This window comes from Pogoniulus pusillus, chromosome 9 (genome assembly GCF_015220805.1).
Source record: "Pogoniulus pusillus isolate bPogPus1 chromosome 9, bPogPus1.pri, whole genome shotgun sequence".
NCBI lineage: Eukaryota > Metazoa > Chordata > Aves > Piciformes > Lybiidae > Pogoniulus > Pogoniulus pusillus.
Genome location: NC_087272.1, coordinates 20,941,146 through 21,195,477, shown reverse-complemented (window position 1 = coordinate 21,195,477; position 254,332 = coordinate 20,941,146). Strand labels below are relative to the sequence as shown.

General features: G+C 38.5%; 4 protein-coding genes across 28 annotated transcripts; 3 read left to right on the top strand and 1 right to left on the bottom strand.

Moving 5' to 3' along the window:
* The first annotated feature begins 28,167 nt into the window (after window positions 1–28,167).
* Window positions 28,168–34,458, top strand: LOC135178190 (histone PARylation factor 1). The gene is given in 9 exon segments (XM_064148840.1): window positions 28,168–28,441; window positions 28,444–28,523; window positions 29,538–29,697; window positions 30,160–30,346; window positions 30,815–30,913; window positions 31,823–31,973; window positions 32,598–32,685; window positions 33,264–33,436; window positions 34,227–34,458. Coding segments are annotated over 9 exon segments (1,329 nt in total). The 5' UTR covers window positions 28,168–28,182; the 3' UTR covers window positions 34,359–34,458.
* Window positions 34,459–36,184: 1,726 nt separating this feature from the next.
* On the bottom strand, window positions 36,185–158,945 carry CLCN3 (chloride voltage-gated channel 3). Of its 9 annotated transcripts, XM_064148830.1 has the most exons (19): window positions 158,760–158,945; window positions 149,957–150,028; window positions 137,051–137,075; window positions 133,488–133,570; window positions 123,025–123,163; window positions 119,695–119,774; window positions 79,255–79,430; window positions 59,579–59,736; window positions 57,518–57,617; window positions 55,303–55,490; window positions 54,516–54,638; window positions 53,043–53,249; window positions 51,349–51,429; window positions 49,052–49,597; window positions 48,244–48,430; window positions 45,207–45,605; window positions 43,314–43,530; window positions 40,916–40,991; window positions 36,185–39,245 (listed from the first exon to the last, which is right to left on the bottom strand). In XM_064148830.1, exons 7-19 carry the CDS (start codon window positions 79,412–79,414, stop codon window positions 39,087–39,089), a joined length of 2,601 nt encoding a protein of 866 aa, XP_064004900.1. In that variant the 5' UTR covers window positions 79,415–79,430; window positions 119,695–119,774; window positions 123,025–123,163; window positions 133,488–133,570; window positions 137,051–137,075; window positions 149,957–150,028; window positions 158,760–158,945; the 3' UTR covers window positions 36,185–39,086. The 9 variants fall into 9 exon arrangements, with proteins under 9 accessions (XP_064004900.1, XP_064004902.1, XP_064004901.1 ...); XM_064148832.1 differs by lacking the exon at window positions 123,025–123,163; XM_064148831.1 differs by lacking the exon at window positions 133,488–133,570.
* NEK1 (NIMA related kinase 1) lies at window positions 93,568–136,965 on the top strand. 15 transcript variants are annotated; one of them, XM_064148814.1, is made up of 35 exons: window positions 93,568–94,403; window positions 96,902–97,050; window positions 97,126–97,222; window positions 99,244–99,341; window positions 100,832–100,915; window positions 101,334–101,401; window positions 101,521–101,607; window positions 102,631–102,685; window positions 103,970–104,170; window positions 105,487–105,547; window positions 106,550–106,716; window positions 109,513–109,572; window positions 109,819–109,878; window positions 110,021–110,068; window positions 110,161–110,235; window positions 112,615–112,784; window positions 112,867–112,998; window positions 116,152–116,257; window positions 119,601–119,684; window positions 120,200–120,283; window positions 121,047–121,124; window positions 122,121–122,216; window positions 122,674–122,847; window positions 124,068–124,130; window positions 124,221–124,455; window positions 125,488–125,640; window positions 126,283–126,450; window positions 127,568–127,682; window positions 127,876–127,958; window positions 128,950–129,167; window positions 131,055–131,209; window positions 132,046–132,257; window positions 133,772–133,905; window positions 134,179–134,311; window positions 135,620–136,965. In XM_064148814.1, the coding sequence occupies exons 2-35, from the start codon at window positions 96,934–96,936 to the stop codon at window positions 135,631–135,633; spliced, it is 3,885 nt and encodes a 1,294-aa protein (XP_064004884.1). In that variant the 5' UTR covers window positions 93,568–94,403; window positions 96,902–96,933; the 3' UTR covers window positions 135,634–136,965. The 15 variants fall into 15 exon arrangements, with proteins under 15 accessions (XP_064004884.1, XP_064004881.1, XP_064004886.1 ...); XM_064148811.1 differs by lacking the exon at window positions 93,568–94,403 and adding an exon at window positions 94,631–94,701; XM_064148813.1 differs by lacking the exon at window positions 93,568–94,403 and adding an exon at window positions 94,634–94,701 and having other exon boundaries at window positions 96,905–97,050.
* Window positions 158,843–240,743, top strand: SH3RF1 (SH3 domain containing ring finger 1). Of its 3 annotated transcripts, none has more exons than XM_064148827.1 (12): window positions 158,843–159,098; window positions 160,573–161,053; window positions 207,773–208,048; window positions 209,454–209,549; window positions 213,392–213,694; window positions 214,378–214,488; window positions 222,703–222,857; window positions 226,141–226,311; window positions 226,473–226,732; window positions 229,694–230,052; window positions 233,212–233,546; window positions 238,034–240,743. In XM_064148827.1, exons 2-12 carry the CDS (start codon window positions 160,673–160,675, stop codon window positions 238,200–238,202), a joined length of 2,616 nt encoding a protein of 871 aa, XP_064004897.1. In that variant the 5' UTR covers window positions 158,843–159,098; window positions 160,573–160,672; the 3' UTR covers window positions 238,203–240,743. The 3 variants fall into 3 exon arrangements, with proteins under 3 accessions (XP_064004897.1, XP_064004898.1, XP_064004899.1); XM_064148828.1 differs by lacking the exon at window positions 158,843–159,098 and adding an exon at window positions 159,306–159,460; XM_064148829.1 differs by lacking the exon at window positions 158,843–159,098 and adding an exon at window positions 159,638–159,719.
* The last annotated feature ends 13,589 nt before the right edge of the window (window positions 240,744–254,332 follow it).

The following is a 254,332-nucleotide window of genomic DNA, read 5'->3' as shown; positions in this document are numbered from 1 at the left end:
CATCCCTCTGAGATGATCAAACATATTGTATTAAAGACATCTTGTAGCTTACTGCACTGGAAATGTATGCATTACAGTGAAATTTTGCATTGAAAATTAGCAATAAAGTGTGGGGAAATCTTGTAAGACATGTTTATGGACTGATTTGCTCCACATTAGCTTTGTTCAGAAGTTAGCAATACTGTCTGGAAACATTACTAGAATTATTTCAGTAAGAAATTATATAGTACTCTCCAAGCCTTATTGGAAGCTGCCACAACCACAAAGTATAGCAGAAATACACATAATATTCAGAGTCCTGGAGTCATAATCTTACGGATACAACTTGCTGCAAATTCCCAAGACAGCCTAATTTCAGCCAGCTTTCCAATAAAAAAGACAGAGGGCAAGCAGAAGGTGCAGTAACAGACACATGCATAGTTGACATCACTACTGTTACAGTACACAGAGGAATTAGACTGCACGAAATTTCAAGTAGGAGAAGATCCGCACAATATTCTTCTCCTCAAGCCCCGTTAGGAATTAATGATGGCTCAAGAATCATTAACTGGCTAATTTTGTTCAACTGCTGCTGCTACATGACTATGGCAACACCATGGCTTCTGCTCAGCCTGTGTTATTAGAGTAAGGGATCTGCAAAAGAAACATCAATGCCTTGGGGACATTTTATTGATATGCACATCACTCAACTCCATTAACCACGTATCTGGATTTCCCAGACTTTAACATCCCCACATAGTGCTCCATTTTCCCTAAAGCTTTGAGAGGACAGTGGCTGTCAGCTGAGCCTCCCAATTACTCCTGCTTTCTTTCCCTTCCTATGGAATATTGTCTTTCCATGCACCTTTAACCGAGCCTAGATTCATGCTGTCAGCAAAACTTTGGTTTATCAGTATAAGTGGGTGAGAAAACTTTTTAGAAGTTATATTACTGTATTTCTGCATCTCCAGTTCAAATGCATGTCCCTGCTGTGCAGCGCAAACATATACATAATCAAGCATCAGCTCTGTTTCAGAAAGCAAAAAACATGAGGGTTAAACAAACAAGGCAAGTAAAATTTGCAGGAAAAAAATACTTGTAACACCCATTTCACATTGTGCCATTGAGGAACAAGACTATGATCTTAGAGTGGTAAACAGCTGCAATGTTTTGTCACTGACATATGTAGGGATAGGGTTACATTTGCCAGTGTATCCAGAGGGACATGCAATATCCATAGTAGAAGGGAGGATTAAGACTCAATCTGCTGCACAGCATTCAGGGATGCTGATGCTTTGAGTGTTTACCAGCACAAAACACCTTTTTAGTAACATGAACACACACATTGCTTATATATTCTATACATAGCATGGAATATAACATACTGTTAATAACATAGTGTATATATCATTGTGCTGTACAATATACTTAGCTCAAAAAAAGGCTCAGCAACCTCATGGACAGTGTTTTTGATGCCTGCTTGGCATTTATTAGAAAAACAGTATGTGGCTTTGCCTAGTAATTTGCAAGTGTCAATACCTGCTGGCTTACTTTTGAGAAAGAGGCAATTTGATGTGGCTGATTTGTGACAGATGCTGGTAGGCAATGGGTAGGCAGCCACCCCTCAGCTGAACTGACCTAACCTCAGTCCTCAGATCTGGTACTATGAGAAGCATCTGTGGAGTCAAAGGGTTCCAGTTTTACCAGCAGTCATCATCATAGTGGGCAAACTCTTTAGAGTTTTTCCATTTGGCAGCTATTGGAGAAAGATAGCAATTGCGAGTGTACAAAAAAGGACTAAACCCAGATGGAAAAGAGAACTTTACTTTAAAAAAAGGTGACATTTCAAGCTGGGAGGAAGTCATTCAAGTTTTTAAAATTCTACACAAGGAAAAAAAATAAAAGGGAATAAAACAACCTAAATTAATTTCTGCTCCAACAGAATCTTTGGCTTCAATTTTAGTTGTTTGGGGCTTTTAAAATTAAAGCTAAGAAAAGAACTGAAATTGAAACATCATTTCAAATAGCAACCAAAAAAAAAAAAAAACCTGAAAACTTAGTATTCTAAATATCAAACTTAGTCAAATGCTTTTTTTGTTTCTTTGAAAATAAAATTAATATGAGCAAAGCCTATCTTTCAAAGCCAGCATCATCCCTGACGTTTCAATGATCGGCCCTCATAACAATACCAATAGTTGTGCAATTTTTTGAGAATCACAATTAGGAAGTGATACAGACACAGCCAATAATTACCATTGCAGATAATAATTTTGAACTTTTTTGAGGTAAACTATAGATTCATTACCATAAAATGAGAAATCCATCAAAACTAAACCAACCTCTCTTTTCTAACCTGACTGACAGAATGAACTGGTTACACCAAGTCCTGCTAGTCTGAGCCAAGCTCTTTCATAGTACACCTTGAATTTTATCTGTGATTCTTTCTGACTATTTCTGTGGTAAACATTCATGTGTGGTTACATGCAATGCATATATTGCAGCAGCAATTTTAAGAGATATAGACTGAAGTTTCAAATAATATTTTGCAACAACTTGTATAGGCTTACTTTCCTAGAAATCCCAGATTAAAAGTGAAAACATTTCTGGGAAGATATAGAAATTCTCGAAAGGAAATTTGGTAGACAGTGCAGAAATGATTTAAAGATGATCTTTAGTTGCAACATGCACAAACTCAGTTGTCATACCATCTTTTTCTTCATTGATTTTCTCTTTTACTCACCTCTCACAATGGAAATTGTGCTTAAAATTAAAAGAGTGGCATTCTTATTGAAAATTTCTTGGTATTAGGCAGTCAGAATTTAGTTTTGTTGCATCATGAGTAATTCTATTGAGGGCAAACTAACAATGCCACACAGCAATTCTTTGCTGCAAACTTAATCAACTAGCTTTGGCAGCGTCTCTCTATTGTTTATTGGCCAGGCAACATCTAAGCAAGCAAGGTGTTTCCTATTTTGTGCCCTGCAGTAAAAGTCTGATTTGCCTATGTCCTCAAGCTCTGTGTCATGTAAGTGCTTTGTGCTTCACAGCTACTGTCTCTTGCAGCAGCTATGGCTACAAGTATATGCTAACGCTGCTTAGAAAGAAAGGCCATTTGAATTTTTACTATCAGATTAAGCATAAGTGCCTATATCTTCACGGCCAGATACAACCTTTTCAGTGCTACCTGAACACACTAACACTCAACATGAATGTCATAGGTCTATCAGAATGAAGCTGAGTGCACTGAACTGGAATTCAGGAAACCTGAGCTTTGTAACTAGCCCAGCAAATAGATTAGATTTTTTTACATTTGGAGTCTTCATCCATAAAGGATGTCAAGGAAAGTGTCACGTAAAAACAAACATAGGCTTATTATCATAGTTAAGACTGGCATGTTAGAGGTATTGTCCAACCTTAATGACTCTATTATTCTACGATTCTGTAGTTCGTCTAATAACCAGAATCAGGTCTGAAAAACAAACTTGGGACCCTAATGCTCAATTTGCAGGTCACATTTTGTCTGCCTAAAGTCACATCTTAAAATAGCCTGCATGCAGGCTTTACATGTGCAAAGCAAATGCCATACCAATCCTTTCCTTTCAAGGCTGATAACATTTTCTTTTAGGATTAAAACATTAGCTACTGTTCTAGCATTTTTGTTGGATTTGATCTCCAGAAATCACCCATGAGTTCAGAACAAGGGAACTCCAACCCAAAGGAAAAAAGTCTGAGAAGTTAGGCGTTCCTAAAATAGAAGCACAGAAAGACAAGGCTCTTGAATTATTTTCCTTTACTAGTTGGAAGAGCCATAGCAAAATATGAGTAGCACATCACTCTGTGACCTGAGATTATGTGTATAATTCAGTGCTTTTTTCTTCTAGATTTTCTCATATAGCTGAGACATAGAATATTCAGGAATAAAAAAACTTGTCATCTTGTCACACAGAAAGCACCTCAGATATTAACACAGGTTTTGCCTGTATCAGGAGTGAGAAAATTTATCCCAACTTGACATGCTGAAATAAGGAGAAATAGAATGGACAAAGTCTAAAAAAGATCAGCCCATGAAACACAAATTTCATTAAATCCAGAAGGTACAATAGCATTAACACTGGATAGCTCTGTTTCTACCACAGGGAAGAAATGTAGTTTTCCTATATGTCAGTAAAATCTATTTTTATGTACAAAAAAGAATTACTTAAATAAGTGTTATTTATGGTACACTTCTAACATTTCTGCAACTGCAGTCCAGTCCTGAAGAACTTGCTAATGCCAGGAATGACAATTCAGAAGAGAACAAAATGTACTATAGAGAACTAAATGGTAAAAGCAGATGACTTTGTGGTGGAGGGTTTTGGTGACCTTTGAAAATTATATGCCCTACCACTTACAGATGCAGTGAGCCACAGATAAGAACTGAGGAAGGCAGACTCCTCAGAGAGAAAATGACTCACCAGAATCTGCTTAGGCTGAACTCCCTGGTCCTCACTTCCTTATAATAAGAATCAACAGACATGAGGAAGGCATGGGAGTGGTCAAATGAAGAAATATTTGCCTTGGCAAACATTCCTAGCTCTTTTTCACCTGCTTTAGTTGATAACTACTTCTTCATAAGATGGAGAATTTGAATATCACTGAAAGTGCAGGTACTTACAGACGAGGACACCAATGATTTAAATACAAGGAAAGAAAATACAGAGAAAATTATCTGAGTTAACTGACAAAATTAGCCATTACTTGATTGTCTTAGAGATGGTGTAACTTAAGAGTTTCATATGTGGCCAATGTTTGCAATTATCTATATGTGATTCCCTTGTCTTGGAAAGGCCAGAATCCCTCTCCAAGTGCTGCAATCATAGATGGCCAGATTGATTCCATATTTCTGTCCCAAACTTAGCAGAGATTGCACACAAACACTAATTCAGCTTGGAACTATCTTTCCAGAGATGTACTCAGGGACAAAAGTCCTTCAAAGCAGTTACCAAAGCACTGAAACATAAAGAAGGAATTCTTAATGTGGACTTAGAAAAATCACATAGTAGGGCAGCCAATGACATAATATGAAGAGGAGCATCAACATATCCTACTCTGTGAAGCAATGCACACTAATCTTCATAAAAGGAATACCCAAAAACATCTGTTCAAGAAGAAATTCTGGCACTGGGTGGGTGGAGAGCTTGCTGGAGGGATTGATGCTCAGGTGCATCCTAGGCTAGGAATTGCATTGAACATCACCAAGTGGTCCCTGACAAGCCACCTATGACAGGGAAAAAAAAGGTTCGCTCCTTTCTAGAATAACCTCCCAGGGAAAACATGACCATCCCCATCCCAAGTGAATGTACCAGTCACCAGGAACAACGAGTGCAAACTTTTCACTACTTATGCTAAGAATTCTTTTCACAGGTTTTGTAAGGTCTCCACTCTACTCTTTGTAAAGAACTATCTGTTGGATTTGTCTTATTTGAAATAGGACAGGGTAAACACATATGTCACAATGGGACAAAGGCTTTCCTCATCACCTCTTTTATAAAAATAGTGCAATCTCATTCATTCCAAATGCTTCTTTCCAGGGACAGTACCTGTAGGATTATGCTTCCTGACAAGAACAACCTGACAGCAACCAAAATGGAATCAATTATTTCACTTTATAAAAGAGAATCAAAGAAACTTTACCATTTAGTGGCACAATATTAGTGAAGAGCTTGCACTGATCCTGAAATCATGTTCTGCAGTAAAATCTATTCTAATTTAATATGATGCTTGCTATCTTGAGAAATATTGGACGTTTCAATCTGCTACTCAGCCCTAGCTAAAACTCAACACTGGCCATTCGATGCACTTGTTTTTAAATATACTAAATATCTTTGTTTTGGGTGGTCTGGGGATTTTGTGTTTTGTTGTTTGTTCTTTTCCTGAAGCAGTCAAAAATTATTTACATTGCTTGCAGGGTTGATAGGCCATTTATTTCATTATTTGCATCAACAACAGTTTGGGTGCGGGGCAGGGGGGGGAGAGAGAGAGCTAGAGGGAGAGAGAGGGAAAAGAGAACATTCAGTGCCTCTGCAGGAGACTGCCTTCCCGGTGTGAAATTAATGACAAATTTGATGAATCTCAACACATCTCTAAAGAGATTCACACAGACGGCGCCTGACTAGAGCAGAGGTTTGAACTGAAAAAAATATTTCTCATCATTTAGAACATTTCTCCAGTATTTCTCTCCTTGTTTGGAGATCATTTTGCAGAGAGGTCACTTATAATGCTTTTTAAAGTCACAGTTAAAAATTGTGTTATGTCTCAACAGACATTAGAGTAGAAACTGTAAGACAGCTATAAAACTAAAAATCCAATATACATATTTTTTTAATTAGTTATTCCCCAGAAATATATGTGTCTAACCAATCCACAGGTATGTATTGCCATTAAAACGTGGGTAAATATATCAAAGAATGCAGATATGACACGTGGATTATATCAACTTGTTCTCATATATCATTAAGCTATGTATCACATCAGTTCATTCACTACAAACTCTTAACAGCTTTTTTTACATGTAAATTCCAAAGAGATTTGGCAGAAAGCAGTTTCAGGAGATGGTTTGTAATGTTATAACTTCAGTCACTTTCAGCAATGAGCCATAAATTTCTAGTGGACACCATTGTAATTAATATCTACTTCTTATTTGCAGTACCATAGTAACTAGAACTCTGAAAGGGATCAGACCATCTCCTATGCAAAGGAAGGCCTCAAAGAATCAACAACCAAAACAATGAACAAGCTATAACCTATGCCAAAATCAGACACAGCAGACAAATAAATTCACATGGGCAGTATGCATTAAACATACAAAATACAGTTGTCAGAAAGCCAGATACACTTAGAAGAGTAGCACAACTTGAATTGATTTGATACTGAGCAGGGACCTCTCTCTGAACAGGTATTGTCATGACTTTTTTGTTCTCTCAGTCTTCTGAATCTAATGGGTAAAAACACAGACATTCTGCATTGCTGCCATACAAGACATCACAGCAAGCTCGATGTTTTTTTGCCTGCCAAAGTGTATATCATTAATGGAAGGTTAAAAAATATCATCTTGGACTTCTGACAGGAGGATAAGGGCATGTTCAATCAAGCAAAAAGAAAGTATCAACTCCCAACCAATGAACTATATTTTCACACAAAGAAATAAAACTAAGGAACTCATTACCAGATATCTACCAATGTGCAAAAGCTAGACTGGAAATTTGTGTTCCACTGAAGGTATCAAGTGGTAGCGTAAGAGTGATACAGATCTAGGAAAGGACATTAGACTAGCTACTTTACACACTTCTATCTCTGAACTGAGATCAGAAGCTTCAATGCAGGCGGAGTCTGCCAAGCTTTTGCATCTTCTCTTGAAGGACCAGACACTGTGCACTTGTTTGATAACAACCTAACTCAGATAGGGTGTAAATCTAAATGATAACTCCTGTATTCATTAGTGCAAAACTCAACTTGAGCCACTCTGAAATTCCTAATTCTGTCCAGAGGATACATATATGGACTTGCACTTTGACCCAAGTGCAGGAGGATAAAAAAAGATTGTCAGAGAAGAGAAAGAAACAGTCCCCAAGCAAAGTATGCTGGAATTTAGAAGCTTGATCTGAAGAAAGATCTGGTTTAGGTGTACCATCAAACCTAAAGTCTACAGGATGAACTTAAGTAGCATTAAATGCTCTTTACTAAAAACTAAGACAGTTGTCTGGTGACAAGGCTGATCATACATTTTGTCTTAGTATTCTTGCTGAAACCAACACAGTTTTATTCCTTTAAAGATTAAAGGATCAAGACATCCATAATTAGGTACAAATATGAGTGTAAGATCATCTACATCAACAGGAGGGGCTGTGAAGTGTAGGGGATTCTTTTGCTTTGCAGCTGACACAGGGATGTTGGAGAATTTCAGGAGAAGCAGAGCAAATTGAAAAGATATGTGTCTTTTCTTCCTGGAAAAATCCATTCCTGCAGCAATATCACTTGAAGAACTGTCACACTCTGTTCTTCAGATGATTTGTGTTTTGATTTGGGATTACGTAAAGGATTAGAAAGAAGTCCCATGGAAACAAATTCAGAAGCACTGAGATTTAGCACATTAATCTTAGTTCTGTGATGAAACTGATTGTAGCCATCAGTTTAGTGTCTCATCTATTGTGACTATCTCTTTTTCAAAATGAGTAGAGATGGTAAATGGAAGACCCTCATCGCTCAATGAAAAAAAAACCAAAACCATAAGAATGAAATACCACTTCCTTGCCAGCAGCATAGAGCTGGCATCTGTATGCTTGAATAGTAAATGAGCATACGTGTTAGCCTACACTCACACACGACAGAAGGGCAGTCTGTGGTAGTGAGGGGATCTATTCCAGCTTCAAACTCACCAAGTCCTGCTCCAAAGTAAACCCTTCTTTTCAATATTAAAAACTAACTTCTTGATACTATCTTTTGAAATAACAGCACCTTCATCCAGTGCAGTCTGAAAACAGCATGAAACATAGTTTCTACATGAAGAAAGAAAGAGAAAAAATAAAATAAAAAACAAGTTAAAAAACTCTTGGAGTAGACCTGTCAAAAAAGTGTCAGCAGAAAGAGCAGTCAGGGAGAAAAGGAACGAAGGAGCTGATCCACCTAAGGATACTGAGCTCTCATACCACTGTTCAATAATAGTCCTGCAGCTTTTTTAGGACAGTGCTATTAGTCATATCTGAGTCAATCTTGAAATTCAGAGTCTCTGTTACTTAACTGAATTCAGTCTCTCTTACTTGGAAAATTAACTACACTTCTCTACATAATTAGCTGATAGTATTTAATTCTTTATTTCATTCATCACATTTTACTCTTTCCTTTTAATCAGCTTTTCTAAGGGCTAGGATTCTTGAATGTCCTCACATATCCTGCTAGAATCATTGCTCTAGGTATGTGCAGGTTATTAGCTATGTGCATTCCAGCTGCCTATTGCACAGTACGAGGCCCAAAAGGTGTCCTAAATACCAAAAGTCTTGAGTTTTGATAACAGAAGCTTTTACTCTAAGGTGTTTCACATGTCTTTTCCATTGTGTTTCTGATTATTTGCTTCTAGGTAAGATTACCTGTTCTTATCACCAGGGTAGTGGGAAGTATTACTACTTATTTTTGATTTTTCATTCCTCTGGAAACCAGTAAGGGCAAAAAATAATTTCTATTTCCTGTGTAAATACATTAAACTAATAAGTTCAAACTCTAGTTCCCAGCCTAATTTAAGTGGGAGAGAAGGGTAGCTTTTCTGATTGATTAAAGGAAGACGCTTCAGGCAGCTTCACATTCTCCATGTAAATTATCTCAATTCAAGTTAATGGTGACATATGGATGAGAGCTTGAAAGCTATCTTCACTTTCCCCCACTAAGCTGACACACAATCACTAATCAATATGAGAAAAGATCAGAAGAAAAAGAAGCAGCAGGCAGTAAAGCACTTTATGTTGGCTGTATTTGAAAAGAATCCTTCTGACTCAGGTTAATCTCTTGATTACATTTAGGACTGCTCAGTGTAGCTCACAGAAATCACAACAGAAGGCCAGGAATAGACTTATCAGACACAGGAAGCTCCCCTCTTTAGAGACAGTGCCTTTTCATTCCTTTCCATGTTACATCTAGAAAATCAAGCTTTCTCATTGTTGCCTGAGACAGAACGTTCACTTTTTCCTACAGAGTGTTTAATATATGAAGACTAGGAATTTTATACTCTAATATACAAGCAGGGTCAGAATACTCACTGACACGTGATCAACAAATCATCGCCAAAACAATCCTGACAAAGACTGTCTGACAACAATCTACTTCCTCCCTTGCCATCAAAAGTTGAAGCATGATTTTCCCATTCTGGTATGAAGTCCAGTTTTAAAACTTAATTCCTCTTTAAATGTATTCTGATTTTTTTAAAAATACTTCTCAGTATATCAGATACTAAATGCATAGATGTCATTATCTGTTATTTTATTAAGCACATCTTTCATGAGTGGAAGGGAACAGAAAACTGATCGCAGGGCACAGAGATGCACTTGCATAGAAATTGCTTAGTTTGTGTGCTTCATATTCCCACCTCTGCAGGGAAAATCTTTGCAAAAATGTCTGCCATCATACCTCCCATCTGCATACTGCTTTGATCCACTGGAGTCAAGGCTGCCAGTGACTCACAGCCTTTCCAGCAGAGAAAATACTTGTTGCAATATGATCCCACAGTTCCTCATGTTAAGTTTGGTCATTATCATTCAGCTGATGTGCCAGTACCAGGATCAGCAACCAGCTGTCAGCAACCAGCTATCTGGATGAGCTGATCTCATTCAAAATCTTGCAAAGATCAGACTACTAAAAGCTTGTTGAAACTAGAAGTTGTTTAAAATCAAACTCCATTAAAATTGAGAAACTGTACTAACATCTTCCTAGAAAACTGAAATAGAAGAGATTAATTGTAAATATTCATCTATTAGATCTCATATTTATTCTGCATTATTCTAAACATCCACTTTCTGTCTTTGCTGGTTTTGCTACTTTCCTCTACATCTACCAATGACTCATTGTTGCTTACAAATCTGATGCATTTAATTTTAGACAATGTTCGTCTTCTGGGAATCAGTCATAAATGACTATAAAAACTGACAATCTTTTAAGCCAAAAATGTCACCTCCCCACAGAGACACTGAGCCATAATCTCTGCCTTCTTATCTTCCTATTCCATTTATTTCTGCAGAGGTAGTGTCAATTCGCATCAGCTTTGACAAAGAATCAATTCTATAATTTTAATGTTTAGCAAAGAACAGCAGTTAGCTAGGAGCAATGGATTCAAATTAATTTATTTGTGCCATAATGATGTAATGCCAGTGAAGGCTATTTTAAGAGTTTGTACCCCTTGGAGTAGAAATTAGTAAATCTCAAAGACCAAAGAGATAATATAAAGAACAGTATTACTCAGTTTTGCTATTTTAAAACTAGGAGCAAACTACCAAGAATGGGTTAAATGGGTATGGTGACTGCTGCAAACATTTGTGTATTTGTCTTGTACATCAGTGTAAGCCAGTTTTCCATATTGTTTTCATTCCCCTGCTTTGAAATCGAGCCAGTGCTTTCCTGTTTTGCTGTAATGTTCAGCAAAAAACCTGCTGGTATATCACAGCTATTTGGCACTCTGCCAAATGAGTCAGTCCACACAGAATGGCATGGGTCAGTGCTGTCATATGAAATGACCTTGATAGCTTTAAAAAAGGTACATTTTTGTCACAATGCACACGATAATTTACATATGTAGTTTCTTTGACTGCGTATGTGGCAGTCAAGCTGGGTGCATAAATATGTCAAGAAGAAACAGAACTCCAAGAAAAGCAAGCCCAAAGCATACCCCTATTTTAGATCCTATTCATACTAGCAGATCATGCACTATCCTGGCTGATAAAATGCATCCTGGCTTTTCTTAAGAAAACATCAGTGTCTTCACAATCTAACTTAATGACTAAAGTATAACAACAGTCTGAGACTGTAAGAAAATAGGTTTTGTTTCAAGAGAATGACAAGAAGTTAAGCCTTGAGGGCCACAGAAGTAAAAACTTATCGATTTCAAAGGACCTAGAATCAAAGCACATCTGTTTAGGTATGGATCTCCCACTGCTCTAGATAATTGCTGATGTAAAGATACCAAAGTCAAAGTGGAAGACAGGATAAAGGAGGAAGACAAACAGGGAGTTATGTAAGAACAGGGACAAGGGAATAGGGGGAAAAGTAATAATGAGCCTAGGATGGAATGGGTAAACAAGAAAAAAAGCTCAAGGTAGGCAAAATTACACACAACTGAAATGAGATGCAGTTAATGAGGGTTAAAGCAAAATTCAGAGAGAGGAGGCTCTTTAGAAAAGAAAGACAAGGAAAGCAAGGAGAGAGCGGGAATGCACAAAGCTCAGCCTAGGTATGGACATGAACAAGCTGGTAATTTACAGGTTAGGATCAGTGGGCAGGCCATGACGGGTAGCATTGCAGTGGGTGTCTGCTACAGACTTCCTATTCATTAAGTGAGGTGTTATTAATGCCACTGGGTTTTAGCCCATGTCAAAACCTAGGAGCTCTACAGAGGCTCACTTTTTTCTCAGTAGCCAGGTACAGTAAAGGCAAACTCAGATCTGTTCCAAATGTATTTACAGCCTAATGGGAATCTTTTCACTGACTCAAGCAAGAGCTGAATAATAAATACCGCACCAAAGACATGTAAGGCAGGCTCAGTGTGCAGTGTATTCATAACAGTGACATTTTACTGAGCTGCAATGAGCCATGAGTCATGTACTGCTAGATGTAATAGTCTGAAGACAAAAAATGGTATACACACAAGAAGGAGGGGGAGGAGAGATATGAATGTTGTGCAAAATAACAAAAAAGTTAGATTTTTCAAAAAGCCACAGAAATTAAAATATTATCCAGCCACAAGAGCATTCAAGGGCCTAACAGCAGTATGGTAAATCCTTGGTAAATCAGGAATGCAGGAATTGCCCACTCACCCATCTAGGGTGGTTACAGCATTAAATCATTATTTCAGTGACCAGAATCCAACTAAGGCTGACTCTGCCTCAGATTTCTTAATATTTCAGGGACTCATTCAACCCATGATCCCAGCATCCATAAGCAACATGCCTTGGTCAGTCAGAATGGGAGTTGAAGCTTTTCTACCAATTTGAGTATTAGCCAAGCAGAATGGCACTTTTCCAAGCTTGACCAGATGAAGGTGAAGGTGAAGTCAGAGCTTTTGTTTTCCTTTCCTGCAGTTGCTTCCCCCAGCACAGAGGAAGGGGAGCAGGGAAACATGTCTGGACAAGCCAGAGTCCTTAGACTCAGTGGCTCCAGGGTCTCTGTCCTCTTCTCTGCAGTTGCTTTTTCCCACAGCAGAAGGGGGAGGGAGAGCAGAACAACATGCCTGGGCAAGCCAAGACACGTATGAGCCCATTTCTGGCTTATTTAGGCCTACCACGACAACCAGGCACCTTTTACTACACTGATGTCTGGCCCAAGGTTTCATTAAAGTACTGCTAAAATACTAGACAGATGGTTTAAACGAGACCAAACACCGCCCCATATAAATTAACCCTACAAGTATAATGAAAGCCTTCTTTCACACATGCTTCTATATAGCCTTTGTTAACAAGAATTCCTCTTGGATACTCAAAATGAAGTATTGTTCGTTGCCATATGGCTCGTATTAAATACAAGGAGACAAACAAAAACACAGTAAGTCTTTGACATTTTAATGACCATGGATCAGCTATTCCTACCAGAAGCTGCTCTACTGGCTAATTACACTGTCTGGTAAAAACATTAACTTTGTTTTTAACATAATTTCAGCTCCTGCATTTTTCTGCTACTTCTGAGTTCAAATTTTGGTGCTGGAAAAAGTTATATGCATTACCAGTAGACCGTAGAGTCCTCATCTGAGATGAAGATCCCTTTGGTATTGCATAATTAGAATAACTTGAGTATGATTGATTGAACAAGACTGAAAGAAATGGTGAAAGCAAATGGACATCACAGTGCTTCATTTTAGGATAGGGAGTTTCCTCCTATAAGGCAAAAGGTTCTCAAAGGATCTGTGATGGTGGTCTGGCTGTCCTTGAGAACTAGCCAATAAATTTCTCACAAGCACAAGTTATCCCATTAATCTCAGCTTTTAGAATTCAAGTGAGTTACTGAATGGTACCAACTCTTACTGCTACCAAGAACATTTGTAGTGGTTCACAGGCTACTCCATCTCTCTCTGAAAACCACAGATTTTCTATTGAAAAGACAGACAAGATATTTCCACTACAGTAATGTGTTAAATGTAAATGATGTATCCTTTGAGGGAGAGGCACAGTTATCAGACTTAGGAAACATCATCTGATTAAAGAAAAAAATGGTCCACATGGAATGGGAACAGAGCAACTTGCATAAATCATATCAAGTAAGTCAGGTGAAAGATTGATGCATATAGTAAGAACAGAGACATCACCGACTGCTTACCATAACATCAGAGAATAAAAGCTGTCAAATGAGTATAAAACCAGAAAATAATGTTATTATCTAACTGCATACATTCTCCTGAGATCAAGTCAACCACAACTGGCACCTGCACTTGCAGACAGTCCCCTATTATGTGAAGGGAAACTTATAAAATTTTGTGCATGACAGGCTGATGTTGAGTATCAGAGAGTTATCACAGCACATCACAGATAGAAGAAATGGAGTAACATAAAAACACTTTTTTCTCTACAGCCCCATAAAAAGATTTTTTAAGGCTCTAGCTGATCCCACATAAATACTCGGAAGAAACACATATTCCAAGGGAAAAAAAATCCCCATTTTCAATAATTCATAGCTAGACAAACAGAACAACTTTCCTAAATAAAGGTGTTGATCCTGTGTGAATCTGACAGTGATGAAGGCAGCTGCACAAATAAGTCTGGGGCTGCTAAAAACTCAGAGCCCAGGTAACATACCAACAATGCTAACAGGGAAGTCCACCCTCATCATTCTCTGTACCCATGTGTTTACTCTAACAAATACACAGAGAGAGAACAGGATCCATTAGCTGCCTCCCTAGTCTCTACTGGAAGATTATTTTGTCAATATTTTTTCCATTAAAATCTTACATTATTTTAAATAAAACCAAGGGAAATGGAAAAGATTCCATCTGGACTTCAGAAAGGTATTGAAAAGATAAGCATATACTTCCAAAGGAATGCAATTACTTTCAGAGTCTGAGCTGCTCTGCATGGAATACTAGTTAGACGTAATGGAGGAAATTAGCACAAGAAATACGAGCTAGGTAAGAAACAAGCTAAATGGAATGCAGTGATTTGTAATGGAAATTGAACTACTTAGATGAGGGGCGAGTCTTAACAGAGATCTTCAATGATCCATTTTAGGATAAATTCTCATCTTAATCTTTTTTCATTGATGACCTGCACACAAGAATTACATGCATTAACTAAAGTTTGCTCATGTTAAAAACTGGGAAGCAGGACCAGTATGTGTGAGGATCAAAATATCATGTAGAGACCTCTATGTTCTTCAGGACTTGACTTACAGAAACTGGATTAAATTTTAATACTACAAATGACAGTGTTATGCACCTGAGGGTTGCTATGAAATAAAGACAACTGGAAGCAATACAGGAAAAGGATGGCCATCACAGGATACCCAAGACACTCATTTGATGCAGCTTTGGAAAATGCAACCCAAATCCTATGATGCACCAGGAAAACTATTTCCAGATAATTAAAGGAAGTATAAATGCCATTGCATTAAGCACTTTTGATATTGCAGCATGAATGCAATATATACTTCAAATCATCTATGTTCAAACCAGATGAGGTACAGAGAAGTCTACCAGGATGTCAAAGGAACATCTCCTGGGGGAAGAATTACAGAGTGGCCCACTTACTCTGGGACAAAAACTGAATCAAAATGGGCCCTGAGTTATGACCCAAAAAGCAGGAAACCAACCCATCTGTAGCTGACCTTACAGGTACTTTAGACACGCAGTTAGACTATCGGTGATCCCCAGAGAGACAAACACACAGATATGCAAGTCTCTGCTTTCAAAAGACAGCCTGGCTGAGTTTGTGGTTACAGAGTTGCCTTACACCCAACCTTCACACATACAGGTTCTTTCATTAATTGGTCTCCTTCTGCAGAAGAATTATTTAGGGAAGACCCTCTCCCCACTCTTCTCCAAAGCCTTTGCAAAACTCATTCTCCCCTCCAGTACTTTGGTTGCACTTTTTTTTTTTTTTTTTTAAATGAAGTTAGTATCTGCTTACAGGAATTCTATTCAGGCAGTCTCACAGAGTACCAAATACTTTATTACATCCACTCATGTGCCTCACACATGGAAATGCTTGACAAAAATTTTATAATAAGCATTAGCTTTGCAAGCCCAGAGAGGGAGTCCATCCTTTGGAAAGGCTCTATATTTACCTATATTTCTAACATTTTTGCTTCCAGATGGAAGGATAGATTTACCAGGGGGGCACATAATGGAGCTACAGTTCCTGCTCAACCCCATTTGCTGTGCACAGATTGATGTGCTTTCCATGTCATATGACAGAGGATGCATTGCGCTGTTCAATAGCACCCTTATTCACATCCTGACTGCATCCTGCCCTGATGTATAGCAGTACTGTGTGAGCAGATTGCTTTCATGACACCTTTGAAACTCAGAAGGAGACAGTTTGAATTGCAATTTTATTTTTAATCACCCTACAAGTGATGTCTACAATCTAAGACACAGCTATCTCCAACATGGTCCCAGTGTGGACAGTTCTGAATAGGTACCTTATATACATTTAAAGCCATGACCCTAAAGAAATTCAAAATCCTAGTACCCAGCTAGCACGCAATCTTTTTTCTTTTTAGTTCTCATGTACTTTCTCTTGTGACAGCTACATGAGATGAATTTAGGAAATTGTTCCCAAAACTACATCAAGGACTCACGTGCAGCTTGAATTTTAGATTCCTGGATAACCAGAAGAGTATGACTGAGAGGGCTTGATAAGCTTTCCAATCATCTATTTCGCAAAAGTACTTGAAGTTCCTCTTAAACATTTTCAACCACCACTGCACAATTATTTTAGCTTTCTGCATTTAAACTTTGAAATTCTGGAATTAAAGAAGACTAATTACCCATATTCTTTTTGTACAGGATGATATTTATCTCAAGTGGTGTAATTGGCACTTTGGTTCTGTGTCCGCTGTGTAAGGCAGCGTAGTGCAGAGATACCCAGGCTAACAGGAAAAAACACAATCATGATAATTACAGTAAGAGTGTAGACAATGCGGAAGGGAGGAGAACTTGGAACAAAACTATCTTCTGGAATAAAATGTTTTCTAGTTTCCACACTTTGGCTCCTTTTAACAGCTTTAGAATATTTTTATCAGTGAATAAAGTGCCATTCAGTAATTGTCTTTGATAGACAAGAACAACTGTTTATATCTCATTATTGGATCCCACTAGAGCAGCTTTCCTTTAATCAACCAATTCCATACTGTTTTACTAGACAGAAGCCTAAGTCTTCAGGAATAAATGGCCACCTGATTACAGTCTCTGAGGCCTTATTGCTCTGCCCAGAGAGCAATTATCCCATCAAGGTTTCCATGACAACTTTCTTTGCTCACGATGGACCCCAGTAAAGCTGTTCATTTAAAGCGATAAGACACATTCTGGTTCAAACCTAGATGCAATGAACTTTCACCTTCCATCCTACTCTACTCTGACCAGATAGGCACAAGGGATTCCCAGCTTCTTTAGCCACACATTACATTCTCCACAGGATTAATGCTCCTGAAAATCGTCATCCAGTTTTCACTTGTGGAACAGTTCAGTGAAATTCAAAGTGACCGTCTGGACTGAATCACATAGAAACAAGATTAAATGCACTTCCTATATGTATGTAGGAAGTGCCAGATACCATTTAATTTTTCCTCCTTTTTTACAAAAAACATGTGAACTGATTCAACAGTTGTGCTGCATCCCATTAGAGGTAATATCACACAGGCAGAATGGAAAAAACATCTTATGGAAAGATTTCTGAGAAACACAAGTAGTTAGCAATTAGCCACAAATTGCTTACTTAATTAATGAAGAAGAAAATTATGACACTAATTAATCTTGTGATAATAGACTGATTTAAGACTTGCTTATAAGCATTATTATTAGTCAGAAATGCTGCTAGATGGCATGGTATTCCATTTGAGTTAGAAAGGATGAAACTCTAAGAGGTTAAGGCTCTTTATGATTTATAGGAAGTTAATTTCCCATTACAGTCAGCAGCCACATGGTTAAATCACCATGCTTTATTTTAAAGAAAAAAAAAGTTATTTAATGATTTCAACTCTTCATTTCTCTCAAAACAATTTTGTGAACATACTGGGTTTTGTTTTATGCTACAAACCCCACCTGATTACCAATATCATACAATCCGTGCAGTTGCTAATATGAGTGTGCAGTCGACTGCAGGGTGAAAACAGCTGTTTGTTGTTGTGGCTGTTTTACAAAGTATGTACACACCACAATAACTGCATGATAATCCTGTCCCCTTCAAATTAAATTTCTACTAGCTTAGCTGATTCATTCTGGATTTTAAATCTTTTTCTCCCCCCAAATAAAGTAAATTCAAGTTGTACATAGATTGTCAACTTAAATGTTGGGAATATATACATTTGAAGAGGATGGAAAGGATGAAAAAGGTGTTAGTCATATCACAAAGCAAAGCTAATATACTAATAGTGAATATGAGAGAAGACAATAGCAAAGCTAAACAATGGCTTCTTACAAAGTACAGATCAAATTTTACATCATTTTCTTATGCCTCTAGCAGATGGTCAGCTCTCACACAGCTGACTGAGCAAGAAGCCTATATATATATATAAACACACTATACATATATATATATGTTTGTGTGTGTGTTAGTGTGTGTACACATATAGAGAGTTTATCATTCCAGAGGACACCTCTCTCTTTTTTGATCACAGCACTGTTTTGATGACAGTCATGGAAGTAAATTCTCTTTCTCAGGGAAGCAGCAGGAAACATTCTTAGTATTTTTAATCCTGTTAGGAGGCACCATGCTTCAGAAATAAGTTGTTCTGTTCAGACAGGATGAAAAAGTAATGGAAAATAACTGTGTTTCAATGTTACAAAACTTGTAAAAATGTTCTTTGTAAAAGCCTGACTGATTTTAAAATTCGTGTGTATTACATTGCTGGAACTATGGATTGTGCTGCAAAACTTAAAATGCAGTGAGCTTGTTCATAGAGGTCTGGTCCTAAAAGTTGTATTGAACCTACAATTTAGAGTTCCTAGAACCTTGTAGAAGCTGTTAGAGACCCCAAATCTTCTAGAAGAAAGGACTTTGATTTTAGGATATTTGAAGTTTTAGCTTAAATTCTGTGCTGTAGGCTGCATCAGCATACTGAGGGCTTTGCACCCTAACAGACAATAGAAACTGACTACCTAAGAGATACCAATTTGAAAAAAATCAGTAACACTTAAGCAGTGTACTTAGCTGCTTAAATGGGGAGACAAACATGCTGAAGACACTGAGACTTTAAATAGAATTAAAAAGAAAAGGGGGTTAGAATTTATTTTTAATACCCAAGATATATTTATTTACTATTAAGCCACCATGGCCCAAGTTACAGTGAAACCACAACTAGTGGTAGCTCAACAAGAGTCTCCAGAAATCCTTCTTGCAGAAATCCAGCCTGTTTGCTGATTTTCAGTACTTCCCTTTCTTTAATGATCTCCCTCTAGTTACACAAAATTATTTGAATGATAGAATCAATATAAGAAGTATTGCTATTCTTTTAAGCCATGCTTGACACTGTAACAAAAACAAAGACAACTGCCAGGTAATGAGCATATTTTTGATGATGAGGTTCCTGTCTAGCTTATTCCTTTTCTTTTTCAGAGGGAAATCTAAGCTTGCTATCTCTTTTGATAGGAAATGTAAGGGAGAGGGAGCAAGTAAGAAAAAAAATAGAACGAGTGAAAGAAAATATTAGACAGGACAAAAGCAACGATGGTGAATTATACTGTGGATCTGGTGGCACTATAAATTCCTTAAGCTACATCCTCCTAAACAATCAAAAATCTCAAGCCTCCTTTTTCCAGTTATATCTGATGAAAACTCGAACTGAAAGTGCAAGAGTTAAATGGCCAGGGAGCAGGCACAGCTGAGATCCTGCAACTCATCAGCCAATGCTGATGCCTCGATAAGGGCACACCTATATAAGAGAACAAACCTGTTAATAAGAAGCTCTATAGCTTTTTCTATAAAGTCACAGAGTTGTGAGCATTTTGAATTTGTCCTACAATGGTAAGAAGCTTGAATTAAAGTTGCTTGTTTTTTCATGTGTTGAGATGAATAAGAGGTTTTGTTACTTATTTCTGTCTGAAAACAATAGAAGAATAGAGAGCTTGTCTAACAATAGCTGGTGCATTTACTCTTCTGTTGAGAGAGCAACAACTGTATATTGGTAGAGGTGTTAGCTAGGTTATGTTGAGATGAAGTCCTGGTCTAGTTTCCCTGTGAAGTGTGGAAATAAACTTGAGAGAGACAAGTGGTACGAGCTGGATTATTAGTTGACTAAACTGTACCTAATAAATTGTGACTCTCAATATAACATAAAGCTACAGTGCACAAGATATTATTTTATGTATGGTCTTCTTAAGCTAAGAAAATATATAAGAAGAAATAAAATTGTTAAAGATTATAAAATAGTTTTCTTCATACAGAACCAGAAGAAAAGGGACCGCAGAGATAGGGCTCCCCCTAAATTCTTTACTACTGCACCTTAGAGATCATTGTTTTGCCATTTGTCACAAAGGGTTGAGTTGAAGACAAACCTATGACAGTTGTTGGTCTCTAAACTGGAAAACCAAACTCTTTAGCTGTGGAAGCTTGTATATTCAATACCTAGATAAAACCCTTTATGATTTTGGCCTTTTTGTGTGGTAGTGTTAGTTTAGAGTTGGTTTGTAGGTCTGGGTTTTTTTCAGTCAGGAGTTTCTTTCATGCTTTTTCTTGCTGTGGGATTTTGTGAGGTTTTTCTTTGGGGATGGGGAGCTGTACTTGTTCTTTAGAGCAGTCTTGCCTAGTTGGGACTAAAAGCTGTTACCTCAGAGTCCCTAAGAAGGGTGCCGCATGAGCTTTCAAGATAGAGGCAAAGCCTGTGTATCTTTTACTAATCTATTACCAAAAAAAAAGTTTTGAAGTTTGTATTGTGCTGGTAATGAAGTTGATAGTTGATAAAGCTGGTGTATTACTTTGTGTAGGTGATGAAATGTAGTTTCAATATACTTGTGGATACCCTTAATCTCTGATTGCTGTGGCCGTTTCTGGCTTATGACAAGTAACAGGTTCCAACAAAGACAGAACGTAACTACAAAATCTCATCAGAAAACAGTGAGGATATTGAAGGCAAAATTCTATTGTAAAATAAGTACTTGCTATCTTTTGGTGTTATTGACCTGTTTTTGTATTTCCACGTTAATAGTACAGCTCTCTAAACTAGTTACTTTTTACATATGTACAAAACTTTATATATCGCTGTAAAACTTGAAGGCCCTAGGGAGTTGAAGTTACATGAGCTCCACTTCCACACACACCCCTTCCAATTTCCTTCTGAATATGCTATATCCACAGGGGAGGGGTTTAGGCATATTACTCTCCTGTGACACTTGTTTACAGTATCTTATAGTATAAAGAGAGATGAATGGGAAATGGGTTCACAGAGAACAGAGCTGTGTAGTGCAACGGCACAACAGAGCAATCCTAGGTCAGTGTCATCCTTGACTGGTTCCAGAACTGGGAACAAAGCTGTGTTAGCACAGTGCTGCACCTAAATCAATTGGTTTTGCTTATAGATAGAAAGCTAACTCATTTGGGAACAGACTGTGCTAATGCTACGTAGCTCCAGGCACTGAAGCTGTTAGCTGGGAATGGCACAGTGACAATACACCAGGTTCTGTGTTACTAGATACAAGTCTAGAGCAGAAGTCTACAGTACTGTTGCACTACAAGCCAGATGGAGTGGAAACACCCCATCAGGTCTGAGGGAAGAGCCATAAATATGAACACAAGTCCAAAGTAAACGTTATACCTCAGTGCTGCCTCTAAGATTTATGTTAAACTCAGCTTCTGTTCCTTTTAATGTTTTATGGTTGCTAGGGTGCCCAAAAGAAGGTAAGAAAAAATTTCTTAGAGATGCTGCTAAATGTAACTAGATTGTTCACGTGTACCACACACTAAATACTCAGAACTGAGGACTCTCCCAGCAGCAATGACTACAAAAGTTAATATTTGAGAGTAGTTTATCTGAAAATGTAAACTACTGCCTCTCCAGGATGTTAAAATGCAAAAATGAAATGGCCTTATGCTTGAAGTAGTCTTGCCAGTCAGTTTACAGCCAGCAATTCTCTGTCTCCAAAGACCAGATAATAGGACTACAATCAGTTCATCCAACTTGACACTCTGAAGAAAAAGGAGAGAAGGAATTATACTGAGCTGCTTGCTTCCTGACTCACTCTAGCTCAAGTGGAGATGACTCAGAGCCACTATTTTCCACCTCCTCACCCCGTTACCTGTTGGGGTAGGAAAACAAGGCGTGTGTACTAGATGAGATGTTAGTGTCATCAGTCAATACTTAGTGAATACCTACTGTTGCGTTATTTGCACAGATTGTCACTCTAACAACTAGTGACAGTGAATTGCTTTGTATGTTAGGAAATTGCCCCACAAATACAGGGTTCTGAAACTGGAGATTGCAAGGTACTGTGTATAAATATAAGTAAATATGACAAACATGAGTAGTTGTAGAAGTTCCTAGTGCTGAAGCCACGTACACAGGGTTTGTTGTAGGAAGCATGTTTACGAAGTGATTCTTCTTCCACATTAGAAATGGAAAGGCTTACAAGGACATTTCTATTGAGAAACCACTTAGTAAAATAACTTGTTGTTTGACTACTTCTATGTATCAGAGACTTTTTTCTAAATTTAGCCCAGTGGCACGCATTTGACTTTATGCATTTTATCCTCCTTACCTGTATGATGTGTTTTGTATGTAAGCAGGGAAGGGTTTAAGGTGAAAATTGACAGATTAGGAGAAGCATAATACCCATAAATGACAAAGGAACATAACAGAAAAATTAACCTTGTACTTACGCTGCCTGGCTCGGGAAAAACGACCTTGCTAGAAACAAAATTGGATTAGACCTGCGAACTCGAGGGCTCTACTTTTGTTGGGGGAAACTTTTTGACAGATGGTTATGTTAGCAGCCTCTTATAGGAACTGTAAATTGTGACAGAAAGACCATTACCTTCTTGGGATAACACATTCAGCTGAACTGTGCCTCGTTGCTGCTCTGAATGTGCTTCCAAGTGAACTAGGCAACTTGTAGTACTAGGTCTATGGCTACTTGTGAAAACCCAACTGGTAGGTATGACAAAAGGTGCTACCAAAATTGCAGTTCTATACAATCACAGGGCTACATTAAATATGACTAGCATAGGTATAGGGATCAGTGGTCCAAGTACTGATTAAAATGGTTTCCCTGTATTCAAAACAAAGCTCAAGTAAAGACTTCAGCTTGCAGTAAAATATTGCTGTCACCTTAAAGTCATAGCCTACTACTAGCGACCAGATCCATATACACAGTGGATCAAAATGCAATACCAAGATGTGAGTTCACATTTCCACCATGGAGCAGCTATGGCAAGGCTCATTGAAGTGATGCCAAAACAATACTAATCACTGTAGTAAAATGTACATCTAACTTCAGGTCCTTCACAGTGAGGCTACTGTGTTGCATTTACCCATATTTTGTTTTAAATATTCACAGTACAAAGCAACATGAAACCTCCAGGATTTCTCAAGAACCATATGTCCTATGTATCCTGCTAGAATTTAATCCAGCAACATGACTTTTTTATTTCCTCCTCCTCTCACTGTATTCTTTTATTCATCCTACTATTCATCATATAGCCTGCTTAAGAGAACTGGCAGTGATTCAGGACAACCTGTCAGTACAGGTAGCAGTGAGGTGGTGACTCAGCAGATGCACTGTACGTCGTTGCAGTCTAGTGCAGCACTACTTGGTCACAACCTTCCTGGAGGCAAATTTTCTCTTTGACATTGAATATGTTCACAGTTCCTGCTCATCCTTATTTTGATGGAAGGGCGGACGTGTCCTCCTCTCAACCTGAAAACATCAAGCTGTCCTGCAGAAGCTAATACCTCAAGGAACAGGTTCTGTGTGATCTGAGGATTATTTGAAGATTAACTTGAGCAAGCAGCTGACAACTTTGTAAAGCAGTTCGTTAAGAATCGGACCTTCTTTTAAACCACAGAGTTAAAACTATTTTTAGATGGTGGCGTTCCACTGCATGCTATACAACACCAATACAATAGCTGACATGAACAAAAATCTAACATTTTCTACATGTGATGGGGCTATTTAGCACAAGATTAAATTATCTTGGTATTCACAAACAAGCTGTCTAGTTTTAAAGGAGTTCTAATGAATGACACAAAAGGTCACCAATGTGGCAAATGGTAGGTGAAAATGCATATTTGTTGTCTTTTCTCTTTGAACGCCTTGTTCAATAACATGAATTTCACTGGCTCCCTCTTGTGGCAAGAAGAATGAAGTACCGTATCCTTTACCAAAAATCAGTATGTGTATATATATATACACCACATAGTCTAGTTCTATGGTGTGGTGCCTGATGACGCTGCACACCCTTACCCCTTGCTGCTTAAGTACTCTTGAAACTACCTTTAAAAGCACTTCAGTATGACTTAAACCATTACCTTTCAGCCGCATATGTAGAATGGCAGGAAAAAGTAAGACTGAACCACCTGTAATGCATCCCATCTAACTTCCTAATGCAGACTGGATTGCCTTATGAAGGTCCTTGCAGTACCCTGTAAATAAATAGGAGAATATTAGATAACACTAAGTTAATTTGGGGGGGTGGTTTTTGTACAGAAATACTGTAATATAAAGCAAAGCTCTGATCAACCCTTTTGTCTGGGGGCAAGGGAGGAAAATCTGGAAAAACCCTTACTATCACCTTACTGTATGACTGTCTCACAGAGATCTCTGTCCTTCAGTACACCTCTCTGGAGCATCTCAGCACATAATATCTGATCAGGACAGCACAGCTCAATTTATTTCTGATGTTTTTTACAAGTGAGCAAATCCAAACACTGTAAGGGCTGGGAGGAAAGCAATCAACCCTGCAGGAAAGCTACGAGCAGAAATGGGTCAGTGAGTGGCTTCGAGAAAGCATAAATTGGTTTTTAACAACCTCGCAGGTTCTACTTCCTTCTTCTAGTACTTACTATCTGATAATGCTTTTGCTTGGGCTTTTAACTTACAAAGGTTTTATCACAATAATTGATAGCTATAAAATTCTGAAGTTAAACTGAGATTTTGCATGGGACATGCTTTGGTGACTTTGATATTGAGCAATAAACTTGGAAATTGCCACAAGACAGGAAAAATATTCCTAAGACACACTAAGGTTTTGGTAACCTCAAGGGGCAAATGTAAATGTATACACAGGAAGTGTCCATCATGGCCTTTGAGAAAGCAGGTCCAAAAACGTTTGCTTAATGAAAAACTCCATTTCTGTGGTGTCTCAATCTATTACTGCAGTTAGGATTTTTTTTTTTTTAAAGAAGTAAAATAAAGCTAGGCTTACTGCAGAACATGACTAATGTAGCTTGATAAAGCTACTCTGCAGATTGATTTCTTGAGATAACCTCCATTTATGCTGATTCAGAACTCCAGTGGTACAGAGAGAGTATGTTTACTAGTTTGAAGGGCAGGTTTTCAAGATAGTATGTTGTAAATTGTGCTTTAGCTGCTTTTTAGCAAAAAAATCTGCTGTGCTACAGCCTTCCAGGTTGTTAACAGAAGGAATGACAATACAACTACTAATATCGAAATTGTGTTTTTCAATTCCAGGGCTTGAGAAGTGAGAATTATTTGGATGTACATACACAGAGATGGAGTTATCTCTTGTTCAGAGTTAAAAATCACTATGGGGCACTAAATAATAATTTGATATTTTGCCAATTCCCTTCTAAGGGTGTGTATCTTTCTACATTTCAGGGAAGAATTGATGAGGACAAATTTCACTGGAGAGTAACTGAAAGAGTTTATCAAACTTAGTGTTCACTCTAGGTCAAAACTACTGTTCCAAAAATATCACTGGAGAGCTGTATCCAGTGAAGTGGTAAAAGCCCTCCAAGCTAGGATTTTGAGACCTGGTGCTAATATTAACAACAGGAGAGTATTTTCCTAGTTAAGGTGTGTGCTTTTAATTCCAGCACAGCTTTGCTTTATAGTATAGTGCCATATCTAAAATGGGGCCACAACAAGTTTAGTTCACATTTCCTTTACTTTTCTCTTGATGGTATAATGAAAAATATCTTAACATGCAGGTCTCGTAGGTTTTCAACATTTTTGTTGTGTGAAAAGATAATTTTTCCTTCCTGACTCAAAAGTAGAACCTTTCATGCTAACTTCATTTACTTGTAGTGGCAGGAATATGTATGTAGGACTTCAAACTAAGATATGAGGCACGGTTGGGTTATCCATGTCACTTTCATATTCACCTTAGATAAACTGAGGTTTCTTTCAGTAAACAGAGAGAACAAGAAGGCATAAGCATCTGCAAAGCAATAGGTTTCAAAAAGGACAAAAGCTTATCCCAAAAAGTAGTAATTAGTGACAAAAGTTAGCATTTCTTAGTGTTAATACTGGAACTGGATGTATTGGTGCCTGTCACTGAATCAGTTTGTTACCTGAGGTAAGCTAAACTAGGATATCTATTTGATACTTGTGATGAGGGTGGGGAAGGTGTGCCTTCACTGTCAAGTCACTTAGCACACTTTGCACTAAGCTACTGAGAAATGTGTCATTCCTTTGGGTGCCATTCTGTCTACCCTTCACTGTGGTTAAGGCTCGGCATACAGGAAATGATACTAACATTAGTGTTACAGGTTTAGGACTAACATAATATTGTAAATACAAGTGCTCCAGAGTATTCCGGAGTACTGGGGGGTTGGACTGGACATCACACAAGATTTATTTATTTATTAATCAATTCCCATTTCCCTGCAAATCTCTATATAATTTGAAGTTACAGCTTATTCTTTCTCTTTATGTACTGCTGTGTTTTGCCCCTGCTTCTCTTTCCTTCCTTGCTTGACTTTGGGTTTGGGAGGTAAGGCCTGGTACAGCAGATGGAGGAATTATGTCTACTGTGCAATGCAGCCTTAAGGCCTCGCCTTGGGGGTCTGGGCTATTGTTGGGTTATATGTATATATTTACCTTTTGCATTTGGTCTACTTTTGTAAACAATTCCGTTTAACTTGCAAATTCTGTGCAAGTGTTGCTATGTACTACTTGTAGGGTAAATTCCACATTCTGTCTGGTGCAAAGCCATCACAATTGGGAAGCATTTCCCAAAGCAATGTTGGGGTAGTACTCTTCACACTTCTCAGGAAGAAAATTACATTTGCGGTTTCTTGGTGAGCTTTTGTGCCTCATTTCTCTATTAGTCATTATGACTGTCCATGTCATAGGTGGCTGACAGGCACTACAGCTTATTCCTAGGCTTAAGATAATAATCATCCATACCACGGCAAGTATTTGCAACTTTAACAGATTGCAAGATAAAAAACCTCTGTTGAATTTATGCATCCTTGCTGATCACATACTTCAAATGAATTCCTGTAGCTAGACCATAATAAGCTTCTTTAAATAAACCCACTGCAATCTTAACTTAGAGGAAAAAAAGGTGAAAGTTGATGTATAACTAGCTTCCCACCACCTCATTCTGTGCTGTTGGTTTTCCAGGCCTCTTTTAAAGTATACAGCTGAAATGCTTTGCCGGAATTAGTGGATCATTGTACAATACAGTTATGTGCTTCTCTTAAACGGGGAAATGTGTCCCAGTTGCTGCATGTTACATGTTGCTGCTTTGATCACACTCACTGCCTTGATATTCCCCCTCCCCAGTCAGAAATGACATGATGACACTAGCATTTGGCAGCTGCCAGGAATACAAAAGCAGAGGCTTAGAGGATATGACTTATTTTTTTCCCTTTTCCTGGGTAGTGAAAAAACTCCTCCATCACTCATCTCTTAGGTATTCATTTCTTACGGGGAAGCTCACATCTGATTCAGGCTTTTTTTCCTCTCATCCCAATATAGAGCTCCAAATTGTGTCAGAGGAATTTGCTCGTCTACGTAATTTGGGTAAAAAATCAGCCTGGGACGCAGATATCGTCGCACGGAGTGCGCTACCCTACCCCTGAGGAAACGCGGCTGCACGCTTTCCGACTTCTCTCTAGCACCTAGCCACAGACTCGCCGGCAAGCAAAGGTTAACTGTGTTCATTCTCATCCCACCTCGTCCCTCAGACGCCGCGATGCCTGCTAACACGGCCTATGCTGTACAGTTGTGCCCCCTCTTCCCGAGGCCCCTAATCCGCCTTCTCTTGACGGGCAGTTTCGGAGGAGGCTGGCAGAGGAGCCGGCGAGAAGATGTACAGCCAGGTATAGCCCTAGAAAAAGTTCTCATTCACCTTGCGGCAAGGTGCCTACATGGGCAGAAACGGGTTTCGTGCCTCTCGCCGCCGTCCCCTCAGCGGGCGAAGGCCTAGCCAGCCGCTGCGCGGGCCCGCCCGCCGCCTTCCCCGGGCCAGCAGCCAAGCTGCCCGCGCCCTGAGGGACGGCCCCTGCGCCACCTGCGCAGCCGCTCCTCCCGCCGCCCCCAGAGCGAGCCTGCCGGAGGGGCTGGCGGACGCGCACCGGCGGCTGCGCATGCGCGGAGGCGCGGAGCACGACCTCGGAAGCGGCGGGGCGGGCGCGATGCGGCCGGCGGGAGCATGCCGGGCGGCGGGAAGCGGAGGCCGCGCGGGGTGGCGGGCCCGGCCGGCGAGCAGGTGCTGCCAGCGGGCTGGCGCGGGGGAGGGGCTGGCGCGGGGGAGGGGCTGGCGCGGGGGGCTGCGCCCGGCGGGACCCGCAACCCGGACAGGCTGGCGGGGGCCGCGCTCATGGGGCGCTCAGCTCCAACAGGCGCGGATGCCCTGTGATGGTGCCTGGCCCTGTCTCCCTGCTTCACGCTCTGGTTTGCTCCGTGGCTCTGAGCAAAGTTCCGGGCGACCCGTTCCCTGGCACGGGAGCGTCGCTTCCCAAACCCAGGCACTGCCACCTTTCAGGTGCGCTGTAAGCAGCAACCGCCGCAGCCTCCCCATCCGCTCGGGGAGACCGGCGGGAAGCTGTACTTGTGCTACAGTACCTGATGGCGGCCCATGTAAGAGGCGAAATGCCTGCCTCCTTGTGCTGCCCTAACAGGAAAAGAAACCTCGCTTTTAAAAAATTAGATAATGACTATTTGTACTACAGAAGGAGGGTAATGATGCCTACCAGTACTAGGAGGTTTATATCGGAATGAGGTGGCTGGCCTTACCACGCCAGGAGTGTGTAGTTCGGGTATGACAGAAGCTGCGTGTTTTAGTTGTCCTTCAAGCAAACCTGACAGAAGAGTATCCCCACTTGGAACTGTCTGTAACGCACATGGGTTTCTTGGATACAAGCTGCTCTCTGATTGGAAATGGGCATTTAGAAATATTGTCAAGTTTAGATGCTGGGATTTCTTAGTCCTTTCCTTGATTAATTAATAATTCTTCTGTTGGTTCTGTTGCCCTATTAATATAGAAATATTGCTTTGCTATTTCACATGCTTAGCACTTATCTCTGAGGTAATGTACTTCTAAGGGATTTTGTCCAGAATAGAAGCTCTAATCAGTATCTATGCAGCTGTGAGTAACAAACATGACTGAATGGTCTTAGTTATTGCTTCTCCATTAACACAGAAATTTTGTCTTTTAATAGAACTGATAGCAACTAAAGGAACTTTGGCATGTTGTTGTTTGGGGTTTTTTTCCAATCTGCAGTGTGACAAAAATGGAGATGTCAAGAAGAGAAGGTCACATCAGGCAGACGTCCCTGACAGTCTTTATCAAGAAGCAGAAACATGCTATCGGCTTAGGCTGCCTGAAGACTTCTATCAGTTTTGGAAGTTTTGTGAGGAGCTAGATCCTGAGAAACCGAGTGGTGAGCTTTTCAATTTATTTTTGCCTTTTCTAACCTTCACTCTCAAAGACAGTGTGAAGCTTGTCCAGGTTCCTCTAGATGACATCCTTTCCCTCTAGCATGTCAGCTGCACCACTTGCCTTGATGCCATCTCTGGTCTTGCTGAGGGTGCAGTCAATCCCACGGTCTGTTTTGTGGATCAAGATATTAAACAGTACTGGTTGCAGTACCGACCACTGAGGGGCATTACTCATTACCAATTTTCATCTGGCCATTGAACAGTAAACCAGTACTTGTTATGAGAGTTGTATTAACCTTACAAATGAAAGATAACAAAAGAAAAGAATGTCTCAGCTTTCATTGTCTGAATAAACTGAGGGTTAGTTTGGATTTATGGAAGCTTTGGATACCTAAGTGACAGGGACTTCTTTGTTTAGATATGTACCCACCAGAAAGTAAAGCAGTTTGTGTGCTGTTTTTCAGATGCACTTGTGTCAAGTGTTGGTCTTCGGCTTGTTGGACCATACGATATCCTTGCTGGAAAACACAAAAAAGCAAAATCAGCAGATCCAAACTTCAATCTTCATTGGAGATTCTTCTATGATCCTCCAGAATTTCAGACTATACTTGTTGGGGATAGCAAAACACAGTATCACATGGGATATTTCAGGTATTTAATATATACTCTTGTAGAACTATAACTATGTGTAGCTTGTTATTGTCTTCTTTGCATAAGACAGGATTTGAGGACTATGTATTATGGCTGAACAGTCTCTTCTGTAGTGGGATATTGTGGTAGTCAGTACCACACATGGGTATCTTTCATTGAAAAAGACCACAGGTACTGAGAATGAAGACCAAATTTAACCTTCCTAAGCACCTTGATATTAATCTTTTAATTTCTGCTGTGACACATTGAAAAAAAATTCAAGCCTTACAAATTAAGGGAGTTTGTGTTCTCTCTGCACCTATTGACAAGCTCCTTTCAAAGCTGTACTATAAGATTTTTAGAGCTTTAGATGTAAGGGTATTTCGTCATAGGCTTCTGAAAGAGATGACAGTGTGGTGCAGAGGCACTTTTACTTGGAAATAGTCAAGCTGTGTGCATTTCTCCTATTTGTACTTTTTTCCTGAACAGGGATGTGCCAGATGAGCTTCCAGTGTGGGTTGGTGCAAATGAAGCTAAGAAAGGCTGTGTGATTTCACAAGTTGGTGATAATGTCTTTGCTGCAGTCAAGTAAGAACCATATTTAAACAGTTAGGAGATGCAATGTGGAATAATGCAGCTAACTTTATCAGAAAATAACTCGCTTTCTCCTGCTGTCAAGATTTTAAGGTTGCCTTAAAAGGCTTTTTGACAGTGTTTTGCTTTTACAAAGAAATCAGAAAAATGTTAATTATATTTCTTAAAATAGAGCAGCAAGGATAGGCTGTAGAGGAAAAAAATGCCCGCTGTCTGTGTTAAAATACTCAATAAGTAAAGTATAGGCATCTGAAACAGTGGTGAAGGAAGTCTGAATATTATAGGAAGTAACTCGTATATAGTTGTTCTTGCCTACCTAAAAATGCTAATGTATTTTTATTTAAAAGGAGTGGCTACAAGAAATATTGCTGGCCAGGGGCAGGATGAACACTTATATAAATCTGTAATTCAGTACGATTCATGAAGCTTTACGTGGCCCTGTATCATGAATGTACACAACAGATTTCCTCACCTGTCACTTAAAAACGGAAAGCTCTCTAAGGACAGGCGTGTCAGTAAATGAAAGCATGCTGAAGAGTAGCTTCTGCAAAAGAAGGCTTTTGTACGGCAGAGTTAAGCGAGGAAACTTGTTTTGAAAGATGTGTATTTATGTGCATGACTTGGATGACAAATAATTGTGGCACTGACGAAACAAATGGAGTTCTTGAGAGACGCGAACAGGAGAATCTTCAACACCTGTATTGTAATGCAAATACGGGAAATGCCACTACTGCCTGTCCTAGACTCTCTTTAAAAAGAGTCTCGCATTCCCAAGTCTATGTGTATAAATAAACACATAACTGCAAATCTTCAGTATAAGATTTGGAGGTTTAGTGATTAGGTGGCTGTTCATTTGTTTGTTTTCTACTAAGTTCTTTTAAAACTCGTTTCTTCTGTTTGCAGATTATTTTTGTCCAAAAAACTTAAGGAAGTGACTGATAAAAAGAAAAAAGCTATTTTGAAAGATATAGATGAAAAAATAGCAAGAACAGCAAAAGAACTGGGCTATTCTCTGGAACAAAAAACCATGAAGATGAAACAGAGAGATAAGAAAGTATGACTTTCCTGATCCACTGGGGAGAACTGATTTCTGTTAAACTTTTTTCATGCACTTGTCTGTTTCCCATTATTTTTCTATTTTTCCTTCCAGTCAGTAAGCATCCTTCATTTACGAATTAGCAGATCTAATCAGCTCCATCTATAAAACTTCAGGAGAGACAAGATAACTATTACTGTGTTTTGGATAAGAGGATTAAATCAAAACACTTTACTCCTGTAAACCATAGCTTTGCATTCAATTATAAGTAGTCTACAAACTAAAACAGATGAAGAGCATGGAGAACTGCTTCAAAGTTTAACAGTTGCATTGAATTTATTAGAAACAGGACGACTAAGGATGATGGTGATTAGTAGTAGAGGCTTTTCATATACCTGTCACAAATGATTAACCACATGTGCTACAGAAGTGACTACAAGCATTCCTAAAGGTCAGAACTTGATTGAAACAGATTTCCCAGTTATTTCAAACCTCAATACCTAAAGGTTCTGCTATATAATTTAAAACTAAGTTGATGTATTGGGCTCCGTCATGAACACCTGACTACTAGTGATGTTTAGTGAGTTTGTGTCACAGTATTGCTTTACAGTGCTATATTCACTTTCCTGTCTCTTTCTTTAGGTGGTGACCAAAGCATTTCATGGAGCAGGCTTGGTTGTTCCTGTAGATAAAAATGATGTTGGATATAGAGAACTTCCTGAAACAAATGGTAAATATCTTGTTTCTATGGTCTTAAGTAAATAACCTTTCGCCATACACGTGTTTATTCTGAAACCAAACTGCATTCCTGTTTCCTACTTACAGAATATAAGGGAGTAGAAGGCAGAAGTCTTAAACTTCACACTTGAGCTCAGGTGTTTTCTGTGAATTAACCAGATGAGAATCAGTAAAACATGTCAAATATAGATTAATAATTCCTGTAGTAGTAATTCAGGTGACCTTTTCTTGTGTTGGCACAACCATGCGGGAAGCAGATTTGAAAAACCGATCTACATTAACAGATTTGAAGACTTACTTCTTAGCCCAGTATTATTCTACCCAGAATGAGTTCCCTGATGCAAGTTCAGCATAGAAATGCTTGTTTCTGTATGGGGAGCTGAAACAGACAAGCATGAGGCAAGAGTGAGCAGCAAAGGGAAGGAGGAATGTTTTTCACCAGCAGCTCAGGTTATGCTCACTTTGCTCAGTTTGCACTCGTGTGAAGACTGTCAAAAGTTACTTCTGTGGAGTAATAAAATTATTTATTTAAACATGCTAATGTTTCTGCTCTGATTTTTTTTTTTTCAGCTAACCTTAAAAAAATTTGTAAGGCCATAGTTGATGCTCCTACAGATGATGAGAGACTGAAGGCCTTTGCCCCTATCCAAGAAATGCTGACCTTTGTTCAGTTCGCTAATGATGAGTGTGACTACGGAATGGGGTATGAACTGGGTATGGACCTGTTTTGCTATGGATCACATGTGAGTACTATAACAGTCTCACTTATGCAGGTAGCAGGAGTTGTTCTGTCATAGACCTTCATTCCACCTCTATTGCTTAATTATCCTTGGGAATTTTGCAAGTCTACAAGAAAATCCTTAATTTTTAAAGACCATGTAAAAAGGTACACTAAAGCTACCCTTCCATGTTGAATTGAAAACTTCTTGTGTAAAAGCACAATCTGGAAGCATTAAGGCAGCATTTGACAGTTTTGATTTGATGTGGATAAGACAATAAGCTGGAAGTTGTTGCTTTAGAGACACTGAACAGCCGTAGTCCCTGCCCCCAAATACCTGTGAGGCTGCAAGCATTCACCTTCGGTAGGCTCACGGAACAGACGGATTGCTGCAGTAACTGCAGCTGAAAGAATTTGAACCGAGATAAGCTGACTCCCTGCTGTGCCTATATGGCTGCACAAAAGGCATCCTATCAGGTGTCTTTTGCTGGGTTTGTTAGTGAATACCATAATTAAGATCACTGCCTTACAAGCACTTAATCACAGGTAAAGATTCCATTCGATTTTTGTTCTGTATTGAGCTCCGCCGTGTGAAAAGACTGAAACTGAGCAGCCGGCTGCTGATGTCTGCCTGCCTTAAAAGTAATTGTTATCCCTTCCACTGCCAAAAATACTTCCCATTTACTGCAGCAGCTCAGGTCACCTAGGGCGGCCCTGCTGCAGGGCCTTAGGGATGGGTGACAGCCGGGGCGCGGGGGCTGCGCTTAAAGCCCCTGACGCCCCAGGGCGACTCTTGTGTTCTCTTTTGCTGGCAGTACTTCCATAAGACCGTGGGCCAGCTGCTGCCCCTGGCGTACACCCTGCTGAAGAGGAACCTCTTTGCCGAGATAATTGAGGTGCACTTGGCCAGCCGCCGGGAGGAGAAGCTGGACCAGCTGTTGCCCTGACGTGCTGGGCGTCCTCGGGCCTGGGATTTCCTTCGCTGTGTGTTTTTCCCCTGTAGCGGGTGGTAGTGTCCCCCACAGGCAGTAAAGCTTTTGTAATGAACCAGACGGCTCCTGTGATGCCTGCGCGCCCCGCGGGTGGGTGCGGGTGCGGAGGAGGGTGGCTGTGGCCGAGCTCCCGCCGAGGCGCGGAGCAAGGCGCGCAGGTGCCGGGGCTGGGGGGGTGTGTGTGGGCAGGCGCCGCGCGGCCGTCTCGCGCGTGCGGGCGGGGTCCCCGCGCTAGGGCCCCGCGCGCTCTGCCGCGGCCGCCTGGCACTGCAGCTCAGCCCGGCGCTCCTGGGCATCCTGCCTGCCGCAACGGAGCGCCCACAGGGCCAACAGCGTTTACGTGCGAGGCAGCAGACACGCCACCACACTTCTCGTGCCTTGTTTCTAAGCGTGTTTTTTACTGACACACATTTCGGCAGCTGTCCCACAAACAGGTATAAATACAAGTTGCAGCAGCTGTCCCTTTTGCATTGCAATAAAGCACTAAATCTGGTCTCAAGCTGCTGGATCTTGCTGAATTAACAGGGAACAAATAGGATTACAATCCATCTGACAGTAGAAGATAGCAACAGGAGTGGAATTGAGATTTATCTACCTTATTAGTCAGATTGAGTCATGCCCTTTTGATTAATCTGGCTGTGGAGAAATAGAATCTAAAAGATTTTGTACAAGATGCAAATCAAGTGTTTTGAAGTCCATGGGCCCACTGCTTTATTTCCTCCTCATCTACTATAGCTGTATTTTTGGCAACTGCTTGGTCCAGAAAGCAACTGAAACCACTTAACTGTCACTCACCAGGACTGTAGTGACTTGATTTCAGTTCACACAACTGCTAATGATGATAGCATTGCTAAGGAACATTATACACCACTACCAGCAAACTCAAATGACACAGTTGTGCCTACTGTTGAACAGCCTCCTCCAGCATAAACCAAAATAATTAACTGTGTAGTTAAGTTGGACTGTGTATGAGTTTTTAAATGAAAAGTTTGTTCCTACAATCACACACCTTACCTCCTGTTAGAAAATGGACAACTCTATCTCCTTCAGTCAGCATATAAACCTTCCCCCTACTGAGCCCAAACCCAGAAATTTTATGCTCCTGTACATTCAAAAGCAGGTACTTACTTGAAAAGTTGGTCTCATTGCCTCTCACTTCTCAAGTTCCAAGCAGAAAAGACCTTTGTATTAATGCCCTGTAAGTTAGTACAAGGAACAAAACAGAACTTATTTTGCACATTGCTATTTATCTATGAACTTAAATGGGTAGAAATGGGGACCTTTGGCTGGATTTTCCAGTCCTACCTCTTAACCTCTAATTGAGAAGGAAAACTATTTCACCAACTGAAAAGAAATTGAAGTCCTGTGTATTATTAGTATACATCATCAACAGATGTCTAACTTACCTTTCTTTCAAACCCAGAGCTAATAATCATGTACACCATAGAAGCTACATCATCCTGGCATTTAGATAATAAAAACATCATTCACTTGCAAAAATTTTATACCAGGAAGCCAACTATCCTGTAACTCAAAACAGTTTCTTAATGCCTTTAAAAAAACCCAACTAACCCCACAAAACTCCTAACACTGCTCTGCTTGACTTGGCTGCTGACTTGTAACCAAATGCTGTGCAATACAAAGACTGACTGCCTCTCCTCCTAAAACTCATTATTTTCTTTACCTTCTTGTTAGATTTGTATGTTAAGCTCTTACTTGTGATTTTTCTCTCAGGGAAATAAATTGTTGCAAACAGCGGGAAAACATGACAGAACAGTAAATGGTCATACAGAAGTTTTTAATGTTTGCTTAAATCATTACAGTAATCTGAATTTTTACTGTAATGATATGCAGCTCTACCACACTACTATAAATAAAAACATTAAGATCAATATTAAATACAGCTCTATGCAACATCACAGATTAACAAAGAATGCATTCTTCATGAACCAGTAACTGAAATGGTCTAAAAATAAAATAATATTTTTAAAAATGCTGACACTTTCCCCTTCCCATCCACCACATTTTGCTTTTTTTCCAAATTAGTAACTTGAGTAAGGCGCTGGAAGTTTTAATGTTAGAAAACTCTTGTTGCACAGCACAGGCACACACACTTCATAATCAGAACCTCCAACATACGCTTGCTTACCTGTGGACATTTTAAATGTCAACAGGGAAAGCTTAGCAGGTAAGAAGAGCAGAGATACACAACTTATATGCAGCACTTCAGATCCATACTGAAATTATAAAACAGCAGGAGTGAGAGATGTATTTTAATTTAGAGAGCAGGGCCTGTAGAATTGGGTGCAAGTTATTACAGCAGATGCAGCAGCATTCAGTGAGAACACTGACAGGGCAGACATTTCAAATGTGTAGCACTTCTATTCTTCCACTGTAGGAAAAATTTAGGCAATAGAAACTGGTATCACAGACAACTTCCAGAGCTGCCTTGTAGCAAAGAGTTTCCTTCAGCTTATGCAATTTAACAAATTTAGAACCGCTGGCACTGACTTCACATTGAAGAGTACAGCCAGTTGGTGCAACACTTCCATTTTAAAACCAAGCCAATTTCCTATTCTATTTCCAAACCCTGTGGGCCAACTAGTATCAGCCCAGAGGCACATTCCACTTCCTGCTGGTTCTAGCTGCTGCAGCAGAGGAGAAGTAGATGGCAGGTTTGTACTCACAAAAAAAAAAATCACAATAAAAAAAACGGTAAGACTTCAGCAGAGCACTTAAGCACAGGCACTATTCTGAAGCTTGCCAAAAGTACCAGAATTTGGTTTGATAAGTTTCTGTATTTCAGACAGTACTTTGCAAATGAAGACATCGGAAGTAACTTTAAGGAATGCCTTAGAGAGACCTATTATTGTAGGCATTTTCAAATGTTGCAGTCTTGTTGGCACAATTTTTAAAAGGATATTTTGTGTAATCCTCAGTAACACAGCATGCTTTTTACCAGGCAGGTTTCTTAATTTTCCTCACTTCTTTAAGCTTACAGCATACTGCCTTTTTCCCTTTGCACATGTTTTGTTTGTGGTGACCTGATACAGAGAATACCAAACAAGGCAGTGATTGGAAAGAAGAAAGTAAAGTAGGTGGGGATCAATCACGTCACCTGCTAGCCTGTGTGTTGCTGCTGAATTTTCAAGTCCTGCCAAAGTTTCAAGTATTTGATTCTACCCTGCTGCTTATCTTCTGTGGCTACATACCATTTACATCCCTCTATACTTGTGGAAAAAGTAGCAAGAAGCCTAATAGTTGCTTTCTTCCTATTATTTTTAAAACCCTGCAGTGTTCTGGTTTTGGTTTTTTGTAATAAAATTTGAGTATTGCTGTTCCAGTTATCTGCTTAGTAAAAGGAAAAGGAAATGTGAAGGTAACGGCAGTGAGAGTTACATTTGAAAATGATCATATATGCATGTTGGAGCACAAAGAAACCATTTTGTTTAACCCTTCATCTAGTTGTAAACATTTGTTAATCCTCCGTTACTTGCAGAGGATTATGAATTATTCTATAAAATCACATTAAAAAGGTAATTAGTTATGTGAGATATTAACTGATTCATATTTAACAGATTTCTTTCAATCCATACAAATATAAATAAAGAATGGTAAAACTCCGAGAAAAATAATATACATTTAGTGCAAGTTATGAGTTACATTTCTTCCTACCATGTCAGCAGTGGAACACCTTTTGTGGACAAGAAAAATTAAGAAATGACCGTTCTCAAGTTTTAGGGGCAGAGTGGGTCAGGAGCAGGGGAAGGATCTCCAGTGTTGTAGCATGCAGTTTTTACCAGATACACGTATACAGAATTATTCCAGCTCTTAACTAGTGGAATAGCAGTACTTTCTTTATACTGCACAACATTGGTATATATCATCATAGTGTTCTCAATAATAAAAAAATTGCATAAGATCAGGTCACGTTACTGATATTCTCTGCAACCAACCCAGTATTTTCCTTTGAAACACTAGTTTCACCTGGTTTTAATTTCTTTCATATCACAACAGCACACAGGGTTGAAAGAAGTTTCACATCATTCTTGCAAGGTACTACCTGTTCAACCTGGTTTTGATGCAGTGGGTCTGTACTGCTCCAACCATTCCATGATGTACAAACTTATGCGTTTAATGGCACAAGAAAAACCTCCCTTCTCGCAATCTGACCTCAGTAACTCACAATACATCTCAATATGAGAAACAACTGCTTCAACAGGGCACACCAATTTTAAAGAGGCTTTGTTACGGCTCAGGAGAGAGAGAAATAAAGCTCTTCTGGAATGTAGAAAGGTGACGTGTAATAATTAACACATTTTCATGAGTTAACACAACAGTTTTCAATGGTAAAAAGGGCAAGACCTTTCAGTCTCCGTAAGATGGCTCAATTCAGAACAATCCCTCCAGAAACAGGGACTAATAACACACCTCTTCAATGCTGAAGTACCAGGCTGGGGCGGGAGAATTGTGCCACCTCGCACGGCTCACCCACTGCACTATCATGGCAGACCTGACGTCTCGGGACGCATCCAGTGCAGGACAGCAGCTCCTCCCTTCCCATGCTCCCATCAGCCTTCCTCCTCGCCACGTATTCCCCCAGACCAACTCCTGATTGATTGCCAGCAGCACTGTTACACAAAAACCCAGCTCTCGTCTCTGATTTTAGAAGTATCCCTCAGACTAAAGTGTTGTGCTATTCAACAAATGAACCTCCTCTTCCGTTTCCTCTCTCTCCTCAGCTATGGGTTTCAGTTGAACATTATTGAGGCGGGGTCTTGGTTTGCCGTCTGGGCCATATGACGGAGGATATCTTTTTTTGTTATAATGCCAAGGAGGCGCCTGAAAAGGATAAATGGAAGATCTGTATTAATCCAAGCAGGAAAACAACAAAGCAGAACAAATCTGTAGCCAAGTACTTTTTGTTGACAGGAATAGAGCAAAAGTAAACAGCCTGATTGTGTTATTTAGACAAAACCATTTTATTAATCAAAATATTGAGTAACCACCGGTTTGCTAAAAGACAGCAATGCTGAGACACCATATCAGATGGTCTCTGACAGCTGTAGTCCATTTTAATGACATACAAGGAATACAAATGGAGCCCATGACAATTTTTAACTTTTTGTTTCTACGAAAATGAAAATTTTGATTAGTGTATGCCAACAAAAAAGTAACCAAGAGGGACAAAGGAAGAAGAGGTATGAAAAAGAAGTGATACTGATCCCATCTCATAGGGGAGGCATGTTCCAACCTAGCCATCACAAGTCACGTACTGCTTGATGGCCCAGAATCCTAAGTGCAAATTGAATTCCCCTTCCCTCTCTTTTCTCATAGTAAGGATCCTCCCAGTCTGATGTACTGGCTCAGGCTGAATGTATTCATAGGAGCACACAGTATTAGCCATGAACCTTTTTCTGAAGCAGGCAACAGTTAACTAGATTTGGACTTTACAGATTCAGAAAATTAATTGTGAATAATAAAAGAGAAATTTCATTTTCCAATGTAGACACTGTGCTCTTATGACAAAGTCTTCATGGCTTTAAAAAAAGGTAACACTGTGAGATATGAAAAAGGGTGAGACCGTCCAAAAGGCTAATATCACAGGAGAAGCAAAGAGCAGAATGAATGAGCTGCTGCCCTTGTTATTCTGGTTAGTACATTTTGTCTTATCAAAGGACGCATGAAATACTTGTGAAATATTAGCATAAAATGAGAACATAATTAGCATGTTTTGCACATAAGCAGCTAAACTTGGTGGGTATGTTTAGTAGAGATGTAACCAGCAACCCATGTCCAAATTAAGACAAAGTCTACCATCTATCTAAGGTTAGTTCACAACATCATGGTTAAAACAGTATCTAGATTCTGAAGTTAATCGTAACATAGTAGCATGCCACTTGGTGGCTTGGAATGTCACTGAACTTTACTATATAAAGGACCATGCTCACTGCTGCTGTAGGTAACAGCAGCAGAATCTCAAGACTTCACATAAAATCACATAATTGCACTAAAAATAGTAGTTAAAAAAAAAAAGTCTTGATAAAGGGAAGATACAATGTTGCAATACATTAACAACGTGCTTGGCTTTGCTTCTCAAAAGATGTGATACTTTGCTACTTAACTATTTAAAAGGTGTCAAGGCCAGGAAATAAAGTCACATATATGAAAATCTTAATTTGCATTAGGCAGGAAAAAGTATTCCTAGCTGCATGCTTTCCCACCTGGGAAAATCAGCACAACTAGATGGATCACTATGATCACAAGAACAAAAATATCAGAAAGTCTGTTGTTTACTTTCCTTTAATGTTGTGACTAACAGGTCATCCATATTAACAGGTTAATTTCCACAAAAGAATTTTGCACCTATTGTTTTATGGTTTTATAACAAATTTTTAGCATGACATTATTTCATTGTTCAGCTGATGTCATAAAAGCCCTGAACAGTTCACAAGTTTCATGCTTCCTGACTTCTAATGTGTCTATTTATGAGATCTGATATATCTAATCACCAAGGGTTCGACGTGCTGCTTTAGTTGCTCGAGATGCTCTAATATGTTCTTCTTTGTGATGATCCCCAAGACAATCCTGAAACAGATCATGTTATGCTAATAACTGTGTGAAATCAAATAAAAAGTTGTAATCATAATGAAAAAGGATTAGAGGAAAACAAAACAGTAACAAAAACTCAAGGAACAAAAAGGGAATGGTTGCAGGAAAGCTAATGAGATAATTAAATGACTAATGAGATAATTAAATGAAAAAATATTTGAAAATCAGCATCCTTTCCCAGATGTTGCCTTTTTTTTCTTCCTCACAAAATTATGAATGCAATCAAATCTTCAAACACCATAGAGCACGTTTCTCCTATCAAGTATACATCAGGGAGGCATACTTCATCCCTTCTCCCCATATTCATGTCTCTTCATGTTTTAGAGACATTGAAACTAACATCTGCTCCACTGCCTTTATTAATAGGTGTTTCTCCTCACACACAGATAATTATTCTCATTTTAAGAAGCCACAGTAGATGAACCAAGCATGAAATGTGTACAGTCATCACAACTGAGGTTTGAAACTGCACTATACAGCATGGTTTTCTGTTGTCCCTAGAAATGGACAAATTCAGAAAGACTTGTCATTCATGACAGAGCATATCACTCATGCCCTTATCAAGAGCAGTGCCCTGGAGTTGTTATTCTGGTACAAATCAGGAAGAGTGAGACTGAGTTTTTACATATTGTTATGCTTGTCATCAATATCAATTTCTGCACAGTTCCTATTCCAATCTGGACTGGAACCCATAAGATGCTATGTTTATTTATATGGGTAGACATTAGACCTTCATGTCCACATGGCTATATGCCATGGCCAAATATCACTGTGAATAGTATTTACTATCTGATCTCTTTGTAGTGGACAGCGTGCTCATGCAACATCATGCAACACGTTTTTAAACTGTCAAATTTGTGAATCGTTGAAGCCATCCTGACTTGCTGATCCTTTATCATACAATAGTTTAAAAATTATAGTACAGTTTGACACAGTTTTGTCAAAGCCTTAAGAGACAATTTTTAATATCCATGTCAATGTTTGAGCACTCAATCACAACAGAAACTAAGAAAGAAAAAAAATCACAGTAAATATCCTTCATTGAAGTTTTTAATCGATTCAAATTTCCCGTCCCAAACCAAGAATTGCATGCTTCCACTGACTTCTAAGTGTCAGGTCACAATGTCCTTTTCCCATCACAGAGGGATTTTACAAGTATTTTGTGCTTCTGAAAATGTCTGCTTGCCATTCAATGCAGACATGCATTGAAGAAAAAGAAAAGCAGAACACGTAAAATTTCTTTGCTTTAAAATACATCTGAAAAAATAAACTCAAAAAATGATGGGATATTTCAATATTTGCCACTTGTAACAGCAGACCTTTTGCCCACAACAAAACAAGAAAGATCCCATCCATATTACATGTTTCTTGGGGTTTGTCGCATGGCCATTGATCCTTAATAATGTGCACTACAGATAATGCTTCACTTCCAGGTGCCTTAAAACACATGCTAAAGAGAAAGCAAGATATTGTGATAGGAGCTGCAATGCTGAGTGTGTTTAACACAAGGAATACAGGAAAGCAGAATGTTAAAGGAACATCTAGACAGGAAACAAAAAAGGTAGTTAAAAAAAAAAGCAGCAGCAATAGTTTAGATAAGATTCAATGATAACGAACATTCCTGTTTCCATGCCTAGGGCTGGTTTGTTTAGTGGGTAATCACATGACAAGTCCCTGTAGTCTCATTTACAAACATTCTAAATCTTAGATTACTTCCTTGAAACATTTTGAAATGCAGAAAGAGATGTTGCAGACTGAAGTTCTATAATTAGTAGAAAACAATTTAGTTGTTAGTATTCCAAAACCAAGAGCTTGGTGGTAATGGCCATCACTAAGCTCCAGAGGAGGAGCTACTGACTGAACCATATTCTCCCTTACTCTTCATGAACTCACACATTTGTAGCTGTTCAATAGGTGATGCACTGCACACTACCCACATGTTTCTAAGAACAAGGAAATACAGGCCTTTGGACTGTGCACCACACAACTAAATTAGTGTGAGTCAAACTGTGTCTGCTCCGTGTAGCCAGTTGCACACACAAACTTGAGAGCTAATTTTGAACAGAACATCTTAAAATTACTGAAATTAGCTGTCTGCTTGAACTACAAGGGAGAAGTAAGATTTTAAGAGGTCCACAGCACAGCACACTCTTAACGAATAACTGGGATCCCTCAGCTGCAGTAACAAACTCGCAGGTTCAAGTAGCATGATGGTGGAATACATCCTGGTTCAAACAGCGATGCTGGAAGTGAAAATTCCTGTAACAGAATGATGAGCACTGGAGCCACTGTACTCACCCATTGTGTGTGACAAGGCACTGCCTCAGACCTAACTTCCGGAAAATATCCACCACGATTTCCATTGGTGTGTGGTCTGTCACGGTGAAAGGGCTCATATCAAGTATGCTTCTAAGCTTCAAAGGTCGAGGGCTTTCTGCTGGAAGCGATGGGGTATGCTGGGCAAAACAGACCCTGGAACTGCCAACAATCCCTTCCTGCTTCTTTCTAGCACTTTCTTTAAGAAAAAGAGGGAAGGGGTTGGAAAAAGAGCAAAGAAGGAAGAATTTAGGAAATGTAGTGCAAACAGATGAAATCAACACTACTAGACCCCAATGTTATTCTCCAGGTGGTGATGCTCTGCTATATGCTGTTTTGATGAGTTTGCACAGCCACCTGCTTATTCCTAAAAATTGTCAGTGCAGACATCACAAACACCGTCTACCATACAGAGTCAGCCATTCTTTGGCTACTGCTTTTCTCACTCCAATAAACAACTTTCATTGCTTTGCAGTAGAAAGACTTCCAAAATAACATGCAGGAAGCACGCAGATGGCTGCTGAAGAAAGAGTCTAGGAGAAAGCCAATCTCCATCTCAGCCATGTTATGATTCCAGCAGCTGTAATTATTGTTTGTTTGACACCAAGAAACTTATTCCTGATCACTTCACAAATGTGATTTCCTTCTTCATAATGAATTTATTTAGCTTTTTGTGAACTGGTTTTTCCTTTTCATGTTTTCATCCCCTTGGTGACAACAGCATCCCCCCTGTACTGAGCTTTTTTGGCTCTTTTAAGCCAGTAAAAATTCAACACTAAGCAACTTGCTCTGTGCAATCCCAGCAGCTGAAACCCATCTTACCTGTGAAAGTCTATTATTAGACATACGTTCTCCCATTTTGCCATTTAAATGCAAATTTAAACTAGTATAATGCCTTTAATAATTCCTAAGTTCTGGTCATTCCTACACATCCCACACAGCAAAACACCATGGTGTCCAGAGTATTAAAACCACAGGCAAATGTTTTACTGAAGTAAACAATATTGTGTTCACAAAACTTTTAAAAAATCTAAGTTTCAGGAGACTTTAGTATCTTTTTTCTCAGGTTTCTTTGTTAATGTACAATCTTACAAGTGTACTTCAGCAACGTGGAGTCTTGTGAATGACAGAAAAAAGAGAAATAAACAGCGTAGGGAACAACTTCCATCACTGATTCAATGCATCAAATATGACAGTTTTGCAACATTTTTGTACATAACTGACTTTTTTTCATCTGGTTATAATTACCCTCAAAACCCACCATTTTTCTCTTGTGACAATGTCACAAGCATTGTCACAAACAGCACATGAGTTCTAACATTCACACAGAGCAAAAGGACCCAAACAGGGTTTTGTGTGCTCATGTACCCAGAGCCAAACTTCCCTTACACATACAAATTGAAAAACCGAAACTTAATCAGTGCTTCACTTCCCTCTCCATAACACAATCTTAGTTGTTGTAACAACAGTAAGTAACATACTGTTAGAGAGAAGTATGATATATGTTTAAATTTAAAAATTACTTGGACACTAACCCTCATGGAATCCTGCTGTTCCAAAAAGTGAAAGAAGAATGTTGGTGTAGTGTCATTTGAGGAAAAGAGATACTAGGAGACACCTTGAAACAAGTTAAATTACCAGACTAGATCATGCTTTGGCCTACTTCAGTATGTCAACTTCTGGTTTTATGACAAAGATTAATATTTTTGCTATTTTAGAGTCTGTTATTGAAGATAATCATATCCTGCAACATAGGAACAGCCAGCCTGTGTGAGGTATCTGAACCTGAAATAAGTTTACAGAATAATCTCTGGTTTAAGTTATAAAACCATTGTAATTGGCATACATGATCACGTAATACTGGAAGATAATTACCTATTGCAATAGTTAGATCTCTTCTTAGAGCAAAGCCCACCAGTCTCTGTGATTCTTTTGACATAATAACAGGAAAACCATTATAGCTGGTTTCGTTGATTAAGTTTTCTATGTCTTCGACTGTCATATTATCCTGTGTCAGAACAGCTAAGGGTGGGTCGCTTCTTCGAGGTCTCATAACATCAGCAGCCAAGGTTGTGTGAGTAAACTCTTCCTTTGCATCCAAGAAAGGATATCCATTCAGTCGGATGTGTGCCTCATAGATGCCTTCCCTACCAAAGGCATCTCCTACCCACTTACTGGTCATGACTGCAGCCATTAGAGGCACAATATATTCCAGCCCTCCTGTCAGCTCAAAGACAATAACTACGAGGGACACAGTCATTCTTGTCACACCACCTGCAAGAAAAACAATAGCCATAATATTCTAGTATCAGATAATAATGAGTTTAGAATTTTCTGCCTTTCTGATGAGAACTACAAACACAACTTCGACATTAAAGGTCATGTGACAAACATCATTCTTTACAATACAAACAGAAGCACATAGGAAAAATAAACACAAGTTGAAAGTTAGAAGTTAAAAGAAGAAAAGGGAACTTTATGTAAAATTCTTAGAGAGTGAGAGAATAAAGGAAATTGAAAAAAGTACATGCAGTTATTTCACATAAACTAGGAACAGAATGATGTATTTCTCCACTTCAAGATTAGAAATACTGTGAAATGCAAGGAAATCCAGCAAGGTATGAATTTAGCAAAATAATGGCATTAAGCCAAGGAATTCACAGGTAGCAATGCAAGAACTAAGTTGTCCAGAGAATCAGGAACTTAATGTCGCTGCTGAGCCATAAAAGCTAAAGAGAATTCTGACTGATTAAAAGAAATGTCTTTCTTGGACAATGGAGATGAGAGTGATTATGTTTCTCTTTTGTTAATATTCAGGATGTGTTTTTCTGCCAAGGTTTATGATGCAACACCTTCATTCAACAAAAGAATATGCATTCAAATGTGATTCACACTAAGCTATTATAAACCAGAACAACTTCTACAGAAACTAAATTTGTACCTCAAGTTTGATTGCTTAAATACACTTAAAGGAAAATGTCTCCTGTTTTGTGGAATCCATACTAAGTGAGATTTTATGTTTAATTTCTAAGGCAATAAAGTTATAAGCTAGGACAAGACAAGGCCTTCAAAAAACCTCTCCTAGTTCTGGTGTCCAACTTAAGCCTCCTTCTATGAAGCTGATTTTCCAGTTTGTAAATTACACTTGTTAAGGATACCTTAAGCTGGACTCAAGTCGTTCAGACACTTCCGAAAGTTTTATTCAGATGATTAATTTCAAACACATCTGCTGCATTTGGCATAGAAATGGCAGCTTATCACATCCCTGCCTTGTATCATATCAACAGTACTTGACTCTGCAAATCCTCTCCTACATTTTAAAAAAATGACTTTTCTGACTAATATAGTAATGACATCTCTTGATACCAGAAGAAGCCCAAAAGTACTACTTAAATTATCATATTTCCCATCAATTTAAGTTTAAACATGTTATTCCTCAGACTACAAGGTTCTGAGAGTCTTATGGAGGGATCACAAAGCACCTACAGGATAGCCAAGGGATCAGGCCCAGCCAGCATGGGTTTAGGAAGGGCAGGTCCTGCCTCACCAACCTGATCTCCTTTTATGATCAGGTTACCCGCCTGGTGAATATGGGGAAGGCTGTGGATGTAGTCTACTTGGACGTCAGCAAAGCCTTTGACACTGTCTGCCACAAAAAGTTCCTGACAAAGCTGGCAGCTCATGGTTTGGACAGATTCAATCTGTGCTGGATCAAGAACTGGCTGGATGGCAGAGCTCAGAGAGTGGTGGTGAATGGTGCCACATCCAGTTGGCAGCCAGTCACTAGTGGTGTTCCCCAAGGATCAGTGCTGGGCCCAGTCCTGTTCAATATCTTTATTGATGATCTGGACGAGGGCATTGAGTCCAGCATCAGTAAGTTTGCAGATGACACCAAGCTAGGAGCAGGTGTTGATCTGTTGGAAGGTAGGAGAGCCCTGCAGAGGGACCTGGACAGGCTGGATGGGTGAGCAGAAGCCACTGGGATGAGATTTAACAAGGCCAAGTGCAGGGTTCTGCACTTCGGCCACAATAACCCCAAGCAGCACTACAGGCTGGGGACAGAGTGGCTGGAGAGCAGCCAGGAGGAAAGGGACCTGGGGGTACTGATAGATAGTAAGCTGAAGATGAGCCAGCAGTGTGCCCAGGTGGCCAAGAGAGCCAATGGCATCCTGGCCTGCATCAGGAACAGTGTGGCCAGTAGGACAAGGGAGGTTATTCTGCCCCTGTACTCAGCACTGCTCAGGCCACACCTTGAGTACTGTGTCCAGTTCTGGGCCCCTCAATTCAAGAAAGATGTTGAGGTGCTGGAACATGTCCAGAGAAGGGCAACAAGGCTGGTGAGGGGCCTGGAACACAAATCCTATGAGGAGAGGTTGAGGGAGCTGGGCCTGTTTAGCCTGGAGAAGAGGAGGCTCAGGGGTGATCTTATTACTGTCTACAACTACCTGAAGGGGCATTGTAGCCAGGTGGGGGTTGGCCTCTTCTCCCAGGCAACCAGCAATAGAACAAGGGGACACAGTCTCAAGTTGTGCCGGGGTAGGTCTAGGCTGGATGTTAGGAAGAAGTTCTTCACAGAGAGAGTGATTTGCCATTGGAATGGGCTGCCCAGGGAGGTGGTGGAGGCACCGTCCCTGGAGATGTTCAAGAAAAGACTGGATGAGGCACTCAGTGCCATGGTCTAGTTGACTGGATAGGGCTGGGTGATAGGTTGGACTGGATGATCTTGGAGGTCTCTTCCAACGTGGTTGATTCTATGATTTTATGATCTGAATGCATTATTTTGAAGAGAGAGAAGTCCATATAAAAATGTGTTCCAAAACTGCACATTTCTGTTTCTTTTAAATTTTAAATCATTATTTTAGCAACATACAAGAAATCAGATACTTACTTACTTTTAAATATTTTTATTTACCTAAGCATGCAGCAGCTCCAACCATGGCATAAAGACCAGGTGTAATACAGTCAGCTCCAACTTCACACCATTCCTTGAAAATGAACCAGTCATGATGGTAGTAAGCCAGCTGCTCCACTGCAATTCCAACAATTCTTCCAGCTATTGCTCCAATTGCCATACTGGGTATGAACAACCCAGATGGAACCTGCAACACCACCAGAAAACCTGCTGTCATGCTGATGGGAACATACATAATGCATTATTCTACAAGTAAATAACTATTCGTTTTCTTGAAAGAGATGCAAATGCTGTCAGTTACCAGAAGTCAGACAGAATGCCTGAGGCTGGATATGACCACTCCAGATTTTCTACCTCTGCCCAAGCAGGGTCAACTACAGGAGATTTCAGAAAATAAGGCTGTGATAAGCAAGAGAAGGGGAGTTTAAAAAATCCTACAATTTGTTCAGGAGGTACAGTCCTTCCTTCTTCCACGTAACAGGACTAGGGAACGTGAGTGCTTGTTTCACTTACCAATTATAGAATTGTCCTTATTGCTGAATTAGGCCCATATAAACAAGCAATCCATCCCCACAGTTACTGTTCTCTATTACAGTTAACATGTTTCTGTTCAGCTGAACAAAGGGCTAGTTTGAATTTAATTCAACTCACTATTGTTTTCTGCAAGACTTGCTTATTAACCAACAGGAAAAAGACTTTTTTTTTTTACAGAACTACACATGAAGAAAAAATCATCTACAAACAAAGCTGCTGTCTTTGAGATTGAAAGTGAGAAAGATAATAAAATAATCACTGCATTCACACTTACCTTGATACCAAAGGTGAAGACTGTCATGATTATTTTAAATACGAGCGCTAAACACAACTGCCATATAGCTGAATAGACTCCAGTGCCTGCTGGACGATCAGGAATATCATCTACTATTTTGCTTGCGTTCATATCATTTCTGTAGTCACAGAGGGAAGAGGATTCTAACGGCCCACAGTCTGTGAAGAGCTCTTTAATAAGCTCACTGGTGTTTAGCCTTGTGTATGGATTAGGGAATGCAATGACAGCTGTTATTGCTGCAACAATAATAACCTCCAGGACAGGGTACTTCCCAAATTTCGTAGATTTGCGTCGACGACACCATGCAATGTTTGCTCGGATGAAAAATGCTCCCCAGAGCCCACCAAATACTCCCAGAAGAATGAAAGGAAGCAGTTCAAAAAGGTACCAAGGAGTGTGGTATTCCACATAAAAAAGAACAAGGCGGCTATTACCAAAAGGATTGATGGACCTTAAAACAAATGCAGCTACTAAAGCAGCAAAAAATGATCTCCATAAAGTTTTCAGTGGGAAATAGTAACTGACCTGCAAAAGGCAACACACGACAATTATTAGTAATTAAACTAAAACCCCTGAGAAGACCATTTTATGTATGTGTTAACAGCACTGCTGTTCACTTGGTTAAGCTGAACATCATCAATACTATTCACCTGCAGCACTGGAGCTCCATACTCCATTTTTTAAATGCTCTACAACAGCTCATACCTCTTATCAGTTTTGAAGTCAATGCACTTTTGAAACTTGCTGTTCTAAGCCTCTTGGAAAACAATACATAGTAATTAATGTTTAAAAGCCTCTCTGTTTGTAAGCATCTCTTTCCAGCATTGACAAGAACCAGGCTGTGTATTAGTCGCACTCTCAAATTTCCTGCAAACACAGTTTCAACTCCATTCAAGATACCTTGAAACATTTCTAGCAGATGTGTTACTTTTATGACGTAAAATTAATACATTGAAAAAAAAACCCTCAAAGGAGAACAAGAAGTTTTATACTAAAGCCCCACATAGCTTGACTTGAATTTCAAAGAAGTTGTCTTCTGAGGTTTTGTGGATTTTTCTTTTTTACAACAAAGGAATCCCTCAAAATCCTCCACTGATACAAAAAAATTATAATTGACAGAATATTTTCCTTACTTTTTTTAATTTGGGGAATTTTTTTTGTTCTTTACAAATGTAATGATCTAATTAACATTCTTATGAAATTTGAAAACTACTTGTGCTCGTTTGAAGCAGGCTAGAATGTTTTGGTGAGAAGAACTACATTACAGGCTGTGAAAGGAAAACAATGGTGACGTCTGCTTCTCTCATAGGCTTGCTGAGATGCATAGAAGCAAGAAATAAAAACATTAGATAACCACTCTCACTTGGGCTGCTGGCTGAGCTGCTGCTTACTCTCTAACCTCACCCTCCATTTTGGACTAATCCACTTTGCTTCCTAACCTCCTGGCCAAACCTCTCTTCTTCCTTGGGACTGGGGTAAGGTTGAGAGGGTTAGGGGGAAGGTCAAAGGGTGGTAGAGAGCCCCTCCTGGGGACTCAGGTTTCTGGGAGGGCTGTTGTGTTTCTGTATTACATTTTATTTTGTATATTTCTGTATATAACTGTATATACTGTAAATATCTGCTTGTATATTGTGCTAGCTGTAAATATAAGCTTCATTCATATTTCCAGAGACAGGTGAGTCTAGTCTGGGTGATTTCTCAAGTGTGGAGGGGCAGGGAACACCCAAACTATCCCACTACTAATGACAACTAATTTAATATGAAACATTTTTGAAGAATTAAGTTTGGTTGCCTAGGAGGTCACTTTTATACCATATTTGCCATTTTAATAATTAACATATTCCACAGTATTTAGCAACTGCAATTTTAAAGAAAACTGTGTTTAAAAATCTTGCCTCACAAAACTGTTGAACAGATTTTTAAAGCCTCTTTCAAAATGAAAAAAAAACAAAACAAAAAACCAAATAACATTAAAAAATCTTTTTAGAATACACTCTCAAAGTAAAATTCTGCTGTATCTCTGGGTGTAGGTAAACTGTAATTTTTGACTGACTCAGCCACTCTCCAGAAAAATATAGCTGAGAACAAAGCAGAGTTGACATTAATCCAAAGGAAAAAAAAATTTGCTAATAAGAGGGTTCTTGACTTGGAAATGTTGGTCCAAACAATGTCCTTCTTAGAAAAGACTCTGTAGCTTAGAGTAGTCTGAAGTTATTCATACCAGAATAGAGGGTTTTTTTTAACTATATATCCTCCGGTGCCATCTCTTGACTCACCTCCTCCAGACTGAAAAGGACTCCACCAATGGGTGCACCGAAGGCTACAGATACCCCTGCTGCTGAGGCAGCTGACAACACCTGGGGAAAAAAAAACCCACACAATAGTGAGTGGTTGTTTTTTCCTAAAGTCTGTGATAGACTTTAAACATAAAGAACAGAATCTCATTACAGTAACCAGTTTTTTTCCATGTTTCTATCACAAGCACACAGACCTGCTACCAGAAAAGCAACAAGTGCATGAGAATGCTCTCAAGACGTGGCCACAGCAGCTACTGGCCAGGTACCAGCCATGAGGACGCCAAGGCTGCTGGTTAAAGCACTCCCAGTGAAGAACTCAAAGGAGTCTATGAAAGTGCTGATACCTCAATTTCAAGAAGCTGTAGTAAGCTTTTTCTGTGATAGAGTAGGCAATTTTTCTGTGTTACAACTCAAGCAAGCAGGGCAGATGACTAGCTTGGCTGCACAGGGAAGTCCTTGTGAAGCTCAAGAGAAAAAAGAAATTGTACCATCTTTGGAAGCAAGGTCAGACTCTGCAGCAAGATTACAGAACTGTGGTTCGTATATGCAGGAAGACAACATGGAAGGCCAAAGCTCTATCAGAGCACAGCATCTGTGAGGAAAGTGAGAGGGAAATAGCCTTGCAGACACCAAGGTCGGCAGTGGAGGAGGATGCACTCCAGGCCCAGGAACAACGATACTCCCTGCAGGCTGTGAAAACAACTACGGTGACATAAACTGTACCCCTGAAGCCTATGGAGGACCACTGTAAAGCAGATCTCCACCCTGCAGCCTGTGGACGATCACACGATGGAGCAGACAGATGCGCCCTGAATGAAGACCCAGCCTGTGGAGAGCCCATGCCAGAGCAGGGTCCTAGCAGAAGCCACAGCATATGAAGAGAAGTCAATGAAGGAACACCTTTTCTGGCAGGAATCACAGCCTGTGGGAGATCCATGCTGGGGCAAGTCCATTTGTAAAAGACTGCACCTTGTGCAAAAGACATATGCTGAATCAGTTTGTGAAGGACTGTCCCATGGGTGAAACCCCACACTGGAGCAGGGGAAAGAGCAGCAGAGAAACTGTAACAAACTGACTGCAACCCCCAAACCCATCCCCTTGTGCTGCTTTGGGATATAAGAGTCACAAGTGGAACCTGGGAAGAAGGGAAAAGGGGTAAGGTGATTTTAGTTTTTTCATTTCTCACTATCCAACTCTGTTATTAATCGGCAGTAAGATAATTTTCCTCAAGTCTAGTCTGTTTGGCTTGTGATAATTGGCAAGTGATCTCCCTGTTTTTATCCTGACCTATGAACTTTTCACCTTATTTTCTCTTGCTGTCTTGAGGCACAGGAGGGGTGAGAGAGCAGCTTGCTGGGCACCGGCACTAACCCACCACATTCTCACTAGCAACAACAAATTGAAACAGAGCAGAAACACTGTTGTCGCCAACCCTTTCCCGGAAGGCATGAAGTAAAATCAAAGGGTCTCTGAGGTGGAAGAAACAGAAACTTACTTTGTCATAAAAACAATTTACCTTGGAGAGGACTAGGGATAATACAATACTCACAACAAATAACTACTGATAGATAATCCAAGCCTGAACAGTGTCATTGGGAACAAATATTTTAAACAAATAATTGTAAATGTATGGATACTTGATACATTTTAGAAATGCTTTTACAAGAACTTACCTCTCTTTTTTTAGCTTCATTTGTGCTGTACTTTGGGAAGAGGTAGGAAAAAATATTCCCACAGCAGCAGGCAACATGTACCAAGGGACCTTCTTTTCCTAAACTCAAACCCGATGCAACAGCCAAGACTAAAGTAATTGTTTTTATCATCAAAGTCCACTTCCCCAAGTAGCCTCTGATGATGAAGCCACTCAAAATAGTTTTTATCTAGAAGAAACAAAAAAACAATCTCTGTATTGTATTCTGCTTTCTTCACAATGTAATTAACTTTACAACTTTTGTTGTGTAACTTCAAGAATAGTTTTTGGACGCGAATAACCTTGTCACACTTTAAAATGTGTATCGTTCAGATTGCTACACTGAGTCCCTTCGGTTGCCAGAGGCTTTACATTTGTAACTCAGTCTAAACCACCGGATGACAACATTATCAACTACACTTAGTAGAAAATTAATCTGCAACAGCTTCTAAGATTGCATTCATTGGTTTATGACGTAAATTATTAAGCGAAAGTCATAAAACTCCTGAAGGAAAAGTACACCTGCAAAAACTATAGCAGCAGTAGTCACCTATTATAGCGATATGGCATTTGAGCAGTTACACTCTGTTTCCTCCTTGCCTTTCACCATTTCTGCATCAAAATGTAACAGCAGATACCTTGACACGAAGGTGGAGAAGATGAGCCTTTTACTACTGGAAAAGATGTGCCACTTGCCCAAGATATTATTTTGCCTAACAGCGTCATATTACTACCCTAGAAAATATGTGCCCGTGTAGGAAATAGATCTCACAGAAAAGGAGGACATGTACGCAAAAGATTGGGCAGTTGTGTCTAGAAAGTAAAGGTTAGCTACATTTGGAAACTAGTTTAGGATGAAGTCTCTTCTGAAATAATGGCAAAAAACTACTCGGGCTTATTCAGAGGCAGTGCTTGCCTTTCAGCTTATACAGTACACACATATAAATAATTATTTACAGAGTGACTGGAAAAGTGAAACTGACCAGGCTCTGACTTCAGATTATCCCCTCCCATTCTGTGCACATCAGAGGACAGCAATTGCAACAACAAAGACTTTCTGACTGTGCTAATTAAGGCACTTGCAGCCAGTGAAACAAAAGATCACTTGCTGTACCAAAGGACCCCTATTCTGTCCATGTACCGCTGCTCTCTCGTCACTGTGGGAAGGGCCTGGAAATTACTCTTCAGAACTCTCTTAAGCTAAGTGCTCCTTAAAGAGCAGTCCAGACACAGGCATGCAGCAGTACCTTCATATTCAGGAGATACTCTGAAATTTGGAGTGTTTCTCTCAGCAACAATTAGCACAACTACATTATTTCACTTTGAATACTTGTATTACTGTATATTCATCAAAGCTATGGGTACCCTCTCTTGCCTTCCCCCCGACCCTGTGAAGCAGCAGGAATTTCCACATTAATGTGAAATACTTATAACGTATATATTAGTTAGACCTCACCTCAGGTATTCCTGAGCCACAGGCATAGGGAGCAAACACCTTCACCAGAGAAACTGCTAAGAAGGCAAAGCTCAAAGCCCAGAAAATGTACATTATATAGTTCATTATGTACGAACCTGGGCCCTAGAAACAAACAAAAAATAATTATCAGAATATAGATTAGAGGTAGGAGCAAAATTGCCATTTAAAATAACCTAGAAGTCTTCTTGCTGTGCAAGTACACTCATGTACACATTTTGAAGGACAGCAAGAAAGAGTAGAGTTTTGTTTGAAAAGCATAAACTGGGTTATACAAGGTAGGAAGTGTTCTAACACTTTATCTTAAAAAAGGAAAACCAAACACAACATAACTATTTTTAATAGCTAATAACTGCTAAAATCTACCTAATACCGAACAAATCACCTTTATTTAAAAACTTTGTGGTAAAACAAATAAAACAAATCTATTCTTCATTACCAAAGGATACCAGGGGGTTTATTTTCTTTTCTTTTAATGTATAGCTGTGATTATTAGTAACACAAGAGATTCTTGTGTTACTAATAATTCTATGTTGTCATAAAACATACACTTTACACCTACAATAGCCCAAACCTCGCCCAAGTGCATGAAATGCACATTTACTATTATATAACCTATTAATAAATTCAAATTCTGAAAAAGTGGTGTAACTGTACAACCCAAATATCTATTTAGTAACCTAAACTTAAGACTACTGGTCATTTTACATGTTTGGATGGGCTGCTGTTCAGTTGACCAAGACTATCAGAAAAATGGGTATATACTTACTTCTGCTTGCCCAATTATTAGTTCTGCCCATGTTTTCCACTGGGGACATTTATCCCTCTCTTCAAATGTTGTCTCATTTGAACCCCAACAACACTGCTCATGGTTAAACCACAAAGCACTAAGGCAAATGCCTTCCTTTAAGTCAGTCATCCAGTCAGCAGCAATGTCAATTAATCCTGCCAATGCCCCTGTTGTAGAAACAGTGATAATATCCCATTAAACAGGAACACAAGCAGCTAAAATGAAGCAATGTGTACTATTAATTGAAAGAAACTGAAATGACAAAAAAAACATGGAAAAATTGACATGTAAATTATTAGTAATTTCCAGTAATAGGACCTATTGTCAATACAGTAAGATCAGTATTTGACAAAGAATTTAGTACCTTGTATATTTCCCAATTTTTTTTTACTAAGCTGCAGTTCTCCCACAGCCCAGTGACACTAAGCATTAAGAAGCAGAAGAGGACTGACACATTTTGTGATGAAAAGGATGATAGACCTTCTGTCAAAGCTACCTGCCAACAATAGTTTTAAAACATTAATAACCCCACCAAATAAACTCTGATGACGGTTATGTGATTCATCATTCTGCAACATGGTGATCACATAAAATTCCTACTGTTGGTAACAAATACTATAGATACTGAGCAGTTCACAGACTCAAAGCTTAAGAGGCAATCCATGTTGTAACTATTTGCTTAATGGTCTTCAAGAAATAGGCATTACTTAGGAAACGGTTTCAAAGGTTTGTCAAGAAAGTTAAACCCATTTTATTTTAAAATAGCAAAATAGTTTTTCACAGTAGCATTATACTGAAAAACTATGTCCAAAGTCAGTATTTATGAACAGGTACATCTGTTAGTTATAATTTGTTAAGAGCTGTCTAGAAACATCTAGAATTTACTACAGTAAATTGGTAGCAGAGAATTACTTCTCATTTACTAATTTACATTTACTGATCTTGGCAGATCCTCCATTTGAGAACCAGGATCAAAGTGAAAGGCAGTAGCTCAGCAGAACAAAACTTCAATGAAATTAGTTGAAATGCATAAACATAAGAGCTGCCCATGACTAAAATGGAGGTTGTACCATTTAAGAAGCACTGGACAGACACAAGGAAGCAACTGAAATGAAAAAAAACTGCAAATGTTCACAGACTGAATTTGCTCACTTTGCTGCTCAGAAATACAGTAAAGGAATTCCAATATACATAGCAGCTTGGGGTGGTGTGTGTAGAAACACACTTAAATTACTACAAGCAATTTCCAGTAATTATATACTCCCAGTTTGTACATTCAGAAGTATATAAACAGGTTACAAACTCTGCATATACATTACTTTAAATGTGATTTGTCAAAGTGGTTAAGTAGCAATTACATAGGTACCATGCCTTCTTAATAGCTATACTCTGAACCTAAACCAATTTTCCTAGCATTCAATCCAAGACCTGTTTGAAATACTTTTGGAAAAACTGCACAAAGTTTGTGATTTGTCACTCCTGCACATTTTGGGCACTCCAGACTATGCTGATTGAAAGCAGCACTGCATGACAGTGGGGCCACAAACTATCAGATGATTTTAGCTATAAAACCCATTCTAAAACACCTTAAAAACAAAAGAGCTGAAACACAATCCAAAGTACTCCAAGTTAGCATTTGTGTAACAACCTCTAGGAAGGTATGATATCAACATATAGCTAGGCAATGCTCATGTATAACACACGTTTTACAATGAACTGTATTTACACATACATCAGAGATTTTTGGGTACATACAGAATAAGCTAAAGAGTTCGGTAAAATTCCTAGCAGAAACCAAACCAAACAACAGCAACCAAACAAAATCCCTCTCAAACCAAATTCATAGAACTGATCCAATTAATACACTTTCACCAGAAATTCTACAGGGTAAACCCAGCATTTAATAGAAATAGAAAATGCCAATCTCAATCACAACACTAAAGACTAGTTCAGTAGGTGGAAGCCCAGTAACCTCGGGAAACTCACACTAAATTCTGTGTGGACTTGGTTATTCCATTTAATTAGCAAAACCTCCCCTCAAAGTGCTAAAGCCTGTAAACTGAGGTTGTCAATCTATTCCTTCCATCGTGGAATCATGGCAGTAACCTGAACCAGCTCTTGTCCAGGTTAGTGGATAACACACCAACAAAAAGCACAGTAACTACACTTGCTGACAAACGGAAGAAAGATTTACCTGATGCCAAACCGGTTAGTGTGACTACTAGCCATCCTGACCATGCATCATACAAACTTTTTGTCATCTCCCATGCTGATTCTTTCTTCTTGCTGTTAATCTGCAAAGAGAAATTGTTATGTGCACTTGTATGTTTCTGCAATATAAAGAAGAGGGGGAAAGAAGTATGGCACACAAACTGTACGATGCAAGGTGCAGGCAAACATAATCTCTCTTTAACCTGCAAATATTCTCCTTGTATTTAGTCATTCACATAAATTAGTTTGGTTATTCAGACATTAAACTGACAGAGAAAAGTAAATTTGTTTAATTTAAAGAACTAAAACTCAGGAAATGTATTTTTAAGATAAATGGATATTGTCTGTGATACACATATAAAACATGTAATTGCAAAATTATCTCCTAATTATTAATATTTTTTAACTCTCAAATAAGCTGTTAGTGTGCTATTAATAAGCTATTCCTTGTAGAAGTTTAAGAATTTTGGCTATTTCCAATGCAAACATCTTCATTTTTAGACAAAACCCCACATGACAATAAAACAAAACCAGAAACTGCTTGACTGCCCTGAAACACTTACAGACAACGACTACTAATGACATCTAAAGTTACTGTACTGAAAAAGAAAGTAAATGTTTATTTTAGCTTTATGTCACTTTGCTCCCTGATCCGAAATTTACTTTTGTTTTATGATTCATTATGTAACAGGATCCTATTAGAATTTTTTCATTCTGTAAAAGAAGGCAGAACCTATGTGCGACAAACAGAAAGAAAAAACCCAAACAAACCTGAAACCAAGAAAGCACAATACTACAGACAGAAATCTAGAGAAACTATCACTCCTGAAGCAAATAAATACACAGAATGGACTGGGAAGGACCTCTGAATACAATCTAGTCCAGCTGCTCTGCTACAGCAAGATCACATATAGTTTCCCCTCTACAGCTTTTATTTTAACAAGTCATTTCTACAGGAGCATGCCTTTCAAAAACACCATGTGAACTGGCATTGTTTCCTTCTTCTTTCCACATCTTTGATTACATGGACAAACAGACTCAGAACATATCTATAGATTTTGCAGTAGTGCTATGACTGTTAACTGTCTTGTCTGACTCTTCCAGTCTCAGACATTAAAATGAGTTAGAGCTGGGAGACTTCACTCCAGATAACATACTTCCAAATGTCACCTCTTTAGCCAGAATAGTCAGACTCAGAGTTCTATCCAACAGTATATCCACTAGATACTAACCTACACATTTGCACTGTAAAGATGGCATTGTGTTAATTACTGCTTAGACATCTAACTATGAAATACTATATGGAAAACTCCTTACTTTCAATTAAAAACATTCAAACAAGGTGTGTGTTCTCAGATCTTCTGTACAAGGACATATTTTCTTTTAAAAAAGCACTAGATAGTACAATTCTGAATGTTTTTGTTTTTAAACTAGTGCAAAACTGATAAAAATGAATAGCCTGAAATTTGAAGATCTAAAGAGACCAATAGAGAGGCAAAAAGCAAGTTCTGTGATGGGAGATTGGAAAGGACATTTACCATACATATTTAGATTACTGTTTTGTTAAACAATTATGTGTTTTCAATGAGAGAATTTTCACTTTGCATAATCCAAACAAACACAACATTACAAGGCAGCAGCACAAACACATGTGTGTCAGGGTAAAAGCACTACACATTGGTTCTCGCTTCTTTGTTTAACTACCACCATAAGCACTACTGTGCTAGTACAAATATATCTACAGTGGAAGACAGCCTTAAATGTACTAGCATGCAAAAAAAAAGAAAACAAAGCAGTACTGTAAATATGTCACCTAGATGATGGGGAACTATGCCCACTCTCTTCAATTCCTATTTCCTCTCCAAGTTCTAATACTGTTGCAGGACTGCAGGTATCAGTGAAATAAGTGCTTTTCAACATATTCAAGTAATTTTAGCTGATGTAGCCACTTACAATTTAAAGTAAGCATATATTTGTATATATTACTAAATCAGACCAACATGCAACAAAAAGTATTTTCAAGTACTGTTATTATCTCAAGTACCCGTCTGTGCCTTTCTCTGTCTTTGCACTTCTCTCGAACCCAGTCAATGGTATGGAAGTCATCATATGTTCCTACTCCAGGAATTGGTTCATCCAGAAGATCCAGTAAATGTGTTGAACTGTTGATACTTCCTCCATTTGTCATTGTATAATGAGTTCCTATGGCAGAGGACAGACAGGAACCAATCAATTCTGCAATAGACAGGTATTGTAATATTCAGAGCACTAATACATATAAAATTCCCAAACAGAGATCGGCATGCTTCCCATAGTATGTGTATTTTACTCCATTTAGGTCTCTCAGTGCTGCATGTCTTTTTTTTTGTCATTCATCTGCAGATCAAATTTGCACATTAGTGACTCTATTTCCATTGGTTAAACATGAGTGTCCTTGTCAATCGTTGTTCTGCTTTGTATGCAGACTACAGAGAAACTTCAACAGAACTAAGCGGAAAAAGAGAGCAGCTTCAACACACATTTAAACTCGAGGTTTACTGCAGTTCATGAACTACCAGAGGAAAATCTGACTGCACAAAACCAAAACCAGATGATTAGATATAAAGTTCAGAGCACTTCCATAAGCTGATACTTATGTTAAAATATACATACCATTGGTTACTTACCTCTTACATTTCTAAACCAAACCTAAGAATACATTATCAACAGATTATCAGTACAGCTAAAAATACCAAAAAGACAAGCAAATACTTTTTTTTTCTCCTTTTAAATTTATATATCTCAGGTAGTTCACAGAACAGTCCTCAGTCTTGAAAAGTTTTTAAAGACTATATAAAGAAAATGTTTTCTATTAATTCATCATCACTAGCTAGTTCATTTACAAGGAGCTTGCAGAGCAACATTCCCAACAGTATTTCTTTCAGTGACCAGAGTAAGAACAAGAGGGGTACCGAGAATTTTTCCCTAGTCATGAGTGATCAAGAGAGTTGTTTGTTGTTCTCTTTTTAAGCTTTCAACCACTATCGATTTGGCAGTATCTTGGATTTTTTGAGTTCCTGTGGAATATTTACAGACTCCAAGTATAATGAATGGTTGGCTGCTATATACATTATGGTTCCCATTTGCGCACCCAACACAACTGTTTCCGCACAGTAATCACTGTAAAGAGAATGTTTATAATGAGATTCACATAGACAGTACCTTAAAGAGTGATTACTCCCGCTTCTTTGACTAAGAACAAAATTTGTCTAACAGCATGTGACATACAACAATAATCTCTATTCTTAAGGATGTAGGCCCAAGTTGGCCAGGACTTCTCTCAGTACAGACAGACATTACAACTCATTTCACTAGACTAACACTCAGTTGGTTAGGCAGGTGTGCTTTTTCTGAGTTTGCTACACATGTTTGGGGTTTTGAGGTTTTTCTTTTTAGTTTTCTTAGTGTTATCAGCAGAAGTTTCCAACTTATGAAAGTCTTCAAAGGGCCTATTTAAACTTTCAGATGCTACAAATGCTGAGTTCACTAGACCCATCTCTCACCTACAGCTGACAATCAGACACAGGTAAAATGTGCCTTTTCCCTTGAAATTTGTCAAGTCTGAGATCTAGCAGAAGCAGTGTGACACCTGGCATTATACCCAGAGTCAAAGGTGTGCCTCAGTCATCTATTGCTTGAGAGGTCTCCTTTATGCTTGCTACAAAATTTTATAGAAAGACCACTTAAAAAAAAATCTTCAAATAATAGAGAATGCAAACACAAGAGGTAATTCCAACAACGCCAATACCATTCTCCTGCATTTATTCCCTAGAGCTAGGCTCTGTAAATCTCTTCCCCAAGTTGCTGCTAGTCTCTCTGAGCAAATGTAGAGAGGCACTACCTGTGCTTCCATTAATAAAAGACTAACAACAACCAATTAAATCACCTTTGCTAATAACATTGTAACCTTCAAACAGGAAATCATCATTACCTTAATACATTTTAAGATTTAGCAAATGTAGCCTTGTCAACACTCTCAGTGTTCACAAAGTTCTTCCTTCTCCTTTTCCTCCAGTCTTCAAATTCCAAGATGCTTTCTCAGGCTACAACTCATTGCAAGTGCTTTTCATCAAAGTACAAGCAACCTTAGTCTTAAAAACCACAAGCACTTAGCACACAAGGCATAGAGGCACAGCCTCTAGCTATGGTAAGAGAATACCTCCATGTTCTGTATGGACACACTTGAGCCATTCTGCAAAAGTAAAGAAGTTAAAGCCTATTTTTTGCTACATATGAGTTTGATTAAGGTTTTATTACCATCTGCTTCCCAGTCCAAAAGTGGCAGACAGAACTCTTATTACTACCGTTACTCTAACCCTTGGTACCCCAGGGAGGCAAACAGCAATCCACTGATCCTCTTCGAGGCTCAATACAACTCACAGGAAACCCTACAAAGCAAATTCAATATAATTCTTCCCTACTTTACAAAAATTAAGTTTCTGGCATCCCTTTACTAGCGCAATCATCTCAATAGCTTATTTAACAATCCAGTGTTTTCAACGTTTAACTAGCAAGCTGCTCCAATCACAGACTGCAAGCTTGCAGATAGTTAAGCTTCTAGATAATGAAAGCAACATGCTTCTTCAGAGAAAATATATTTTCCCTTTTAGCTGATCTTCAGTCACTGTATGCCTTGAACTACCTTCTAGGAAGGCAGCTATTGTTAACCATCCACATATGTAACTCCAGGCCTTCAGCACAATTCTTTCTCAGCAATCAGCTCTAGTAGTACTGAAGAACTGCTTCAATTAAAGTTAAAAAAAAATATAACAACAACCAACAAAAAAATAAGAGTATTGTATCATGCTGGGAGAAGAAACTTGTAATATGCACTAAAGTTAACAGTACTTCAGGACACCTGATCAGAAAGAAGCAAAATCAAACCAAATTGCTACACAGACATAACAGGAATAGAAGAATTAGATTTCAACACCATTTCTTCTTTCTCTGAAGAAATAGGGTGGTTATTCATTTTTTTAAAAAGGAGAAGCAAAAACCAGGTACAATCCGAAAATCACTTGAGAGGACATCATGCCTGATAGAAAAAGCAGTCCTTTCCATATTGCTCTCCTTCAATTCCCTCTGATATCTCAACAGATAAACAATATCAATATTGAAGTCAATGGCAAAGCAGTAATAGTACAATATATGTAACTGCTGTTACAGCAAGAATACACTCATTTAATGCTGCTCACACATCCCTTTTTCTAGATGGAGCACAGCCACACATTCTTTCCCTCAGCAACCCTTCTTCTGGCTGACAGAAGTGCCACATTTGTGTATGACAGAAGTAGCACGTTTGTATTACTTCAGAGTGCATGTGTGGGAGGTGTTTAAAAAAAGGCAAAAAAAAAACCAAAAACCACCTCTACAAGTGAAATTGAAGCTAATCGGTTTACTCCAAAGGCTGGAATAAGCTCTCCCTGACCATCCAAACCTACTGAGCATTAAAATCAGCCAGGGCTGTAGCTTTCAGGGTGCCAGATACTAATCCAAGGCTTTGCTTCACCCGTGTGTCCTTGGGTATTAGGTGGCAAGGGGATTGAAGGTGGGGAAGCACACTGAATGCAGTGCAGACCATAAGGATCATTTACACTTGTACACACAAAGAATGTGTTGCTAGTGCCTCAGCTTCTCTCTGCCTCTATATTCAGATCCCAAAATGTGAGGCTTTCAATTAAAAACCAAGACAGCAAAGAATGATGATTTATTTAAATGTGTCTGATGGCACTCCAGAAGAGTCTTTAAGCACTATCATCTTTTCTTGGTCAGAAGTATTTTTAAATTTCAGAGCCATCATCATAGCATGCCATGCCACAGTGCTATCAATCGCTATTACTGAGGAGAAATTATCTCTAAGTCTTTGTAATCAAGTAATACATTGCCCTTGGGTACCACTGAATTTTCAGCCTGTGTCTTCAGACAGCTCTTTAAACTGCATCCAAGGCTTACAAGCACAAATTGATCTCTGCATTACAATCAAAATGCATCTAAAATGACAAATTCTATATGTACACAAAGTTAAAAAAAAAATCAGCTGGAAAAATCTTGGTAAGAAGAGAACAGAAAGACACAGAACATGGAAAAGAAATAAAATGTTTCACCAAAGTGCTGAGTGATAACTGCCCTACTCTCCATTTGTGTGTCAAAAAATAATAAATAAATTTGTGTTCCAAAAACCTTTAAAAAGTAGGAGTTAAATGAAATTTCAATAGCAGAGTTAAATGAAGACTTTTGAAGACTTGCATCTACTGCAAACGCACTGCAAAATGGAGGTTAAGTACTGCTCAGTGTGAGTAGCAAGATTAGAAAAATAAGATAAATGGCTTTGGCTTTTTACTTTAGATGGAATTAAGACTTCTGTTTCTATGATGCAGCAAAAAAAAAAAAAAAAGGCTTTACTGTTACAAATTTATTTTCTTGCAGTATTAAAGGCAGAATGGATTATATTTACTTAGTTATGTCTGCAATGAGACTTCAGATATACAAGTGCAATTTTGGGGATCCCCACACTACTAAATTTACAGCTTAAATGAGATGAACAGTGCAGAAAGGAGAAAAAAAAGGTATAAAGTTAGGTAAGGTAAACACTACAAAAGGAAAGTAATCTAACAGTGGCCAAGGCACTGTGAGTCATAACAATAAAAACTTAGGTAATCAGATTTCTAAGCACTACTGCTGCTGCATGGATGCAAGAGCTACTTACTGATTCCTTGTTTTGGAAGGTAAAGGCAGGATACAGTAATAATAATGTCTGATAATATGATTGTCTCAATGAAGCCACATCTAGGCCCAAGGATGGCTTAACTTTGGTTTGTTCATTAGGGTTTCTAATACCTCAGATAACAATACATCTCAAAATTCTTTCCAAAACTGAAACACATGCATAACAGAGAACTTTCCGGTAAACAGATAACTTGTAACAACCTACAAAGAACTCTAGTTGTATCTCATAGTATTTCCTGTTCATCACTGAAGTCAAATACACTAAACCTGGAATTGAAAAATCTTTATCCCCTTTTTATACTAGGAAACATAAATCAAAGTGCAGCAGAAACTCAGTGTTGCAATCACGCCGAGTTTCTCCAAGTAATGCTTTTTCTCAAAGAGCTCTGTGTTAGAACACTGTAATCAACTTGATCACATTTTCTGTCACAAATCGGTAATTAGTCTAAAAATTAGTTTTGTTACTCCTCTGCTAGCACTAAAATTCCAGGGTGAAACTCTAGCTCCGAGCATGTGTACACAACTTTCACATCCATTTACTTCAAAAGTCACACTAAGAATTTCAGTCTCTAGTGGCTTTTGATCTATTACTAATTCTTAACAACATGAGAAGCCCATATGCAGAAAATACAGCCTAAAATACAAAAGTCTAAGTTCTACCATTTAGAGGATCTCAATTGGCTCAGCAGGCATGTGACTCAAACACTTCCTAGTATATCACAAAATATCCTCTGCCCCATAGCTTATAATAATAGGTGAAGTGCAGAGGATGAGGAAAGGAGGAGAGGTTTGCCCAGTTTGAGCACAGTCTAAGCAACAAGAGTTGCACCTACATGCAGTGATGACTGGTGTGCAATAAATCATGAGTTATTTTGTCTCTCAAAAGAAAAAACAAAAAAGGTTTACTTAAATTAAGTCATCAGTAAATTTAGTGTGCTCTTCAGATATGTAAATTTCACATCTGGCTACTGACTGAACAGAAGATTATTAGTGGAACAGCATTTCATTAATTTCACTTGTAGACTTCCAAAGCCTAAAACACAAATTGTGCTTATGCATATGTAACAAATAAAAGAGAGTTAACTATCCCCAAGCTTTCCTACCAATAGCCTGGCCACTATACAGAGGGGAAAGGGAATCAAAGAGAGTGAGCATGTCTGTGAAAGGCTGTAGAACAAGCAAGATACTGATAATTTGGAACTTTCAAAAACACTCAGCTAGCAATAATGGTCCAGAAAACAATCCAATGGCAAAGAACTAAGCAACACGATCTGTTTACACCATGTATATTCCAGTATAGGGTTTATTATATTAACATTCTTAGGAAGAAGTGTATGTGTCAGTTACTTATGATATGTGCAATTCCAACTAAAGATAATAAAATCCTTTCTGAGGAAAGACTAATACGTTTAACTGTTTTAGTTACCAGGGAGAGAATTGAACTGTGAATTGTGTTCCTCAAGTATTATTTTAATGTATCGGGGAGGTCAAGGGGGTCAGGAACAGTGCATTTAGTACTACATAAACAGAAGTTTCAGGGCAGAGAAAGTAAGAGAAACTCCTGTTAAGAAGTATTCAATAATACATGCATTTTTTTCAAAGAGATAACAGTGAGTAATCATCACACCATAAACACAGATTTTAAAAATTACATTTGATGTTCTACAGTGTACCAGCACTAAAAAAAAAAACCAAACCCACAAACATCATCCTATTGCAAACCAACAGGTCAGGCTTTTAATAATAATGAATGATAACAACTGAATTAAGTAAAGGTTAACTGTATCTCAAAGACCTCTAATGATTTAAACACTCATTTCATGATTGCTGAGGTACACACACTTTGGGTGAGCCACAGCACTCAATTAGTGCTACAAATGCTTTGATGTTACAAAGCAGTTTTGTGTGACATGAACATTACTCTGTGGGACAGAAGAGCTATCAGTGAGTAAGGGGAAAAAATCCACCACCTTTACCAACTAAGCTTGTTTTCCTCAAGATATCTATCTATTTTCTCTTAGTTTGTTATTACAAAGCCTTGAGGTCTACACAATAGGAAAGAAAATGCAAGGTGGTTTTTTAGACTCACAAATAATAAAGAAATGTCAAGAATTTACTTGAAATGTCTGATTTTATCTTGGTATTATAAGCCTTCGTTTAATGGCAAGATGACAATAACAGATTACTGTGGTGTTGTAAATCAGCAGGAAACACAAATTTTGATTAAATCTATGGAACAAACTAGTGTGGTGCCTCAATTTTGTAACGAGTCGTATGCGAAGATTTGTAAGAGGTAACACTGTTGGGGTCTTAGTACTGCTCGTTGCCTTTTTTTGTTGTTTGGGGCTTTTTGGGAGGGGAGGATGCTTGTTTTGGGTTTTTTGTTTTCTTGTTTAATTGTTTGTTTTTAAATTATTATTAAATCTAAACTCACTCCTAGAAAACCCAAGCAGTAACCAGCAATACCAGTTTTGAAATTCAGTATTAGAGCAGAGGAAGTACAAACCTAATGGAATTCAATGAAACTGCAAAAAGTGACAAGTCAAAACTGTGAATCCTTGCACTGGCTCCTGGGTATGCCACCACAGAGGGAACACCTACTCGAACCTTCGAATGTTTTCATTGCCATATTTATCATTTGTATGGTTAATAGCAATATTCCAAGGCCCCACACACTATTTTGCATGCAAACACCTACTTTTGTATTGTAAAATCAACTAAAGCCTGGTAATTTAGAGGAATATACACCTCATCACATTTCAGTAGCTAAGTGTAATTTGAAGATTTTGAAAGTGTAATATTAAGGCCACTTTGCAGTTTTCATCTTAAAAATCCGTCTACAGATCTAAACTCACAGAACAGTTCAGGTTGGAAGGAATTTCTGTAGGTTACCTGGTCCAAACCCCGGCTCAGATGGCATCTCAGGACCATGTCCAGACATCTGCTGAATACCTTCAAGGAAGGAGATCTCACAACCCCTCGGGGCAACCTGTTGCACCAGTCCCACTCAAAAACTGCTTCCTGATGTTTACAGAGAACCTCCCATGTTTCAGCTTGTGCCTGCTGCCGCTGGTCCTGCTACTGGGCACCACTGAAAAGGGCCTGGCATCGTCTTCTTTACACCTTTCCTTCAGTGATTAGAGCACAAATTCACAAATTTGTTCTAAGAAAATAACATCCCTGATATTTCGGAAATTATTCTAAAATCTGACTGAGAGAACTATCCAGCAGTTGCTGTGTAATACTGACGTGGGCAGAGTAAAATATGCTTCTGTTAAGGTGCATTTGAACTTGTTGATACTTTTAGCATATGCTGAAAAACGTTCTAAGAATCTCAAGAAGATAACAAAAAGCCTTTTATATAAACTACTAAAAGACAGGGAAAAAAGACTAGATGAAACGTTAAAAGAAGAAGTTGTGAACTAATTTATAGAACCAAGTATACAGAAAGGTGAATCAATGAACTAATATGGCCGGAAAAAAAATCTTAGCAGTATGTAAATCAGATCTTTATTCTCAGCCCTACCTCCTCCCTAATGCCATCACCAGCAACCACACATGCTGATAGCTTTCTAATTTTAGATTAATTTCAATAAAAATAAAGTAAGAATATATTACATTTACTGGTTTTAAATATCAAAGTGTAGCTATCAAATCCAAATAGGAAAAAAAACCACACTTAGATCTTCTGCATCTGAAGGTTTAGCTTTACTTCTTGCTGCAACTTTTCTCAGTACAAACCCCAATCTATACAGAACATATTCTGCCTTAAATTTGCAGTAAGAAACAGAAGGCAAGCTCAAATGAGAATTTTTTTCATCGGAATACTGATGGCAATGTTTTCTTTTTAAATCTGCTTCCTTGCAAGCAACAGTGTAAACAACCTACCACAAAGCTCCAGTTTCTCAAGAGCTCATCAATATTGGTTTAACTGAGGTATTACAATTGTAATACATCAGGTACCAAAGGCGTCAAAAAGGAGCCCAGGCTAAAAGCACGAACGGTAACTTAAAAACTAGACAAACACTGTTCCTATTCAAGTTAGTCAAATGCATGTAAATAGCCAATTTAATAAACTCTTGCCAATTCGGTCACAGTCAGTCACAAATGTAATCTGGGGGTTACTTCAATGCGTCAGATAGTTCTACTGATTTAAAATCAAGGGGCGGGGGAGGGGTGGAAGGAGGGTGAGAGACACGAATGCCACATATCGAAGATGGAGTCACAAGCCGATGAGACGTGAAGCAGGACTAATCTGCCCACAGAGAAAACAAGCGCTGACAGCACGGGAACGAGCCAGCACCGAATTCTCCTCCCTCCAAAGGCTGGCGAAACAAAGCAAGGCGATGAGTAGCAAGCCTTTCCACCTCTGCTTCATATCTGAACAGCAGCCTCGCACATCCCGACATGCGAACAAGCCACTCAAACGTAAATTCGGCATACCTCGCTTATGCAACTCCCTCAGCGGAATGCCATCTCCTCCCCCGCCATCGTAGGGCAGGTACGGATCGGAAGAGACATCCATGGACATGCCGGACCCGAAGCCCGTCTGCCGGCTCCGAGGTGCCGCGGCACTTTCACACAAGGGCGGCCGCGGGGGACGCTGCCATCTTTGCCCGGGATCCGGCCTGCGCGCCGCCGCAGGAGCCGGGCTCTGCCCCACTGCTGATGTCAGCGCGGGGCGGCCGCCGCCGCTGCCAGCGCCTGCCAGTGCGGGCCGCGCCCGCCGCCCGCAGACGAGCACCGGCAGCGGCCTCGCTACCTGCGCCTCCCGCCCCGGCCGCAGCGCTCGTTGCTGCGGGTTGTTGCATCCGCACGGGAAAAGAAAGCCACGCGCTGGACTGGTGGCGGGGAGAGGAACGCAATAAAGAGCACTTTGCAACTTAGGCGAGCGGCACACCCTGCCCCGTCTTGCGGCTCCGGTGTCAAAGAACAGCGCCACGGGGCCAGACACACCGGCGTTCGCATGCCAGAGTGCAGCTGCCCGGCCAGGCCGCCCTTTCAGCAAGCGAACGGCGGTGGTTAAAAAAGCAATCCCGCAAAAATAGGTATTTGCACTCGTTGTGTTTAGCGCGCTGGAGTCACACCAAGCAGAGGCTTCCAGCAGTTACAATCGCATTTAAAAGGCAAAATTCATGTATTACCGCCGGTGGAGAGGAAGCCCGCCTCCCACTCATTTGTACTTACTCTTCAAACACCAAAATTGTTAGCCCCAAGGAAGAACAGTGCAACCTGCTAAAAGCCAAGCATCCCGCTCCACTGGCTTAGCTCACCTTTCACTGCCCCCATTTCCTCCCCCACCCGCCCACATTATAGAATTCTCACTTTTGCAGCAGTGAGCGTCAGATTTGAACCGATATAACCAAAACCTTAATTGCCTATTTAACCAAATGGTTTGGTCTCTCCAGTTTTTTTAGTGATGATTACAACTGCACAACACTCACACGTATGGGAAAAAAAAGGGGGAGTAGGGGAGCCCAATTTACTAAAACGCAACTCCACACTTCAGCTTGCAGGAATGTACACAGACAAAAATGGTCCAAGTGCCTTAAAAGTCAAAGACTCGAAATAGGCAACAACCCACGTCAATGCTAACCGGGGCATTCAGGGGGATATACTATCAAACAGCAACTGTTACAGTTTTGGGAAAAGCCAAGCACCGCAAGTAACCAGTATCTAAAGACAGGAAATCCTCAATTGACTACATAATTGCTTGCATTTGAAACAGAAGTTACTATATTACCCATATGGTACTTTATGTTTACTGTATGATCTCGTACTGGTCCTGTTTTTTAAGTACTGATAAGAAAACTATTTTACAAGAAATTTCCACTGTTTGGCTCAAATGAAATACATATCTAAGACATGCATATTGATTTTCCTTTTCTTCCCTTCCAGCAAGTCATACAAAATTACTGTTTCCTGATCTGTTACCCTCAGTTGTTTTTAAGTATTCCTCTTCAGAAAAATGTGTCATGCACTAACTAAATTATCACTTAAGTTGAAGAGATTTTTTTTTTGTTAAACTGCATAAAAGAGGGGGGAAAAAAGCTCTCAAGAGCTGAAAATGGATATGCTAGTCATCAGCCATAGTGCCTTAGTCTAACACTAACACATCTTGTACATGTGCATACACACCAATGCACAGGAATTCTGCAACTGAGGGGTCCCAGTGACTTTACTGACACTATCCCAGCTTAGCAAAGCTGACAGTTCTACACATCTCCAGTACCGCAGCCCAGCTGCAGTTTCACCCATACAGGAATTGATTTTATTATGTGTGCTTCCCCAACTCTGAAAGCATGACAGACAACCAACCACTTGAGTTTTCAAATGCATTTGTTTCTTAAATAATTTTCCATAACTGTTCTTAAGGAAGTTGTATCTTTTATAAGTCAATGCTACAATGTTTTAGAACTGATGATAAAAATTAGTCACAGCAAAGCTAACTGGTTGGCTTAAACTTTTTCATTCAACATATGCAAAATGTCTACAGAAGTCTAAAACAGAGTTGTAAAAGATAGAGTATAACTAGTTGGAGGGCATATCTGATAAATTTAGATACAAGGAAGGAAAATGCATTCTAAAATAGATACAACTTCTATTTGCTACATAAAATTTCAAGAGTCCACTCAATTGAAAATTGCACCAGCTCTTCCAACATCACTGCTTATAGACTGGCTGCTGAAGACAGTCCTTTGTCTACTCTTAAAAAACAGAACAGTCATTTTCCCTTCTCAGTTACCGAAGATTTGTGTTCTCTTTGCTCATAACCACTACCACTGTGTCTACTCCCTTTCCAACAGTCAGGTACTAAGCATGCTAACCTAACCTACTTAGGCCAGCCTTTTAAAAAGTATCTAAATGTCTACATCATTTAATATTGCTAAGTTATTCTTTTGCTACCTGGTCTGAAATGGTGTGTGTCTTCAACTGACAGTTTATATTCAAAAAGAGTATGTCACAGTTATTTCTGTGGACTTCAATTCTAGAGCTCTATTCCATAATCTCATATTAAAAAGTAAGCAAAGTTTAAGGAAGACAGTGAAGCACCTTGCTACATATAAACACAACGCATTCTCTCAATTGTTTGGTATATTTCAGTAACAGAATATGCAATTCTATTGCATCAGTTAATGAAAATTAAAGTAAGTCTTTCATGGAATTCCAAATGTAAGCCTTAGGATATTAAATCATTTCACTGAAGTAACAAGAGATGCCAAAAATGTGTCTGATAATTACCTATGTTGGTGTGACTGATGGAAAAGATTTTGGCAACTCTTACTTGTCATTTTCTTTCTTGTTATCACTCAGAACCAAGGCTTTTCCTCCAGCAGATCTAGAAATGTTCTCTTGAAAAAATGCTACGTAATACAGCTACCATCTCCCACCATTCTGAAAAGAATTTAACTTATATGCACACTCAGTTAAAGGTTGGACATTAATGCATCTACTTCCAACAGCATGTAAATTATACACAAAAGCTCTCAAAACATACTATGTTCCATTTCTCTTCCACTCCTTTTCTTTCCAGCTTTACTACCTTGTGGGTTTTTTTCTATTTTCTTTTTTTATTTACCCTTTTCTTGTTCTATGTGATGTAATTAAGCCCATCTAACCCCTCCACCACCTTGACTTCTCCACTTAGCTTACTGAACTTGTAGTGCCTTCAGTCTGACTTGGTTCATTCTGCATAGAATCACACAACTTTCTCATCTGGGTTACAGAGGGTCAGCACTGGGAACACTAAAGATGCCCTTCTCCCAGCTTTGATACCAACATGGTCCAGGATGAAATAACGCAAAGATGCAATCACAGAAGAAGAAAATCAGGAAAAAAGTTTAGTTATATACAGCTTCAAATTATTACAGTGAAAAAAAAGCATTAATTTTTAAATCTTAAATTATGGAGTCCCAAACTTTATTCTTTTATCAGCATTATATAGAGCTCTGTGCTTGATCACAGTGGTGTTAGTAGCAAAAGCTACTCTCACAGCTCTGTATCAGGCTACAAACAGACTCCATTAAGCCGTTTCCATTGCCATCTCATCAAAAGCCTCAATGAGGCAGATAGGCAATGACATGAAAAATGGCAGACTAAATATAAAAGCAGAAGGAAACAAATTTGTGACATATGCTGTTGATTAGTTCAAGGCCTTGAGGAGTCAAAAAACCCCAAAGGAATGTGTTTAGCAGTAATAAATACAAGGGTTTTTTTTCTATTTGCATTTTATTACAGAGAAAAAAAAAAGAAGCTTCTAATCAGTTTCATCTTTTTCACAATAGTTTGTTTCCCACAAATTAGTTAATTCTGTTCACAACCATTTCGCCCAGCAGAGAACACTTTATTCTAGGGAATTAGCCCAATAAGCTTGCCTCTTCACCAGCTAACCACAGGTTCACGAATTGTGCTTCTGTAATTTTGTATAACTTCCAATGGTGCTTTTACTTGCTGTCCAGAGATAGAAAATGGTAATTGAAGTAAAACCCAACCAGCAAACGGAATGCAGCAGAACAGGTCATATAGCCACAAGCATGTTGTGTAATCAGTTCTGAGGCTGACTTCCTCCAGGCTAGATGAACCTTCATTGTGAATCAGGCAAATAAAAGTAAAGGCTTCCCACTGCCATGCAAAATCTTAGAGCAGAAGAAAGAAATTTACAGAAAAAAGGGAGAAAATGAAATGATGATACAGCATAAAACACTGAAGTCCAAAAATAAACTAAAAAAACCAAAACCCAAACCACAAGCTCAAAATATTTGCTTCTGAAAGACTACTTCGACATCTAGGCCTAGAACACTGAAGACATGACTACCCTCTTGAGTTTTCTTCCCACTTCTTTCTAGTGCTGTCCATCACAACGTTCTTGATCTACAACCCAACCATGCTGGAAGAAAATCCTTGATACCAGACTACGTATAACTAACAGCTGTGAGAGGATGGGTTTTTCTTTGATATTCTTTTTTTTTTTTTTAATTGGTCAGATTGACATTAAAAATGACTTTTACTATACCAATCATGAGAAGAGGACTTGGAAAGAAAAGCAGGCTAATTTTCTGCAAGCAAGTTGCTTTGAGTCTTCTAAGAGCTTCTTCACTGATTTCTATCTCTTTTCTTTTTCTTTTCAGGTCCTGCTGCTTTTCCACCTTTGCATATATGACTTTTCCTCACACTCCAATGTGGTAAAACCATAGTTAAAACTCACCAACAAGAACTTTTGGCAACCTTAGTAGGAGAGATCCTAGCAGTTTTCCTAAAGTTTACTTTTTTCCCTTTGTAGGACTAGCCACAATTCTGCTACTGAGATCATTCTCTAGCTAAATAAACATAAGGAAACAGATTTTATCTGCTAGATTGCCCTTACTCTGTTTTAGTGTTGTTTGATTTTGTCCACTATTTCCAACTTATTTTTGCAACTATGCTCGGGGGATAAAAGTACAGCACCAACATGTATTTCTCCTTAGATATGTCATTACATTAAGCTTCCTTTCCATCTGCAAAAACATTGCATCTTCTCCATACAAACATAAGCTCTGTGAACATAGCATCAATAGCAGTTTCGTATGTTACTAATACATAGCACTATACTCTGCCAGGCATATTTGAATTCCATGAAATTATGAGCTCAATATTTAGTAATCGCCAGAATAAGACTATGATATGCTTAACTTCTAAATGCTGTGTTAACTTCTGATCCCTTGCTTAACTTCCATTTATCAGAAAAGGTTCAGAGAGAAGTACTAAAAAGGACGAAAACATGGTGTAGTTGCAAGGTTCAACTGATCAAAGCACAAGTCCTTCACCTGTAAAAGAGACAATTGAGGATGGAAAGAAGAAAGCAGCAATGGAAATAAAATCACCGAATCACAGAATTAGTCAGGGTTGGAAGGGACCACAAAGATCATCTAGTTGCAACCCCCCTGCCATGGGCAGGGACACCCTACCCTAGATCAGCATGGCCAGAGCCTCATCATCCATTTCAATATAAGGGCTCTTAAGATACTTAATCTAGAGGATCGAGAATGCTACAAGTAACAGCTAGGACAAGAAGAAATTTTTGTTAATGTACCTATACACAGTGTGTAGAACAGAAAAGCATAAACTACAAATATTCTGATACCTCTCAGCGGTGATTAACAGATATACATGCTAAGTGATTTGCTATTATTAAACCACTGCTTTGATGCAATTTGTTTTGATGGGAAGTTTGGGATTTTAATCCTGATCCTTTCTCCTCTTACAAGTGGAAAAGGAACTACCATCTTTCATAGTGACAACACTACGTTGCAGGCTTTATCAGAATATATTTATTTGGCAAGACAGTGAAGCCATTCTAGTTTCAGGTCACCCTGTCCTAGTTTCATATGAAATCTTTTTGTATCAACAGCAGTTTAATTTCAATAGCCTGCATGTAACTCAGGAAAGAGATAGGTGATGAAACTGTCATTGTGACTGTGCAGTCAAGTCAGTTTTATGCAATGTGGATAACACATACAATGCCAATGGTACAAAAATACTTGGAAGATATGTCTTCATATCAGCCGTGGACAACAGGAAGTATCTGTTAATGTGATTTCCACACACAGAGAATCTAACAGGAAGTTCTTTATGCAGGAAATAAGTTATTATTTTATTTGCACTTGGTTTTCTTTATAAACTGTGGTAACTAAATAAAACCAAGCATACATATGAAAAAACCTTCTTGTGCCATTTGAAACAATAACTACGTCTAGGTCTTGCTTGAATGACTAACCTCTGATGTGATATGAATTTCTTGATTTTAAAGGACCACCTGCACTTATTGAAAATTTCACTCCATTTTTCAGATGATGCCATTTCAGTCCACACTATCACATATTGAATACCATTATTCAGGGTGCCAAAAATGGATTTGTTTGGTCTCCATTTAGGTAAAAAACTCTAACTCATGGGCAAGGACAGTTAAGGAGTGCTGCAGCATTTTACACCATGAACTCTTCACATATTGTGGGTTTTAGTGGCTTTGTTATCACTGCAAGGAGGCAGTGGCGGCTGTAGCAGCAGTTTTTGAATTACCAGTTTACAGGTTGTCATATTAAGGTTAACTATTGCCAATTTTATGCTAACACCATATGCCAGACTGTAAACTGTCTCCACACTCAAGTCACAATATAAGCAACCAAGCTCCTTCGACTGAAACCGGAATAGCTATTTAGAACACCAAGCAGACTCATATTCCCACAGATAGAGCAAAGTACCTTGAGATGTAAACACTAGTGAGATCACTTGTTTGCAAACCATTTTTACTGCAAATTTCAGTCAGTGCCTTGAAATATTTGTAGTCTGAGATCACAAAAATCCACCTCCTGCTGAGTTTGCCCTACAGTTAAATTAAAAAATACAGTACAAACTGATGCAGTCCTCTCTTATATCATATAAATAGTCCTCAATTCTGAGTGAACTTATAGAGACCTCTCAGTTTTACCTCAATAGCTGGCCAACTCTGGGTCATGACAGCTATCTACCCATGACTCATACAAGGAAAAAGTCTGAATCATTAAATCATAGAATGTCAGGAGTTGGAAGGGACCTCTAGTCCAACCTGCTGTCAAAAGCAGGATTACCTAGGGCAGGCCACACAGCAATGTATTCAAGTGGGTTTTGGAAGTCTCCAAGGAGGAGACTCCACAACCTCTCCAGGCAACCTGTTCTAGTACTCTGGCACCCTCACAGTAACAAAGTTTCTTCTCGTACTGAGGTGGAACTTCCTGAGTTTCACCTTACATCCACTGTTCCTTACTGGGCACCACCAAAAGGAGATTGGCACCTTCATCTTGTCACCCACCCCTCAGATATTTATAGACATGAACAAGATCCCCTCTTGGCCTTCTCAAGATCAAACAGCCTCAGTTCTCTCAGTCTTTATTCATAGTAGAGGTGTTTGAGTCCCTTAACTTCAGTCAGTAGCCAGGAACTGTGTCTCTCTCAGACTTCAGAGACAAACAACACAAGTCTACACTGAGAGAACAATAATGCAATAGACATCTTTTCATTGATATTCCTCCAGTGAAATATTACCTGGACAAGGTAATTCAACTCTGGAGGCTTCACTTCTGTATAAAAAGAATTATTTTTTTCCATTGTTGAAGTCATAGAAAGCAATGACTCATCCTAGGGTTTTGGTTTTTTTTAAATTTTCATTAAAAAAACCAACTAAATTATATTGATTCCTTCCTATAAAAGTTAAAGCAGTAAATATCAGCTTATATGACTTCAACTATTAAAGAACTGATAGCTTCTCAATGTTAAGGATAATGTATTTAAATTGACCTAGCATGAAGTAAAAGCAAAGCCTGGAAACAAAACAAAAGTAAGTCACCATGAAAATGAGCTTCACAGATTGCATCCACGGTAGGACATTCCATGCTCAAGCACTGGCAAGACATCCTCCCTTCGAAAGGATAGATGCCTGTTACCAGTATAACATCACCATACTTCTCATTAGACAGCAGTGCAATGTGGGAGAACACTAACTTCACTTACTATGTAGATACTGTTTTGACCAAGGTCCACAGATAGTATCCGTTTTAGGCAGGGCTTTGGTGCAAGACATCACCACTTCCACATGCACTGTAATTTAATTATTTAGCATGATAAAACACACAACACTCAAAGAATTTACGATTTCATGATACTTGCTTGATATCCATAACGGTGCCACTAGAAGTCTGAAACACATCCAAAAAGAAAACAGCTAGTGGAGAACCTAAGAGACATGTTACATAGGTAATTCTGATACAATCACTATGCCTATGTATTTAGTACATACCTACACATCCACAATTTCTGTAACCTTTCCAGAATGCACAGCCAAGGGCAGGTAATACACATGCTTTCAGATGGTGGTAAGAGAAACAAGACTGTTGTACAGCCTTATTTTTAGCATAATGGTGAAACCCCTAGATGTAACTACACAAAACCATTCAAATCACAAACCAACGATGACAATAAAAAGGCAAATCTCTATCAAATATATCTTAAAGATACCTAGAAGTATAGGTGGTAAGACTTTCTGAAGTCTTTTGAGTTTCAGTCAACAGTCACCTGTTTCGTTTCATACAATATAATCTAAGACAACAGTAGCATACACCATGAGTAGTCTTTTCCAGTATCATCCAATTTCCACATTTTCAACAGAAGGCACATTCACCATTCAATAACAGCCTCAGCAGCTTTGAAATCCTCAGTTAAGTGCTTGGATATACATGGTAATGTGAATGCCTGTACTATGCAGGCTTTACAGAATTTCTGTCCTAACAGCCAAGAGACTACTGAAAGGAGCAGGATTCTGTTAACCTACTGCCCTCTGCATGAGGGAGAAAAACGCTACTTTATAAATTTCATATTGTTTGCTTTTTACATCTGCATAATACACACACAGTTTAATTTTTAAAAAAAAAGGAGAAAAAAATTCTCATTTCTGAATCCTTCATTTTGTCCTCAATGCACAGCCTTGATTTTTAAAAATCTGTAATTCTGTATTTTACAACTTAAACTGTAAAATTATGAGCAGCACACTATTGTACATGGCAACTTATTCAGCTTGGTTAAGTCCATGTCTGCACTCATTTATACCCCAAACTTACATTTTGCAGCTAATCAGCTTTCAATTTAACTACATTATTTGCACAAAGATTTTAAGTACAGAAATATTCCCATTTTATTCATGTTGCTAAGAAACCAAGCTCATAAAATCTTCCAGCCCCATACATTAACACAGGGCTGCTGATTTTGGCAGGGTTCACCAGTTAAAGCACATAGTTAGTTCTAAAGCCTCTGTGTTCACATGCACTGCAGAGCCCACAATGTCTTCCAGTTACTAGGATGATCCTGCCCTTCCTCAGGAGGTGGGACAGATTGCCTACAGGGAATTCATCTGCACTCACAACTCAAGAGAACAAAAATATATTAATCAAGAGATAAGTAAAGGATAAGACTATTTCAATAATAGTGCTAATAATATAAACAAACAGTCAATGCTAGGTGAGTAACACAGGACAAAAAGGGCACATACAGCCCAGTAAGAAAATGTTTGGTCTTGTCAATGATATTTATTGAATTATAAATATGCAATAAAAACTACCTTAAGGAATAAGAAACACAGATATGCACCTCCTATGAGAAATATCATGTTCACCTCCTACATGAACATTTATTTAAAATATTTTTGCAAGTACATTCTTAATACCTTGAAAAGAAAATTCGCATCACATTCTGATCTATGACTGAGATATTTACTACTGTTTACTGTACAAGAAAATATTTCCATTAATAAATACATAAAATCACTGTTCACTTAAATAATATGGCTTATTATTAGTACTGTCTCTCACTGAGTGACCAGAATTTTGGCAAGCAGAGAAATCAGTAATGAAAAGCAAAACTCTAAGGAAAATAAACAAACCAAACACAACAAACCAACAATATCTGTGTTCTAATACATGTTCCAAAACTTGAGCATTACAATAAAGAAGTGGCAGCTGGCATGTGCAGCACTTATTGCTTTTGACAACGTAAACAAAACAACCACTTCTTCTGTTAGAACTCTATTTACAAATCTAATTTCCCAATGAGGGGCAAAACAGTGGCTCTGAAACTATTTCACGGCACACTTACTTCTTCTCCTTAAAGCTTCAAGTGATGAAGAGGATTATACAAACAATAACCAGAATACCATCAGACTTTCGGTTCAAGTGCAAATAGACCAAGTCCTGCACATGGGTCAGTTTTGTTTAAAAAACTCCCCCTCAAAAAGAAACCCCAAAAAACCCCCAACCAACAAAAAATCTAAAATAAAACAAAAACCTTAACACACCAAAACTCAACCCTGAAACACAATTTAAAAACCCTCCAACCCAGAACACCATAAAGATACAACCCAGAAGAATTTTAAAGCTAAACCAAACATTTACTTACCAACTGATGCATCACCATCCAAGAGGTTGTCATCTTCAGAGGTCTGAAAGTCCATAATTACACCTGCTCCATCTAAAAGCTCCTCATCGCTGCTTGCACTAGTTATACTGTTGTAACTGTTTCGATAGTAGCCTCTATGAAACAGCTGCTCAGACTCCATTTAGCTGCTTTAAAACCTATATAAAAGAAAATGAGTTATTTTCTATTTGAATATGAATATGCACAAACAATTGAAGAGTTTATCTGAAACAGAACCAAACAAAACAAGTGTATTTTGTGTTTTGAGGAAGCAAATATTAAGGCAAAACCACTCTAAGTTGCAAAAAATGTAGCAGCAACAGCACATTTCATTCATAAAAAATTTCACACAACTCTTCAGTGAGTTTTAACTAGATGACGCTTCCTCACCCCCTTGAGATGTTATCATTATGAAACTATTTCAGCTTCAAAACAGGTAGCTGGAATGTGCATGCCCCATGTGTATCAATGTGCTCTGCACCACTGAGGTCATACAAAATCCAACCAGTATTAAAGTTGGTATCTTTCTCCTGTGTCTCCTCAGAGTGAAATAGATGGCAGGCTAAAGCTGTAGCTCCCTGAACACAACTGTTGACACACTTTTGCACAGAGAAGTGAATATGTAAGAGTGGAGAACAGTTATAAAAGCTCATATCCAGATAAAGTTTTCAAACCCCTTATGTATAAGCCTTTTTTTGGGCTGGTCTATTTTTAACCGTAGTAAGGTGTCAGCAACACAAGCTTTTGCACATACAGTATACACTAGCACATTACGGTTTCACAGACTCAGGCCAAGTTATCCCTTGCCTTGTGGAGTTAAGAGCACAGAAATTGCTTCATGACTGAGGCAAGGAGGAGGACAAGACATAACCTCTTCTTGATTCCACGTTCTTCTTTAAAAAAAAAACAAACCAAAAAAACAACTCTTGTCCTTGTCATTTCTCAAACATTATCACTCCTTACTAACACACAACTACCCAATGCAGGGAAATCTCTCACTCCCTCCAAGCAAAGGAAATGAGCCCCCGATTCACCTCCAAGTCTTCTCTTAATACTTTTGCCTCTGCTTATCTGAAAATTCTGTAACATTCACTGCAAACATTCAGCCCGATGTCAGCAACAAAAGCAGACAACAGGACTTCCAGTACAGACCCCTCTCCTCTACCCTGCTGTTGAGCCTTGTGAAGTACAGCCAAACTGGTTAGCCAGCGTCAATAGTTAGTAGCAGATGTCAGACAGGTAGCTCTCACATAATGGCAAATGGTCCAGCATTCTCAGTGACTTATCTAGAAGGAAGGGTGAAAAATAAAGCAACAAGGTTTGCTGGGTAGCTGGAACTCTCATTACTGTGCAGCTGGGTGATAACAGAAGGTAAAATTCTGTACAGATCAACATGAACGATGTCAGATGGCAAGGGGACAGCAGAACAATCCCCAGTTTATCCTACAGAGCAATGGGCTCTGACTTAACTGCTACTGTCCACAAATGTACTTAAGAAGTTACAGGAAAGAGCTCAGCACATACTAGCAATCTCCAAATTAACATGATACAAAAAGTATCAGTTAAAAGAGACAATGTAATGAAATTCCTACAGAAAGCCACAATTTGTCTACATCATAAATAATTAACAGTGCCAAAGGTACAAAACGATTCCAGAATAGCTGAAACAGGTTACAGAATAGCACAATGATGATGCAATAGAAAATATCTTTCCTTCCTCAGGGCAACAAAATGCATCACAACTCTCCAGTCTGGAAAAGATGTAATGTAGAAGGCAACACAACTGACATCAGCAGAATCACAAGTGGCACCAAGAAAGAGCATCAGGTGGTTTTCAGCAGTCCATGTCATCATGAAGGAGGCAAGAAGCACAGAAAAAAAGGGCTGATTGCTTGCACGGCATGTAGAGAACTGATGGAATTCATTGCTATCTTACTGACGTGGTTCATAAAGCATCCTGACAAATTTGTAGGGGAAAAAAAAAACACCACCACAACAAATAAATCAAGAAAAGCTCTTAAAGACAACACCTGTGGCAGAAATGCTGGAGGCTAGGAGAACATTCTGGAGATGTGCATATGCTTATGCTGTTCTCATACTCTTTCCTAGAAATATGCTGTTGGGTAAAACGGATCTCTGGCTTTTCTCATTTCCTTAAAATATGACCTTGAACATGTACAACTTAAAAAACACTGTCTTCAAATAATTTTTTATTATTCATCTTTAAGTGAAAATTCTTCTTGTTTTGCTACCATTTTACAGGCACTGAGAAAAGATTCTTAATGGACAGCAAAAAAAAAATTAATGGTGCCGCATTATGAAGCACATTCTATTTGAAAACAGTTAGTTGCTTTTATCTGAAAACAATGGAAACATCTCCATTTTTTCTTCAAATGGATGAAATGATAATTTATCATGTATTCAGAAGCCTTACTTCACACTTCAGCAGATACTAACTTCTCACACAGCACTTCCTAACTAAATGGTACCTACAAAGAATATGTTCCTAAAAATATCAGACCATAAAGAGTTGGACTACTTCCATTATTATGCTCACAAAAAGTCCTGTTAATATTACTCTCACTGCACCAGCTGGGTACTACCATAAATGGCAACCACATAGCATAGCTGAAATGAGAAGTTGGGACTTCTGGAAATGCTTCCAATCACTGTATCATTCATCACCTTTCTCCTCTTGCTTCACTTAGCAAAATTGTATTATAGAAACACATGACAACTGGCCTCTTGGTTGAATTAAATCTTTGTTACTTCTACATACATCTGATGTCTCCTGCATTCTGATGAGGTTTGCAAGAAGACACAAAACTCTCTTGCCCTGTCCACAAAAGTAGCACTAGAAGATGAAAAGTGAAAGAGAGAAACCCCTCCCTTTAAAACCTACTGTGGGCTAGATTGTGTTCTCTTCCTGTTGTATAACTGACCTTTCTTAATACTTTCCCTAATCTTCATTACAAAGGAGAACATAAGCAAGTTAGCAATCACAAAAAGTAAATGTATCAAAATAACAGCAGCAGAAAACCTAGATACCAAAAGTACTACTACTTCTATAGTGAGATTTTTTTTTTCCTTCAGATGTCTCTTTAAAACACTTTAGATGAATGTTAACCATTCAATAAGCTTCACATAGAACTAACATTTTAATTCTTGAGCACGTCAGTCACTAATTTGTCCATTACTACCTGCAATTAATAGGCAGAGGGCAGCTTAGGTCAACATACAACATATTTCTATGTGTGCCTTTATCAAACTGGGATACAAGGTTAAGGATGCAGCATCCTGAGCTATCTTAAGTGTCCAAAAACAACTGGAAAGTGTATCTTCATGTGACTTTTTAGCATGGATCTGCCTGGCTTGAGTGAAGGAAACCGAGTGATGTGGAGTCTACAGGGAGTTGACTGAAATTAATTGCCTACACCTCTCAGGGCCCAGGACTCTTACTGGAGCTATTTGACAAAATGCCTGTTTGCCTCTCTTTCAAGTGGCCCAGCAAAGATTGCTATTAAACAAGTTCAGAAAGTTAAACAATTGAATGGTTTAACATATTGAAGTGACAGATACAACAGATTCAGGATTACTCATGATAAATGCACTGACTGCAAGATGATCTCAAGTTAATAAATCCTGAATAACAGTCAACACTGTTGCAGATGCAAACCTTTGCACTAGCTCAAACATGTAATAGAAATGCAGCAAAAATTAACCTCTATATTGAAGGTTAGAAATGTGTCCCTGTCTTGGATAGAGAAAAAGGATCATATCCCATTGACAGTCTGTGACTATGCTGGTAAAAGTGCTCCTGAACACACCTGCTGCAGCTGCTGTCCCTCTCCTGACAGATATTCCTCTTGTGGATTTTACATCATAGTTCAGGCTGTCCCTGCCTTCTAGGAGAATTGAGTAACATAGTCATGTATGTTTAACACGGAACAGTTTTGCTCATGTTCACAGATGTCAACTTTAATATTAAAACTGCAGTTAATTAGGCATCCTGGCCCTCAAAATCTGTTTAAGTTTGGTATTCATGATATATTGACCTTGCCTCATCAGCCTTAGCCAAAACAGGACTGTCTTATCTTCACATGATTCCCTCCTCCAGCTCTTTGGCAGGCCAGGTCTGTGGATCTTCATTTAACACAAATGCCTGCTGATTGTAAATGACCATGTTCCTGAAGCATGCTGAATCAACTTGCCTTCCTGCCCCACAAGCATTTATCCCACAAGCTATAATAATGAAAAGGAAGAGCCAGGAAAATGTTTGAGGTTTTTTTTCCTATGGCTACAACAGCCAGGTAAGAACAACTATCCTGCCTAACTCAGCCTGGTGCAGATTATTCTCTGTGGATATGGGAAGAGTGCATTCATACAGAAGAGCCTACACAAACGCTAATGGAGTTGTGACAAGAGAACTAACCAATCAACATGCCATTAAATAATCTCAGATGCATTTCACAGATTCCCTGCCCTATCCACATGGGCCTTGGATGCATGTGGGGAAGTGTGGATGTTCTCCAAAAGAAACTGTGAATGGGGAAACATGGTACTGGTTGAATGATTGCCAAAACAAATATATTCAAAAAGCAAACAAAAAATCCTGTAACAGGTTTCCAACAACTAGTAGTTACAGTAAATATCTAAGTAATGAACCATTTTTTTCCCCCAAACCTAGGCAGCTATAAAAATCTGAGACACATTAATGTTCTTATCAATCCTTTGTAAAGATGCTACATTTAACTTATTTCAGTGAAGTATCATAGTTTTGATCCTGAGTCCAGCCCAGATATCTTAGAAAACAAACTCAAAAATGTTTCGGATCCTCTTTGGAAAAAAATCCCCCAAAACAGTGAAGTAACACACTAAGAATTTTTTTTTAAATAAATTCCAAGTGATACTCAGGGAGTTCTTTGAACAGGGAAGGACTCTGACTCAAGTCAAAAAGCGTTGCAAATAACCCATCACACTTCCCTTACTACAGTATTTCCAAAATGTCCTGATCCATCAAAACTCTTAAAAAGCAAGTTAACAGAAAAACCTCTGACTAAATGAATTACGTAAGAAAAAAGTCCATACAAACAAAAAGCTTCCAACAAACCCAAACAGCTCCAAAGACACAGATAAAACATGATGTCTTACCTGTCATGACTAGGAAGAGGAAACAAAGTAGTAAGTACACAGGTATATTGATTTGCCAAAGATATTTGCACAGAGAGAAAAATCAGTCACAAGAAGTAATAAATTCCCAAACATCAGACACTTTCTAGGTTCAGCAGACTGGGTGATGGGTCATTTTGCCTGACTGCACTTCTGCCAAAAAGAGGCTGGAATAGATGATCCGTGAGGCCTTCTCCAAGCTAGCTCTATGATTCTAAGATCTAACTAAACATAGTACAGGCAGGAACTGCATTGTTAGGAAGAGCATCACAGAAACAGCCACATTAATAGGCAAAAAAGCATATGACTATTGCACTTTCCTGCGCAGTCTAGTATACTATCTTGGGCACTTCTCTGCTCTCAAGCATCAGACATCCTGTTTATCTTTCAAGCTCTGTAACTAAAAGTTCAAGCAAAGAAGAGAATGACTTCCAGTGCAATGCAGAGTTTCTGCAGAAGACAGAGTAGGACAAAAGCAGTCTGATTTACAGACATTTATAGTCAGCCATCCTGAGTCATCTCCAAATCTCAGGTATGTTCTCTGTCATTCCATAAAAGCACATAAGAAAACTTTTAGATACCTCAAAGGTGTGACAGAAAACAATGACATCTTGAATTTGTTATTGTCCTGAGAGATGGTTGGAATGAAAATGTAAAAGTAGTGTTCCAGATTACAAATCCAGGTCAAACACTTGAAAGAAAAAAAAGAGAAGGCACAATCTTGAAAGCTGGTGTCGTTACAAAAGAGCCATTTTCCAAACCAAGAAGAATCTTGATAAACCCACAAATCAGTGTAACATTTCATCTTTCTGTTCCATGCTAAGCACTAAAGGGCAGAATCTGTCTTCTAACTCACACATAACCCTGATAAACCCTACACAAGGCCAGTGCTTAAGTGAGAAATACTATGCAGACACAAACCAAAAGCAATGAAATTAAGAACAACATCTTTACACAGAAAAATGTGCTCTACAGTAGAAGAAATGCAACAATAGCAACAGAGGAGTAATTACAAGAAATTACAGCAAATGACAAATCTTAAATGTTTAACTGGTAAGAAACCTCAAAAGTGATTGTTATGAAGTAGTTCTTAAAACATCACCTAATTAAAACAAATTATTCACCTATAAGCTTTAGAAACATTAGGAAATACTGAACTCTGAAATGATGAGCCTTTTACAGCAGTTTTAAAACAAAGGCCACATTATGCCCATTCTTCTATCCTCACAAATGTCAAAATTACATTCCCATCTTCATTGCAGCTCTTCCTAGCCGCTATTTATTTTGCCTGTCATGTGAAGATAGTTAAACAAGATGAGAACACCACTCGTCTGCCAAACTTAAGGTCTGGCAAAGAGGTGAATGAATTGTTAAACATTACATTGAGAAATTCTTCAATCATTAACAGAGTATTTCCTCATTAAAAAGCCTCAAGAAGAAAATAAAATTTCAAAAAAATAACCTTACACTTCAATCCTTAGACCACAAAATAACACTCAGGAAGTCAAACTGCAACAAAATAGGGAATGCATACAATAACTGTACAATAATGAATAGGCAGAAGACCATGCTCTGTATCATTAAACAAAATTAACCTGAAATTAACTCATCTCCACAACAGTACTGTTCCTAGTGTAACCATTTAGTGGGAAAGGATCTTTGTCAATCTTTAAGGCATAAACAGAAACATGAAGCCAAAAAGTAGCACTGCCAGTTAACTGAAGCTACTTGAGTTAAAAAAAAAAAAATATTGAAAATAATTCTGAGTTTATGCAGTAGGCATTCCTGAAATATAAAAAGTCAATTTCTCATGAACACACATATACTGAGTTTAGTTCTATTCACAGCTGCTTGGAAAATAACATTAACATTTAAGGAAGAAAGAGACTCATATTCAGTTATTCTTTCAACAAGAAACAAAATAAGAAGAAACACAGACAAAAATTACATGAAAAGATGATACATAGAAAGCAAGATGGCAATCTTGCATTAGAAACTATTAATGAGACTCGGACTTACTTTCTAGATTGTACTGAATCTCGCTGCTCTTGATTATAAAAGCTTAATGTAACGCAGTAGCAGCCTGAAAAAGTTCTTAATTTTTATGATACATACCAACAGAATATCACTGCTTTATCTAATCTTCATAAAAGCAGAACCAATAGGAAATACTCATTCTTGATGAAACTCCTTCTTAGCTTTAAGAGAAATCAAAACTACCAGCTTAATTACAGGATGAGCGCTCAACTCATGCTTCTAGTCATATGATTTCAAACATTAAGAACATTGACTTCAGTTTGCATCAAGTAATCAAAACCACATCTCTGCCCTCTAGAATGTCTTAACCACTAAGGCTATAACCAGGCCATAGTAATGACAGCCAAAGACTTGTACCACCTGGTACAAAAATATTAGCTGGCCTGATGAAGGGATTGCTTCTTTCACATCCAGCAAGTTACTATGTGTGAATCAATTGCTTCACAACCAACACTGGCTGGATTATCTGAAAAGTCAGATTTAAATTTACTAACCTAACCTCAGGGGCTGATACCTTAGGAACAGCTCTGCTATCAGAGTTGAAGAGTCTTCTTCCACACAGGCCCAATAATAAGCAGCTACATGACCAGCAAGGTCTTTAAGGGCTTTTTAGTCAGCTTTTTTTTCCCCAGTTATTCAGAACATAATCTCTTAGCACAAACCTCAACTAAAAGTAAAAAAGGCTCAGGCTTCACAAGCAAGAACTGATTCTCAGCCAAGCCACAGTAAGCAACTGTGTCCATGGCTGCCACTTCAGTGCAGGCATGAAATCAATGTAATATATAGTATTAGTTTCTAAACTAATGGGTGAGCACCTATAGCTGCAAGTAGTCTGTCTGGGACAGCAAACATGGAGAGTTCTCTTAGAAAAATACATTAAAAAAATTAAGTCTAGTGCTCCTTCTGTGATCATATTCAGGTAACACTGAAGTTCTTTAAGACAACTGGAAAGTAAACCCTACAGTCTTCTTTTGAAGGTCAGGCATTGCAGATAACCTAACTTTTCTTTACTGTGCCTTTGGGCATGATGCTCATTTTCTATTTGATGAAAAGATGGCGTCACAGTATGCAACATTATCTTTACAGCTGTTAAAGGATTTTGCTCCATCTGAATGTGGACTTGTGTTGCAGTATCTGAGTAACATATAAATTGTGGAGAAGATGTTTTACACACCACTAGAATAACCACAAGTCTTTATACTATGCATCTTAAGCTTTTCAGAGAAATGCACAAAATAGTCCCTAGCTCTGTGCACAGATCCATAAGTTCAGGGTCACACCTGAGTTCAGTATCTTTCAGATAATGTGCTGAACTTGAACAAAATTTCTGTTTGAATGATCTGAAAGTAATCAAAGAAGACTACTTTAATAAGAAGGAAATAAGACACCGTCACAGAAAAGAGGCTCTGTGAGTCAAGACAAAGAGCATATGAGAACACTGACTCCATCAGAAAGAGTACAGGGAAAGTATTCATTCTTGACCGGCAAAATTGTAATTCAGGGTTGTCTAACTGGAACCTGAAACAATTATCCCAGGTTAAGCATCTTCTTGATAACAGTTACCACTGATTTTTTTTTTTTTTTAAGTCTTGTATTTTGTACTGAATTCCACTTTCTTCATAAACACAAAATCCCATTCAAATCAAGAAAAAAAATGCTAGTGTTCTCCAAAATATAGCCCAGGCATGTGACCACTGCTTATGAAGTCTTGTGAGGACACCTGGCGGTTCCTGTTTACCTATCCCAATTACTGATTTTCAGACTTCTAAGTGAAGAAATAACCAACTAAAGATTCACTGTACTCTGGTTGGAAATGATAAGTGTTTGGTCCTCAAGAAATTAAAAAGCTGATGTCTCTTCCTGGTATAGTTAACAGACACATAAATTTGCAGGTGCACTATGGAGAACAATTCAAAGGTTAGGAGCCTGATAATAATAGGCTTGCTCTTTCCTTTGCTCTGGAACAACACTAGGGTTGCAAAGTGAAGAAGGACTGAAGTTATCTGCAGTCAACACCAGGATCTGGCTCATGTCTGATATTCTTGGCTCTAACTAGACAGAAGCCACCTAATTTTTTGGTAAGTAAACCACATCCAACCATTAATGATTGTTATTCTGGTCTTCTTTAAATGGTAAAACAAAGAACTACAACTGTTAAGAGATAGCTGTGAATCTCTGACGTTAATTTGTTACCATTGTGAATAGCTTGTTTCCAATTTTTAATGAAAACCATATGCACTAACCAAGGGAGATTAATAATCCCAAGCAAATGAAACCCAAAAGGCCTAGATGCACAAACACCACCAAATGTGTTCACTAGCGAAATGTGTTAGCATTTCCGAATGCTCAGCAAGTTTCCCTCACATGAACGTTATCTCCATCTGTTAAACTTAGGTGGTTAGTTGGCAAGTATAACTTCTAAAATTATCCATACTTTGGCATGGGCTACAAGTCATAGTCAGTTTTGTGGCATAAGAGCCTGAAGAGAAATTATTGCTATTAAATAGTGGTATCAAGTTGAAACAAAGAATTGAAGTGAATATTCTATGAGAAAAGAAGAAAGTAGTTTCATGAGAGCTTTTTACTTTGAAAAATACAGAAAAGAAATAATCAGATAACGGCTTAGGTTGGAAGGGACTTTAGAGATCATCTATTCCAACCTGCCACCCATGGCGAGGGGTTTGGGTAATTTAAAAGAATATTCATGTCTCAGACAAAATAGGAGAAAACAAGTATGCCTGTAAGACTGTTTTAAGTATTTGCTTTTTTTGAGTAGCATTTTATATGAGAACACATGCTTTTTGCAAGACAAGCAAGCAAAGTGTAAAGCAAATAATCTAAATAAATAAGTATTAAGTTTTCTTTCCTAGAGATATCTTCTTTGGAAGATTGTATTTTCATCTTTCAGAATCAAAAAATAAGCATGTGGAAAACTGCCTTTTCCCCTCTTCTAACACAAGAGACAAATTAGCAACAGAAACCTCAGGGGGAAAGCTGCAGTAGATCAAGAACTGCAGATAACAGATCAAAACCAACAAATCTGGCAGAGAACAGTAATTTGGAGATAAGATCAGAAGGAACTCAAACACAGTCTTATCTTTCAGGAAAATGAGCACTTCAATTTTAACTGGCTGAACGTCAAAATACCAAGTCACCTCAGTAGCTCCATATATAATGTAAACATATTACTGAAGTGAAATTACATATTTACTAATTAGATTGAAAAATGTTTCTTCATTATATTGTATTGCACTACACAATACAGGCTGGACGTGAGGAGGAAGTTCTTCACCATGAAAGTGGTGAGACCCTGGAATGGGCTGCCCAGGGAGGTGGTTGAAGCCACATCCCTGGAGTTAAGGCCAAGTTGGATGGGGCTCTGGCCATCCTGATATAGGGTAGGGTGTCCCTGCCCATGGCATGGGGGTTGGAACTAGATGATCCTTGTGGTCCCTTCCAACCCTGATTGATCCTATGATTCTATTCTATGATTCTACGCATACACAAAATGCACATTTGAGTACTTCTCTCATGACCTTGTTAATTTATCAAAATATACCCCCCCAAAAAAAAGGAAACAGTGAAAGTTACTTTTAATAAAGGATCAAAAAACTCACCTACACACACAGAGAAAACCTACAAACAAAACAACTAATGAAAAACCACACTGCTACCAAGTACAAAGCTATAAAGTGTCTTTTTTGCCCTGATTTCCAGTACAGAACCAAGTTGACTCACTACATAATACAAATAAGGATACTCCAGACATAAACAGATTTACAAGTATTTTTACAGATTTGTGTAGAATATTTTCTATTATACATAAAGCCCAGGAACCACTTTGTTGAGTCTCTTCTCTCCAGGTATTAAGTGTAACCACTACCTCAACATTTTGTGTTCTTTTCAAGGTTTCTATTTTCTTAGAGCAGAGCACATGTCCCAGCAAACATTACTTTTACCATCTGTTTGCAATCCTCTCACCAGAACCCATTTAAAGGAGCAGGGTTTTTTTGTCTAAACATTACTTCTTCAGAAGATTTTACAGAAGTTTCCAAATCTCAAAATCAAGTTTCAAGTTAAACAGCTATTAAAAAAAAAATGCAATTACCAGCTGTTTAATACGCCAAGCACCTTCAGTCTGCACAGCCTGGCATACAAACCAAGCACAAAGTACTACAGTAGCAGAGACTGGAAGTCAGACAACACAGCAAGTAGGATGGACATACAAGCAATTTAATGTGCATGATCACTGACACTGCTGACTGCCTTCAGAGATTACTAGGTTACCTTGTTGCCAAGGATGTGCCAAACAAGTTTAGGAACATGCCATCTAGAGTTTGAGAACTAGGAAACGGACTCTTAAAAACAACTTGAACTGGCTACTGCCATTTCTGTCACAAATCTCTTCAACAGTTGAGTTTCTACTCTTTTTTTTAACCATCACGTTAGAAATATATTACAATAATTTAGCACCAATGATATTAGCCAGAAAACACAATCCGCACAGAAACACCTATCCACATACAAATGAAGTCATTTAAATGAGAGGAAAGAATTCTGAATCCTCCTAGAATGTCTTTTGTCTGTGGTAGTGAACTTGAAGCAGTTGCCTCAGCTTTAGTGCTTATACTCAAAGAACACAACCCTGCTCTTCAAATACCAAGGTAAGCCACACACAGAGAGAACCCTCAAAGCAAAGCAGACATCAAAAAAACACACCAAAGTGTCTATTCACCGAACAGGAGAACATATATTACGCAGTTAAATCCATCCACTTCTACAGTACCAGCATACACTGAACTCTCGCTTTTAAGTCACAGAAACATAATTTTGTGACATACACGAGATGTGGAAGACAGCACAGGAAGCACAAATAGCTGCAAAAGAAAAAGCAGGCAAGCACATGAAGTGGCTCAGAGCAGCATAACCACGAAGAGCAAAGACCAACATCTTCAGGTGTCCAGTTGAGGATTTGGACAGGGTTGTTCTTATTACAAGTCACTATTGAGAGAGACAAGAGATAAACCAGAGGATCACTTAAACTTGCAAATATGTATCACAGGAAGAACAATGCTACCGTTAACCATTCTGAGGTAGGATGCTGTAGAGATGTGGGCACAGCCAGTGCTGGGAATAATACACCAAGAAACGTGTATTTCTAAAGATACTGCAATACACATTGTGCCTGACAACAATTACTGTGAGGCAAACAATTCTTTGAATTGTCATAGCAATAGTAAACAAAAGCAGACAAGAAATTACTTCTATTTTTCTGGACACTTAGCTTTTATTCTGACAGATGTTGTAGACAGATGCAATCATTTTGTTTCACACTGAATTTCATGCTAGGTGCAGCTTTCCCACAGCAAAAGTGCTTCCCAATTTGACAACCCAGAGTACTGAGCAGTACGTTTACATCTGCTTGCCAACCAAAAAGACAAGACATCATATTTAAAACAGTTACTCAGTGTCAGATTTTTGGAGTAGAAAATATTAGTGACAGTCAGCAAGTTCTCTAGGGACCTGCTTTACCTCACAAAGGTTTGGTTTTTGTAATGCATGTGTGATTTTAAAAATATTTTACATTACAGCATACTGAAGTCTCCTCAAACAGAGAAATAGTAATGATAACTATCTGATTTCAAATCTGTCATGCCAACACATCCTTCATTCCAGCAACTGTTTTTGAAAAGTATCTATGTTGTCAAGGGATACAGAACATAAAACCCCCCACAGGTCCTCCAAGAAAGGCATATGAAAGCAAAAATCTCTGCACATAAACTTCCGATGTCCTCATCTTAAGATGTCCTTACTGAAGAGCCTCAAGAAATAGGTGCAAGCCCTTAAGCCCAAATGATTGTAATTTGGGGACATTTTCTCAAAAACGCTAAGTATTTATTATAAAACAATTACAATCAGAAACGTTTTTGTTCTCAAGGCCTTCTTTTACCTAGCTCAGTAAAGTGTGACACAGCAAATTTACTATTGAACATAGTTAACAATCAGCACATGATTCTCCATTGTCACACTGCCACTGTTCATTTTCGGCAACAATTGCTACATACTTGCTTTACTGTCAGCTCCACGGTTTTGGCTGGGGAAGTAAATGACTTTAGATAAGTAGAAAATGTAGTATGAAAGAATGCAATCAACCTTGGGTTTTAACCTCGGTCACCTGCACCCTTCTCATTTAATTAAGAGGCTCCAAGACATGCCCATTATCTCCATTCCTTGTGTAATAGTACTTCTAACCAAACCCGTGAGCCAACATAGAGTGAGCAACTCACACTCGGAGTATTTCTACCCTTGTCTCCGAGGGGAGGAAACTCTCGATACACCAAGTTGCACAGCCCCCCAGTTTCCGTACGCGAACCAGAGCTGCCACAGAACACTCTAATCAGGTGACGAGAGATCACACGCTGTGTAAACTCGCTAGGTATTCCCCCTGACTCCGGTCACTACCGTTTCGGGGGAGGAAGGCAGGTAAGCTGCGAGGTCCACGAGGAACCGCTATTCCTGTCCCTTCCCACCTGCTGGCCGCAGGACGAAACGGTGCCGCTGACGAGGACACAGGTGCCGCTCCGCGGACAGGCCGTGCGGTAGAGGCTACCTTCTCCCCTGCTCCTCTCCCCCTTCCCTCGCGGTCAGGTTTAAGTCACTACCTCAGCCACGCTCGCCACGCTGCCAGCGGGCAGGACCGAGCGGCCCTCCCGCAGACGCCTTCAGTCACGTCGCAGTACCTATACCGCGCCGGGGCCCTCCATCGACGGGAGATGAAACGAGCATAGCCCAAGCGAGCCCCGCCCCTACCTGCCCTGGTAGCGCCGCCTGCTGCTCCCCGAGGAGACGCTGGTTCATCCTCCTGCGGCGGCGGGGCGGGGTCGGAAAGACGCCGCGGACACCGCCTCGGCCCCCGGCCCGACGGTGGCACCTCCGGCCCGCCCGCCCGCCCCCTCGACCTGGGGGCGGGGCTTCCTGTCACGCACGCGCGCGGCCGCCGCCGCTCAGCGCCGGCCAACGACGTTTACGTCACCAGTACTGCTTCCGGTTCCCGCTGCTGGCGCGGGCGGGGTGCCGCTTCTCCATGGCCCCCGACGGTAGCGACTACTGAGCTATGGATGGGGCTACAACCGCTTGGCGATGCTGCTGGTTGTGACCGCGCTGGGGTGGCGGCTGTCTCTCGCGCGGGAGGCGGCCCCGTCTGTGAAAGCGACCTACAGCTGGTCGCTGCGCAGAGCGGGCGGTAACGGGGTAGGCAAATCCTTACGGTTCAGAATGCGAATGCGCTTTCCCAGGGGGAACATCGGTGTATCGGAGCATCGTTTTGTATTTGCCTAAACGGAGAGGTGTTTAGATTTCACGGGCTCTGCGAGTTCTGACTCCCAAAAGTTAGATGTTTATCAACAGATGGAATGCAGTACTTAGGCTGAGCAGGTAACTGCTCTGTACTGCCAGCTTACCGAGGTAGAGACCAGGAAAGAGTTTACTCAACTTACATGGGCAGAATGAAGGTCCCAGTAAAATACCGTGGCAGGGTTGGTGTGTTTTTTTCTGTCAAGAAAAAATAAGTTACAGCCGCGAGTGTGGCTATGTAAAATGCTAACAAGACTGAGCAGTGCTTATCAATGTGCACACTGGGTAACGGATCAAGACTGGGAAAGTGTTACGAGTCACAAGCCTTTACTCGTACACGCAGTTAACGCGGATTTTTTTGACCAAGGAATAGAAGTGGAACCCCACATCCCCCTCGGAGCCACTTGCTGCGGACAGCCTGACCCTCCCGGATAAATTTATGGCACACTGCCGCTGAATCACCAGGACACGCTTCCCCATACAAATCGCGCTCCAGAGACACCTCCGAGAAGGCACGTACTGGCAGTGCCCGGCTGAGCAGCCTTGTGCATCACGGTTCATTGAAGTCACAGGTGCTGTATTTTGCTAACGAAAGCGCTCAGGCCGAGCCGTTACTACTCAGCCTTTTCTGTCGCTACGCCGCGCCCCCAGGCTGTCAGGTGCCCCCCGGCCATGCGTTACCAGGGTGAAGCGCCGCTAACGCGGGGAGGGCGGTCTGGCGAGCTGCTGCCCCGCCTTAGCACAGGGCGCCCAATGGCAGCGGAGATGCGGGCCGCACACGCCAATAGAGGCTGAGGAAGGGGGCCCCGCCGTGGCAGTGAAGCCTGGTTGAGCGACCGTGGCGGGTATAGCTGGGCAGTGTGTCGGGAGGTATGCTGGGGCGTGGGTGAGGCGGGCGCAGCGCAGTGCACGGTCGCCCTTCTGCAGGGCTGGTGGCTGCAGTCGGTGGCGGGACCGGACCGGTAGCAACTCGCTTTCCTCTGTCTGTCGAGGATGGGGGAAGGGTATCCCTGGACGCACTTCTTGCTTGGCTCTGATTGTACCCCTGCTGTGCGTGGGCGGTGGCCCGGTGCGGCCCAGCTGAGAAGCGCGATCCGGCCCAGTGTTTAGTATGGGGGCCTCTTTTGCCTCTGAGCTGATGTACACTATGCTTTCGGCCGCTTGACTGTGGCCTGGCCGTGCAATTCGGGTTTGTCGCCTCATTTTATGTGTCCAGGGCTCCGCTGGGCTGTCTAGGAGTGCGTGACTTGTGCCCTGGCGCTGAAGCCGCTTTCGTGCGTGTCCGTAACAAGGTTTGGTGTCCAGGGTTGGAAAAGCCAACGCCCTGTCAGCGCTGATGTCTTTCCTCAAGACTCGTATTTCGCATGCCATGAGCACAAAACTGTATCCTCTCTCTGAGTCTTCTTTCCCACAGCCTACTTATTGATCATTTATATTTGCACAGAGCACCGTGCAGTAGGAGCTTTAAAGTATGCTTAATGTTGCTGATTAGGTTTACTACAGTAAAGCTTGCTTCATAGCAAAGCAAGGGTAGGAAGAGAGCTTGATAGAGCCGTATGAAGTTGAAATTGTCTCACGTGCTATGTTTTGCCACTACTCAAAATAGGATGTTGATGTTAATATTGAAGCTTTACCTTATTTTTGAAGTATAACTTCACAATAAATGGTTTCTTCAAGGCAAAAAAAATCTACCAACACGTTGCAGACCTGTCATTTTCATATGTTGTTCTTTGCTGTTATCCATAGATTTAGTTATTTTCCCATCTCTTGTTTTGCAGAAATGATTGCTTCAGTTCTCTTGTGTTTTTTCTTGCTATACCAGTAAACCTTATTAATTTTAGTTGACTTCCATGTTACGGATCTGTCTTCCTGAAACTCTTTAGCAGGATCCGTGTCTGGTGCATGGTAATTATGACAAAGAATTGTCCCAAGTCAGGGAAAAGAACCTCACCTGAGATATGTGTGAAGTGTAAATCTGAGTTACTAAAGTTTCCTGCTGGAAAATAGCTGGGTACAGCAAAGCACAAATACCATTAATGCTCTCAAGTTAGGCTTGGATGCAGAAAAGTTTGGGGCCCTTTTGTAATTCTCATTTTGCAGGAACTTTCTTAGGGCATGGAAGGTCTTTCTACTGTAGAAAATATCTTTCAGTCCACCGTAAATTTGTTTTGGACGTGGCACTTGGTGCCATAGTCTAGCCTTGAGCTCTGTGATAAAGGGTTGGACTTGATGATCTATGAGGTCTCTTCCAACCTTGGTGATACTGTGACACTGTGAAATTTGTTTTGACATTCATCACTTTGTTTTTTGTTTTGCCAATTCTCTTTGCTCTTCTGAGACTTCTTCCACATGCAACTCACTAGTGTCTTGATTTTATTTAAGTATTTCTTAGTATAGAACCTTAAACACCACCAACATTTAGCTGAATAATCTCTTTAATCTCAAAAGGTAGGTTTAAGTAGTCAGTACAATAAAAATACTGATATGTACCATTTTGTAAGAACTTATATGTAGCATGGAAAAATAAATTATCTTAGTTTTCAGACAGAATTAGGGTAACACTTTTCTATGTTGGGTAGTAATTCTAAATTCAATGGGAATATCTGCAGTTCATTGCTTTTTTGGCCTTGTGTGACTAACTTCCAAAATACTGGGTTTAGGGCATAAGAAATGACTTGTAGGGATCCTCCACCACATTGTAGTTCTTCTGATTCATTTATCAAGTGCCATGGCTCTAAATGATGTTTGCGTACTAGTTGAATCAGAAGTTATGACACTGACCACTTCATTTAATGATAAAATGCATCATTCTTTCATACTGTCTGTGAAGACAGCTTTAAGCAGGGTTTAATAATGCAGTCCTTTTTTTCCACACCAGGTAGCCAACTGTGTCGAAATGAAATGGAGACTGAGAGTATATGATTTTACTGAAAACATGTGAAACAAGATGCAATTGAAAAGACAATTTGAGGGGTTTTTTTGAGTGACATGACCAGGCAGGCTAGATGACTAAGTCCAGCTATCTAAGTCTGGTTTATGTTTGTTTGCTAATTTTTTTTTTCTTGCCTAGAAGTAAAGTAAGGATGCTTTAAGAAGATAACTATGGATAAATATATTAAAGTGCGAAAGATTGGAGAAGGATCCTTTGGGAAAGCAATTCTTGTCAAAGCTAAAGAAAATGGTCAACAGTATGTTATTAAAGAAATAAACATCTCTAAGGTGAGTGATTATTATTAGTTACTGATACAATCTTATTTTGTATTTCTGTTCTCAAAAATTGTTTTCCTTCTGAAGATGTCAAGTAAGGAGAGAGAAGAATCAAGAAGAGAAGTCGCTGTCTTGGCAAACATGAAACATCCGAACATTGTCCTGTATAGAGAGTCATTTGAAGGTAAGACTAATTATACACTGCAATCTGAAGTAGTGATGGTAACTGTGCACTACTTAGTCTATTTAGTTTAAAAGTCGGTGCATTTTCTCTTATAATCAGTATTCATACTTCTATTTCTTCACTACTTTTGGATTGTATTTTTTGACCCTTCCCCTGCATATTTAAGAATAGTAGTAATTTTTTAAAATGCAAGAATTCAACAGAAATGTTCATGTCTCTTCCTTAGATGCATAAATTTTGATGGAATCTTAAATGGAAGGGTTATAATCTCTTGTTTCTTGTTAGTTGTCTATACTGCAACAGCTTGAGTGCTTGTCTATGTTAAATGCAAGTGCAGTCCAAATTCAAGTACTGATAACCTGGCAATAGCAATTTTATCTGAAATTCCATTGTCTTTGAATACAGTCTTCAGTAATTGCAATCATATCATTGCTTTTAAAGCTAGAAAAAGAGGTAGGACTGTTTACTTCAAGCGTTGAAGGAAGGAGAAATAAAACTCCCCATTGTTTTTATAGTGAATGCCTTGGGAAATGAGCAGAACAGGTAAAAGATTCCAGGAGTCTGTCACATAGGTTAAAATACTACTATAAAAACCGAAAACATTAGTTGAGATACTATTTAGAGAGACAGTTGTTTTCTCTTTTCCTTTCTTCCTGTTGACTTGAATATGTGTTTCGATTGGGGAGTTTTTTTATTCATTGAATTAGAATTGTGCGCCATAGTCTTCTGGTTTATAAATCCATGCTTCTATCCTCCTTGTAATTGAGGCCTGTTCTTGAAGACTACTTTTTTCTTCATTTATTTCTTCATACAAGGTAGATCCTGTAATTGACTTTTAACATACTGTTTTGATTTATAAAAGAGAATTATTATAGCAACAAGTCTGCAAGAAATCCAGGCTCCTAGGATCATCTTTTATAATGATACCAATTGTAAAGCTTAAACAAGACACAAGCAGCTGCAAGCATAAAAGTCACAGTTCGAGGTTTCAAAAGTCAGATTTCAGAAGCATTATGCAGGAGAAAAGTTTAAGTAATTTACATGGTTTAATTTTTACTTGGTTTAAGAGTTCAAGTGCTATGACTGTCTCCTTTAATAAGAGCTTTTCTTTTGAGCAGAATGTGATTATTTTTATGCATTTATTCAGCTCTTCACAAAATCAAGCTTAATATGTGAGTAGCGTAGTCCTTGAGATTTCTTTAACTTGTGGTTTGCTGCTGCCTAATCTCCCTTTTATTTCATCAATAACTGGAAAAGATTGCGTTTGGGACCCAAACTGTAACTTTGCATGAAATGCATATATTCATATTTCTTAGTGAAAACTTGCATACGATTTTTTGAGTTCTCCCCAAATTTCATTAAACTCTGAGAAAATAATTGCCTCCATCTATTATTGTTCGCTGGAAGTTTTATTACTGTTCTTCAATTTCTGAAATTAATTTTGTGTTTGGCATAAAAGCTGGTGATAGTTGTGTTCTTGCACTTGGTGTGAGTAGTACCATGTCCACGTAAGACTCTAAGAAATAATTAGGAAAATAAAAGCAGCTACCTGAAGTAGAAGAACTACCTAAATGAGATCACTTTTTTTAGGGTAGGGAATCTGTACGATTGTGAAAGCAGGTTGAAGAATTCTTTTGATAATGTAGTTATGAAGTGACACCTTTAATTTCCTAGTGGTTTTGAACCGCATTTTGGGGTGTTGATTCAGCATATGTTATTTTATTTTATATTTTTTATCCATACCAAAATAGTCCAATGTTACTAGAGATGGGAAACTTAGTGTTGTGAAATTCAATTACAACATTATTGCTTGAAGTTTAAAAAATGGTATCTGAAGCTGCATGTGAAAAGGTTAGAGTTTTTTTTTTAGTTGCTTTTTCTGTGACTGCAGTGAAGATGTTTACAAAGTTCTATTAAAGATGTTTTGGGGTTTTTTTGTGGGTTTGTTTTCTTAATTGTTTGATTTTTGTTTGTTTGTTTCTGTATTTTTTTTAACCCCCCCCCCTTTTTTTTTTTAACAGAAAATGGCTGCCTTTACATAGTGATGGATTACTGTGAGGGAGGAGACTTATTTAAAAAAATAAATGCCCAGAAAGGAATCTTATTCCCTGAGGATCAGGTAACAGCAAGCTGCTGCTATAGCATTTTGTTCCATTATACTTTTAAATAAGTTTTAAATTATTTTGGTTCTGTTTGCTAGGTATGGTTGCTTCTCTAAAAGGAGGTTCTCAAACTGTGTTTCTTGCTGCCAGCAGTTGTAGTAATGTTTTAAAAAAAATTACAAGTAGCTGAAAATACTGAGTATGTTATTTGTGCAAGATACTTGAAAAAAGTAGCATGCCTTGCCAAGTAAACCAGATCTGAATAATGAAAAATAATGAAGGACATGACTATTTTAAAATCTTTTAAATAGTTATTATATGAAGTATCTATAATGGCACAGAATATTTATTTTGATTTTTTAAAATCAGAATTATCAAATATGAACTATGGCAATATGAAGGTGACAATTCAGAAGTTTCTTTTTCCACTAGAAAAATATTAATTAGGTATTGGACATATACTGGCATATTTTCCACCATATTGGATAGAAAGTAATTTGTACTATGGGAGAATCTGGAATGTCTGATAGGTTTTGAAGTAGGAATTTCCTTAAATTAAGTGAAAACGCTTTATGTAAGATTCAGGTGGGTTTTATTAGAACTGACATGGCTGAAAAGATTTGCTAGTGCATTTGGTCTATTGATGGTGTTTAGAATAGGGTAATCATGAAACATTTTGGATATAATTTGTAAAACTTTTTTCTAGCTTTGACTCACATCTACAAGAGGAAGCTGAAGTAGAGAAGTGAAAATTATACCTTGTTTTATACTGTAATTTTGACATGTATGTGCTTCTAAGTTGAGGTCTCTATTCATATGAAGAAGTCACCCTTTATAATGTGATTTTTAGAATACTTTTTAAAAACAGTGTTGTTAGCTTGTTTATAATCTTCTAGTTGTATGTTGTTTGCTGCCTTTATGGCATCCACTTGTACTACTTTTCTTTTTGAAGTGAAATATGGACTAGTAAAATGTTTCTGTGAAAATCAGTTTGGCTTTCTAGGTCTCTTGGTTGATTGACTGCAAGAAGACTTGGTTAGAGCCAAAGTAGAATTTGTATCTTAAAGATTTTAAGTCTTCAACATTTTAGCCAAATGCATGTTACATATTTTTGTTAGAATTGTAATATGCAATGCAACTGGTAGTCTTAGGTCCCTGGGGCAGTTCAAGGCAAGGTTGGATGTGGCACTTGGTGCCATGGTCTAGCCTTGGGCACGGTGGTAAAGGGTTGGACTTGATGATCTGTGAGGTCTCTTCCAACCTTGGTGATACTGTGATACTGTGATACTGTAATATCAATGCTGGGTAGTATTCATCTTTCATTAAAAAGCTTGCTTAGTGGAGACATTACTTGTGTAATTATTTCATGGTATAAATGAAGACAGGTTTGTGGAAAGAGGGTAAAATCAAATCTTATAATTGTAGAACTGATTTGCTATTTTTGGTTACATAGTTAGGGGAACTTCAAAGTACTGACACTGATAATTGCATTTTATTTTGTCCTTAGATTCTGGATTGGTTTGTACAGATCTGTTTAGCACTAAAACACATACATGATAGAAAAATCTTGCATCGAGACATAAAGTCACAGGTATGTAGGCATCTGGTTTTTAACTGACTCTATTTCCAAAGTGATTACATGGATATCTTGCTAATGTAAATTGGTAAATTATGGAAAGTGGTCTTTTTTATGTACACACATCTTTTCTTTGGAGTTACCTGGAAGTTATTTATGCTATTTGTACAATCAGTTTAATTGATGAAGCTACTTGAGTGCTACTCATATATCTGTGTGGGAAAGAAAAGATTGTATTTTAGAATGTATAATAATGTTTAATTTTGATAAAGTAGCACTAGAATAAGTCCTGTGCTTAGTAGTCAGTAAGCTAGTGGCTTCAGAGTGACTCAATGTTAGAAAACTTTATTCTTCACTAAAGGTGTTGGGAATAAAAAGTGTGCCATTGCATGAATGCTTGAATTAACAGACTTCTTAAAATTTCTATATCAAGAATATATTTTTAACCAAAGATGGAACAATACAGCTGGGAGATTTTGGCATCGCCAGAGTTCTTAACAGGTAATTCCTTTTTGATGCTATTTTCTCTGACTTAATCTAAATTGCTTTGATGTAGGAAAATGCAATCAGTGCTCTTCATGCGAGTTAACTATCTAATATTAATCCTTCTTTTTCTTTAGTACTGCGGAGCTGGCTCGCACTTGCATAGGAACACCATACTATTTGTCTCCTGAAATATGTCAGAATAAACCTTACAACAATAAAAGGTACTAACAAACATATTACTAAACATTTTTGGCAAGAGAAAAATAGTGAATTGTTTTAGAAATCTGTTCTGTTCATACGGTGGTTCCTAGCGCTTAGTTCTTCTCCTACCCAAGAAGGTACTGAGTCTCACTATACAAGTGAGACCTCAATAAGTCTGTACAGTACAAAATAGTGTGATACAGACATGGCATATCTTAATGTTCTAGCTATGTTTTAGGCAAAAGCAGAACTGTAATTATCTGCATACTGATTCTGCTGCTTTAAGTGATGCAGTACAAATGTGAAACTGTTAAGGATGAAATCGCACACACAGTAATTGGATTCCTTAAGCACTTGCATAGGTAGCTCAGCTTGCTTCAGATAAGTCATACAGATACTTTGCTTACACATTTGCTGTCCTGGCAGTAGGTTGTATCTGGTAACAAGGTTCCTAATGTAATTAAAATGGTCATTATCAAAGTAGTCTTCTACTGCACTAAGCTACTGTATCCATTGCCTTATACTAATTTCAAATGGTTCCTTAAAAGCTAAAAATTATTACAGTTGTTTGCCATTTAATGTCTCTCATATGGAGAGAAGAACCTGTAGTGAGTTAGTTAAGATAGTCAATGGTAAAGAGTAAACTGACTTTGAGAGTTATATTTGTTGAATTAGGTGGCAGTTTTGGGGCTTTTAAACCATTGCTTAAGTCAAAGATCTCAGGCAAATGTATATATTTAAGGGAAAAAAAGCATTTGTCCATATTTTGTCTATTCTGATTGGCACTGTTGGTATAAAAAGGCAAAAATAAAATCTGAAGCCCAAATAATTTGGTTTTCAGGTTGCTCTGATTTTTGATTGCTGAGTTGTGATTTTGTTTGGGATTTTGTGGTTTGAGAGAGAGTGGAAGAGGTACATACAAGGAGGTTTGTACATATTCAAAGCACAGCTTTTTGCTTTTTAAAGACAGACTTCATGGGTACAAGTTACTTGGTGATGTTGCATCTAGATCTGATTCTTAAGATATGTTCTTTTTGATTTAGTGATATCTGGGCCCTTGGTTGTGTTCTCTATGAGATGTGCACACTTAAACACGCAGTGAGTAGAAACTTCTTTTGTCCTTAACGGAACAGTGGTTTTCAAATAAAATTTTTTCCATATGTTTTGCAAATACATTTCAGTAGATGAAAGGCTTCCGTGATGGCTGTTTAAAATTACCTTCAGCGTTTGCATCTATTCTTCCTGTACTGACGGATATTTTCCTTAGACATTCATGCCTATCTTTACAGAAGTCTTAGCACTGTACATTTGGCTTCAGTGTAGGTTTCTAATGAACCAAGTTAGGTATAGAAATTGTTAGATGTTGTAACAACTGATACTGTGAATAGTGTTCCTGTCTTTCAAAAACCTTAACATTTTTATTGAAAGTCTAAATTGGACTGTCATCTTTTGTGCTGATGGATTAATGCATTTCTGTTTAGAACAGAAATAGGTCTTAGAGAAGAAGCTCCTGAGGTAGAAGAGAGTTTAGATGATTTTTTTTTTTTTTAAACTCTTATGTATGTTATTTTGAAGAATATGTCTACATAAGCAGTTTTGCAATTAGGAAATGAAGAATTAAAAATTTCTGTCTTGTTTGGGTTTGGTGATTTGGTTTCTGCTCTGTTTTGGTTTGGATTTATTTGGTTTTGACTTTCTGTAGGTTTTTTATATGAAGGAAAAAATCTTGTAATATGAAAAGTGTGTGTGGGAAATTCAAGGGATAAGAATTTAATTTCAAGCTTTTGTAATTTCTTGTTCGATATTTTCTGTGGCAGCGATGTTACCTTTCTGAGAGTTATGGCAATAGATTGTTTTCTGTGAGCCACGTAATATCGCCTTTGGTTTCTGTTGTACAGAGGAATCAAAACGGTGCATTCTATTTCCTGAGCTTAAGCTGTAGTCTGAGCAGTCCTTTGGATGTGACACTGAATGATCATGAATGCTTTACATTCTTTCATTTGAAATGTGGCTTCACTTAAAAGGACAGAAGCCATGTGACGGTTGAAAGTGTTGTGGAGAGATCATCATATGATTATTTTGTCTTCAATTTTGTGTTATTGTCACTGTAGATCTTGAGGGAGAATAATTATTAGCAAATTTTGTACCTCTGTAGTACAAAATACCTATGTAAGAAATAGCTGTATTGTAATTTATAGTCAGAATATTTGGCAGCAGATGATTTTAAACTGCTGATAAAAGTTGTCCATGGCTGTGAAAATTTGTTTCCGTATGTTGAGGCACGGAAAGATCTGTTGTTTCCTTCATGTTTATATGCAGTTTTGCAAGTAGAGAGACAGTAAGTAATATCTAGTAACTGTTTTCTGTCTTGTGTGATTATAGTTTGAAGCTGGTAACATGAAGAACTTGGTACTGAAGATAATCTCTGGACCTTTTCCTCCTGTATCTACTCATTATTCCTATGACCTACGCAATCTGCTTTCACAGTTATTTAAGAGGAATCCTAGGAACAGACCATCAGTAAACTCCATATTGGAGAAAAACTTTATAGCCAAAAGGGTTGAAAAGTTTCTCACACCACAGGTATCATTTACTTTTAATTCTAATTTTGCTAAAATTAGCTATTCTAATGTTAGTATGCAACAAGAGAAATGAGAGTAATGGTGTTCCCTAGAGCTTTTACAGAGACACTTTCAGTTGATGAAGAAAAAGTTTATTATGAACTGTAAAGAAAAATCTCAGGTTACTTAAATATTTGATAAAAAGCAAATATAATTTGTTTCCTGAAGTGCATTGTTTTGTTGGTTTTCTATGTAGTGAGAAATTGTGAGTGCCATATTTCCTTTAGAGGGGCATTTTTTCATTGAATGGTGCTGTCGGTGTCTTCAGCGTTGCTGCTTTATTATACTTAATTTTTTGCTTGAAATGTGGAATGGCTTGAAATTATGTTCTATGAAATGCTGCTAAGTAATCTTCAATTTCTTGATGTTTAAATGTATCACATGTATGTAACCTTGAAGAAGTTTCTCACTATTATGTTGAAAATCTCTTGATATCATTGGACATCTATTCATGTCTTCTGAATATGTCTAATCAAAAGAGATCAAGATGAACAAGAGAACAATAGTACTGATGTGAGTAGTATAGAAAGAAATGACATGGAGGAAATTACTGCAAAAGGAGACCTCACTATGTATAAAGATTTCTAATGATTCTTACTCTCTGCTAAAGAAGTTTCATGAGAACACCATATTATTTGATTGTAACTCTGTTTGAAGTAGACTTTCAACTAATAATAGTTCAGGTTAAAGTCCTAAGGAAAGGTAGAATTCAGAAGCTTTTGCAGATAAGTTTGTTCTAATCTTTACAACAGTTATAGTTTGATTTTTTTTTAATTTCTTTTTTTCTTGGAGCTGGAATGGATATGAATTTTTTTATTTGGAGTTAGGCAGCTGAAGTATAAATAAGTAGTAAAGGACTACTACTAGATGATAATGCTAATTGTTCCTAGAGTGAGTGTCAATAGAAGCACACAGCTTTTCCAACGGAATTACTAACATGTTTGACTTGGATATCTATCTTAGATAAGGTTCTTCTGGATTCTTAACTAGTTAATGAATGAGGTAACATGAGCCACCCAGAAGTCACACTTTTTAAAAATGGAGTAATTATGCAAAGCATGTTTAAAAGTACTGAATCCAGCTTCATGTGAATGAAAATAATATAAATTAATTTAGTGATACTGAACTGAATAAATATATTTGAATATTCATTTAAGTTAACAGTAAATACACTGTCACTTAGATGCTTCCTAGGAGTGGCATACTTCCCTGGAAAAGAGTTCTTTCTAGCTTCAGTCATCTGTGTCCTGTCTCCTAACCAGTCATCTTTTTGTTTAGCTTATTGCAGAAGAATTCAGTCACAAAATCTTCCAGAAGTTTGGACCACATGCTGCACCAGGTTAGTATGCATGTGAAGTACTTTTGCTTTCAGCTCTGGTGAGATAGTGCATGTAGCTTTGTTCTTTTATTAGTTTTGGTATGTTCTATGAGTTTAAGGACAAAGAAGGAAGGAAATTTCCTCACTGTTGTATAGAGATGGGTGTATGTAGGGTGCAGGTGATACAAACTATGATCCCGTAATATTTTAGGTGTATTTTTTTCCCTCTTGCGACAAGCTACACTTCCAAGTGTAAGGAAATAATACTGCTTTTTGTCAAAATGTGGTAATCTTATTTGCAGATTACAGGATTAAGCCCTGAATTCAGTCCAAAACAGTAGAATTTCCACTACTGGTAGCAAAGGAGATCATGGTTCATTTTGTCAGGATGGTCTTGCCTTATTTATTTTTCCTGCATTATTTTACCCTTTTTATTCACCAGGTTTTCTTCCCATTTTTTTATTTTCCTTCTAACTGTTTGAAGCTATGACAGATGCTTTAATGTCTTTTGATAATATTGTATATTTCATTGCTGTTTTGTCCCTGCTAATGCAGAATTACATCCACAATCCTGCCATATTGTTTTCTCTATAGAATTCCTTAAAATATCTTGGAAGGCTATTGAAGCTCTTCTAGAATTTATAATCTGCTGACATGAGTGACACGAGTTGCAGTCCACTGTTGTTAGTGGAGAGGGGCCTGTCTCTCTATTTCATGAGGAAAACTTTTCCCTGTGTTCACAATGACTGGATAATAAGGCATGCCCTATGAAATAAGCTTCACTTTTCCAATTTGAAGTGTTGAGTGCAAAGCTCAGGGCTGTGTTCTGCTGTTTCTTATGAAGCATGAAATGCAGACAAGATGTTTTGGACAACTGAGTATATTGCAGATATGCATCATGTCATGTGAATGCAATGTTAGCAGTTTTGGAACAGCAGTTTTGCTGTTCCAAGATGTTATAAAAAGAAATATGAGACACTGGCCAGCATGGATAGCTGTAAAACAGGGATTTTCTCATTTCAGCTAAAAGACCAGCTCAAGAACAAACCCTATCTTCAGCTTCACCAGCTCCACCAGCTCACAAAATTACCAAACCTGCTGCAAAATATGGAGTGCCTTTAGCAATCAGGAAATCTTGTGATGGACATAAAAAGCCTAACGAGAAGAAGCCATTGGCTAAATCTAGGCAGGCAAGAAACTAAGTTACTTAAATTGAACAGTTTTGCTCATACCTTATTTAAATGCTGGGAAAATACTTTTCAGTCCTTTTCAAAATGTCTTTTTTTGTAAATTCGTGCATCTGCAGCGGAAGAAGTTGTTGAAATGTTTAGCTTACTTCATTACTGATACTATTTTCTAGTTAGTTTTAGTATAATGATTTCTGGAGACTACTGCTCTAAGTGAGGTTTTTAATTCCACTGCTGAATTAGATGTTGCTTTGCATGGGGTTTAGTTCCTTTTGTTGGTATTCACCAGTCAAAGATACTGGTAATTTGTCAGGTTTACCAAAATCATTGATGGTGGGTAAGAATTCTTGCATCATGTTCAAAAATAATAGCAAATTGTCAAAACGTGGACAACTACTTCCTAAAGTGTTTTTTCTAATGTGTTGTCAGCCAGAGAGATCATCATTGAAAGAGACATTTCGCACACTTAATCGACTGAGCTAATAGTTTTCTACATACCTTCATACAGTACTTTGGACTTTTCCAGTCATCTACTCTGTATTCCTTTAGTACATAAGACTTTTGGGTTTTTCTCTATTTAATTACTTCATGTGCTAGTTTGAGGCAAACTGGAATATTTTAATGAGAAAAAATAGATTATAGCTGCGAAAAGGGAACTGTGGTGATGTCTGATTCACTCACAGGTTGCTGAGATGTATAAAAACAAGGACACAAACATAGAGACTCTCGCACTGTCTTACCTATCTGTCAGAGTTGGTTTCTGTGTGTTTTCTCCTTGGGCTTTTGCTGTGTAACCCATCTAATTCTGCTTCTAACCCCCCTTGCCAATCTTCCTAACTCAACTTGAATGTAAGGCAAACTCTGGGATAAGGCAGAGGGGTTGAAAGAAGGTGGAAGGGTGGTTTGGAGCCCCTCCTGGGGACTGATTTCTGGGAGGGGTGTTGTGTTTCTGTATTACTTTTAACTTGCACATCTATATACAAAAATATATATATTGGTAACATATTTTGAATACCTGCTTCTACATTGTGCTAAGTGGTGAATCTAAAGCTTCAGTCCTTAAATTCCAGCTGTCTGAGTCTAGTCTGGGCAATTTCATAAGAGTTGGGGGGTGATTAACTTCCAAACCATCACATCTTGGCACTTGGAAGTGCCCTTCCACTTTCTTTCTACCCCTCTGCGTTGTCCCAGAGTTTGCCTTACATGCAAGTTGAGTTTGGAGGATCGACAAGGGGGGTCAGAAGCAGAATTAGATGGGTTACAAAGCAAAAGCCCAGGGAGAAAAAACAGTGACACCAACTCTGACAGATACAGACTCTCACACTATCTTTGTGTCCTTGTTTTTACACATCTCAGCAAGTCTGTGAGTGAAGTAGACATCACCATTGTTTTCTTCTTCACAGCCTATAATCTAATTTTTCTCATTCAAATATTCCAATTTGCCTCAAACCAGCATACTGCATAGCCAGCAGTTTATGATACAGCTAGTTTTGAGCTATACGTGTCAAACAAGTAGCAACTAAGAAGCTCCCACTTCAGCAAGAAAGCTAATGCAAATTTTCTTCTGGGTAGGTAGCACTTCTGTGCTAGTGGTGATGTTCAGTCATTTGGTTTTGTTTTGTTTTTTTCCATCTTATGGCACTTTGGGGAACCTAGCACTCTATATTCATCTCTATCCGTCTGTCAAGTTTGATAGGTGGATAGAGTTATCCTTGAGGTAGAAGTTAAAAAATGAGGTTCAGAAATTGTTGGAAGTTTAAAGAAAAGCTCACTGATAACAATAAAACCTTGTTGGCTTGTGATAAAGAATTTGAATAAGAGAGCAAGAAGGAAATGAAGAGACCTTTTGGGTGTCTTTATGAAACCCCGAGGGTTTTATCTTTTAAGCATGGATTATGCAGCCAGTCTGCTGGTCTTTATTTTCGCCAACCAACACTGATTAAACTTGCCTATAGACACAAAGCTGCAGGGTAGTAACTGAGGAAATACCTTTTGCTGCATGTAAGCAGTCAGTAGCTGCAATTCTAAGACATACTTTTTGTGTGAGTTGTACCTCCTGCCAAGGGATGAGAGGTAGGATGGAAACTGGTCACAGTGTAGTGTAAATTTTCCTCTTTTTGCTGCTCTTCCAATGTCTGAGCTCATAGCTTTCAAGTGGCTTTTTAGAGTAGCATGTAACAATCATCTCCTTGGGTTAGTGGTACTACTTTTACTTAGAATCACTGTGCTACATTGACTTGTCTGTAAAGTCTTCTGAAATACTTGATGACCTAAAAGCTTATCAAATAAGTACTTCAAAATCAAAGTAAAATATTATGTAGCTATTAGTGTTTTAATGTGGCCAGGAAACAAGAATGTAAGCAGCATAGAGCTTCTTCTTTACCAGGTTTTCAGCAGTGGCTGTACTTTCTTCTGTTGGTTAGTTTCCTAGGCAAAATTCTCTAAAGGTAACCTACCAACTCTGTTATTCAAGGAAAAGAGAATCTTGATATCTAAGGACCATTAAAGACTGATAGGAAAAGATGGTAATGCAGAATGATATTGTCAGAGAAGAAAAATTAAGATAGATTTTAAAGATACTGCCATCAGCTTTCAAGACAGAGCTGTTAGTAGAGGATGAGCAAGTACAACAGCATTTACACCTAGATTCTAGCAGTCTTTTCCATTGAAAACCTCCCGAGTAATTAATTATTTTGTGCATACTAAGTTCTTAGTTTAAGATGTATCTTTTTTACGATCAGGATTTTTCTGTTATTGTGGCATAATACCATCTAATTGGAAGTTTCACCTTTTATTCAGGCCTTTCCAACTCCAGTGAAGAAAATAAATCCAGGAGAAGAAAGGAGGAAAATGTTTGAGGTATCATTATCTGTTAATTTCAAAACTAAGCAAAAGCTAAGTCCAGAGCAAGAATCACAGAATAAAATCTTCAAACCTTTCCTCCTTCTCTTTTTTTCCCCCAAACATTATGAAACAGTGCTTTATTTTCTTTTATTGCCAATCTTAGTGGATATACACCAGCAATTGGAGCACTAACCTATCTTGACAAAGACTTGACAAAATAATGGCTCAGTAGTAACATCAAATTACATGCTTATTTTTCAGGAACCTTTGAAAAAGAAAAGGTTAGAAGTGCCTGAAAAAGAAAAACGTCAGAGAGATCAGGTAGATGAAAATCTTGAGACTTTTTCCACCTTCAGTAGTTGAAGTTAAATATCTTGTGGTGTGGTGTGTTACATGGTGTGTAGGAAGATGGAATAGTATGATTTTCCAGTTACTTAACATGTTTAATCCTTACACATTGCAGATCAGTTTACTGAAGGCAGATGAAATGAGAAGATTTGAAAAAGAAAGGGTAAAATATGCTTAAAATGTGTTAATATTGAAGTTCAACTTTCACTTAGTAATTCTTGGAATTATATTTTCCTATATTGTTTTTTCCTTCAGATGGAGCGAATGAACAGAGCCAGGGAACAAGGATGGAGGAATGTGCTTGGTTCTGGTGGAAGTGGTGATGTTAAGGTTGGCAGCAGATGCAGAAATGTGGTGTATTCTGCTCCTTCCCCATCTTTGGTTATATGGCATGGTCCTCTCTTTTCAGAATCATTTGCTCTTGGAGGTCAACTCTTGGGGTTGCCCATTATTAATTTATGGATGATTTGAGAGAAACTGGATAACAGGCTCCCTTCCCTGTCTTTTGAAGATCATGTGCAATTTTCATTTTTCATACTTAAGAGATTCTGAAATGTAGTAATCTTTTTGCCAGTAATCATTTTCATGCACTACTTTCTTTTTTCTGCTTCTGCTTTTGCTACTCTTCTTGTGCTGGATCTATGCATGAACAGCTTCTTTTATATTCAAGTTTGTTCTTGAGTTCTTCTGTTGAAATAACTTTTTTCTACATTTTCATTGTGATAATGGACCTCTTTGCCATTATTAAACACCTGGTTCTAACATTCTTTGTTACATATACACTTGACCAGGTTTCAGGAGCTGCTTATATATTATTTCCAAGTAGACCTCATCTTTGGAGATATCCCACACATCATAAAAGTAAAGCTTAAATATGAAAACAAACATCAGCACACTGCACTTTAAAAGCTGTCAGGTGATGATTTCACTGAGAGATCAGAAAACATCATTTTGTTCCCATGTCATCCTTCTCTGAAGATGAAACCGGCAGGCACTCACACTGTATTCTATGGAATCTTGAATATCAGCAGTGTCATGTTTGATCATGTTGCTGGTGAACTGCAGAGTTTTGTTGCAAGATCCTCTGCAAACCTATTAAATCATCTGTTACAGTTTCAGTATTCTTTTATCAGCTTTGTTAATTATCTAGGGAAAGGGGGTCAGTAATAGTGTATCTTAAGCATCACTGATATAAAATGTCATGGCAGACATGCCTAAAAATTCATAGAAATGTCTTCTCTAAATTAGGTAGTTCAGCAGAGGTTTTTATTGCAGGCTGCTGGGTTACTGTTAGAGTAATCTTGACTTAAAGGAAAAGTAAAGTTCTTCTACATGAAAATAGTGTATTCAACAACCCTCTCATAATGCTATTGAGTAATGTTGGTCAGGCTTGGCAGTAATGCAGGCCATAAAATCTTTTATGTAGGCATGGCAGGGTCATGCACTTCATGAGTTTATTCTGTTGTCTTTTTGGGGTGGTTGCTGACACTTGTTTCTGAGGGAGAGTAGTGAAAGAGGTGGCAAGGACTTGGCTTTGGGTTTGTGGTTCTCAACAGGGGTTGTGTCTGTTCTGCAGACTGCTGACAAGCACCTGCTTCATAGCATTGCTGTACAGTTTGATCATCCCATTTCTTGAGATAATCCCTTTGAAAACTGAGTTCTGATAACGATCGGTGGAAACTGCAGTGGTGTCCAAAGCAAACTTTCTATTTGTAGAAAGCGTAGTTTCATTTAGTAAGTTATTAAGATTGACAACATACCATGTTTATTTGAATGCCTGGATAAATCTTTCTTGTTACTCTATCATCTAGTTTATTGGGAGCTATTGATGGGAGCTGAGCAACTGAAATTCAAGTTATAAGCTAAATTCCCTTGACAAATATAATCTGTTCAACAAGTTCTACGTAGGCTATCTTAAACTTTTCACATCTGCATTTACTTGTTTGAAATACTTAAGACCACCCTGGAAGGAACACTGACACTTGTTCAAACAAATTCCTTAGATTCACTAGCATGGACTATTGGATTGCTTCCCCTAGGTGTAAAGAGAACATTTTTATGCTTGTGCTGTCAACCTTAACCTTATTTTGCCAGTTTCACATTTTCTGTTTCCATCCTTGGCTAGTACTGCATACAGTTGCTTGCAACATCTTGGGTTATTTTGTTGGGATTTTTAATTGTTATTTTTACCTAAAGGTTCTTTAAGAACTCAAAATCTTTGAGAATGACAGAGATAATTCACATAAAACTTAGGATAGATGTTCCTCTGGTCTAGGCTTTAGTAGAGAATTCTGAAGGTGAAACCAAATAGTGGATGGGTAACTGGTGGTTCTCAGAAAAATCTCACTTAATGCCCTTCAGCAACCTCAGAAGTGTACTTAACCATTTCCAGTTCCATTAAAAAAATGGATATTTGGCTATAAATCAGTAACCAGTGCTTCAGTTAGTACTGTACTGTTTTCAGCTTCTTTGCTAAAACCTTGACTTTTGTTATGTAGAACATCTATCTCAAATCACACTTAAGTGGATTTGCTACCAATAACTTTGAAAATATGTGGAAGATGTCTTATGTGTAACTAGACACATAAGCCAAAAATGATATTTTAATATGTTGCGAGCCATATTAATGCTTTAATTGTGCTGAAGAGGTGAAAATTTGAAGGGCTGGTAAAAAAATCCCTGTTCCACTCAACCTCTTCTCATTTTCAGGCACCATATTATGGAGGTGGAGGTGGTGTCAGTCCTTTTCCTGTGTCTTCCAGAGGACAATATGAACACTATCATGCTATTTTTGACCAAATGCAGCAGCAAAAGGAAAATTTTAGACTAGCCGAGGCCAAACTGAAGGCACAAGTACAAGGCCGAGAAGTTACTGAAAGGTATGTCTGCCTTCCATTCAAAGCTATGTGTGATATGCTTTAAATGAAAGTAATGGAAGTTACTCTACATATTTATCTACAGAGGAATTCCTCATGGAATACATCCAGGAGCTCCTAAGGGGCCTGCAGGTCATCACCATTTACCTGATGCTGGTGCAGTTAGGAAAAAAGTGAAAAGATTGAAGGAGGTGTCTAAACAAGCCAATGCAAACAGGTTGGACTACGATGATCCGTAAATTCGTCCCTACATGTTAGATTCTCGTTCTGTGTCTCGTTTCATGTAGTCAGAATCACTTTTACCCATTGGTAATGTGCTGTCTGTTTCTGTGTTATTCCCTCACAGACCACAATTCTTTCAGAACCAATGGAAACCTTGGCTTTGCCCAGTAGTGGGAAAAATTGGCTTGCCAATAGCTGCAACTAAGCCAGATTTCAGTCAAAATCTTTGCCTTAATGCAGTTGCAGAAAACATAAGTATTGTCCTTTCCTTTTTGTAGTTCCACTTTTTGTGTTATCTGTCAAGATGCTTCCTTCTCCTGTCATCACTATCCACCTGCCTTCTCTACATCTGTAACACAGGAGAGAGTCTGGAACGCTCCCAGAATTGTTAGCTCCTGCCTATTGATTGGTGGAAAACTTCTAGGAGCTTCCATCAAAATGCATATGCCAGATGTTATAGGAGTGTGCAATTAGAATTTAGCGATGCTTATTCTTCTCCATTATTATAAACTGAGTATTTTACATATAAAAAGATTGTAAACAAGTATTGATCCCCTTCTCTTCACCCTTCTCCTCTCTTCTAATTATTTCACTCGTTCAAGGAGCTTCTTCAAAACTAATTCTTCAGCTCTTTTAGCAGTGACCAGAGAACTCTGTCCACACTTCTTAGCACTAAATGCCAAGACACCATTTTTCCCCCAGAAGTCTGCTGTGTGAGCATTACAGTCTATCCCTGAGGAGCAAATTTTCTCATGTATTATTTCACTGTGTCCAGATCCAATGGTATGGCCCGTGAAGGAAGAATAAATAAGTGTTAGGTAGCCAAACAAGACATTCCTTGTTCTAAACAAATTCTCAGGTTTATATTTTAATTTAAATTTTACTTTTGTAGATGTTTTTTTATGCTACAGATGCAAATTTTAAAATATAACATGTCTAACAGCCACAGTAAAATTGGCAAGCTAAAACATTTTTGTTTTTTCCTCCTCATACAAGTCAGTATTGGAAGGTGTATTTTCCCACATGATGTAGATTTATGCTTTGATTCTCCTCTATTTATTCTCAGTGCTTTGCACAACATGCCACAATCCTCAAATCTTCCCTAAATTAGGAGACACTGCCTCCTGTATTAAACAGTATTATTGTTACTATCATAATTGTCTGTGCCTGGTTGAACTGTTTTAAATGTGTTATAACTGAAAGGAATTGTAGAGGGCTCCACTTTTCCAAGTAATGTAGAGGTCATGAGAAGAAACCGATTCAGTATTTCTCCAATACATGAACTTGGAAACTGTAAATGAGAATACTGTGCAGAAACTGTAAATGAGAATACTGTGCAGAAGTCTCTAAGTAGACTTTATTTCAAAATTTTGAAGTGAATTACAAAATGTTTGTAATTTATTATCCAGAAGTGATTTTATTGACTAAGCTAGTTAGCTTTGTTCTTTTAGCTGAAGTTGAAATATAAAGCTAAATGTCCATGATGATTAGCCCAAGCAAAGAATTTAAATAATTGCAGCTTTCCTAAAAGTAGTTAATTTAAAACATAAACTAAATAAGATGAGAAGTCCTCCCCTCAAATTGAGGTCTTTCCGAGTACACTACCATAACTAAAGCAAAGCCAAGTATATTCAACAAGTGCTACAAATTGTCTCTTGGACAGAAATGCAGCCTGGAAGAAATCTGAAGCGTTTATGCAAGATGAGTCACTCAACTTTAGAGTTGGGAAAGAAATTTACATAAAATGGAATTGAAATAAGCTTTTCCCTTCAGTTTGGTTTGAGACATAGATATGGAGTTTGTTGCTTGGGAAGTTTCTCCCCAGTGTTTTAGCTGAACTTCAGCTATATGACACAGGTCTGAGCACATTTCACTGTTCACAAACTGAGTTCATACATAAGGAATCTTAAGAGTCAGTCAAATATGCGTATACAAGTTTATCAAGTGTTTGTTTCTTTCCTAGTAACACCTGCATGGATCATCTTGCTTTTTCAGAGCAGCTAAACCATTTGTTTTATTGTATCAAAGCAGTGTTATTTCCATCTTCCTTCTAATGAACTGTAGCATATGGAAGTACTTAATTTCCTTGTTTCTTGAGAGGGGTGGGGGTACTAAAAACAGATGCAAGGATGTTTAATTAGTGTGCTAATTTATTTCTGCATTACTAGCAATAGCTCTTGTATTGCAGAATTATTATTTACCTATCTCAGCCTGACAGGTTATTGGCATTGGCTTACTGCATTTTTTCCCATCTGTTGCTGGACTCGCAATACTCTTCAGTCATGCTAGGCTTGGGGAACCTTGGAAGGAGGATTATGTCATCGTTCCACCATTTATTAGACTACTTTTCTTCTCATTTTTTTTTTAATAGAAAGCTTTCTCTGAGTCTACATAAATGATTTGTCAGAAACAGGTTCCTCTGCAAAGTAACTGTGGTGATGTAGGAGACTTGCCAGTTGTTCAATCACACTGGCTCATGCTGTTTAGCTACCCAAGGTCCCTGACCTGCAGTGGAACATGTGACAAAACCACCATTTTGTTCTGGCTAATTCTAAAGTAGGAATATTCCTTCACAATCCCTTAAAAAATAAACAAACAAAAAATCCTCCAAAAGAAGTTGCCAGAACCCTCTGAAAATAGTAGCACTCTGCTAATGGTGTACGTGGTAGAAGCTTTTAGTCCAAACGCAGGTCAGTCTTGAAAGACTGCTGCAGTACTGACTTTACTGACTGACCTATGTGATGAATTCTTGCTCGCTTCTGGTGGGAGAATTTGAAGAACTTGTCTTTTTCACAAATTACAGCAATAATGAATCAAGCTGAGACTTTTTGTGTTTGGACATGAATTTTTGTTTTGATGCCTAGGATCTGCAAGGACAATGTAATGGTTTGAGGGTTGTTTATGTTCTTTGAGTTTTTTTAAATTTTATTTTGCTTTTAATTGTTCTTCTAATTTGGCTGAATTTATTCTACTCCATTTTGTGGAAGTCTGACTTGCATTTTACCTGATGAAAGATGTTTTTTGAAGATGCCATACTCACAGAAATTTTACTTTTTGTGTGTGTCCTAGTTAGAATAAATGCAGAGTGATATTTTTTTCCAGTGTCTTATTTCAGAGACTTGTATCTTGCTGTATTGCAATTACTTAGGCAAAAAGGATGGATAGCTGCAGACAGAGCCAAGCAAGTTGAAGAAGAATTCTGGCAACGAAAGAGAGAAGCCATGGAAAACAAAGCTCGAGCTCAGGGACACATGGTACGGAATCTTGTCTTCCTACGTATATTAACATTGAAGCAGCACCATAACATTGAAGTAGCACCCTAACCATGAAATGCTGGCTAAATATTTTACTTAAGTATTAAAGAAAAAAAAAAAAAAGGCACCTAAGGTAGGTTTTTAGCATTTTATTACTGATTTTATGGAAATGTAAGAGAATTGTGCAATTCCTTTCTGTTAATAGTCCATTCATTCACAATTTCTTTTTTTCTCTGTGTGTTTATCTTGATAGTGTATATTTGAGAACATTAATTTTTATCTGTTCATATCTTTAACGTTTTGCATAAAATCAGACTTTGTTTATTAATCAGTAGCTTGAACCTGAAAGGAGATTTGATTAAGCTGGATACAGCTAATGATCACATACAGTATTGTACTTTCGGAGAACACTTTCTGTGTATTGAGGGTTTTACAAAGAGATCTCTCTGTTCAGGTTAATGTTTCCAAAACTCTTATGGCACGGAGTCAAACTCTTATGACACTGTCCACTGGTTTCTCTCTAAAAATATGCCTCATTCTTATGCTTGCAGTTCTGTGTTCAGTATTCCTTCAGGAAGTTCCTTTTGCAATTAGGGTATTTTGGAAGTGACTCATTTGCAGTAGAACTTCTTGAACTGTGTTTTTATAATGCAATGAATGTTGATTTTTGAGTGCTTCTCCACATTGTTGTCCACACTATTCACATACAACCAAGTCACAATGTTAGCTGCTGAAATTAAGCTGACAGTGGTGGCACTGCAGTGAAATGGGACCAACAGCAGATTAACAGAAGCATCTCCTAAGTTATGTCTGAATATTAGACTGTGATTTACAGCCAAATCTTTGCTTCAGGAATTATTTTGCTTACAGTAAGCAATTCTTAGATGCTTGGATTCACTGCTTGAGGGATTATACTTAGATGAGTGTATGTGTGTTAAAACAGTTGGAAACTGATTCTGGTCTTAAAAACTTGCAAGATCGCTAAGTAATTTTGCAAAAATAAACAGTTCTTGAAGACAGCCTCTTCTTAGACAAGTCCTTAGAAGTACTTGCTGGCATTTTGTTGTTAACATTGTCAGCATTTAATATAAATCTATGAGATTAATATACAAGATACCCAAGTATTCAAGAATAACTGAGCTCAGTTATTCTTAACTGGCTGGTGTAATAAATCAGGGAGGTTACTCAGCAGTTGTAAAAGTTTTAAGACTTTGAACCTGAAGTCAGGATTCCAAATGAGTGTACTATTATTTGATAGTAGAATTGCTTCTATTTGTGCAGGAAAACAATTTGACTAGCTGGCAGTAGTTCTTTTACAGAGGTGGGGCTTCTGTTCCAACCATGATAATCTGAGAGGAGAAATTGTCAACTACTCTGCAGCTTTGTTGTTCAAAGGCTTCTACCTCAAATGGCATGTGCAAGTTTACCCAGTTTCTATTGTTGCTGTCAACTTGAACTTTCAAGTGATAGACTAAAATTTAACTCTGTAGTTGAGTTGATACTTCACATCATCTCTTAAGACAGTTGCTGACCTAAGTTGTGACTCCACTGTAGCTGTCTGGCATTGCAAAACATTGAATCCTGTTGTTGGAAAATTTTAGTGTAGGCTGATGAGTAAAAGTTAACAGTCTACAGAAGGAAAATGAGTTCTCAAAAATCTTACAGCTTCTTACTAGTTTGATACAAATCTCCATCAGTTCAGTGGAAATACCTAAGCAACTGGAGTGCTGCATTGAAGAATAATGAGATGATTTGAGTAGTGCCAGATAAGTGTTGTAAACTTCAGGAACTTGCTTGTAAGAAGTTCAAAATAAACTCAGATATTTTCAGAAAAGGTGAATATGGAAAATACTCCTTTCTATTTTATGTGGCTTAATGCTCAAGCTGAAACCAGAATTCTAGTCCTCATTAATGTATGGTACTTGTCTTATCTGCAAAATGGTTCCTTTTAATTTTTCCTCTAATCACCCAATCCCTAAGCTGCAGAAATGAGCTATTTCCGTGAGTTATTGGGTTTTTTCATTGTTTGGATTTTTGTTGTTGGTGGTGGTGGTGGTTTTGTGGTTTTTTTCTTTTCTAATTTTGAGAGACTGTTCAGCCAGAGTATTTGGCTTCAGGCCTCTCTATCAAGAATATAACTGGAGTATTTACCTACTGATGGTTCTCTGCACTAAAGCTTGAGAAAACTGAAGCCCTGATATTTAATAAGGCAGATGATCTATCTGTCATATGGATACTTAATGTCTTGATGGTATGCATTTTTAACCTGTTCAGCAGAGGCTTATGGTACACCAAGAAAAAAATAATTTAAGTATTTTGGATTTTAATCCAACTAGGAAACTTAGATTGAAATGATTCTTACAGTATTTTGTATTGGACTTCCTTAAAGATTGTATTATTTGGTGACAGTTAGGACACAGACTACATAGAATCATAGACTCAACCAGGTTGGAAGAGACCTCCAAGATCATCTAGTCCAACCTAGCACCCAGTCCTATCCAGTCAACTAGACCATGGCACTAAGTGCCTCATCCAGTCTTTTCTTGAAGACCCCCAGGGACGGTGCCTCCACCACCTCCCTGGGCAGCCCATTCCAATGGGAAATCACTCCCTCTGGGAAGAACTTCCTCCTAACATCCAGCCTATACCTACCCTGGCACAACTTGAGACTGTGTCCCCTTGTTCTATTGCTGGTTGCCTGGGAGAAGAGGCCACCCGCCACCTGGCTACAATGTCCCTTCAGGTAGTTGTAGACAGTAATAAGATCACCCCTGAGCCTCCTCTTCTCCAGGCTAAACAACCCCAGATTATCACAGTAATCAAGATTGTGCACTATGAAAGCATATGTGCTAGGCATTTAACATACCTTCTTAGAGGTAACATGAATATTTAAGTCCTTTATTAGCATTTTGAGATTGGTACTTGTAATGAATTTTTGTAAAAGTTGTTACTAGTGTAAGACCATAGGAAGAGTCCACTTAGATTTTAGGCTTGGCTCAATGAGCAGAAATGCCAACACTGTGCCACAATTTCTAGACAATCTGTATGCAATCCAGAGTTGTGCCTATCAGATTTTAGGCTTTCTAATATAGGAGGAGATCAGAATTGTGGAGAGAAGGCAACTTTCTTATTAAAGCAATGCTCTCTCTCTTTGGCTACTCAGGGGTTATTAGTTACTACTGTCATGTTTTGTGTAAGTGAAAAGCTGTTACCAGTTAACTTCAGAACAACTGCAGGTCACTGATGGATTTGGTTTCTTACAAGTGAACAGTGTTGGATAAAGCAGATAATTTTTTTTACTGCTCCAGCCACTTTAAATGTGATACCATTAAATGGCAAACAGGGTACACTGCAAAACGTGGCAGATCTCTATGGAGGCAGGCCCATTTCTGCAAGAGGAAGGAAATCCAGAAACAAGGAGGAAGAGGTATGCTTACCGCATGCTTGCCACTGTGCTCATCAAACAAACACTGTGATTTTTGACCGTAATTGTGCTTCATCTCCCTGCATGGTTTATCTGTGTAACAAAATAAAAAGGACTTCAGAAAATCCAAGTTAAATAATTTACTGTATGAAATTCTAGAGTTTGGGTGTGTTTATTGTTGGGATTTTTTTTTTAATAACAGAAATGATAGTTGTGTGTTTCAGAAATTCTTGAATGTGCATTTTTACAAAGATGCCTCTGCATAACTTAATCTTACAGTGAGAAATACAACCAATCCTAGCCTTCGGTGTATAAAACATGAAGAAAGTTGCCTTTATTTTCAGTTCAAGGGAGTTTTTCTGGAAGGTTAGCATATATTAATGTGATAATAGTAATGAGGGAGCTCACTCATCTCTTGTTTCATTTGGGTTTGCTGGATTTTTGCATCTTTTAAGTTAACCAAACTGGAGGTTGTTTCACTGTAACTGAAATTTAATTACTTTTTTTTTTTGCATTAGGAATATTTGGCAAGATTAAGACAAATTCGGCTGCAAAACTTTAACGAACGTCAACAGATTAGAGCAAAACTTCGTGGAGAGAAGGTTGGTTTGAATAAGAGTGAAGTTCTTCACTGGCCATGACTCGCATAAAACGCTAAGTTGATGCACGATAAGCCCATGCTGGTTTAATTGCATTTGCTGCTAATTTCACTCGTAACTCTAGGTCTCCTCTGCTTCTTATGAATGAGTTTCAAGATTTCTGTAGTGGGACTAGTCATCTCCATACCCAGCCCTGCGAAATCTTACTGTGTCTTAAGTACCCTTAAAATGCTGGTAACAGTACTGAGATGTTGCCAGCATAGAGATATGGCTCTGCTGCACTGTTTCTATCTGTTTTTTTTCAATGAGCAGCTGCAATGATTGTCTCAAAATGAGAAATACTCACACCCTGCCTGCAGTTTGGTATTTTATATACACTAGATGAATCTGTATTCATTCTTTCATCAATGATAAGTGCCGAATTGTTTATTCTGAAGGTTTTCTATGGCACTGGAAAGTGAAGTGTACTTTACAGTCATGTTTTTTTATAGTTAGGCGACTCAAAGAATGACCTTTTTGTAATTTTGTAATTATTATTATAAGAGCTTTATTATAAGTTTTAATTTATATTTGGTAACATTCTTGCTTGTATTTTATCAAATGATTTCTAATAATACTTCTCTTCTAATACTGCAAGAAATCTTCTAAATAGACCTTCTGAATAACTTAACTTCAAGATCTGCACAAGTTGATTATGAACAATAAAAAGCTCCTGTCAGAACATTTTTGCGTAGGACCTTATTCTCTGAGGACTTCCATTTTACAGAATGAAGCTGCCAGTTCTGATGGACAAGAATCAAGTGAGGAAGCTGAACTGAAACGCAAAAAGATAGAAGTACAGAAGGTAATTGTGGGGGTGGAGGAGATGGAACTCGCTGTTGTCAAATTTGTTTCATGTCTCATGAAGTTTCTTACATTTAATTTTGCTGTCAATAATTTGTTCACGCACTGCAGAATGTTTTTATTTTAATCTTACTGAGGTAACAATGATGTTCAATTGGTAATCTCAATAATTAAAGGAAATGTGACATAGCATAGCAAGTCAAGGATTTTTTCTATCCCTATCTTTGAGATTTATCCTTAGGTTAGCTTTAGCCATAAAGGTGCTTTGGTATAACTAAAATAGTGTTTTGATACTGAACAGGAAGGGAAGGTGTATCTTAAATAATTTTATTGGAGCTTAAAAAAGTGAAGGCAAAGCTACTTAAATGTGCTGATAAGGGCCACATGTGTACTGGGAGGTGAGCTGTATACTCCTCTGGTAAAGTATTCTTCAAGTAAATATATTTCACAGAAATCCAGTGTTTGATTGGCACTTTATTCCATGCAGTATTCTTTTATCGGTAACTATATGTACCATACAATATATGGCAAGTATTATTATTCCGTCTACTCTGATTTATTCTTTCCCCATCATCTCCAAAGAGCAACATGAAAACAAGCTTATGATGCAGCTAACCTTAAAACTAGAGGTGAAACAACTAAAGCTTTTTGTTTATGTTCAGTAACTTAGTAAAATTTGGTTCAAAACTAATTTTAAGTGGAGATTCTAATTTTATGTTAGTGTTTAAGATTACAGTGTACACTGAAAACAAAATCAAGCAAACCAGAGTAAATTGAGGAGTTACCATTATTTTCAACACAGATCACTTGTTACTCTTGTGTGTGATACTGATTGTCATAGCCTATACAGTGATAATGAAGCCAATCCCAGAATGTTTCTTTTTAAAATCTTCCATGGAATGGAGTACTAATGCTTTTTCATGATCTTGACTTTTTTTTAATTGGTTTTTGGTTTCATGTTTTTTTCTTTTCATTTTTTGGTGCTGGTTTACTGTAGGCTCAAGTAAATGCTCGAGCTGCAGTTCTGAAAGAACAGTTAGAGCGAAAGAGAAAGGAAGCATATGAAAGAGAGAAGAGAGCATGGGAAGAACATGTAAGAAAATTCATCTGTTACAGCACTACAGACTCGCTGCATTTATCTTTTTGTATGACTAAGGTTCTGTACTGTGGTTATTCATGTTTAGATAATTAGGTTCGCTTGTGAAATAGAGGGAAGCATCTGACAGTCAAAATTCCCTCAGGATTTTTTGTAGGTGTATTTGAATGAAGAATTTGATTCAAGGATTTAAGAACATTAAACTGAAGAATCGTTAGGGATCACCTTAAATATTTTGTTAATAATCTGTAATTTACCTAATCGTATGTATATGCAACAAAGCTGATAAACTGGAAACAGTTCACACGTGCAGCTGGAAATTATCTTCTGTGTGAAATTGTGGGGCATTATTGTCCTTTGCTGCACTTCACAGGAATCTATTTGATGATGCTCTTTAATGTTCAAATTTTTGAAGTTAATATGATTTTTGTTTTTTCTGATTGAATCTGTACAGCTGATAGCAAAAGGGGTAAAGAATTCTAATGTGCCTTTTCATGGAGGAACTACAGAACACAGTCCTGTGCATGGACTACAAGAGCTTGAAGCAGCTCTTCCTAAGCCACTATTTCCAGTGAAGCCCAGTACACCAGTCATCTCCATGACTTCTGCTTTGAAGGAAGTGGGTGTGGTAGGTGCTCTTCCTAAGAGGGTAAATTTCATGGGGAAAAAAAAGACAACACCAAACCACCTATTTGGAAAAAAGAATTTTTAGAAGCATGTGTTGACGAGGTTAAAAAAAAATAAAAGGATACTTGTTGCTTCTAAATAGGGGAAAAAAAGAAGGCAGGGAATCTCAAATTCCTACCTTTTTAATAAGAAATGGTTTCTGATGAACTCTAGGCTGCAGTTTCAGTTTTGATCAAGGCAGTCATGATTAGTACAAGATGACATCAAGTAAGCATTTTCATCAGCATTTTGAAGAGGGCAGTTAAGGAGCTTGTAACCTGGTGGAAATAAGAAAATGTTTTGAATTACAGGAATAATTTATATTTACTCTTCTTGTTAGTGAGTTTGAAAGCATGTGCTGAATATACGGTGAAGAGGACTTGAATTTGTTAGTCTTGTCCTTATTGTTTTAAACAGTGTTAGAGGCTTCCAGATTTCTCTCTTCTGTGGTCTTGGATTGTCATATTATAAATGTTTATGCACTGATCTCAGCTGTCACCACGGGATTTAAGTAACAAGCACTAAATAGTGTCTATAAAATGTAATGCATAGGAAGTCAGTTGATAGCTGGAAAAACAAAACATATTTTGACAGATATTTAACACTTAAGCAGATTTTTTACATGTGGATAGTGTGTCTTAGAGAATGATTCAAGATGCTGACTAGAATTGACTGAAAAGTAGCTCAGAGAGCAATTGGCATTAGAGAACAATCCTTGTACAGAAAGATTACAAATTCTACAATTTTGCCTTCAATTTTTAGTTTATTTTACATACTATTAAAGTTGTCTCTTCTTCCTTCTGCTTTTCTTTACAAATTCTTCTTGACTCTGTCCTTGCCACTTTATTTGAGGTCTATAAAATTATTCATTTCTAGCACTGGAATTTGGTGGTGTTTTTCTGTAGAGGTCATGTCTATTTACACGTTTCTTACTCTGAGTTTTCAATTGTCTGCTTCAACTGAGTCTGATTCATTTACTCACAACTTGGAAATAATGAATGTTTCAAAGATGGAAGCTGCCCTTGAAATTCTGTGTTTGGGAAACCCTATAAAATCAGAAGGATCATGTGTCCTTTTGCAGTCTGTGTGAAGTTGTCAAAGAAATGATTAGAGATAATTTTTCACTATTATGTCTATTCTCAAGATTTTTGTGTGTGTTTTTCATGCTTCTTGGACTTAAAGGATGAAAGTGTAACTACTATCCAGGAAGCTGAAGAGGAAATAAAGCCAGATTTGGCAGTGCAAGTATGTCCAGTTGTATTCATTTTCTTTTAGTGTTTTCTTCCTTTGAAAAAGATGGCATTTTGAGTAACACATGTTGACTCTTTATTTCAGAATAAACGAGAAATACTGAGAAGGTTAAACCAAAATCTTAAAGCTCAAGAAGATGAGAAAGAAGAAAAGGACTGTAAAAATATTTCTGAATCAGCCACGTCTGAAGACGGTAGGGAACAACAAGAAGGTGACCATTTGCTTCTAGGAGACCGCAAAAAATGGGAATCTGGAGCATCTGAATTAGTGGTTCCTCTAGCTCAGTTATCAATGGAAGATTCTCTCTCTGGAACAGACCGTAAGTACTTTTTTTATCACCGTGATATCAGTAAATCAGTTTACTATATGTACTGTTGGTTCTTACCAAACAAGTGCTTCTTACTCCAGTCTTGCTAGCAGTTGTGCCATTCTAAAAAGAGGTGGTTAGTGTCCTCCGGGATAAGGAATAATGCAAAGGCTAATTAAATGGCCTGAAGAAGAGTTAAAGAATTTCCTAATTGCAGCAAGTGTCTCACTAAATGGATGCTTACTTTCTTGGACCTTTATTGTAAGTACCTTTTAAAAAGGCACTGGTTTAAAAAACAAGCACAAAATAAGCACTTCAGCTACATGGAAGTTTCTCCTTTAGCTTAAAAATCCTTTTACGTTATGAGTAGAACGAGAAAGACCGAATATTCTCAATTTATATTTGTTACTTTTATTGCAGCCTTCTTAGCTCTTTTTAATGTTTTCTGAAATTCTCTACTTGCTTTCTCTGGTCTCTTGGGCAGAAATTCTTTTCCCTGGTTTCAGTGTGTGTGGCTAAGGGGCTGTTTCACGTCACAGAAATAAATAATCATTGAGAATGTAACAGGCAGACTCCATAGCATAGTAGCCTTTAAAACAAACCCCAAAGTAACACCACCTTCTTTTGCTCTGTTCTTTGTTGCTTTGTGCCCTCTGTTTTCCCTGGAGGGAGAAATAACAGAAATCATTGCCCAGAGATAGCAAAACAAGAGACTTTCTAGTTTTCTGTTTCAGATATATCTAAGAGCATCTCATGCCAGTTTTAAACATCTCTCATGCTGCTTTGTTTTGGAGTGATTGAATTACTGGAAAGATCACCTGCTGCTATTAAGTTACAGATGCTGACTGGCACTAAATGGCTCCTGTTATTAAATGAAATTGGCAGAAGAGCTTCTTTAGACCTTTGATCACTGCCTTTAAGCTGTTTAACTTGGGGTGAGATGATACCTGGCTTTGTAGTTGTCAGTTTTGTGTAAGTTTTTTTGTTTAATAGTTTTCTGTGTAATAAAGAAACGGTTTTGTATTTCTGTTTGTGTCCCAACAGGTCAAACTCTGGGGGAAGTAATTAAGTTAGACATCGGTGAACCCCACAGGAAAGTTTGGGGCAAAAGCCCTACTGATTCAGTCCTGAAGATCCTAGGAGAAGCAGAGTTGCAGCTGCAAACTGACCTACTTGAGGAGCTAGATGTAATAAATGGTAATCAGAGTTGTTAATTGTCTGTACTGCAAGAATTGTTAGTGCCAGATGGCCATTTTATCCATTGAGAGCAATTCTGAAGTCTTAGAAGCATATCCTTATCCTCACTCCTGCTTTTCACTTCTGGTGTTGCCTCAGTTCTACATGTCACCACAAGCTGCTATGGGAAGACACCAAAATATTTCACACTCACTGAAGCAGTAAGAGATTGAGGGATGTGCTGAAGAGGAAGAATATTCATTTTGTTGGAAAGTCTTGCACCTCGCTTATTGACGGAAACAAGTCTTTTTTTAAAGCATGTCATCAAGTGAATATTAGTTCCTATATATTTCCTTGTTAGTCTGTGACTTACCATATCAGAGGATAATTATTTTTAAAACCTGCTTTCTCTCCTTTCCAAGCACAAAAGGACTTAGGTTTATTCCAAGTATAGACTTGAACTGAAGATAATATAGCAAGTAAAATTCCAATTTTAATATTCCTAGATTTCCTCTTGGTGATAATAATTATAATGAAAGCAAACATGCATTCTGTGTTCTTTTTAAAGAAACTGAAGTTGGCAATTTACTCTGTAGCCACATTGTAGTTGGTTATCAAACTGTGTCAAAACACTGTTTAAATAATAGAATAATTTTGTGTTAGGTACTGCAGAACTTCTTGAGGGAGATCATCATCAGTCCTCATCAGAGGTGAAGAGAGAGAACACCTTTCCTGCTGCTGGAGCTCAGTCTTCAGTGACAGTTGGTGTCACAGAATCTGAAAAGACTGTACCAGAAGAATGTCAAAAAGCTGGACCTACTCCACTGGATGGTAAGTAATTTCAGTAATCATTTTACTTGCTATCTGTTTGCCCAGGCAGAAATGGAAGTAAATATTCTGTATACTTTCATTTCTTCCCATAAATTAATGCAGTTAATTATTACATTTTCTGGGTAAGACCAAGTGCTTTCTATCCTGGTGTTGTAATGTGATTCACTAATACCAGTCAACAGAAATATTTTTTTATATGCTTTATAGAGACTCTTTAGAAAACAGGTGGAATTACAAAGTGCTTCAAATATTTTGATGTTGGGTTTGGTTTGTTTTCATTTCTCATCAGCTGAGCTGGAATCTTTCCCTCTTGTACAGGGTTAACCTTCCAGGGAGAGTGACCTTGAACCTGACCCTAGGTGGTCTTGACCCATGCCCAGGTGTGGGTCTGAACACTACCAGGTGATGGTTAGCCCACTCCCCCTTACCATCTAAAGGTTTATAAAAGCAGGGGGAACTTCCTATTCTCTCTCTACCAGCATCACCATCCTGTTCCTGGTTCTCTTTGTTTTACCACGTGGCCATCACCCATGAGAAGGACAAACTCATTGCCATTAAAAAAATCTGGTTGTATTTACACATTTTGTATCTTGTTTTCCCTTCCCTATACCTTTGTAACTTCCCTACCTGCTACACCTTTTTTTAATTTATTGTTAAACTTTTCTTCTTTTAACTTCCAAATTGGAGTGAGTTTATTTATTTGGGTGTGCTTTACCTTTTCTGTCTCTACATGTAATTCCTTTCTTTGGGGCAAAAAGGGGAAGAGGTAAGGGCACTCTATAAATAGTTATCGGTTCTATCAAATATATTTGAGTCTCTGGCAATTTAAATTAGAACCAAGACACCTCTATGTGATGCCAGCACCCTACTGATGTCTGGGGGATTGTTTACTGAGTCTTTTAGAAGACAGTTTGTTGGAGTTTTAAGACTTTCTTCTTCTATCAGAAACAAACTTTTTGCTCTGAGATTATGGAGCTTCAGTTGTTCCTGCAGAATACAGAAAGTTATTCAAGCTGAAGGATTTAAGTATAATCTTAAAATGTGTGGTCTTTCCTGTATACTTTGTTTGTTGTTAGGGGTTAATTTTTCATGAGGCACACAACTTCATTAATTTTAGAGCCTGATGATTTGGAAGCAGAGATCTTGGAAGAAACACAAGAAGAAAAAAAGCACCGGAGTAAGGAATATCCTGTCACTGTTCATGAAGTGTGGGTAAAAGAGAAAGAGGATAAGTAAGTGTTCTTTTCTGGTCTCTCTCTCTCTCTCCATTTCAAACGAGCAGCTTTAACTGAGTAGGACTTCAGTCCCTCACTTAAAATATAAAGCAGTGACCAACACATTAGTTTTACTGCACTTAGTGACTTTTTCAGTAGACTAATTATTATTTTGCATGGTATTTCCTCTGGATGTGGTACTTCATAACAGGGCACAACATGACAGAGCAAATGAGGAAGCTTCTGAGAAAGTAGTGCTTGATGGGATTCAGCCACAAAAGGAATCTCCAGAAGGTCAGTCAAAATATCATGTTTATTGTAGTTACAATTATATGGAGTAGTTGAACCATCTGTGCTCACTTCTTCACTAACCACAGTAGAGCAGCTTTTCTGGTGGCAGTTGGGTTTTGGTGGTGGTTTGTTTGTTTGTGGTTTGTTTTATTTTGGAGGGGGTGTTGGGTTTTTTTTTCATACTTCTAAAAATAAAATTTCAGCTGAATAAGGAAGACAAATTGTGGCTATTACTTTTGTCACATTGAAAGAAACTGTCTAACAACAAAAACACACCACCTACCAATGAACCTACTCTGATAGTTAAAAGTGAAAATCAAGTTCCTGAAGGTTGCAACCTTTTCAAACAACTGTTTAAAATGTTACGACATCTGATTATTTACTTAATAAAATTGTTTATTTGTTTCTAGATGTCTTAATATTAAGCTGCAGCATGGATAAAAAAATGTTTTAAGCTGCTGCTAATGATAATCTTTTATTGCATAGAAGAATTACTTGCTCTTGGAGATCTTTGAAGTAACTTCAGAAGGTCTGCATATTTTTACAGTAGAATAGAAAATGCATCATCAATACCTTCAACTATAATTGGTGATACTACTGTATCTGTTTATGGGTTGCTTAAGCAAGCTGGGGATTTTTTTCCACCATTTCAGTGAATTGAGGTTGCTTTGAAGAAGTCTAGTGTAAGGCAAGAAGGAAGAGATGAAAATGGATGACACTAACTTTAGGCATGGACTGGTTAACAGGAAACTAGAAGGCATGAGAATGGAACAGATTGTAGATGAGAGATGTATAATTTCAAGAAGTTAAAATGGGGAAATTTCACATTATAATGTATTTACTCAATCCCTACCTATTGCAGTATTTTTCAAGTGCTATCTTTTTTCCGTTTTAATTGTACAACAGAAATTACTTTTATTGACATGAACTGTTTATTAAAAGCATGGGGGGTTTAATCCATTTAGATTCATAACAGACTTTTTTTTCCTATCAGCCACCTCTTCCCGTGACTTTGCACAACCTGAACCCTTATTCCAGAGGGTAATGCAGCCCACAGCTGTACCAGCAGCATCTCCAGTTCTGTCAGCTCAGTCTTCACAGGAAGAGCCTTTTGGACCTCTTTCACGCTCCATATCACCAGCAAAGCATAAAGGCAAAAGTTCATTGTTGATTGGACTTTCTACAGGGCTTTTTGATGCAAACGACCCAAAGGCAAGTTAAACTAAAAAGGAGCGCTCATTTTTATATAAAAGTATTATTCTTATTCTCTTCTTTTTGAGGTTGAAGGAAGCCAGGACAGATTTTGTAGAAACAACACAGAAAATGGTTTCTGGAAACTTGCACACCTGTGTTGCATTGAGTCAGTGCATACTGAAGGATTTCCTAGGTCAGAGAATGCCAGATAAAGAAGAATGCTGCTTCTTTTGACTCCCAGCCTTATTTGCACTGTCGATTCATGACCTATTGAGTAATATCTACTGGATGGTGCATTACTAAGAAGGGTATCAGTCATAGTCCTGTTCCCACCTACAGGGATATAAAGCTTCTTGGCAAGCTTACCAAACTTGGCAAGTTTTTACAAATCCATATATTGGCATGTGCAGATTTATAACTCTTAATTTTGATTGTTCAGGAGTTATCATATTGTTAGCTTATCATCAGCTTCCCTGGTTTATGAAGTTCTTTATCTGGCAGTTCTATGATGACTTCAGAAAAACTAATTTTGGAGTAGGGGAAAGATGGACATTTTTTTATATTCCTATCAGATTTAGGAAGTAATGCATATGCTGTGTAATGAAATTCTTCAGTGTATCAATATGAATTGCTTCAGTATGTCACTTTTTACTGCATTTTTGGCCCGTAAGTGTCTGTCACAGAATTGCTAATGCAGTACCAGGTGAACTATAGATAACCGCAGAGAGCTTGGAGAAAAGTAACAGATGTGTTACTGTTGAGGTAGACTTGATAACAGCAATAGTTCCCTCTCATTTGGTTGCATCAAGAGACATTGGGTACTCCTTTGCAGCAACTGCCAATACACATCTGCTGCAGCTCTTAGCCAAAAAGTAAGGAAACTAGTAGCAGGGCAGAGTTAGTGTCCTGTCTGTAGGCACATCTGTATACTAACAGAAATAGGCTAGCAGGAGATGAAACATTTTTGAGAATACCTGGAAGCTTTCAAATGATGGGCTGAAGTCAGTCTTCTAGAAATTATTCCTTCTTTTTGCTATTAGTGGTCAAAAAGGGTAGTTACTTCATGGTGATAATTTTCTGGCTGTGGGCTGACAGAGATCTGGTGTTTGGGCATGCATATAAATGCATTGCTGGGATAAACTGCACCTGAGAAACTTTTTTAATTAATATTAAAGAGCTTTCATTTGGAGCAAACACTGAAAATGCAGATATTCAGAGACATGCTGAAGGAAGGGCGAGGTTTATTGTCAAAACTATGTCGTACAGATTAGGTCTCACTGTTTTTTATTAATACTGTGGTGGATATTTAGTAATTTCTGAGGGCTCTTAAACTTCTCAAGAGATATCTGGTAGATCACTGAGCAAACAGCTTCTTTATTTCTGTGTTGCCTTATTTCCATTGCAACAAGTGACTGTTGTCATTTGTAATTTGAACTTTTCTAATAGTACAGGCACTACCTTCAAATATACCATAAACTTAGGTTGCTATTTTCATTGAGCAACTTACAAAAGTAATTGTCATTTTTATAAAATACTCCTTTACTAGCTACTTAAAATGGCTCTAAGCTGTGATCAGCATGCAAACATTATAAACAGCTGCATGCATGCGTATATATGTATAAAAAATTATCTACTTCAGTGTTGGTTTTTTTTTAGATTGCCATCAAGGTAAGGAACAAATCTACCCAATCCCAGGATTTGTGTTCAGTTGCTGCTTTTAAAGCTTTTCAATCACTGTAACTGCTTCTCAGTCACTGCAGAAGGAATACTTTACTTTCAGTTGAGTGGATGTCAACTTTTCAACAACTAAGAGTATCTGTGTGAGACCATGATTATTTTGAAATCTGCCTTCAAATGAAATCTCCTTTTGAAGTATTTTGTAACTTCAGACTTTTACCTCTACAGATGTTGAGAACCTGTTCACTACCAGATCTTAACAAACTGTACAGAACTTTAGTGGATGTGCCCAGCATAGCAGATGTGCAGCATCAAGAAAATATTGAAACAGATGATACAGAAGATGAGCAAGCCAAAGAAGGACCCTCTGATTCAGAGGAAAAGTGAGTTTATCAAGTATTTCTACAGGCATCTTAGATCAAGAATATTTTTGGTTAGTCACAAGTATGCACAGTTCACCAGCAGGTGGTTTATCTGGATTTTAAAAAACCTTGAGTCATCATTTGCTTTGAGTCTTGTTCGAGAGAATTGAGGAGCTAATGGGATGTAGTGCTTAAAATAGCCTGAATTTAATTTTTAAATTCCATCTAATATGTGATTCTGTCTGGCTTCTCCACCTTGCATTTGGTTGAAGCAGATGGAAGTTGATGGCTACCACTCTTGTAGAAATAAAGATTTCTTCACTATTTCAATTCTTGGCACATTCTGAGAATTTTGCTGATCTATCTTCTCTCTCTTATGTTGGGATATCCTTGAAGTCCCCCAAATTATTTCAAGGAATTCAAAATCTGGCTGTGGCTCTACACTATTGCCTCTAGGTTAGGCAGTCTACAGGTATAAAATTACCTGTTGTACGTGTTCTTAGGAGACCTAGACCATGTTTTCACTCCACACACATTTTGATCTGTATTGGGAATCTTATACTTGCTGTGACTGCAAATAATGCATGAATACAAAGATTTTGAAATTAACTTACTAATAAAATTGATTTAAGGACTTATCATCTCTTTACAAAATGGTCTGGTATCTGTTTCACTAATCTTTATACCCTATGTCTTTCATTATGTTAGTGCTGTAATCATCTAAGTATCACAAACGTTTGTTGTCTTCTCGTCCTCCAGCTGCATTGGCTTTCACCTTCATGGACTTAAAAAAATGAGCTCCTTCTACTGGGTTTGTCTTGTTAAGTAATCATAAACTTTCTATCGCTTTCTCTCAGTGTGTTTGGGGAGACAGATACAGATTTGCAGGAACTCCAGGCCTCAATGGAACAATTGCTTAGGGAGCAGCCTAGTGAGGAATTCAGTGAAGAGGAGGAGTCTACTTTAAAGGCCAATGCCGTCGAACGCCTAACGAATGGTACAGAGCCGGATGAAGGAGATGACAATAACCCCAGCAGTGAAAGTGCACTTAATGAAGAGTGGCAGTCAGGTATCGTTTCTGTTGCACCTGTTCTTTGTTATTTGGTGACATGAACAATTCAAAGAATAATGTGTTTGCATCATATACTTGGAATGAAATAAAGCTCTAATCAACGGCTTTTGTAGAGCAGGTTTTAAAAAATCAGATTTCCTGAAGGCTAAGGTCAACATCTAAACAACATTTGGTGTTGCAAATTAAATATTGGCTAATTGTTAGGCAGTAATTATAAAACACTTCCTCTAGTTGTCTAAAAATTGTGCTCTGTGCTCAAATGTTTTGAATAATTCATGACTGCAATGTAAGAGTGAAAAAGAAATAGCAAATGACATGACTGGAGTATCTGAGATCCAGCTTACATTACAATAAGTAATTTAACAGGCTGCCAAAAGGAACATGAAGTTATTAACCTTGTCCTTGAGCTTAACAGCTCAAAATAGCTATTAGTACAGTCAAACTGAAAACGAGACCAAAAGAAATATTTCTGCTTTTAGCATTGAGCATTAGCTATACATGATGGTGTCCTGAAGTCTCGGTTCTGGTTTTTTAATCCTTTGAAATAAAAGTATTTTACTACTGTGGTAAAACAAAGTGCATCTAGAAATACATTTATAAAAATATGCAGAAAATTATAAATAATCTATAATTTAGCTGTTAATTTTAGTTGATTTAGGACAGTTTTCAACAAATGGAAAATCTGTGACTATATTTGTAAGACAATATCTAATTCATTCCAATGAGTATTTTAAGGTAAAATCACCTTAGATAATACCATTTTCTTTCATTTTTTTTACAGTCCTGATGGAATACACTGACCAATGCTATCTGTTTCTGTAATTCTGTTGTCGTAAGCCTTACAGTATTAAGTGTCTATGTCCTACTTACTAGATTAATTTCATCAGAATTTCAGGTTTCGTTGTTGGGGTGCAAAGAAAGCCTTCAAAACTCAAGGGAGCAAGCAGAACTTGAAACCAAATCTGTTCAAGATCCAGAAGTTAAATAGATTATTAGACATCATCAAATGGAGTTTTAACTCCTCTGCAACTTTTGCTTTTATGAATCAGGGATGTAATTTGGTCAGGATTTTACCTCAGATGACTCATATACAGGAATTGAAAGTAGTAGAGGTTTAATGTTAACTCAATAAGTCTGTGACCTATGAGGCAATACTAGGTATTTTTTTAATGAGTTGATAATACAAACTCTGAATCTAAAAAGTTGTGTGTTTGCTTATAGACTTACCTAGCCAGGATAAAAAATAGCTTTCAATGGTGTTTTAGAGGAAGATGCAAGATGCTTCTCATTTGGGATCCAGAATTTCTTTCCTGTAATAAATGGAGAATGCTTGTTTTTCTTTCCAGGTTGTTCAGAATGTCTTCCTAATGCTGTCTAGTGCTCTTCAGCTTACATGCTTTCATTTAGAAGTCTATATGGTCTGTGTCTGGTCAAGTTTGGGGAACATAGAAACAACAGTACGAATGTAGGAAAACTGAGGAATTATTTATGTTTTCTTTCTTTCATTATAGATAATAGTGATGGAGAGATTGCCAGTGAATGTGAAGAATGTGATAGTATCTTCAGCCATCTGGAAGAGTTGAGATATAACCTGGAGCAAGAAATAGGCTTTGATAAATTCATTGAAGTTTATGAGAAAATAAAGGTTTGTGGAATAACCTCATCTGGAGAATATTTTAAGAAGCAAGTACCTAGGGCTGTTTACTGTGCCAGCAATTGCATTATGTAACTAGAATCAATGCTTATTTTTTAGTCTTCTATTCTGTCTGGCACACAAAAATATCAACAGAGAAGATGCTGTGTCTGTAGATGAAAGACAGAAACTTGGAGCTTAGTCATGAATGGCATTTAATAAATTTGAGCTACTTAATTCTGTGCCCATTTTAATTTTGGCAATATGGCATGTCCTTTCTCCCAGGCTATCCACGAAGATGAAGATGAAAATATTGATATTTGTTCAAGCATAGTTCAGACTGTTCTTGGAAATGAACACAAACACCTGTATGCCAAAATACTTCACCTAGTAATGGCAGATGGTGCCTACCAAGAAGGTAATTTCATTGCATGCTGACACTTAGTGCTCATCCTGTGTTTTTTTCTCTGGGTCATAAATAGTAAGTCATAATGCACTTCTAAAACATATCTGTGTTTTGTTATATTGACTGGCTAAATTGATACTTTTTTTCCCCCAAAAGGATATTTTTATTCCTGCAACAAAATGTGGTCAACTTTGATTAAGCATGCTGCCCACTGATTTAACAGTAGGTACATACAGAGTCAACTGCAACAGCAGTTGTCTAATTGAAGTTGCAGTATAAATACTTAACAGTAATGCTACTTACTGTAAAACAGTTATGCAGATTGGGAAGATGCAAGTCTAGAATAAAACTACCAAAATTAAAACCAATATAGTCTTAAGAATTGTTTATTACTTTTGGTTTAGCAAAACCAATATTATTTTTTCCAAAACTCAACCTTTTAACACATTGCAGTTATGCTGCTTTTAAGAAAAGAAGATTTTATGTGATTCAACAACCAGATGTTGGTTTCATACTGTGTTATAAACTGTGATAGAAAAGTGTCTGGAAATACTTTTTCAGCCTCAGTTTATTGATTTAATCACAGAATGGGAAAGATAATTGTAGTAGTTAAAAAGGACTGGTAATACAGAACAAGAAGACGGTGGTACCTATAGTGTTACCAGTTTCTTTTCCTTGCCATGCTGCCTTAAAGGATATTTGAAAACTAGTACTAAAAAGCTTAAATGGCAATTTGCTGAAATGTTGGCATACAAATTCTAAGCTGTTGTCTGAATGAATCCTATTAAAATGAGCTGACTTTCATCTTGCAAAATGGTGATTAATGAGTGTCTGGGTTTAATAGGTTCAGTTCTAATTCTGGAGTTTACAGATCTGTGGTAAAAAAAAGTAAAGCTGCAGTTCTTTTACATTTTAGACCTTTAAAGAAAAAATCCAACGCTAATACAGGGCAAGTAATCATTGGAAGCATGTTCATAAACTCTTGTCTCAATTTATACTCTTCAAATAAGAAAAGTTTTAAAAAAAACTAACAAAAAAAAAAACTAAAAAACTGCATTTTTCTTTAGTAAGAGCATTGTTCTAACTGCAGCACACCACTTGAGATCAAACTGTCTTAAATTCACTAAGCCAAGAAAGATGGTATGTTCAATATTTGTTCAGGCAGTGCTTTAAAGGCAGTTCAGTAACAGTCACTTCACTGGTGGCTGACTTGGTGAATTCTTGTATTGCTTACTAAAAGCTTGATTATTTTTTTTCCCCCCTTGTATATGTGTCCTTGCCCTTTTCGCCCTATCTCTTCCCTTCTCTTAATTTTTACAGATAATGATGAATAAAACTGACTCAGGAAATTCCTTAATGCTGTACTACACATTGCTGCTTGAAGTCTGCACAGATGAATAACAAATTGTAGTGGAGACTGTAGCGTGGGGTAGGAGAAGCCAGACTTCAAAAACAGACAGTGGATTGCATGAAGAAGAGGAAACCATGCCTTTCAAGACTGAGATACCTATACACTTCTCTTGGATATACTTGCCTATATGTTCGCTAAATATTAGGTGCCCAAAATTTTAATAACAAAGCAAAACCCAACAACAAAACAAATCCAAATATAGTCATGTCTCAAGTTGTAAAAAAAAAAATGGAGAATGCAGTACCTGTAGATAATTTGATACAAAACTGAAACCTCTAATACAAAATTTATGCCCTATCACCAGGTGGCTGGTATGGTTAAGCAGTTGGAAGCATTACTGTGTTGTGGAAGTACCCTTGTGTAGGTATGCACTTACTTCAAATAGCCTCTGTTTATACCTACATAAGGAAATTACCCTTGTAGTTCTATTTTAATAGCATCTTAATCTAAGGGTCCTGTTCGAACATTGCACTCCTTTCCTAATAAAGAAATTACCGTATTTTAAAGCTTCTGTCACTTTTTAACTAGTCATTTTGAAGTATCTTTATGCTGTTATCAGGACAAATTGGTACTTCAGTCATGATGGAAATGTTTGGGGGTTTTTTAAATGATAAAATCAATTTGGAGCTAGAACTTTTTTTTTCCCCAATAAAACTTCTTTCTCTCATCCTTTTTCTAAAATGCAAAGTACTGAGCTCTTTTGAGTCTTGTCATCTACTCAATGAGAACACAGTAGGCTGCTCAGTTGAAAGCAGTGGTTTTTTTTCCAGTTCGTAACATTACACTCATGGCTTCAGCAGCCATTGGGGAAAATTTAAATATTGAAGGCACAAGGACTTCTCATCTTTTAGCTCACATTTTGTAGGTTCCATTACTCCAAATGAAAAAGAGGGTTTTTTTAATTATTCTGATGCACATTATCTTGTCCCTCCTGTCAAAGCAGTACTATATAGGGCAGACTGGAGTTACGCTGTTGTTTTCCAATTGTCATCTCTAAAACAGCTTTATTGGCTTACCCACACAGTAAATCTCTTGTTACAGATCTGATGAACTAACCAACTTCTAACTGCCCTGTGAGACAAAATGAGCTTTTTTTTTTTCCCAGCTACAGCCAGTGACAATATACAACTGTCAAAAGCTACTTTTCCACAAATTAACATCATATATATATATATGTATTATTTAGAGATGTCAAAATGTACATGATTTTTGTATAATTGTTTTATGGTGTTATTAAAGTTTTGCCCACTGAGAAGTGTGTGTTTGGTGGTTTTTGGGTTTGTTTTTGTTTTTTTAAAGCACATCCAAGTCTTAAAGATAGAAATATAGAATTGACTTACTGCATTTCAGCTGTATCCTGGGAACCTGAAATGAGAATAAAATTAATCACAAAAGCCTCTCATATATTTGGTTGGGGTTTTTTTTCATAGCTTTATTTGAAAAACACCATACTTCATCTGGTAAGAAAGTATGATAAAAATTGAAAATGGTGCTGATTTTGTCCTATTGTGTTTCTCTTCTCCCCACTTTTTTTATTAACTTCCCACCATTACATTTTGAGGCTTTTTCATTAGGCTTCTCTCCATTACACTTTTCATTGCTGAATAATCTATTCAAGACAGATGATCCTTATAAGCAATATCATCCATGGTATTTAGCAAGTACACTCTCTAAGACATGAATAAAGAATGAGTCTGCATTTTTCAGCTTTGCTTTTCAGATTACACCTTGCCCCACTTTTAGGGGAAGAGAGGACCCCAAATCTTCAGATTTAAAAGGATGTAAATTAATTGTATGGGAATAAGAAAGTGTTGCAGCTAGCATATGCTGTGCTCTGTGCTTCTGAATTTTCTCAAGGTTATAGTCTTAAGGATGGCAGGGGTGTCTTTTAATTCTTTTAAAATTGAAATCATATCACCGTTGAGATTCTTCATTTCTTGGGCAGTGTGCTGGCTTGCTTCTGTTAAGAAAAACAAGCATAATCTTGCACACCTCAAGCTTTACAGACATAGAGTTTTTTATCTATCTGTGGCCGTTTGAGCTGATCCTCTAGCTCAGACATAGGGGAGAGATGAACATTCCAGGGATAGGCCACATAAATGGCAACAATAGATAAATTAATATAATTTCATTGGAGCATCAAGAACTTAATGTCTAGAAGCACAGTTTGTTCTCCCCCTTCTCCCGCTGGCTTCTGCTGCTGCAGCTTCGCCTATCTTCCCCGGCTGCTGTTTTGGCTACTGCTGCTTCTGCTGCTTCGCCGCCGCTTGACCCCCTCCCCATCTCCCTTAAGGTTATTGTATTGTTTTCTTTTTTTTTTCCCTTCCTTCCTTCTCTAGTTATTATTTCTCTTTACATTGTTATACTTATATTATAAGAAAATACAATTTCATCTTTCCCTGACTTTCAAAAAAGTAGGGGGGTTTGTGTTGTGAATTTCTTCCCGGGGGAGGGATCAGCCCAAACCCGGGACAGGACTCTTTTTGGCGCCCAACGTGGGGCACGATCTTGGCTTGTTGTTTTGGTTTTTTTTCCTTTCCCCCTGTTGATTGATAATCAGAATAAGAACATCAGGGAAAAATGAAGTTGTTTGATATATTCTGGCCTATTATTGCCTCAATTCTGACTCTGTCGGTTCAGCAGTGTTTTACAGCTATGGTGCACTACCAGGTGTGTTCATTCTTTGCTAAGATGGTCTGGGACTCGGTAAAAGCTGTGCTAAGGAAGGTTGGAGATGTTGTTAGGAATATTTTAGGGTTTAGGAATGTCGTTGAGGGTGTGCCGTATGTGACATTGGTGTCAGAGACTAGGAGTTATTTGGAAGAGATGAGCTACCCAGTAGCATGCCTAATATGTGTGAACTTGATGTTTTTGGCTGCTATTATAGGTCTGGTTATAGTGTGGAGACGAGAGAAATGCAGGAATAAACAGGCTGTAAGTGAGGTTTTTACCTTCTCCGGAGGCAATAGCAGGGAGCTAAGGGTTAAAGAAACAGTCTGCAACCGAAGCGGGGGAGGGAGGGCCACGGCACCGGGCAGACGGACTGCTCGCAGAGCAGTGAAACGTCCTGCCTCGGAGCCTTTGAGAGGAGAAAAGATTGTTGGACATGGCCCGTACCCCACTGACCCTGAAGCATGGAGGCAGGAAACAATCTGGTTCCCATTCGTACCTAATAGAACGGAGGAAAGTAAAGGTAGAGGCGATGGAACCCCTGCAGAAGTGCAGTCACAAAGGGCTGCTGCGGCGGCGGCAGATCTGGCTGCAGACGGTGTGGGCTATGGTAAAGTTCCTCGGACAGATAAAGTTGAGGAACTGGTTTGTGGAAAATGCGGCTCGAACGTTTTGATCTGTAGGAGGGTCGCTGACACCAGAGCCTCTGCCAGCAGAGAGGCTGCTGAGGCAAAGATTCTTTCGCCTGCAACCAGGGGACTGGAAGCGGTCCCAGGGGAGGCGGCGAGGTCCTCGGAAGGCGAACCCACTAACGCCATCGAGCCTGCAAATGCCACTGCTCCTGCCTTAGCCCCGTTTGCCTCTGCTGAGCCGGCTGCTGTTGCTGCTGTGGGGAAGGGTCCTTCTGCCTCAGCCTCAGCCCCACTACCGCGTGTGGAACAGAGCCAGGTAGACAAACAAAACTCAGATGATTCAGTGAAAGGCACCTCCCAGAGTAAGACACAGTTTACCTTAGATAAGGTCTCCCTTGCCCCGGTTAAAACGAGGAGAAAAATGGCAGCTAGCCTTGGGGGTCGAGATAGCTCAGATGACAATGGGGATAAACCAGAGCAGGGTGAACAAAAGGAAGAGGATCCAGGAGAAGGTACATCGGCTGGTGTGAAGGCCAGTACCCTTGTGGGCACAAGGAGTGGAAAGGCAAAAGCAAAGGAAAAACATATTCAGGAGACGGATGATAGTGACGATAGTGATGATGAGGAGGGAGCCCCGTTGCCAAGGAAGGAGGTCAGGCATATTAGGCAAGACTATGCCCGGAAAGAGCGAGAACTGCTGATGAGTTGGCTGAACAGATGCTGGCACGGAGGCATGGACACCATAAAAATAAACCCTCCGACAGTAAGGCAGTTGGGAGTTTTCTCGAGAGACAATGGCATAGATAAACACTTAGGACATCTCGGTGGCAACTCTAACCTCTGGTCACGCGTACTGACAGCTGTGGTACTGCGGTACCCTAACAGGGATGATTTACCCTGGAGACCCTTACGCTGGAATACAATTGAACAGGGAGTTCAGTGCTTGCGAGAGATGGCCATAAGAGAGCTAATCTATGGAGATTATACAACAGAGAATCCTGAGGAGATACCAATGAGCCGAGCTCTCCTAAAGAAACTTATCCAGCTTGCCCCATCTAGTTATGCCCATACATTGGCAAGCAAGATGGTGGGGAAAGACGATGCAACAACTTCTATGACTGTGGGTGAATTCGCTGATCAAATGAGGCAAATGGAGGATAGCCTTACGGTTAATGCTATGGTGTCAGCCATAAATACTATGACTGAAGAGATTAAAGATAGCATGAAAGAACTCAAGGAGGAATTTAAGACCTCCCTATCCCAGTTGGCAAAGGACAGTGAACTTTCTTCTTCACCCTCAGAGTGGGTACATGTCTCGGCCATCAGGGATAGGCGTCTTCCTAGAAGACCAATTCAACCAAACTCACTAAAAAATAGACAACAGTCACGTGGGTCTCTTTGGTTAATCCTACGTGACCAGTTTGGTGAAAACATGGATAAATGGCATGGAAAACCTACCTCTCTTCTCCTAAAAAGAGTGAGAGAGTTACAGAGTGAGAAGCCTAAAAGAATAGTCGCCTCAGTTTCACCACATGACTCAGATGGTTCTGGTGATGATTCAACTAACACCACTAAACACTGCGCCAATTGCAATTGTAATGGCCAACATTAGGGGGGCCCTGCCTCTTACCAGGCGGAGGCCAGGGACCAGGAAGACAACAGAATATACTGGAATGTATATGTTAAATGGCCTGGTACCTTGAAAATTCAGAAATACAGGGCTCTAGTGGACACGGGTGCACAATGCACATTGATGCCTTCAAACTGTAAAGGAATGGAGTCTATTACTATTTCTGGAATTACAGGAGGCTCTCAAGAATTGACAAGGTTAGAGGCAGAGATGAGTTTGACTGGAAGTGATTGGCGAAGGCATGTCATTGTAACAGGTCCAAATGCACCTTGCATCTTGGGAATTGACTTTCTGAGAGAAGGGCGTTTTAAAGATCCCAAGGGGTTTAAGTGGACCTTTGGAATAGCAACTGTAGAAGCTGTTGGAGACAAATTGAAGTTGTCTGCTAGGCCTGAGCTCTCAGATGAGTCTGCAGTTGTTGGGCAGCATAATGTAGAGGATGTGAAGTTGCCAGTTGCCACCCAAATTGTACACCACAAGCAATATAGAACAAACCGTGACTCTTTGGTGCCCATACATGATCTGATTCGTCGTCTGGAGTGCCAGGACGTCATTAAAAAGACCCATTCACCTTTCAATAGTCCCATATGGCCTGTGCGAAAGGCAAATGGAGAGTGGCGACTTACAGTTGATTTCCGCGGCCTAAATGAAGTGACTCCGCCCATGAGTTCTGCTGTGCCGGACATGTTAGAACTCCAATATGAGCTGGAATCCAAGGAGGCCAAATGGTATGCAACCATAGATGTTGCTAATGCTTTCTTTTCTATTCCAATAGCAGAAGAATGCAAGCCTCAATTTGCTTTCACTTGGAGGGGGATTCAGTATACGTTTAATCGTTTGCCCCAGGGGTGGAAGCACAGCTCAACGATCTGTCATGCAGTGATCCATGATGCATTGGAGAAAGGTGGAGCTCCAGAGCACCTGCAGTTCATTGATGACATCATTGTCTGGGGGAACACGGCACAGGAAGTTTTTGAAAAAGGTAACAAAATAATTGACATTCTGCTGAAGGCAGGTTTTGCCATAAAGCGAGACAAGGTAAAAGGACCTGCTAGAGAGATTCAGTTCTTGGGAATTCGTTGGCAAGATGGTCGCCGTCACATTCCAATGGATGTGATAAATAAGGTTTCTGCCATGGCAAATCCCACAAATAAGAAGGACACATTGTCTTTCTTAGGAACAGTTGGATTTTGGAGGCTTCACATCCCTGGGTACAGCCAAATTGTAAAACCTTTATATGATATAACTCGAAAGAGAAACAACTTTCAGTGGGGACCTGAACAACAAGCAGCCTTTGATCAGATAAAACAGGAAGTAGTCCATGCAATGGGTTTGGGGCCTGTTCGAACTGGTCCAGACATTAAGAACATTCTGTATACGGCTGCGAGTGATAATGGTCCCACCTGGTGCCTATGGCAGAGAGCCCCAGGAGAAACACGTGGCCGACCACTTGGTTTCTGGAGTAGAGGATATAGAGGGTCAGAAGTAAACTATACACCAACAGAGAAAGAGATCCTTGCTGCTTATGAAGGTGTGAAAGCTGCTTCAGAAGTAATAGGAACAGACTCTCAGCTTCTTTTGGCTCCCAGATTACCAGTTTTGAACTGGATGTTTAAGGGAAAGGGGTCATCGCCACATCACGCAACCGATGCTACCTGGTCTAAGTGGATGGCTCTCATAACACAGCGAGCACGCATGGGGAGCCTTGAACGACCTGGCATAGTGGAGATGATCACCAACTGGCCAGAAGGTACAAACTGTATAAATCCTCCAGAGGAGCGAATGAGTCGGGCTGAAGAAGCTCCTCCTTATAGTGATTTGTCTGAAGGAGAAAGAAACTATGCTCTATTTACTGATGGTTCCTGTCGCCTTGTTGGAAACAAGAGAAAATGGAGAGCTGCAGTTTGGAGCCCTATACGGGCAGTGGCTGAAACAAAAGCTGGAGAAGGTGAGTCAAGCCAGTTTGCAGAAGTAAAAGCTATCCAACTTGCTCTTGACGTGGCTGAACGTGAGAACTGGCCCATGCTTTACCTCTATACTGATTCATGGATGGTGGCTAAATGCCTTATGGGGTTGGCTAAAGGACTGGAAAAGAAATAATTGGCAACGGAAAGGAAAGCCAATTTGGGCTGCTGACTTATGGCAGGACATTGCTACCCGTCTAGAGAAAATCCCTGTAAGAGTACGACACATAGACGCTCACATGCCCAAAAGTAAAGCTACTGAGGAACATCAGCACAATCATCAGGCAGATTTGGCTGCCAAGGTGTTTCAGACCGATGTAAATTGTGATTTGGATTTAGATTGGGAACACCGAGGTGAACTGTTCTTAGCCCGGTGGGCCCATGATTCCTCAGGACATCAAGGCAGAGATGCTACCTACCAATGGGCACGGGACAGAGCAATCAACATCTCCATGGACGCTATAACACAAGTTATACATGACTGTGATATTTGTGCTACTATTAAACAAGCCAAGCGTCTGAAGCCCTTGTGGTATGGTGAGCGATGGGCAAAGTACAAATACGGTGAAGCGTGGCAGATTGATTACATCACTCTACCTCGTTCTCGGACTGGAAAGCAATATGTGCTGACCATGGTGGAAGCAAGCACCGGATGGCTGGAAACCTATCCAGTTTCCCGTGCCACTGCACATAACACCATTTTGGGCTTGGAAAGACAAATCCTGTGGCGACATGGCACTCCAGAAAGAATTGAATCAGATAATGGTACCCACTTTAAAAACAATCTCATAAAATCTTGGGCCAAAGAGCACGGCATTGAGTGGATCTATCACATCCCCTATTATGCACCCGCCTCAGGCAAAATTGAACGTTACAATGGCTTGTTGAAAACAACTTTAAAGGCAATGGGCGGAGGAACCTTAAAGAACTGGGAGAAACATCTAGCCCAAGCCACTTGGGTAGTGAATAGTAGAGGTTCCACCAACCGAGCTGGCCCAGCTCATTCAGAGGTCTTACAAAAGGTAGAAGGTGACAGGGTTCCTGTCATTCGTGAAAAGAATTTGTTAGGCAAGTCTGTTTGGGTATTCTCCCCTTCGGGGGAGGCTACACCTGTCCGAGGGGTGGTTTCTGCTGAAGGGCCTGGTCATACATATTGGGTTATGCAGAAAAACGGTAAAATACAATGTGTGCCACAAAAGAATCTGACATTGGCAGAAAGAATGTAGATATGTTGTTATGAGTTCTTTTGCAGATGATTGTGGTGTCCAAGAAAAGCCATGAAGAGCCCGCTACCCATGAGCATGAGCCCTGAGAGTGCCAAGAGTCCTGCTCTGTTCCACTCATTGAAAAAAAAACATTGAGCTAGCCAATGCCTGAGGCAGACGGAAATAAGAAGATGAATGACCGAAGATTGAAGAAAGATGCTTGAAGCCTGGAAAATGACCATCTACGATACTGATGTTATTCCTAGTTACATAGAATGACTTGATGCTGCAATGGTAAATTATATTAAAGGGGTGGATTGTGGCCGTTTGAGCTGATCCTCTAGCTCAGACATAGGGGAGAGATGAACATTCCAGGGATAGGCCACATAAATGGCAACAATAGATAAATTAATATAATTTCATTGGAGCATCAAGAACTTAATGTCTAGAAGCACAGTTTGTTCTCCCCCTTCTCCCGCTGGCTTCTGCTGCTGCAGCTTCGCCTATCTTCCCCGGCTGCTGTTTTGGCTACTGCTGCTTCTGCTGCTTCGCCGCCGCTTGACCCCCTCCCCATCTCCCTTAAGGTTATTGTATTGTTTTCTTTTTTTTTTCCCTTCCTTCCTTCTCTAGTTATTATTTCTCTTTACATTGTTATACTTATATTATAAGAAAATACAATTTCATCTTTCCCTGACTTTCAAAAAAGTAGGGGGGTTTGTGTTGTGAATTTCTTCCCGGGGGAGGGATCAGCCCAAACCCGGGACACTATCAATGATTGGAAAAATCTAAGTAGATTGTGCACATCACTTAAAGAATAATCATTCAACCTGCCAACAGGTACTGTGTGTCTCTGAAATCTCTCAGAAGCTAACTTGATACAGTAAGTTCCTCTGCTGAAGAAATACTTCTATCTCAAATTTTAAATTCCTTTTTATTGTACACTGTAATAACATCTAGGACAGTGTCACTTTAGGCTGATTTATTGGTCTGTATGTAGTAACTTGCTGAAATTAGTTGTGCATGTGACTTGTATTCATATTGCATTCATTATAAAGAATTTTCTGTTGTAATTCCAGTGGGGAAAATGAGATCAAGAAGGAGTTTTTTGTTTGGGTTTTTTTACTCTGTAAACTTCTTCTGTCCCTGGCCTCAGTTTTTCTTCTTGATCCATGAAGCCAATTGTAGTTCAGATGAGGAATTAACCAAAAAAAAAATCACAACAGCCTAAACAAGATTCCAGTGATATGTATAGCTGTGTGTATTCAGTGGGTTTTTCACCTATGTCCTTGGAGTCTTGACCACTGACTTCATTTTGAGCTCAACAGCTAGACTAACCCCGACAGCATTGGTGCTTAGCAGCTTTTTTTTAACAACAGAGAATCAGAGCTCTTCAGTTTGCTGAACTTGGAGTGTGTACTATAAGGCACTTAAACAAAATGCATTCCCTAGTTGGGCAACGTGAAGCAACACCACTCACTAACACCACTGTGGTCTGGTAAGAGAATGGAAATTGAACAACTGGAACTAAGTTTTAGCTCTGTTTCCTCACCAAATAAAGGCCCCATATTCCTGACTTGTGTAAATTACAATATTTTTTAATTTCAGCTTTTAGTGTTTGTCTCTCACTTGCTCTGATTTGCACATAAATGTGGTGTTCGATCAGACACGTGTTCTCTGCTAGCCCTTTTGTTCTCGGGCTTTGCAGCCTTGCCTAAGTCCGGGCGCATTTACAAAGGCCTTTTGTAAGTGTGTGTGTTTATTTGGCGTTTGTTTAGGAGAGGAAGGGCTGCCCTTTCCAAACTACGCCCGGCCCTGCTCGGCTTGAACCCGGAGCCTTCCGTGCACCCCACCGCGGCGTGCACCTCACGCAGGGGCGGGGGCAGTGTCGCGGTGCGTCCGCTAGGTGGCAGCATAACAGCGGGCGGCGAGGGAAGCAGCGCCATGCTGCCAGGGGAGGGGCGCGGCCCCGCCGGTGGCGGCTTTGCGAGGCGTGCGGACTGCTCTGCGCCTGCAACGACGTGAGGCTGGCTGCTTCCCTGAGTGCAGTCCTGAGGGTCCCATGATTTTTAAGTACTTCATTGTACAAGGATGTGTTCTGAAAACTTGACAGGCAGACACAAGTCTTCCTGTGCTGACTGAAATTAGTATTTGCAAATAATCTACTAACCAAAAAATACAGAGTAAAGCGTAGGATTTACCCAGCGAGGTCACAAGTACTTGCTTCAGCCGTGTAATCTTCACTCTCGTTCTTCTGGAGGACAGGGGCACAGCACAGTATGTCTGCTTTCCCCAGACCAATGGAAGTGAATTTTTAAAATACGATTCTTTTATCACAGTTGGGATGTCGTGTGTGGACTCTGCATCAGTCTGCCCCTCAGCCAAACAGTGGCGTTAGAAGCATGTCCCTGACTAAACTATCGATTTTTGAGCTTTCACTCTGCTAAAAACATCTCATCAAGGCTTGAATGAAGCTAGGCTCTGCTTAACGTTATGAACTGTGATAAACTAAGCATGAATACAGAAATTTGATTTTTTCAATCCTCTGAAATGTTTTTCCTCCCAAATAACTGTGTGCTTTTACTCATGAGCCACATAGATTAAAAGGTAGCATCAAATAGAAACCCGTGGTTACCACTCCTAGAACATGCTTTTTGCTATTATTATCATAGCAGTTTAAATGGAGCAATTGCAGATTTTAAGTACTAGTTTTGAAATCCATAAAGAGCTTCTTCTTTAAATTAAATCTGTGTATTAATGCAACACACACTTCAAATGCATTTCCAAGTTAATATGTTTTCCCGCTGAGGTAATGAGTTCAATAACTTAAATAGCAGCACTTGGAATGGTTGGCTTGTAAAGAGCCTCAAAAACACTTCTTCGGCAACTAAAACCTTAATTGAACTCTTTCCATAAAGAAATATTAATTTGTAGTTACTTGTGAGACACACACTTAGAAGTTAAGCTATTCCTGCTAAAGCATTTGCCTTGAGCACCTCTGTCTGGTGCACTCTCCCAGAATTTATTTCTGAGAGATTTTTAAACCAAGATGGAATTCATCGGTTTCCATTAACTCTCTTCTTGACAATATAGTTTAAAAACTCATAGAGCCAAAGAGTTAGGGAGAATTTTCACATTGGCTGCACAACACAAGCCAAAACTAGGCAAGTTGCACAGTGGAAAAATGCCAACAAGGTAGCATTTGCTTACTTTCAGGATGACTGTGACAGTTCTTCACAAGTAATTTCTGAGGTTGATTTTATCAAGTGTGAGGTTGAAGTGTTGTGTGAATCTCTTCTGCTTGGCTGAGTGATGTTTCCTTAGGGACCATAGTCAGCCAGGAGAAAATAAGAACTCAGTTTTCAAATGGCAGCTCAAGCTGATGCATGCATGCTCTGAGAATAATGGAACCATAATCAGGTCCTTGACCAAAGTTTTATTGTATCCTGCAAACAGTCCTGACAGTAAGCTTTTCTCTAGGAGAAGGGATGAAGTAGGCATTTTTGCTGTAGCCTCAGTATAGGATAAAACTTTACCAGATTCAAATTGTAAGCAAAAACTCTGCAGTTCTAGCTCTCAATAAAACTTTAAATCTCAAGCAATGTTTGAAGGGATGCTATTTTTTTTCCTGCTACTGCTGTCCCCATCATTAGTCAAGAGTTCTCATTGCTGTGGTTTACTGCTGCTGGCACTATGAATGCTGTCAGAGTAGCTTTGCAAAGTAAGGTACGTAGCCTTTATTCTGAAAAAGTCATTGATTTTGATTTGAGTGGGATTTAATAAAGACAGAAAACCTGAATTGCTGTTAATGATGAGCTAGAGCCATATCCATTATGAAGCTATTCCAACACGACTACTGCTTAAGGGTCAGTCAGTGTCTTTTTTATAAACTGATGTAGTACCTCTTCTAAAGTCTCCTCTGTACTGAGCTGTAACAATTCTTGATAAAGATGTCTAAAAGATGGTAATTAAATGCACCCAATTTGCCATTACTTTAGAGTACTTAGATGATCCTTTCCCACTGATAGTTTTGATAACTTAACAGTTAGAAGTGCTTTAGTCTTGTTTGTCAAAAAGAGACAATAAAAAAAGTGAGGATTATGGCAGTTGAGCTTCTCAGCACAGTAAATCTGGACTTAGCACTGGACGTACTTTTACACCTTTACAATTATAAAAGATATTGGAATTTTATTTTTTATGCTTAATATTTTTACAGCCTTATTTGGTAGATCTGTACTGTTATTAATCATATGTGGAAAAGTATTTCCACAGCAATAATACATCTCTGATGTTATTTTAAACTATTAATAATACAGGTTTTTTTTCAGCTGTACACAAGCCTGATTCCACTGAATTTTATCTCCTGTTCCACTGTGGACTTTAGTACAGCAGTTAATAATCACAGTACCCTGAATAACTTAACTCACTGTATTCACTTAATTCACTGCACTGCCTCTTATCCTCAGATGACTACTCTTGTTTTCTCTGCATTGGACAGCCTTGTTTCTCCAGGAAGAGACTCCAGTAAATTCTGACTCTGTTAACAGACAGTGTGGCTAAGCATTACCAGCTGGGGGAGGGAGCACAATTCAATCCTGACCTGCTATCTTTGTTAACAAATGCAGTAACAAGTCTGCTCAGACCAGTAATGAACAGATTTTCCACCATGAGTACCACTATCTAGCCAATGTACATGCAATAGTGCAGCATGGATGAGCATGGTCCTAAGGTCTCCTTTCTCCCAGTAAAAGTTAAAGAAAACTTGAGTCAAAACCCACTGTAATCTGCCAAGATGCTTCTGTTCTCAGCTGTCTATGCTTTCCCTGTGTCAGTGATTATGAAGACCAGCAAAATGAAATGTGCACCCACCATCATGCTTTGGTACAAAGTCATTGATAAAACTGCTGAGAAGATGAGTTAGAGCCAAGTTGCTGGACTGAGGTGCAATTGCTGAGGATATTAATATATCTCCCATTCTGCTTATTCTACCACAGTGAAAGCAACCATGAGGATCAGGTTATAATTTAAACCTCTTTGTAGAAGTTTCTAACGTTCATCTGTCAAGGACAATGCAAGACTGCTTTGTGCAGTGTTAGTAAGAGAATATACAGTGTGAGGTAGGCCTGCTGAGGAGCAAAAGCTGTGTACTTAACACTATTTTAGTTTTCGCTTGCAGGTAAACTCCCTACAGATATTTTATTCCATTTTATAGCAGTTAAAAATGTGGGACATGTACAATTGAATTATTTTTTAAAATCTAGTAATTGCAAATTTGCCTGTTTTATCATATGACAAGCCATGGGGGCTTGTTAGAGGGATCACATTCATCCACAGTATGAAACAGGTGATATCCTTTCCTGCAGTTACTATCTTTAAAAAAGCTGTCTTTGATACCTCAACTCGGGTATTTTCAGTTTCAATTCAGAAGCTTGACATGCAAGACGTCTCTCCTGCCCCTTCATTATGTATTTGTGTTTTAGTGATGTCTGTAAACTATGCTGCTCACTTACAGCTATGCAGATGCTCATGGAAATTGCAGGTACCTCATTTCTGGAAATCAAACCCTGATGTTTTTCAGCCTCAGGGAACTGTATTTCCTTCTGTAAGATGACCAAGAGGTCAGAAGGCTTTGTGATCCTTGGACAGAAGACTGTATGGAATAATAGAATGAACTGGGGAGGGGAAGAAGTGCTGAAAGCATCTGGGAGCTTTTTGTGCATACTAGACAATATATTCTATACTCATTTTCTGTGACTAAGTTTACTGTTACTCAGGCCTAGAATTAGCCAAATAAAACAGCAGGGAAGCCTTCTCTGTGTTTCTTGCCTTCATTTTTCGATAGCATTTTTACATTCACTCCCTCCTCCTAATGGAAGCAGGGGGAAAAGTGCCGAGTACAGCACTAATGACATGAAGAAAAACACTGAAGAAAGCAGCAGGGAGGCCAAGGTTTTAACCACTCTCCCTCCCTTGCCCATGAAAACTTCAGTGACCTATTGACACGTCCCATGGGAAACTTAATAAATTGACAAGAGTATTTGCCAAGTAAATACAGAAAAAGGCATTAAAATAGTACTGTTTCTGACTTAATCCTCCTAAAGTCAATGAAAGTGAGTTAAAGTTCCTGCAGCAGCTGTAACATACTAACCTCATTTTAGACAGCAGTGTATGCGCATCAGGACTGATTAAAAAACACCTCCATGCACTCACGGGAATTCACCTGGAAAAATGAAAATATAAATACCAAAAATTAGGTTACAGCTTGTTTCTGGATTATCCTTCTATTTTGATTAAAATGACTATGGTTCATGTTATATAACACTACCTAGAGTCAAACCATTATTAATTTGTCATATGACAACAAAAAGGGAAGCCATTTCAAGGTTGTTATACCCCAGCTGTTTATTCTGCCATGTTTTTGCTGGGGTAAGTTACTCAAGAATGATTGTTTGGACTCTTGGGAAATGTAATGGGTTTATTACCTGCCAGTTGCTATTTTTCCTTTAAAACCTGATCAGAAATGGAGTACACTGCATCTTATGCATCTCCATGCCATTTCTCCCCACACATAGAGAACGCATCTGTTACCCAGCAACATTTGCTGGTCATTACTAACTCTGATCTACTCATGGACAACATGCCAGAAGACAGGCTGCCAAACTGGAGATCTGTGGTTTAGTTCTGGAAACTGCCCTTTTACTTCCTCCCTAGAAAATTATTTTGTTTACCCTGAAGAGGTAACTGCATCTATGCCAGTCATTATCTCCCCTCTTATGGCTTGCCCTCTTCTTCCAGTCTTTTTTATTACCAGTTATAGTCATTGATGTATGAGGTAACTTTGTGCTCCTCGTCCCTGTCATATGGAAAAGGAACAGCACAAAAAATACCATGTCTCCACACCTAAGAGAACATCTTGCACAGACCACTTGCCAACAACTGTTTTGAACACAGCTGCCTTAGCTATATTTAAGGATTAGGACATGGATTAAAAATACATCCTATTTTTGGTGTGGGTGTGACCTTAGAGAAGAGTAGTGTTAGCACTGCATTGATGCAGTTTGCATTGATACTTGTGGAGAGATTTTTGGCACACTTACCAATTGTCAGTGCTACATCCACATGCACAGAGTTGCTATTCACATTTTCTGGGACACATGGGAAAACACTGCTTGAAAATGGGTTTGACTATAGCTCATATAAAGCGTATATGGAAGAGATATTTAAGGGCTGATTCTCAGCTAACAGGATGGAATCCAACTGCCTATTTTCTTTGGCTCAGAGAGTCAGTTTGATATGATTAACATTTTCAGAGCTGGCTTCACAAAGAAACAGCTACAGGGTTGGTTTTGAGATGGGTTGGGTTTCGGGGTTATTTTTGGTGTTGTGTTAGTGAATAAATATTTTATAGCCTGAATTCCTAGTTCGGCAGAATCAGTGAGTTCAGGCTGTGGGACAACATAAGTAAGCACAAAGGCTGGGATTTATTGCTAGTAATGATCTATGAGATAAGATTTTCAACTAAGCCGGTGCAGAGGTCTCTTGCCAGATGTGTGGGAGTGAAAGTGACACAAATCTTTAAAAAAAATAAAAATTCGTTGGCAGTCCCACAGTGATTACACAGCCGCCTAGCGCTAGCAGCCACAGAAAATTCATCTGGCATCTCAGTGTCTTAATCGACTTAATACCCAAGTCCCAGGCTTTATAAAAAAAATACACTGTAATACACTCCATAAATTTATCTCACTTTCTTAATCATATTTTGAGCAAGGAAAGTTTTAGATTTTTTTTTCTCTATATTCATGTTTGTAAGGAACCGTGGTAGCATAAAGATAGTGCTGCTACAAAACCAAACCAAACCAAACCCCAACAACTGGGCAACTTCTCCATTTATTCCCTTTCATCCAAATCTAACTCAGATCTCAGATTTAAGCCATGTTGGAAATGATTGCTTTTTTCTTCTAAGATATTGCAGACAAAAGCAATGGTACACTGTTCACTAGTGTAGTGGTGGTTCACTGATCACATCCAAACCTCTGCTTGTATCCTTTTATTAAATGTACTAGAAATTGCAGGTAGCTGAAGCCATAAAGGAGCTTCTGCACCTTTCAGACAATCTAAGAAATAAAACTTTTGCTGTTGGGAAAACAATAGCTTCTACTTCCTTCATAGTAGCTTCTACTTTCCTAGTAGCAGTCAAAGAACAGTGTTTACCTTGACATAAAGACTGCTTGACATAAAGACTGCTTTGCCTGCTGTGGAATGAAAATGTTAGTGCACTTTAAATGCTGCAACACATATTTTTATATATATTCTAGTACACAAAGTCTTACAAAACCTATCTTATCACTCATTTATGTTGGATACCACAGCAGAACTGTTTAAGTGTGGCAGAGATGTTTGAAAAAGAAACGTGCTGATAATTCTACTTGCATGTCAAGATAGGTCTGCCCAGCAGGAAGTTTGAGTAGGAAAAATGCTATTTAAAGGAAAGAAATCTCTTTGGAAAAGTAGCTGAGCATGGTTTTAAGAACTAACATGACAACTGTGGTTTTTGTTGATTTGGCATACTATCAAACTGTTAAGAGTGCTCAAGATTCGAAACCAGCTTAGTTTAGAATTTAAACAAGCAAGTAAATTCTTGTAAATTTTGCTCTAAACCACCTGAGTTTCCTATGGAAAGATGTCACGTATTTATCCTGGAGTGCCCTACCAGTTCCTGCTCCTAAGCTCGTGAGCATGGCACAGCTACATTCAGACTCTGCTGAGGGACAAAATCCAAACTGACTCCCACTGCTAAGGAGATCTAGGTGAAGGGAGTATGGTGATTTTCAAAGTGATTTCCTGATTTGAACAGTAGGATGAACTGCAGGACTCACCACATGTCATGACCCAGTGTCCTGAACCAACCCTGGGCCGCAGGGGAGGTTGTGTTATGATTCAGAAATTCCCTTGGAGTAAATAAAAGTGAAGCAACAGCTGATGCTTTGGGTTTATCAGAGCAAATGAAAACTCTCAGTAATGGGTCAGAGCAGAGCATAGGACTCTGAGGCTTTGGTCAAGGATATTTGATCTATGAGAATCATAGAATCACCCAGGTTGGAAGAGACCTCCAAGATCATCCAGTCCAACCTAGCACCCAGCCCTATCCAGTCATCTAGACCATGGCACTAAATGCCTCATCCAGGCTTTTCTTGAACACCTCCAGGGATTGCGACTCCACCACCTCCCTGGGCAGCCCATTCCAATGCCAGTCACTCTCTCTGTGAAGAACTTCCTCCTAACATCCAGCCTATACTTCCCCCAGCACAACTTGAGACTGCGTCCCCTTGTTCTGTTGATGGTTGTCTGGGAGAAGAGACTGACCCCCACCTGGCTAGAACCTCCCTTGAGGTAGTTGTAGACAGCAATGAGGTCCCCCCTGAGCCTCCTCCAGGCTAAACAACCCCAGCTCCCTCAGCCTCTCCTCATAGGGTTTGTGTTCCAGGCCTTTCACCAGCTTTGTCACCCTTCTCTGGACATGTTCCAGCACCTCAACATCTCTCTTGAATTGAGGGGCCCAGAACTGGTCACAGTACTCAAGATGTGGCCTGACAGTTAATTTAAATGCAGGACTTCTCTAAATAAAACAGCACAGTGCTTATTTATGAAATTTACTGACTTAGTCTGTCTCACAGGATTTTGAGAGAAACTGTAGTGCATTTCTAGAAATACAACAAAAGACAGAATCTGTGAACTACAGATGTGACATGATGGATACAGACTTCTCCCAATGCCCACAGCCTCCTTCCAACTGCACAGTCCATGTACAAAATTGTCTCTCTTTCTCCTCAACAGTTTCACCTCCTCCTATGTAATATTTGCTGTTCAAATATTATACATGCCAAGTATCCAGTGTCCAGAAGTTCAGCCTCTTTTAGATGACTTGGTAATGAGGTGTGGTAATGAAGACTAAGTAAACTTTTATGGATGTTGAATATCCATCATGATATTATGCTTTTGCTTATTTAAAAAAAAAAAAATAGAAGTTTGGGCCCCACAACTGTGAGTTTTTAATGCTCCAAACATTTGTCACAACATTCCTCAACAACAAAACTGGAGTTCACAGTCACTCCAACCCACTATCACTTGATGTAGGTGATTACAGTTCTGAGTGGTCTCAGTATAGAGTCAGTTAACATAAAAATTCCACTTCAATATTTATGCAATTATTGGTTTACTGTTCATATGAAACAGCTTTACCCTGTGATTTGTGCATAGCCTTTGCAAGTAGGGAAAATATTAAAAGCTTTAATAGCTTAAAGTTTACTAACAATATGGCAAACGATTAAAACAGCAAGTGAGTATTCCAGAAAGTCTAGGACTGTCAGCAATTCTAAAATACATCATGAATCACTTGCAAATATTTCTGAAAGTAGATCTAAACAAGATTGAGAGATACCTAGAAAAGCATTAAACAAAAGATCTGGTAAGCTCTGTCCCCACACGAATCTCCCCTTTGGACACAGCACTAATGGTAGAGGCAGAGGAGCATTAAGACCTACTTTTCAGCCTCAAAGATTAAAAAAATCTTTCAGTTTTAGAATAACTTTCTAAATTAATGTATCCATTAATTTCTGTACTTCTAAAATCTTCGCAGCTGTGCCATCTAGTTTGATTTCATTAAGTAAACATTTTCCTTTGCTTTTTGTTTAACCTTGTTTCTAGTAAGGGCAATTTCAAGCTTGCTGGTTAATGAGATGCAGGCACTATGTTCTCATCAGTGTAGTATTCATTAAATCAAGTTCTTGACCACCTACATACCTTACTGCATTTCTGCAAGGTATGGCACTGGATGCTACAGCTGGACTATGTGGATCACATATGCACCTATAAGCCCAGTGTTTTCCTATGACAGTGGCAATGTCTTGAAGTAACAAAGATCTTACCTAAAGAGTGAGAATTTGTAACATGTTTACTCTTTAATGCCACAGCCACTTTTTCTATTGCTTATTAACACAAATTAAGTTATTAGAAAACCATCAGCATGTGTGAAGGTAGTCTCCGCTTCACATTGTCAGAGAGAGATAGTTCACAACATTAACACACAAATTATATTCTCCTCAAGGAAATAGGAGACTAAAAAGTCACCAAAAATAAATATCATCTCTGTTTTGTCAGGTCTGAGATGCAGCCAGGCAACTTTTATCTATGTGCTGCAATTGCCAGTATAAAGCCAGTAATATCAGCATGGATACCAGTGGGAAAACTCTTACTAAACTTATGTTAGGGAGACTTTTGCATGACCTTTGAAAGGAAATTTCTGCTACATCTCCAGAGGCCATTTTACAAGGAAACCAGATTAACCTTTTAGGTCTGTGCTCACAATCTGCACTGCACGGAAAAGATGGGACAATTACAAATGGAAAAGCATCCTTTCTTACAAAAAAAAAAATTCAAATATTAGATCTTTATATGTACTTATTTGTTTCAATAGGTATCATCATAATAGTAAAACTTAATTGCTGAACTTACAAATGAAAAATAAAAATAAATAATCAGCCTGTGAGTGCCATGAGACACTATCTTCTATTTTCTTTCTCATAGGACGTAACACCTCGTTACTTGGTTCTTATTACCCTTGAGTCTTCCATTAGTAATATCAAGATTTTAAAGATGGAATTCACAAATAACTTAAATATGCCCTCGTAAGTTCTCACAGGCCAGTTTTCTCTACTGAGTACTCAGTTGTCTTCTACAAATACAAACATACAGACTGCTTACATGACTTTTTCAGGCATGTGGGTTATCCTGCCATCAGGGTCACAATCTACAGGGATATTTTGTAGCATTAGTGTGGAGATAGGGCACAGTTTTATTTTCCAATGCATTAGTCTATTTTAATGCATTTAATGCTGTTGCTGTTTTCTGCATTAGTTTACAAATGTCTGTATGTTTCAAAAGATTTCCACTGTAACAGTTGGAGTCTTATTCTTACATCACTTAGTCTTATATTACTTCTTAGTTAAATTTCCTAAGGAACTAGATGTAGATAATTACCAAGTGCATCTATCAACCTCTCTTACCAGCCATTTATAATCCACTGACAGAATATTTGTATAAATATTAAGGTTCTATAGTTTTTTTGGAAAACAGTGGTCATATCCAGGAAAGATCTAAAATTTCATTTTCCCTCTGCAGAAAAGGGTACTGCAAAGGTCAAGTTCCTTCATCTGCTTAGCCTGTCAACTTAGGAATTAGCCACTGTGGCTCAAGGCCAAAGACAGTTTACACTGCCTTCCATTTTAAAGGCAGAGCAAAAATCTAAGGATACTCAGATGTTGTAGAAACCAGAATGACTGCTGAAGGATTTAGGGAGCAATATTAAGTATGATTGCTTTGGTAGAGAGGGCTGAAGACCTGGGGCGGTATCTTTAGGTTGGTGGGCTCACATACAAAGGTACTGGCAAAAGGAAAGAAGCAGCACGGAGAACATGCCAGGCTTATTGCACCAGGAATGCTGGACACAAAAAGAAAGAAACCAGGCATTACCAACTCTAGTACTGATATTTTGTCTTTTTCTGTTCTGCTTATCACCCTTTGCTTCTTCCTTTACCCAACTACTTCCACATGAAGCGAAACTGCAATAACTGGAGGGAAAAAAGTGCCTGGAAACCAACTTCAGAAGAACAGCTTGTAAAATTGTAAAATATGTTTTCACAAATATGAATATTAATACGTACACATTGTGGAAATACAGGAATTTTAGTAAATGGAGGGCCTTTTCCTTCAAATTTATGATGGTACTGGTTATTTGCCCTGTGCAATTGCTTCTTTTATCGCTTTGTGAAAGCTGTGCAAGGAACTAATGAACTATACACAAGAATGGAATGGTTTCAAAGAACGGCAGTCTCCTTGTGTAAAATATATGCAAAGTGTGCAGTTCCTTGCTTATGGCTGGAAATGAGAATGAATAAATGCTTCAGTGTAATAGCAATTCTGTTTCTGGTGTCAGCTTATTCAAGCCAGTCGGAGTCAAACACTTCATCCGTAAGAGGGCAGTGGTGTACATCATCAGGCACACCCACAGCACTTGATATTTGTTTGAAAATTAACCACTGCCTCAGTTCAGGAAGTAACGTATTTATCTGATACCCTTCAGAATGTTTAGTGCTTTGGCTAGTATCCCAAGATATATTTAGTGTTTTGCAGACTTTAAAGAAAACATTATCAAGGCCCACTCCTAGTAAGGGGCTAATCTTTTTATCCTGCTCCCCTGAACTTTCATCTTGCTTCCCTGGTGCACCACCTGTATTGTAAATTCCTCTATCATTTTAATAGATATGTTACATTCCTTAGGCAGCAAACTATGTTTAGACAACAATAATTGTGTTGCTTAGAAAATTATGCTGGAAAGGGTGGCAAATCATTGTCATGGGATCTTGAGATGCTATGGCCAAAAGGAAAATCCAGTTGTGAGCTGAACTTTTGTTTAAATGACTCTGTATTTTAAATGTACTGATTATTCTTGTTTCTATAGTGGCAGCTACACAAGACATGAGAATATTAAGTGTCAGATGTTTATACTCTTCTCTCCTGTTTATATTACGATACCATGTGTGAAGCACAGACACAAGCCAGAACCCTATTTGTATCAGAAACTCCAGAATTCATGGGGAAGGAAACCTCATTTCTTAACAAACCATAGATATTTCACACTTTCAATATTTCTACTGCTGCTACTAGTAAAAGAAATTAGAGATGCGTGCAGTGTGTGCACGTATTTGGAAATGCTAATAATGGCAGAATATCATTAACATAGAAAACAACCAAGCTAACAAGTCCAGAGAGCAAGAAAGAAAAGCCTCTCGCACTATCAACTTCTACACAAACCTACATAACCTATGGGAAAAAAAAGGAAAAAACCCGCAGCTTTTTATATGCACACAAAAAGCAGGAAAGATAGCAACAAACATGAATAGCTCAAAACTATACCCACAAGAAGGAAGCTTTTGAAAAGCTTTCAGATTGCTTCATTTTTGATGTGCAGCTGACAGGATAATTAAATGGAGCTTATACATTTAGGTTTTTTTTCCATTATCCATAGGGAAGGTGCCTCATCTGATTTAAAAAAAATGCATTTTAGAAAATCCTTTTTATCGTTTGTTTTAATGCTAATTTGTATGTACCTTAGGGCTCCTCCTCCATTTCCACAGCCTTGTGGAGAAGTATTTCACACAGACCTCCACCAAAGTGGTCACTTCATCTCCTGAACACAGATACGTGGATCAAGACACACTCACAGTCCAATCTGGGCCAATATCTGAGCGGATTATTTGAGCAACGCTAACAGATAACTTTGTCATCCTGACAGAGGCACACTCCTCCTCGAGATGATTTACGCTGTCATTCGACCTCACTACAGGGCGGTCCGCAAGAGCCTGAGAGCACTGCTTGCACCCGGGCGCAGCACACCATGTGATACGGTATCTACCTGACTCCTGTTCCTACCCTCCACCTCGGCCTCGGCCGCAGCCCAGAGGCGGGAAACATCGCGACGACCCCGACCCTGGCCTCATCCCTTCCGACCGAGACGCTGCGCCGGGAGCAGAGGGCATACAGCCAGGGTCGGACTCAAGCGCCCCGCGCGGGGTGGACCCCTCGCCCCATACAAGCTCCGTCCGCCTGCGAAGCGTTTCCTTGGCCGGGTGGCTGTGGGCTCTCCCGGTTCTTCCTTCCGTGGGACCTGGCAGCTAGGCCTGATTTACTAGAGAGAGCCGGAGGAGCCCTCCGACCATTCATCCGCCCGCCCGCCCGCTTTTCCCACAGCCACCCTCACGCTGCTGGCCGCAGCTCCAGCTGCCTGGCCGGGCTCCCCCGTCTCACAGACCGGGCGGGGTACGCCTGCTCCCAGAAAGGCGACAGATGCCCCGTCCCGGCAAGCCCTCCCCGCTACCCCGGTCACCCCACGGCACCTGGCGAGGGGGCGGTGGGGAGGAACGGCGGCCGTCACGGCCCAGCCCCGCGGCCCGCCCCCTCTCCTGAGGGGTGGTGCTGCTGCTGCTGAGGGGAGGTGGCCCTGGCCGGGCTGGGCCCGGTCGGGTCGGGGGCCACCCATCCCGCGGCCCCCTCAGCGGGGCGGTGCTGGGTGGGGCGGTGCCGCCCCTTACGTCAGCACTGCGCGGCGGGGCGAGGAGGGGACGCGAGCCTCGGCGCTGCCGCGGCGGGAGAGGCACCGGTGGGGCCAGCGGCGGCTCCTCACGGAAACAAAGCGGGGGCGGCGCAGCACCTCCGACTGTCTGCTACTCCACAGGGTGAGAGTTGGGTGAGGGAGGGGATGGGGGGCGGTGCTTGGCTTCTCTGGGGACCCTCCCGCGCCCCCTGAGGGGCGGCTCGTCTCAGCGCGGCGGAGGGGCCGCAGGCCCGACCTCTCCCTTCCCTTCACCGCCGCGGGGTGGGGTGACAGCCCTGTGCCCTGCGCCTGCCTCCTGCCGGCCCCCTTCCTCCCGCCCCGCTGCGGGATGTACCTTTTGGGCGTCCCATCTCGGTTCGTCCCTGCTCTCGAAGGGTTCGCGGAGGGGTGCATGTAGTCTGCCGCGAGCGTCCCTGCCTGCGAATCGCATTTAAGGGGAGGATCGGGGAAATAAATCGGAATGGGCGCGGAGCCTGAAAGCAGGTAGGTGCGGGACAGACGCTTCTACTTTCGTCCGGCACTCGGGAAGCCGAGCGAGCCGCTTCCGCAGGCCGGATGCTGGTGATGGGTGGAGAGGCTCAAGTTCGCCCGGATCCTGGCCTCGGTAGCCCCCGAGGCGCAGGACTTCACCGACAGGCTCTTGCCGTACCGTACCGCACCGCCGCGGGAAGCGCTAGGGTAGCGATGTGAGCCAGAGCTGTCTTGCCGCGCCAAGTACGCGGACGCGTAGCGATGAGGACTGGTGAGCTCAACAAGCCATTTTTACCCTGGTGAGGCAGCCTAGTGTGACTTCTCGCAGAATGACCTTTTTTAGGGAGCTTTTCTGTGGTGGAGTTTTTACCCTCGAATTTTCCTGTTCCTTGTTGCACACGCTGAGGCAGGCTGAAGGCTTGCCGCTGCCTCTTTCGGTGCATACGCAGCAGCACTCGCCTTGTCCTAACGATATGGCAGTAGCACTTCCTGCTGTAAATCACTTCGCAATAGTTTTTGAAGCGCTTCTTAAAGGCAACACTGTAATAAGCCGCCTTGTCACTGCCTGTGGTAAGCATAAAATCTTGTGAGCTAGAGGCTGTTTTCAAGACTGATATATCCAATGTGCTGCCATTTTAACAGAAATAGTACAAATGTAGTCTGCTCTTGGCTTAGTCTTGGCATACATGTAATTCCCCTTGCTATGCCATGTTGGTTTATAGTCAGCTGTTCGAAACCCAGTTGTACTTCCTTTTGTTGTTGTCTTGTGAAAAAAAATCACAAAAAATGTTCAGAGATACAGGTGTATTGAGCAAGAACTATAAAAACTAAGCTTTATTATAATACAGTACAGGAACAATTTGAAAATGAAATCACTTAGGTAAACTTATATGGAAACTTGAATTTAAAAGCAGCTGATAGCATTTATTATAGCTATTTAGCTAAGTAGATACATTGATATAGAGTGCTGTCATTAGTTATTGCTATTTTGATGTTTCTTACATTTATTGAAAGTACTTAGTGAATTAGGTACCATTTTGTTTGCTTTTAGTGTGAATGTTTTCATATAAGTCTTGCTGACTCTTCACAGTTTATTAATATGTTTTTTCCTCAAAAAAATTCAGGCAATGGTCAGAAGAGGCATGGATGTAACATGATATCCTGGGAGTACTCAAAACACAAATTTTGCAAGAGTTTGATTTTAAGTTAAGTAATACAAGGAAAATGGATGAGTCAGCTTTGCTGGATCTATTGGAGTGTCCTGTTTGCTTAGAACGCCTTGATGCTTCTGCAAAAGTCTTGCCTTGCCAGCACACGTTTTGTAAACGCTGTCTGCTGGGCATTGTGAGCTCTCGAAATGAGCTTCGATGCCCAGAGTGCAGGACTTTAGTGGACTGCAGTGTTGACGAACTTCCCAGTAATATTTTGCTTGTTAGACTACTGGATGGCATCAAACAGAGGCCTCGAAAACCCAGCGCTGGTGGTGGAGCTGGTAGCACAAATGCTTTAAGGGTTCCCATCAGCACTAATTGTGGATCAAAAGACCTGCAGAACTCTCAAGTTGGACAGCAGCAAAGAGTGCAAGCACGGAGCCCTCCTGTTAGGGTAAGCATTGTGGTGATGATATTTTGTTGTGATTGTATCTTTTCCTGCACTCTTTAAACTTGATGCCCTCTGCTTCAGGATAAAGGCAGTTAGATAGTGAATATGGCAAACCAAAGTCTTTTTGACAATTGTTGTAGATTTCGAGGAAAACATATTAATGTCTTTGTCAGTATTGACTTTACTGTTATGCAAGTACCACTGATATTTCCTTATTAAAACTCCCAGTTGGTAAGGAGAATAAAAATGTCTTGGTACCTTAACTGTCTTATTAAAAGGAAGTAAAATAGCACAAGGTAATTTAGGTGGAAAGCTTAAGTAATTGTTAAGGATAAACAGCATGAGGAAGACTTGAAATTATTCTTGGTTTCTAAACTGTAAGGCTAGGGATTTATTTTGGCTCTTGCGCTTTCCGTAATGATTCTGATGCAGTAAATTCCTCATGAGTTAAACAACAAATGCTGAATGTAACCAGGGAAGTTACCTTCTTGTTGAAACCCATGACGGCTTTGCCATTGGTTTGTAAGGAGCCATATTTGTGCTTCCCTTTCTTTGAAAAGAAGTCTTTGTATTGCTGTGATCTGGTAAGTTATTTACACTCTCAGTTCTCACCCCATCTTTAATTAGTTTATCCTCAATATGTTTTTCAAGTGATTTGGAAAATTACTGTGGTAGAAAGACCTTGCCTTCTGTGTATACTCTTTTCCCTTCTTAGGATCTGTGCAACCTGTAGACTCTGTCATAACTTAGTCAGCACTTGGTAGCTTCATGTATGATTATCCATTCTAGAGCCTGTACTGAGGAAATATGATTTTATGAGATGACTGACCTTGCTTTGCTTTTTCTAATGACAAGGCTGAACAGCTTCTCTGAAAGGTTGTTCCACCCACTTTGTGATGGTTGCGTATTCAAAGTTAATGTGTTTGAAGTGGAGTTTCTGAATGGTTTAGGTGGTTTCCTTATTGTCAGGTTTATTTTTAAGAAATGTCTTAAAGAGTTCCAAGGAGAGGGCTTAAACATGTATTTGGCAAGACTAATATTTATTTTCAATTATAGTTGAATATTTTTTAGCTTACTTATCCTACGAAGGAAGTCTTACACTGATTTGTTCTCAGTTGTACTTACATGATTTAAATGTCTCTAAAACATCTTAGGCACAACTATTAAGTTTGCATTGGGTTTTAAAATACAAGTGCTCTTCCATTAGATTGTGTTGTTTTTTCTCCTTGGTAGAGACTCTCATTAGGTTCTTCAGCATACAAAAATAATAATTATCATGCCACTTCCTGTTAATGAGTTTTGTTCTGAATATAGATTAATTGGTAAGGGAGAAGAGAAAATAATGGTCTTTAGTTTTCGCTCTCTTTTTTTTTTTTTTCTTTCTCCTTTCAGAAGGTAAACCTCAATCAAAAAAAAAGACAAACTGCAGAGAAGCTTCAACAGTATCAAAATCAGTCTGGTATTCTCCAGAACTTTAACACGTTTACCTTCATACCTTGCATTTGCAAAAGCTCTTCAACTTATTGCAAATTACTCATATAACTTGTTTAATGTATTTTCATATTGACCTTTGTAAATAACTGCTGCTTCTTCCAAAAGGCTTTTGGTGTGGCAGTGTACTACATATACATTTTAGAGTTTCTCAATGCCTTACTAGAGGAATTACCTTGAATATGGAATATTCCATCCCTTTTTTTAATGTCCTATTGTGCAACATGTGCATTTCCAGATGTGCAGAATAGAAAGTGATAAGATGTTGCTTCAGTTTATTGGTTATGCTGCATGTATGTGCCATTAAAGCTATGACTATGTGCATTTGTTATGCAATTAACTGATACTCCGTGTACATTCGTAATAGATGTTAATGTTCTACAGTAAGTCTGGATACATCTTTGTTTCTGGGGTTTCACAGGCATTTTTATGTTTTCTTTCCTCTGGGAGTTGGGGAAAGATGATATTCTCATCTTTTGTCCACTCTGTCCAGAGCTTTTTCCACCAGGAAGGCAGTACTTTTGAAAACTTGAGCTGACTCTGAAAGATAAGAAGGAGGAGGTAAAATAATTATTTCCTATGTGAGAAGTATTATTAAAAAAAAAAAATCCAGAAAACAAAATGCCAATTTAATGGACAGTATTGAGGTGAATGCCCTGTTTGTTTTGCTGACTATAGCATAAAAATAGTTGGAAGTACAATTCCTCTATGGGAATTCTAGAGGAAAAACAGTTTTTAGATAAGTGGCAGAGTCAGATTTCCTAAGCTAATTTTCCTGAAGGGAAACTAGTAAATGAAAGTTGCTGTTATGTTAAATGAAGTGAATGTGGATGCAGGCTGTCAAGTCATAAACATTCTGCTTATACCCTGAAGTAATACTGAGCTCATAAATGCTCTTTCAGAGGATGCTGTAATTTTCAGGAAAGGTTAATACATCATGTACTGCAGTGTGATTTCCTGAGCTGTATCAATGACTATGGGGTTGCTACCCCTGTTACGGCACAGTACTATGTATATTGTGTTCTCTGTATGTATGTGCAAATAGATGGAGGTAAACAAATGGTTCCTTGAGTCTTAATACTAATGAAGCTGGATGGGTGGTGGGATTAACAAATACTGTGCCTCTAATAACCTTGTTTCTTTCTGTAACCTTTATAATCTTTCACTACTGTAACTTCAGTTTTTCCCTATTTCTTTCTGTTCCCTGCTGGATTGATGCATAAAGCCTTCTGTGCCTTTTCCCGCGTACCAGTTGGACAAAGGCAAGCATACTACTTGTAAAGGGTTAACCCTCCTGGGGCAGTGGTCTTGAACCTGACCCCAGGTCCCTCTGGCACTTCCCCGGGGGTGGGTCTGAACCTGGCCCCCAGTGTAGTGGTTAGCCTGCTCCCACTTCCTGTCTACCCCCTTATAAAAACTGAGGAACGTCCTGTTTATCTCTCTGTTGCCCTGCCTGCCTGTTTGATAACGCTTTGTTGCTGCTACTCTTTGTTTTACCAAGTGGTCGTTGTTGCATCTGGTGGACAAAACCAAATCGTGATTCTGCCTCCTTCCATAGCCATCAATCTGGTTGTATATATATACTTTATCTTGGTTTTTTCCATTCCCTGTACCTCTTTGTGACTCCCCTACCTTGCATAGTTTCTGTTTTATTGTTGAAGTTTTTTTTATTTTAACTTCCAAATCCAAGTGAGACTAATTATTTGGGTGTATTTTACCTTTTCCTTTCTACATCTAATTAATTTCTTTCCAAAAGCGGGGAGAGGGGAAGGTGTCCTATAATTGTATTGGTTCTGTTAGCTATATTTTGAGTCTTTGGGAAGCTTAAACTGCAACCAAGACACTACTGTACCTAATGGAAGACTGCTGACTGCATCCTGGTAGCAACTGATTCTGTGTTATGGTAACTGCCCTAGAGAAGAGAGTTCAAGGTGGTGGCTCAGTTTGACTATTTAGCAGTATTCAGAAATCTGATAAGAGGTGAAATAAGTGCTGTAGTTGTCTACATAGCACTTGCTTGACTACTGAGATCATGACAGAAAACTTATTAGATTAGAAAATAAGTCTGAAAATACATGTTCATAGATCAATAACTTTATTAAAGTATTGAAAATAAATAAGAGACCTTCCAAGCACAGCAGCAAATTTATGTTCAAACAGATGTTTAAATTTGCTCAGAACAAGAATTAGCAGTGTAAAATAGTATGCAGAAACGTCCTGTAAGTAAACATCTACTGGTCAGATCCTCTTGGAGGAGGCTCACATTGTGAGAGTAGATTGAAGTTTCAGGTGTGCCACTTGGAGGAAAAAGTGATTGTAGAAATGCGCAAGAAAAGTTAGTTTTGTGATGGGTATTTGTAATAGTAGGCTGGAGAATCATTGCTTGATGATACCTCTTTTGTACAAGATCTACTGTTCCCTTTATTGAAAGAAAACAAAACTAAAAAAAAGTGAATCTTGTCTTTGTGGTTTTAATTTTGCATTACTGCATATGTTCTATCCTATAAAAGTAAGGAGTGTCAAGTGTAATTCAATGTGTGAAATAAGAATGTGAAGATAGGTGCTTATCCATATTCTGGAGTGATCATTGGAAAATATTTTGGGAAGTCTCTAAATCGTGTGTGCACATTTTTATTCTCACTCTGTCTGAAGTACCAGGTCCTACTTTTACAAATTACAATTTTAATTACTTCTCTGTAACACATTTGTATCTCAAGTTAAGCTACAGAAAACATAAAGGGATTTATAATGTAAAAGCCAAATAGACTGCCATAGTGTTCACGTGTTTCCTCTCTAAGTGAAGAGAGGGAGAATAAGCAAAAGGAAGAATTGTCTCAGTATCTAAAGGCATTGGGCTAGGATTGAGAGCTTCCAGGTGCAGTTCCTGGCTTTGCCACAGACATCCCTTTATACCCTTGCAAAGAGTCATTCAGAGCTCATTGTGCCTCTGTTTCCCATCTGCAGATATGACTGATAGTACTGTCTTTGTTTGACTCTCTATTTAAGCTGTATACTCTTTAGAGCAGAAATTGACTTTTTTGGATGTATCTATAGGATGGTTTACAATGGATCCACAGTCTCTGCTGAGGTCAGTAGATATTGTTCTTCACATCATTGACTTCCACATTACTGCAGAACTGTTCATAATCCACTTCCTGTATCAGAGATGGTCCAGTGCTTAGTGTTACAATGCTAAAAGGATTTAGTTCTGTTTGGATATTTACTAGGGAATTGCTTAAATACCTTAGTGAGGAAAAAGCTAGGTGCTTAAAAATCTGTGGAAGCTGGTGTTCTGTTCTTTAGCAAGAGAAATCTGTGTCTAACTGGCATGCTGGTTTGCAAATTTGAGTGCGTTTTGAGAAGAATAAAAAGAGAAAATCTAGTGTGCATGGTCTTGATAGTATAGAAACATTGTTTCATTCTTTGAACCTCGACTGTGTTCTTTAACCTGCCAGCTGACATTAATCTGATTGATGAAATAGCTGAGAAACTAGTGTAATCCCTTTATTTAGAAAATAGGTGGGTTTTGAAGTAACTGCATCTATGAACTAAAACCCAAATCTATGGTATTTTAAGTGTGATACTCAAATATCTCTTTACTTTGTTTCTGCTGCCTCTTTTGTGTCTCTCTTGGTGGACATGATTGCTGTATGATTGCTTTGTTTTCAGGCGGAAAAGAGACCTTTCCCTTTAGTTTTCCAATTTAATATTCCTTCATTTCTGTAGACTTGCTTGAAATCATCTATCTGAAATAAAATGGTGTATGTTTTTCTCCACTTTAATTTGTCTGGTGAGTTACAGGTTATTGCTCTACTGAAAAAAGCTTTGATCATTCTTAAAATGTAAACTTCTGCACAGAAAGGAAATCTAAAGCCATTACTTTTAATGGGCTTGTGAAGGGAAGTAGTTGTTTTTCTTTAAGAGAAGGAGAAAGTTTCATTTTTTCTCTTATTACCACAGACATCAAATACCAATAAAATATGCTTTACATAGGTGGCCCAGAGCCTGGTTAGAAAAGTCGGAGTCAGTAGTGCTATTGCCATGTTTCTGTGTGAATAGTGTCTAGCTTTCTGCAATGGATCTCTTTTGTTCAGTGGCCTAACAAACATCCTGTATGATAGGAAGAACTCAAAGGGCTGATTGGCATGGGGTCAACTAGAAATCGTTCTCCTTCCTCATTTACCTGATTGAAAAGGTTTTCACATGGTACTTCCTCTTCTTACCCCTGTTTTTAGTGTATGCATAGGAACTATGGAAAGCAGCAAGCCTGAAACTGCAGCTGTGATAATAAAATGGGAAACTTGCTATGTTTGAGTTATTTGTGTTTCTTTTGGTGTATTTCCCCTTGCAGGGCATTTGGCCTTCTCCTTAGCCTATGCTTAACACCACCTTTGTTTTTTCCTTCGGCTCCATTATTGTCCTTTATTCAGACATTCTCTTGCCTCTCATCTTGGTGTACTGCTTCAAGAAAAAAAAAAAAAAAGAAAATATATTTTTTTTCTTTCCTCGGTGTCCAGTTTGTAAACATAGTGAAGGTAAAATAAACAATAGGAAAGGAAATAATCTGTTGCAGTGTCTGAACTACAGATACTCTTGTCTCCTCGGACTAAATCTGCTAAATGAATGAGTGTAAAGTATAGGTTGTTGCTACTGTAACATTTAGCCTCCTTTAGGTTTGGAAGTTTGTTCTGTTTTTCTCTTCTGCTTTAAATCATTGCCTGTTTGAACATCCTAGTGTGGGTAAAAACATGTCTCAGTAATTAAAGATGAGATATTGTTGGGTCAGCCCTGCTACATGTGCACCTCTTTATTGCATACAGGAAGGAAAAGTATGCATCTGTTATCTCTCAATTCCTCTCAGATGAGCTTTTCTGTCTACTAACAAAGAAGCAACTCAGAAAAGTAGCAAATTTTGTGTCAAATGCCTAGATCAGTTCTCTTGCTTTGATTTTTGCAGCACCAAATTGGAATGTTTTGGAGAGCAGGATTTTTTTTACCTAGAGTAGCTGCCTGAGGTGAGCTGGATTAATTTTAGGAAGTGGATGGCCCTGAAGTGGCAGGTCTTCTTTTCTGTACCACTTATCTTTCCTTGTCACACAAAGGGAGATAGCAACAGTGTCCTCTGAGTATCAGGCTAAACAATGAAGCTAGTCCTAGGTAGTGCCTTGCTGCACAAAGACTGAATAACTGCTTTCATTTATTCTCATACCATAGATACTGTTGGAGCTGCAGTTTGGGCATGAAGCACCTAGCTGGTCTTGGTCATTTCAGAGGCAAACAGTTACGCCTGTGTTGTACATGCTCTTAAGCATCAGGAAATTGTTTAGGCTCACAAAGATGCTCTGCAGAGAAGTACAATCACTCCAAAGAAAGAAACTGAGTCCAGTGTTTGAAATTATTTGACATGTGATGCTTGTATGCGTATCTTTAATAGGTCATTCAAAGTTTAATGAAAACATCCAGGTTTGGATTCTCCAGTTCAGGGGAAAATGAAACACACAGGTCTAAGACTTCTCTGTTTCATTTGCACATACTGTTGATGGAGCATGTAATAATTCAAGTGTGCTAGGTATATGGTAGTCAACTGTGGTGCATTGGAATTTTACAGTTGCTAGCTGGGAAGTGTGCAAGTAATCATAAATGAAATTTGATCAAAAGTAAGCACTTTAATGTTACTTAAAAAGTAAAACAGTTATCTTCTCTCTGAAGTGGAAGAGTGCTCCCAGTGTTGCACTGAAGATAAGCGAAGCATCAGAGGATGCCCTGTTGGACTCCGTAACACCTGATGCACTCCTCAGTCTTTAGTATTCCTGTATCAGTGTCACGAAAAATCAGTTTTATTAGTGTTGCATTTGCATTAAGGTGAGGTAGCTCTGCTTCCCTTTTATGAAGGAAAGATGTGCTTATTACCTCTCCTGACTTTTTCTTAGCACTTGAACTTAAAAGTGTACATTGAAGGATTTTTAAAGGACAAAAGCACTGTTCTATCCTGTGTGAACCACATTTTTAGAAGACAAGCTTTTCAAACAAAGAACTTGTACCAGACTCTCAAGATGCTGAACTGAGGAAAAGAAATGTAGTGTTTCTTGCACAGAGGAGCAAGGTGATCAATACTAAATAATTTGAAACAAATATTTTCACTTATTTTGTACTAGCATGTTAACAATTTAGGTTGTAATCTACATTTTATTTATATGAAGCTATGAGGGACTTTTGACTGATTAAAAAGTGTTGAGATGAAAAATACTCAAAGAAAATCAGATGACAATTTAAGTTGGCATATATAGGGCATAGCTGTTGTACAAGCTTATTTTAAACAATTCTGGTAAAGATGAATTCAGTGTGCTGTGGTGATGTGCCTCTGAGTAAAGATGAATCTTTTATTCTGAAGCTGAGACCTTGCCAAAATAATGTCTCTTGGACCTTCACTTGTTTGTATATGCTGGTGCTCTACTATCACATGGTCATCTTTTTCATGTGCTAGATACAAACCCGAGAGAAGACTTTTAAATCTTATCCACACTAACAGTTAAGCCATTTTCAAAACCTGTTTAATTTAACACAGTTTTAAATCCACAGCCTTATTAAGTTAACAAGCCTTCAGCCTTGCCACCAGGTTCTGTAATCCTCTTAGATTCCCAGTCTAAGCAGGGCAGGGATCGTCAATAAGCAGATGAATAGATAATCTTTCAGAAGACATAGAGGTCTTCCAGAAATAAGTGGTAGTGTCTACACTGACTTTTGAGAGGTTGAGAAATGCTGACCTGAACTTATATTGAGTGTAAGATGTGCTACTACAGTACCTACAACTCAAGTGAAAAATCAAAAGGACTGTCACTTAGTTATCTTAGGCAGTAGATTTTTTTTTTTAATGCATTAATTCATGGTTTACAGCCCAATAAAATTGGGTTAATTTTTAAATATAGAATGAGCTAAATAAAAATAACCTGTTGATAAGTTGCACTGTAAAAGCTTCTTTCAGCTTGTTTTCCAAGCTGATTTTGAAAAACATTCAGACAATCAATAATCTATGGACCAAAGTCTTTAAAAAAAAAATTGCAGTCTACATGAATCAGTTGATGAGGGTCACTGCCAGATGTGCTCACGTAATACCAGAGTAGGAGAGGAGAAAGTAAACTAGGCCTAGGAGATGCCAAAGGTGACTTAGGATCAGGACAGGCCCATGGAAGAGCCGAGCACTCAGAGTTTGAAGCATGAAAGCAGCCTCTCCTGTCATTTTCATAACTGAAAAGCAGAGAAGCTTTGATACTGAGGAGTGATGAAGAACCAAAGGGTCAATTAATACGGGAGCAGAGCAATAGTGAATTAGTTCAACTGATGAAAAATTGCTTGAACGGTGACATTCAGAGGCTAGTGGTCAATAGCTCAATGACCAAATGGTGACCAGTGGTTTCCTTCAGGGATTTATGCTGGCATAAATGTTGTTTAATATCTGCCAGTGGCACAGTGTGGTTCCACTGTCAGCAAGCTTGCAGATGACAGCAAGCTGAGTGGTGTGGATCACAGACTTGAGGGATAAGATGACATCCAGAGTGACCTGGACAAACTTGAAAAATAGGTTCATGGGAATCTCATGAGGTTCAAAAAGACCAAGTGTGAGGTCATGCACCTGGGCTGGGGCAATTTCCACTATCAGTACAGACTGGAGCATGAAGGGGTTGAGAGCATCCATGTTGAGAAGTAATTGAGGGTACTGGTTGATGAAGAACCAACTTGCAGCTCAGAAAGTTGTATCCTGGGCTGCATCAAGAAGCATGTTCAGCAGATTGAGAAAGAGGATTCAGTCACACTGCTCAGCTCTGGCTATACCTCACCTGGATTATTATGTCCAGCTCTGGAATTGTCAGCACAATAAAACATGAACATATTGGTGTGGGTACAGCAAAGGGCCACAAAAATTATGAGAGGACTGGAACACTACTCCCATGAGGAAAGATTTAAGGGAGTTGGGGTTTCTCAGCTGGAGAAGAGAATGCTTTGGGGATCTAAATGCGAGGAGAACTTTTTTTTTTTTTGAGAATGGTGGAGCACTGGAACAGGCTGTCCACAGAGTTGGTGAAGTCTCTGTCCCTGGAGTTGCTCAAAACCCACCTGGATGCTATTCTGTGCAGCCTGCTGTAAGGTGAACCTGCTGTGACAGGGGAATTGGGCTACATAATGACCAATGGTCCCTTCCTATCCCTGTGATTCTATGACCTTGTTGTGGCCTTCAGTACTTAAAGGAAGATGGGGAGAATCTTTTTAGGAGGGCCTGTTTTGACAGGAGAAAAGACTATGGTTTAAAACTAGCGGGGGTTCGGTTTAGACTCATTGTGAGCATGATGAAACACTGGCACATGTTGCCCAGAGAGGTGGTAGATTCCCCCTGCCCTGGTAACATTCAAAGTCAGGTTGGGTTTGGAGCAATCTGATCTAGATAATGATGTCCCTGCTTGCTGTGGGAGGGTTTGACTAGATGTCCTCTAAAGGTCTTTTCCAACCCAAAGCATTCTGTGATTCTGTGTTGAAAGAAAACAGATTATGGTAGTAGAGTTTCCAATAGATTGGAAAAGAAGTGACAGAAGTGGCAATCAGATCAAGCAAGTAACTGTGCTCTCTGGAATTGGAATCTGTTGGGGAGGAGCTGCTGGAGGAGCAAGTTGAAGAGGTAGCTTGATTGTTTAAGGAAGATTTTGGAGAGTGTCAAAATAGAGAAGTTTATATAGAAGAGATAGAGAGATGAGTTGAGACCAAGAACTAAGTGTCCTGCCTCACATGCTATGTCTTTTCCTCCAATATCTGTGTATTTTAACTCTAAAATACTGTCTATTTTATTTCACCATTTGCTTTGAAATAGCATTTCGTGTACCTCCTGATGATTAGAGTATTTCAGTTCCAAAATGGTTGAAGGTCTTTCTATTCAGGATTGTTGGGATCATTTCCAGCGTATTTTCCCTGTGTCCTAAAAATGTGTATTTCCTTACTAATAAACTATTTTCATAGTTCTTATAGAACCAATAACTCTACAAATTTAAATCTTCCATTCAATGAACTGAAAAAGAATACATGAAGATGTGGGCCAGTGTCCTAGGAACTGCTTGGAAATTGGAAAAGATTCACAGGAGGTGAGACAACAAAACCAAGCAACAACCAACTAACAACAATAAAATAAAAAATAGAGCATTGGTGACTGTTTTAGTTTGGAAATATTTTTGTTCACCTTGGTTCCATTTTCTCTCAGTGTTTTCTGTAGTCCTTCTTTCTGTAATATCTGAAAATAAGGATGCAAACATCCTACCAGCATTTCAGAGCATGGCTACAATCTTGCATGATATTCTTTTTAATTTAGTCATGACAAATAAGAGTTAATTTTGAGTGGCACGTTGTCCAAGAAAAATAATGGAAAATTTTCAGTATCTGTTCAGACCATTGGAGCAGCTCACCTTTCTGTAATATGGTTAAAAGGAGAACTATCTTTCTAGAGTGATGTTTTCAAAATACATGGCTTCTGTTCAGCATGGGATATGTGTTTGTCTGTGCTTTCATTAGTAAGTTGAATTGCTTTTTTCAGCAGAGAAATAGAATGGCTAGTGGGCTATTTTTGGAAACAGATTCTCTATACAGTTCACAATTTCAATAAGTGTTTATTTTCTCATACTGAAACCTTGCACCCCAGAAAGAAAAAAGGGTCAATGAAAGCTTTTTTTCTGCCCTCAGCTCCTGTTCAGGTATATGCTCTTTACTCAGAAAGTTATACTTTGTGTGTCCATACTTTCTTACGTAATCAGACTGTTGTTGCTTTACAAGAGGGAATTGATGGCCTTTACATTTCCCTATGTGTTATTTTACAAGCTCCCTACCTTACAAATGAGCAACATTAAAGAGCTAAAAAAGTACTTTAAACCGTGTAGAAGAGGAACTGATTATTCTGCACGCTCCATACAAGGATTATGTGGGTTTATTTATTTAACAAAAAAAACCCCTAGTAAATACTTTGTCTGATGCAGTTAAATGGGAAATAATCCTGATTACATATGCAGCAAATTCTAGGGAGATTTTTGTGTGTGTGTCTAATACTCTTGTTTCAAGTTTTCTAAGTTTGCACTAAGGGAATTGAAGGAATAAAGCAGTACAATTGTCAGGATGTGCTTGCGCCCTTCTTTTCTCTGCAGCAATCATAGAATTTTACATGCAGACTCATATACCATCTAAAAATATTTTCTGAGCAAAAATTTGTGTAACATGGCAACCTTAATCCTTTTAGAGCTTTTGAAATATCTGCAATGCACATGCAGTTAGACTGGACCACACAATTCCTTTTTGTTTGATGTTGATGGAAGCTATGAGAGTTAATGAAATAGATTGGTTGATGAAGATTATGCTTTTATTTGTTAGATTTTGAAGGCTGTGGTGTATATTTCTGTTTGGAGTGCAATGCTCAGTTCAGAAATAAAGAGTTTATATATATATATTTTAATTAGAGGCAGTTTTGTACTTGCAGTAATGGAAGGGTGTGGGTTTACAATACTCGGAGGCACCAGTCCTCAGGAGAAGTCCATGTATGATATTTTTTCATGTGCCTACAAGAGGATTTTGGTGCAGCCTTGCATATAGTCAGACCAAATCTCAGCCACACATAGCTAGTTAGGTGGTTTATCGGAATCAAACAGAAACACCTCTTACAGCTTGAAAAATCTTGTAGCCCACTCTGCTGTAACCACAGCATATTTGATGGCTGGGCTTGCTTGGTCTCGCCTATAGTGAATGAAAAGCAAAGTTTCCTAAATCTTGTGTTTCAAGCAAATGTTAAGTAGTTGCCTCTAGGAATTGGTAAGGGTTTTTTTTTTGTGTAAGATAGCTTTATGATGTTGGATAAGTCTTCTTCAAGCTTAAACAGATAACCTGCCCTCAGATCTAGACACTGGTTACAGTCTCATTTAGGAAATAATGGGATTCTCTCTGCTCTTCACAATGTAAAAACCCATATGTTCCTAGAAACAGCATCTAGCTCTTGGGAACGCCAGTACCTCTGGTTCTTGAAGCTAGAGCATTAGCAAGACTTGAAGATTTCAGATAAGCTGAAATTGTGTTGTACAGTAATTTTCTAGGTTTGACTGCATGAGCGTGTGTTTGAAAGCTCAGACTCATCTACTTTCACATTTCATTTCAGAGAAAGGTGCAGTCCTTGAATCTTTTGGTAGAGTGAGGCATTCTGACTTCGGGAAAATATGTTACTTCATACAAAGGCAGATCAAACTCAGTACTAAACAGAGTTCAAATGGCAGGGCTTTGAATGCATACTGCAGTTACTGAAGTCTAGGCTGAGCACAGTGTTAGATACCGAACTGTGCTTTCATTTTGAAGAAGGCAGTTGATTTTTCTTAGGACAAAAGGCATTTATTTGAATATCTTAGTAGCAATACTTAGTGGATGAAACAGCATTTGAATTTGTACTGTGTTTTGAAATAAGGAATACTTTCTGCATATTCCTTTCTTATATTCAGCATATTAAGTTTAATTGAAGAAACCTGTCCAAGGTGGTCTTGTGTCAACACTCACTGTGTTCATATTTTTCAGGGTCTTGTAGCTATAGAAATAAAATTGCATCTTACTGTTAAATTGAATCTTACTATTAAAGTGTACATTGGAAAATATTCTTTTGGTATACTGAAGAGAGTTAATGGCTTCCATGAAAACAGATTTGATAGAAATCAGCAAGTGCAGTGGATATCCTTCGTTGGAGGGACACTGGTCTTGGTGTTCATGTGGTAGCTGAAGCAACAGAAACTGCTGCTGATGGTGCTGATCAGCATAATAGATCTGCCACAGGGGAGGCTAGTCAATGAGGATGGATAAAACTGACCATAAATACCAGGGCCGTGTCATTGCTTAGAGTGTGAAGAAAAACGGATTTTCTGAGAGAGGGTTAAAAGGAAGGAGAAAAAGAAGCAGAGCTCTGCATGAATCATCCAAGACAATGGACAACACCCTAGAGAGCACAAGACTTGCTGGTAGAGCTAACAGTTAGGAAGCATGTGAATGCTGTTTCAGTTAGGCTGTCTTATTTTCAGAGACTCAAAATTACGTGAGTGATTTTGGTAAGCATTATTTTGAATTATCATTTTGTCTTTCTAAGCTAGCAAGGACCTATGAAAGCTGGGTAACCAATTAGATCAAGGGTTAGTAAATACTTTATTATCTCTGTGCTTCTTGTTCGTACATTTTCCCAAAAGACAATGGGAAAAATAGCATTGGATACAGAAGTCCTGTGTTATATTTGTTCTGTCATTTTGTCGGTACGCATTAAATGTGCTTTAGGTGACTCTTCTTAACCAAGGCAATCCAGCCTTTGGTTCATTATTTGACATACTGTGAAGATCAGTTCTGCTGATTGTAGTGGCTTAATTGTGTAGACTTCAGGTCACCTTTCTAAAGCTGAAGGTGTTACACTCTGAAAGTAAAATACCCACTGAAAAAAGGATTAAAAATGAACTGCCCTCATCCCAAGCAAGTGCTTGGGTCACTGGGCCAGAGATTCGTTTTGTTGTTCCTTTCAGTGCTGTAACAGAGGATAAGGGGAATCCATGCTGAGACACCTGTGGTTTGGTGGTTGGATCTCATATCATGTTGGATCGTGTTTTGGAGGTACTAGTGACAGTTTTTATGGAGTTAACACCTTTTATATTATTTTTCCCCCTTAATCTCCTTGTGTCCCCAGTGAATTGTTTAATGAGATAAAATAGTTCTCCTTTTCCTCTATAATGTAAAGATGACATTAATTTAGGAGAAAATAGCTCATTTCTGACTTGTATTTTGATGAGAAAATAGCATCTCTTGGGACCAATTTTCAGATGTTGGAGCACTATTGTTTTGAAAGACTAATATTTATCAAAGCATAAATTAGGGTTGGTTTTTTCCACAAGTTAAATCTCTTTTAAAGAGACAGCTTTAAAAGCATACCTAACTTTGAATATTACATTTAAAATTAATTATAGCTCTATGATCTTGAGGGGATTCTATGTCTGATATTGAATTTGAAGCAAAAATAACAAGAATAGTAATTTCACTGTAATGTTACTCCCTTAAGAATAATAGTAACAAGCAAATTACATTGAGATGCATATGGACTTCAGCTTTTCATATGATCTTGGATATTCAGTCTTTCACATCCTCCAATTCAGTGTTCTTACCTAAATAAAATAAGAGTGTCAGGTCTGTTCTTTGTAGGTGGTAAAAAAAAATGTTTAAATTTTGTCTGTTTTATACTTGTTCTGATTTTGGCTGGGATAAAGTTAAGTTTCTTCATAGTAACTAGTATGGGGCTGTGTTCTGAATTTGTGAAGTAAACAGGACTGGTAATTCAGGGATATTTTAGTTATTGCTGTGCAGTGCCTACACAGATCCAAAGCCTTTTCTGCTTCTCACACCACCTCGTCAGTGAAGAGCTGAGAGGGGGCACAGCCAGGACAGCTGTCTCCAGCTGACCAAAGGGATATCCATACCATTTGACATCATGCTCAGCATATAAAATGAAGGGAAGAAGTATGAAGAAAATGTTAGGGATGATGACTTTTGTCTCCCCAAGTACCTGTTACATGTCATGGAGCCCTGTTAAGCTAGAGGCGGCTGAACATCTGCCTGCCTGTGGGAAGTGGTGAATGAATTCCTTGTTCTGCTTTGCTTGTATGCTTTTGCTTTACTCATTAAACTATCCTTATTTCAGCCTTTGGGTTTGCTGACTTTACCCTTCTGATTATCTCCCCTGTCCCACAGGGAAGAGAGAGAGACACTCATGTGGTTGGGTGGAGATTAGTTGTCAACTGGGATTAAATCAAGAAATGGTACAGAACAAGGTGTTTGGAAGCCTAGGTGGTGAATCTGTATTTTGAAAGAATCACTCAGCAGTGTAATATTCTTTTATTTCCTTAAAAAAACCCAATGAAACAAAACCAGAAAGTAGTACTACAGTCTTCTGCCTTCAATGAGAGAATACAGTTGAGGCTGTACAATGTAATATTATTGAGAAGTATGAGTACATATGGGTATTGTGGCTCTAGATGAAGACAAAACTATTCAACTTGATGCATACAGATGAGGGCATAAAAGTGACTGTAATGTGCTACATAAAATGCTGGCTCTAGAAAGCTGAATTGCTGTTATGGAGATATCCTTCCTTTGTTCTCTTTCCACATTCTTAATTTAGTTTTTCATTTGAAATACTGCACAAACCGATTTTTACAGGTGTGTTTCACTACATGCTGTTGAAAATAGAAATATTCATTTATTACTTGATTTAAAATAAAATAACTTTTGTGTATTGCTTAATTGTTTATTTTAAAAATATTTTTCAGAGTTCTTAGTGATGATTGTCTTAAGCTGTAACAATTCTTAAACTCAGCTTTGTTGCAATTTGTATCAGTGTCAACCAATTAATGTGATTGTGAATTTATAAATGTGGTCACCCAGCAGAGTGTGCACAGAAAGAGCTGCTGGGCTGACTTGGCACTCTCTGGTCTAATCTGCTTGTGGATAATTAGTACGAGCATTACAGATAGTTCCAGCCAGGCAGCATTAACAGCAAGTTTCTAAGAAACCTCTTGCATCCCGTTTTGTTTCATTAGTATTGGCAGTGTTAGAAGCAGAGGAGTGTGCTGCCAAGGTTATTACCAGTGTGTCACCCAGGCTGCTCTTGGCTGGAGGTGCAATTCAAAACACTGGAAAACAGTTTACATCAGTACTCTGCTTAGGATGTTTCTTAGACCATGGGTGGAAAAGTAGGAGAAATTATTTCTCTAAGTTGTGCTGGAAGCTTCTCTGAAGTGTGTCATCTTCAAATGGACAAGACCGCTAAAAATGCTAAGCCTGTCCACCAGCATTTTTCTATGTGTGGTTTTGGTGTTTGGGTTTTTATAGTTTGTAACGGTAACACTGATAGGAAACATGCCACCAAGGCATATCAAAGCTGCTGTGACTGTCAAAGACCCAAGTGTAGCCTCTAGCACTTTAAAAGTAAAACTAAGTTGTTCTCTGTCTCTGTATTGTTGCTGGGATGAGAAAGAACTGTTATGTTAATAAGCAGTAGAGTCTTTGTGGGTGTAGACTTAATAGTAGTAGATTTAATGATAAAGTTTATTAATGGATGCCTTGCCCCACACTTGCTCATGTTGAAATTCAGCATGCTTTCCATAGTAGTTAATTGGTAAGAGATCTTAATTTTCTGAACCTAATTTTAGGCACCTTTTTTTGCAGCAGGCAGATGCTTATCCCACATACTGTTCTGTAGAAACCTGTTGCAATCAGGTGGGCAACATCAGATTTGGCTCTCTGACCCAGTTGTGTTTACATTATTACAGTCTTTTGCTAGACTGTCAAAAACACGGCTATTAAGATATTGCAGTTCTGACCTCATAGCTGAGCTTTTAATTTACATTTCCCAGTGAGTGGTATTCCAAAAGAGAATGGGCAAGTAGCCCACAGGTAGTACTGAAAGCAGGACATGTCTGAAATCCTGTCTCTAGAAGGCTGATTGAGCTGATTCTGAATTACAGAGGACTATTTCACTGACATTTACAGCTTGAAATTGTCTCCTAGAGTAAAAGAGTAATGTTGACGATTCCCGAAAATTTATTATTGTTTAAAATAACAACTCCCTCAAACAACCCCCTCACTCCAAAACAGGCTGGACACTTAACAACAGGGGAAAAAAATCAAACCCACACCACTGAAAATCCAACATTTCTGTGACTTGAATACTTCCCAAAATGTGTTGATCTTTTATTCTCAGTTTGTGGTGCTCTAGACGCATCTGCTCTTGCTTCAAGAAGGTGAACACCATCTGCTCACCTGTAGGCTGTAAGGCCTCTCCACCTTCTGGTTCAGCTATTGGCAGAAGGAGAAGGAAAACTGACTGACCTAATTGCAAAAGGCCAGTAGAAAATGAACAAGGGGTAAGGCAGGTGCCAGTGCTAATATTCATCTCCGAATCAACAAGCTCTGATAGGTTGAGTATCACTTGGTGACAAATGCCTCCAAATCAACACGAGGGATGGTGTTCTCTCTGTAATTTCTCAAAGGGCAATTTGAAGTTTGCCTTAGGAAGTGGTCAGTGCAGTAAGCAAAGTACATACTGCTGGTGGCAATATGCTGAAATTATGATATAATACAGTTGAAATTGATGTAAGGTAGTAAAAATAAGTTTTTTAATCAAGCATAAAAGTATGAAACAGCAGTAGCTAAAGATTGTAGACTGAGTACTGCACTGTAGGTCAAATGTTATATTACTTGTATGTTAAGCAGGTCTTTGTTCACAGTGAGAAAAATATTTTTGTTGAGTGTTTAAAGTTCTGGGGGGTTTGTTTATATATTTTCTTGCTTCTTAAGAAACTTCTCAGTGACATTAGAGGGCACAGGTTAAGAAAACAAAATTTTAAATGAATGCCTAACAGTACTAGATGAATCTGGATTTCCCCAAAACAAATAAGTCTATTTGACTCAGATGCAAGGTGGAAGGGAAAAAGGTGTCAGCATGCTGATCAGGTGAACACCAGCTGCCTCTAGTCACCTTACCATCATATTTTTAAAGTAACTTGTATTTGCTTTCAGATACTGTGGTTGTATACAACAGAAATTGTTAGTTTCAGTATTAAAAATTGGCTTAAAACCTGTTTTACTATAAACCTTACAAAAAGTTAATACTAAATAATGTGAAATAATATATTATTAAATATTCATTGGTGGAGAAGATACTCTATGCTGCTATTCAACTTTCTCATGAACTTTGATGGGACGAAATCTTTTGTAAAGGAAAACCTGTTATGTCAGATGCTTGGAGACATTGGGATTTCAAGCTACTGTAGAAATTACTTCTGTTAATATTTCTGACTCAGAAATTACTGGGACATGAGCTTTGAGCTATTCTTTAGTTCCTGCCCCTAAATTACTCTGGGGTGTGACACTGAGTGACTGTGCATACAGCGGCCTTCATCTTAAATGAAATAGTCTCATTTATAAATTAATATATACATGAAAGAGTTAAATTGTAGTCTTAAGGAGTATAAAGAGCCAAGACTTAAGGTGTGTTACATCTTAATATATAAACTAAACATGGCCTTAAAAAATACATGACTTGAGTAGTAGCAGTAGGAAAGCATTAATTTCTGCAGTGACAAAATAAATATTTATTGTCTTCTGTAGGGATGTCAGACAGTAAAAATTACTTTCAGTACACAACTATTGAGACAATAGGGATTGTGAAATAAGAATTTTATTGTTAGCAGTTCACTTGATGGATGAACTAATTGCAAGCTATATTACCATGTGAGAGAGATGATGTGAATATTCTTAGGTTTTTGTGGGGAAGAGAGAAAGAATTAGAAGTTTCTTTCACCTAAGACTATATCTGCATTTTAGCAATCACTTATTTTTCTGGGTGATATCGGGTGGTTTGGGATGCTTTTGCTGTTGGATTCTCCCTTTTTGAGTCTGAGCCCTTAGTAGAAAGATTAAAATATGCTGTCAAAATACTTTACGAAATACATTTAATGAATTGAATTGCATTTAGATCATGTTTCCAGCAGACAGGAAGACAATTCTCAGCAAGGGCATTTGAATGGAACAGAGTTTGATTGCATTTATTGTAGAAGACTAACTTTTGTAGTCAGGATGTTTTTTACATACCACTTGTTTGATTTTAACTTTTCTTCTGTGCTAAACTTTCTTACTAGAACAGTATATGTTACTGTTCACTGTCGTAAATATTACAAGTTGTGAAAATATGTTGTTCAGGGGAAGGTTTGAAGCCTATTATTTCCTCTCAAATAATAGGCTGTAGTAGAAAGGTTTCACTTCAGTGTGTGTGTGTGAACGTGGAGGCACAGCAACACTGTCAGAATACTATATTTAGTAGTCAGTGTATTCATGCATTCATAAACACTGGTAAATTTATGTGTTCAGCCAGTGTTACACATACCCTTGTGCTTCTGTTTTGTACAATACTGGCACTTTTCACTGATCATTTGGTTTTACATTGGACCTTCCCAGTACTACATCTTGTATTTGGATATTTATATGGTGCTTTTTTCTTGTTTTCTTCCACTGTTTGAGGAACCAGTGTAGATGACCTTGTATGACAGCTCAAGAATTAATCTAGCAGCATTCACTCAGGTCAAGTTTATGTGGTCAAGGTTGTTGTCTAGCCCAGTCATGCCAAAATCTGGCAGTGTCTTAATTTGATAAATTTTGTGTCTTGGAAGAGAATGGTTTTCAGTCTACAGCTTGCTTTTTTTTTTTTTTTTTTTTTTTTTTGGTAACCTTGGATAGAGTTCTACATTATGGAAAAGAAATACAGACCAGAAACACTTTTAAAAAAAATCTGGACATTCCAGGATGAATTTGGAAACTTCTATTTTGTCTGCCATAATAAAATGCATTAATGAATACTGTCTTGTGGTTGAAACTGTAAGATACTGTCAAGTTCCAGCTCTTAAGCTGAATGTATCACATAGCGCAAATCACTTAGTCTTTCTGTGAGCGGAATCATGATCTTTGACAGGTTTATCTGTAGCAATTTAAACTGTTGTCACTTCTGCCTTCTGCTGAAGGTTACTGACAAAGTCAGTTTAGGCTAATCAGCAGGTTATGAAAGACACTTGCTGATGAGTTAGCTGCTACTGTCCTTGACAAATAGACAATAATCTTCAGCAAGAAAGTGAAATAGGAAAAAGAGGAAATAATGGTTTAGATACTGCAGTGATGTCTTTCAGAGAAGATTAATTAGTCTTTAGTTCTTGAACTATGAAATAAAATACCTTCCCCCCCCGCCTCTTTTTTTCCAAAACTTGGTCTACTACTTATTTACTTTGTATCTAAGATTGAGGTGGGCTAGAAATCTTGTGATTAATTTGGGTGTTGGAATGAGTGAACATCCAGGTTCCACTAAAAGAGAAATACTGCATTTCTTTATCTTATGTGATTAAATCTCTCAAATGTTCTGATCAGCTTGCTTAAGTAAATTATTTTTCATCCAGTGAATACATAAAATGTGATTTCTTTTATGCTTATTTTTTAATTAAAAAAATTACTATACTCAAAACAAGTCTTAAAAATAGTACAGTTTTACAGAAGCCAGTATTATACACTGAAATTGAGATTACGAATTGCAGTAGAGGGCTTGCATTGCAAAAGCAGTGAATGAGAAAACTAGTTGTAGCAAACAGTGCTGGTTTTTTTGGCAATTTTTTTAATCACATTTTTGAGGTCTAGTTGTTATTTTTTAATTTTTTCAGTTGGCTAAACCCATGACAAAGTAAGTGGAATAGATCTGTTTTCTACTAGATATTTGTCATTAAGAAAACCCCCTTAAGTAATTTCTGGTTTTATAATTAAATGAGTACATGTCATTTGCTTACTTAAAAACATGTAGTTTCTAACACATTTAGGTCTTCTTTGTGGGTGTATTAGATAAGAAATCTCAAACACAAAGTACCTGCATATTGATGATGTTTACAATAGAATATTGTGTGGTATTTTTCAGATGGTATATGTTGCTTTTGAACTCTTAACACAAGACATTAAGGTTGCTTATTCATAAATTCATTTTAAAAGATTGGTATCTGCACACTCATTGAAATTTATATCATTGAAATGCAATGACTAGAAGTTTTCCAACAGCAAGCAGATTATTAAAAGAACATAGGCATATCTTGGGAAAGATTGGTTACGAAACCTCTGCAGATTACAGCAATATAAATAAGATTTTAAAAATAATACATTTACTCAGTGTGCTGTATTTGATTTAATTTTTATTAATGGTTAATTATTCTATTGTCCATTAAGTAGTGAGAAAAGTGGTCTTACTCTAGCTTTACTAACATATGGTTGAGTATTCATCTCAGAAAGTTCTATTTAAACTAGCATACAGTCCAGTCCTTTTACTGTGCAACCCTGAATTATTTTCATTATGTCATTTTATAATTTTTAAATGAATACATATGTGATTTGATTTACTCTGCTTAGACTGATAAAGCCTTAATCAGGCACGGGAGAAATACATAGTAAATCATTGCAGAGCGTTCTGTGGGTTAAGTATGGTATCTTCCAGTAACAGGAAGCATTTGAAAATAGATAATGCACAAGTTTCAACATAAAGTTTTCTAGCTGTTATAATACATGCTAGAAGAGAATCAAGCTTCTCTGCCTAGTTAATTTCTGAATCTTTTTGGGTATTTAGCAGTTTGGTTTTTTTACAATGACTGTTTCCTAAAGTGCATGGTAAATACAGATTTCTTCTAACTAGTTTGCTATCATTTATAGAAATAGTTTTTTTTTTTTTCTCTTGGCATGGTGCTTTTTTGAAGGCTAGATATTGTGAAATTAGTCAGTAGTAAGCATGATTTACCCAGAGAGCTTGATGCTTTATGTTTGGCTAGTTAAGGCAATCAAGAGGCTAATTACAGGAACTTTTATCCTATGGAACAGAAAGATTCAAAATAGCCAATAACATACGTAACTACAGTAGTTGTAAAAATTCTGTAGTGTAATCTTTCCTGTAAGTCAGTATGCATGCACCATTTCAGTGAAGTGTTAAAGATGCTATAAAATTTGCTTAAGCAATCAGAGAAAGCACAAGAAACATTATCCCCTGTCATGACTAATAATAGTCACAAATGAGGTTCAGAAGGTTTGCTCTCCTTGTCTGAAGTCTGTTAGCATCTCACAGAATTATGAATAACTATAAATAGCCAAAACAGGAATAGGAGCAAATGTTTAGAGTTGCTGTAGGCAGATTTTGATACAGAAAATGTAAAGCATAAGTTGTGGCATCCAGTATTTTTGTTTTAACTGAAGACTTTCAAAACTCATTTTCCACCTGAACTAAAGCCCTTAAATCACCAAGATCAGAAATGTCTGTGTTCCATATGAACCTCTCTGATGGCACCGACTACATGATTTTTTTTCCCTCTTAGGTGAATGTAGCTTTTTAATTCAGAAATTGAAAAATTAAAGACTTTTTTCTTCAATTATATTCTTCATTGAAACCTGAGAAAACTGTGCAGCCTGTCTTCTGTGTGCTTCATACTGTCATCTTGTCCTGCAAAAGCAGACTTGTTTTCTAAGTACTGTGGACTTCCAGCAGGCCACTCTGAAGCAGATTGACTTTCTCTTTTTTGTTTTTTTTGTTTGGTTGTTTTTTTAAGTTTCAGTGTTCTTGTAAAATGTCCTCACAGTGCACTTTATTTTTAATTCTGCCCAGAGTTTTGCTTCAAGAAGTACCTGATTTAGTAAAGCAAACCAAAATAAGTTCCATAATTTTCCAGTTCTTCTTAATTAGACATTCTTGTGGTTTTAGTTTACATTGTTTGCCATCTGGTGTTAGCCTAAAGCCTTTCACTAGAGGTGGTTAGAATAGGTGTTGTACTTAAAAGGAGAAAAAGTGCATAAATTGTCTGTAGTTCCTGCCGTCTTAAAGCTGAAGGAAGTTCAAATCACACCAAATAGGATTAGGTTTACTAATGGGCTGTGTATATATTACCTTACATGTGAGGTTCTACAGAAAATAACTCCAAATGTATTTTTTTTTTCCTACTTGACAATGGTCAGAATGTGTAATCTGTACCAACCTGTAAAAGCAGGAATTTACCCTTCCTCATCTCTGTGCTGGAAAAAGAACTGAACCTTTAATTTTCAGTAGCTAGATAGAGTTGTCTTTAGTTGTAGGAGTGGGTATAATTAACCCCTGAACCTTCTTCCTACACATCCTTTACGCTGTTTTGCAAGCTTTTAGGCCTGCACGCGTTTAATACCAAATGTTCACATATGAACATAAAATTTAAGCCTGTAATTGTAAAATGTAATTCTTCCTTGGACCCTATTAACCTGAAATGAAAAAAACACCCTTTAAGGGAATGACTCACATTGTTGTATTACAACATTAAAATGCGGAATGGTTTTCCAGCAAGAAAACTTGCAGCAGAGCAGGTTTCTGGGCTACTTGTAGCTGTGCTGTAGAGAAGACAGAGGCTCTTAGGCTGTTAACTGCTCGTCCTCTGAAGTGGCTGGAGCTTTTCACTGTTGCATCTGAAAGATTAAAGGTACTCTCATTTCGAGTTTTGATGAGTGTGTAGGAGCCTATTTGATTTTTTTTTTTCCCCTGAAGACAGTAGTTCAAATACTCCTGTTGGAATGGGTAGTAGTCTTTTTCAACTTGTGCCGTTATTTGTTGCCCTCTGATTGAAGACTAAGATGGTAAATATGCTCATCCTAGCAGGCAGCTGGAAGGCAGTCAAGAAGAGCAGCTCTGCTAAACTGCCAGAGATTTCAGCCTGAGGAATAAGAAGCCAGCTGGCAAAGCTGTAAATGATTTGGACTGATCTTTGCACCTATTAGGTTTGCACAAGTTGAGATGTTCTGAATAGAGAGATGGATTGCAGGAGGTCCCATTTTTAAATCTCAGTGATAGCTTCAGCAGCAACCATCTAACACTGGTGACTGGCACAGTGCTTGGCAGCTGGGTTATTAAGTGGGATTGAAAAAAGCAGAAAAGGACAAACAATGAAATCCTACATCCAACATAGCAGCTAGCTGAGAGGCCTCTGGTTTTTCGCTGCAAGCAGTTTGATGTGATCTGGAAGTAGCTCGTTGTGTGATTTGACATGATGTTGTAATGTTTCCAGTGGCAGATTTCATTACATGAGACTGAGCTTTTGAAGCCACCGAGCTATAAATAAAAGGAAAAGAGGAAACAAAGACTTATTTTTTTCTTGCTAGCATGTAGTACAGACACAGTGTAAAGAAAAGGACAAGAAACATTTTTCCCTTTCAGGGCTGCTGGTTCACAGTAGGTGGTTGTAATCTTGAATGTTTTCAGTGTCTCCTCCTCCACATCCTCTAGATACTCTTTTTTATTTCTTTTCACAGTGATTTAAATTTGCCTTTCTCACTGGGTTGACTAAACTATTCATATGAGCAATGTTGTTAATAATGCTTGCTATCATTTTTGTAAAAATAAGTTTTTCTTAACAGCTTGCATGTCCTGGTGTTTTTGTTTGTTTGGGTTTTGGTGTTTTTTGAGTGTGTTGGGGGTTTTTTTGTTTGTTTTTTTGAAGGAGTATTCAAAGAACTTATTTTAACTTCATATCCCCACTCTGTGTATTTCTGAGTGTTAGGCTTGCTGGCAAAGGTATATTTTAATATAGAGGAGTTCTAGCATGCTTTAAATCTTTTACCTGTTACAGCTGTCTGTAGTCATTGGATGTTTCTGTATTTTCTTACTAATGCCTTTGATACTAAGTGTTGTCAAGAAAATTTATTTTAGTTTGTATTGCTGGCTGTGAAAATTCCCTGATTGTATCGTGCTTGAGGAAATTGAAGATCATTTGTATTATGGTCTCTTAACATGCAATTGCACTTTTCAGGTACTTTCTCAAAGGAACACACTGTACTTCCATATACATGAATGGTTATTACAACAAATTCAGTCTCCGCTAATCCTGTCTCAGCTGCGTTGGTTGGTTACTGAAACAGGAGGTTTGCCTTTGTTTTTCAGTACCAGCGTATCGTAATCAGCAATAGCAAGTGTAAACATCATAGAATGGTTTGAGTTGGAGGGGACCTTAAACATCATCTAGTTTGAGTCCTCTTGCTAGGAACAGAGAGACCTTCCACTAGACCAGTCTGCTCAAATTCTCATCCCACCTGGCTTTAAATGCCTCCACAAAGGAGGCCTCCATGATCTCCCTGAGCAATTTGCTCCAGTGTCTTACCACCTTTACTTCAAAAAAATCCTAATACCCAGTCTAAATGTGCCTTTCTCAAGCTTAATTCCACTCTCTCCTGTCCGATCATAACAAGCCCTTGTAAAGTCTATTCCTAGCTTTCTTGTAGTTTCCCCCTTCAGGTCCTGAAAAGCTGTTATAAGGTCTCCTCAAAGCCTTTTTTTTCTCAAGGCTGAACCGCCCCAACTCTTGTAGCCTGTCCCTACAGGAGAGGTGCTCCAGCCTTCTGGTCATCTTTGTGGCCTTCCTCTAGATCTGCTCCGCAGTTCCATCTGTTTCCTATGTTGGGGGCACCAGAAGCAGATCCAGTAATTCAGGTGGGGGTCTCACGAGAGCAGAGCAGAGTAGAGGGGGAGAATGGCCTCCCTGCTGGTCACACTTTTAATGCAGCCCGGGTTATGGTTGGACATTCTGCGCTGCAAGTGCAGATTACTGGCCCACGGTGAGTTTGTCGTCTGCTCGAGAAGAGCAGTCGCATGTTATAAAAGTTCTGTTAGTGTAAGTAGATTTAGAGTTCTTAGGGAAAGGTGTATGTGTTATTCACATATAGATTGGTCTGGGATAAAGTGATGGAGCAACCCCTTTTCCCTTAAGAATGCCTGTTCAAATGTTCATGAAGATGTGGGAGCACTGAGATGAAATACTGAGAGAAAATAGAATCCTTTAATTTTGTATTTGATTCTGGTACTTCATTGTGTCCATACTTAGTTCACTGAAGTCACTAACTACTTCTAATAAGTTTATGGGTAAAAACTTTCGGATTACATTAGAGTATTTGTCTCTGAGCATTTTCCCAATTTCCTTCCCCCTTTTTTTACCTTCTCATAGTCTGGAAGAGTCTATATGTTCTCTTTTAAAGACTAGAACAAAAGTCACAGGAAAAAATAAGGCACTAATGAGCTGGAATGTGTTACAAAAGGATGAATGACATTCCTAAGGGAAAACAAAGTAGGAGGGCAGGGCAAAGGTCATTTAAATGCTGGACTGTAGCGGCTATTGTGCGCTGGGAAAAAAGAGGGCCAATAAAAAAACGCATTTGTTTTAAAGAGCCTGTATTCCCAGCAACATATATTAAGACAAAGCAGACTAACCTTTAGCATTCTCCAAGTGCTTCCTTCCAAGACACAAAGTTCTTAATACATGTACAAAATGGAAACTTGATCCCAAGGAAGTTAGTTGCACTTTTCACAATGCAAATTTGTTTTTCTTCCATATTGGTCTGCGTGTTTTGAGTGATTGGAGTGGAAAACAGTGCATTTTCTAACTCGTATGTTAAAATACTCCATCTTTCTGCTGTGTCCAAAACCTGCTTCGTATACAAATAGCATAGTAGGTCTTTATTGCAGAAAGCTGCTGCTCGGCTTTTACTATCACGCTGCTAATGAACTAGCTTGTGCCAAAATATAAGTGAGTATTAACACTTGTTCACTTAGAAATGAATGCTCTGTCTGCCTTCTTGTAACAATGGCTAACTTCTAAACTGTAACCTTACAATCCTTATTTGTTTTAATAAGCAGAAGCCTAAATTAGATCTTTCTTTAACATGTAAGTGTAATAAAATGTACAGTATGTGCTGTGGTAGGGGTGTTGACTACCTGTGTGACAAGCAGCAGTTTCTAAGATGAGTCTGTGTGCATTGTTGTATGTTTAAATGTCTTCATGAGCATTTTTTAATCATTACGGGTGATTCTAAAAAGTGTTTTTCAAGCTGCAGTAGTCATTGCCTATTGCATTAAAGATTTTTTTGAATACTAAATAGTTTTTCTTGGATTTCCAATTGGTTGTTCTTTTGGGGGTAAATAGAGTTCCTCTGCACATCTGGAGATGGCTGATTTCTAATTCATAGATCCTTTGAAATGGTAATAGACTAACAGTATATAGGAAATAAGATAGACATTAGCTTTTCCATTTTCAATTGCCTGTCTCAAATACTGTAATCTTAAATACTTCAAAATGCTGTCAGAATGGGAAGGTATTTAACATAATGAATTTAAATGATTCGTTTAGTAGGACTTTAAATATATAACGTCAGCTGTAGTAGTTCTGCAGATTTTGTTGAGTTAACTAAAAATAAAGTCTAGGTCATGAGAGAATAAACATTATAGGTGTTGAAGCAAGGGACAGATTTCATAACCTGACATGTGCCTATGGGGCATAAACGTTACTTTCAAAGTTCTAAAAAAATGTGTTTGAGTTGCTTTAACCATGCAATTGCTTTTAAACCTTCTTTCCTCCTTCTCCAAGGTCTTTAAGTGGTAATTTAGTTGGTCTGCTCAGGCTAGCAGGGCCAGGAAAATGCTGAAAACCAGAAATGCAAGAATAGGTCTATGATGTTTTCCTGCAAACCCCAATACTGTCACCTCTCTTTGTTTTCAAAGCAGATTGAATCTAATATGTGGTTCACTTTGGACAACCACAGCATGAAGGTTGCTACGCCAAAAAGACATAGTGTGGGCCACATCAAAATGCTCCCTCAAGTATTCTAGATTAAACACTGCTGTTCTCACCTTCTTCATTTTTTTTTTAATCTTGAATATTTGTAAAGGAAAAATGTTTCTTCTGTCTGCCTCTGGATGTAGCATCCTTTGTTCCCTTGGTGCCCATCTGAGAACTTAAGAGTAATCCATCTGAAATAGAGGTTGCCTGATGTCTTTCTTTCCCCCAGACTTTGTAATGAAAGAAATTTCAGTACTAATACGTAACAGGAGTGCCATCCATGAGTATGCAGGAGGAAAAAGTTGTGTATCTTTTATTAGCATGTTGGTAATTGAGTTGCCATGGCTGACACCTGTTTTATGAATCCCTGAAGTAGAAAACTAAGCATACTGTATCCTGGAAAGAGCTATAGAGAAGGGAGCAAAACAAGTGATCTGAAAGGGTAGAGCATTTTGGGTTAACTTTGTATCTTTGTCTGTAAAATGAAGTGACAGCACTTCCTCATTAAACTGAAGTAACTGTGAATATTTATGAATAACTTTATTGTGCTTAACATAATTGAAATCTTAGTGAGGGAAACTGAAAAATTAGTATTCTGTGCTGGTCAAAGGAGTAGGACATAGACACGATCACTGATTACTGAGAAGAAAATTGCATAACATAGTCTTGTCCGCGTAAAGTTGGAATATGATCATGCCATCAAAGATTGCATTTCAGTGTGTGTATAGGGAAATAATATAAAAAATTCTGCAGGCAATCTCAGCTCATCATTTACTCACTTGAAAGACTTGAGTGTGTAATGTTACTGACATAAGTTGTATTTGAAAGCGAGAGACAGTGGAAGAGCTGTGTTGTGTCTGAGTGTAAGTTGGTTTGAGTAATGAACTAATGAGATTAGCTTTTCTGTATTGTTGGAGGGGTTACTTTGTTGTTTTATCTAAATGGCTTTCATCTTCAAATCCAAGTATGATACCAGTAGGTAAAGCATTGTCTCTTCACTGTCTGTTTATTTCTTTGTCTCCAGATAGAGGGGGCTTTGTTGTTTGGTTTTTCTTCAAGCATTACTAATTTTTCACCATTGCCTAGATGACTGAAGTCAAGCATGACATTCTACAGATTTCTGTTGTGGGTTGTTTTTTTTTTTCTTCTGGTAAAAAGCAGGTAGAGGAGAGCTCCTGAGATTCTCCCTAAGATGGCACTTGAGTCAGTGGGCTGTCAGAACTATCAGTCCAGTTCATGAAAACTACTTAATTTTTGCATAATTCATATCTCACTTTGTAACCAGGACAAAATACTAGTGCTTTCCAAAGTTCATGAGACAGGTTGCCTAATCCTGATTTGTGTGACAATGTCTTCTTAATACTCTTTGTTTCAAATAAAATAGCAGTGTATTAATTTTGGGAAGGAAACTCCTAACTTTCACAGAGTGTGGCTTTCCTGTCTTCACTCTCACATTTTCCATCCTTAATTTCTTTACTCAAGTCCTGAGTTAAGTTCCTTGTTTGATAAATGGTTTAATAAAATAAATTATAATGGTGCTTGGCACAAAACTTTTGTTGTTCATAGTGCAGGTTTCTGTGGCATCGCTGTTGTGCACAAGCAACAATGTTGAGCTTTTGATGTTTCTAGATGGGACCAGTTAAGCAGATAAATTCCTGTCACTTAGTTTATCAGAGGATTTGTAGCCCCCCTGAGGAGATGGGTTGTTGCTCAGTGGATGTGGGAGGTGCAGGTCTAGGTATCAAGTACTTGTGATATGGAAACCTCTTTAGAGACCTCTTTTTCTGATTTCGGATAGCCTGCATTGTCCAAAGGCTTTCTTGCTCCACTTAGTTTGATCTACCTGAGTACATGGAAACCAATGACGTTTCAAGAGATTAAGGTCAAAAATAGTTGTAGGTAGTAATACATGCAAGGCAACAGGGATCAGCTAGTGTTTGGAGAGTTAATGATGTGGAATTGTTCTTTGCCAGAATAAACTAAGTGTTAGTAAAAGGTTCCCCACCAGAATTCTTTACGAATGTATTTAGCAAATGCTAAAATAAACCCCAACAGAAATGGGAGGTGTTAATTCATACCCTTAAAATATGGAGGGTTAAGATCACAGTTTTAGAAATGTAGTAGATTCTCTTTTTATTATATTGCATTTTTTGAAAGCATTAGGATGGAGTATAAAGAGAAGTTATTCTTACTTGAAGACTTTAGAAAGACTTACTGATTTTATGGAAAGTAGACAAAACTGAAGACTGGGAGAAGTAAAAAACACTCCTGACTTAATCTGTAAATAGCTATGCCTTTATTTCCCTGGAGAGACCAGGTGAATCCCATTCCCTCTGTTTATGCCTTTCTTAAGCTGTACTTGTGCTGCCTGAATGTTTGCTTTCTACCAGTTTTTCTTTCACTGGCTGAATGGTTTTTGTTCAGTTTGTAGCAAAAGGAAGAACTGGTTTTGTTCCTTTGCTCTTTTGGCTAGGAGAGAATAGAAGACTCTCTGATTTGTGCCCATACAGATTTTTTCAAAGGCATTTTAGCTTGAAGTCTCCTCTGGTTAAGAAGGTTATTTTTATTAGATTAAGGTATAGGCCTATGCAATGCTGCAGTGACCTGTGATACCTCTTCATATCCTCTGTATTAACTAGTCCCATGGTATTTGGGGTTTACTAGTATCCTTTATTGCTTTTGTGTCCCCTGCCAACCAGATAGAAAATGGACACATGTAGCTAGTATCAAATTATACATGTCCTGAGTAAGCAGCCAACAGCCACAGAGACCCAAGGAGAGGATGGCACTAGCATGGCACTCTGCCTTTTTGTGTGCCTGCTTGTTTTAATGGAGCTTGATAGAGAGGGAAATGGAGCTAGCCAAGACTGCAGGGATCCCTTTTCAAATGTAACCAAGCTAAAAATTGCCTTTGGCTCCATAGCAGACATGGAACGTTTCGTACCAACTGGATGCTTTTGGTGAGGTTGTGATCAGATCTTGGAATTTTCATCTATGTTATTAAGGTTTATATTCCAGCTCATGTTTAGAGCATATGTTATCAATAACAACTCTTGTTAGGAACAAGTTTCCAAAGTATGTGTGGCTTTTATTATTGTTGTCTTTAATATTTTAGAAGAAAATTGACTTGCCTTTTAAACATACTCTGATTTGTAATGATGGCAATGCTGGCTTGTAAAGTAGAATTCCTTCTGATCTATTTTCATGTTAAGTTCGTCTGTGCAATATTTGAAGATTCACCTAATTTAAACAAAAGACTTTATAGTTAATTTTATAAGTGATATTACAGATGTAACTAAATTGCTAAGGATTTTTTAAAATTGTTTCTTGCATTTCAGTTGCATTTCACACAGAAGCTTTCATCAGCTGCACAGAGAATTTAGGAAACCAAACTGTTTTAAATATCTGGTGAAGCTTTTGCATGTAACTAGTTAGTGGTGTATTTGCAGAGGCCACGTAAGACAGCACTGTTTACCCACACAAAACAATTTAAGTGCATTCCTAGAAATGTTGATTGGTTGGCTGAGCTTTTTTTGTCATTTTATTTTGTTTTTAGCAAGGGAGAGGAGAGACAATAAGTGACCTGCCAGCTGTCAAAACTTTTGTACTAAACTATTGAGTGGCATAGAACTGCAAGAAGAAATAGGAACATGCATTTAGCACTTCCAACTGCAAGTTTGGGAAGCAAGAAAATTTGTGATGCAGGGAACACTGGAGACATCATCTTGCCAAGACTAGCAATTTTTATATAAAATACATTATTTACTCTTCGTGTGGAAGTGTAAATTAAATATAAACTGCTAATGTAGACTTAAAAACTGTAAGGAAATTAATTTCTAGCACTTCAGTAATGAGATAATAGATTCAGTTTCCTTTAGGCAATGTAATCAATTTTCAGTGCATTTTGTCTGATGTATGGATGAGGTTTGCAAAAGCATGAGTACTCTCAACAGAGCAGAATGCTTAGAAGTAAATTTTAAATGAAGGATTTTTTTTCCCTATACAAATCTTACATATTCTTATTTTTAACACATTGTCAAGAATTTATGATAGATAATTAACATAATATTTTTAAAAGTCTTTTGCTTCTGTGTGCTTTATTTGATACTTTGGAAGAAGAGCTGTTAAGTAGCCTTGTGTTTGCATCTTAAGCTGTGATTTAAGTAGAAAATCCTGTTGTTGATTGGTTGTGGAGTTTTTTTTTTTATCTGTGTTTAAATTTCTTCCTCAGTCCACAAAGGTTGCAAGTTGGATCCAGGGAACTGCAAAAAAGTAGCTTTATGTGGAAGGTGTTTCAATTTTGGTACGTAAGGATTCCTGTTACAGTCATTATCAAGGAAAGTTATTCCCTTGTCCTTCCATTCCTAAATTATATGAAGAGTCTTAAGGGATCCAGAGAAAGCTTCAGTCAAGTCTGTAAATAGGGAAGATTTCAGTTGCCTGTAGCAGAGACAAAGCCTACTTTGAGAGGCACATGGCAGTATGTGGTTTACTTACTTCTTTCTCATACTCAAGGTCTTGTAAATAATGTTACAGACTACTTAATTTTGGTAGTAGCAACTTAAAATGTTCAGGATGGTGGAGAGTCCTTCCAGACTCCAGTTTAAATAGAAGAAAGAAGTCAGATTTTAACTTTCAGATTTGCTTCCCCCTGCACCCTTGTTGTGGCTAGAAGAGTTTGAAATTTATTTTTTAATACCTCAGAGTCTAACTGCAGAGTTTTGAAACAAGTGCTAGTATTGGAAGACCGAATGTCACAGAAACTGGAATGCTGTGAGTGAATTACAGAAGCACATAAAGATTGGCACAAGTGTAGTTATTTCTGTACCAGTTCTGTGGAAGTACTGCAGAGCTGCAGAATGTGCACATGTGTGACTTGAGCAGTGATGTTAGCCATAACATTAATGGAAGCATTCTAATGGGCAAATCACAGATTTCAAAGTAACTTTTCAAAGTTGGCTTCCTATATAGAGAATACTGGAGGTATGTTTCTTTAACTGGTTACCTGCAGGTAGCTGTGAACAACAACTTGTTGTATTGGAAGGATTTTTAGTGCATATAGGAATAGACCTGCAGGCTTCCTGTATTTATTCTTACAGTCTGGCTTCTGTCTCCTCCAGAACTCAAAACTGATACAGATGTTGAAATAGGATCAGTGTGTCTTTCTCCTTGAGGAAAGTTAATCTATTGGGAAATGGGAGAAGACCTTAAGTAATAAAGAAAGGAAGGAGAGAGCCAAGAGATTGTGTAATTAGCTGCCAGCTCTTTAAAGATTTTTTTTTTAAGGTTAAAAAAAAGAAAATAATTACTTACTGCTTGTGCACTTAATGTAGTATAAAGGAAGAAGTGTCTTAAGCTGCAATTTTTCAGTACAGTAGTCCTGTTCTGAAGGTCTTTTACAGCTTATATTAACATAATGTTAGTTTCTAAAAATGTAGATAATTATTTTACGTCACCAAATATATTGAAACGTATAAAATATGATTGACTTGTAATTTCTTGGTCCACGAATAACCTGGGGCTATCATAACAATGTATTGTTTGCTTAGAAATACTCTAAAAATTGTTCACTGTAAGCAACCTTTGTGTATGTTTTGTGACTCAAAAGGGCTACTTTCCCAAAGCTGAAAACCCCAAGTCCAACAAATATAGAAAAAATAGATTCATACAACAAGTAGCAGAAAGGAAGAGAAGCAATTAATACAAATTACACCATTATGTACTCAGAAGAGTTACAATAAATAATAGGCAAGAGATACTGGGAGTTACACGAGTACTTTAAGAAGCATGGTAAGCCAGTGGAAAGCTCCTAATGGAAGGGATAAATTGTTCATCTGTCTATGTTTTCAGTTTATGCCTTAGTCTTAGTGCCCTTTCTGGAAAAAGTGATTTTCTGCATCATAGGTTTAATGGGCTCTTTAGAAACAACTTGAAATGCAGGCTCTCAGGAAGTGCAGGGCCAGACTTACAAGCCAGCTCTGTTGAAGGCAGCCAATTCTGGACAGAATGTGTCATGGTATACATCAGTATTTCTGTAATGTACTTCTCAAAATTTTGTTTAAGGTCACATAAAATCCTGTACCTCAACTGTCCTGCAAAGACAGAACAGAATTGAGTGAATAAAGAGTGAAAAAGAAATGTCAACCAAACTTAATAGAAGTACAGTTGGGAGAAACATGAGTTGTTGTTTTGTTGGTTTTGGGTTTTTCTTGCAAGATAATTTGTTTGGAAATTTGAGGTCAGGTCAGTGGGTTGAAGAGTGTTTAACTTAGAGGAAAGTTGAATGTGTGTGATAATAGCATGTATATTGATGTAATATCAATGTTGTCATACCACATGCAGGTTTCTTACATGAATATATGTTCAGGGCTTTTTATTCAGTACACTATTTCTGTCAGCACCAATTGACACAAATTTGCTGAGTGGAGCAATAACAAAGCTGAGGGACCTGTTAATGCAGTTGTGCTCTGCAGAGGGTTTACTATTAGTATTTGTGTTTCTTGCAAGAGTAGTTGATCCATTTGATTCTATGTAAAGTACAATCTCATAAAAGATCTCAGAAATACTGGATCTGTCAGCAGTGGGACTAAGGTGCGTGCTGGTCCTACCAAGGTGACACAAAATGGTGGAATTTGCTTGAGTATCCTGCTTGAGGAGTTGTCTTCCACCAGGCTTCCCTGCATTCTGACTAGGAGAACTCTGAAGCAGCCCAACTGAATTCTGCACTCCAAATATATTTCAACCAGTATAGTGGAATGAATAGTTAAGAGAGAATTAAAGACCTGTCAGCCTTTCATTATCCTATCTTATTCTTAACTCTTGGCTCCGAAGCGGTGCTTTCCCATAATAATGCATTACAATTGAACCACATATTTAAAATACTTTTTGTTTAAATGTGAAAGTTGTACTTCTTGTGAGTTGTTCCTGAGACTTTGTGGAACATAATTGTCCTGTGCAGTCTCGGTTAATGTAAGTAGATGGTTATTAATTTGCTTAGTGTGGACTCTTGAAAGGCAGGAGGTCTTTATGCAGTAGGAGGTTACAGGCTCCTTACAGTTTTAGAAGTTAAATTGCTCATGCAAGAGGTGCATGGTCTCAGCCCCATGGAAGAGTTTCTGATATGTAGTCCCCTTTCCTTGTCAGTGATTTTATCTGAGCAATCTCACTGTCCTTAGAAGGCAGGTTTTGGCAAAAAAAATGCCTGAGAGTCACAGAATTAGTTTTCATGGAATAAACTTCTGGCATGATTAATGTAGCTGGAGTGGGAGCTGTTTTAATTATTTCAAAGAAAACACTGAGATCATGGCACGTATCACACTTTACAACCAGAGGACTGAAAACTTCTTTGACTTGGGAAAACTTCAACTGTTATGTGTGTATTAGCAAATAATCTGCAGTGGGAATGGATCCATGAAAGTAAAACAGTGGGTGTGGAGGACGTAGTGGCCAGAGCCTGTATTTTTTCAGAGATAATACTTTGAGACTGTACTCTGATTCCAGGGAGTGTTGGAACAGTAAAATTACTGTTGCAGAATATCTTCCATTTTAGTTTTGTTGAAAAGATTAATGAGTTTATGTACAATCAAGACTGCTTCAACATGAAGTGTGTATTTTCATTTATGGCATGAACACATAAATGAAAATTATGAGGTCTCAGGCGCTTAATAGTATAAAATCTAAATAATCCTTTTTCATTGAGGAAGGAAAATGGTCACTTTCTGTTAAATTGGCTAAAAGAAGGGATTATTTCCTTTGTGGTAACGGCATAGACAAATAGTTAAAAAAACCCACAACCCTCCAAACACTTTAAAAATGACCAAACAAGCAAAACCACCCTGTAAAATCTTGCTTTTCATAGATACAGAGGCTGGTAAATTGTGGTATAAGTCCAAGAAATACTTCAGATGTTGCTTTACAAAATTACTTCCAAGTTTGTGTAAAATTTGCGAGGCAAAGGGCTTACGGCGAAATGTGTCTAGAAACAGGATACCACTGCTGTTGCTTGACGTAGACCTATTTTCAAGAAACAGCTTCCTGCATGTAATACTCAAAGCTTACCATTTTGAGCCAGAGTCTACCAAATCCAGAAACGATGGAGGAATATTTCTCAAGGAAATCATCTGTTACTTTCAGATTTTTTGCTCTTCCTGTAGCGAATGTGAACCCAGTTGCTGAAAGGCAGCTCTTTTAGGTAGTTGTAATGCTTCTGGTTTCTGTTTGTTGGTTTCTTTTAACCAAGAATAATGTGAGGCTGTTTTAACTAATAATAGAGGCTGGATTGATGCGCTGAGGCCCAATGTGTGAGGTTCTATAAGGTCAAGTGCTGGGTCTTGTACTTGAATCACTCCATGCAACACTGCAGGCTTGGGGAAGAGTTCTTTTAGAGTTACTTGGCAGAGGGGTACCTGGGTGTACTGGTTGTCAGCAGTGTGTTCAGGTGGCCAAGAAGGCCAGCAGCATCTTGGCATGTACTGGGAAGAGTGTGGTCCACAGGAGTAGGGAAGTGATCATGCCCCTGTACTCAGCATAGGTGAGGCTGCACCTTGAATAGTGTGTTCAGTTTTAGGCCTCTCACTACAAGGAAGCTCAAGTCCTGGAGGATGTCCAGAGATAGTCAGTGGGGCTGGGGAGGAGTCTTGGCAGAACTCCTATGAAGAGTGGCTGAGGAAACTGGAGTTGTTCAGCCTTGAGAAGAGAGTGCTGTAAGACCTCATTGCTTTCCATAAGTACCTGTGGGGACGGCCTTTGCTCCTAGAACACAACTGATAAGATGTGGACTTGGGTTGCACAAGAGGAGGCTTACATTACATACTGTGAACATTTTCTTCACCAAAAGGGTCATCAAACACTGGAACAGGCTGCCCGGGGAATTGGTGGAGTCACCATCCCTGGAGATGTTGAAAAGATGTCTGGATGAGATGCTGAGGAGGGACATGGTCGAAGGGTTTATGTATAGGGAGACGTTAGGTTATGGTTGGGCGCAGTGATCTTAAGATCTTTTCCAAGCAGGCAGTTCTATGATGCTATAATGTCAGCAGGGCAAGTGGGCTAGAGGAGCAGAAGTGCTGTGAGCAAATGTCAAGTAATCAGGCTGCCCTGGACCTAAGTTCGGGTAGGTTTTTCTGTGGTAAAATACTGACTCTTACTGCTTAACATTTCTAACCCTCGTCTACCTGTCATGCTTAAAAACAAAACAAACCTTTTGGCAAATATATTTGAAAGCAAATTTCCTGTGTATCCTGAAATATCTAATTCTCCTTTGTATGCTCCTTATACAACTCTCCTGGTGTCTGGTTATGGAATTATAATGTTGGGAGATTTTTATTGTATTAGAGGTGGTAGTTTTTGTAAAAGTTAAGCATTCCTGTACATTGAAGAGTAGTCTAGAACTGGGCATCTTGGGAGAAATCTTTGCCAAGATCTATTGAAATGACTGATTTGGACACCTTGCTTAAGTATTGGCTCCCACCTAAAACCAGTGGTAAGCCTTAATGAAATAAGGAGACTAATTAACATAAACAGATGGAACACAGTTTTCTGCACTGTTTTACCAGGAGGTAGTCACATATTGCTGGAAATTTCTTTGTGGATTAAGGAGGAAAGTCATGTCCAGCTTCAGGAGAACCAGAGGGGTAGGCTTGCAGGAAGGCTGAGTTGTCTGAGTGGGAAGCAAGCCCCTTGCTGTTCCTGTTTTCAGAAAGGAAGCGTAGGGAATATGGAACTGTGGATGAATCATGCTGCAAGAAATTGGAAATACTGAGCATGTAGGTATGGCATTAAGAAAGGCAAAGCTTAGGCTGAATGGAGGCCAGATTGCTCTAGAGGCCACTAGGAAGACCTAGTGGGGTCTAGAGGTGAGTGTGGTGATGCAGAGTATGACCAGGAAATGGCAGCATACCAATTCAGACCTGATAAGGACATGTGTATCAGTTTTATTTTCTATACATACTTTTAGGGTAAAGTGCATTAATTTGAGCAGTAAGCATTACGGTTTCAAACCTGTTCTGGCAGTACTACACTGAGCAGAAAGCTCCTTTGTGCCAGGCTGTTTGTCTACCTTCAGAGTCTGGCTGAAGTAACTAGGAGGTGCAAACTCCAGCCTGTCACTGCACAAGAGATGAATGTTAACATAGCATTCCTCTGGCTCCCTCAGCTCTATTGTTCAGTAAAGATTATGCAGGAACATTTATCTTGCAAAACAATGTGGAATTTCAACTAGGATCAGTTGTCTTTTCAAAAGGCCAACCTTTAACTAGAGCTTGAAGTATAGTACCATAGACTTTTTTTTGGGAAAAAAAAATATTCCAGAAAGTTTTAAGGCACGAAAAATGTAAAGGATAAGTAAAAACCAATAGCAAATGGAGTTAGTCATTTACTCTGTACATGCAGCAGAAGCACCAGACATGTATTTTTGTGTTCTACAGTGAGAGCTAAAATTAGCACCTTTTTCATAATAGGCAAGGGATTCTTTGAAGTCAGGGTATTAAAGGAATTAAATTGATTCAAAAAGAATTTCAAGTGAGGCAGTTTGAGGAGAAGGAGGACGTGGTGCTTGGTTCTGAATCAAGCTTTGTAAAAGTTCCTCCAGAGTCTGGCAACAAGAGTTTGCACTGAGTAGCTGAGAAGGTTGTGTGATACTGAGGTCACATTTATCCAGAAGATTGGATAAGCACCTGAACATTTACAAAATAGTGAAAGTGGTGGCAAATAAAGCTAAACCCACTTTCTTAGCAGGTGGTGGAATGTTAGATGCTATCTCAGCCTTTTAAAATCCAATTCAGGAGGAGAGATGTGTGGTTGCTCTCGTTTTAAAATGTCATTGACAGGGTTGTTTTAATTTTAGACCTTGCACTGTTTTGGCAGGGAATACATTAACACTTGATCGTAATGGAAAGCAAAGCATGCTCAGATAAAAAGTCATGCCTGTCAACCTTTAGAGGTTTTCATCAAAAAATGCAGCAGCCTTTTCATTTGCAACTCTGTGTTTTTCCATTGCCAAATTTTTGGCAGCAAAGTATTTCAGAGATTAAAGGAACCTTTTTTCATGCTGATCTCACAAAGAGTAATCTTACCAACTCACTCTCATGTTCAGAGTCATTTTCGGGCATTTCTCCTATGTCGTGTTCAAACTCCTCACCTTCAAAGCATAGTAAGAGTTTGCTCTTGGCAATCTCAGTTCTCATTTATTCTTTTCATTTTTTTTTTCAATCTGTCTTCTCACCTGGAATTCCCTCATCTTTTCTTTGTGCAACAAGTAAACATATTCATTTTCATATCACAGTGGGGGAAGCTTGTTTACATTCATTTTCAAAGTGTAAAAACCTTTAGAACAATACAAAGCATTACGCTTACATTTTTTCACATTGTGGATAAACCTGCTGGAGCTTTTGATACTTATAGTAAAAAAAAAAAGCTCCCTGAAGTCAGAACAGGGCCTCCTATGTTTCAGCACTTTGATAAACCAAATGCCCTAATCTTGTACACTAAGTCAATTAGCTTTCGTTTTTCAAGTGAGCAAACACTTTCGTAAATTGATTTATAAAGCGGCATCAAAAAGGGCAGATTTGTGAGAGCATTTTAAATGTGGCAAATAAAATAGAACTACTTTTCCAATATTAGTGGCTTAAGCTTAATGCAAAAATGAAGGGAAAGATAAGAATTCTGGTTAGCCGTGTTAAGATTAGCAGACGACATAGAATTTTTACTTGTTGCTTACCTCTAATCTAGCACGGGACAGCCCAGTAGTACCACATTAATAATGGAGGCTTCTGTAGCTGTTCAGATGACTGTATGGGGTTATGTAGATTCCTTTCTATCTCTTTATAATGAAGTGCAGTTTTGTGTTAACTGTTTCATAGTGTTGCAAGATGGGTCTTTTCTCCTATATTGCTACTATCTCCCAACATCTCTGTCAGCTACTACACATGCTGCAGAAATTCCCACCAGCTCTCATGTGCAGAATGCCTGCCATACCATGGCTATAAAGATTACAGCAAGATGTTTTCTGAAGGTTTTGTTGATTTTTTTTTTTTTTTTCTCTCTTTCTGGTAACTGATAAATGTTTCAAGGTTAGATAGTGCTTCAATTAGTAGGTCAGATTTTGAATGATAACAGTTGCAGTTATTGAAGCTTTATTTGTTCATAGAAGGACATAAAAAGGTGAGTGGCATCTCTAGCTGCCTTTGTTAAGCTAACAGGAAAGAAGAAAATTCTGCATTTACTAAAACTTCTGTTTAATCTGGACTTGGAGCTCAGAATGCTACACATGCTACTTGGGAATTAATTGTTTGGCTGTTAAACAATTGCATATATCACTTTTGATAGGCAGAGCAAGTGCTAGATAACTTTATTAGGAGGATAACGATGAATTCAGGCAGCAGCAACAATACACCAAAAAAGTGGTATATTTCCAGTTTGTGGAGAGTGAAGAGTAAAAAGGGAAAGCTGCACAACAGGTGGGTAAGAAAGAATTTAGAAGAAGAATTTAGCTCAGATGTGGTCTGTATTTTAGTAGTTTTCAAAAGGTTTTGGTTGTTTCTTTTCAGTAGTTTTCTTTCTTGAATTATGCATTATTCTGATCTTAGAACTACTAAGTGATAGTATGTGAAAACAGAGTGCACTGATAGAAGAATTTTAATGCAATAGAATAAAATTGTACTGCATATCAACTTGACATGGTTAAAGAGATCCACATTGCTGTGCAATGGCACTGAGAGACGGAGACATCATATGCCACCAAGTTGTAATATGCCAAGAGAAAACCAAAGGGGTATTACAGCATTTTCAGACTGACCAGGTTGGTGTCACGAGTATATCTTTAAAGAAAATGGTTACTTTTGAAAAGAACAGCTTTATCTAAACCTAGCTCTATACAGTACCTACTTCTAAGTTTTATTTAGATTCTTACAGTGATCTTGGGTTGGTTGTTTTTTTTGTTTTGTTTTTTTTTTTTTTCCCCCAAGCAAAATAATTTTGTGGTAAACAATCAGAAGTCCTTTAAAGACTTGGGATTAGATGAGATTAAATTTTCTTCTGTGCATTGACTTGCCTTTTCAAAGTCAATGATTTGTACAAATGCAGATTTTCTTCTGCACCCTGAAAGTTAGCTTGGAAGTTTTTCCTGTGACAGAGAAATTTCCTCACACTTTCCCCCCACTCCCTCAGCTATAAGCAATCTTTTAACTGGTCAAATGCATAAATGCATACAGTATGTGTTTGGAGACACATAATGTGCAGGTTGGTATTATTTTCTTCTCTCCACTTTTTCCTAGTTTTTACTTAGTTGTTTGGTTATTTTGAGAGCTTATTGTAGTGGAAAGTGTTCAAAATTTCTTTACTTAACAAACCTTGGAAAGGTAAGTAGTTGAGAACTTGCCTTTCAGATAGCTAAGGAAAGATGACAGCAAAAAAGTTTTCAGAAACACAGGTACTGCACAGAAAGGGGCTGAGCTAACTCCTCTTGAAAGCTTTGCAAATGTCCCTTTCTAACCTTCCATATTATTAGTCTGATTGCGTGGGCCCTAAGGCAACGTTTTCAAATTCCTTTCATTCTCTTGTATTCCAACTTTTAATTTCAAAACAACTTTGTGGGAGAGAGTTACTCATATGTATATTAAACAAATTTACATTTATTTCTTGACATCAGACAAGCAAAAATGCCTCAGTGGTTTCTACTAAAAGCTGTTAAGACAGAGGATGCAAAAAGGGCTTTCATAAACTGCGTACTTTAAGTAGGTCCTTGATAGTTTACCTGAAAAGAACACGTGAAAACTGTTCACATGAGGACAGGAGCAGCCCTCATATTATAATATGTAGGTTATATCTGAGCCTGCACTGTGTTGTTCTGCAAGTTACCAAGAGCAAAGTTTGTAGAATAATGGAATGCTTTGGGTTGGAAGGTACCTTTCAAGGTCATCAAGTCTACTCCCCCTGCTATAAGGAGGGACATCTTTAACTACATCATGTTGCTCAGAACCCAGTGCAGGTTGACTTGGAATGTTTCCAGGGATGGCACATTTACCACGTCTAGACAACCTGTTTCAGTGTTTTCCCCACCCTCGTTGTAAAAGCTTTCTTCCTTATATGAAAGTTAAATCTACCCTCTTTTAGTCTGAAGCCATTAGCCTTTATACTGTTGCAGCAGGCTCTGCTGAACTTACTGTTCCCATCTTTCCTGTAGGCCCCTTCTAAGTACTGAAAAGCTACTGTAAGGGCCTCCCCATAGCCTTCTCTTCTCCAGGCTGAACACCTCCAACTGTCTCAGGTTTTTCTCATAGGAGAGGTGTTCTAGCCTTCTGATAATTTTTGTGGCCCTTCTCTGGACCCACTTGAACAGGTCCATGTCATGGTTAGGTTAACAAAGAAATGGATTTAAAACCCGGTCTCTTTAGTCAGGTCAGTAACATGGCTAGCCAGTTTCCTCTCAGTGCACAACTCTGCTCTGTACCAAGCTGTGGCAAGCTGCATTGGAATATGGCGTTTCAAAACAGCTACAATCTTTTCACTGTTTTGAGTCAAACGTTTGTCTGTGCCCTGAGAAAGTGGGGTTTAGTACACCAGTATGATTAGAAACTGGTAGAAGTGAATATACTTAAGCTCTGTTTCAAAATAGGAAAAAAATGTTGTACAGAAGGAACCAAGGAGGCTGAAACCAAGAAAATTAAGCTAGGCAGATCAGGTGGCTTTAAATTAAGGCTTTAAAACAAACATTGGAGCCAACAAGTTGAAAGACACATGAAAAAATATAGGTGTGAAATGGGATGTTCTTGCATGTAGGACAAGACAGCTTTGGTAAATGCCAAAGGCAGCAAGAAAGCAAAAATCCACATTTAAAAAAATAAAAGGTTGCATTTAAAAGATTAGCATTAAAGCAGCAATATGAAAGAGAATGGACTAAAAGATTGAAAGTATCAATGTTGTCATTCAAAAGCTTTAAGTCTGAAGAACCCTCAGGTCAACTTTGTACCCGTTGGAAAATGTACACTTAAATAGCTCACTCAACCCAAATCTACCTTGCAAACTAGTTGGCTGTAATGTATTAACAAGCTCCTTTGCTTATGTAAAGGCAGCTTTTATTGGCAACCAAGTATGTCTTATGATACTGGTCCTTTTGGGGGTAAAAAAATATAAAGGTTAGATTGATGAAAGGACCTTTGTGGCAGTGGACTCATTGTACTTAGAGTTACTGTGTAATCGGAGACTTTTTGTCGTAGTTTCTCAGCTTGTCCTGGTTATTAATGTTGACTTTTGGTTTGATTTAGGAGCTGCATGGAAAGAATGTAAAAACATAGGTGAAGGAAAATAAGAAAATTGCAAATAACTGGTGATCATTAAAGGTCCTCTTATGCATGAACATTATAGTAACTTCTAGTTTTCACATTTTCTGTGGAGAAAGAAAGAAGTGTTTTTTGAAACCTGGACATGAAAACTGCTGCTGAGGTGTCCAAGCAGGCCAGCTTTTCTGGGGGCTGATAGCACTTTTGCTGTGCATGTAGACAGTTGGATAAATCTTTCCATCTGTCCTACTACTACCATAAACAGTACTTATGTAAAAAGAAGGCCTCCTGACCTCTTGAAGACATTCAGTGTCTGAGAAGCTTCAACAGGTGAGAAAGGCATAGATATTCTGGGTAGATTCAACTGGTTCATAGGGAACACCAGGCACACCAGAGTCTCACAGCTGGAGAGCAAGGAATGCCTTGCTTGAAAAAGTGACAACCAGCAGCACCACATCCAGAGAAGCTTGGGAAAAAAGAGAGCTACTGAAGACCTGGTACCTTTTCCATTCATTTCTTGGGAAGAGATTTACTGGTTTTGCTGCTTTGCCTTGTGCTGGTTCTCCAAGTACAGTTAAATTGTACAGTGAGCACTGCTTAGTGCCAGTGTAAGCATATTTACATTTGGGGTTCTGCCACAGAAAGTCCTTTTTAAAAGGAAATCAAATCTCATGTTTCTGTGCAGGCAGAAGTTTCTCTTGGCTTAAACTCATGAAAAATACAGACAGTTGCATATTGTCCATTAAAAAATAAAAGTTTGACATAATGTGACTGAAGTCAAAGTAGTAAATGAAGAAAGCTTGTGAGTGAGGGATGTAGGCTTTTAAGACAAAGTATTTTGGCTGGGAGAAGAAATCGGAGTGACCATATATATGAAGGCATGTGCATTGTTTCATATTCTTGTTGAGCTGTTTTGATATCATATATTACTGATTTTATTTTCTTCAAAGGAATCCAGCATGTGAAATGTGTGTATATCCATGCCTTAGCAAAAAAATACTGTAAATAATGTGCATGTCAGCAGTGGCATTAGAAGTTCACATATCGTAGCATAAAATTCTAAAAAATCTATTTTATATGCAGTCTTTCTCAGTTTTATATTTTCATTTCGTAAAATGGCTTTTGTCTGAGTATTTTATGTGTGTTGCTTTCTCAAATAGCTGGTAGGGTAAATGGCAGCTGTAAACCTAAGGGTAGTCTGCAGAGTTTTTCTTCCAAAGCCTTCCTTTCATGTTTAGCCAAGTGAAAGACACAGAGAAAATGTAAACTCCTGCTCAGCATATTCTTGTGGCCTCTCCTGCTGAACAGCCAGAGGGGCTAAAGCCACCCAAGGCTGTTAACCACAACAGCCCAGAAGGCGCCATCTGTAAGCTGTGGCTCCCAGTTTTGGTCAGAGGAGGAGAAATGTGAAGATGGTGCTCAAGGTCTCTTGATACCATATCCTTGAGAACAGTGCTCTCCATTGCGTCCACTCCTTCCCCCCTCAGGACATAAGGAAAAGGCAGTCACTTCTCTTCCAAGTCATTTAACTGTTTCTCCTTAATCCCTGGCAGTCTGACTGAGAACTGTGTTTTGCTGAAGTTTGTTCTGTGTGAAATGATGGATTTGAACCACTTTTATTTAACATGGAAAACAAGCTTTGCAAAAACTCAGCTTACACGTGGGGAAACGATCTTCCTATAAAATATAAACAGATGTTTGTACATTTGAGTGAAAATCTGTTCATGGAAGGCTTTGTGATAAACTGCACAAATGCAGTATTGAGTTCTAAGAATCAAATAATGGCTAACTGATAAGTCTGATCGCTTCCACATGATCATCTGCACTGCCACTCGGGCTTGGTTTTAGTTTTGTTTGGGTTTAAATTATTTTTTTCCCCACAGCTGTATTTTATACACACAGCTTATGTTGAAGTTTTTTTCTCAGTGTGGGGACATTGAAAGCTTTCTGCTGAGACAACAGAGTGGTTCCTGGGAGAACTCCAGCTATTCCCTTCAGTGCAAGAGAGATGCATATGTTGTCTAGGAGCAATAATTGCTTGGGGCTCTTTTTGTACAGAGTCATTCTTTGGCTCATCATCACTGAAGGGTTGTAATTTTTTGGGTTGATTTGTTACTGGAATGGAAACAGGCAAGCAAGCAGTGTTTCTTGTGTTGATGTGTTTCTTACTGCTTTCAGCAGTAAGACCCACAAGGTCTCTCTCTGTACTTGTCCTTAACAGCATCTATACGGGCTGCTTCCTTCAGGGTCTCTGCAGAGAGCACGTAGGACTGTGTTAGATGGTAATGACCTGCTCTGGCAGGGGGGTTGGACTCAGTGATCTCCTTGGGTCCCTTCCAACCCCTAACATCCTGTGATCCTGTGACTAAAAAATATGTACAGTATTTTTTATTTCATCCATTGTGACCATGAATTTCCACCTCAATCACTTGGGCCCTACAGATTCTCCAGCTGATGCCTTAGTCTTTTTCCCTGTCCGGGTTTGTACAGAGTATGTCGGTGATGTTTACATTGTGCACTGATGCAGTTAAATGTGATCATAAAGAAAAAGCATTCACTTCAGTCTGAAGATCACCAAGTTTTGTGAAGGGTTGCGTGGATCCTACTAATGTGATAGTTTTAGTACTCATCCCAAATGCAGTAGAAAGAACTGTGATATTTTCCCTGTATTCATATGTAAATCAGACTCATCTGTACTTTCATATATATGTGATTTTCCTTTGACTGTTTGGTGTGGGAATAAAATTATTAAATAATTAAGATATTATTTACCCATTAAGTTATTCATCTATTTATAAAAACATACCAAGAAAATTAAATCTAGCCAGGCAAATTGGATTATGTTGAAAGACAAAATGTTAAATGTTACATGTGAGATAAATTATCAAGCACTCTGTCTTCTGAAAAACGAGTTAGGCTCAAAGCAGTAATTCAGCCCTTCTGCAAATTTCTTTGCATTGTTCATGTACCTCTTGAAATGTGCACCTGCAGTGCGTGTAAGGGAGGGTAACACAGTATTACATTGTAATCCTTCTGACATGTATTCGAGAGCAGCACCTGTAGTTTTTGGATATTACAGAGGAATCACATGAGGAAAACTCAAGGATATTCACCTTCAACAGATTTTTTTCCAGTAATTCTTTTTAGCTGTGTTTTTAAATGAATTAGTTGAGAGTTGTTCCAGGATTTAATAGCTCACCTTTACTGAAGTGAGATTTGTTTTTCAAGCTGCAAAAACAGCTCTCTTATGTCCTTTTCCTTACCATTGTGTGCCTGTGAAATAAACGAAGTGACAAAATTAGTAAGAAAGACAGGCAGACATCATGCCCTAAAGGTCTTGAGGAAATCTGTTATTCTAGTTCTTTATTTTCTTGCAGAGTTTTTGTATTAGATTTCTCAAGTGGTCAGGATACTTTCCAGTTTGGATTTTTCTTTAATGTTTAAGCTTAGTGAATTAGTACACAAGGGATAAAGTTTAACCTTTTTTTTTTTTTTTTCTTTCTCTCTTGTGTCTAGCAAAGTTTTAGCACTACCAAAAGTCATAATGAAATATAGGAGAATGTTAAGACTCAGACTCATTTGGATAAAATCAATAGAATCACTGCAATGAAAGAATTTTATTGTGTGTAGTTTTACCTAGCAATTTCATGCATTTTCATTCATAGTCTGACAAAGAATGTCATACAAATTCTATTTAACAATACTCATCTAATTTTGCTGATTGTTTTTTTCCTTCTTTTCTTCTTTAGGGTGTACCTCAGTTACCATGTGCCAAAGCATTGTATAACTACGAGGGAAAAGAACCTGGAGATCTTAAATTTAGTAAAGGAGACATCATCATTTTGCGTCGACAGGTGGATGAAAATTGGTATCATGGAGAAGTCAATGGCATCCATGGCTTTTTTCCTACCAATTTTGTTCAGATTATTAAACCTTTACCTCAACCTCCACCTCAGTGCAAAGCACTTTATGACTTTGAAGTAAAAGACAAGGAAGCAGATAAAGACTGTTTGCCATTCTCAAAGGTAAATAAAGAACACGTTTGTTACTTTCTTCTACCAATTTAATTCACTTGAGTAAGAAATAATAATACAGTTCCATAGTCACTTGCAGTTTTTTTAATGAAGCTGCACAAATATGATAAGGGCAAATTATTCTGCAGGTGTTTCCCCTGTGTTGATTAGTTTTGTCTTCCTTCTCTTCCTAAATTCCATCTCTTCCTCTGAGATTTTATTTTTGGAATTAATTTTTTCATAATTGCAAGTAGTAATGCTCATAATTTGTGAGAAATAGCTGCTGCTACAAATTGAAAGTGCTCCCATCTTCTCAAGAAACCACTCATTTTAAATTGTTGAAGTTGGTTCTATTTTCAGCTTTGCATTTAGTAAGCAGTGCTCTTAGGACACTAGATGCAAGACACAAAGTACTGCCCAACTTGGTAATTTGGTAATATTACTAATTACCTATTGGAAAATATTACTTTTGTTCATAAATTGTTTCTGTAACAATTAATTTTCTGTCTTGCAAGGCACATAATTGATACCGAGTTTCAACTGGAATTATAGCTGTTCTTTTTTTTCTGATTCTTCAGTTTATCAAGTTGCACAAAAATGTTGCAAGTTCAGTTGTAAGCTAATCACTTTCTACTCTTATGTGTTAAAAGGATGGCTAAAATTCTAGAAAGATATTGATGTTTGGATTGACAATGGTTATTTACAATGCAGAACAGCCATACTATTAAGGGTCATTGGCATTAGCTTTCACCTTTTCTTTAACTTGTTGGTAAACTGGGCAGGGAGGTGGTGTTTTTTGGGTTTTGGTTGGTTTGGGCTTTTGGTTTTGTGGGTGTTTGTTTGTTTGTTTAATCTTGCCTGAGCAAACGTGTTTCCAAGTATTTTAACTTGCAGATGAAACAATTGCATATCTCAGGACCATGTTTAATGTGCACATAAGTGATTTTTTTATGTAGCATTCTCAAAACCATCTCTTATCCAAATACTCCATGTACACGTGAAATAAATGGTATCACTTACCAATGTTCTTCAGTAGTAAAGTACAAAAGCAGTATTTAGGGGAAATTAGGTAATGAGTCAGTTGAGAAGGAGAAGGGTTGCAGTTCTGTTATTAATGCCAAGGACTTAAAAGGGAGGCTGATGAGTACCGCGGACTGAACATAGTAGGATGTCTGGCACTAAGGACAAAGTCAGATGGCTGAGATTAGTTGTGGGCTGTTAGCTGGACTCTGACCAAATAGGAAAAGAAATAGCTTGAAGCAACTTCATCCTCTAAAGCAGCATGTTCATTACAAAAGGCCTTCTCTGTGGTTCTTGTCCATGTACTGCCTTTTCTGATTGCCTGTGTCTTATGAAGGGAAATGAAATTAGAAATTTAATTAGAGCTGTGAGACGTAATTGCTGCGTGTTCACACAGGATGATGTTCTGACTGTAATTCGCCGTGTGGATGAAAACTGGGCAGAAGGAATGCTGGCTGACAAGATAGGAATCTTTCCAATTTCATATGTTGAGGTGAGTAAAGCTTAATCCTCCATAAGGTTGTGCTTATTGTGTACTGAATTTTCTAAAAGGAGAGTTAACCTGAGATATAAATCATCTGGGACCTAAAATAATCAGAAATACACATATATATGTAAAATAATATAAGATCTGTGTGCTTTGTTTGTACAAGTCAGTGACCTCAGCAGCTGAACCAGTGATTTCAATTTAGCTATTTAATATCTATTTTCAGTGAATGGAATTGGAATGATAGTACCTGGAGGCAGTCACTGTGTTTTTCTGTTAATACTGGAGTCATGCAGTTAATCACAAACCTCATGACCATAGAATGACGACAGTCAGTAAATCAAAGAAATAGTTAGCTTTGCACTGGTCCTGATACCCTGCCTCTCAAAACCAAATTAGCACAATGAAAAAGTCAAAGAACATAGACTGTTGTTAAGCAGCTAAAGCACAGACTTTTGCAGACAGCAGACTTACATAAATCTTCTGCGTACGTGTTGAATGCTCTATCTTCTATATAGAAAGACCTAGGTGATTATGAGCAGTGTGTACAGCTGCAAAAATGCTCAGTTTTGCTTTCCAGAAAGATACAGGTGCTATGGATATTTGGTAAGATAACACTTCATGTACAACAACATTTTGTTTAAATGAGTCAAAATGATGAAAAGTATATTTATAGAATGAGAAACATGTACCTCAGGTCCTAGAAGAAATGCATAACCATGATAAGAATCATGTCAGGTTTTTTAAATTCAGTAATTCTAATGAGTGATCTCCTTAGATGGAATTATTTTTTTAAATGTCTGTGTTCAACCAGCATAGTATTTACTATTTTTAAAGGGAAAACGTATGTATGCTGACTTGTATATGGTGGAAAGATCTGTGCATGTGGGGATAGAAATTTCACTAGACTGAATTATGGATTCAGTTTTAGGAAGTTCTTGCTCTTTACTATTCATTCCTGTCTCCTGCAAAACAATTATTTCTGTCTGCAAATGAAAAATAAATAATGCAAACATTGCAAAGAATAGAATTTCATTTCCTAAAAAGCACTAAAACCAAAGAAGCCCTTTAGACTAACTACAGTAAGTCCTGTTTAACATATCAGAATTATTAGACTTTACACCTATGGAATTTAAATGTGTTTCTTTAAAAGCAGGTCAACCAGGTTCTTAACACAGTGACAGAACAAAATGTGGCAAGTCTAGAAATCATGTCTTTAAGTTCATAGACCTTACGTTTATCTCTGTTTCAAATAAAATGATCAGAACTAAAGAGTTGTTATTGATTTTTTTCTATGTAGAACACAGTTCTGGGTACAATATACTTTTCTTAGAAAGACCTCAAATTTAACGTTTTGATGTGGTTTAACACTTTGTAAACATGCTGCAAATCTGAAAAGTATTTAAATTTTTGCAGGTTATTCAGCATTTGTACAGAACAACTAGAAAAAAATAGCAGCATCCAAAAATGAAAAAAATAGGGAAAAGAATCACTTTTCAGTCAAAATGTCGGTAGAAAACAATGGTGAGGGGCCGGGGAGGGAGGAGTTGTTTGTTACCCCCCACCCCATCCCGAAATTAATATGAAGAATTGGGAAACACCTTTCTCTTAATCCAGCTCCTCTAGGTTTAGTTCTTAACAATATTACAGAAATGTAGTGGGGAAAAACACCCAAGTAATTGAAAACATTCACTATAGTAGAATTTTAAATTCTCTTTTTATATGGCTACATCCATTAGTTACCAGGATATTTTAATCAAGGGTACCATAAGATTTCATGTACCCAGTGTGTCAGGTTGGGGAGTTCTGTTAGCATCTCTTCTTGTACCAAACAGGAGTGTTTCAAAATGTATGTATTTTTTAACGTCTCTATGCATTTTGGATTGTGTTGTAGGGTGAATTTCTAGAATTATCTTTTTAACAGTGCACTTTCTACACTGTTCTTTGTCAGCCACTGTTAGATGGTGTGGTCTGATTTAACGTGCCTAGGAAAGAAAGAGTGACTTTTGCAATAATATTCAGAAGAACAAGATAATATCTTTCATGGAAACTTTCCTCTATTTTTTGACTGTTTTGCCTGACTAGAACTTAGAACAGAAACTGTAAGCAAAAAGTGAATGTTACTTATTTAGCCATACTGGGTAGAATTGTTATTATTGGTTTTGTGAAAAAAAAATTACAGTCTAAAAAACTGCAGTACAGACGTATTCTGTTCATTTCAGAAATTAATAAGAATGCAGCTTTGCACATGATTGTTATCTAGGCAAGATTTGTGACCTGATTCTTCAGTGGGCCTGAACAAAATATATTTATTCTGAAACCTTAATTTCAAACCTGAATTTAGGTTTCTAACCTAACTTCCAGGATAATGTTTAGCAAAAATAGAGATGTCAGATGAGAACGGTATTTGTTTACCTTAGTTTCACTTATGTGCTGCCTGGTTTCCATTATATGTGAAAGTGAACTGTTGCCTAGAAATTGGAATTTGACTAGTGTTGGTAGTATGGAAAAATAATTTCTTCATATGTGGGGATGTAGTAAAATTCCATAAGTAGGTTTTGACTGAGTGTGACTAGAAAGATTGCTTCCGGAACAAGAAGATGTTTTCGCTTAATTTCAGAAAGTTATATTTGAATTTTAATTATCTATGTGTGAGCAAGGAATGATGGTGTTCATTTGTGAAATAACTGCACCACCTGCAAGATACCTTGAAATAGGTCTTGTATGGTAGTCTGTTTGATAATGTCTGCAGACAGCTGCAAGCAGGAGGAAATATATCTGCTGTGCCCCTTCGGCATTGCTGAGATTGGGTGTAAACAGCCACTTCTGTCTTGCTCTATTTGGGAGGTTGCTCAGTTCCTTTGGATTTGATGCAAGGCAGAATTGGATTTCAGGCTGCTTCTTATAGCAAAGATTTTGTCAAATGGGAAAAACAAGTAAATGTGAATGTAATAGTGAGGCGAAAAAGCTTTTTTTCAAATACATCTGTTCAGAAAAAGAACTGGCATGGAAAATGTGGGAATAGATAAAGGGGCATTTGTTGCAGAAAGGAATGCTGTACTGAAACACCTCACAGCATTCCTGTGGTGACCTTGAATGGTTGCTAACCATTTCACTGGAGAATGCATGCAACTTCACATCTGTGTTCTGTGATAAAGTAAGGTTTTCACTGATTTGTTAAAACTACATTATCTCTGTTTAACATTGAAGAAATAAATTTGAAATATATCTAAATAATGAACTTGCAAGTTAATCAGAAAAAGGTGTGTTTTCTGCATTGTACAATAGGTACAAAATTATTTTGTCCATATGATCTATGTCCAGTGTGATCAGGTAGGAAAATTAAATTTCTGTAAATTCAGTAATTGGTCTCATCCAATAAAATACAAAGGGATGCTGGAGGGAACATCTTCAAGACACAAGGTGTAAGCTAATGCGATACAAACAAAACAAGGCTTGAAATGAAATGAACAGTCAAGAAACTTTGTAATACGGATATTTTTAGTTGACAAGGCCAAAGACCCACTGTGATTTATTTTGACTTCTAGATAACACAGACAGCAGATATTGCTGAGTTAATCCACGCTGGGGCAAGAGCACAGTGTACTTTGTTGATTGAAATTTTGCCTGTGATTGTTAGTCCACAGCAGCCCAACAATAAATGTTGAGTTTTCAGTGAAAAACTTGTCACTTTGTAATGACTAATTTGTAGAGTAGGTCAATATATCACAATTTTGGATTGCATGGTTTAACTTCTATTGTAAATAACAGGACAATTTTGGTGTTGTTTTTATATTCAGGTGATTTTTATTAATAAAAAAATACTAATTTGTGATTACTTTTTGTAGTTTAACACCGCAGCCAAACAACTGATAGAATTGGATAAGCCCTCAGGTTCTGCTACTGACTCTGGAGAAGGTACCTCTGGGGCAGCCCACACCAATTCAACCCAGAAGCACACTGACACTAAGAAAAACACCAAAAAGCGTCACTCTTTTACCTCCCTCACGATGTCCAACAAGTCTTCACAGTCTTCTCAGAATCGCCACTCAATGGAAATTAGTCCTCCTGTCCTCATCAGCTCCAGCAACCCAACTGCAGCAGCCCGCATAAGTGAGCTGACAGGACTGTCCTGTAGTGCCCCTTCTCAGGTATTCACATGAAATCAAACATAAATCATGTGCACTTCTAAAATAATTATAAAGGCTTCTGATCTTGTCAGATTACTTCCAATTATTAGTTTTATGTAATTAATATTAATGTTCATGTTCATGATGTTTATTTTCCAATAAGAGAGCATTTAAGGAAAACATTTTATGCAATGATAGCAAATATTTTTAGTATTGTAAGCTAATTTAAAAAAAAACAACATAGCTGTTAATTGCTTAAGCACTTCAAAGATTTTTGTTGAACTGTGGAAACTAGAAACTAGAGTAATTTAATTTCTTGGCTTTTTCCCTGAATTGAATATAATATTGGATGTTAATAAAGCACATGCAAATAAAAGGTGAATGCAGCTTGAACATTTTGTGCGTTCCAGAAATGTACAACACTAATTTAGTTGTGGTAGCTAAAAACATTTATCTGGCTTTATTTGTTTATCTTCTGTTTCTTCAAAGCTTTTGGTTACAAGCTACACTAGATTGTGAACAGTTGTCTGGTTTACGTAGTAAATTTTGAGACAAGACATAGTAATGTAGACGAAAAGGTGTTGGTGTCATTTTACATGAGCTGCTACTGCTGATTTTGACCATGAAGCTTACAGCTGTGTCAAAACCAGCTGTTATTAAATTACTCAGAAATGATCTTCTGGTTTTGTTCTTGGCTTTGACAGGTTCACATTGGTACTACAGGGTTGATTGTGACTCCACCCCCCAGCAGCCCAGTCACAACAGGGCCGTCTTTTACCTTCCCCTCAGAAGTCAACTACCAAGCTGCTCTTGGTGTAAGTATTGTTTAAGAAAACTCTGCCTTCCCATTTGTTTTTGCTCTGTAGAGTCTTTTTTTTCCCCTAACTTCTGATGCATTGCTTTGAATGGGTTTTATGTTGTCTATGTGATGGACAATGCTATAAATTGAACTCTGACAAAACCACTATTGATAGGATAATTTTCCTCTGGTTGTGCATATCCATTTCTCTATCTGTCCTCCATATTTCTCTGTCGTAAACACAGCAAGTACATAACAAGGCCTTCCAGAATAGTGTTTCTTTTCAGCATATTTAAATAAGGAAGAGATTATGCTGAGAGAGCAGTTAGGGCAAACAAACAAGATCTCAGAAAAAGCCATCAACTTGAGGCCACGACTGACAGGTATTTCTGTCTTACTTAAGACTACCAAGATTACTTGAAATAAGTTTCAAAACTCTGCTTTATCCTAATTAAGTGAGATTAAGTTGTGTATATATCTGTGACAGATAAAGAACATACTTAGCATGTGTAAATTAGATTCTTGGAAATCAGTATGAAAAACTGTTGCAGATGAACATCTTTGAATGGAAGGAATGTCCTATATGATACTGCACTTACCAGAGCCTGACTGCAGTAAAAATTGTGGATAATATTTGCAGAAATCTCCAAGGGCAGTTACCACAGGAATTCTGAAAATTTACTTCTTGTGTTGTGTCCAAAGGTTGTGCTTCTAACCTTTGGAAGGGGGGCACAGTTCAGAAATAAATCTCTGCTTAGTTACAGAACAAAATAATCTAAGCAAAACCCCCCAAGATTTTGTCCCATGTAGGTGCCTAACTATCCTTGCAAGTCTTCCAAGCAAGTAAAAGACAAAAAATAGTCTTTCTGCTAAATTTATCTGGGTTTGTTTTGAACTTTTGGCACTTGGATCATTTTGAGTATTTGTCTGCAAAATTGAAGGGAATCTTGTCTGTCTTTTATTACCAACTTCCTTTTAAGTAAGTGCTTAGATTTGGTTTGATTGCAGATGACAGGTTGCATTATGACAGCTTTGGTTGGGACTCTCTTAATGTTTTTTAGTCCTTAAAATTGTGATGCTATGATTTTCTGAGTACACTGCAGTGCTACAGAAGGCAAGACCTGGAGAGTTGGTAGAGGGGAAGTCATTGAAATTCAGCAAGGGCATGTGTAAGAATCCTGCATCTGGGGAGGATTAACCCCATCTACCAGTAGAGGCTAGGAGCTGACCTGCTGGAAAGCAGTTCCACAAAGAGGACCAGGGAGTCGTGGTGGTCATGTTAACCAGCCAGCTGTGTGCCCTCATGGCAAAGCAGGCTAATACTATTCTGGAGTGCATTAAGAAGAGTGTGGCCAGCAGATTGAAGGAGCTACTCCTACTCTGCCCCAGTGAGGCCAATTCTGGAGTATTGTGTCCAGTTCTGGACAGGGACCTACTGGAGAGAGCCAAGAGAGGGCTAGAAAGATGATGAGGGCACTGAAACATCGCTCCTGTGAGGAGAGACTGAGAGACCTGGGGCTGTTTAGCATGAATAAGAGAAGAGTGAGAGGGGATCTTCTCAATGCTTACAAATACCTGAATGTCAAGTGTGAAGAGGATGGGGCTCACTTTTCAGTGGTGCCCAGTAATAGGACAAGGGGCAACAGGCACAAACTAGAACACAGAAATATCCACCTAAACATAAGGAAGAAATTTTGAGAGTAATGGAGCACTGGAAAAGGCTGCCCACAGAGGTTGTAGGCTCTCCTTCTCTGGAGACTTTCAAATCCCACCTGGATGTGATCCTGGGCAACCTGCTCTAGGTGAACCTGCTTTGGCGGGGAGGTTGGACTGGATGATCCTCAGAGGTCACTTCCAATCCCTACAATTCTGTGACTCCGTGATACTTAATACTGGCATGGGAAGCACATCCCAGAACTGGGTACAATGCTGCACAGTCTTTTTTTATTGATGGAAATATTAATGCTATGACTATTTAATCATATTATTGGTTGAAAATTTGCATCCATTCTTTTGGCCTGAGTGTTATATTTGGCAAAATATCCATCATTATGCTACAAATTTGTCATTAGTGATGTAGTAATTGTCCTCATCCAAGTGAGTTTATTTCATGGTGTTTGTTCTTCAGACAGCTGACCTTATCGATGGTTATACACAGTGTGTTTTTTCCCTGCCTTACTAAGCATCACGGGAAGTGATGTGACAATGCTGTGTCCTTCTTTTGTCAATGACCACTTCAGTCTGTGGATCAGCTATGCAGTCTTGCTCTTAAATGTATGCTAATCTGGAACCACTTAATATTTAGATCTATATTTTAGTGTCACAGAGTGGTTGAGGTTGGAAGGGACCTCTGAAGGTCATCTCGCCTAACCTCCCTACTCACCCAGGGCCACCTAGAGCCAGTTGCTAGAATGGTGTCATGTAATCTCTCAAAAATTCTCTGGGAAACCTGTGCCAGTCCTCAGTTGCCCTCACAGTGAAAAACTTAAAAATTTTCATGTATTCATATACATTGATGATGTCTCCTGAGCCTTCTGCAGGCTGAACAGTCTCAATTCTCCCAGCCTTTCCTTGGGAGACGTGCTCCAGTCCCTTTATTGTCTTCATGACCCTTTGCTGGAGTCTTCAGTATGTCCATATGTCTTTTGTACTGGGGAGCCCTAAACTGAACACAGTACTCAAGTTTGATCTTAGCAGTGCTGAGAAAAGGCAAAGGATCACCTGCCTCAGCCTCCCTTCTAATGAAGCCCAGGATACCATTACCCTTCTTTGTCACAAGGGCACATTGTTGGCTCATGAGGTACACATCTAACAGCAGAAATAATTGGTTGCTTGTGTAATAATCTGGATTATTTTTTGTACATCTTTCATCCTGTCCTTCAGGAAATAACTGTGAGAACTGAGCAAACAAAATGAGATTTGGTATCATTTGTGATGTTAGACATAACTCAAGTCTAGATAACGTACATTCTGCAAACATTGAGTAATTGATTTGATTTGTGGCTGAGATACACTTTAAAGAGGATGGAGTGGGCAAGACTCAAAGCATAATTTCAAAAGTCCTGTCAGAATTTGCTTTTTTTTTTCTCTCTCATTAACAAACACTTTTGTTTGTTACTGAGTTCTTTATCTGATGCCAACATGGAAAAACACTGTATTTTGGTGCTAGTGCAAAGTTATTAAGCCACCTCGGGTGCTTTAGTTGCATAAGCTTGTTCAAAAGCAATCTCACCATTGGTACCCACAGGAATTAAATTACAGTGCTAAATGCAGCATGGAGCAAAACTCCTGCCACATGATTGTCTTGTACCCTGGAGTGCTACCTTCTCTTTGCGATAACCATGTTCCTGGTTGTGTTTCCAATTAGGCATATAATTCCCATTAAGAGTCTGAATGCCACCCTCTTCAAAAGTCAATAACCTTCTGTACACAGTGTTCTGTTTCCTGCTGACATTTTTTTCCTAGTGTGACTAAAATACAAGCAGGTAGCTCAGGCTACAGTTAGGTTGCTCCTCTTTTCTTTTATTATATGTCCACTTTGCCCCCTTGCCTCAAACTCTTGTTCTAATTTTAGAAATAACACTTCTGACAGGTCAAGATGGAAAGTGATATCCTTCTCTCTCAGGATGTTGCTCTTCTTGGAAATACCTGCCTGACATTCTGAGCATTAATTTTAATTGTACTTTGTCATATATCTGTATAGTTAGCTTGAGTCCTTTTGTATTTTTTGTCTGTGTAAGTATAAACTCCTACTTCTCCCTCTAGTTTATTCTTTATTTTGGAGTATTAAGCAAATGACAAGGAATTTGGTTTGAAAGAGAGAGAGTTTCTTTTTAACACAAATACAGTTTAATTGAATCTTCTTCCTGTCAATCGTTTTGGTGTTTATAACACTACTTAAAGTACTTGACAACACCATTTAAAGTAATTGACTGTTCTTTGAGAGCAAGCAATTTCTGCAGCTTTTACTTCATGCCAAACTCAGATTAAGGGTAAAATAAGAAATCAGAAAATGAGTGTAATACCCCATCAGTGAAGAAAAGTATATATTCCTTTATTATAATCCGGATTGTATGCATCTTTGCTACATTTATCTGTCCTGAATCTGAGCAAAGAAAAGCTAGTGTCATCGTCTTGTGTTGTTAAGAGGAGATATTTTGAGCTGTCTTGGGTAGGAAGTTTCTTTAAAGCACTTCATTTAATTCCCAGCCCAGATGAGCCTGTGAGTCTTTTTCCTGATGCATGTGTAGGATCACATTTTAGTCTGCCATGTTATTTTGGGGAAGTGTTACTGTAGTTCAAAAAATGTCAGTTTTGTTAATTTGTTTTGTCCATAATAATCTTCTGTAGATGCAATGTATTACCAAACAGTATATGAAGTAATTTGCAAACTGATGGTCAAAATTGATGCAAGTAAGACCTGGGATTGAAAGTGCTTTTGCCAAGTGACTGAATACACTATCTGCTGCTTGTATCACTCAAGGAGCTACTAATTTGAGTTCAGAAAACCTGTCCTAATTCATTTAAAGCTTTCACTTTGCAGCAGCAGTTCTTTATCTGGCAGCATTAATTCTTGTTTTATGTTTTGAAGTCTGATTCTTTGAAATTGAAGAGTCTGTGAACTGAGACAAACTTCTCACAGCTGAGACTTTTTACTATGATATCATTACTTATATGGTTCTCTGAAACTTCAAACCACAACTTTGCCCTTAGTGGGGGAATTTATTGGTTTGCTCTTCTTGGCCACTGGCATTTTTGAACCTTGTTAGATGGTTGGTGTTATTTGAAGTTCTTTATAAAATATAGATAACTGATGTGTAGTTCAGTAGTTGTTGAATGAAAATATGCAGTTAACAATTACGTAAGACTCGTTTACTTTGGAGGCAATTCTCAGATGTCATTTATAAGGTAGTTATCTAATGGATAATGTCTAGTTACCATAGATTTTCCTGAAAAAGGCTCTTAAGTAAGTATGTGCTTTGAACCAGGATATGGGAAAAACAGGTAAAATACACCACAGCAAAGGTAGGGTAATATTCAAAAGCAGCAGAAGGAAAACAGAATGTAATAACAGCAGAAAACTTACCTTCCCTTCATTCTGCCTTTACAGTCTCTTGAGAAGTTAAAAGTATTTTGGACTGCAATCAGCCTAGATATCTGTATTGCTGCTTCTGCAGGTTGGATCTGTTGACTTTGAAATGGTGTCTTGATATGTGCACTTACCTAGCAGAAATATGTGGGCTATATTTGGATTATTTACATCCACTTACACGCAGAAGGTTTTAAAAAGTGTAACACGCCCATCTTTTTTCTACTCCTATTTTCTGCCCCCAACCCACAGCCAAACAAACCTTCTGTGTTACAGTATGTAAGGTAGTCGGAATTGTTATGAGGCCAAAGCTGTGAGGTTGATAGTATACTGATGATATTTAGCTGCAGTTCTTCCTGTGGTTCCTACTAATTCACTAAGGAGGATGTTTAAATAACTATTGGAGTTCTAACCAATGGAAGTTCAGCTTCTTCTGGGAAGAGGAAGCAGCTGAGAGAAATTATGGTGGGTTGTATGAGAGGCCTGTTCTTTATAACATTTATTTACAGTTCAAGAATTTGGTTAAACGTGAGCTTTAATTTCTGAGCCCTCAGGATGTTGCAAGTAATTTTTTTCCTAGATCTTGTGGGAGCAGACAGAGAATGACTTCTTTTAGTTTTTCCCCTACTGCTGTGCCTTTTGTTACTCTTTGTGTGAGCCAGTTATTGGTCTTCAGTAGACCGGTATGGGAATGCAGCCTAATTAAACTCAGCAATGTGTATGTGTTTCTGCAGCATATGTATAGGTACTATTTGAACATTTCATATAAATAATCAAATGATACACTGTTTCATCTTCTAGTTTAAAAAAAAAATCACTTATTTGCTGTTTTGTATGCTTGAAACTGTACTTCTCTGAAAAGCAGTTGCATAAACATTCTGGTTTTCTCCCTCAGCTAGGTAAAATAAAAATAATTCCTTGTGTAAGCATATTTTAGTAAATCATGTGAAGCTTGCATATGTTCTTTTGCAATGTTAAATGTGTAAACCATCAAAGCTAGCTTGTGCTCTGGAGACAGGTATGTTTGTCAATAGCTAGAACAATGGCTACGTGCCAGAAAACTTCTTGAAAACTTGGCTAGAGCATTTGGATTTATTTTATCAAGTTGTAGCAGTGCAAGCTGAAGAGCCACTAAAGCCTATTGGGTAGTTTATTTAGATTTCTAAGAACTTGTCAAGTGTTTAGGAGTTTAATTGGGCTGTGGCTCACTGCAGGTTTCATTACCATACTAATAGACACGGAGAGGGGAGCAGAACCTGAATAAACCAGAATAAAATAGAGCTCTGAAGGTGCTGTTCTTGCAGCTAAAAATTCTATGTATATTGTGTATTCAAATGAATAAAATACAAAGCCCAGCGTTTATATCTTTAGAAGGTGCAGTAAGTGTGGAATCATGACACCCCTAATGTTGTGCATGAATAGGTTTAATTGTAAAGATTTGCAGCTAATCATCTCCTAATGTGGATTTACAGTTTCTACGATGCATAAAGAAATCTAGATGCCTGCAGAAATTTATGTTCTTCAAGCAGGTTGCCTAAAACTTAGATTGTTATATTCAACTTGGATTCAGCTAAGGCATTTGTTGAGGCTGACTAGGAGAAGGAAATAACTTCTGCTGCAAAGCAGCTGAAAGAAAAATGTTGGTTTGTTTTGTTTTTTTTAAATGCTGAGTGCATGATGATGTAGAATGGGAAGAAAATGCAGGTGACATTCTTGTAAATATCTCAACTATTAGTATCAAAGCTCACGATTATGTTTCTCCAGCAGGTCATGTCTGCTTTGTGTTAGATACGGGGGTCCGATTTGGTCTTAGGAGATCCTTAATATCTAAACGGAAAAATCTGACAATAAACCGTGTGATTTATATCATGATTAAACATTAAAAAATTGACTGAAGAATTAGAAGAGTTAATCAGTTTTCTCTGGATTTGAAAGCTCTTAATCATGCAGTTCTTTACAGTGGCTTGACAGCATAAGGCTAGTTCCGAAGTTTGTCTTTTTATTAATACCTTCAGCGAATGCAGCAAGGTAATAAATACACAGTGTAACTTATTTTCCACCTTTGGAAGTTAAAATGAGTTTCAATTATGTCATTTCCAAATTGATAATGTCATGCTGTGCATTTATAAACTGGCATACTGGAAAAGCCAGGCGGTACTTCAGGGCATTTTGTTGATTTATATTTTCGTTTGGTGGGTTTTCAACCTGAAGTTGCAGTGATTTAGAGTTTTGTTTCAATATTAAAGGGTAGTGTTAAATTCAAGATCATGTTGAAATGAATTCACTCTTTCATGTAAAAGGTTAGAGGGTTTTTATTAGTTTTTGAGCGTGTTGTAACACAAATAATTATTTTGGGAAAGGGGTAAGGAAAAGTTCTCTTTTTGTGAGAGACTTTTCCCAGGAGTGTCAGTACACAAGGTCCTAAAGAGTTGTCTGAGGCTTTACAGCACAGAAGGTAACAATTGCTCCATTGACTCTGAAAAGGCATAGAAGCCTGTAGGCAGGACCTCCATTACGATCTGCCTGTAAAGGAGCTGTGCCTCTTTACTGGGGTGTTTGTTAAAGATTACCAATTTTGATAATACTGGATTTCAAAAGCTAACTCTTTAGACTAGAAGAACAGGAGAAAGGGGCAACAACAGCTCAGTGACTATGGTCTCATATTGTGCTTGCTTTTGTAATCCATACTTCAAAAGAAAATTTCCCCCATAAGGGCTGATTTTGGGTACAGTGCTGCTGAATTGTCTATTATGTTTCAGCTCTAGGTTACAAAAACAATCGTGTTTTGAAGTAGAGTCAGCAGTAGGATGCAAAATGTACCTCCTGGAAGGCTTCTAAATTTGTGTCGAGTCCTATGGTAAAGATGCTGTAATTAGAAACAATGCTTTCCCTTTCTCCTGTGCTGCAAAAATTGCTTGTTATTTGCTTAATGAGCTTGCTGAGACTTCAGTGTTTTAAACTGGAAAAAGAAAAATGCACATCAGTCTGGCTCTCCAGTTATATCATACCAGGAGATAAAGTAATAGTGAACTCAGCTGGTTTTCCCACTTCCCTAGAATGTCATACTTCTTTTTGCAGCTGATTCAACTCATCGAACAATATTTATCATCTGTTGCCTTTTTTTTTTTCTTACAAAATCAGAATATGAATCCCCCACTTCCACCACCACCTCTATTGTCTGCTGCAGTCATTGCCTCGGCCTCTTCTGGACCTCAGTCTGCAGCTGTACTGCAAAGGCCTACATTAGGATCAACTGACCAAATGGCACATTTAAGACCACAAACACGTCCAAGTGTGTAAGTAAAACTGAAACTTTTCACCAGTCAAAACAGAAATGGGATTGGTAACTCAGTATATACTTATATCATGCTAGTTATGTTGTCCTAGAATTCCCAGAAGGTCAAGCATACAAGTCAGAACAAAACCAGCAAAAGCACACTTAAAGCTGATATCCCTCAACAGCTTTCATACTAAGGGTTATTTATGTCTTAGAAAACATAACCAACTGCTGCTGTGTATATAAAGGACTCACTTAAAAAAACACAATTATGCAGAAGGTGCCCCCATCATAAGGACATGAAACTGCTGAAATAGGTCCAGAAAAAGAGTTTCAAAGATGATTAGAGAGGCTAGAACATCTCTCCTATGGGGACAGGCTGTGAAAGTTGGGTGTGTTCAGCCTGGAGAAAATGCAGCTCTGGGGAGACCTTATAGGTACCATCCAGTACCCAAAGGAGGCCTGCAAGAAAGCTGGTAAGGAACTTTTTACAAGGGCTTTTAGAGATAGGATGAGAGGGAGTAGATTTAAGCTTAAGAAGGGTAGATTTAGTCTAGTTATTAGAAAGAATTTCTTTACAGTGAGGGTGGCGAGACACTGGAACAGGTTGCCCAAGGAAGTTGTGGATGCCCCCTATATGAAGGTGTTCAAGGCCAGGTTGGATGAGGCCTTGAGCAACCTGGTTTAGTGGGTGTCTCTGCCCATGGTGGGGCAGTTGAAACTAGATGTTCTTTAAGGTCACTTACAACCCAACCTATTCTGTGAACATATGAAGATGAATGAATCCTGAGATAGCGATGAAGACTCTGTCACTTACAAGTATCAAATAGTGGAGTGAATCTTTTCAGTGTTTTCTGTTACATGTGGTGTAAAAAGACTATTCTCGTGTGGAGGAACTTATGCCAAAACACAAAAAGTGCTGTATTTCATTGAGTCTGTTACACGAGCGTGTCATTGTCAGACAATGCAATTGAAATTTGACTGAAGAGTGTACAGTTCACTTAATTAGACATCACTGTGGATTGAAGGCAGAAAGCTGCTAATTAACATTATGTCTTCATACTTGTAATACAAGCAAATGTGTGTCACCCTTCTGGCTGAAAATACTGCGTGTATTAACGTACTTTGCTGCAAGTTTACCATGAGCTCTCAATGTGCCCTCGTGGCCAAGGTGGTCAGCAGTGTTCTCAGGTGCATTAAGAAGAGTGTGGCCAATAGGATGAGGGAGGTTCTCTTCCTCCTCTGCAATGCCCTGGTTTAGGCTGCTGGAGTATTGTGTCCAGTTCTGGGATCCACTGGAGAGAGTCCAGTGGAGGGCTGTGAGAATGATTCTGAGGAGAGTTGGAGAGACCCAGTGCTCCTTGGTCTGGAGAAGACTGATCCTACCAATCCTTGTGATGGAAACTCTTCCTTTGGAGATGTTCAAAATCCACCTGATATGATCCTGTGCAAACTACCCCAGACATACCTGCATTAGCAGGGGGGTTGGACTAGATGATCTCTAGAGGTCACTACCAACCCCTAGCATTCTATGTTTCAATAAACATCTTTGTGTTTAGGAACTTCTTTGTGTGCAGCTTGGAGTGGCTGAACCATCTAATAGGACAAATTTGAATCGTCACTTTAGCTCTATGTCTTTTTCTTCCCACCAGGTTTCCTCCCACTCCAAAAGAGCACCCTTCTTGTGTAGTAGGTGCATCTGGGTTTGGGCTCGTTCATTGGTGTCAAGCATTTTAACACTACTTCTTATGATTATTGTGCTTAGTGTAGTTAATCTCATTCCCATCTCATTTATTCCCATCCTCCACCTTCAAAGGGTTGCTCTGTATGAGGATGCTAATGAAATTTGAAATGATTTAACTAAAAGGGAAGTTAACACCAATTAAAGAACATCAGTTGCTTTACCATAAGAGCTTCAGTGTGTGACTTCATAGATCACCCCTAGATCATGTACCGGTGAAGCCTTTTGTTGCTGGTGTGTCATATGCTGCCTTTAAAGCATGTTTAGGACTTGCTTTGCCAGGTACCTATATTACTTTCAAAGTATTTTTGCAGATAATGCAAGGTTTCCTCTCTGGACATCAAGGGACAAAAATGTAATGCAAACAGGAGAGGCATCCACTTAATGGTGTCACTACTGTGTGCAAGAGACAATTTTGACAAAACAAAGTTTTTGTAAAGCCTCTTTTTTTACCTTCAGGGTTGCAAGGGGAGTAGGAAGGACTGGCATTGCAAGTAATTGTGGGTCCTTTTTCAAGAAAGAGGATATGCTGCCCCTCTGCACTAATTGGCTGCTTCATGAAAAAGACATTCTTCTTGAGAAAATGTAGTATATGGGAGTGCTAATTCACATTGATCTGGGTCCATAATTAATTATTAACACTTTTATATAAAACATTTTAAAGAATTTTCTTATGTTCAAACTGTGGCAGAAAATAAAGCACTGTGGTGGTTAAAACAGTATTCGTTTTTAATAATGTGATAATAAAAAACTCTGCTGTCTTACTTGAAGACTTCCCTGGGAGTATTCCATCATGCAACTGCAGGAGCTTAAGGGTTTGTTGGTTATGTTTTATTGTGGGTTTTGTTTCCTGTTAGTTTTTTCCCTGACAAGTCTTTTTTCAAAAAAGAAAAATGCAAACTGTTTCTGAACTCTCACTATGATTACACATGTACTGAGTGATGAATTAATGTTTAGAAGGAAAAAAAGGCGATAAACTTTACAAGGGAAGAGCTGCTAGCTACCTAACCTGTAGATGTCAAGTTTTAGTAACATACCTTATTTTCTTTGTGGCACTGCAGTTGCACAGGAAGATTCCAGTTTTGCAATTTGAGAAGTCATTCTCACAGTGATCTATCACTCCCAAATAACAGAACTTCTCCATGCTCCCCACTCCTCCAAAAAAAGCCCACCAAACTTGGCACAAAGTGTAAGAGATACTAGAAGCAGGCATGGGGGATAGAAGTTGAACATGCTAGGATCTGTAATTGCAAAAAACTATTTAAATAAGTCCACTAAATTAAGACAATAGAGAGTCTTATGAAACATATTGTACATTACATTCAGGTGCAAGTAGGAGAACATTGTTAAGGGTCATTGTGGCCCTTAGTATTGCCTTAACTTCTATTTGACTTCAACAGTATGATGTGTAAAGAGGATGCACTTCAAAAATACAGAAGGTGCCCCAGCGCAAGGGGCTGTGCCATGCTTTCTTATCCCTGACTTAACTCTGCCAGCAAACACAAGCGATGTTTTAAATTGGTGTAGGTTTATCAAGTGCACCTACTTTCCTGTCTTTCAGGTATATTGCGATATACCCTTACACTCCTCGAAAAGAAGATGAACTGGAACTGCGGAAGGGAGAAATGTTCCTAGTGTTTGAACGCTGCCAAGATGGCTGGTTCAAGGGAACTTCCATGCACACAAGCAAGATCGGTGTTTTTCCTGGAAATTATGTGGCTCCAGTTACAAGGTATGTTTTTATACAAGTGCCTAAAAAGCTTATGCAGTTTCAAGTCCAGAATTATTCTGGTTTGTATTTAATGCTGAATTTGGAAAATAGAAAAGCTGTAGGTTTGAGTAACTAGCTCCTATTTCAGTTACATTTTAGTGTTTTGATTTTGATTTTGGCAGGACAGTGACAAGTGCATCACAAACAAAAGTTCCCATGTCTACTGCTGGCCAAACGGGGCGAGTGGTCACAATGGTCAGCCCTTCCACTGCTGGTGGCACATCACAGAAGCTCCAGGGGAATGGTGTGGTAGTGAACTCCAGCACAGTACCCACAGCTGTGGTTTCTGCAGCGCATATCCAAACTAGTCCACAAACCAAGGTCGTTATGCATGTGACAGGACAGATGACAGTCAACCAGGCTCGCAATGCAGTTCGAACAGGTAAAAAAAACCATCAAGTGGGTTTTATGTGTGGTAGATCAACTATAGACAAGCTGTCTGACCAATGGCCAGACTGTGTGTAAATACATGCTGGGTTTTTTTTAAAGACACTTTACATGTCTTTTTAAGATGAATGCTTACTGAAATAACAGTGTGTCTCTGAACAGTCGAATCTTTCTGTATTCTCCTCTGAGCAACTGTATGTATGTACATACTCCTGCTGTTGGGAATTTATTTGCAAGTACTTTAGGTGGATTTTTTTATTTTCATTCCAGCAGTATCTAGTATGGGGACATCCTTTGAACTTCCCCAGTCATATGCGATTCGCACAGTAATCTTTAGTAATAAAGAACATCTGAGTCATACCTTTATTTTTTACTTGTTAACTGTGTAACAGCTAGAGATCACTCTAATTTAGCATTCACTTTTAAATTATCTTCTAACATCTTTGATGACCTTTAGCGTTCGTTCCTTCTTCCTTTTCAGGTCTTTGGCTCAGGGTTGGTCCTTAGGTGTTCCATTTTTTTCTCTAATCTTGACTGCAGCATCTTGCAGCTTTGACTCTGAAACATTAAGGCTACACACTGGCTTCAAGATCCTTATGATCTTATGTCATACAATTCTGTATTTCTAACAGGTGTAACTCTGCCTTTACTGTCATGGGCAGGCCACATCATAGTTAAATATGCTTTCTTCTTATTTAAACCCAGATTAAAAAAGACTGATAGTGGAGGTTTTGTTTACCAAATCCATGCACTCCTCTGTTGATTTGCCAGGCTAGAAACATACCACACAACTGGAGACTAATCTATTCCTGTCACTCCTAGGGCCTCAAAAGAAAAGAGGAAATAAATAAATATTTCATTTCAAACTCTCCCAGTGTTTCCTCTTTCAGCCTTGAGTTTGGTGCTTGAGGTCTCTTGACTGAGTTGTGACAAAAGGTATTTTTTTAATAGTGAGATTCGGATTGGCAAAGCAGATGGTATTATATGTAAAGCTGTTGTGGCCTCCAAAAGCATTTCTGTCCCTGCATCTCTGCTCTGCTGTCAAGATGAATTAGTGTATAGTTCCATTCAGCTGGAAAACAGGACAATATATTTTCCATCAACTTTTCAGGTCCAAAATGGAAAAAATAAACAGAACTACACTCTCATCACAGAGAGCTTGACGTTGTATTGTGGTATTAAGGTGTACTGTTGAATCACGAATACAGATCTGTCCCTTATAGGGGTAAAGAACTCAAGCCATAATGACTGCTTAACGTTCAAAAGTTACAGAGAACTTTGTTGTCAGCATCTGAAGTGTAATCATCCTGAGCTTTTCCTTGCACCTTCGCTGAGTGTTCCTATATTAATGAGGCTCCACTGATGAGCGTTGCATTTTGCAGGACTGTTCATCAGTTTCATTTTAACTCGGGACACCAAGGATCTTTTTTCAAATGATCTTAGTGAGACATTGCTTGGTATCACCCTTGCTGAGACAGGGCATACTTTCTTCATTTCATTAAAAGATTAACCATATTCAAGTAGGATAACTTGTAACATTTTTCTTACGGATTCCATCAGGAATAAGAAAACAAAACCAGAAAGCTGTTCCATGCTTGTACTCCATTGAGTGCATGTAAGCAAAGAGATTTCTTGAAGAACAGCAGCTCCCTATAAGAATACTTGCCTTTGTCAAATGAACAAAAGGCAACAGTAATAGTTGTTTTTTGCAGAAAATCTTGCATTACTCTCCCTTATATTCCTTTTTGAAGTTTTTGTAGTACTCAGATAAGAAAGGGTCTGCTACAGGGAGGAGGTTATATATAAAAAATATAATTTAGTGGCACTTGGTTTTTAAGAAAGGAATTGTGATTATTACTGTAGATATTGTAATTGGATATAATACTGTAGGACTGTTATATCAAATGATTGAACTTGGACAGTCTTGTCTATTATACTGCTGATGCAATCTAACCAAATTACCAGGGGAATTTGTAGAGAGCAAAATAGAGAGTAAGTGTTGGGGGCTTGATTCCAGGATATCACTTACAGCAAGCTTAAAAGTCTTAATTAGTATCTGAAAGTCAGAACGAATTGACACATGAGATATGAATGTACCCAGCTAGAGGGATGACCCCACCGTAGGTACTAAGTCTGAGAGCATTTGAAGGAAAGAGGTTATTAAGCACCAGGATGCTGTGTTTTGCCCCCTGTTATTTGACTAAGTTGTCTTCACTTCATTCTACTCAGTGCTTTTGGATCACTTCAACTTTAGTATAGCTGACACATGATAGCAATGTTGTTTCTTGGGTAGGATAAATTAGTTCATGCAAAGCTCTGTCCTTTGCAGTTAGGCTACAGCACAGGTTAGTATAGTCAACTCTGTTCTGTTCTGCAAGGCTCAGTGTTCCTTTTATTTCACAGGAGTATGTCTAAATCCACTTCTATATTTAAATATCCCAAGAGACAACAGCTTCTATTTTCAGAGAAAACCCTCATAGAAGTAATGCCACTGTACTTACTATTTGAAAGACCCACTAAATCCATTGTGGATTTTGTGAATAGTTGAGGGAAAACAATCCAATTATATTTTTAGTAGCTTTATAAGGAGTGTTTCTTCTTACTTTATGTGCCCTGACAACTACACAGCATATTAAAAGGAACAAACAAGTTCAAGAAATGCTTCACTTGCCATCTCTATCTGTATGTGAAGCATTTGACTTGGCAGTATAGATTTCTCCACAGTAGTTGGAGTGTTGTTACTCTTCTGTTGTATACTGGTGCAAGTAGGGTAGCATAGATTACTTCTTTATTCTGGTGAGATGAATTTGGTGCTGTGTGAGATGTAATTATAGTAATATAAGTGGAAGTTCTGAAGGTAGGAAGAAAGCTTCTTGGGACTGATTATCCACCACACAGTGATTGTACCTCTGTCTTGTGAAAAGATGAACTTTCATGTTTTATTCTTTTGATCTAGTTGCCGCACACAGTCAAGAGAGACCTACAGCAGCAGTCACACCCATACAAGCACAGAGTCCAACATGCCTTATTCCTGCAGCTGTGATCATTCCACACCACTCTGTTGCCTCCCAGCACCTCCAGCCCCAGCTTCCAAATACAGCTTCTTACGTCACAGCTGTGAATGTGAACCGCTCAACCATGCCACTGGCATGTGCAGCAGCTTCTTTGAATTCTCCCAACATTGCTGCTGCATCCTTGGAGGGAGATCTTAGTGGAAGAACTGTAACCACTCACTCTGGAGCTCCTGCATCTCCAGAGAGTGCTTTAGCAACTGGTGGAAATGCTGCTGTCAGTAAAGCAGACAAGGATGGCAAGGTGGGTAGAGAACAAAATCGTTCCCTTGATTTCTCTCACTTCCTTCATGCAAGAGATCCATTTAATGAATAGCAGCATTGTAAGGTTTTTAAAACTGAGCCTGAAATTCAGGCAGCCATTTTGTGACTACAGCTATGGCAAATTTATTATTTGCCAGACAGTAATAGTTTAGGATGGAGAAAATACAGAACATACCTTGGAGAAGAGTTAAAATAGGGAAGTAACTTAATGCTTTAAGCAGGAAAACAAAAAATGAATGGCTGAAGTTCAGACCAAGCATTACATTGATTGTTGGAATTTTAAGTATTTTGTTTTTCTTAAATCTGCAGTCAATTTCCTGAATACTTTAGAAAGTTTTATGGCTAGCAAATGTTATCAGTAAGTAACTGTAAGCTAATAAGACTGAAATGCAAAAAAACCCCCAACCAACCACAAAAGCCCAAACAAAAACCAAAACAAAGCCAAGCCAAATTAATACAAAAGAAAACCAACTCCAACCAAACGAAAAACAGCAATCCTAAAACACATTGTTTCAGGGACATAAAAAGTTCAGTCTGACAAAACTGGTATTTTTTTAGGTTGCCTTTTGTGTTAAGCAGACACATCTAGAGATTATAACAGACATGTCACCAGCAGTACTTACTGGACAAAGGACAAAAACACCTAACTGTCATTTCTAAATGTGGATCAGTACAGTCTGCAGTGATTCTGCTTTCCTTCTATTTGAATCATCCTGCTCTGTGTCTAAACTATTTCTCACCATCCAAGAAGCGGTGTGATTGTTACACTGTATCACAGAATATCAGGGGCTGGAAGGGACCTGGAAAGATCATCTAGTCCAAACCCCCTGCCAGAGTAGGATCTCCTATATCAGATCACACAGAAATGTGTCCAGGCGGGTTTTGAATAACCCCAAAGAGGGAGACTCCACAACTCCCCTGGGCAGCCTGTTCAAGTGTTCTGTCACCCTTACAGGGAAAAAAATTCCTCCTCATGTTTAGCTGAAACTTCCTATGCCTCCACTTCCACCCATTGCCCCTTGTCCTGTCATCAGGCATCACTGAGAAGAGCCTGGCTCCAATCTCCTGGCACTCACCCTTTACATATTTATAACCATTGATGAGGTCACCTCTCAGTCTCCTCTTCTCCAAGCTGAAGAGACCCAGCTCCCTGTCTCTCCTTGTGAGAGAGATGTTCCATTCCCTTAATCATCTTTGTGGCTCTGCTCTGGACTCTCTCAAGCAGTTCCATGTCCCTCTTGAACTGGGGAGCCCAGAACTGAACACAGTACTCCAGATGTGGCCTCACCAAGCCAGAGTAGAGATGGAGAAGAACCTCTCTCTCCACTTACTAACCATACTCCTTCTAATACACCCCAGAATGGCATTGCCTCTCCTGGTGACGAGAGCACATTGCTGGCTCGTGGTCAACTTCCCATCAACTAGGACCCCCAAATCCTTTCCCTCTTTGCTGCCTTGCAGCAGATCAGTCCCCAACCTATACTGATCCCTGGGGTTGTTCTTTCCCAGATGCAAGACTACACTTGCCCTTGTAGAATTTCATTAAATTTCTTCTTGCCCAGCCCTCCAGCCTGTCCAAGTCTTGCTGAATGGCAGCACAGCCTTCTGGTGTGGCAGCCACTCCACCTAGTTTGGTGTCATCAGCAAACCTGCTGACAGAGCACTCTGTGCCCTCATTCAGGTCATTGATGAATATATTGAAAAGAACTGGTCCCAGTACTGACCCCTGTGTGACCCCACTAGTTACAGCCCTCCAGCTGGACTCCATCCCATTGACCACAACTGTCTGGCTTCTTTCCTTCAACCAGTTCCCAATCCACCTCACTACCTGATCATCCAGACCACACTGCCTCAGCTTAGAAGGATGCTGTGGGAAACAGTGTCAAATGCTGTAGGCAGAAGCATTCTTCCAGCTTTCTGTGTTTGTTTTACAGTTGTGGTGTAGTTAGAATTTTTTCTTCTTTTGACCACTTTCTTATCAAATGTTTTAGGTTCTTACTGTACTACTTCCTTCACATGCACTCCATCATGAAGCTTATGAAGGTTTCAGTTATAGGCTGTATACTAATCTCATCCACTTCTTAATTACTTTTTTAATGATTGTTGTATGAATGTACCTAGAACTTAATTTTTCAATTACTTCAGCCGTAGCCAACAAAGCCAGACTGAGATGCCCTTAGGTAGAGTTTAGAAAACTTATTTATGGTTTAAAGGTAAGGATGCTAACTTTACTTGGACTGTGTTGAATTCTTTGAATTTTTCTTTCCTGTTTTTTGCTGAAATAAGTAAGTTTTTGGAGATAATGAAGAGGGACAGAGGCTTTTTCATTCATAGTTCACTGATTCCACTGCATCCTAAGGTATACTAAATATCTCACATCACTCATACTTTCTTTTTCTGTCCGGTGGGTAAATGGCTTATTTTTGTCTCCAGGGCTTACAATCTGACACCTTTCCTAAGCACTAAATTCACTCAGTCAAAGGGTTGGTTAGAAGATCACTGCCACACCCTTAAAAAAAAAAAGACAAGAAACACAAATTCTCTTCAGGGTAAGAAATAGTCTCCTGGGACTCCTGTCTGGACAAGCAAAAGAATGTTTACAATCCTCCCCTCTAGCAGAGCAGCAAAACACAATGCATTCCTCTTGTGGCAAACTTCTGTTAAATCATGAACGTCTCCCCTTACTGAGGGAGTATAAGTAAACGACACTTATCTAAACAGCAGCCTCCGGGGCAGACTTTTCTCCCTGCTTGGTTTAAAATTACATTTCTTGCCTTCCTAGAAACTTCTATGCTAACAAAATACTTTTATTTCATAGGTTTTCATTGTGAGATTCCAACTCCTCACTCCTTTTTCTATACAACCTTTGTGCTAACACTGTTTTTTATAGTAAGTCTTAGCTAACTTAGTAAAGGACTTAGCTGATTTATTGTCTAAATGCCTTACTGTTTTTCACATTAGAATTTTAATAATTATATTTCTCTGTTACAATTTGCATAATTATCTTTAGTAATTTGGACAGTCTCAAATATTTCCTCCTAATTTACTCTTTGGGTCCTCTCTGATCATGATGGCACCTATCAGGAGGGAGTGTTCAGAGACTTTTGTCCTAAAATGAGACACTGCTTTTGGTTTACAGAAAGAAAAAAAAGGTTTACTGAAACTGCTTTCTGGAGCATCTACTAAACGCAAGCCCCGATTGTCACCTCCAGCATCACCAACGCTGGAGACTGAGCAAGCAGCTGCAGAATTGGCCCTGCAAGGTGCAGTGGGGCCAGAACTCCCATCAGCTGGAGGTCACAGCAAAGCTGGATCTTGTCCCACTGACAGTGAGGTCTCTGGGCTGACGCAGGAGCCACTTCATCGGAAAACAACTTCCCTGGATTCCTCTATTCCAGTAGCACCACCACCTCGGCAGCCTTGCTCATCCCTGGGTCCGGTTCTGAATGAATCCAGGCCTCTTGTCTGTGAAAGGTAAATTATGCTATGCAGCTAGACTCAGGCAAACTAAGAAAAAAATCCACTCTGACACTTGCGGTGTACATTAGAACTGCTTCAAAATGCTGAGCAAGGTGGAACTCACTTTTTAACAATGCTTTATGTGCTTATCAACCAAAGCTCTTGTTTACATTTGCTTATTCTGTTTTATTTTGAGGTTTTCTAAGGAATAGACACTCAAATATGGTGATGGCAGCTTTGATATGAGACTTTACCTATGGAGTGAGTTTAATATATGATTTCTTCAGTTGTTGCAAAGATACTTTTAGTACCCAAATGCACCATTACTGTGCATTCCACATAGCAAGCTCTAAGGCAACCTCTCAGTCTCAGCTAGTGAGCCCAAAAAACTCATAGATGTCTTACTTTGAAGCTGTCAGGCAGTTTCTTTTAAGTTTTATCACTTTTCTTTTGCATCTACTTATTATTTTCAAACTGCCAGGCTTTCAGTAGATCACACAGACTGGGAAGGAAGTGGCAGTTTGTGAACTGTCTCTTTTCATTATTCCTGATAGTACACAGGTGATATGAAAACTGTCATAGGATTCCTTTTGCTGTAGCTATGGATTGTGTGGCATACTGAAAATTTAATGGAGTTGCAATAGTAACAGCTCTAAGATCAAACTGAGTTAGAACTACTCTTGTAGACTTTGTTCTGGTACTATTAACTCCTGATGTGTGGGCATACCACTGTGTTTTCAGAGGTCCCTTGATCTTAAGCTATATTCATCTATTAACAGCCAGACAGTATGTAAGTTTCTACTTTTACCTCACTTCTGTTACACCTCCAATTTTTTTTAAGAAGTCTAGGCAATTTTCTTGCAGCAAATTTCTATTTCATACTGAATTTCTGAATTTAGATTCAGAAAATGTGACTTTACTTTAAAGATAACATTTCACATTGTCTGAAGTCTGCTTGACACAGTCACATTTTTATGCTTTGAATGTGAAAATAATATTAGTTTCATTCTGATGTGACCAGTGGACATTTCTGTAAAAGTATTTTCATTTTCACAAAAAAGGAGTATTTTTCACCTTTATGATGGATTTTTTTTTCTCAGAACTACTTTCAAAAATGATGCTACATATTTTATTGATCTAGTAATAATAACTAGCAAAAACATTTTTTTATTCTATCTCTGTATCCTTATTATTAAGTGATAATTCCAGTGTCATAACAAAGTTCTTCTCCCTGGTGGTCATTCAAAACTGTTACATTTTGGTCAGTGTATTTAAATGGAATTTCATCTCAGTTCCCATTGTCCTTTTCATGGAAGGGTTAATGTTTATTTTGCTCTTGTCATGTTTCCATTTCCTTAGGCTGAATTCCTTAAAATCTGTTTCCTAATCATGCTTACTACTTACATTGTACACAGTGTCTTCAAAATAATTTATAAGGATTGATTAATCTTCATTAGTCTGGAAGAAGGAATGTATAAGAAAGATGCTGATGATGAAATAGTATCTTTGGTGTTGAGGAGGAAAATAGTCATGAGGATAAGCTCAACAAAAACCGTTGAAGAACAGAGAAATCTCCTGCAAAGATTCTTCTCTTCACAATTCCAATCACAGGCCACAATCTGATTGGAAAAATAAATAGTACTCTATTCTGACTCTGGCTTTGCAGTGTAATGATTAGTGGTCAAGATTTATTTTCAAAGGTGACAGGAGGATTTAAAAGCTGAGTTCTCCTGATTATTCAGTATGAATTAAGAGCCAAGTAGCTAGCTCAAGTCTGTAAAGTCATTTTATCCATCACAAAATGACCGGTGTAACATCTGTCTCTAGTGAGCTGGCTAGTAGCTTTAGAGAGCAGCAGATTTTATCACTTCTGGCAGTATTTAATCCTGTTAATTAAATGCTAAGAATTCGTCTGCCCTAGATGAGTTTGATTATCTGTGGGAGTTAAGGCACCTACTCAGCAGACAGGAAAGCTGCACAATAGCAGGGCATAAGTGAGCTGAAAAGTAAAAATGTACAGTGCTTGAGAAAGACACCAAAGCCAGAAGCTACATAATACTTGTAATAGTAGTAATTCCAGCTTTCCATATTTTCCTCAGCTAAAATTTATCTGCATGTGAGAAAATATTTTATCTGTGGTGTGATATGTTGTGATGTGTCCAAAAATCAATTAGAAATAGTTGGAAGGAAAAGCAGTGTTTTGTGTCTAGTGAAACAGAAGCAATGAAGAAGGGGAGAAACACATGAAACTTTGGATGTTCGTCATGTTGCTGAAAAGTGTGAAAAATGCCAATATTAGAAATTGTAAGTAGAATGGAAAAATGTGAGGATGGACCACCACCTCCCACCTCCAAATGAAAATAAAAGTCACAAATACAAAGTGCAAAACCAGACATAGGCAGATAGATTAGGAACATCAGGAATGAACTGTCTGCTCTGGGAGACTCAAGTGCTTTTTTAAAGTATGATATTAATATGATATGACTATCTGGTTAAAAATAATGAGGATGAGATTTTGAAAGTTAAGGAAACTAAAATAAAGAGATGAGAACACACACTGTGCTGTTGAGGTGAATGTAAAATACTACAGATTAGGTGACCACAAAAGATCTGCAAAATTGACCTTCAGACATTTAAAAACACTGAATAGAGAGAGAAACAAGGAAGCTTTTTGGAATACTGAAGCGTGAGTTGGAGCATGTTTTTCCAAAACACAGGTCACGCTTAGTTAACGTGATTATTTTTCTCCAGGGTCCTGGCAATGAACTTTTGAGCTGAAGCATAAGCTTTTCACTCTATGAAATTGTTAGTTTTGCCAGTATGTTGTAGATTATGAAACAGGTGATCTCGATGTAGTTTTTTTATTCCATAGCTGATCAAAAGTGACCTGAATAGGTGTCTGTTTGAGTGTGTGATGAGTCTGGCCTTGATCACCTCCGTTTGGGCAAACAGAATTTGTGAAATGTAGCATAAATTTTGATGTTTTGTTATAACAAAAGAATGAAATGTGATTTAAAGGTGCAAAGGCTAATGGGTTTCCTTTTCCTGAAACACTGAAAAATATGGTAAAATAGCATTTGAACATCAGCCATATTGTGCTAGATATCAAAGGAGTCAGGAAGCAGAAAGTTAATGGGAAGCAGTACATTAGTGTAGGGCTGAAGGAGTTCAAAACTATGTGGAAAGCTCAGGAGAACAGTATTGCTGTGCAAGTCAATGATCCTCTAGAAAACGCAAAGATGGATTTTTTTTCAAAGCTGTTGTTTTGAATACTGAGGGAAAAGCTGGGGATAGAAGAGACAATTCTGTTACATAGGAGAGTACACAGGTTACTAATAGACGGCATTATAAACATAAGCCAAATATGTTTCAAGTTGGATGTTTACAGAGCATCATTAGACAGAATACAGTGTAAGCAATGCAGATATTCTCTCTTGAAAACCATTTTTTAAGAGGCTGGGTTTTGGATAAAACTAGTGCTGTGTATGTGCCGGTTACTTTTTGGCTTGAAAGCAACCTGTTTATTACAACAGTAGTAGTTCTTCATGGCTTCATTGCAGTTCTTCACTATCTTGTCCTGTCTGAGTAGTTTACAGTCTTAATTAGAGTCTATTAAAAATGTTTACTGCTTATGTCCTAAGTCAGCATTAAACCCCAAGTTGCTCATAGCAACACATCTCCTAGCACTATGTTTAAGGCTTTTAAAAGCTTTTCAGTTCTGTTCTGCAATTAGCCATGGATTCTACTTGATATCAGTATGTGGACATTATTGGTTGTATAACTAGAAAGTGAGTTGCAGTATGTATCAGAGAAATGGATCAAGAAGTCGACACAATTGTTTACTGAGATGTAACTTTTACGTTGATGTGAACTGAAACCACCGTATAAGAGATTGAGTGGTGTTCTACATGTTCATAAACAGAGGTGGAAGAGCGTAGAGTCTTTTTCATGCACTCATATTTGAAGAGTGATTTTTGTGTCCAAATAAGGTGACACATGTTCTAGCATGAAAAGCTGCAAAGAAAAACTATAGTGCAAATGAAAACGTTTGGTTGATTGCTTCCTTTTGCTCACTGCCTTTCCTTAAGAGTCTCTTCCTAGGGATAATATTATATTGAATACACAGTTGAAAATTATGCGCAGTTACTGCTATGAATGCTTTGCTTTTTGCTGAGTTATGCTGACTGGAATAGTTTGCAGATTTCTATCCAAAATTATGTCTACCATTTTCTCCTCTTATTTAACTAACTGCATGTCTTGGTTAAAAAAAAGGCTTGTTAGGAGATGCATACATTTGACTTAAATTCCTTACATTGCAATTGTTATTTTCAATTAAGGATGTACTTTTCTTTTAAATTGTTATGAATTTGGCAAACGTTTCTTGGCAGATTCTTGTTTGCCAAAGTTTTTTTAACATGCTGAGGAATATTTTTCTTAAAGCATTGGTTTGGGGCGGGCGGGAGAAAGAACCTAAATGAAGGTATTTTCTTCTGATTACACAGGTACAGGGTTGTGGTATCCTATCCTCCCCAGAGTGAAGCAGAACTTGAACTTAAGGAAGGTGACATTGTTTTTGTACACAAAAAACGTGAGGATGGCTGGTTCAAAGGCACTCTGCAACGGAATGGAAAAACTGGCCTTTTTCCCGGCAGCTTTGTAGAGAACATTTGAGAAGATCCACTCCAAGAGCTTCAGATCATACTGTACTGTAAAATAGCACAAATATTTTATCAGAAAAAGCACAGTCATTAATATTTCCAAATGACTGTAATGTAAACAAATTACATATTTTTACAGTGTTTATAGCACAATTACACCAGCGAACAAAGAAGATGGAGACATCTGCTGGTTTTATCACTTTGAATTCTTAAGTGTGATGTGTGCCTTGTACTGTCTGATTTATTATATAGAGGAACTTCCCCTCCCCCCCCCAGGTATGTTACATAAATGAGCAATTGTTTACAAGGCTGTAACTAATTTATTCTTGTGTTTTTAAACTTGAACTTTGTGTAATAGCTAAAATTCTTGTGACTATGATTTTAACAAATTATTAATTTATGAAAGAATTAAGGGGAAGCTGGATTCTCCTCTTATGAGCAAGCAATTATATCTGATAAAGAGCCTCCCATTTATGCTCTGAACATTTTTCCCCTGCTGTGTCTGACAGTGGAGTAAGTCTCTGTTTTATGCATTAATGTTGAGTGGTGGTGATGTGGCGTCAAATAGAATTTGCCAAGTGGGGAAAAAAAAATATGTATTTTGTTCTTTGACAGAGAAAAAAAAATGTTTTTGAGTCTAGTACTACTTTTTCATAAATCACCCAACTGGAGTAATATTTCCAGGAGGCAAAGATATGTATGAACAACTGAGTAAAATTTAACCATCTCAAGATTAGGATCATCTCAAGGTTAGGAAGGAAGACATTTAGGAGTGCAAATAAATTCCCTATACCTTCTGTTGTGTTATAACTTGAGCTATTTGATCAAAGCTTAACTATGTGTATGTCACCAGTTCCTTGGGCATTTAGTGCTCAGGATCCCACAAAATTGGAAGGAATGTTAAAGCTCAACACTTAGAGTGGTTATATCTTGAAAGCATCTGTTTAATAAGACTGAATATGAAAATAAAATTGTCAGTTGTACTTAATGTCTAAAAATGCCTAAGAAGTGTAATTTGCTGTTCTCTTAAAATGATCTGCATGGCCAAGAGATGTTTTAAAATGTCTGAGCAGTAGTGGTGGTAAGTGATGCACTTGTGTTAAAGACTGTATGAAACACTGTGAAAACTTTACTAACTTCATAGCCATTGCTACTTTGGTATGTTCTGATCTTTCCTTTGTCTTGCATGTGTTACTCAGTTCTTGCAGTAATGTAACTGTGCATGGTTGGCATTTCCCATTCCAAATTCCTGTTGCTGGGTTATTTTGCTCTGAAAGTTTCCCAAAAGCCACTTGACCAAAACTAGTGATCCTTCAACTAGAGAAGGTGTCCAGTGTTTGAATCATTGATAAGTTATTTTAATGTTCTCGCAGCTGATGCACACAAAGAATGCACTCTGCAAGAAAATGTTGTTAGTCTTTCAGGGTTTTGTTGGAGATTTGACACTGGTGAACACACACTACTTAGCTGTACTTGTTTGGGTTTTTTTTTTTATGTTATTATTCCATTGCATCATTTTAATGGTGATTTTTTTGCGAGACACTGAGCACCATCACGTCCAGTGAAATCTGATGTAATTTGGCTGTTAATCAGCACTTTACAAAGGGGAGCCAGTAGTGTGATTCAGTGTCACACTGTCCGCAGAAACAGTGTGAAAAAGCACACAGTGATGTGTAAAATCATTATAATTTTTTTAAAGTTATACATTGAGAAATGTCAGATGTTAATGATAAGGATTTCTTGCAATATCAGGTCGTGTCATGATGGTCTTAAAAATAAGAAAAAAATATATATCTATAAATATATTTAGTTGGACTTGACAGCATTCCCAAATTAATGATCTCTCTGAAACACTGTATAGTTCAGTTTTTGCATTCCTAAATATTTTTAAATAGTTTACTTGAATATTCATGTAATATATAAAGTTTTGTGAAATGAATTTTAGTTAGAAGCTGATATCAGCTTTTGTCAGCATAAATTGGCACTAGTGTGTCATAATATTCTTATTTTGGAAAATTTAGTGCATTTTATAATAAAGACTACTAAAGGTTAATTTTTTCTATCTCCATATTTTAAACTAAGTGACTAAAGTACCTCTATTACTAGAATTTCATGGTGTAAGGTCAGTTAAAAATCAGCTGTTAATCCAATAGTTCTTAGATGGAATACATTTTTAATTGATTTTTTTTTTAACGTTTAGTAAATGTTTGTAAAAAGGGCTTATTACATAGCAGTACGACAGTAACAGAAATGCTGTTTGTCATGCCTTTTTTTGGTGATTTTTATGGGTTATTTTTTTGTTTTGGCTTGGGATTAACTCAGTGTAGAAACAGACAAACCCTGTGCATTTGCTTTGTGTAATTCCATAAAAAGTTTTGTAAGGTATTTTATATCTATGTTTGAAGTCCAGTGAATGTTACGTGTTTGATTTACTATGTTAAACTTCCAATCCTAATAAATATTTTCTTAGCAAACAGCTAAATCAAAACGTGTATGCAAACATTAAACCTAAATTACTTGTAAAGAATTTGACAATAAAATGACCGAAACTTAATTTCAGAATTCATAGGAGGATAATTCTGCTTATAGAGAAAAAAAAATCTTCAGATTCCAGAGTTTGTGGAAAATTGCAGAGAGGACTGAAGATCTGGCTGATCTTTTACATCTCCTTGTTTTTGCAACTTTAGAAAAGGTAAGTAGCTTCCATCTCAGTTCTGATCATGAGTGACTAGTTTCATCTTGGAACAGTGTATAAGGTGCATAATAGTTACAAAATAATACTTGCTGTAGTGCATCTGCTGTGTAAATACTGAGAAGTAAGTCCCCAGCCTTACTTCTCAGTATACAAAGCAAAAACCTTTAGACTCTGTAAATGTTTCAGTACTGCAACAGAGTCCTTGTAGTTAAGGCTGACCAGGTTTTAGTTTCTGTTGGCAGAGTGGCACAGTATCAAGTTCTCTCTGTAAAGAAGGAGCAGCTATCCTGAATTTATTTAATTAGGGTAAAGAGGCAACAGGATTTGTAGAAATGTGGAATAGAGAGCACTGGCAGGCAGCTTTATTTGTTTTTCAGAATTGTGAGCTGACATTAGTGTGTCTGTGTGACGGTTTGGGAGTTACCTGCCCCCCCCGCCCCTTATGAAGTCACCCAGACTAGACTCAGCTGGCTGGAAGTTAATGAAGCTTTATATTTACTGCTTAGCACAATGTACAAGCAGATATTTACAGCATATACAGAAATATACAAGTTAAAGGTAATACAGAAGCACAGCACCCCTCCCAGGAATCAGAGCCCCAGGAGGGGTTCACAACCATCCTTCTGCCTTTTTTCCACCCCTTTACCTTATCCCAGAACATTTTCTTTCCAGAGCGTCAACCAAATTATTCTTGCTTTCTCAGAGACAAACATGTTGAGAGCCTTGAAGTTAGCAGTTGCTCTTGAAAACCTGAAGTCTCGCCTTTTTGAGCCTCAGTTTCCTCATTTGCTAATCTGGCTATTCCTGTTCTTGCAAGGTATGTGATGTAAAACCTTTCTGAAAGTAAAGGCTGGCTGCTTTTCCTGAGTTTGCAAATAGGTTCTGATGGATTAGACCTGCCTCCAAATACAACCAACAGCCGGTACGTCTAACCTCTCTCCCTAGAGAAGTCTCCTAGAGACTGGTAACTGTGGGTGAGCGACTTAGCTGATCCATTTTAGCAGCTGAAGATCACTCTGATCAAGCTTATATAAGGTATAAAGCAAAAAAATGAATTTGCTGTATCATATCTACGGTGTGTGAAAGCCATTCAGAATGTAACATAATGAGCAGTTCATGCATGCCTATCAAATTGTGCTGGTTACACTGAATATAATATTAGTAGATGTCAGAAATGACTATTTATCTGTTCCTTTTACTATTCCTTCCTGTCAGCTGTATTATTATGCTGAAAAGAAGTGGCAAAACCAGTTGTTCTGTGTCTTTCCTACTCAGTGGAGAAAAGACAATTTAAACACAGTAACGTCAGCCCCAGTTTTCAGTTATGCACAGTTTTATAATTGGTTTCTGAAAATTCTTCTTAGCACATGTAAATGAACAGCACTCAGCTGCAGTCTGCAGCCAGCTCCAGTGCAGGTCTTATGGTTCTGTTTACACGCTGTGCAGAACCCAAAGGCTTTCTGGTGGTTGTACCTAGTGGTCATTTAGATCAAAAGGAATTCACAAGATGTATGCAAAAGTCGCTGTGTTCTAATTTTAGTGTAGTGGAAACAACTTGGACAGGAGGAAGGAGGATAGAAAGTGGCAATTTGGCTGGTGCAGCAAGAAAAGATGCACTTAAATTTCAAAGATGGAAATAAAAGTGGCAGGTGTTTTCTTGCCTCTGCTATCTTAGATGGAGCCCTATTTCACAAAGCAAATGGACTTGGAATCCCCACCCACAGACCCTTCCCAGAAAGGAAGGCAATATAAGCCCTTAAAATCTCCAGATTCTTTGGCATTAGAACACATGATTGGACTCACAATTACTGCAAATCAGTGCTACTTCATTGATTTCATTAAACTTTGCTGGCATACACTGAATATGCCCCCTACTGTTAAATAGTGAAAGAAAATATCTCATCAGCCCTGGAGGAATGAATATGTCTGAAAGAAACTGAGATGGATGATTTTCATACTTGGAAACCTCAGAGCTATTCAGCCTCTGTTACCATCTCAAAAAACGTTTGTCCCAGTGGTACAGCTAAGGCACTAGATCAAAGGCGATGACGTTTAGCAGCACTGTGAAGCACAGAAGACTTGTTCGCTTTTCAGTCAAACCTACAAATTTTCAGATCCACAATTGCAGACTGGGCTTTGGTTTGCTAACAGCTGCTAGCCCCGGAATCTTTTGTGGTTAGTTGCTGCTGCATTTTCTCATGGTATGTCTGTGGATGTTTGGGAGTGAAAATGAGTCAGCAGCAAAATAACTTTAAAGTGGTCACTGACTTTGTTTTCCCCCACAAGGGACGTGCCCTAGGTCAAATTTCTTATTTCAGCTGGTTGAACTTCTCAATAAGCTGGAGAATGCGAGCCCTAAAAAGTTTATAGTTCAAAGAATTTTTCACCATTCCTCTTGCAGGCAATTTTCATGTGTCTTTTGAATATACACAGATCAGGAAAAACTGCTTATTTATTACTCCTTATCAAAGGTTTTATTGTATGCCTCTGTCCAGCTTCTCATTTGTGCACAAGCCAACTGTTTCCCGTTGCATATCACTGAAATTCTTTGGTTGCAATAATTCTGAGTTCTCTGATACACAATGTAGGTTTTTTCCCACGGATGAAATTTAACAGCTTTTAACAAAGCAATTCAGGGGTTTGTAAAGATCTCAGCCTTTTCATGGAGAGTAATAACACATGCAAAGATGTAAATGTTTTCAAACTTACCGACGTGGGTACTTGCCCTGTCTAGGCATACAGTATTCTTGATTACTTGCACCTAAGGCCCATTCCTTAATACTGAAGTGGTGATTGCTGCCACAGACTTAAACTTCTCAGAAAGCTGGAGTGTTTCTGCTGAGAACATCCCCAGTAAACAGGAGAAAGACAACAAGAAGGAGATAACCTTTGAATTCTGTCCATTGTTTCCAGTGGTCCAGTTGTATATGCTACAGCTTTTCCTCTGTCTGGAGGTTTGCTGCAGCTGCCCTCCAGAAAGTGGCAGACAATGTTTGCTCTGATAAGGAAATCCATATTAACTTGGTTTCAAACACAGATAAAATTTGGCTATAGCTGCAGATTACAGCAGTGTTCATATAATTTGGTTTCTCTCATTTGGCAGTTACTGAACACATGGTTGATCCAAGAAAAATTAAATATTGAAATGTTGGGTAACATTTCTTAACTGTTCTCCACAGCACAGAATCAGTCAGGCTTGAATGTCAGTTTCTGAGTCTGGGAAAGTTGCTTAGTAAAGATTGACATGTCAGCAGTAAATGTGCCAGTGGGGAATGGGTGGGAGTAGGAACAGCTCTGTAATTAAAGAGATCAGTGGAACTTGTCTGGTCCAACCACAGCTGTTTCTTTTTTTGATGCTAAGCTATGCCTTAGTAAATGTTGCTAATGTTCCTCTCCCACAGTAGGTCGCTGAGGTTTGTGGCCAACCATTTGGATGTCTGGAGGATGAGGTCCACTACAGGACACAGCTAATTACATGTCTCTGAGATCTCTGCGGTGATAGCTACATTGCCAGAGGCCCCAAGTGCAGGTGCAGTCTAAGCTGATGGTAGGAACTACTTTCAGAGCTGTGCAATAGCTTCAGACAGCTAAACCAAATTGTGAAAATTGTCAGCTCCCAGAGCAGTTGCATCTCTCCAGAGGTCATGCTGGATGTGTCTGGTTTTGCATGGTGATCTAAACCTTCGTTGTGTGGACTCTGCATAAATGTGTTACTGATGAACAAGTTAATGTGGGAATTTCTCCATCTGCTCTGTCAGTGCTTCTGCCGATCTATGTAACAGGTTGGGTTATGACTGTGAAGTGTCACATTATCATAGCTGACAGCAGTAAAATGTACTCTCAGGGAGGTGGGATTTAGCATGCAGCCCTGGTTTTACTGAGTAATGGCTAAATCCACCAGTGCAAGAAGTATCTTCTGTCAAGTAGGAGCTAGTTTGGAGAAAAATTAGCAAACCTGTGTGTTTCAGCTTTTTTTACTTTATTGTTAAGTAATGCTAGTAGGGGCTGGAACTCTAGTTGTTTGTGTGTGTCTGAAGATCTGTCTGCATGTTTTGTCTATTACAATCCTATCAAAAGCAACATTTTAAGGAAGTACTTTTTTTTTTCAAGGACAAATACTGGATTCTGGTCAAGTTCTGGTTCATGTTTTTATTAAGAGCTTGTTTTTCTGGCAGTAGAAAAAAACACTGTAGAAAGCCCATGTTCTTACAATTAACTAAAAGCACTACTGACAAATCTGCAATGGCTTATACCTGGCTTATGTTATCTTCCTGCTGTATTTAATAACATGATAGAATGCCTTTGGAAGAGGTATTAGTTGCTGAAGTAATGATTTCAAATATAAAAGATGTCCCTAAGGCATGGATCTAATGTCTTGCTTATAACTTTAAATTACTTTTTTATAGCTAGAACGAGTATGTCTAATGCCTAATTATAATGTAGCCTGATGTTTTGCCCAACCACTACTTCCTCTGTCTTTCTCCATGCACTACTTAACCTCCTAGGCCATCATTTCTTAAAGGATTAAGTGCATTGGACTCTTAGCCAAGAAAAAAAATGAAAAAACAAAAACCCAACAACAAGAGCAAAAATCTTGCTAAGCACTTCACCAAGAAATGTATTTTGATATGGATCTTAAAAGATGAATTTGTGATGAGGTCCTTTGCTGAACTGTAGTTGTTTTTTTTTTTCTGGACCATTCTGGAATTGAAGTGGCATGATTCTAGGGAAAAACAAAACTACAACATCAGACAAACCCAACAAAAAGCACAAAAAAACCCCAATCCCAACCAAAGAAAAGGCAACAATGTTACTTACAAATAGAAGTTATTTTTACTTTTCTTATTCTGTAAAAATAAATTGACATTTTAAACCTGAAATTGATTCTCTGGGTGCTGTAACACGTAGATATGAGGAGAAAGTACAGCACTTCTGAGAGCTCAGGTAAACTTTCTATTTTTAGTTTGAGGTTTAATTATCATAGATCGCTGAATCAGCCTAGAATACTGTCTCTCTTCTTTCTGTGTTGTGCGTAGTCACCATGGCCTTGATTTGGTGTAGTCCTTTGGTGTATGCACTACAACTATAATGACTTCCATGGGAATTTTTTGGTGTTTCTGAGTCTTGCTTAAACAGAGACTTAAATTATTCCTTGGACCATGCTTAAGCAAATAATACCAGAGATTTCAGCAGCTGGATATTTTAAACAGATCTGCTGACACGGACAGTGAGAGCAGTCCATGTCTCCTCTTAAAGCAAGTCCAGAGCAAAGGCCTTCAGTTGCTGTAATCAGGCAGCTCTGCATATGCATTGAGACTTGTTCCAAGAAATCCTGGCAATGCTGATCTGCATATCCACATCCAATATTAGTCATGTAGTCTACTCTCATTAATGTTGATGTCTACAATGAGAAATTTGTATATGTGGAGCTAGAAACTAAGGAAGCAAATGCTTTGTCTTTAAGGAAAGATCTAAGATGGACATTGGATCAGATATGTGTAGTACAGGCACATAGGTTTGGTTTTGATGGCAGGCAGCAACATCTCTGCTACCTGGGAGAACTACTTACCCAGGCTGTGAAGGAAAAGTAAATTCTAATCTGTACTGACAGTTTTAATAATGAACTTGCAAAAATGTTAGTTGGTAGAGAGAGGTCTCTTTATGAAACGGATGTGGGTAGCACTTTGCTCCAGTGTAAAAAGTCCAAGAGGTTGAAGGTTGTGACTCTAGTACATACACATGCCTTTTTTTTTATCTTTTTTTTTAAAGGAAAGCGTTGCTTTAAGGAAAGAAAAGAATAAGGACACTGACTTCTTGCATTTCAGGCAAACCAGAGGTGGAAATGTGTCAGCAAGGGTGAGCACTAGATATCAGCTGCAGGAAGGATTGAAATAATCTGTGCTTAGGAACTGAGCGGCTGCACACTATTAGCTGAAACATCTATGGTAGCAGGGTGTGGTAAAGATAGCAGAATTAATATGTAACTTGCATTTTGCAATGTCTGCAAAAAAAGTCATGCCTTTTAAATGATGCTGTAAAAAGAAATCAGGACCAGTATTACAATGCTTTGTCCTCCATAGGAAGATAAATGGATGAACACTTATGCTGTTAATATTTGTATGGCTGTAGTTGCCATTTATGTGTTAATGTGGGTGGTGTTCTGAAAGAACTGAAACATGCTGCATCAGAATAAATGGACTTTATTGTAGAAAACAGAGCTATAGTTGGAACTGTGATCCAGGCTGATGATATCTTTGTTTTACCTAGAAATTCTTCTATTAGCTTGTGTACTTCACATACAAATAAACCCAGAAAATTCTTGCTTGTGAATCAATTATAGCTAGAGACATTAGTAGTGCAAACAGCAGTGCTACTGTGAGAGAGAGTTAGTTAGTTGGTGGAACTGAGCTGTATATTGCATTTTCAATTTACACACCAATGTTGTGGAGGCAAGCATAACTCTGCCAAGTTCAGAAATACTTGGAATGCTGATACCATTAGGTAGCAGGCTGTCCTGTATGTTTTTTACTTCTGACAGAAGAAATGAACTGCTGATTTACTTGCTAGGCTGATAAAATACACAGAAGTGGTTATTAGTGATAGACATGAATTTTTAGCTAATATTAAGATCTTCAAATGTGTACTGCTTTTTGAGTTACCTTGACTGGAATACCGACTGTATCCTGTCCTTTAGAGCGTATCCATTTTATCATCAAATGAATCTCTGCATGACTGCCCTGTACGTGCCAAAAGAGGCTCATTAGGAACTGCTACCCAGCAATGGCTTGTCTTGCATTCACATAAATTTGCCAGCACAGACGTGCACACTAATGCCAAATACATGAGTTTTCTCATCCCTCAGGGAGCAGTGTGTCTTATCAAAAACAGAATGACCCTCTTGTCAGCATAACAGATTTATTAACTTACAAGAATCTTGTTTTGAAATCTCCTGCTGTGCTACAAAGTTCCAGATGGCAAAACACAAAAGCATGGCAGCAAGTGTATTTGTTTACAGCCTCTCCCTGTCCATTCTTTATTGCCCAGCTTGTCTGTGCCATCGTAATTTCCAAGTACAGTAGGTACAGAAGACATAGAGCAAAAGAATTCCAGTTACAGCCAAATAGTGGAGTTTGGGGCTTTTTTCCCAGTTTGTTTGTCATGTTGTGGGGGACTTTTTCCTCAAATGCTTAACTAAATAGCAAGCTTAGATTAGTTGAAACTATGAAGGATGTTGCAACTGGATGCACCATTACAGCCAAAAATGGATTATAAAACATTTTGCAGAGTTCTGCTGCTAAAAATAGGAGCTAAGGAAATGCAGAGAGGCTGGATAAGGTCAGTCAGCACATTATTACCCAGATCTTACAATGGAGAAACCTGCCAAGCAGGGACTCGCCCACTACCAGTCCACACCTTATTGAGGAGATGGTGTCCTGCTGTCTACTGTATGAGGCCTTACTGATTTTTTTTCCTTCATGTCCCATTTGGTGATCTGTTGGTCTTCTTCCCTTGACTCCTTGGGCTATTTTCTGCAAGACTACAGCTTGCTTTTTTCTCCTGCCTCTTTTTCATCAGGCAATGGACCAGTGTGTCATAAGTAAAATTACTTAGCATGTGTTTATCAGATTCTTTATTTACATATGTTTAACAGCTTTGACTCTAAATGCACATTACCACAAGCTCTTCTCTGTTTTCATAAAGCATTTGCCTTGTTCCTGCAAATGAGTGTAGCAGTTTTTAGTAAACAGGGTTCATCTTACTTGAACAATATAGAAGATACTGAGTTAATGTCATACCTGTTTCTTTTTAAGAAAACCTGAGGTTTTCTTTTAAAATTCCCTCAACTCTCCCTAATAGATTTATTATTCAGTTTCTCATGAAAAGTGAATTGAGTGACTCCCCTGATGAAAGGCACTGCCTTTCCAAATGGAGTTTTAGGCCCATATCTGGTAATTCAGTTTTTGCAGGTGCAGTCCACTCTATACATTAAGGCCTAAATGCACTTCCACAGGAAAAGGCAGTAACGATGGAGTAGGAGACCTTCCCTTAAGGCTATTTGAATTTGTGAAGTTGACAGCCATTAGCCTCAATTAAAATGGTGGAACTGACATTTGGAAAGGAAAAAGTTAGTGACTTGGCAAGTCTTAAAAGTAGCTTGGAGCATGCCCTCTGAATCTCAGTTCATAAGGACATACTTCCCCTGAGAAATCTAACCACTCTATGGCTTTAGGATTCCATTCCCCTGCTAGATGTTGTCTTCCCCATCTTCTTGTCACTTGGAAAATAAACTTGGACCATAAACTCCTGGGAACAAGAGCTGTTATCTGTCTTTATTCTCTGAAATGGCTAGCATGTTCTTAGTTGTAGGAAATTACACAATAAGCAGAACTGAACCTCTTCCCTTTGTTTGTTTGTTTGTATCATCTATAACTACATGCTTTCCTTCCTTTTTTTTTTTGAAGTGGTGGGCATCATGTGATGTTAGCTTCCTTAAACATTCATATTCCAATGGATTTAATGAGCTCTTGGGAGCCAGATGGCATACCATATTTTTTTCAAAACATTTTAAAGCACATGACAGACAATTCATGTTGACAGGAGTGCTTCACGGAGGTGTCTGTAGAGCAAATGTGTTACTTGTTACTATTAGAGCAGAATAATTGTTTATGAAAGGCATCCTCAAATTCAACAATGATTCAATGAAGTACATAGAAATGAATTCTGCTATGTAAACACTGCACACTGCAGAAATGTCGCTCACTCGGATAGGTTGCCTAATATAATTATGATCCGAGTGGAAGGCATGGTGCAGTGGGGTATTATGCAGCCGTTGCTATTTTGGGTGAAAATCATCAGAGAGAAGTATTCTTTAGACTTCTGTCTCCTAGGGAGAGAGAAAAAGCGTGAAGGGAATAGCAATAAAGGAAAAGACATATAAGTAATGGACTCTACTATTCTGCTTAAGATTGAGGCTGCAGGTACAGCTTAAAAAGTCATGCCTAATGAATCTCTTACTGCAGAGAATGGGCCAGGAGGAGAAGCCAGCGATTTGGTTTTGCAAAAATAGTAGGGTCTTTGATAAATGCCAGATCTGCATTTAAGCATATTCTCCAGTTTAGTAGCTAAACTGAAAATTAGGAGGGAAATACTAGCTTGAATAATCACACAATATTCACTGTTTCAGTTAAATAACTCTCTGAACAGTTAACCTCTATATTTCTTTTAGAGAAATCAACTGGGGACAAATGTGCTTCATTCTTAAATGGTATTCATTTTTTTTCCATGTAATTTTCAGTGTTCTTCAGAACTGGTATTTTTTGCAATCTTAAAAACCATACCCTTCATAAGGATTGGAGTGTTTCTTTTGTCAAGAAAAAAGAACGTGATGTGTAGAAATGTGGATAAACAAAGGATGAATTCTGAAAGGAAAGCTTGTCCACAGCAGCCTGGGTTAATCTACCACTGTCATGTGTGGAATGCAGTTTATTCTGTATGTTCAGTATAGAAATGATACATAACCTTATAGAGAAGGTTTAGACCAGTAATGATAAAACCAAAAAAGTGTACTTAAAATATATATTTGTGAATTGTTCTTTTTCTTCTTAAAAAAAACCTCCCACACCTCAAAACAGGCTCCTCTGGCACCTTACAGCTGTTTCAGCCTGCATCTTATGGCTTTGAATCAGGAGAGCTGTTTTAGCACTTTTGCATTTTTGTGGCAAATATGGTCATAGTGTGGTAGAATGCACACTTTCTAGACTGATCTTTTAAATTGCTCTGTTCCCCTTAAGTGTTTAATTTTTTTTTTATGTAGTAAACATGTAGGTTTCATAACAAAATTCACTTCCAGAGTTTAGAGACAGTAATTTGTGCCATCCTAGGTTTTTGTGAGCAGTCTGTGTGTGATCAGACATGAGTGGTTACCAGACCTCTTATGGGGAAGTTAGAAAAATGTTTGACTTTAAGCACAATCTCATCATAAACTGTGCTCTTGTAAGTCAGAACCTATGAGGAATGACTAGAAAATAAAACTGTTGAAATAAGTTATGTGGTTTATAGCATCAAACATAACTTGATGTGACATAATCTGACATGAGCAATAGTTAATTCTTTCCAACAATGCTAATCACGTCTGATAATTTTTAAGGAAGTTATTTGCTGTGATAGATAAATTTTAAAATGGTGTAAGCAGTCATCTAAAAATACCTCTTCTTGTCTTTAACAACCAAAATCTTACCTCATTAAGCCAGCTGATTGGGTATGATGATGATTTGCTATACTGCAAGGACATTCAGCAGTAAGAGCTTCTGTGTGTCACAAGAGACAAAGTCTTCAGCTGCTCAGCTAAGTTTTATATCAACAGAATGAAATGATGGCAAAGTATTTCTGGGAGGAGATGCAACATGAAACTGGATTTATCTAGGACAGTCTGATAGAGAAAAATTGAATGTTGGGAACTGAGTTCCTTGAAAGCTCTCCAAGTATTACTGTATGTGTTTCAAGCTGAAAAAATGGGTAACAGCTGTAAAGAATGTTGGTTTTGACAGTTCCTGTAAGACAAAGGAGGTGAGCAGTCCATATGATATGAGTGAATGTCACTACTGCTATGACAGTTGCCATGTATTATGGATTCTGTTTCAACACTCGTTGCCAAATCTTCAGCTGAAGTTTTGCCAGGGCAAGTCCTTATATTTAAGATAATTTCTATTTGCAACTGGCAGGGGTGACTACATGGTCACTTAACTTGCAGCTTTCTCTCAGTAGGTAGATGAGTTATATTCCTGTACTCAGTAAATTGCAAGTAGGTTCCAGATGTCTGCCTGTTTCAGAGTCCAGGACTCTTACTGAAACTATTTGACAAAATTAATGTTTACTTCTCTTTTTACAGTGTCCCAATAAGGGACTGGTTCAGAAAGTTAAATCAGTCAAATTGTTTAACTTCCTACAGCAACAGATACAACAGATTCGGTATTGCCAGTGATAAATGCACTGACTGCAAGATCGCAGAGTAATAAATCCTGGCTAACATCCAGTGCAATTGGAAATGCAAACCTTTGCAATAGCTTATGATATTATATGATATATGATATGAATGCAGCAAAAGTTAAGCTGTATATTGAATATGCAATTCTTGCCAAGAAAGATGTCCTTGTCTTGAGTGGAAGAAAAGGAGCACAGCCCTTCAACTGCCCTTGCTTTTATCTTTCCCACCCTGCTGCTGGTCACACTGCACCTCTGCTGGTCCTGGCCATTCTGTGCACTGAGAGATGTTCTTTTTGTGGGTTTTATACTCTAGCCCTAGCTGCTGCCTTCTAAGTGACACTTGGTGTGGTTCGGAAAGAGTGATGTATTTAGCATGTACTTAGTTTGGCTTATTAACATACCAAAGGATGTTAACTTTAAAACTGCAGTTATTTTTCAGGCAAAGGTCTTTGTTTGGGTACTGTTTTGAAGTTGGACGTTGATGTCATTTTAGCCTTGCTTCATCAGTTTTAGCCAAAGCAGGACCATCTTACCTTCACAAGACTCCCTTTCTCCACTGTTGGCAGGCTAGATTCGGAGAGCTTCATTTAACACAAACACCTGTTGATTGTAAACTACCTCAGACCCGAAGTATGCTAAACCAACTTGCCTTCTTGTCCACGGTAAGCTAGGTAGTTATTTCACATACTTTTACAGTAGTAGGCATGACGACGATGTTGTTTTAGTGTTTAAGGTGCTGCATAGCAGTGCTGGTAGTGGAGCATTCTGCTGCAATAATACAGACTTATCTCTGTTGCCTCCCTGGTGTGCCTGACTTCTCACTAGAAGCAGCAGCAGTTCAGTGACTCTACTAACTTAGCCATGGGCCTCATACTCAAGTGTGAAATAATAGTGGAGAAACCTGTTTAGCCAGAAGGATATGAAAACATTAGGTAATTTGCCAAAGCCTCTGATGGCTTTGTTTTGATCTCTCTTGAGGGGTTTTAGAGGAAAAACTTTTCACAGGGGGTATCAGAAATAAGTTTCATAAAAAGAAAATGTTTGCTCATGTATTTGTTGGAAAAGTACATCTACATTGTACAAAATCACTTCATGTTGGCATGGTACAAGTTTATTCTTGAAGCACAAGAAAAAAGAACTGCAGAGTTTTTGTATAATCTAGAAAAACAAAAATGGCTGCAGCATCATTTAAAAAAACACAAAATCATTTAAGAGCACAAGTATGGTATGCACTAGTGTGGGGGGAAAGTTTGCACATTTGAAAAACACTGAGAGGAGATTTCAATAGATGCTTAATCACCAAACTCTTACTTCTCTGTCAGTAATTATCTGGCTGTAGTGTCAGATCTCTGTGGTTCACTTCAGTTTTTTGTTCGTGTTCCTGTGAACTGAAACTGCTTCAGATTGATGTTCATGACACTCTTGCTTGATTGTGAGAAATTCTGTGTAGTGACTATGTTTCTGATAAGACAGAAGATTGGCAAACAGGTTTTCTTTCAGCCAAGTGCTCCAGCCAGCAGACTCTTGTTTAAAATGAGACTGATTAGTGCTTGCAGGCAGTTCTCCAGTTGCTTTGTTGAAGGCCTTATACAAGCCCCATATGATGTGGTAGGTATGCTTTCACAAGCGGTGTAGGAGACAGTATGAAAATGCTGCTGGACCTTTGAGCAGCATGATTCTCTCATGTGTGACTCTTGAAAAACATGTGAGAGACCACAGATTCAGGCACCAAATGTAGTTATCAGCATTCAAATTCCTGGGTAAATCTAGCCTCAAATCCAAAAGCAATAGGAATTTGAAATGAGCGATGCAGGGGACCTCAGGTGGCAAGTGGCCCTTGCTTTGATGTAATGCTTTGGTTTGTGTCTTCTGTTTTTAGACACTAAATATCCTTTCTTGTTTGAGCATAACTGTGCTTTTCCCTTGTTAGCAGAGAAATGTTTGCTTGAAAGCAGTGTCTTGGTCATATGAAAGAATGACAGAAACACTTTAAGAAAAAAGTTTTACAATCTTTAATGAAGAGTGTTTTTAATGCCTGATTTTTTTGTCCAGTGCTTTTAATGCCTGAATTCAGGGAAGACAGCTGCATCATTTAGTATATTCTGAACAGGTTCCAGATGTATGTATGCATGGTCCCAGCGGGAGTCACACAAGAATTAGATTGTAACTGCAGGTTACCAGTAAGCCAGGTATAGTAAGTGGTCAGTATAGAATTAGATGTTACGTATCTGGAGAGGATGAAATCTTGAATGACAGCCTTCAAGTCAAAAGCAGGGACTGTACTAAGTTACGCCCCCACCAAGCTCTTAGAAACTCTGGGGTGATGTTAATACACTATTTTGTGGAACCTTTTAGTAGTCATTTTTCAGGGTTGCGTCGTCGTCATGTTAGGGAGGACTGAAAGCCTCTCTAAGGAAAGCGAGCAGGAAGTTGCTCAGAAAGCAGAAGGTAACCTGAACTGTACA

Coding starts and splice junctions, on each gene's coding strand:
- NEK1 (XM_064148814.1), top strand. CDS start 96,934: ATGGATAAATATATTAAAGTGCGAAAGATTGGAGAAGGATCCTTTGGG. Junction 102,686..103,969: donor TGTGCACACTTAAACACGCA/GTGAGTAGAAAC, acceptor GTGTGATTATAG/TTTGAAGCTGGTAACATGAA. Junction 119,685..120,199: donor CCAGAAACAAGGAGGAAGAG/GTATGCTTACCG, acceptor TTTTTGCATTAG/GAATATTTGGCAAGATTAAG.
- SH3RF1 (XM_064148827.1), top strand. CDS start 160,673: ATGGATGAGTCAGCTTTGCTGGATCTATTGGAGTGTCCTGTTTGCTTA. Junction 213,695..214,377: donor CCTGTAGTGCCCCTTCTCAG/GTATTCACATGA, acceptor TGGCTTTGACAG/GTTCACATTGGTACTACAGG. Junction 226,312..226,472: donor TATGTGGCTCCAGTTACAAG/GTATGTTTTTAT, acceptor TGATTTTGGCAG/GACAGTGACAAGTGCATCAC.
- CLCN3 (XM_064148830.1), bottom strand. CDS start 79,414: ATGGAGTCTGAGCAGCTGTTTCATAGAGGCTACTATCGAAACAGTTAC. Junction 45,606..48,243: donor TGGAGCTGCTGCATGCTTAG/GTAAATAAAAAT, acceptor TTTTTCTTGCAG/GTGGTGTGACAAGAATGACT. Junction 39,246..40,915: donor AGCAGCACGTCGAACCCTTG/GTGATTAGATAT, acceptor TATCCTTTTCAG/GCGCCTCCTTGGCATTATAA.